This window comes from Trematomus bernacchii, unplaced genomic scaffold (assembly GCF_902827165.1).
Source record: "Trematomus bernacchii unplaced genomic scaffold, fTreBer1.1, whole genome shotgun sequence".
Taxonomy (NCBI): Eukaryota; Metazoa; Chordata; class Actinopteri; order Perciformes; family Nototheniidae; genus Trematomus; species Trematomus bernacchii.
Window position 1 is genome coordinate 16,307,103 of NW_022987714.1, and position 260,267 is coordinate 16,567,369.

At 41.0% G+C, this 260,267-nt stretch overlaps 5 protein-coding genes across 5 annotated transcripts in view; 2 read left to right on the plus strand and 3 right to left on the minus strand.

The window, feature by feature from the left end:
• det1 (DET1 partner of COP1 E3 ubiquitin ligase) overlaps positions 1-12,435 on the plus strand; it is a 14,970-nt gene extending 2,535 nt beyond the window's left edge. The window contains exons 2-9 of the mRNA XM_034141056.1: positions 343-697; positions 1,301-1,567; positions 3,117-3,329; positions 3,428-3,651; positions 6,293-6,422; positions 6,905-7,095; positions 11,244-11,435; positions 11,607-12,435. Coding sequence (XP_033996947.1) covers positions 449-697; positions 1,301-1,567; positions 3,117-3,329; positions 3,428-3,651; positions 6,293-6,422; positions 6,905-7,095; positions 11,244-11,435; positions 11,607-11,796 — 1,656 coding nt within the window. The 5' untranslated portion in view covers positions 343-448 and the 3' untranslated portion in view covers positions 11,797-12,435. The remainder of the gene's footprint in view (positions 1-342; positions 698-1,300; positions 1,568-3,116; positions 3,330-3,427; positions 3,652-6,292; positions 6,423-6,904; positions 7,096-11,243; positions 11,436-11,606) is intronic.
• Positions 12,436-49,346: 36,911 nt separating this feature from the next.
• map1lc3b (microtubule-associated protein 1 light chain 3 beta) lies at positions 49,347-59,070 on the plus strand. Its single transcript, XM_034141373.1, has 4 exons — positions 49,347-49,607; positions 53,220-53,275; positions 56,676-56,782; positions 57,621-59,070. The coding sequence occupies exons 1-4, from the start codon at positions 49,568-49,570 to the stop codon at positions 57,796-57,798; spliced, it is 381 nt and encodes a 126-aa protein (XP_033997264.1). The 5' UTR covers positions 49,347-49,567; the 3' UTR covers positions 57,799-59,070.
• A 15,153-nt stretch (positions 59,071-74,223) lies between these two features.
• zcchc14 (zinc finger, CCHC domain containing 14) lies at positions 74,224-142,920 on the minus strand. The gene is given in 15 exon segments (XM_034141374.1): positions 74,224-76,087; positions 76,860-77,778; positions 77,780-78,057; positions 78,499-78,651; positions 78,920-79,014; positions 96,620-96,729; positions 96,887-97,385; positions 97,463-97,499; positions 99,622-99,800; positions 101,196-101,263; positions 101,543-101,614; positions 101,751-101,821; positions 115,309-115,528; positions 139,291-139,506; positions 141,630-142,920. Coding segments are annotated over 15 exon segments (3,474 nt in total). The 5' UTR covers positions 142,131-142,920; the 3' UTR covers positions 74,224-76,031.
• Positions 142,921-145,907: 2,987 nt separating this feature from the next.
• Positions 145,908-194,255, minus strand: jph3 (junctophilin 3). Its single transcript, XM_034141057.1, is given in 7 exon segments — positions 145,908-147,161; positions 156,520-156,898; positions 156,900-157,515; positions 159,878-160,002; positions 173,570-173,935; positions 177,182-177,668; positions 192,481-194,255. Coding segments are annotated over 7 exon segments (2,436 nt in total). The 5' UTR covers positions 192,863-194,255; the 3' UTR covers positions 145,908-147,080.
• Positions 194,256-202,426: 8,171 nt separating this feature from the next.
• On the minus strand, positions 202,427-214,574 carry klhdc4 (kelch domain containing 4). The gene is made up of 14 exons (XM_034141983.1): positions 214,346-214,574; positions 213,583-213,674; positions 209,273-209,351; positions 208,668-208,766; positions 207,515-207,651; positions 207,099-207,191; positions 206,408-206,570; positions 206,245-206,323; positions 205,889-206,097; positions 204,690-204,933; positions 204,417-204,599; positions 204,069-204,203; positions 202,801-203,005; positions 202,427-202,505 (listed from the first exon to the last, which is right to left on the minus strand). The coding sequence occupies exons 1-13, from the start codon at positions 214,442-214,444 to the stop codon at positions 202,833-202,835; spliced, it is 1,785 nt and encodes a 594-aa protein (XP_033997874.1). The 5' UTR covers positions 214,445-214,574; the 3' UTR covers positions 202,427-202,505; positions 202,801-202,832.
• Between the last annotated feature and the right edge of the window lie 45,693 nt (positions 214,575-260,267).

The following is a 260,267-nucleotide window of genomic DNA, read 5'->3' on the forward strand; positions in this document are numbered from 1 at the left end:
CAAAGGATTTTTTTGGGTCATTTATAAAAATGGGACATTTTCAAACTTGCCTAAATAGCAGATATTTAGTTTTTGGCAGATTCAACGACAAATTAACAGCTTTAGGTTTATGACATTTAATGCAAAATGCAGGGGTAAGTTATCTATGTATATGTAAGAAAAAAAAAAATACAATGACAACTGTAACTTTAATGGTTAATAAGATATGTAGTTATATGTTTTTGTTACGCAAAACAGTATATCTGTTATAAAAACTGTAATGTATTACTGTGTTTTCAGCAAGTAATTTTTTTATTTCTCAACTGATGAAAAAAACAACTAAGTATTTTTTCCTCTCTACAGAAAACACCATAACCGGAGTGCCCTTGTGATGTAGTCGTTTCTACGTACCGGCTTCCTGTCTATCTACCTTCTGAGAAGGATTTTAGATCACCCTCTAATCACAGCGATGGATGAGGACATCCAAACTTTGAAGCCCAGGCGGATCCAGAATCAGAACGTGGTTCATCGTCTCGAGAGGCGGAGGATCTGCTCGGGCCGCCCCGGAGCTCACTGGTACAGAGTCCGCTGCTTCCACCAGAACCTTTTCCCCAACTTTACTGTGGTCAACGTGGAGAAGCCCCCCTGCTTCCTGAGGAAGTTCTCACCAGATGGACGCTGCTTCATCGCCTTCTCCTCAGACCAGACTTCTTTGGAGGTAAAACGCTAACTTCTTTCCATCCATATTTCTCTTCTATACATTGGAGCTGATCAGGACCTTCCCCCAATACTTTGTGTGTCTCCCTCGTCTCCTCACCCATTTTGCACACACCAAACAACCATACACTTATAAATTATCCTTATTTAATTTAGTTGTATTCATAATTGTATTTTTTATTTACCATATTATGTATCTTTTATATTTTGAATCCTTTTGAAAAAATATATTATTATTTATATTCATATTTTTCACACACCAAACAACCATTATCCATATTTAATTTAACTGAATTATTTTTCTTTTTAATTTGTTTTATTTACCAATTTATTTATCTTTTATGATATGATGAATGATTATTATTTATATGAATCGATTTTTCTGAATTTGTTTTCATCCGTCTTACTTTAGGCTATATATGTGACCTTGCACTTGTCTTCACCTATCCTGTGATTATTTATTCGCCCAATCAAAAAATTAAGTTTAATAAGTTTAACTCCCAACCCTCAAAAGCAAACCACCCAGACTGGAACAGACTTCTGACTACCCCATTTACCTTGAGACAAAGAAATAATATGTTCTCTCTGCATGTTCCTCCCATAGATTTATGAATATCAAGGCTGCCAGGCAGCTCAAGACCTGCTGAGGGGCCAGGAGGGAGAGACCCTCCTGACGGCCAATGACCAGCGTTCCCTCAACATCCGGGGCCGTCTGTTCGAGCGCTTCTTCTCCTTGCTCCACGTCACTAATGTGGCCTCCAACGGAGAACACCTGAACCGGGAGTGCAGCCTCTTCACTGACGACTGCCGCTACGTCATCGTCGGGTCGGCCGTGTACGTCCCGGAGGAGCCGCCGCCCTACTTCTTTGAGGTAAAACACCATCACACTAACTATATATGTACTGGGTAACTCAAAAATATCTAGAGAATGCAATTCCTGAAGAAATTGCTAGTGGGAATGCTTTATGCTGAAAAGCTGACGCTGAACTGCTATGCTGAAATGTAATGTGTAAGAAGAAAGTGAAGAATTTAGATTGAAATGATACATGAACACTGGGGGCTTGAATGTGTGATGAGAGAAGAAAGGAAAGTAAATAGGCTTGGAAAAGCAGCAGAATATTTGAACTGCAAACTTTTGAACTAACTTGATGGCGAATGATCTGTTGCCATGGCAACGGTATTTGATGACACCCCATAATAAGCTTAGATGCGTTGATGGCTGCATCGTTACCAAACCTGTGAAGTTTTGGGCTGTTTGGAGCATTTTCACTGAAGTTATGAGAAAACCGTTTTTCATGGCGAGCATTGTGTTGCCATGGCAACGGCATTTGAAGAAATCTCAAAACTATCAGCATTCCCACTAAATAAGAACAAGAAAATAAAAGTCTAATGGCATGAAAAAGCAGCAGAATATTTGAACTGAAAACTTTACAACTAAAAGCATACGTCACCAATAATGTCTAAAATATGTGGAACATGTTGAAGTCAGTTTGAAGTCTCCATCAGACGGAAAAGAATAGGCTGAGACAGTCTGTTAAACTCCGGTGACCACGTCATTAGTCTGCTGCTCTAATTATGTCAATTTTAATCTTTCAAGCTACGAGATGTTTTCCTACGTTTGTCATGAAAAATTATGTCTCAGGAATGTAGGGTTTGGGAATTATGGCAGGTTTAAAAGAAAATATGAAGGCAAAATTAGATCTGTCCTCCACTCTAGCTGTGACATCACGCACTCTAAAATCTGAAGAAGGCCTCTTTACCATGGTCTGAACAATGTTTAATATCTGTAAAAGTAAGAATCAGATTTAAAAGTTGTGTTACACGAATAATGTCAGAAAGATGTGTAACATTTTAAAGTTGGAATGAGGTTTCTGAGTGAAAGTATGAAGGAGCAGTTAGCAGTTGAAGTTGCATGAAGATTGTTGAAGTCTGAAGAGTTCTCCATTGACTTCCATGTTAAAAATGTGATGAATTATGGGATGCATCTCTGAAATTATGAAAGTTATGAATGAGAAAGCCAGTGAAGTGAGCGGAGGAGCGGTGTGGTGTGGGAAAATGTAGGAAGGTTGAAGACCAGACGAGCTGCTGCATTCTGGATGAGCTGCAGAGGTCGGATGGCACATGCAGGTAGACCAGCCAGGAGGGAGTTACAGTAGTCTAGGCGTGAGATGATGAGAGCCTGGACCACATACTTCCTTCTTATGTTTATATACATATTTTTTCTTTTATTACATTTTTTCTAAAATGGAACAGCTGTCACAAAACCCAATTTCCCCCAGGATGAATCAATTATTTCTGATAGTGATTTTGATATTTCCCCTCTTAATAAAATACAAAAAGGAAATAAAATCAAACTTATTAAAATGTCCTTAAATATTTGCTTAGAGTGCCCCTCTCATCTATGTTTCATCTCCCTCCAGGTGTACCGGAACAACGAATCTGTGACTCCCAACCCCCGCTCCCCTCTGGAAGACTACTCCCTCCACATCATTGACCTCCACACTGGCCGGCTGTGTGACACCCGCTCCTTTAAGTGTGATAAGATCATCCTGTCCCACAACCAGGGCCTCTACCTGTACAGGAACATCCTGGCAGTGCTGTCGGTCCAGCAGCAGACCATACACGTGTTCCAGGTGAGTAGATTAACACATTCAAATGTCAATCTGCTCCAAATCAATTTAAAGCGTCATAGGAGGGTTTTCATTATTTCTCTTCCCTCATTTCCTTCCAGGTGACTCCAGAGGGAACATTCCTGGATGTCAGGACTATCGGGCGGTTCTGTTACGAGGACGACCTCCTGACTCTTTCAGCAGTTTACACTGAGGCTCAGGCTGAGAGTCAGCCGGGCTTCCCCCGCCTTTACACCGACAAAACCATCAACTCCCTCAAGCACAGGCTGCTGGTCTACCTGTGGAGGAGGGCGGAGCAGGATGGCAGCGCCACTGCCAAGAGGAGGTAAACTCTCACTTTTCAAAGTCGTTACTTTATTCAATCTATTTTTTGCCGCTTAAACAGGTTAAACCTCACAGCCTTAGCGTAACGTTTTGAGTACTACACATTTTTTTCAGATCAGAATCAGGTTTATTACCAGGTAGGTTGACACGTATGAGGAATTTGACTTGATGTCATGGTGCATACATAAAAGTAAAACAAAAATTAAAAAACACCGATAGAGAACTATTTTAAGAACACTATACTAACATTAAAAAAAAAAATATATATATATATATATATATATATATATATAGTAAAATAAAGCAGTATTTACATTGAAATCGAATAAAATATAAAATATGTGGAGTAAAAAAAACAGATATGTGACCTGCTCTATCGAAATCAGTCGCATTGACCCGAAGACACATTTTGAGTTGTATACACTGTTGGAAAGAGGAGATTCCTAGCTTTCTACTGATATCAAGATTGTTTTTGTACTCCAAATATTAAGCAAAATATGTCACATTATATAATGACTGTCACCGAGTCATCATGTTGAGAAAAAGGCCTTCAAAGTTTCCTCTTCTCTGGAATCCATCGATCTGATTGATTACCAGCGGAGCAAATGATCAAAATAGTCCGGAGGGGAAATATTTCCGTTTGGATTACTGGTCTGGGGGAAGCTCGCGAGTGTGTGTGTGTATGTGTGTGTGTGTGTTTGTGTATTTTTGCGTTTGTGTGTATTGTGTTTGTTTCCCGGGGAAAACACTCACGAGAAACACCGGCTGTTGTTATGCCTGCTGTGACGTTAAGTTACTCCGTTCTCCGCTTGTAAATATGCCGTTACAAGCTTCAAAGTTGTATTTATCATCTAAATTTGCCGAAACAAGTTTAATATTCTGAAAGCCAAGACCTTGTTTAATTGAAATCAGATGAAAACAAACTGTAACGGACCCTGCCGTGTTATCTATGATTACTATACGCCTTACATTCATAATTTCAGCCGGAGGGAGGGGGGGCTGCGCTACGGAAGAGCAGATTGCGAGCGAGAGGTGCCTGTCATCTTCCCTTTACAAGCTTCAAAAATGTATTTATCGTGTGATTTTGGAAATAAAAGTTTCATATTCTGAAAGCCAAGACTTTGTTTATTTAAAATCAAACAAAACACCCGAACCCCGAAAAAATAGTTTTTTACGCAAATCCACGTTTATTTTGAAATGAGCCGTTGCGACATCCGACTGATTTCGATAGAGCGGGTCACATATTGTCAACATTGTGTGCATTAATGTAATGCATAGAGTCTGCGTTGTGGCTGAGGTAAAGTGTCAGTAGGGGTCCCGGGTCTTTTTGATGAGGCCGGTAGCGGAGGGGAAGAAACTGTTCAGGTGGCGAGAGGGTTTGGTCCTGATGGAGCGCAGCCTCCTGCCAGAGGTGCAGTGGAAACAGGTTGGATGATCCCCATTCCGGTACAGTAGAGGCCACGGGTTTATTATTGAGTTCTCATTTGGAAATCCTTCTTTTTTGTTCCTGAGCTGACTCTCTCTGTCAGTGTTTATCTGAGGAGAGCAGAGCTGCAGCACCATTGTAAAGTCACCTTTCACTCCAGCTTGTTCATTGGTTAATTCATCTGACCCAAAAGTTCATGAAACACAAGGTTCCATTTGCACAGTCCTTTATTTCTGTCGGTTCCCAATAACTGGAAAGATTAGTCAATTTAGTACAATCGTTGATACCAAAATGTAAGTGGAAAAAATTAAATGTTCAAACACAAGGAAACAGCAACACAGGGTCATTGGGTTGTTGTTTTTCTTTTCTGTTGCGTTGGTAAATAAATAAATACAAATGACCTTTACTTCCTTTGCTCTCTCATCCCCACTAGTATAGTCCCGAACAGTACGACCTATGATTCATCAATAAATGGTTTTGTCGTGTCATTTAGGGTTGCAACTGAGAAAATGATGGTTACTTGCTTTTCTATAAAGTAAAAAATAAATGTTAGTTAGTCTGACTTAAAATCAAAAGATGTTCAATTTAAGGGCTGTGCAAAATAAATCAAAATTGTATTTATATATCCTGATATCACAAATTACACATTTGGCTTTACAATGTGTGACAACCTCTGTCCTCAGACCCTCACAACATACAAGGAAAAACTCTGAAAGAAACCCCACAATTAACACTGAAAAAAGCCAACTCAGGGAGAACAGCGGAGGAGGGGGCCCTCTCCCGGGACGATAGATGTTGTTTGAGATAATGCAAAATAATACAATTACAACATAGACAATCCAAATGACAAATTATTTAAACGTATATAAAATAAAAGAGGGATCCAGGAGTTAACGTTTTTTTTTTTTTACCTTAACAAGATCCCTTTTCCTTTTCTTATATATATTCTGAAGGGAATAAATTGGGTACCACAGTCGGTCAGTGAGCACACTTACTACATTATACAGGCGCTGTGAAAGATACTACATTCAGTCAGCTTCAGAAAGCTGTGAAAAAGAGGTTTGTGAGGCTGTTGATAAAAAACAGCTACTTCGTCATAACCTGGTAAACATTCCTGGACTTTTACTACCAAACATATTTACACCGTTTGAGTCTATCAAGCACCTCTCCATGACATGCTAATGTGAGATACTCTGTTTCTGTGTTTTTTCTTCAGATTCTTTCAGTTTTTTGATCAGCTGAGGAGGTTGAGGATGTGGAAGATGCAGCTGTTGGATGAGCATCACCTCTTCATTAAATACACCAGCGAAGACGTGGTCACACTCAGAGTCACCGACCCTTCGCAGGTACACACACACACACACACACACACACACACAACACACACACACACACACACACACACACACACACACACACACACACACACACCTGCATACATCTGAATACCTCCCTGTGTTCTCCTCGTTACTCTCCCCTGCTTCTCGTGTCTTCTGTTGTTTGAGCTGCATGACAGGGATTCCTCCTTCAGGTCTCCATGGACACCTTCCTCTTGAGATTCTCTGCACTGCTGTGATATATGCTTGGCAACAAACCACATATAGTAACAGACGGATCTACTGAATATATTCTTTATTTGAAATCTCAGCTCTCGGACTACCTTTTCCGACCAGCCTTTTGTCTTACCAATAAGAATATATACCTGAGCCTGTAATGCCTTGTTACTCTATCATAAATACCAGTCCTGACTATCTTGGCATTTCACTCCATATTTCCTCCAGTCTTCAGCCCCTCTCTTCTCTCCCCTCTCTTCTCTCCCCCCCCACAGCCGTCGTTCTTCGTGGTGTACAATATGGTTTCTACAGAGGTGCTGGCCGTCTTTGAGAACACCTCCGACCAGCTGCTGGAGCTCTTTGAGAATTTCTGCGACCTGTTCCGAAACGCCACGCTGCACAGCCAGGCCGTCCAGTTCCCCTGCTCCGCCTCGTCCAACAACTACGCCCGGCAGGTCCAGAGAAGGTACTGAGGAGAGACATTTCTGTATTAGGATCCGCATTTGCACAAGCATGAGAATTGTCTTTCCTTCCTGGGGTCCACATACTAACAGTCAAAAATGTGATACTAAATCCAAAAAAGGCAACAAACATAAACAACTTATGTACTTAACAATTAACCATGGAAGTAAATGTACAATATCATCCTTTCATTTATCATTGAGTGGTGAAGTGATGACGTATTTTGTACGCCAACCTGGAAGTCTTTTGGGATATCACAGACTATAACTCTGGCAAACACGTTTACGATACTTGCATGTTTTGTCCAGCAGGATAATATCCACATATTAACACCCCTTTATGATTTTAAAAGCATAAATGCTGTCACTAAAAGTAAGTAGCTAACGTAAAAACGACATCACGGTCACATGACTATGTATTACCACCGCTAAGCTAAAGGCTGCTAATGTTCGGCGATGTTTAGTAGTTCTCATTTAGTCACTTTTAGCAACCAATGCATAAAAGACAAATTGAAGCTTCAGACATTTACGAGTGAGGTACAGTGGAGGAAATATGTATTTGATCCCTTGCAGATTTTGTAAGTTTGCCCACTTACAAAGAAATCAACAGTTTATTTTTAAAGGTAGGTTTATTTGAACAGTGAGAGTTTTAGACATTATATAAAAGATGCAAATACGTATTTGATCCCCTTGCAAAACATGTGTTAGTACTTGGTGGAGAAACCCTTGTTGGACAGCACAGAGGTCGGACGCTGAACATTTCAGGAGGGATTGTGGTCCACTCCTCTCTGAAGATCCTCTCCAAATCCTGAACGTTTTGAGGCTGATGCTTGGCGTCTCGAAGCTTGAGCTCCCTCCACAGATTTTCTATGGGATTAAGGTCTGGAGACTGGCTAGGCCCCTCCCTCACCTAAATGTGCTTCTACTTTAGCAGCTCCTGTGTTGCCTTGGCCGTATGTTCAGGTTTATTGTCCTGCTGGAAGACCCATCCATGACCCATGTTCAGTGTCCTGGCTGAGGGAAGGAGGCTGTGGGCCAAGATGTTGGTGCATGGCCCCGTCCATCCTCTCCTCGATGCAGGGAAGTCCTCCTGTCCCCTTAGCAGAGAAACACCCCCAAAGCTTAAAGGTAGGGTAGGTAAGTTTGAGAAACCGGCTCGAGATCGCTAGAATTTGAAAATACACAACCGGAGAAAATCTGCCACTTCCTTACAGAGCCCCTCCTCCAACACACACAAACGCGCACATGACCAATGAGGGCACGAGATAAGTTTGTGCACAGATGGAAGGCTGACAGGCAGGTAGGCCATCCAATCATTTTAGCCGGACCGGCTAAAATGATTGGTCATGCTTTTTACAGTACCACGGCTTCCACAGATGACATTTTTTTATGGATTTTTTGTCAAAGCACTTCAGATATTCATTGCTATCGGGATGTTAAGAGCATTCCATGGAATATAACAAAAAGTGTATCTCGAGCCGGTTTCTCAAACTTACCCACCCTACCTTTAATGTTTCCACCTCCATGCTTGACGGTGGGGATGGTGTTCTGGAGGTTATAGTCAGCATCTCTTTTCCTCCAAACACGGCGTGTCGAGTTGATGCCAAAGATTTATTTGTGTCTCATCTGATCACATCATCTTCTCCCAAGCCTTCTCTGAATCATTCGGATGTTCATTGTCAAACTTCAGACGGGCCTTTCATGTCCTTCTTGAGCAGGGGGCCTTCAGGCGCTGCAGGGTTTGATCCATTATGGTGTAGTGTGTTACCAATAGTTTTCTTGGGTCTGTGGTCCCAGCTGCCTTGAGATCATTAACAAGTTCCTCCCGTGTAGTTCTTGGCTGATCCCTCACCTTTCTCATCATCATCAATACCCCACGGGGCCAGATCTTGTGTGGAGCCCCAGTGCGAGGGCTGTTGATTGTTGATTGATGCCCATTTTCCTTTTCTTCCATTTCCAAATAATGGCACCAACAGTTGTCTCCTTCTCACCAAGCTGCTTTCTGGTGGTCTTGTAGCCAATCCCAGCCTGGTGCAGGTCTACTGTCTTGTCCCTGAGGTCCTCAGACAGCTCTTTAGTCTTGCCCATGGTGGAGAGGTTGGAATCTGATTGATTGATTCTGTGGACAGGTGTCTTTTATACAGGTAACGAGTTGATATAAGGAGTACTTTTTTAAAGGAAAAGGACTTGTGTAACCAGTCTGTGGGAGACAGAATTCTTATTTGTTGCAAGGGGATCAAATACTTATTTCCCACAGTTAAATACAAATACATTTTTATCTTTTATATAATGTCAATTTCTGGATTTCCTTTTTGATATTCTTACTCTCACTGTTCAAATAAACATACCATTTAAATTATAGACATTTCATTGTAAGTGAGTGAACTTACAAAATCGGCAAGGGATCAAATCATTATTTCCTCCACTGTAATTACTTATATATTTGATGTCTTATAACAAAACATGAAAAGACTGTGTTTACCACAGATGTTATTCCAGGCATCTAGACAAAATGTGTACACAATTAAAGCAATGACTCTGAGGCAAGGGAACTGGAAGAGGTACAAAGCTAACTCACCCTAATGTGCATATAGCCAAACTAAATCATGGTCTCATCGCTAAGCTAAAGGCGGCTAATGTTCAGTGTGATAACGCCATTTGTCTCTTGTTAGCAACAGCTGTTTTTAAGACATATCGAATCGCCGGACCATCACATGATGGGAATTTATTTTTAAGCCTACCGAGACCATAACCCTAAAACCTATCCCATAATATCTTTGGTGATTGTCTATCCTAACGCTTGCTATTACACATCTGACCAAATTCAGTAAAATCATAGTTTGACCTCATTTTGTCATGCATGTCTTTTACACTTATGTAAGAGCAATCACTTTATTTTGACCTCCTTGTAATCTTTGAATAATATCGAATTGAAGCACTGGACCAAATTACCAAACAGTAATCAAGCTGTGAGCGAACGTCATATGTACGGATATAAGATGATTGAATTCAAATGCCAAAACTCAACGTATTTCAGTGTGAACGGTGCTGGCCAACGGCAAGGTCTTCTCTGAGTGAAAGAAAAAAACTCTGTACCTGATGGTGTGCAGCCAAATGTCAGAGAGGATTTGAAGAAGGTGGTTAGGGAGGGAAGCGGATCAGCAGCGATCGCCTGGAGGCGGAAGGAGTTTTAAGACTTAATCATGAGATAGAAGAAAGACATTAAGACAGTCAGCATGGCTGGAGGAGCCGTGATTGAATTTGGCAGTTCGACTCGCCATCGTCAGTGACAAAGTCCTCCATGGAAGGTGAAGACGGAGGACCAGGCAGAGGGGACGGTAGAGGAAGGAAGGGAAAATAAAGGATAGTTTAAGCGAGGAAAAGGGCTTAGAATTGGATTTTAGAGTGGTGAAAATTGTTGTCAGGAAGAAGCAGAGGAGAAATTAAAAGCTGGCGCGCACATCTAGTAAACCAGATTTGAACCACTTAGAACTGGCTAGGGTAAACCCAGTTCACAAGGCATTGAACTGCCACAAGAATAGAAAGGAACCGCAGTTCTGCAAGAATGGAGACAGGTGAGAGGAAAGAGTAAAGATATGGACAGAACGGAGTTACTGCTAGTGTCTTGGGAGTACAAATTAGCCAGTAAATGAAGAAAAATGCTTAATATAAACAGTAAACACTGTCGCATTCGCATTCCCACTGCAGCAGCCTTTTAGCTCTTAGCACCAAATAATTGGTTTAACTGCGACAACAATAATATGCTTGACCAAAACCAATATTTGAGAGCAGCATACATTGGAGATTTACGCGAGCAACAGCAGTTCATTTTTTGTTCTTGCAATTCAAACTGGCTCTGTAAGTCTAAGAGCAACATGAACACAGCTATGCCGTCAACATGCTGTTGCTATGAGAGATATTCATGCAGACGTTAACGTTGACGTCATGACGTGGCTGCTCTTGGGCTCTGGTCAGTGGAAAGGCAAAATGGTTCTTAAGTGGTATCCAAGTTGAACTAGCCGCAGAACAGAACTAGAACTCATTTCAGTGGAAAAGGTTAATACAAGCACTTTTGTTGTGAATTTCGGCCACATTGCTGCATATTATCTAAGGAATACTGTGCTGATGTCCCTGTTTTTTTTCTGCCCCTCAGATTCAAGGACACCATCGTGAACGCCAAATACGGCGGGCACACAGAGGCGGTGCGTCGGCTGCTGGGTCAGCTGCCCATCAGCGCCCAGTCGTACAGCAGCAGTCCTTACCTCGACCTCTCCCTCTTCAGCTACGATGACAAGTGGGTGTCAGTGATGGAGAGGCCCAAGACCTGCGGAGATCACCCCATCAGGTATAGACTCCATCAGGGTCATGCATTGTGGGTGTTATTACATTTGCTCCTCACTTCTCTGAAAACGGCAGAAAGCAACACTGATCTCTATCATATTGATGCCTCAGAAACTAAAGGTCTGGAATAAATCAATAATGTCATGTCTATTCTTTGTACCCCCTCACCCAACAGGTTTTATGCACGGGACTCTGGCCTGCTGAAGTTTAAGATCCAGGCGGGCCTTCTGGGACGGCCGGTGAATCACGCTGTGAGACGCCTGGTCGCCTTCACCTTCCACCCCTTCGAACCCTTCGCCATCTCTGTGCAGCGCACCAACGCAGAGTACGTGGTCAACTTCCACATGAGGCATGTCTGCGCATGACCAGCTCCTGCATGGCACTGCAAACAAAGTCACACTCGGAATCAAATTGGAGGACTTCTGTTAGGAGGTGGCAATACAACAAACACAATCAGGAGGCACAAAGCAGTTGGTTCTGTTAGTCCGCCCTCTCATCCTCCAGGGAAATCAGCGGTCCTCTCCCCGCACTCTCCTGATGGAAAACCACTGTTCCTCGCCTCTTTCCCCCTTCCATCACACAGTGGTCACTCCACTTCCGCCTGCTCCTCCCCCTCCGCGAGAAGGCAGCAATTCTGCCTTTTTCCTTTCGTCGGCAACGCTCCCCTTTCTCCGCAGAACAAAGAGGGACCTGTAGGGAGGAGAAGCTGGACTAAGTGTAAATGGAGATGTAGAGAGAGTGATTGATGTGCGACGGAGGTGGTAGCCGTAGGTAGCCGAACCACAGGTGTTTCTCTTTGCCTCACTGTGCTCTGAAAGCTGCACATTCTGCTCATGCAGTTGGTCCATGACCAGCTGTCCAACAAACATTCTTTTTATTTTCCTCACATGGACGGGGAAAATGGTTATTTTATATGATATTGTTTTTACACGTTTTTACATATTGCCGTTTGTATATATTTTATGCCAATAAAATTGTTTAAATGTTGCCATGTTGATTTCTTTATAGCTTGAAAAAAAGCAGAGGGTTGCAGCGGGATGTTATGTTAAGCAATTATATATGAACACTGGACAGGGGAAGGCTCACTGTGGCAGGAAACCTGAAGTGGAATTAGTATTGTCTCTGATATTACCCCACCCCCACTCTGCCAGCAATCACACACTCGTTGTGCACAGTGAAACACACACACACACTGAGACAGCCTTTATTATAAGCCAAGATGACTTGCTCTTAATCACAGTGGGTTTCTTTTGCTTTTTGTGCTCCACAATCAAACTTTCTTTCTCAAATTGGGCCACTATGCTGTTTAGAATGACTAAATAATCTGTGGCCCTTGCACATGTGGGGCCCTTAGGCAAGCCTGTACATTTATCTGTGTGTTTGTGTGTGTATTACTCGGATAAAAAAATCATCTTTTGTCTAACAGCCGATTCAGTACTGTTCCCATCAAACTGCCTGTAACGTAACCTAATAATAGATTTACGTTAACAAACCCCCCCGCAGCATATCTCAATGGATCCTTATAATTATCCTGGAATAATGTTCACGTAAATCTGTAACACATAGCAGACACTGTGTTAGTGTCATCATATTTAATGTGAATACTGATCCCTGCAGTCTGTTCCCCTGCAGTGTATAGATTCATAACATCACCATTTTTATATCAGCACCATCTGTGTCGGAGACTAAAGCGAGGGACATCTGCTTAGCTTAAATGTGCAGATATAAACATATGCAAATGTGCGAACACCCGTCACCCGTGACATACAGTGTCAATGTAACACATAAACAGACACACATGTATAATAAAGAGACGTAAAGCTAAAATAAACACACACCCAAGCAGCTGCAAGAGGTCGTGGAGAGCAGATGCTGAGGGATTAAGTGTTCTCCAAGCCTCTGGTTACACACTATAGTGGACGTGTGTGTGTGTGTGTGTGTGTGTGAGAGAGAGAGAGAGAGAGAGAGAGAGACACACACTGACAGGGGTTTGAAAGAAGGTGTTTACAGGTGGACAGATGATGGAGAGATTAAACAATTACTGAGAGACGGTGAATGAAAAAACAAGATGAAGTGTGGATCGATGCGCTGTGAGTGCATTACGCAGCTGCTTAGTTTGGCTAAGCACAGTAACTACTATCTCCTGGATCAAGGCTTAAGGAGGCCATGTTATGTCATTGTCATTACAGTGTGTTTGTGTAAACTGGTGTGACATCATGCTGTGATAATCAGCTAATTGCAGGAAGAGGTGCACACTGCAAGCACAGACAGGCGTACATATTGAAGGACAATGTGTTTTGTCCTCTGGAATTGTACGGTGGCCGACAGGAAAAAAACGGCCCAAAACATTTCCATTAGGAGAAACCTGCTGCAGTTTCAAAAACAATGCAAATAACAAAAACACAGGCAAATGCACAGCACTTAGAAAACATTTACCAACTTGACGAAACATGTTCACTAAAAGCTCTGCATAAATGAAATGCTTATTTTGCATTTGTTTTGGCATAATTGTGTTTTTATATTTGCATCGATTTTGAAAGTGCAGCGCAATTGTGTTTTGGGCCGTTGTAGCGCGTTGGCACCTGAAGGCCACCGTAGAATGTGTGTGTTGACTCTGGCGAGCATTTGACTAAGCACCTCCGCTCGTATGTTCATGGTCCTGTATTAATTTCAAGCAGTGGTTGAAAGTACCTTGGTACATTTTAGATTATCAATACAAAATATGAATAAACTGATATAATGTACTTTTATAGGTTTAAGTTACCCAGAAGAATATAAAGTAATTTAAATACAACCCACTTTTACCAAGTGCAAAAGTGAAGGGATGAACACATTAACATGCTCAGGGATTAACGCATTACATATAACAGGATTACATAATCAGGTTACAAAAATCGGTAACTACAGGTATATTCCCTTACAGTTAAAAGACGTTATCAGATCACTGTTACATTTATTTTACAAAAATGGGGATTACAAGAAGGATTACAATGTTACTAAAAACTAAAAAGAGCATGTGGTGTTGGTTGTAGAAGAATGTAAATTGTATTTATTCTCTGTAAGAAGTACTGTTCTGTAGGCTAATACTAAGTGTGAATCTATACGTTTACTGCCTGAATCTGCTTTATGGTTTTCACTTTCTACGGTTCAGTTGTTCTTTTTTTTATCCACTGGGTGAACCTATATGTTCATAAAATACTGTGTGTGAGAGCTCAATTGTATGTAATAAATCAGAACAGAGCATATTCTGGCAGCTCAGATTTTATTTCTGCTTTTTTAAATTGCAGTATGTGCTCATGTATTTCATTGTTGTTGTACAAAACACTGCCTGAATATGCTTAATGAAAGCAGGTGTTGCTATAAATTAAATCTCTGAGCAGAGAACACATTTTGGATCATAAATATCTTGCTTTCTTCTTTTCTAAGGCAACATTATTTAAACATAATACACTTAATTAAGAAAAAGTCTTATATAGATATTACTTATCTAAAGTATTTATTTTCATTGCATTTGATATTGATTTAATCCAACAAAAATGGAAAGTAATTACATTACTTTAATATTTTGATCCTTAGATTAGGTCACAAATATGTTGCTTTAATGTGCCATTATGCACTATGAGTACTTTTACTTTTGGTACTTGAATCACCAGCAATATGTTTAAAATCCAACAAGTAAGCTGTGGAGTTACATTTTTTGCTGGAGGCTTCAATGCAAACATATTACTACATGAGCCCGAAGCCTCCTGGTACTTAGTACAATAACAAATGTGTTGTATCAGTCTTATTCTGAAGCATCAGGTAAACCCAGAGCCTTCTCTCTGACCTTGGTTGCTAGGGAAACATAACCACTCTCTGCTTGGTAACCAAGTCTTTTCTAATTGCTGTTGTCTTGGCAACAGCGCAACCAATGTTATCCAGAAAAGGCCACAATCCTAAGTGTTTCCTGTTGCAGTACTCGTCTTCTCAGAGCAGTCTCTGAACTAAACACACAGAGACACATTTAATCATTTAGACAGCAGTTGTCACAAAAAATGTAACAACTGTGTTTCACAACGTGAGCTCTTACCTTTGTAGGTTTGTTTCTGGAGCTGACAGATGGCAGGGTATACACTGTAAACACACACAGGTATATAGTAACAGGACTGAAGGATCTGCAATGCAAAACATCTATTTTAACAATTACGTATTAGCATGTTGTTCAACCTACTGAACATGAAATGATTCAAAGCGTTCTCAAAAGGAGCATTTCAGGTTCTATTCAGGGGTTTTCTTTTGTTAATGGTCAAAGCAACCATCATTCAAGCTTTATCTACTTTCCAAGGTTAAGGGAGCACTTGGAAACACTCACAAAATGGAATACTGAACACACATTACTGAAAATTCTGCCGCGTCATCAAATATCCCAACAATTAGCATTAGTAACAATTAGCTCCAGTTATTTTTTTCACTACAGTAGTTAGCTTAAAGGTCACCTATCATGCTATTTTTAGGCAATAGCATACAGTAGGTCTCAGATTTATAAAAATATATAAAAAACATGTCTATGAAGTGTTTTGCTCAAAATACCAAACAGATCACCCATTCTAGCCATGCCTCATATCCCTCTATTTCAACCCTGTCACTAAAGTGCTGATTCTGGGTATAGAGCTTTAAAAAAATAAGAAGAAATTAAAAAAGAGGGGGCGGAGCTTATGCCTGCTCATGCGGGAGATTCTTCCGGCAGATTGTCAGCTAAACACTGCCGTGATTAAACGCCATATCATGTTCAAAACCACATCAAGGATTATTTCTGAAACAGTATGGAGCTCAAATGCTTTTTCTCTTGCGGATTTACCAGGTGAGTTCCTTTTTTTATTTCCTGCTTTTTTACACAAACTCTCTCCAGTACAGGTTAGCTCTGAGTGTTAGCGATGCTTGCTAATGTAAACAAAGACCATATTACGTCCAAAACACGTTGCGCATTGTTTCTGATACAGCAACGTTTCTCATAGGGCCGTGGGTGTAATGCCAGCCCACATTGCCGATATTACGTCATATCGGCAGCAAATCTGGATCAGCTCCGTTGGTTGTACCCCCGTTTTTAGAGATTTGCGCATGGAGGAAAAGAGAGAGGGTTGTATTTTCTGACACTTTGTGAGTCTCCTTACACACCGGCCGGGGACACATATTTATGTATAAAAGACATAAAAAAGTGCATTTTGCATGATAGGTCCCCTTTAATATAATGAGTGACTAAGTTATAAGTAATATGTAAGAGTTGTTGGATTAAACTATTGGATAACAGTTTCTTCCCCTCCGCTACCGGCCTCTTAAACAAGGCCCGGCCCCCCCACTGACACTTTACCTCAGCCACAACGCAGACTCTATAGAGTGGCGAAGTCACGCCCATCTACTTCCGGTCCATGGGACCTTATTTCGGAAAAATAATGTATTGAAGTCAATGGAGAGAGAAAACGTATCTTTCGATCCCGTTTGAATTGTGCCATGAATTACACATATGATGTTTGTCAATCTTAAAAAATCATTTCCATGTCAAAAAAGTCACAGTTTGTCATAAAACTGTTGAAATATAAGACTATGAAAAATACGCAACTAGAAAGACTACAAATCCCAGAGTCGCGTAAGTGATGTCACAATTGTTTTCCTCCACTAAGAGATAGCTAAAATCAGCGCAATATAGATATAATCTATTTATATGGCGCTGGCTAAGATAAGATAACTTTAACAAGATGCCTGTGTGATTAGTACCAGGTTGTTATCATACCAGCAATGGGTCTTGCTCGTTCTTTCGCTTCCCGTCTGATGAAAGGACCAGGAGTGTCTGGATCAAGCTAGCTAGTAGCTAGCACGTTAGTTAGCATTACAGCCTTGTCATTTTTATTAGCCTTAACATGAAGTAACATTAAGTAACCCAAAATGTTAAACAGTAAGAGTAGTAGTCATATTTCGTGAACCCTTTGAATAGTACTGTCACCGGTGTGATCATTCTATAATACACAATTTAAGCCCGGGGGAGAAATGCTAACGCTAACGCTAGCATCGGCGATCTTCTCTACTTCATGCTATCTGCACAAATGGTTGACATTAAACATTAAAACGACCAGGCAGTTCAGGCAGGCAGCTTTGCACGACATTCTTCAGGACGTGTTTCATTGTGGTGATAGTGAGGGTAGTCAATCGTTTTGTTGACAAGACAGTAGTGACGGCCATCTTGGTGACGTGTGTTGCTCTGTGAGACCAGAGATGTAGTTCATTGAGCGTTTCACGCAAACAAATGTGTTACTTCACAGTTTTACGACACATTTTTTTTTTTTGACTTGCAAAATTATCTTTTAAATTGACAAACATCATATGTGTAATTCGTGGCACAATTCAAACGGGATCGAAAGATAATCTTTCTCTCTCCATTGACTTCAATACATAATTTTTCCGAAATAAGGTCCCATGGAGGTCCACCGGAAGGGGAGGGACTTCGCCACTCTATACGCATTACATTAATGCACACAATGTTCAAATATTGCTTACTGCACATTTCATATTTTATATTCTATAATTCACTGCATTCTATTTCCCTGTAAATTACTGCTTTATTGTATTGCTATCTATCTATATATCTTTTACAGTGTTCTTAATATAGTTCGCTATCTGTGTACTTTTTTAGATTTTTTGTTTTATATTTTATATATGCACCATGACATCAAGTCAAATTCCTCGTACGTGTGAACCTACCTGGCAATAAACCCGTTGCTGATTCTGATTCTGATTAAAACAGTTAGGTATACTGTAAGTAATCGATAACACTTGCTAGCTTAAACTAATGGATGACCGTCAAATAGTAAGCCAAAGCATGGGTTAAATTGGGTTGTCCAGGGCTTAGCACATAGGCCAACATGCTCACGTCATCAAACTTGCACATCTTAAACAATGTTTGTTTCATCAATGCATTTAAAAAGCATTCTACGCTCATAGTATAGTATGCTGAAGGTAAAAAATATCAGTAAAAACAACATAGTATAATACGTGGAAACATTTGTAAAAAGGCATAGTAGCCTATGGTATAGTATGAACAAAAGTTAGAATATCAGAAAAACAACCATAATATAGTAAGATGGAAAAAATACATGTTATAGTATGTTGGAAATATAAAAAAACATAGTATAACATGTCAAAAATACCTGAAAACGCATCATAGTATAGTATGTCTAAATTATGAGAAAAAAGGTCAAAGCATAGTTTGTCAAAATGTGAGAAAAAACGTCATATGTCGAAAGATATCCGAAAAGTTTCATAGTATAGTATGTCGAAAGATATCCGAAAAGTTTCATAGTATAGTATGTCAAAAATATGAGACAAAACATCAAAGTATAGTATGTCGACACATTTCAGATAAAACTTCAGATACGACAAAATAAATTGTATTGTATGTCAAAAAATATCAGATAAAACTACATTGTATAGTATGTCGAAAATATGAAAAGAACGTCAAAGTACCACAAAAAAAGAAACTTTACAATGTCTGAAAATTGAATAGTATCATAATGAAAGACAAAAAGAGTGTGTCGAAAATATTTGGAAAAAAACATCATGGTATAAAGTTATGAAAATATCACCAAAAAACAACATAGTATAGTACATGTATGTAAAAAAAAACGCCAATGTCGAAAACATCCGAAAAAAAGATGTGCAGGATAGTGAGTACCCACAGTAGTTGCTTTTTACTCTTCTGTAGCTGAACTGCAAGGAAATATTGAAAATGGCCTTTTCAAAAATCATGGAGATGTTTGGATATTTGAAAAGGTGTGTGTTTTATATAATTGATTAATAAAACCCCTGGTTAAAACTAACAGGTAACAGTCAAATAGTTAGCTCAAATAATAGCATAACAATTGTAAGTGTAACCTTAATATGTTACTTATGTCACTTAGTTTTTTAATTGTCAGTTATTTTTAGCCATGGTTGTGTACTTATTTGTCTTTATTTTTATTCTATTACTAAGGTGCTTTTCTTCTCCATATTTAAAAAGTGAGCTTACTCTTTATTATTGCTGTAATTACTTTTGCTGTAACATTGTACATTTCCCCCCTGGATTAATAAAGGAATTCTGATTCTGAAGCTAAAAGTAATGGAGGCATAATTATTTAGTGGGAATGCTGACACAGCATTCCAACTATCTGTTATGCTACGCACGAAATTCTTTATTATTCCACCGGGTTATTTTGCGCCACTTCTCCTCCCACATTGAACATCGCAGAAACTCCGTTCAAACATCAAAACGTTCAGCTCTGTCGGGAATCGATGGCTATTACTTTTCTTATTCATAACTTTCATAATTACAGAGATACATCCCATAATTCATCACATTTTTAACATGGAAGTCAATGGAGAAACTCTTCAGACTTCAACAATCTTCATGCAACTTCAACTGCTAACTGTTCATTCATACTTTCACTCCGAAACCTCATTCCAACTTTAAAATGTTACACATCTTTCTGACATTATTCGTATAACACAACTTTTAAATCTGATTCTTACTTTTAGAGATATTAGACCTTGGTAAAGAGGCCTTCTTCAGATTTTAGAGTGCGTGATTACCATGCGTGTCACAGCTAGAGTGGAGGACAGATTTAATTTTGAAAAAAAAAACATGGAAACCTTTGATCTCTGGACACGTTGTTAGCTCAAATATAAACACCTGTGTCATGGAACACGATGATGTCATAACTCCAACTGACATGCTCAGAGCAGCAGACTTCAGATAATGGTTAACGGTCCAGCCCTCAACAGCTCTACGTCAATTATGGGGTGTCATCATATGCCGTTTCCATGGAAACGCATCCCTCGCCATAAAACACGATGTTGCTGTAACTTCAATGGACACGGTCCGATCGTCCCCCAAACTTCGCTTGTATATCACCGGTCCATGCCTCAACAGCTCTACACCAAATCTGAGATCTCACCATAGGCTGTTGCCATGGAAACGCATCCCTCGCCATAAAACACGATGTCGCTGTAGCTCCAACGGACACGGTCCGGTCGTCCCACAATCTTCACCTGTATATCACCTCTCCATGCCTCAACAGCTCTACGTCAAATCTGACATCTCACCATATGCCGTTTCCATAGAAACGCATCCCTCGCCATAAAACACGATGTTGTCGTAACGCCTATGAAAAGGGTCAAAACAGCACCACACTTCAGATAATGGTTAACGGTCCAGCCCTCAACAGCTTTACGTCAATTATGGGGTTTCATCATATGCCGTTTCCATGGAAACGCATCCCTCGCCATAAAAGACGATGTCGCTATAACTCCTATGAAAATGTTCAAAACGTGCTCAAACTTCACGTGTGATAACAGTCCAGCCGTGAAGACATCTACGGGACAGTTTTTAGATTTCTTCAAATGCCGTTGCCAAGGCAACACAATGCTCACCATGAAACACGGTTTTCTCATAACTTCAGTGAAAATACTCCATACGGCCCAAAACTTCACAGGTTTGGTAACGATGCAGCCATCAACGCATCTAAGTGTATTATGGGATGTCATCAAATGCCGTTGGCATGGCGAAAGATCATTCGCCATCAAGTTAGTTCAAAGGTTTGCAGTTCAAATATTCTGCTGCTTTTCCAAGCCTTTTTACTTTCTTTTCTTCTCTCATCACACATTCAAGCCCCCAGTGTTCATGTATCATTTCAATCTAAATTCTTCACTTTCTTCTTACACATTACATTTCAGCATAGCAGTTTAGCGTCAGCTTTTCAGCATAAAGCATTCCCACTAGCAATTTCTTCAGGAATTGCATTCTCTAGTTGTTTTTATAGCTCATATAAAAAATGGGAACACACAACATTTGAGCTTGCAATAAGTGTGTCCATTTTCATTTCTCAAGGTGGCTTTGGTTTTTCTACAAAACGTTTCCACAGAAATGTGGGTGCTCAAATAAACAAGTTGTACTGTTTAATCTGTTATTTTGATTTATTGGGAGAAGTGTGTTGCTTTTTTCCAAATGTCCAAAGAAAACATAAATAATGCTAAGAAGAAGGGGCTTGCCTTTTTTTTGTGAAACGTATGCAAAGCTTCATCCCCGCTCCCCACCCCATTTACTCTCAATCCCAACCAACATACCAACTCCTCTTCCATATACTAATCAGTCCTCCCTTGACGTAAAATAAAAAATATTTCTGAAAGTTTCCTCTCTAACGGCAGTGCTGTTTCAAAATGACTAAATCTCAACTCTGATGGATTTAATAGCCTCATGGAGAGCAGTGAGCAGCATGTGGTTTACTACACTGTAAAAAAAAATATGTAAAAAAACTGACATTTTCTGGCGCCTGTAAAATAAAATACGGAGATAACGTGTAAAAAAAAAGTAACTTACCTCTATTACTGTAATTTTACATGAAATATTTTTCTTTTAACATATATTATTTGTTAGAATAGAGTCATACACCTCTAGAAAACAGAATAATTATCTTTAATGAAGAAAAGCTAAAATACGGAAAATTACTTTTATTATTACAAAAAAGTACCGTATATCTAAGACCATTTACAAGGAAAACACAAAGAAAAGAACGTCATTTTTCTTTGCAAAAGCCTTAGTTTACATTAACTATCACATTTTTTGCCAAAAAAATCTGTAATTTTACAAGAATTCTTTTTACAATTCCATTAAATATTTTTCTTTTAACATATATTAATTGTTAGAATAGAGTCATACACCTCTAAAAAAACAGAATACATTTTTTTTTTAAATGATAAAAAAAGCTTAAAGACAGAAGATTACTGTTGTTATTTTTTTAAATACCGTAGGTTCAAGGATTTATTGTCATTTGTACATTAGCTTCAGTGTAGATATGTCAATGAAAAACTGAAGTCGCAGGCTCCTCCAACAGTGCAACATATATATAGAACATAGAACAAATAAAACAGATAAAATAGTGCAAGTAAATACAAATAAAATAGAATAGAAATAGTGCAAGAAGAGTCTATATGGAAGTAAACGGAATATGATTGCACTGCCGTACCAGGCCGTGATGCAGCCAGTCAGGATACTCTCTATGGTGCACCTGTAGAAGCTGTAGAGTATACTGGAGTCCATGTTGAACTTCCTCAGCCTGCGGAACAATTATCTCATAATGTCCAGGGACTTTTCACACGGAGAGAAAACATACACATGTTGAGAGGAAACTGCATTCTTTTAAAACCACCCCTACGAACAAATTCCAAACTTCATTGCATCACAACAGAAGGTGTTCATCTGTGGAATAACTGTAATGATGAGCTGAAATACTGTGCAACTTTATCTAAACTAAAACTCTTATTTAGAAACCAAATCCTGAATGGTTCTGAGTAGGACCTGTGAAGTGATGCTTGCTATTTCTTGTCGATGTAAAAGTTATTTATTTTTGGTTGTTTTGTACAAAATAATGATTTGTTTAAAAGAATGAATCCAATATCACGGATGCTGATGACGATGACCTAAACTTGTATTTTTATGAACAATGTACGCTAGGGGGGGGTAGGACCAGAAACGTTTTAAGCTTCTTCTTGCCCCTTTTGAACATGATAGAAGAATACATTTTTTTTATACCTTGAACCTTGAATTATTATTATTGTTTGTTTTGTTTCTAACATGTTCAATAAATTGACTAATACAATCGGAAAAAAAGACCCGCTGTCTAGCTGTTTTGGTGATGGTGTTTGTGTGATGAGTCCATGTCAGGTCCTCAGTGATGTGGACACCGAGGAACCTGAAGCTGTTGACTCTCTCCACCATATGTCCCTCTCTCTGTTGCTTCCTGAGGCCTGTACGACGAAGCCAGTTCAACATAACCTGGATATGTTTGAGTTACCCGGTTTACCTAATCCAAAACAAACGCGCTCTCGCTAAGCGGTCCTACGATGCTGGTTATCAACTCGTTAACTCAAGCCAGCTTTGCCCTATCTAGTTAGGTGCACGTTCACATGAAAGGGGTGGTATTTGGAGCATTCGACCAATCACAAACATGGACAAGCGTACTGACAGTGCAGCGCGTCATAGCCTACTTCCTGAATGAAAAGTCAACTATAATATTAGACAAATATGAAGACGTTAAACTTTAAACATCCATGACTTAAACACTATCCAGGATAAAAGCCACATAGTTGCACCTGCAAGGTGAATACAGCTGATAAAAGAAAAAGTGTTTGAATGCGTACATTAACAGGTTTATGATATCACTGCCCCGTCTAAGACACGAGTGGATCTGACTTTAATTACATTTGACTCGAGTGTTTCGTCAACTTAATGTGTTGCTTAAAATAATACTTCTGCATACTGTAGGCTACATATATGTGACACTGTAAGTGTTGCACGGCCAGATACGGCTCAAGAAGCTGACTCAGATAAGGAAATATATGATACATTATGATGTGATATGATGTGATATGAATGATAATGGGACACATCGACGTCTGCACTCACAGTGACGCGGACTGTACGTAATGTTACTTTGATCCGGTTACTTTTGTTGTGGCAGATATTTAAGTAAGCTTTCTTAACGCTAATGTTATGATAGTCAGATTGCTCTGAAGATGGGAGGTGATATTCTATTCATCTTCACGTTCACACAGTCGGTGATTTTTGCCGGCCGTCTTTCCTGCAACGGCAGTTTAAACTGTATTTCCTCTATCCTGTAATATGACTTGATCGCTCTAAACTCCGCACACTGAGCTCTGATTGGTCAGCAGGCGGTGCTTTCACTGAGTTGATCTCTTAGCCTGCAACCTAACCTGCTCCGGACCAGGTTAGCCGCTCAGCATAAGTTACCATGGAGATCTAGCCCGCTAAGAAGTGAACCAGCGTCGTAGGACCGGAAACCCAGAGTTTTCCCTGAAGTTAGCCCGCTAAGCGAAAATCCGGCTTCGTCGTACAGGCCTCTGTAGTCCACAATCAGCTCCTTGGTTTTGCTGACGTTGAGATAGAGGTTGTTATCCTGGCACCAAGATGTCAGGTTTTCGACCTCCTCTCTGTACGCCGTCTCGTCGCCGTCGGTGATCAGGCCGATGGCGGTCATGTCGTCAGCAAACTTCACGAAATCTAAGACCATTTACATGTAAAACACAAAGAAAACATGTCATTTTACTTTGCAAAAGCCCAAGTTTACATTAACTGTCAGATGTTTTGTAGAAAAAAATCACAAATATATATATTTATATATACAATATATTATTGAAAATAATAATATACATCACAAAAATAAAAACAATGAATAAAATATATTTTAAGTAATAATAAAGCAGAATAGACCGGCAATTAAACATTTCAACATTTAACAATAGCCAACATTTTTCCAACCACTTTGTTCAAAAGATAACAATTATAAACACTAAAGAAATCTACCAGTTATGTGTGTGCGTGTGTACATGACTATGTGTGTGTGTTTCTACTCTCTCCATTCAAAGTCAGCGACGTTTGTAATTAATGAATGCACCTTTATCTTTATCGAGTGCTGTTTTTGTTTTTATTCCTTCCTCTCCACTCTAGTCCCATTGTCCGGATTGATCTTGAATAGGCACCTGTTAAGACAGAAGTACACTTACATTTAGTGTTTAATTACAAATTCTGTGGATGATACAGCCATTCATTGTCTTTACAGTTATACAGCTTGAAGTCAAAGGGCAATGCTACTCTTCAATGTACATTACTTTTCATTAACTGTTATGATCATATCTGTACATTTAAAGCATTGGTTTGAATAGAGTTTTGTTATATAAAGTCGTCACTTGGCATCACTATCACACTGGACAGTATCGCAGCAGGTCTGTAAACAGGAGCAAGCGGTCACTTGAAGATCATTTGAATGTGGGTAGCTACGAGTGCCATCTTGAGAGGTTTGTGTGTAACTGGGGCAGATGAGGTGTGTGTCATCAGCAGAGCGAGCGGTGTAAAAGCATCGTAGTTAACCGAAATAAGTTTTAATGTGTTTGTTCACTGCAATAATACCAGGTTCTTCATCCCATTTCTGTGCAAGAAATAGTTGCTGACACTCACGCTAAGCCTTCATTTGGTGGTACAAGATTCTAATTATACTTGTGTGCTTCTCTGTTATAGACCACACACATACTGTACACTAAACCTGCTCCATGGCTGTATTACTGTACTGTTGTGTTGATATTAATAAGTTAAGGAAATCAACCGCTACCAAGAATCTTGTGTGTTCTTACCGACACCCCAAAGTGTAAGTCACTCCGAGTGAAACCTTCCCCTATACAGTCCTACCTGAATCCCTATTCAATAGGACTGAAAACAATTCCTTTTTCCAAATAACTGAATTGGTTTTCTTTTGTTGTCGACAAAAGGCCCTCTTTCCGTCATTTTCATTGAGCTGAAGTAAACATACCACTGATTGGCTAAGAGTGAGTTTGGGCTTTTAGGAAGGAGTCAAAGCACACCACTGCAAAGGAAAGGGGTACGCTGAATTTACAACCCAAGACAAAACGAGAGCATAATGTGAAACAGAATGCAGCACAATAATCTTTTTATCTCGATAATCTTGTATTGTCAGGAGCACTTATCGTGTGTCAGAAATGTGCACAATCCTCTACTCTGTGGTTTAAGATGGAATGACTTAATAATTACAATTCAAGTCTTACCCTCCGCAAGAACTCCAGGGTAGCTCCCAGTTCTGAGCGATAACTGATGTTGAGGCAGTAATATGCTGCAAACATCAGCATCAGGGACAACATTTAGGACACTGCCACTGACGATGGTCTGGTCCTCTGCTATCATGTAGTGTCCAGCTGTCAGGGGAGAACTCCCTTAAGGTACACAACAGGAAAAAGTCACAACAAATTATAAATCCCAAAAATATTTGGTGCAGATTGTTTATATATTTTTTTACTGGTGATCACATGGCCAATTCTATTTTAGGATCCTTATCAGCTCCTGCAGCTTTCTTTTCTTTCTTAAGTGTTTCCTAATGTTAACAGTGTAGAAAATGTCACATCATAAAGGGATAGTTTGGGTGTTTAAAGTGGGGTTGTATAAGGTACTTATCCATAGTCAGTGTATTACCTGGGGTGGTGGGAAGGGAGAACTGGGCCTTGGCATCGGCAGGAGTTGTAGTCGTCTATGAGTATTAGAATTTAGATGAACAAAGGCATAGAAAAGCCCTGAAATAAGTACTGACACAAAGCTACAACCGTCAATTTAGTAGTAGTAGTAAATACATAGGAATATACAATATACAACAATACGCATAGTGCAATTAGCAGTACCAGTAATAAAGTAACTGAATAAATAACTAAGCTGAATAAAGTGACATGTGAAAAGTAAAATTATAGTGAAATGAAATGACAGTGTGTTCCTCACCACTGCTATCCGGTTACTCTGTCCTAGTGTCTTTTGGGTCTGATTCCTCACCACTGCCATCTGTTTCCTCTGTCCTAGTGTCTTTTGGGTCTGATTCCTCACTACTGACGTCTGCCTCTCGGCATGGGCCCTCTCTCCTTATTTCTTCTGCCTCAGTCACCACTGCTATCTGGCTCCTCTGTCCTCTTGACTTGTGGTTCTGCAGGCTTAGGCTGGAGCCACACGAGGACGATAACAATCGTTATCAAAAAAAAGTATTCCGTCCACACGCAACACGCACCAGAAACGTGTCCGTTCACACGAGACCGCTCGAAAGCGCTGGAGACGCTGTAGTACATATGCCAGGCCTGTAAGTGGCACTGTAGTCCTGCCACAAAAGCAGCGAAGAAGACTTCCCGCGCATGGTTGCCATGGTTGCCCTTCTGTTTATTCTCCGCTGTGGACGCTCTGGCTCTTGTTCTCCCTCCCCGAGGTAAGCGTTTGCTCCTGCTGTAAATCTCTCCGGTAGTCCACCAGCAGATGAAAAACACCCACCTCTCCGCCTCTTCCAAGGGACGAGGGGACCGTGCAGCAGAGTTTCAGTTAGATTTTTTTTCGCTGGTCAACATGTCCGTTAAAGTTTAAATCTTCCGGACAAAATTAGAAAAGTGCCGGTCAAAGGTCTTCTTTGTTATTTATTGAGCTTTAAAACAAATGAATAACGACTCAGGGCTCAACGCTAACTTTTAAAAGTGGTTGCCAGGCTGGCAACCAGGCATCAGCTTTTGGTTGCCAAAACTGAAAATACGGTTGCCATTTTTAGACACCTTATATTTTAAATAATTAAGATATTATACAGTTATACATCAACTTAATAATGAAAATGTGACACAAAAGAATGTTCAAATGCTTTACAATAAGTTATTAACACAATTAATTGAAACTTAAGTGGTAGTAAACTTGTCCACCCTCAATTGCTGGTATACAAAATACCAGTAGTGCAGCTGTTGTCCTGTTCTTCACAGATCCCCCAAAAATGAATTGAGCAAGTCACTAGTTTCTTGGTCATCCGTTGTCTCCCTTTCAAATTTGGGTTTTCCTGACCTTTGTGCTGACCCCCACCATAGATCCATTGGCCCTTCAGCATTGAAGTCTTGGATTGGCCAGACTAATACATTTCTAATGTTAAATCAATGAAAACCATTCACAGTTAAGAATTAGATATGAATTATTAATGCTGTAAATTACCTTTTAATATGTCTAACTATATTTAAAATGTGTTACCTTTTTATAGAAGTGATTATAATTTGATGCCAATATTTTCCTATGGTAAAGTTTCGTTTTGCACTTTTATTTTGGTAGTAATAAGATCGGGACTCTTATTTTGAAGGAACTTTTACCGGAAGTGAATGGACAACATTCCTCTTTGCTTTTTGTTCGGGTTTACCTTACGCTTTATCATTTGAATCAATTTGAACATTTGTTTGAGAAGTTGAGGTGTTGGCCGAACTTTTTACCCCACAGTCAAACAACTTAATTTGCACACAACACCGCGCACGCGAGTAAACGTGCATCGCTTTCTGGCTCGGTAATCACACCAATGCACGTGCAACTTAAGTATCAGGTTCCGACTGGTCACAACAATAATTAAATATCACCCTTAATACAACAAATAACTAACATTTATCTATTTTGGGGTGCACATTTTGCTGTTTGCTGTCCTTATTTCTTTATGTTAAAAACTGGTTGCCACTGATGGCAAGAAGTGGTTGAATATTTTTCTGAATGGTTGCCAATGGCAACCTGGCAACCGTTACTGTCGAGCCCTGCGACTCTATATAATAATATAAGAATAAAAAACGGAGCCTCTCTTTTCCTCCCCCTCTTCTGACAGCCCAGCAGCTGATCTCTGAGCAGGAGAGGTGGGGAGAGGCAGGGCTATTGCTTCAACGTTATCAGGAAATTATCGTATAGGCGTAAACACAGAGCCGTTTGCCCCCCCAGAGCGTTTCGTTTGCAGATCTACCCACCTTGGGAACCGTTATCGTTATCGTTATCGTTATCGTTATCGTTATCGTTATCGTTTTCTGCGTTTCCATGTCGGCCTCGTGTGGCCGAACCGTCTATCTGATAGTGAACTGTAGCGGATACGACCGTTATCGTCCTTGTGTGGCCGGGGCTTTAGTTCGACCTAGGAATTTCAACAATGCTCCTGTAAAATATATAATTATAGTATTATGTGTCAACATTAAAATAACATACAGATGAAGCGTCTTATTTTGGACAGTTTAAAATGCGAGGGTCGTGATCGGTTCGTGCACGTTCCGTGATGGCCGGCCGGCCCCCAGTCTGACTTGATACCGCCCCCGTGATAAATACATTTAATTATTGTGAAGCCAGCTGCAATGGATCATTGATCCACCAGGGGGTGCAGTGGGGTTCCACACTGGAGTCATGTGAAATCAACTTCTTTGATGTTAAGATCCATATGTCACGGATAGGATCATAGTCTGTGCTAAATAAGACATGTAATCATTTAAATAATGTTGTTTAGTCGGAAAAAACGAACGAGCCGGCTCTCCCGATTTTTAATCCTAATTTAATCATCATCATTGATGTTTATGTTCGCCGAATTGACATGAAATCACTGACAAATATGAATATTCTGTATTCAACTTCATTGAAACGATCAGGATGGGTGTTATTTTTCCCCACAATGACCAAGTCGCTGCAAATGATCCCATGTATTACATGTACATGGCCACATTCTCAACAAAGTAACGTAACGAAACATTCTGTATTCCTTGCTTACTTTTTATTTAATGCTTTATAACAGCTGGAATAGTTCGTTTAGAACAGGCACCTCACTCGCAATCTGCTCCTCCGCAACGCCTACCACCTACCTCCGGCTGAAATTATGAATGTACAGTAAGGCATAGTAATCATAGATAACACGGCAGGGTCCGTTACAGTTTGTTTTCATCTGATTTCAAATATTTCAAATGTCTGAAGTTAATAAATACATTCTCAGTGTTCAAGTCAATAATAGTCATATAAGAAAAGTACTGATCTAATAACAGAGATTTTATAAGGACTTTTCAATGTTCGACATCGCTCATGTGAAATACAGTAAACTGGATGTTGTGGTGCCGAGAGGCGGGGTATCAAAAGTACAAGCTAAACTTTTATTTAGCATCTGAACACACTTGTAAACAACGTGATGCCCGGGAAGCGAAGACCCGGCGGAAACAGCTGGTCTGGTTCACTAAAATGTCCGTGTACAGTATATCTGGTACTAATGTATAGCGGATCTTTGTTAAGATCCATATGTCACGGATAGGATCATAGTCTGGATCATAGTCTGTGCTAAATAACGGGCCGTCTCCACAGCAGCGTTAAAAAATCTTGAAACGCTTCTGCCCATTCACTTTGAATGGGGTGACGTCACTTTCCCTCACTTTTCGCCGAAATGCATTGTGGGCAGGCGAGCGGAGATTCTCAGGATTTTCAAGACTCAAAGTTGAACAATGTTCAACTTTTGAGGCTGAGGTGGAAGCGTCAGCCAATCAAATCCCGTGTACGCAAATCTGACAGTTCAAGCTCTAGCCAATCAAACGGCGTGTATGCTGGGAGAGAAATACCGCAGGTCATTTCCTCATATTCCAAAAAATGGAGGAGAAATTAGCGGTAGGGAATCACCCGGTGCTTTATGACCAGTCCCTATTTACCTACCGGGATACAAACCGGAGGAGCCAGGCATGGAGGGAGGTGGCAGAGACAGTGGTATGTTTTCGCCTGTTTTGGGGAGTTTATATCCAGTTTACTTCGGGCTTTTTGGCTTCGTATGTCGCGGGCGGGAGATTCATGTGATTGGTTGATCGCAAAAAAATCCCCAAGCCTCAGATACGCCCACCTCCAAGATTTTTTTACCGCTGCTGTGGAGACGGTCCGTAAGACATGTAATCATTTACAAAACATCACCATGTTGTTATGCGCATGTGCGAGATGTTATGCATGTGCGCATGTGCGAGATGGTCCGCCATGTTGCACAACTCAATTAAAAAAAGTGTGTTGGTGTATGATCACATTTGTATATGAAAATGTCAGAAGTTAATAAATACATTCTCAATGTTTAAGTCAATCACTGAAGATGCTTACGATATCATAAAATCTAAGTGTTAATGATTGTCAGTAGAGATGGGATGGCAGAAGGTGCTATATATATATATATAATTCCAAAGCTGGTAAAGACCTTTCAAATTTAGCAATAATAGTCATATAAGAAAAGTACTGATTTGTTCTTGAATCAACTTTTTTATGGAAAATGTTTTATGTAATTTTATTTCATTTTAAATAAAATGAAAGACATTCACAGTTAATGTAATTAGATATACATTATTAATGCCATACATTTTTAAATGTAATTAGATATACATTATTAATGCCATACATTTTTGCATAAATATTTATTCAGTATGATAGCTGTCTAACAGAAGTTAAATCCATTTCTCACTTATTCTGACAATGTACTTAACCCCAAATAAAAGAACCCAATAAAAATAGTTGTTAAATAATAGTGAAGTCACGTTGTAATAACAATAACTCATCTCTCTCGGTTTTTTTTTGTTTTCTTTGTGTGCTTTGCCAAAAGCCACTGTGTCAAGTGTCCTAGTTGGGTTGCCGTAACGAACAGCAGCCGGCTCTCGATTTTTAATCCTAATTTAATCGTTTATGTTCGCCGAATTGACATGAAATCACTGACAAATATGAATATACTGTATTCAACTTCATTAAAATGTTATTAACGTGCCTAAACTCAGTAATTCACTAAAAATTACTGATCCCTCCGCGTCGCGTCGCGGAGGGATCTTGATCCCTGGGTGTTATTTTTCCCCATAATGACCAAGTCGCTGCAAATTATCCCGCTTATTACATGGCCACAAAGTAACGACATGACTCCCAATATTAATTAAAATGCTTTTATGGATTTAGAAAATATTTTTATTGATTTAAAAAATAGTTGTATGTATTGATTTAAATTTACATGCATCCGCTAAGAAAAATAGTCCGTTGTTACCGTTTTTTAAACAGTCAGAATGAAACGGCAGCTCTCAGCTGTGTGTTCACACTCCTAATGGCCCATCACAGCTCTCTCCCCCCCTGATCTTTCTTTTCCAACAGTTAAGTTAACTGTAGGTTACTCTGAGTGACAAGCTTACAGTTAGTGAAGTAACACTTTTTTTTTGTGAGTCACGACCTCGCTGTTTCATTCTAACATAATGCTCCAAATATGACTGTTTCCACTCGGACTTCAATACAGCAACACCATTGTTTGGTTTCCATGGTAGCGTGTCTCTTTAGTAGCGTGCACTCCTTTCCTGTAAATTACAGGTCCAGCCAGGCAAAACAGTAATATGAAATATGAACGTTAGTTTTTAACTGAAATGATCAAATAAAGTCAAAATGTCACAGTGTTTACAAACATTGACCATACCGTTCACCAGCCCCCACCCCACTATGTTGAGTATAGCCTACTCTTTGTTTAAAACGAATTGGCCATCGGAATGTGTGTGTCCCAACCCCCCCCCTGTGATATCTCTTCTCCAGCAGTCTGTAGTTTGTGTTCGCAGATCATCACCCTTAGCTATTTCAATTACCTCTCAAACAACCTAAACTAGTTATAAATGTTTATTTTAAATAAAGTATGTTTCTTCACATGTTAGGTCTATATTGAAGGTTCATTGAAAGTAAAGCTTACTTTGGTTCTTGTGCTCTAGTTCTTCAAGGAATCTTACTGAGAACGTTATGTTTCCTCTGACTGCTTATGCCAAAAGCAACGACAAATTATCTGTTTTAAATACCTTTTTAGACCGTAAACTTTAGAATGAAACGTAATACCGGTTAGTTTTTTGTGTTCATACTGACAGAAGAAGAAATAAATTAAGTATGAATGAGAATAAGACTTATGTAATGTATTGACATTTGATCAGTAGCCTATAAATGTATTACTAACTTTATCCACTGTGGTACCGAAGCTTGGATCACCGCCAAAGACATGGCCGAGGGCAGCTGGCAGCTTTCAATATTTTTCATGTGCGATTCTAACGCTTTCAGAAAGTGAAACATACAGCATCATTTGAGAAAAATAAATCAAAATAAGCGTTATAAATGAACCCTGACTACTTGTGTTTAGGACTCACTGTATTTTGCTACTCTCTAGGTCTGTGGGCCAAATCCAGATATGGGGGGGGGGGGGGGGGGGGGGTTCTGTTAGAAGGTGCGACGGGGGAGGGGGGAGAGAGTTAGACGCTCGTGAATTGTCAACGGGGGGGGCCTCTCTGCACGGAGGAGCCGCGGAGAAGTGAATCACAGTGATCTGCTATTTTAAAGTAAATTCAACACATATCGACCCTAAATATAGCATATATTAAGAACGAGAAAGTGTTAACATCGTTTTTTGTAAACATATGACCAATGTGCGAGGGTGATGACATCAGAGCATCGTCCTATGGGCTTAGCCCCGGACAGGTACAACAGGTATTCACTCAGAGGGGGGTAGTTATCCATTTACATGTCAAAAAGCAACAAACAGTGGGCGGGTGGGGGATGGTGAACGTTTACATTTATCTACAGAATACATTTAATTTAAGGGGAGCAGTTACTGAGAAGTATATAATGAGAACTGCTACCAATGGTGGCCTATTTAGTTTATTAAGAAATACATATTTGTAGCTTTTTTTTTATCTGCAGTAGGAAATGCAGAGAGTAGCGACAGGGCTGGTCCAACCTGATCTGTAAAGTGATCTAACTAAGTGCTATTCATTTTCTTGACGGGGAAGTGCAGTGTAAATGGGGGGCTTATATGCATTTGAAAAGCAATATAAATCACACAGTTCGTATACAATAGGCATTAAAAGCACCATCGATAACCATTGCCCTTCTCCTATTCAAACCAAAAGAGAAAATGCAGATACACTCTGAAAAGAAAGGGTAGACATATCTGTACTCTTAGTGCCAAGTAGCTAAGATATTCATTCGCAGAAATGTAAAGTGATCTATCTAAGTTCTATTCATATTCTTGACGGGAAGAGTTAGTATACAATAGAGTTAGAGTTAGTATACTTTAAAAGCCTTCTCCAAATCAAACCAAGATATCTTGGGTATTCACTCAGAGGGGGGTCGGTGAACCGGGCAGAGTTTTTCGCCGGTCAACGTGTGTGAAAGTTTAAAGTTTAATCTTCCTTATTGAGCTTTATAACAAATTATTTATAACTAGTTTAGGTTGTTTGAGAGGTACAGCTACCATTCTTTAATTAGATGTTTGATAAGTGCATGCAGATCACATAAAACACGTACACAGATACATTATTTTGTATTTTTATTAAATTCGACAATGTCAATTTCACTTTCCACTATGTCCACCGTTGTTTTTCACAACCAATGGCAGAACTTTATTGAGGCCTGTAATTAGTCGTTGCGACTCTGAGCGTTAGGGAAACCCATCATCTTGATAAAACATGAACTTTTCTTGTTATCATTTTTATTGTGTTAACAATTAAGTTAACAGGTATTCACTCAGAGGGGGGTCGGCTTCATAGTTGTATTTATCATCTAAATTTGCCGAAACAAGTTTAATATTCTGAAAGCCAAGACTTTGTTTATTTGAAATCAGATGAAAACAAACTGTAACGAACCCATGTTATTCATATTCTGAGTCATAAAGACTTTATTTAAAATAAACATTTATAACTAGTTTAGGTTGTTTGAGAGGTAATTGAAATAGCTAAGGGTGATGATCTGACTTGAAGTGTGTGTTTTTTGCTCCTCCCCATTCTTTAATTAGATGTTTGATAAGTGCATGCAGATCACATATAGTAAAACACGTACACAGATACATTATTTTGTATTTTTATTAAATTTGACAATCTCAATTTCACTTTCCACTATGTCCACCATTGTTTTTCACAACCAATGGCAGAACTTTATTGAGGCCTGTAATTAGTCAACTACAGGTCTCTTGGGTCAGTCTTTTTCTTCCAAAAAGCTTGTGACAAGATGTTATTGCTCTTGGGGCATTAAAAACAAGATTTTAACTTTAGTTTTTTATATAATATCTGCATTGTCTCTTGTGAAAAACTAAGTCTTAGTTTGGCCATAGTTATTTAATATATAGCGCCATCTCCTGGTTAAACCCTGAAATTGGAGAATAGTGGGAGGGCCTAACATTCCTGAATACTGGTCTTTGGCAGGTCTTTGGCAGGTAACTGGCTGGCAGTAGGCAGGAAGCTGTATGCTGGGGTCCAAAATAAGAGGCTCCATCTGTACATTAGAGAGCAAAATGTTAAATTCCATTGACTGTAGGCTACATATTATACACACAATTGTCAGCAGGACAATAACAACTAAAATGTGAACTAACTTGAATGCATTAGTCCACAACACATTGCCTAACTAATGTTATCCTACATAGTTACTAACATCAGAAGACATAGACTAACTGTGGTTACATTACTTAAAGGGGACCTATCATGCAAAATGCACTTTTGTACGTCTTTTATACATGAATATGTGTCCCCGGTGTTCCAGGGAACTCACCAAGTGTCAGAAAACACAACCCTCTCTATTTTCCTCCATACCCAAATCTTTAAAAAAGGGGCTGCAACGGATCTGATCAAAACTGATCCAGATTTGAACACTGTCCTGACGTCAGGACGGTGGCGCTACGGCTATTGGGCCAACTCCACCAATCAGGAGGAGACAACCACGGCCATTGCCGTTCGAAAGCGCTGGAGACGCTGTAGTACATATGCCAGGCCTCTAGATGGTGCTGTTGCTCACAGAATCAACCCTTGCAAAAACAGAGCTAACATTTTTCAAATTGAGCGAAATGAGGCATGGCTAAAATGCATGATCTGTTTGGTATTTTGAAAAAAAAAAGTATAAATATGCCTTATATAGGTATGGTCCTACACTATATTATTCAAATATAGCATGATAGGTCCACTTTAACTAGCTAGCTACAGCAACAGAAAATATTTTCATTCATCATCTTTACCAGTAAGAAAATGTCCGATAGCCGCGATGCTAATTTCCGCTATGTTAAACTCCATTGACTTATGCTAAAAATGTTAGCGATCTAAAAGTCCGCTATTTTTGGCTGTTTTGGGTCGACTTCAGTTGACTGTAACATCGAAAATCTTACCGAATTGAATGTTCACAAAGCTGAAGGGAACTAACATAGCTAATTTAGCTAACGTTAGCTAATGTAGCTGTTAGCCTGTGGATTAAGCAACTAGACTACTTGTAATGTACATGCAGAATTATTTCAATTTAAAATAGTTTTAAATGCTCACACACATACCTGACTCTCGTGCTGTATTGTCCTCTCGTTTCTTTTTAATGTTCCGTTTCGAAGCACCTGATGAATGCTTTCTCTTTGACGGCGCCATAATCCCATCATCAACAGACAGAGGCAACGCACTTGCATTTGAATCTGCCAATCAGATCAATCTATTGCTGGAGAGGGGGGGCCTCCCCGAAATCTGTGAGATTGATTGGTTTTATGATCACTGGCACGTAATGTGTCCAATGAGAACATTAACACGTTTTTAGAGCGTTAAACATATTTGTTTAGCGAAGACGGAGGTCAGTTTTGGATAGCGGATCCTCAGCCACTGTCAGCCGGAAGTGGCGCATTCGATTACTGCCGTGGATGGGCCGCATTCCACTCCAAATAGCCGGTCGGCCGTAACCAGAATCCAAACGCCAGCTGTTTTATGGATTCTCATTTAATTTCCAAGAATATCTCAGTACTGGGTTATTTCCAATTTCAAAATAAACATATATATTAAACAAATAGAAATAAGAAGTAAGTATATTATAGTATATTCAAGAATAAAAAAATATGTGCATTGCATTGGACACATGTATATGTGTGCATATATGCATATATATATATATATATATATGCATATATGCATATATGTGTGTGTCTGTATATATTTATAAACTGTATATTATTCCTGATTGGTTTATTTTTGAGAAACCTATTCTGCACCTACCTGGGTTTTAAGAGAGTCCAATACCCTATGAGACTGTTCAGTCTCATAAAACATGCTCAATTTACTTTTTGAAAACACAAGCTCACAATAAAGTCAGATGGGAGATCTACAGAAGCAAAGTGTGATAGACAAAGATGCATTCCTATATTAAACAAACAGAAAAGAAAACTTTGTTGTTCCACGAGGCAGTTGTAGCCATAGCAAATGGATTAACAAGTGAATTTAGGTACTTAACCTTCAACTACCTGCTGCCTGAAATCCCTGTGACATCACTGTAGATTGTTGTAACCTACTAGCTGTGTGGGACATTATCACAATACATATTTAAGTTAATTGACTTGGATTTTAAAGGTCTTTCGCTGTAGTTACTAGCTTTGTCAACATGCTTTGGTGAAGGCCTATTCTTTTAATATGATGGATTTGAATAGTTGGATATTATTAGACGTCTAACAGGACAACATACAGTAGGTTGTTTGTTTTACTGTAATTGCAATGCTAATACCAATTTAGCATAGTGGTAGCACTAACTGCTAACAAGGTTTTGATATTCAGAGTCTGACTGTTAGTGCTTGCTAGCATGTTCAATGTTATGGGCTAAATTGTACATGCTAGTGTGATAAGGCCTAGGGGAAGATGCTAATGTTATTTAACTTCTAGATCCTTTCATTTTTCACTTACAGTTAAACTCAATATGTTTTTTGCATACTGTGCGCCAATCACTCTGTGTTTTAAATATTGAGTTAAAGTCACACATTTTAGTCTGTTGATACATTTCTAAAAGCTACTTTCCTAACAAACACGGTGCAGTTGTAGCAATCGCTACTACAGATCACATATCTGAACATCTGTGAAAAGCTAAATGATGTCAGAAATTGACACAGCTTTTTCTTGTGTTGAAAGACATCAGCAGGTCAATGTTACTTGGGTTGTGAACGCACCAAACTCTGTCTGTTAGTGCTTGTATATCCTCCCTGACTGTGTAATGTGTTTAAAGGTCCCATGTAATGGCCATTTCTACTAATCATATTTCCATTGTTGAGGTCTACTAGAATAGATTTAAATTGTGCAATTTTCCAAAATCACATTGGTTTCTCATACAGCATCTCTGTAAGTGTATTCACTCTCTGTCCTAAACGGCTTGTTGGAGCTCCTGCCCGCCCCCCCCCCCCCCCCCCCCCCCCCTCCCTGTGAGCCCAGTGTGCTCTGATTGGTCGGGACGTTGCGAGGCTCGTTGCTGCGAGGAGCGGACAGGTTTCCGGGTCGGCGATACAGCGAGAACAAGCAAAACTCATCCTGAGCACACACAAACACTCACAGCGGAAGTAAAAACAATAAGTGTGGCTTGATATTGAATAAGAAAAAGGTTTATAACGCTGTGAGAATGGGTCTGCGAAGAGCATTTCTCCGCGATCCCAACTCGTCTATTACCAGCGTTCAGGGAGCTCTATGCAAGTCAATGGGGACTCCCAGTTAGTTAGCCAAGGGATCCTGGTGTGTGAGGTGCTCCGCGGATTGGTCCATTTGGGCCAATCCGATCATTTGTTGTTGATTTGGGTATTCACACGTCACAGAACCCAGGAAGCAAACAATGGAAAATGAGAAATCTCCAACGAGGCGTTTTGGGGCAGCATAGACAGGTCTTTTCTGTGTTAGAGTTTTACTCGCTACAGGGTGTACTTTGAGGGTTTTTGACTCTGCAGACCGTTTACATGCATAAAAACCTTCATAACAAACAAGGGGACGGGTAATAACCGGAAAAGCATGACATGGGCCCTTTAAACACAACAGAGTGGGGGAAGACATTCCTCTGAGGAATTAATAAAGTATATCTTCTTCTTCTTCTTCTACTTAGAAATCACAAGTAAATGGTCACGTTAGGTTTGCCTGCAGTGAATGCTGACAGCTATGAGCTAGTTTATAGATTCATGATGGCATAGACAAATGTCTCCTATATAACCCACAGTCTATGGCTGTTACTTGTGGGTTATAGAATAATTGTATATCTGTATTGTGCTCTGGTAGGAATTTGCACCCAAGATGTTAATAACAGTCAACATTTTTATTTATTTTGTATTTAAAGGTGGGGTATGTAATTTTGGAGAAACCAGCTCGAGTGCGCTAGAATTTGAAAGTACAACAACCACAACCGGAAAAAATCTGCCTCTTCCTTCAGACTTCCTTCCAGTGCCCCTCCTCCAACACACACGAACGTGCACATGACCAATGAGGGCACGAGATAAGTTTGTGCACGAGATGGAAGGCTGACAGGCAGGTAGGCCATCCAGTTATTTTAGCCGGGCCGGCTAAAATGATTGGTCGTGCTTTTTACAGAGCTACGGCTTCCACAGATGAAATGTTTTTATGTATTTATTGTCAAAGCATTTAATATATTCATTGCTATCGGGATGTTAAAGGTGGGGTAGGTAATTTTGGAGAAACCAGCTCGAGTACCCTAGAATTTGAAAATACACAGCCGGAAAAAATCTGCCACTTCCTTACAGAGCCCCTCCTCCAACACACACGAACGTGCACATGACCAATGAGGGCACGAGATAAGTTTGTGCACGAGATGGAAGGCTGACAGGCAGGTAGGCCATCCAGTTATTTTAGCCGGGCCGGCTAAAATGATTGGTCGTGCTTTTTACAGAGCTACGGCTTCCACAGATGAAATGTTTTTATGTATTTATTGTCAAAGCATTTAATATATTCATTGCTATCGGGATGTTAAAGGTGGGGTAGGTAATTTTGGAGAAACCAGCTCGAGTACCCTAGAATTTGAAAATACACAGCCGGAAAAAATCTGCCACTTCCTTACAGAGCCCCTCCTCCAACACACACGAACGTGCACATGACCAATGAGGGCACGAGATAAGTTTGTGCACAGATGGAAGGCTGACAGGCAGGTACAGTAGGCCATCCAGTTATTTTAGCCGGGCCGGCTAAAATGATTGGTCGTGCTTTTTACAGTACTACGGCTTCCACAGATTAATTTTTTTTATGGATTTTTTGTCAAAGCACTTAAGATATTCATTGCTATCGGGATGTTAAGAGCATTCCATGGAATATAACAAAAATTCTATCTCGAGCCGGTTTCTCAAACTTACCTACCCCACCTTTAAGAGCATTCCATGGAATATAACAAAAAGTGTTTCTGAAATAAATGACCCCACCTTTAACTCTATGGTTTTACACAGTTTTTATAACCTGAAATTCACATATTTAACAATTCAATCCTCAAAGTAATACAAGTCAAAATGTGTTAAAATGTAGTTTTTTTTACTATAATAGGATAGTCAATACCTATGTTTTTTCAGTTTATCAATGTAAAGTAGTGGTTAAATTAAAGGGGACCTATCATGCAAAATGCACTTTAGTACGTCTTTTACAGTATACATGAATATGTGTCCCCGGTGTTCCAGGGAACTCACCAAGTGTCAGAAAACACAACCCTCTCTATTTTCCTCCATACCCAAATCTCTAAAAAAGGGGCTGCAACGGATCTGATAAAAACTGATCCAGATTTGAACACTGTCCTGACGTCAGGAAAGTGGCGCTACGGCTATTGGGCTAACTCTCCACCTATCAGGGGAATGTGGGGTTGGGCCACGGCCGGCCATTGCCGCTCGAAAGCGCTGGAGACGCTGTAGTACATATGCCAGGCCTGTAAGTGGCGCTGTAGTCTGCCACAAAAGCAGCGAAGAAGACTTGGTTACCATGGTTACCCTTCTGTTTATTCTCCGCTATGGCTTTCTTTCTCCCTCCCCGAGGCAAGCGTTTGCTCCCGCTGCTGTAATTCAATGAAATCCCTCCCCGTCGAGGCAAGCACTGTAATTCTCTCCGGTTAGTCCACCAGCAGATGACAAACACCCACCTCTCCGCCTCTTCCAAGGAACGAGGGGACCGTGCGGCAGAGTTTCAGTTAGGTTTTCTTTCACCGGTCAAGATGTCCGTTAAAGTTTAAATCTTCCGGACAAAATTTGAAAAGTGCCGGTCAAAGGTCTTCTTTGTTATTTATTGAGCTTTAAAATAAATGAATAACGACTATATAGGCCTATAATAATATAATAAAACACGGAGGACGGAGATCTATTTTTCTCCCCCTCTTCTGACTTCATCAGAGCACGGCTCCCCTCTCCTGCAGGGGGGCGTGGTCAGCTGCAGCTCCGTGCAAAAACAGTGCTGGAGAACAGCAAATAGAGCGAAATGAGGCATGGCTAAAATGCATGATCTGTTTGGTATTTTGAAAACAGAAATGTATAAATATACCTTATATAGGTATGGCCCTACAATATATCATTTAAATAAAGCATGATAGGTCCACTTTAAGCAAAATTACAAAATATTTATTTCTTTACTCATATATTTTCTTGCAATTATACATTTTTTAAATGAGTATTAACAGTATTTTGTATGTATTTGACAGTGATATAAAGCCATAACAAAAGTATTTTTTAGTAAAATTACAGAAAATGCAGCTAATTTTGCTAACAGAAAATCATTTATTTTTACGGTTAGTTTTTTCTTAAATTCGCATTTAAAAACTGCTAAAAAAACTGCTAAAAAACAGATAAATAATGTATTCCATTTCTACAGTTTTTTTTTGTTAAAATACATCACACATTTCAATAAACCATTTATTCTTGTAATTTTAATATGATTTCCTGTAATACAATAAAAAACAGTTAATTCTTTGGGGGAAAAACTGTAAAAAATAAATGTTTTTTTACAGTTTTCCCCCCAGTTTTCCCCCCAAACTGCTGAAAAATTAAGGCAAGATGGTGGAGGAAGAACAGATAATCATATGGATACAAGGTAGTGGCTGCAAAAAGGTCAGAAAAGATTTACCAGGGGGGGGATATTCATTATCCCCTGACATATAAAATGCAGCCAGAATGTCCACTGAAAGGCCACCGTTTTATTACTCTAAAGATGGCTGCCATATTCCTTCTCTCTGTGTTTGCTGTCATTGTTTTTCCCTCCATTTTGTTGAAGATGGATAGTAACTCCCATTTTATTCTGACTAGATTCACTAGGTAATTACACATTTAACTAAGTCTTATCACTTAATTTCAAAACAAACAATGTAGAGAAAAGTGTAAGTTAGCCTTCAAGCTAACTGCGATCTTGTATTTAATCACAATTAGAAATGTGTACTTTGTGAAATTTGTTTTACACATATGCAGTAGACTCGAGTCATTAACATAAGAAATATCCTCTACATTAGAACACTTTTTTCCGCAATGAAATCACATAGCCAGAGTAAGCAGATTTTTTTTTGGGCTATTCAAAGCACTGAAACTGTACATTTTACCCCAAAAAAAACAGTTTAGAGCAGTTAATTGGGACTATTTCTTTGATATACATATCGACATCTTTTACAGAAAAATCTGTTGAATAACCAGGGCGTTGTTTATTAAACTGTTGTGCTTTTTTGGGTTTTCCTTTTCCTTTGTGTGTTCTATAGTTTTTTGTGCATGTAAATGGTCTGCAAAGGCTAAAAAGAGGGAATTTCTCTCCCATACACTCCCCCCCTGCCTGAAACACCTCCAGTAGTAGTCCTTTGTTTACTTCTGTAACATATAGTGACATCACTATGTAACACTCGCGCTTCTATTGGCAAGCACTACAACAAATCAACAATCACAACAGAGCCGCCAGCTAACCAATCAGAGCAGACTGGGCTCTGGTTTCAGACAGAGGGTGAAAAGAGGTGCTGCAGCACAGGCAGTATGAGAAAAATAAAGAGCTTTTTGAACATTGAAGCATGGAGACATGTCACAGTAGAGGCAGAAATACAAGTATGAACCTGAAAATGAGTATTATAGGTCCCCTTTAATGTAACTAAGGAAATACAGTTACCATTGTTTGTATCCTGATCACATCATCTCTATAAATGCAATCTGTTTCTTCCCAAGCCTTCATGAAACGTAGTTTGCTTTAATACAGCGTATCAATACGGCTTAGGGGAGTCAGTATGTGTCATAGGTCATTTGTACTCCTCTTATATGCATTGATTTATACAAGTATTGGAAACTACTTTACACAACGGGACTACAAACACGCACAGACGAACAGAGCCTTCACCTTTGCCTTCCTTCATATCCATCACCTGTTATTGTTATCGACCACACCAGTTTGATCACTATAACGCTGTAACAATGTCAACATTTCATTTCACACGGATTAGCACTTCAGCCATCTCCACAGCTGATTGAGACCTGAGTTGTGCACTTGTGGAGCCTCCTGGTGAGACCCATCACCTCACAAAACCTCCACCTAATAAGTGAAGGGAGCAGGTAGGAGCCCATTGAAGAGGGGAGGAGAGGGTCTAAATATTGACAACACATATTTGATTGAAGGGCAGGGGTGTCCCCCGACTCAGAGGTCTGTGTGTTCGGAAGCAGAATACACACACACTGTAACACCAATACACAGTTTCATATGTATACAGCTGTCTATGACGTTGTGAGAGAGGGGTGGATGCTTCTTATGTGCACCTACACACACATTCCCCAGGGTGGCCTTCAGCATCCTGAGACAAAGACCCAGCTTGAAATGTGTGTGTGTGTGTGTGTGTGTGTGTGTGTGTGTGTGTGTATGTGTGTGTGTGTGTATGTGTGTGTGTGTGTGTGTACTTGCTGCAGATTATTTTTAACTGACTTCAAAACTAAGAGTGCATTGACGTAGACACGTTGTTCCTCTTCACCTATACATCTTAGTTCTTACTCTTTTTCCTTACTGATGGCATAATTTGGTTGTGTGTGTAGACGGTGGAAGCAGGGAGAGGCATACACGTGCCTTGATCCCTGCCGAGTCGACGCACAACTGTTGATTGGTGGCAGTGCCAAAAAACCTTTTAGGAGCAATGCGCTCATGGTATAGATGTGGCGCATACATCTGCTGATGTCTTACATTCCTACTCTTTTCCCTCACCCTATCCTAAGGGAGTGCATGTACGTAGACACGTTGTGCCTCTCCACCTCTGTTCCTTACTTCTTACTTGCTATCCCTTTCCCTCAACCTATCCTAAGGGAGTCCATGTACATAGACACGTTAGTTTAGCTGCTATAGGCTTAGACTGTCGGGGGACACCTTGGGACAGTCCTTCTGTCTGTCTGTACCTGTGTACTCTCATGTTCCGAATAACCCAGCTTCCCCCAAATTTCTTTTTGGTGTCTATCTACGCCAGGATCCTGAGCCGTGGCTGATCCTGTTGCTGCGGTCCAGTGTCCTGGATCCTGAAGCATGTGTCCTGGATCCTGCATCCTGAGTCCTGGATCCTGAGTCCTGGATCCTTAGTCCTGAGTCCTGGATCCTGTGTCCTGGATCCTCTATCCTGAGTTCTGGATTTGAGTCCTGGACTTCGAGTCGTGGCTGAACCTATCACTGTGGTCCTGCCTGACTCTCATCATACTACTTCCCTGGTGGCTCCCAAAGGATTGTTGACATCCTAGTGGATTCATCTTCTTATTATAGACACATGCATTTCCAAACATTTGGTCTACCTATGCTGTAAAATGTATTATCTCTTCGATTTACACACGGCATCTATTGCACGTCTGTCCGTCCTGGGAGAGGGATCCCTCCTCTGTTGCTCTCCCTGAGGTTTCTCCCATTTTCCCCTTTAAACTGTGGGGTTTTTCTCTGGAAGTTTTTCCTTTTACGATGTGAGGGTCTAAGGACAAAGGGTGTCGTATTGTCATACTGTCTGTACAAACTGTGAAGTCCACTGAGACAAATGTAACATTTGTGATATTGGGCTATATAAATAAACATTGATTGATTGATTGATTGAAAACTGTCGTGGACAAGCACAGGTGGATCTCAGGAAGTGCACACAAACAAACAATTCAACACACACACACGCACACACGCACACACTCGCTGAGCACCCGTTGGGGGGTTTGAGTTGGAAATCCACAGGGACATTTTCGCAGCATGGCCCACCTAAAAATATCATGCACTGGGAGTACCTTGGTGAATAAACCATCGTAACATCAGCTGCTCCTGCAGAAAATAAAAGGACATTTACACAAGTATTAGTGTATATTAGAAAAACGGGTTGAGGATAATGTGCCTGACGTCCATGTTACTTTTTTTGACACCACCTGGAGGATTGTTGCGTCCACCTGGATCCAACTTGTATATACGTTCACTTTACATTTGTTTTCATTTAGTATTCTTTGTTGTAAATGTATCTTTTAAATCAATACACATGACATCTATTCCACATCTCTTCGTCCTGGCAGAGGGATCCCTCCGCTGTTGCTCTCTACAAGGTTTATACATATATATTTTTTCACGTTAATTTGGGGGTTTCTTTGAGAGTGTTTCCTTGTGTGTAGCGAGGGGTGTCATATGTACCCACTGTCAAACATACTGACACAAATATGTCATTGTGACAGTGGGCTATATAATGAAATATTGACTGATTGATTGATTTAGTGAATACGAGAGGGGTGACCGACCAACACCTCTTACATGTTTGTCCAAGCCTGTGAAGTTATCAATTTGCATTGGGGGAGTGTATTTAGGCATACAGCATGAACGTATAGCAGCAGCAGAAGACTGAGAGGTAATACTGATTTAAAACCAAACATTTCTCCATGGGTATTGAGTGCAGTTCCAACCAGACTGAACCCCAGGCTCTGCGCTGCTCAGGTGATTCAACAATGATCAGAAGTCTCCCCCTGCTGGACAATAAGAAGAACTGAACCTTCATTTTGTCATACTTTTACATTTAAAACAGGCCATATAAAGCACATGAAAAACCTGTCAATATACTGACATTAGAACTGCACAAAAAAAAGAAGAAACATTTAAAAAAGGGAAACGATAACATAGACCAACAGTTATTAAAAGGATTCTTTCAGTAATTTAAAACATCAGGTTTACAGTACATTCAAAACTAAGATATACATATATTTATGTTAAGCGTTTTATATAGTTACACTTTGCCACAGCAAATGTTTTATTTTATTTTGTTTGGTGCTACTTTGTGGTGATTTGTAGAAAGAAAAATGTTCTAAAAAGAAATTGGCTTTGCAATATATATATATATATTGTTGTTTTTGAAACGTAATTCAATCATAATCGAGCTTTGAATACATGGTTTATTGAAATACAAATAATTGTATTTATTGTCTTTTATCCAGAACCCCATACATAATGTTTGAAGACGTATATTAAAAATAAATGTTAAGTGGGCCCTATTTTTGGATGAGGAGGATTGTTTGATGTGAAACACATTACGTTGGTTTTTAGTAACAGTAATCTTGTAGTGTATCTTCAATTGAAAGATTCTTGGTTTACTTCTTTGAACTACAACTACCTTCAACCCCCGAGTGAAATGAATAATGGTGCTGTGGGAAAAGAACATTTTTCCAAGGAAATAAAAATACAAAAAAGTTATAGACATGGAAAAACCTCTTTATCTAATGCTATAAAGTGATAGTTACAGCAAATGTAACACAATGCTACACATTTGAAAGCCCATGAAAACTAAACCAAACTCTGCTCTTTGATACTAACTGACACTAATGAACCCACACTTCCACAGTCTGTCGCACACGCACACGCGCGCACACACACACACACACACACACACACACACACACACACACACACACACACACACACACACACACACACACACACACACACACACACACACACACACACACACACACACACACACACACACACACACACACACACACACACACACACACACACACACACACACACACACACACACACACACACGGTTTAGTTGTTATAGGTTGAACAAATCAATGAACAAAAAACTATAAATAATAATAATAATAATAATACAGCTTTATTTGTAATGTAGAGCACTATCTAGCAGCTCAAAGTGCTTTAACAACACATATTAAAACGGAGAAAAAGGAATTCACTTCAGGTCAACGTTAAGACCCTTTTGCAAACATGCCACATCAAAACCTAATATAACAATTAAAATAACACAAGGACATAAAAAAGTTATGATAATAAAAAAGCACAATTAAATAAATAATGATTCAAAGGTTCAAGACAGAAAACCCTCTCAGTGAAACAAAGGAAGACATAAGACAAAATGAATGAATACAATCATTTATTACAAGATATAAAATAAATAAAACACTACAAAAGTAATAAGAATAAAAAAGACCAATTAAAAGAGAGTCGCTAGAAAAACAAATGTGAAAATATGTCTTCAGCTGTCCTTTTAAAATGTCCACTGAGTTTTTCTCTCTGATATGTTCAACAGTTTTTGAGTGTAGTAAAATAAATAAACTAAAATGCAGACATTTCAATTAGCCTTACATTACAACCCAGATAAAACACATAAAAAAACACAAGAAGTTAAAGTAACAATAGGCAGTAAAAGGATAACGTAAAAATAAATACATTAAAATATGTATAAGAAGTCAAAGTAAAAAGTCAATTTAAAGAAACAAATATGTTAACAGGCAAATATGGCACATTGTATTACAATATTAAACATGTATATTACAATATATATATATATACAGCTGTGAATTGCTTAGATGTGATTCTTTGGTTTGGCAACATGTTTCATCCATACCGTCATGCCAATAAATTCAATTAAATGTAAATTGATCTTACAACACCTCCCCTCTGTGGCAGAGAACTCACTGCCTGATCATTTGTTTGGATTCTCCCTTTTCTATAATCATGAACAATTTGCACATACTGCACATTAAAGGTCTCCTATTATACTATTGTTAGGGATGGGAATTTGAAAGCAAATATATTATCAAATATTCGACCCTCAAAAAAACGGTTAACCGATTAACCGAAATGTACATATCCTATAAAAAAAAAAAGAATGTGGGAAACATTTAAAACAAATAAAATAATAATATAAATAAAATACATGTTCAAATAAGTATAGAAACCAAGTCGAATTTGTCAAATGTATTGAACTGGTGATCACAGTTTGAACAGTTGACAGCTATAGGCCTACAGCTTTCATGCTTAAAACATAACTTGGTTTTTAAATGAAAGAGGGATCATACACGAACAACATAACCGGTTAGGGTAACGTAACCCATATTACAACAGAGATCAACAACCTATAACAGGGCCTATGCACAGAATGCAGCTATTCAATACTCATTCTTGTTTAAGAATATGAGCATGTCTACTCAGGGGAGAGGCGGGTGCGGAGACGATTCACAATCAGGCCAGCTGTAGAGAAGACCCTCTCAGCTGGAATTTGGGCATAAGATGAGGTTTGAGTCTGCGTGATCTGCGTGTAGGGAGGGGCAGCAGCCATATCATTAGCTAGAACCAGCTAGATCTGATGGATTTGGACATAAACGCGAGTGAAGTATAACCGGACGAGAGAGAGAGAGATCAGCACCTGCTGTGAGGGACCGGTGAGCGGAGCGAAACACACATTTAGACCTAACACATTTAACTATGGCACTGTCGTATACATTGAATTATTCCATTTGATAATATGTAATCAACTTAGGCACCCCTCTCAAAAAAAAAAAATTACAATCAAAATATTCATAACTCATATTCTCATATTCGAATACCTGAATATTTTTCGAATATTCGATTAATCGTTCCCATCCCTAATTGTTAGGCATATATTGTAGGTCTCAGATATATAAAAAACATGTCTATGAAGTGTTTTGGTCAAAATACCAAACAGATCACCCATTCTAGCCATGCCTCATACCCCTCTATTTCAGCCCTGTTAGAGAAGTGCTGATTCTGGGTCCGTAGCTTTAAAAAATAAAAATAAAAAAGAGAGGAGAGCTCATGCAGGAGAATTCTACCCAGATTCTCAGCTAAACGCTGCCGTGATTAAACGCCATATTATGTTCCAAACCGCATCAAGGATTATAGGGTCGTGGTGTAAAGCCAGCCATTGACTAATGTCGTCATGAACGCAGCAAATCTGGATCAACTCCGTTGTACCCCCGTTTCTAGAGATGTGGGTAAGGAGGAAAAGAGAGAGGGTCGTATTTTCTGACACTTTGTGAGTCTCCTGACACACCGGGGACACATATTAATGTATAAAAGACATCAAAAAGTGCATTTTGCATAAGAGGTGACCTTTAATATTGAAGCCAGCTACACTACCTCACAGGATATCGATTAACTTGAATGAAAAGCTACTGCACAATTTTAATGTATATAGCAAACTATGCCTATATGTTTCTGTCCCTTTAGTAGATTCATATATAAGAGAGTATTCTAATTTATTTTGTATATTTTATAGTGTGTATTCTTATATACTCTTCTGAATATACGTATTCTTTACAGTTGGTATATATGCATTATTCGCTTTGAATGTTTATATTATTTTAAAGACATTTTGTAATTCATGTACAATGATTACATGATTGTCATAATGTCGAGAGAGAGAGAGAGAGAGAGAGAGAGAGAGAGAGAGAGAGAGAGAGAGAGAGAGAGAGAGAGAGAGAGAGAGAGAGAGAGAGAGAGAGATGACGTCAGAGGTCAGCTGACAGGTTTGTTTTGCTTGCTCGAGCTAGTCCTGGTGATAACAACACAGCGAGAGGAAGGAAGCGAGGACATCAAACCGTCTGTGAACTAGTGTCCTTTACTTTGTATTTTAGCAAGAAGCTACCAGCGCGGTTGACAACTGAGACTTTTATACATCGTTTTTAGCTTTTGAATTGTTGTTACAGCCGCTACCTCCGTTTTTATCTACTGCCAACTGGTTGACTTTGACGCAATATGCCTTCAGAAAAAACCTTCAAACAAAGAAGGACATTCGGTAAGTGTTATTACGGCTTCTTTTAGCATTTTACACACTCTGCTCTCTGTCTTTTGAGTTACAGTATACTGTGTGTTTGAAGCTGTTTATCTAAACTATGCAAGCCTGAACTACATTACGTTTATCTAGACAGGCCAGATAGTTGTTGGTTATTATCCCACTGGCGAGTATTAGCGTTCATTTTGTTTAGCTGGTTCAGTTTACTGTTTAAATATATATTTGACTGAAAGAGGGGATAGCATAATGCACGTATGTCTTCGTACAGCTTATTAGAAAAACATAACAATATGTAGAGGTCGTGTCAACTTACCTAAAATATAGCAGACGTTATAGTTTTAATAAAAATGGTTTCCACTCGTATATAAACAGGGTTAAGTATAGTATCTAGGCTAACAGATGTAATAGTGCCATTTGGTGCAGGCCTGTCTCTCCCTGAGTGTTGGTGTGTTTATTTGCATCCGAGCTGTGGGAGAAAAACAAAGTGGTGTCGAAACGCAGGGCAGAGAAAACAGAGCTGCAGGATTGGGGGATGGGACAGTTTGTGGATAGGAGAAGAGAGGACTTTTAAAAAAGGGCACACAGTCAAAATGTTATCTAAAAGGACGAAGATTACCTTTTGGTGTCTTTGTGTTTGAAGGGTAGGCCACAGCCTCGATGCGGATTCTAGTTTAGTTTAGGCTTCCCCTGTCAAGACGATGCCTGTGGTGCTTTTACAAATACTCGGATTAGTTTATCGTTTTTCCACTTGCCTTTCTCTGACGTCATATACTCTGTGGTGCTTCTCAGTGATTGGAATTTAAATTAAAAACCTGCAAGTACTTTAGTATAATTATATGAATCTTATTTATTATGAAAATGGAAACTGTTGTCATGAGCAGTGGAATAATTCCCAGTATGACTAATAGCAGCCGACTTCCTGTTAACATCTCATTATTGGTCCAAATGTGCACAACCAGAGCACGTGAAGAAGGCCGGACAGCAACGAGAACATCTTCACGTGTGTTGGACTGTATCTGAAAACAAGCTAAAGAATGCTAAGCTAAAGCTTTAAATTACTCTTTATTAGTGTAATACCTTCAGAAACCTAATGAGGTATGACCAATAAATATTACACACAGTGTAAATACATTTAACAAGTAAATAATTTGGAAATATATCATTATATATCACAACATAGCTCAAAGTGGCGTACTAACTTAGCTGTGTACGTCACCGCTAACACAGTTTTCCATTTTAGTGGTTGTTTATCAGAGATGGAACTCTTTAACTTAAGTAAAAGTAGAAACACTATGGTTTTAAAATACTCTATTAAAAAAAACTCCTGAAAGAGCATTACAAACAGTTATCAGCTAAATGTACTCAAAGTATCAAAAGTAAAAGTGTAAAGTAGTATGCAGAACGACTCTTTTCACAGTAGGCCTATATATAAATATATTTTTAAACAAATACATGGAAGAGCATTTTGAAGTTGTAGTTTGTAAATCTGAAACCAAATTACCTATATCTTAAATACTGGGTTGTATATTAGTAGTACTGCACTCCATCTTTCCATAAGCATATTACAGTATGTGTTTTTCTATGTAAAAAAGTAACAAGGATGAGTTTAAAATAAATATAAAGGTGTAAAAAGTACAGTAATTGCCTCTAAAAATGTAGTGGAGTAGATGTAGCATTTCTGAAGCAAAGTACAATAATGTCAATATAGTACTTAAGCAAATGTACTTGAGTAAATGTACTTTGTTCCTTTTTTATATTGTGATAGTCTTTACTAGCTGTCATCATATTTTGGGTATTATCTGGGCACACATTTGGGTAAATTCAGTTTTAAAGCTTCACCCTTTTGCTAATGTTCACTACACACTGCACTGACACGCTGTATCCGGGTGTGAACCAGTTCCGGTTGCATATCTGTATATTAGGTCATGACAATGACTCAGGACATCTTCCAGCTTTGCCAAGTGGTATTGACTATTTCCCATATCATGACACGAAAGACATTATGTGGAATACCCCTTATGCTTTTAGAACAACTGCTTCCCATTTTCAGCGTTTGTTCTCTTTTATGACTGAAAAGTGATGAGTCAAAGGCTGTTTGTCGCTTGCTGGGTGCGGTCAAGAGAGTCAGATGAGACGCACACAGAGCTGCCTGTTCCTGGGCGGTGAACTCATCCTGATTAGCACGCAGCCATGAAACAATGTCCTATTTCCTCAAGTTGGGCATGAAACTTGTGGCTACAGCAAAATAAACATTTGACAGTTGATTTAATTATATTTCTTAACATTTAGCAAACTAATGACCTTTTAAGAATGTAACAAGTCTAAATGCTAGTAACTCAAAGTACTCTGACAGACATCAGGGCTGCCGATTAGAAATGATTAGTACAGTAGTAAAACATGATTCATTACTATGGATAAACATATTGTGGTACTGTATAGTTAAAACTGGTTCCACAATGACCCAATACATCAAATACTACTACTACGCAAAAAAAAATTCAAATAAGAAATAAATTGCCAAATTTGAAGTTGTATTTCTTACAGTATCATTTTAATTTTATCTTTAAAAAAAAAAAAGTAATAATGAGAAAAATTATTTTATAAAATTATTATAAAAATGGAATCCCTAATATCGTAAATCATATTGCAATATCAGTCAAAATAACCCAAACTAGTCATTTTTATCCAAATCCTGCAGCGTTTATTGCCTATGACTTATTGGTTCTCTAAATCAACATTTTTTCTATTTCTACCAAAGGTTAAGTCAACGTTTAAAAACTGATGGGAATGATCACAAGATGTGTTCCTCATGCTCGAGTTCTTTGATTGATCCCTTTTTGACCATGAGACTGTTGTTGTTGATGTGAGTACAAAGTGCAGTAAGCCCAGGGTGTTATCTGTAACCTAAAATGGAGTTAAACCTCAGAAAGGAGGGGCTACCACAGCTCATTAGTGCCTAACAGATCCATCCAATCAGCAGCCGTGTTACTGACCTGATCTTTTGAGTAATCATTGTGGAGGAAAAACTCTTTAGCTGAGATACTTACACTTGAGCATGATTTTAAATTATGTAGCTTAGACTGAGGGCATTTAGTGAATAAAAAGGGTCATTGTTGTATCAGGAGTTTTGAAAAAGAAAACTGAAATTAGCATGCTAACTGACTAGCCACAGAGGCAACAGTGAGTCAGTTCTGTCCAGTGGGGACCCTATTGTGCTTTTGGGGTTTACCCTTTCCTGTAGTGTGTTATATAGGTCTTTGTGCATGTTAATAGTCTGCAAAGGCTCCCACACACATTTTCTGTGTAAAACATTTAATAATTCCCCCAGATGTTTCTAGTATTGAGAATGTAATAGGAATTTTTATGAATTGATTTCAAAGCACTGGGGTCTGTGTTTCTGTACTCTATGCAATGCATACATGGGTGGAGAGAGAATTTCTGGTATAACCTGCCTGTAGGTTTGTTTACACCTGAGTATTTGTGTTCTCTGTTCATGACTTTGCATCTGCTTTGTCTATGATTTCATCTGTCTTCATCAGTGCTAGCCTCTACTGACCTGCTTATCTTTGTTTCTGTTACTTTGCATTAACCTGAGTCTGTTTCTCTCTCCAACAGAACAAAGAGTAGAAGATGTGCGACTGATCCGAGAGCAGCACCCCAACAAGATACCCGTGAGTTCTGATGCACTTGCAATCATTGATTGTACACCAAAGCTTATACAGTGAATACACTAAAGCCACATTTTTCTCAAGCCACTTTGAGAAAACAAACGTGGTGACGTGCAAAACGGCATGCAGGAAACTCGAGTAAGAACAAGAAAATCGTACTGCAACGGAAAGTGTTACCACAAGTTTCCTGGGTGTACTCTGAACTGTCTTTTTAATAGTTTAAATGTCGTTTGTTGTCAGAAGACACATTTCTTAAAAGGCCTTGTGCTTCTGGACTTCTGTTTTTGAGATTTTATTGTTGCATTGAGGGTGGTTATTCTAAGTTTATTTCATATTTTGTCAGTGGTAGAGGAAGTATTTAGACCAAACAATTACATTATTCTGTTACAAAAAAAGTTGAAAATGTTACTTAAATTATGCAGGTATAACTAGAAACATCTACTTAAAGTATAATGTCCCCTGTGAGTGGTATACCTTTATATATTATATCATTAGGTTATTTTGACTTAGTGCATTAATGTAAAGAAATTATTCATTTTTAGGTGGAGCTCATATTTAACTATTTTGTATAAGACTGCAAGGAATGATTATTTTTCATTATGGATTAATATGAGTATTACTTTATACTTTGATGTTTATAAGGTTAAAGGTTTATAAAAAATCAAGAAAATAGTGAGAATTATTGTCACAATTACCAGTAGCCTAAAGTCACACCTTTGATATTATTTGTTTTGTCCTATCAACACCTTAAAATTATAACAAAAATACATTAAAATGGTTCAAATAATTTAAAGAAAATCATAAATCTTGACATTTTGGTAGTGTAAAAATACTAAAACTTGGTTTTTAAAGTTGTTCTTACAGTCGAACTCTACATACCTTAATCTCTAAAATAACTAGTAACTAACGCTATCAGATAATTAAATGTAGTGGAGCTCACTGTTTCCCTCCTAGTAGTTCCTTAAAGTTGTATTTAAGCACAGTACTCTAGTACAGGGGTTCCCAAAGAGGGGGTCGGGGGGTCGCGAGATGATGAATGAAACATTTAAAATATATAAATTATAAATTAAATAACCCTAACCTTATTTTTTTTTTAATTATTATTAATAATAACGTGTGCATAGACATTTTTCAGGGGTGGACTGGCCATCTGTAGAATTTCCCCGCAGCGAGGCTTCCCCCGTGGCACTGTTATTTTGGGGGTCGCGGGCTGAAAGGTTTGGGAACCCATGCTCTAGTACATGTTCATAGTTACTTCTGTAAATAGTTTTTTTGTGAGCAGGCTTTTTTTTTTTTACTGCAGTGACCACGGTAGCTTTCCTCCTGAGAAACGGTTGCAAATGCTTCCCTGTGCAGAATCTCCTAGCAACCACCAATAAACAAAGGCACACCTCGAGTTTCACCTGCTCGATTAATCTGTGTGTGTGTGTGTGTGTGTGTGTGTGTGTGTGTGTGTGTGTGTGTGTGTGTGTGTGTGTGTGTGTTGTGTGTGTGTGTGTGTGTGTGTTGTGTGTGTGTGTGTGTGTGTGTGTGTGTGTGTGTGTGTGTGTGTGGTGTGTGTGTGTGTGTGTGTGTGTGTGTGTGTGTGGTGTGTAGTGTGTGTGTGTGTGTGTGTGTGTGTGTGTGTGTGTGTGTGTGGTGTGTGTGTGTGTGTGTGTGTAGTGTGTGTGTGTGTGTGTGTGTGTGTGTGGTGTGTGTGTGTGTGTGTGTGTGTGTGTGTGTGTGTGTGTGTGTGGTGTGTGTGTGTGTGTGTGTGTGTGTGTGTGTGTGTGTGTGTGTGTGTGTGTGTGTGTGTGTGTGTGTGTGTGTGTGTGTGTGTGTGTGTGTGTGTGTGTGTGTGTGTGTGTGGTCATGGTAAATGTTGACACCAGAGGCAGATGCGCTGTGTAACTGTAATGCAAATCCATCGGCCGGCCACAGTGGAGCCTGAGAGAGAGAGGGGGGGGGGGGGCAGCAGACTGTATGACAGACAGATTATAGCTCTCAGAGCAGGCTCCGCCCCACTGAACAAAACAACCCGGCTTTCAGGCCAAACAGAGGGCAAAGCACTTATAATACTTGCTCAAATGTCTTTTTCATGTAACACAGTGAAATTCATATTAATTATCCTTATTTAATTGAGCAGTTTTTAGCATAAATAAAAACACAAATTCTCAGGGTGAGAATTTGTGTTTTTTTTTACTTATTAAAAGTAAAATATAGATTTAAAAAATAGTAGAGACTATTTATCTTCAGCAGGATAGTCTCCACATAAGTGTCAATGCAAGTGCCAAAAGTAAAAGGCTAATGTTAGGCTTTGAACAAACTACCTCACGATCACATGATTTCATTATCAGAATATCAGTATCAGAATTCCTTTATTCGCCCCGCAGCGGGGAAATGTACGCCATCACAGCAGCAAAGATACACTGCAGATAAAAGGCAAAAGGGATCGGAAAAAAGTAGACTTGTATATTGAATTAAAAAAGCATGTTAATAAATAAAGTAATGAAGGAGTCTATAACGTTAACGGTTTGTAAATAAACTGTAAAAGTAGTAATAATTGCACATGAGCATTTGTATTTATATTGTTTTGTTTTTTGATATTTACAGAAGTGTTCTTGCGCAACATTGGTGTTATTGTCCTTTTTTAGTTTAGTACTTTCATTTAGTCACTTGTTAGCACTGCCATTTTTAAAACACAAGTGCTTCAGATATTCACCAGTAGAGTATTTACTGACATATTTCATGTTGTAGAACAAAATGTAAAATATCTTGTAAGCTTGGGTTAACCATCATTTCCGGAAACTTGCAGAAAACCATTGACTGTGTGACGAGAGAGCCTGGCAGTGTTCAAAATGCTCACTCATTTCAGGGTTGAGGACTCATTCCTGCACCACTGTATTGATGTCCAGCAGTTAGGAACTCCCAGAAGATGTCAGACAGCTCCCTATCACTTACATTGAACAAGGATTATTATAGCTTACACAGGAAGACAGTGGATGGCTCAGATCAGTAACTGAGTGTTTTGAATTGTATACCCTCCGTCTGTGCAGCAGGCCTCAGTGGATTAGTGTTACAGCAGCACTGTGCCCTCGGTCAGTGAGGGAGCGCTCTGTGCTGACAGTGCTGCTTTAAAGGCCTTCTCTCTAACCTGATTACATGTCTTACTCAATGAAAGATTCCATGTTCGTTGCTCAAGCAGAGCCATTCACGAGGACAGGGCAGAGGGCCATGATCAGTGTTTATCACCTGATATGTGTGACTTCATCTATCTCGCACTATTGATCAGGGACTCTGCTCTAAAACAAGCAGAGGAACTACAGATTTCCCTCTGAATAGAAGATGAGATTGATTCATTTATTGTGTGTGTGTGTGTGTGTGTGTGATTCATGTATTGTGTGTGTGTGTGCGTGTTGTGTAGGTGATCATTGAGAGGTACAAAGGAGAGAAGCAGCTCCCCATCCTGGACAAGACCAAGTTCCTGGTGCCAGACCACGTCAACATGAGTGAGCTCATCAAGATCATCAGGTAACAACTTCAGTCCTCTACTCTCTGCTCCTTCTCTTTCTCTATTTATTTCTCCTTTAGTCCCTTTCCTGTCATTTACTTCCTGTTTGTTCTCACCTTTCATTTGTTATCACTTCCTCTGTTCTCTCATTTCCTTCCTTTGACCTTCCTCCCTTTTCTCTTATTTTCATCAAATGTATGGTACTCTCGTTTACTTTACTATTCCCTCCTTTCTTTTCATTTCCTCTCCTTTCTTTTCATTTCCTCTCCTTTCTTTTCATTTCCTTTCATTTCCTTTCCTTTCTTTTCATTTCCTTTCCTTTCTTTTCATTTCCTTTCCTTTCTTTTCATTTCCTCTCCTTTCTTTTCATTTCCTCTCCTTTCTTTTCCTATCCTCTCCTTTCTTTTCCTATCCTCTCCTTTCTTTTCATTTCCTCTCCTTTCTTTTCATTAGGAAATCTATCTATCTATCTATCTAAGATAGCTAGATAGATAGATAGAGAGAGAGATAGATGATAGATAGATAGTTATAGATAGATAGATAGATAGATAGACACTTTTAGCGATCTTTTATACTTCATGCAATCTGCACAAACAAAGCTGTGAGTCCACAGATTCTATTGGTATAAGTTTCATCACTGTGCGATCAGAACTCACTCTTAACCCTGTGTTCTAGTATGATAAATAAAAGAACATTGTACCTTGAAAATCAATGCATTCTAATAGCGGGTACATTTGACCCGTTGGCGGTTTTAGGTATACAGCGACCCCTGGCGGTTCTAGTGTTAACTCTCCTTTCTTTTCCTGTCCCCCTGTATTTCCCCTCCTCACGCTGCCATGTCCTGGTCTCCCCCCCCAGGAGGCGCCTGCAGCTGAACTCTAACCAGGCCTTCTTCCTGCTGGCTAATGGCCACAGCATGGTCTCCGTGTCGGCCGCCATCTCCGAGGTGTACGAGCGTGAGCGTGACCAGGACGGCTTCCTCTACATGGTGTACGCCTCCCAGGAGACCTTCGGCACCGCCCTGACCAATCAGTGAACCACTTCCTGTTTCTTCTTCCACCTGACAGGCCATCGGACAATTGTAGTTCTTAGCCCCCCTCCGTGTTTAAGCCACACACCTTTTAGTCTTGCAAACTAAATCTAAACACAGCGTAAGATAATTCCCAGATTGATTGGTCGGCATATTAAGATGAGGAACCCGTTCTTTATCGCCCTATCTGGTGAATCATGTCTGCTGTCATGGCAACGTACCGCCTGTTATTTTCAGTTTTGTGGTCTCCTCGGCTGTATTTATGTTAATGTATATATACATTTCAGGTAGTGCTAAAGTGGTAACGCTCCACCACTTATATATAAATATATACATTAGCCAATGATCAAAGCCAACCTTAGTTTTAAGGGTTTTTGGGGACAGGCGCTGGAGAAAGTTAAGGGTTTCTAGGGTTGTTTTTATTGCAGTTAAAGGGGAACGTTTTAGATTTTTAGAGTACTATTGCCAGAGTAAAATGCTAAGGAAATAGCAAAGATCTTATTAATCCAAGCAACTCTGCAGCGTGTGTCACATTCCCTCTATTCCTCTGTGTTTTAACGCCTCCCTGCCTTGTATCCTAAAAGCATCTTCACTGTAACAAAAACATGTTTGGGAACTGCTTCTGCTCTTGAAATGGATGATTGTTTGCAACTAAAAATGCCTTGGTGTACAGATCATAGAGCTTAAAGTATAAAAAGGGTTTCCAATGAGAGTGTGGACACACTACAAGGAGCATGGTCCGAGTGCATGTGTGAATGGAGGGTGATAAATGCTGATGAGAGGAGGGGGCTGCCATTTTTTTACTTTTATCTCCTTTATCACAAGTATTTATTAAGGTGATGAAGAAAGGTCAAATCTACAGGGCTGATTTCCCAGAGCTGTTCGGTTTGACTCTGCTGAAACTCAACAAGCACTTTCATTGTGGGGAAAACCTGCACTCTAAAAAAAAAAAAAAAAATCCTGTCTGTCTCTAGATGGTCCTTCTGTCCTCCTCCTCACCATCTTCTTCGATTTAACTGCTTTTATATATCGCAGTATTTTATCATTTTCTTTTATGTGATTTTTATTTTCTTAGTCTGACATGTCTTCGCTGTCTACTGTATGTGAAGTACAAAGCCACTGTGTGTGTGTAACGGGGGGGGGGGGGGCATTCGGCACAGTGGTCTTCTTTCTGCCTGCCCCTCTGTTTCACACACGCATACACACATCAATATCACACAGCCTCTTATGTATTTATGTTGGTATTTTGTAAACAATAAAAGGAGAAAAAAAAGTACATTTTCTTTCTTTTTGTCTTTTTTAAGTCATATTCACTTTATTAGATGTTTATTTCTAAGTACGTGCAAAGCTGGTTCAGATATGAATGTTTCATATTTACAGTAACTGGACATAGTTGTTAAAATAGTCTGCAGCCAGGGAGTTGTGTATCACCTGGAAGAATTATTGAAATAAAAATGTAAAACGCACAATCATAATAGCTTTTATTTACCTCTAAAATATGCGCTAATTGTGTCAGAATTAAATAAAAATGTAATAATGACATTTTCATTTTTACTATGGCTTGCTGACGATATGAAATAAACATGGACAAGCCATTTGTGAAAGGTCAACCCTGCTTTACGGTTGACAATATTCAAATATTAATTTCATTGCAAAATGAAAATGTAATATAAATAATAAAACCTAATTTTTAAGGAATGGAATAATCAACATTTTTTATATAACAATTCTCTGAAAATTCAAAAAACACAAATGCTAAAGCCATTTGGCCATTTACTTTTAAAATATAGTTGACAATATTCAAATATTAATTAAAATGTGAAAATATAAAAGCATTGTGCAAAATGCATCTCACTCTGTTTCTCCGAATAAATATAAAGTGCACTTTCTTTTTTAGGCTCTAACAACCTGTCAGTCATTCTAGTCATCGACAGGAGTTGGTGTTTATCTGCCGCAGGCTAAATGGAAGCTGCTAGACAAGTTCTATAGTGTTGTGTTTTTTAACTAAAGGGAGAGTACACACAAGGTGAAAGGTGAAGACTTTCTGGACATCCTGTTTTGATGAACAGAGACTAGCCTTGCTAGCTTTGGTCTCTGGGGTCAGATTGATGCTAACTTCATGGCTGTAGAATATTCCTTTAGCTAGCAGTTGGAAAGCAATGCTGGAGAACTTTACCTGGGTGTTCAGATGCTGGGAAAGTGCTGGGCAGAGCAGCGTTCCTTAAAAAAAAAAAAAAAAAAAATCCCAGCTCTTCATTAATGTTACGATGAAAACCTTTATTTGACAACATATCATCCACCCTTGCCTTTTATTATTCTTCTAAATCTTTTTTTGACATTGTGTTTGTTACGATGAGTCCCAACTGGAAGATCCCTGCTGTGTCACTTTGTATGAATGACTTTCAGAGCTCAATCTGATCTGCACATGGAGATTCAAGTACAGCATTAACCAGCAGCAACATCCAATGTCTGCCTGGCTTATCTGCTCAAACAAAATGGCATTTCAGTCTTTGTTATGTTTCTGTCTGAAATACATGGCAAAAAACAAGCTTCTCCTCCTATTTCTAGTGACGACACCAATGTTACCACACCTGTCATAAACATCAGTCACACCACTTTTATCCACAGGAACTCATTTTCTGAACAAGCACTACGTTAGGCAAAACTCAAAATTGTATTTCAAAGAATAATCACTTTGTTGCTCCTGTACTGCTTTATTATGTGACAGTGATAAAGGAAGCTCAGACAGAGATGGGACCACCATAACAACGTCAACAGTGTTCTTGACTGGCAGAAAATCAAGGTCTGATTTGGCTATAGCCTGTGTCATCACGCAGGATCAGGTGACCTCTAACCTCCGCTAACCTGGAGTTTATGACATACTGTACACAAAATCAGCCAAGACATTGCACAAAATAAAATGTACACCCTCAGTTTGCAATGTCAGAAACACACCAACAGCTACCACGCCCTTAACCAGGGTACAGTCAAGAATAATCTTTTTCTCAGGAACAGAGTTGTTCAACCCCATCCTCGACTGTGAACACAACATCAGTATCAGTCTTTTACATCACTTTCCACCAGTGACAAAAAAACATCTCAAATGAAAGAAGCATACAATGCCAAATCATCCATTTCACAAGATGTAAGCACCTGAGCCAAACAGCAGTCTCTGACAGGGGCAGCATGTGCAGCAAGCTCTCACTCCCTTGGTTTTGGCCCTTAGCACAGGACACTCTTCCTTCAAAACAGCATCAGAGCCAAATCATTGAGGGCCCAGATCGCTCTCTGAAACTGCTGAACTCATCAGCTGACATGGCAGCATCAGCAGCAGTATTGACTTTCTGTTCTGTTATGTATGTTGCAACACTGGAAGAACACTTTTGAACAGCTACAAAATCCTCAGGTCACACAGATTGTCAAACGAAGTGACGTTAACCTGTTAAGCCTGAGCCTGTTTTTCAGGTATCAGGCTCGAAAATGACATTCCCAGAACAAATGACCATATCTTCCCTTCTAAAACAGTTAAATTAATAATCTTTTTTCTCAAAGTAATGATAAACCTGTGAGTTGGATGTAGAATCAATATAGATGTTTTTTATTTTAAAGAAAATTCACTGTAAATTATAGTGTCCGTCCAAAAATTCTTTTTTACTTACAGTATAGTGAAAACTACCCTTGGATGATGGTAAGGTAGACTAAAAGCTTTAGGAATCCAAAGTACAACATATAATAAGTACCCTGTATCAAGATTGATGCAAAACAAGTGACATTTGACCTTTTTAGAGAGATTTAGCAAAAAAACTCCACCTCTGAGGTGATTTGGGTGGAAATGGGGGTTTTACCGTTTCTCTGGAACCCATTGGTCGATTTTGGTGATTGACATCTCTTTCTGACAGTTAGAGCCAATAGAATCGAAGGGGAATTTCCCCTCTCACACACATGGTACAAAAAAAAGGTGGGGGTTTGCATCAGAGCGAACCTATTTCTTGCTCTGACATCTGGAAACGGAAAAGCAGTTTTATTGCTTATGGATTATCAGAAATCATTTCAAAGGGACACAGACACATTGGATTAACCTATGGATTAACTTCAGCAGCGTTTTTATCGTTTTAATGCCATTGAAGACCACTTTTGACCAGACTACGACACAGGTAAGCCATGTTAGTGTTTTTAGCTACCTAGCGCCACATGTTTTGATGTCTGTTTTTGTTTATAAAGTCGCAAGTTCGTATCATAGAGTGATAATGTATGTACCCATCGATTCTGTATCATCTCACGATCAGATCGATGGGTTGAATGTGCAGAAAGGATAAATAATAAGGTTTTGTGAGTGAGTTTCGGTGCAGTAAATCTGTTAGCATTTTTCGCTCGTTGCTAATTCAGAGGCTCAGCGTTAGCATTGTGGGGGGTTTTTTGAAAAAAAAAAAAAAAATTATCAGTTAGATGAGTTTCTTCCCGTTACATGGATATAAAACATTCATAGTTTATTAAATGAACATGCCCTCAGACACTGTTTCCTGCAAGATGTTGCGGGAGGGCCCCGGTACCGGGGTCTCTCAGGCTTAACAGTAGTTATTAACTCTTCGCGTCGGGATCCCTGAAGAGCCTGTCGGGTGTTCTTTTCCCCATAATGACCGCCTCGCTGCACATTATCCCTTACTTAACCAGTGCCTAAAATTAGTAGACAGATCCCTAGCTATGGTAGGATGGGCCATTATTTTCTCTTGCTGGAACTGAAACGCTGGTTAGAGCCCTCTAGCACAAGTTCTTATAGTTTTAGCACAGCAGATTTTATTTATCAATATGAAGAGCTATTCTAAAGACTCAAAGGGGAAAAAGCTTTCTGTGCCCTTCCATCATCAGGCCAAGCTCTACAGTTCAAACAGCGGGAAAAATGTGCTTTCCTATTTTCTATTCTATGGTCACTAATATTCAATGTGTTTCATGTCCAAATTGCACCACATGGGTCCCCAGAAAAACAGCCAGCAAGTTTGACTGGACAAACTGTTCTATAGAGTATAACATAAATGTTGTCTTTTGCAAATAAACCTTTCTCAAAGCGTTCGCATTTATTACATTTCTGTGATCGCTGTATTTTTTAGAACATTAATCAAATTATAGTTTTAAAAGTGGTGGGGACTAAACTGGCCGTTTCAAAAAGTGGTGCAGACACGCCCCGGACCAAATGACTCCTGGGTATGCACTCAGTGATGGAAGAATGTACTCAGATCCTTTACTTTATTAAAAGTACAAACAATATGGACTTTAAATACTCCACTACAAGTAAAAGTCCTGATTTTCCAATTGTATTTAAGTAAAAGTAAAATATTAGCGTCAAAATGTACTTAAAGCACCAAAAATTACTCATTCTGCACAATGGCCCAGTTCAATATAACATTAAGTACAGAAGAATTGAACACTTAAACGTACTTCAAGTATCAAAAGTAAAAGTATTTGTTATGCAGAATAGATAATGTTTTCCTGTTTTTATACATGTAAGAGCATTTTACTTTTATAGTTTGTAAGTGTGGACCAAATTAAGATACAAAAAATACTGTGTATCATGTGTTTTGATATAGTAACTAACTGTGAGTGTTAAAATAACTGTAGTGGAGTAAAAAAGTAACCGTAAAGGACACAAGGGATGCTGGTATATTAAAGTATTTGTTATAATATAGCAAACTTATTAAGACATATTTACCAGCAAGAGCGTCACCTTGTTTTGAAAGTGGTGGGGACAAATGATTTTTTAAATGGTCTTCAACATATACAGTTTGAGGAATTGTAATGGGGGAATTAGTTTATGGAGTAGATATTTATTATGATCAGGAAAAATGAAGAAACTATGTCAAGAATGTTTTAAGTAACCAATCACCACATGCATGATATTTGGTCAATGTGAAAATAAACCTTTCTTAAAGTTTAATTTGTTAGTCGCAATTGGCACAAGCTGTTTTTCGCACACACACTGAAATTGTGTGTTTACTGTGGATTATTTATATTTGCAGGCTATTAATAAATAAAATGCATTTTATTTTTTATTATAGTGATTGCAATATGCCATTAAGTCATTCAGGGATATGAATGGGGCCATTGGTCCAGTAGGGGCGAAAGTTGTTTTTCGGGGGCCCCTGTGTTCAATTTTGCTCAGGGCCCTCAAATATTCAGAAACAGCCCTTGCTCTCGCTGCAGCTCTTCTCGTTTGCGCTCCCTCATTTTTTGTTTTCGATTTTGACACAAACATTCCAGGTGGGCGGACTTTCAGGGGTGCGTCCCCATTGGCTACTCAGTTTTTGAGTGACAGCCCACTACACTACAGATCATACAGTGCAACTCATGCAGCAAACTCCGGAGTCCACTCGGCCACGTTAGTGTTGGTGTCTCCTGGGGAGTTTTCATGAACATATCGGACTTATCTTATGGATTGCTGTGCATTATACTTGTGTTGTGTAGTTTATACTTTATTCCAACTTTACGTATTTTAATACCTGAATACACCGCTGCTGTTAAATAATTTCCCAGGATTGATAAAGTGTCTGTCTGTCTATTTATTTATTTTATAGATTAAAAAAACACATCTATGTATTTTCAAGTTAAAGGTGATACACAATATGAACTGTATACTATTATTTTTTCAAAGACATGTTACATTTCAAAAGCATATATTGCTATGTTTAGGACAAACAATTAAAGACTGCTTTAATTTAACAAATTCTACAATATAAAAGTGGCAGATTTGCTTTATTAAACAGACCAGACCTAGGTTGCATACCAACACAATTAGGAACATGCTCACATCTTACTATGTTGGTCTGAAGAGCTGAAGCATTCATACACAATGGATAAAAACTGTGTTGTCTCATTCTATATCCTGTGAGAAAATGATATACATTCAGCATTAAAAATTCGACATACTATTCCTAGCCTGAGGAAGATATGAATAATCAACAGATTTGAATGGAATCTCTAACATTTTCATGTAGAATAAAGACAAAAGAGTGATTATACAAATTACATTTATTGAAATTTCAACCAGAAGATGAAGTCTCAAAGAATGTTTTAAATAAAAGGACATAAAACAAAAAGGTGGATAATAATAACATCTATTAACCTCTTAAGCACGGCGGTCCCCTCATTGGACCCCTCCCACCGTTTTGTTTTCGAGATAATGTCTCAGGGCTTCTTAACATTTATGAAACTATTAATGTGTAGCACCAGATTAACGGGAAGAATCTCAGCTAACTGAAGATATGAACCATTTTTACCAAAACAAAACACAAGTCTCATAAGAAGCGTCTAAATGACCCCTGAGCGAAAAAAATCTAACGCACTGCGGCACACAATTCAAGATAAAGATACCCTTATTACTTATCGTAGCTGCACATACAATATAGCTGATTAAAGCTGAGACTTCACTGATTATTTAGGTATAGTATCATCACTGAGCGATCCAAACTTGCGTCAGGGGAAGCAAACACAGACATCACAACACGTATCTTTACGGAGCTTTTACGGCAGATCGTCTCACCGTAGCTGTCAATTAGGTAAAAAGACGTGTTCAATGGCATTAAAACGAAAAAAAAAAATGCTACAACTGTTGATCCATAGGTTGATAATGTACCTGTGCCTTTGAAGAAATTATTTATAATCCATAATTCCATTTTTTATGTAAAAATCGGAGCGGAAAAGTTAGCTGCTAATGGTAGCCACCAGAGTGTATGCAGCTTCCGGTTTTGGTAGCGCGTCACCCTCACTCCTTATAGAGTGGCGAAGTCCCTCCCCTTCCGGTGGAGCCCCATGGGACCTTATTTCGGAAAAGTTATGCATTGAAGTCAATGGAGAGAGAAAGATTATCTTTCGATCCCGTTTGAATTGTGCCACGAATTACACATATGATGTTTGTCAATTTAAAAGATAATTTTGCAAGTCAAAAAAAAAAAAAAGTGTCGTAAAACTGTGAAGTAACACATTTGTTTGTGTGAAACGCTAAATGAACTACATCTCTGGTCAACAACACACGTGACGTCACCAAGATGGCCGTCACTACTGTCTTGTCAACACAACGACCCTCACTATCACCACAATGAAACACGTCCTGAAGAATGTCATGCAAAGCTGCCTGCCTGCCTTCCTTTGATTCTCTCTGAACTGCCTGGTCGTTTTAATGTTTAATGTCAACCATTTGTGCAGATAGCATGAAGTAGAGAAGATCGCCGATGCTAACATTAGCGTTAGCATTTCTCCCCCGGGCTTAAATGGTGTATTATAGAATGATCACACCGGTGACAGTACTATTCAAAGGGTTCACGAAATATGACTACTACTCTTACTGTTTAACATTTTGGGTTACTTAATGTTACTTCATGTTAAGGCTAATAAAAATGACAAGGCTGTAATGCTAACTAACGTGCTAGCTACTAGCTAGGTAGCTAACTTGATCCACACACTCCTCTTTCATCAGACGGGAAGCGAAAGAACGAGCAAGACCCATTGCTGGTATAATAACAACCTGGTACTAAGCACACAGGCATCTTGTTAAAGTTATCTTATCTTAGCCAGCGCCATATAGATAGATTATATCTATATGGCGCTGATCGTATATATACGGTATTATACGTATATCGTAGTGTCTCAATTGTGACATCACTTACGCGACTCTGGGATTTGTAGTCTTTCTAGTTGCGTATTTTTCATAGTCTTATATTTCAACAGTTTTACGACAAACTGTGACTTTTTTGACATGGAAATGATTTTTTAAGATTGACAAACATCATATGTGTAATTCATGGCACAATTCAAACGGGATCGAAAGATAAGTTTTCTCTCCCCATTGACTTCAATGCATAATTTTTCCGAAATAAGGTCCCATACCCCGGAAGTAAGTGGGAGGGACTTCACCACTCTATTTGTTAACGTTTTGGTGTGTATATAACTTTCCCTCGATTCCATTAGCCGCGTTCACACCGGAGTACTTTTCACCGTACTTTTTGCGTTTAGTTCCGTTAGTACCCCTTATGTCGCGTTCACACCAAAAATCGTACTTAATCTCGGGTACTTTTACCCCCATTTTTAGAGTCCGCTGAGAGAGCGTACTTTCCTGTGGGTGAAAAGTGCCCCAGTGCTGATTGGCTGGGCGAATTGCAAACCACGCCCGTACAACTGTGAAAATGTTGTGTGGAGCAGCCATTGTTTTTCCTCGCTACAAACGGAGAGTAGTTTGTTTTTTAACGCAGTTAAATTATGGCAAACATCAGGAAATCATCGAAGCGATGGAGTGATGAGGAGGTATCAGCGCTTCTGGACAGGGAATGCTGCTGAAGCCAGTACCCAACTCGAAGATGTTCGATCGTTGTTCGAAGAAGTTGCTTGAGATGGGAATCTTGCACAGCGCCATGGCATGCCGGCTAAAAATAAAGAAACTCCGGCAGGACTACAAACAAATTAAAGACTGGAATAATAAAAGTGATAACGACCGGAAGACCAGTAAATGGTACGACCGCTTGGATGCTTTGCTAAGCCACAGACCTTCATTCTCCGGTACAGCATCGAGCCTTGAGTCGGGCAGTATGGTATTGGAGGCCGCTCCAACGGCGGATTTAGCGGCGGACCACGACGAAGGTAAAAGCAACTACATGCACTGGGGTTTTAATCTGCACAATAATGGTCTCAGATGTACTTTTATTTGCTCAGTAGATCAAGCTAGCCATGCTAGGCTGAACTAGCTAACACTGGCCCCGAGCTGGCTAATAACATCTAGCTAGCTAGATATTCTCGGCCGCTATGAAAACGTTTTGACTTGTGAATAACTGTGCAGTGTTTCTGTAATTTGCTTCACTAACTCATGGCACTAATCGTGTGTTTCAGGCGAGGAAAATCATCAACTCTCGGGATTGGAAACAAGCGAGCTTTGCCTTGAAGATCAAAGCGCTTGCTCGTCTCCCTTACCAGCAACCAAACGCAAAGGTACACACACTGTAACTTTGTCTTGAAAGAACGTTACGCATCGAACTGATGTTCACAATCATGTTTATTTCCTTCTTGGTACAATTATGAAACAGCGTGAAAACGTATTCGCCTAGACCGGCATTTACACATTTTCGCGCCTTTTTACTCTCTCACAAACATTGTAAACATCCGGGCTAGAGGTCACATGACTTCCGGTAAGAAATCGCTTCCACTTGGAGCATATATCGCCACCTACTGTTGATTTATTAAATGTTTTTATTAAATCCTTGTCCTCAGACCAGTGTTTTTGAAGAATTTGAAGATCAGCTTGTTTGCTTCATTTCTTGATTTACTTTCATATATTGACTTGAAATCCATGTCCTTGATGTTGAGTTGTTCCAGTGCAGTTTTCAGAATGAGTCTTTGTCTGTTATAATCCGGGCAGCTAAAAAATACATGATGTATTGTCTCTGGTTGTTGATCTTGTATCTTGCTTATTTTCCCCTCTTAGGAAAGCGGACACAGGATGCACTTTTTTCCTTGAGACCGTCCAGGCGTTGGAGGACCGGCGTGCCGTGGTGAATGAGTCGCTGCGTGGAGATCAGATGGTGCTGTTCACCAAGGCCCAGGAAACGGAGGATGCTCACCTCGATGCAGCAGATGGAGCGCCAGCAGCACCAGGATGAAGTGTGGGCGCTGCGCCATGAGGAAGCGTCGGCGCAGCGCGAGCAGCGCCAGGAGCGGCAGGATGAGCGACAAACTGCATTTAATAACAGTTTATTTGGTATAGTCTTTGTAAATACTGACACACGACACACAACTTTGCACTAAGGTGTGTATGCTGCTGAGAATATCCCTACACCTGGGACAGTTTATTTTATATTGTTATTACTGTTATGACTTTATTTTATACATAATGTTTACTGACATGTACAACTGACACTTTATTTACATTTAAAATTGTTCTATTTAATGTTATGTCTTGAGAGTGCAATAAAAAAAACCGACATGGCGATTAAGCTTATTTCTCCTGACACTTTATCTTTTGTGACCTGTGTAGCATCCTATACATCACATGTAAGTGATTATTCTGATACCATCATGTTTCATCGGTTATAAACTGGCAAAGCTTTATTTGTCATTTATTTATCATCAATGTTGCAACCTTGTGGGGGAATGGCAGCGGCACATACACAAATATGATAATTTATATAATTTTAAATATTATTTGACCTAAACTTTTAATTCCCCCCCATTTCACACAACACAACATGGAGTCCACTATGGGCCAAAACTAACATGTATGTTTGCATAGTGTTTATGGCAGACGGATGCAGTGGGTCTCACGAAGATATATATATATATATATAAATATCATTAAGGTGGGTTTGCTGCTGAGACTCCCTACACCTGGGACAGTTTATTTTATATTGTTATTACTGTTATTATATAGTACAACTGACACTTTATTTTATATTGACAATGTTTACTGACATGTACAACTGACACTTTAGTTACATTTAAAATATTTCTATTTAATGTTATGTCTTGAGAGTGCAATAAAGAAAACCGACATGGCGATTAAACAGATCCTGTATCAGCCATCCTACGGTGAAACAAGGCAATCATGTGTGCTTTCCGTCGGCCAATCCTTTTCCTAAAGCTTTTGAACTGCCTTTGATGCTGAAGAAACTTTGCGATTATAGCATTCGACGTGTGGCGGCTCCGGATTTTTGTCGGACGCCTAATAGGCTCAGGCTCTGGCCGCATTAACGAAGTTACAAAGCTGTATAACATGAGCACAAACAGCACAACTTCAGTCGACTCCATCTCCATCATGTCTGAGGTCGGAAGGTAAACAACAGACAGTATACGCGGGAAGTTTTTCTTCTTCTTCTTCTCTTGTTTTGTAGCGGATTGCAAACAACTTTAAGGTGCTTACTGCCACCTACTGTACTCGCCGTGAAGTGGTTTGTGGCCTGCCAGTAAAGCCAAAGCAGAAGAAGAAGAAGTGACGTCAGCGGATCATTTGCGTAATCTTCCCTCAGGGAAAAGTACTCCGGTGTGAACGCGATCTGTACTAAGTGCCCTGGGGTTAAAAGCGCCGGGGCTCTTAGTGCCGGAACTAAGTACAGGAAAGTACTTGGTGTGAACGCGGCTATTGGCTCTAGCGGTTATAGAGATTTCATTCATCAAAATCGAGCAAGGGGGGCCAGAGATAGGTCAAATCCACCCAAATGACCCCAGAAGTGGGGGTTTTTGGCTAAATCTCTCTAAAAAGGTCAAATTTCACTTGTTTTGCATCAATCTTGATACAGGGTACTTATTATATGTTGTACTTTGGATTCCTAAAGCTTTTAGTCTACTACATCATCCAAGGGTAGTTTTCACTATAAGTAAAAAAGAATTTTTGGACGGACACTATCATTTACAGTTTTTTACTATGTAAAATCTGAATTTTCTTTAAAATAAAAAACATCTATATTGATTCTGACTTTTCTACATCCAACTCACAGGTTTATCATTACTTTGAGAATAAAGATTATTAATTTAACCCTTTTAGAAGGGAAGATATGGTCATTTGTTCTGGGAATGTCATTTTCGAGCCTGAGACCTGAAAAACAGGCTCAGGGCTTAAGAGGTTAAATGTATATGTAAAGACATTTGGTCAAATGAAATGACACTGAGCCAGTGATAACAGCTACGTCAGCGTGGATGAAGCTGGTGCAGGTCTTTCTTCATGCCCCCCCCTCCGTGCTGTCCCCTCAGAGGAAGTGGGGAAACGGGATAAGACTCTGGACACCACGCTGTCTCAATGATCCACACTGTTAATATGAGAGGAAAATAAATGTTTTAGGAAATGAAAAATATGAAGTTAACAAATAAAACACAGCTCAGGGGCAGTCATGGACGGTAGGTTTTCCTACAAAGTTAAAGGGGACCTATCATGCAAAATGCACTTTTGTACGTCTTTTATACATGAATATGTGTCCCCGGTGTTCCAGGGAACTCACCAAGTGTCAGAAAACACAACCCTCTCTATTTTCCTCCATACCCAAATCTCTAAGAAAGGGTCTGCAACGGATCTGATAAAAACTGATCCAGATTTGAACACTTTACTGACGTCAGTAAAGTGGCGCTACGGCTATTGGGCCAACTCTCCACCTATCAGGGGAATGTGGGGTTGGGCCACGGCCGGCCATTGCCGCTCGAAAGCGCTGGAGACGCTGTAGTACATAGGCCAGGCCTGTAAGTGGCGCTGTAGTCTGCCACAAAAGCAGCGAAGAAGACTTCCCGCCCATAGTTACCATGGTTACCCTTCTGTTTATTCTCCGCTGTGGCTTTTTTTCTCCCTCCCCGAGGCAAGCGTTTGCTCCTGCTGCTGTAATTCAATGCAATCCCTCCCCGTCGAGGCAAGCACTGTAATTCTCTCCGGTTAGTCCACCAGCAGATGACAAACACCCACCTCTCCACCTCTTCCAAGGAACGAGGGGACCGTGCGGCAGAGTTTCAGTTAGGTTTTCTTTCGCCGGTCAAGATATCCGTTAAAGTTTAAATCTTCCGGACAAAATTAGAAAAGTGCCGGTCAAAGGTCTTCTTTGTTATTTATTGAGCTTTAAAACAAATGAATAACGACTCTATATAATAAAACACGGAGGACGGAGATCTCTTTTTCTCTCCCTCTTGACTTGATCAGAGCACGGCTCCCCTCTCCTGCAGGGGGGCGTGGTCAGCTGCAGCTCACAGAATCAGCCCCGTAGACAGCAAACAGCACATATGCCCCTTTCACACCGGCTCGGAGCTGGAGCTGGAAAAGCGCCGGTTTTTCCTGTTCACACCGCAGCGGCGCCGCGTCATAGCTCCGGAATGCGGTTCACTTCCAGCTCCAAAAAATTGTCGGTCTAGAGGCAAGAGCTTCGGAGCTATGACGCGGCGTCACTTACGTCTCTCTTACGTCGAGGCGTGCAGGAAACTAAACCCACATCCCCTGAACATGGGTCGACTGAAGAGTCTCGTCATGCCTGCCTACAAGCAGTAGCGCTGAGCAAAGTGACTAGAAGGCAACCACACACTTATAAAAAAAAAAACACACTTTATAAAGTCAGGCAACACTAACCAGGCTTCGTGTGATTCTGTTTATTTGTACCTTACTTTGACCATCCGTTCGCTGTTATTGATCATTGTGGAGAGCAGGCAGACGTTTTGTTTTTTATTATAGCAGCTATCGGATGGAATCAATACATGGGCTGCACAGGTTGTCATGTCCGACTATCACAAGTAGAATCATAATGAAAAATACGCCGGTAAAATGTGCCTGTAGAAAACGGCTTAGCAAGTAGTCAGTTTAGCTTCGGTTGCTATGCTAACATCACCCATGTTATACCAGAGAAACTTTCATAACAGCGTTGTGATGCCAAACAGCGTCAATTCAGACTGACACACATTCACTTAAGGGGAACTGGGGATATGTATCAGCTGCTTGTGTGACAGTCAGACAGTGAATACTTTAGAGCCGTGTGAGCTAACCCGGAGCTAACGGGAGAATAAACTCCCGTGGAAGAGCAGCCAGCACTGCAGCGGTCGGTAAATGCAGCTGAAACACATTAATAAACAATGAACCACGGCTTCGTATGATTAAAAGCAACACGATCAACGACCTGACGCAGTCCCCCCCCGTTGTTGTTGTTGTGAGCTCCGTTGGGGAGAAAATCAGCGATGTAAACGGTGACGTCATGACGCAGCAGCGGCAGCTGGGCGGTGTGAACAGAGCGGGAGCTGAAAAGGGAAACCGGAGCTGAACCAGAAAAGCTCTAGCTAGGAGCTAGAAAGGGAAAAGCGCTGGTGTGAAAGCCGCAATAGAGCGAAATGAGGCATGGCTAAAATGCATGATCTGTTTGGTATTTTGAAAACAGAAACGTATAAATATACCTTATATAGGTATGGCCCTACAATATATCATTTAAATATAGCATGATAGGTGTCCTTTAACTCAGCCTCCATTGATTTTCATATCAAATTAGCGTGTTAATAAAATAAGCTATCATGGCTTATACTTGCATATCTAAACAGAATCATGAAAGTCTGTTGGTAGAGTCAGGCACACGAGTCCGTTTGAGTGTGTGCGCTGGTGTCTGAACGCTCACTCACTGCTAGCTATGTAGCTAACTGTTAGGTTACTTAGCTTGCATTGTTATGGATCTAAAGGTAGCAAAAGCTAACTTTCATAGCACTTCTCACTTAACACAAAGAAACAGACCGTATAGTACAGCACAAACAACACAAATGATCAATACTTGCATATATTTTCACTTGTAGTATTATAATAATTGAAATGCTGGTTCTTCTGGAGGTGTTCTATCCACGCTCAGCTACTAGTGATGTGTCGGTCGCGAACGAGCTGATTCTTTTGAACGGCTCTTTGGTACGAACGAGGGGAACCGAGTCGTACTTGGTGAGAGCCGTTCTTGTTATCGTTCAATCGTTGGTCCGCACTCACTGCCTGCCAAAATCCACTCGCCTTTTAAAAAGCTTGATTTTGTTCCCCAAACGTATTCTGTGAAGACCCGCCCCTACTCTGATTGGTAGGTTTCAGCACGAGGAGTTAGGTGGGGTGGGTCTTAACGGAATACGCGAGAGAGAGAAGTCATAACAGGTGGTACGGGACAGATAGACGACGTGTTTTTCGGATGGAAAATTAGCCAAACGCGAAAACGCAGCAGCATTTGGATGCACTTCAACCAAAACCCAGGCAGTGATAAAGCGCACCATTTGTAAAGGCAAAATATCCTTTAAAGCAGGGTCAACAAATAATCTCCATCGCCACTTAAAAACACACTACTAATATTAAGAGTTGCGTGAATTTCATTCAAGGCAAGGCAACTTTATTTACTTAACACATACAGAGGGTAAATTCAAAGTACATTCACTGACATGAATGACATGGAGGCGCCACCTTGTGTCATGTTTACAATGCAGATTATTGACATTAGGTCTGGCAATGCAGTCAATCATTATCCTGGTGATTATTTCGCAGATAAACCTAGTAACCCCGCCCCCTTTAAAAAAAAACGGCTCTTTTGAACGGCTCTTTGAAAGGAACGGAGCCATAAGATCCGGCTCCCTTCAAAGAGCCATAATTCCCATCACTATCAGCTACCGCACCGCAGCTGTCTGCACTGTACACAATCGCTGGAGGACTGGGCTGTCACTCAAAAACTGAGTAGCCAATGGAAATGCACCCCTGAAAGTCCCGCCCACCTGGGAGGTTTGTGTCAGAATCTCAAACAAAAAGTGAAGGAGCGCAAATGAGAAAGCTGCGGCGAGAGCAAAAGTCTGATCATTGAGAAAGAAGAAACAAGAACTGCAAACAAAAACCTATGTTAAAACAAAGAAAAAAGACTTATAGTTTACATGATTACACAAATGATTTGTTTGCAACTTATAGCTTTGTTTTTGAAATTTATTTTATTTTACTTGACTCAGTTTTTTTTTTCTTTTAAACTCATAGTTTTGCTTTATTCTGAGAAAGTGTTGCTTTATCTTTATGATACAAAACTAATCCCATAAAGAACAGCAACAAATGGAACTGTGTTACATAAAAACCTGAAAGCACTCTTTGGTATATTCATTTACACTGGACAAAAGTGTACTAGTTGATTCTAAGCCCCCTACTTCTGCGAAAAAGCGACCATAATGTTACATTATAAAAAAATGTTTTTTAAAACAGACAGAAGTTGTTATACATACTGAATGTTCAGTATTTAATATTTTAAATAAACACCCCTGCTCTGCGTCCTCCAGGGACACAGAAGGAGCTTCATCTGAAGGACCAGCCGTCCTCGTGTCTTTAACTCTGGGTCCTGCCCAGATCCTCGTCAGTCAGAGACCTGAACACGCTGTGAAACATCTTCTGACTGACCTGTCCTGGATTGACTTTTGCATAAAAAGAGTCTGCTCCACCTCTCCTGGAGTGAGAACAAGTTTAAGATTTAACATCCGGGACACTCAACATTCATTTTCTTACAACAACATGTCAAATAAAACATCATCAAACTGAAATGAAAACAAATTGTCACCTTCTGAAATGTCCAACAATGAAGTACTCTACTGAAAATACTCAGTGTGCATTGTGATTGTCAAGAGGATGAGTATTTGGCACTGGAGACGAGTTTGCTCTGAGGTGAGCTCAGAGGCAGAGAGCTGCGGATCGCCCCCAGCTGATGGAGTCCGCCCCAGGCCCTGGAGAAAGCTTTTCATAGAAATGGCAGCTGGTACAACCAACCTGTGATCCCTCAGCTGCAGGAGGGCTTCTGTAACCTGTCCTCCATGTCCATATGTTTGACCCAATACGTACTTCTTCCTGCATTGTAAACGTCCATGTTTACCACCAACATGCTCATCAAGACATTACTCCGTAGTGCAACAAGTAGTAAAAAGTGCCTCAGGGTACCTTTAAAGTGACTCTTATTTTTTCTCTTTTTTGGTTCTGTCCAACAAAGATGAGCAAGAAGTTGATACAGCTGAAAGCCTCTTGACAATCATAGTAGTTTGAAATGCTTCCAACAAATATAATGCATTACTCAAAAGGAACAAAAACAACAACAGAAAACAATGTGTTGTGTGTGGCAGTCGAACTTCCCTTTGTTGAATTGAATATGCGGTTGTGTTCTAAAGTCGGACTTTGATTGCCTACGCTTTGCGCACGTATTGCATAAGTGTGTTGATTTCTAGCTGCGAAAACAGTATTAAATAAACACGAGTACATCTGTACACAGCCTCATGCCGTCTACAGGCAACTGGCGCTAAACCCGATCACCAGACATACTATACACAAGAACCATTTTCAAAAGTATCACTGGAGCTGGTATCCAGTCCTTCACAATAAGAGCACGCTTTGAGACAAGGAAAGAGTCACCTGACCCAGAGAGTTCTTTGGATACTGAGTGCTGTGTCTTTGTTGTTTTTCAACCATCTCAAAGACTATAAATGCTAAGTTATTTATCTGGGAAGCAGATTTGGGATGCATACTGTACGTTCCAGCTACATCTCTGATATAAGGCAGGGCAGAGGTTCTAAAAATCTCCGGGCTTTTTGAAAGCTAATAGGACAATTCACATCTATCTTTTCCTCTTCCGTTCTTCTATTTATCTCTTTGTAAGCTGCTGTAAAAGGATTACAAAAGACAGCTGTGTTGCCTCCTTTTCCCCAGAGGCGGGCTGCCATCCGAATGTCTCCGGGCTTCAGCAGGAACATGAGGTACGGTTGTGTCAGGAGAATGATGTTTCTGCTGCTTAGTCCCCCGAGTCCTTACTGTCAGAGTGAGGAGTGTACTTCAGTCGAAATGAGCCTGTGGAGCACAACAGAGAAAAACACTTCCTGTGTTAGAGCTTTGGCAATAAAGGGAAAGAGAAGTGGGCCAAGCAGCCTGTTCTTATGTCTTTTTGGATAGGTTGTACCACATTACCAAGACCAATGAATTCCACGATTCTTGACACAAAATGTAATGTACAACAAGATATACTAAATGAACAATTTAATAAGATTACATTCACATTACATTCCTGCTTTAACGTTTACAGTTAGCTGTTATTTAGCTAGCTGTTTTAGGCTAACTGATATTTTTAGCTACTATTTACTAGATCTTCTGGCCATTTCAACATTTGTTGTTCACAATGTAGCATTATCAGAGTACACACATTTCTTCTTCAATATGGTGCATTTAAAAGAAATGTATTAGGCAATAATGAATCTCTGGTAGAGCTGTACCAAAGATTATAATATGCAAAATGTGGGAAATCAACCACTTACTGACCTTCGATTTGAAGGATTTACATTTTTTTGTAATTACATTAAGAATACCACGTGTTGTTTTGCACCAATAAACTGAAAAACACCAACTAATTAATCCGTCCAATGATTTTTCAGCAATTAAGTAGAAATCAATTGATCCGGAATTCATAAAAAATTGCTTTTAAAGTATGCTTTAGAGGAAAAAAGATCATTCAATTTGCCAAATCGAAATGACAAATGAATAATTATATTTTTGAATTGAAGTTGATCATTTTTTAATTGAACACTACAAAAAGTGAATCTATTTCGATTCATCCCCGGTCACTCACCCTGCAGGGCGGAGTCCATGGCCGGCTGCTTGCACTCCTCCGCTCTGTGTCCGTTGGCGCCGCAGTTATAACACGACATGTTCCCTGCTGCCCGTTTCTGGCCTCCAACAATGACATGGGGCTGGTAGAAGCCATAGCCCTGCTGCTGGTCCTGTGACAGGGGGCTGTGGTGGTAGAGTGGGGGGGGCACCATCATCGGGTAGGAGAATGCTGTACCCCCACTGACGGAGGCGCTGGGCGAGGCTATGAGGGGGCTGAGGTGAAGCAGGGGCCCCAGGGTGAAGAGCGAGGGGCCCGCGGAGAACGGCTGGAGGTACCCGGCCGCTGCGTATCCGGGCAATGCCCCGTAGGCGCCGCAGTTCCCCCGACAACCGCAGGAGCTGCAGACGCACATGGAAGGGGTGTGGCCTGAGTTCTGATCCAATGAAGACGCAGAGGAGGGGGAAGGGGAGGGGCTACAGGTAGACTGGGATGGAAAGTAAGTGTTGCCGGGCACTGCAGCTACTGGCACACTGCTTGCGGTTGCCATGGGAACAATGCCACAGCCGCTACTAGAGATGCCAGACTTTGCAGAGGAACAGGACGAGGAGAAGGAAGTAGGGGGGTAGGAGTAGTATCCAGACGGAGAGGGGGGTGTAGAGGAGGAGAGGTGGAAGTGCAGAGGGGGGTGGGACACGTGGTGGAGGCTGTTGGAGGTGGAGGTCAGAGCCGCGCTGGTTTCCACCATCAGACCCAGGGAATCCCCCCCCAGGCCCTGGCACAGCGAGTTCTGGAGGGTGGAGGAGCCGTCCATGTTCAGCCCAGGGAACAAACTCTCCAGCCTCATTCCCCTCCCCACACTGACCCCCCCACCGAAGCCTGCAGCAGACACAGGCAGGCCCAGAGGTTTAGTCCTTTCATCGGAGCATAGTGGAGGGGGGGCGGGGCTTACGAGGCGAGCTCAGGATGCGAGCCGGGTTTGAGACAGAGGAGAGCAGGGGCGGGGGGAAACTGGCCTGTGGGTGGTAAGGAGACTGCAGGGGGCAGAGGGCGGGGTGGGAGGAGCAGGAGGGTGGGTGTAGATGAGCAGGGTCTGTCTGGACGGGAAGGACCTGGGCTGTGGGGCGACTGGAGCCTGGGGGGCCGCTGGAGTTCAGGATGAAGAGACAGGAGCGCTCCTTCTCTGGACCCCCACCTGCTGCCTCTGGGCCCAACACTCCTGCAATACAGACACACAGGGAGGGGAAAGTTACCTTTAGCAACGAATGGCAGAAAGTCTTGTTTCAGACACAGTGGAGACATACAAATATAACCCTGAAAATGAGCTTTAAGTCAGAATTAATACTTAAAATGAGTTGCCAATAATTTCAAAGACTACAAATCAACCTGTGTTCATTCAGAAAAATGTGTTTCTAAGTAAATATAGATGTACTGCAAATGTTGTGTTTTTTTATTTATTTTGCAATTAGGTATTCAGTTGTTTGTGGGATTAAAAACATCACAGCCTTTCTTAGCTTCCATAATAATCTTATAGAGGAAGTATGGGTCCAAAAAAGGGTACTGCTTTAACTACAATAATATTAGTCAGTTATGTTAGTCCACTAACACAACTTTCAAGCTGCTGCATTCAAGAATTTCACAGTCCTGTGAGAAAACGTACGCCTGTGAATGTCTCTGGTCCTGTCGAAGGAGGAGTCACAGTAGAGTGGTGTTCGGGGGGAGCAGGAAGAGCTAGAGTAGCCTGAGGACGAGCTGCTGTCTGTTGAGACGGGATGATGGTGCGGTACAGCGTCCACCTCCACCCGCAGCTCTCCTGGAACACATTTCAATACACTGCAACTTAGGGTTTTATAATCGATAGGGAACAGAGCATTGTGGACGTTTAACAATCATTACAAAAATGCATACATTCACCCTTGGGCTACTGTCTCAAACTGCTGGACAAAAGAATAGCATATAACCTTTTTAATATAAGATGCAATCAAACAAGGAAACAAATGTTGTTCCCTGGTAAACTGTGCTAAACATTGTAAACTTAAATAAATCCAAGATAAAGCCTGAACAAAAAACAGCTGTGTTACCTGCAGGGGAGATGGGATGAGTCAAGGGTCCCATGTGACTGGAAGGCGTCACTCTGGCGATGCCGCTGCAAGGACGCTTCTCCAGCTTAATTTCCCTGCAGGACACACATAGGATGTTTCACATCTTAAACTGCACTGTAACTTTTAACTTTTATCCATGTATTTTTTCTTTTAATGTTTATTTTATTATCTTTTCTTTTTAATGACTGATTTTAAATGCCATTTTCATAATGTCTTCCATTTTTGTAAAGCACTTTGAATTGCCTTGTGTTGAAAGGTGCTATATAAATAAACTTGCCCTGCCTTGCCTTGCCTTACTCAAACTGTAACAGAACAAAATATCCCATTAACATACATATATATTTGTTTTAAGTTTCCTTAAATATGTTTCCAACTCATGTCGGTAACCTATTTTGCATGACTACAATCAGTTCATATCCAAGAGCTGAATGGCAGTGTGTTTCCACCAGGGGGAACCATTATCCACTCATCCCGCTCCTTAGCATCCCAGCATCTCCTTGAGTCTAGACAAACACATCTGCAAACCCCTCAACCCCACACATGGAAAACCACAGCAGCAACTTTCCATTTCCTGTGTCTTATTTAAGCAGACACACACACACACACACACACACACACACACACACACACACACACACACACACACACACACACACACACACACACACACACACACACACACACACACACACACACACACACACACACACACACACACACGTGTTGCTACATGCCTAATGGACACCTGTTGACACTGTGGATGGAAACACGATCAAGAGATAATAAGAGCAGGTTCACATGAGAACAACCCAGGTGTGTGTGTGTGTGTGTGTGTGTGTGTGTGTGTGTGTGTGTGTGTGTGTGTGTGTGTGTGTGTGTGTGTTTGTGCAGTGGTGGAAGAAGTATTCAGATCCTTAACTTGATAAAAAGTACCAAAACATTATTGCTAATACATTTAAAATCTGTATGAGGAAAAGGTACAAAAGTATTGTGGGCAAAATCTACTTAGAGTATCAAAAGTACTCATTCTGCAGAAAATGGCCTCCATATTGTATATATGGTAACACTTTATATTAAGGTACACAAATTCACCATCAACTAGTTGTTAATTAACATGCATATTAGCAGTATTGGCTCTTTATTAGTCATTATAAAACACTTATTAATGCCTTATTCTACATGACAATATTCTACAAGTAATAGGCCATTAGTTGAGAGTTTTTCCTCAATAACCCTCTAATTACATGAGTTTTGGTATTTATGCTCTGCTCAATATGAGCCCTGGAGGGTTCATAGAGAGAAAAATAAATAAACGAGGCCACGTTTTATTAATTTGTGCGCACGAGATGTAATTCGTGGCCTCAATTTAAATAAAGCGAGGCCACGTTTTATTAATTCGTGCACACGATATACTTTCTCGTTCGCACAAGATACTTTCTTATGGTTAGACACATCGAACTGCCCGATTATTACGCCATATTATTAGTTTTATGAAGAAGATGTCCGGTCGCCAGGGCGTGTGTGTGTGTATGTTTGTGTCTGGCCGTGTCTCAATTCAGGGGCTGCACCCTTCGGAGGCTGCATTTGTAGACCGCATACGTCACTTCCGCCGAAAGAAGGCTGTCCCAATTTAAAAAAAAGACGAGACTCCTCCGAATGCGGCCCACGAATGCGGCCTACTTTTCCCGGATTTGGAGCATACATCTGATGTACACTCCGCGGTCTACCATATCCCAGGGTGCAATGCACGCAGGGAAGAGTGAGTTTTTTTCAAATGAAATGGCTTCCGGTCTCCCCAGCAGAGTGGATTTAAAAGCAGCAGCAAGCGGAGGAATCACTAATGAATGTGAGTATTGGGTTTTAACTTACTTTAAATTAACTAACGTCACACACGTCAAACCCAAGGGGCATTAAGCTGGCTAGCTGGACGTACTGCACTATTGGTTTACACTTATTCTTAATTCAATTCAGAAGTTTACTAAAGTCATACAGAGATCTTGGCTCTGTTATAGATAAGTTATACTTTATATTACATAAATAGACCAAAGTGAAAACATTTAGACCTGTATAGCCTACAGTACGGTGGGATTTATAAAATGCTACCCTGACGCGTAGCTGCTGTTTGCTTTATTTATTTCTCTGACATGTTGCAATGTTTTACTGTTTATTAAACTTGGGGACAACATTACAACCTTTGTATTCAGCTCATGCTGCTTTGAGGTAGGACAAAAAAAAAGCCTATTTTAAATATTTCCACCAGATTTGATCATCTTTTATTTAGGTTAAAGTTTATTTAATTTATCCTAATCCCATAATAATAAGACAATCACAAATAGACAGCAGCCTTTTGCTTGATTTTTGTTTGTGCAGTGCTGTCAAAGGGATGCAAGTGTGACTGTCATTTCATCTCTTTAGTTTAAAAAAAAACAAAACAGTACATCATTTTTAAATGATCCTTTAAGGATTGTTTGTCTGAAATGCTTAGAGTTACATTTTGCAATAATACTTTTGCAACCCTGTGTTTAATACGATTAATTCACTTTTTTCTTGTTTTATTAGTACAGAAAAATTAAGACTTATTTTAAATATGAAATAATATGATTAAATTACATCAGCTATATATCATTTACTTGCTAACTTACTAATGTAACATTACTGGGGGCTAAAGGAACAGCTTAATCTTATTTACCTGGCCATGGTCCTCTTTATTTCATCGACGTCTGTGATCTCCAAAAAATGGTTAAAGTAAAAAAGTAAAAGTAACGTTTCTGGATCCTTTTCAGCTGAGTTAGCTTGTAATCTAATTTGCTAGCAGGCTGCTGGAGCAGCGCAACTGAACAGCGCGTATCACGTGATGTAAATACGAAGCGCTCCGTAGGCTAGACCGTCTCATTTCGTAGGCCGCTCGGCCCAGCCTACCCGGTCTACGTGGGGTGGGTCCTCCATGGACCGCGTAGGCTGCGTACTCCGAAGGGTGCAGCCCATGGATGTATAGTAAGAACTGGATACAGCGTGGGAGGCGGGGCCTCGTTCATTCCTATGAGAGTTGCTCATTGGCGCATGAAGACAAAATGGCCCAACTTTTGAGAGAGCTATCTCGTGCGAACGAGAAAGTATATCGTGCGCACGAATTAATAAAGCGTGGCCTCGTTTTATTTAAATTGAGGCCACGAGAGAGAGAGAGAGGCTGGTGCCCCACGAGGACGAAAACGGGTTGTATCCGCATATTTCTCTTGCGTATAGCCCTTTTTGCCACACGAGGCCGTAACTAAACGATAGAAACGGACCCCGCAAACGATAACGGGTCCAAAGGTGGATAGATCTGGGAACGGAGCGCTCTGGGGGGTCCAACGGCTCCGTGTGATCGCCTCTATACGATCATTTTGTGATAATGATGACGCAATAGTCCTGCCTCCCCCCACCTCTGCTGCTCACCCCCGCAAAAGTAAACTGCACACTGAATTCAGATTATTTATCTTTATCTCGATATGGACATAAACGCGAGTGAAGTCTAATCTGACAGGACGGAGACACGCAGCTCCTCCCGCTGTGATGCAGCTGGAGGAGCAAAACACACACTTCAAGTCAGATCATCACCCTTAGCTATTTTAATTAGCCTACCTCTCAAACTACCTAAACCAGTTATAAATATGTTTATTTGTTACTGTCGGCCGGGTCACTCATTACTGGATCAGCTTAATAAATAAATAACAAAGAAGACCTTTGACCGGCAGTTTTATAATTTTGTCCGGAAGATTTAAACTTTTACACACGTTGACCGGCGAAAAACTCTGCCCGGTTCCCTCGGCCCCGACCACGGTGAATGAACAGAAGGGCAACCATGACGACCATGTTTCTTCGCTGCTTTTGTGGAGGAAGTTACAGCGCCACGTACAGGCTCGGCATATGTACTGCAGCTTTTTCCAGCGGTTGGAGCTAAGAGAGCTAAGAGAGAGAGAGAGAGAGAGAGAGAGAGAGAGAGAGAGAGAGAGAGAGAGAGAGAGAGAGAGAGAGAGGAGAGAGAGAGAGAGAGAGAGAGAGAGAGAGACAGACAGACAGACAGACAGACAGACAGACAGACAGACAGACAGACAGACAGACAGACAGACAGACAGACAGACAGACTGACTGACTGACTGACTGACTGACTGACTGACTGACTGACTGACTGACTGACTGACTGACTGACTGACTGACTGACTGACTGACTGACTGACTGACTGACTGACTGACTGACTGACTGACTGACTGACTTAGCAATAGTTGAAACAAAGCGGTATAAAACATGGTTTTGACAGGCGCGAACGGTCGTGAGTGAAGATCAGTTGAGCGTTTCTTTGCCCCCGCCCAGCAGCTGTTCTTCTGAGAGGAACTGCTCTGACAGCTCTGTCTACTGGGAAACACGCTAAAAGTCTTTCTGGAGGTAAGCAACGCATTTCACCCAGTCTGAGAGTAAAAGCTTTCTCGAAGGTTCGTTTTGCTTTCTTTTTTTTGTTAACTTAACCTTAAAGGTGGGGTAGGTAAGTTTGAGAAACCGGCTCGAGATACACTTTTTGGTTATATTCCATGGAATGCTCTTAACATCCCGATAGCGATGAATATCTTAAAGGGCCCATGTCATGCTTTTCCGGTTATTACCCATCCCCTTGTGTGTTATGAAGGTTTTTATGCATGTAAACGGTGTGCAGAGTCAAAACCCTCAAAGTACACCCTGTAGCGAGTAAAACTCAGAAAATACCTCCCCAAAACGCCTCGTTGGAGATACGTCACTGCCCATTTGAGTCTTCCATTTAGTTCCGGGTACGGCATGATGTCATGCGGTACCCGGAACGAAATGGACCAATCCCGAAGAGCTATGGCCACACCCAGCGGCGCTGGCCGCACCCTCTGCCAGCCTAACATTTACTGTTGGAAGCTCTGGTTCAGTTCACAATCGATCCAGTCATGCCAATGCCAAGGACCTGTTTCCTGAAATGTGAGGAGAAATCTGAGCTGTTTGTCCTACCGACGGAAGAACCACGACGAAGTCAGTGGTTGAAATTTATTTTTAACACTGTTCCTTCAGAGGTTCGAAGAACGTTACTGTGTGCGCGGCATTTCACAGACGAAAGCTTCCAAAACATTGCCCAGTTTGAGGCCGGATATGCACAGCATTTGAAACTGAAGGACGATGCTATTCCTAGTTTGTTTGGACCGTTTGGAGCAGGGGAAGATTCGGGTACACAACCTGTAAGTTTGCATTCTTATTTGTGTATTTATCAAACAAGGTATCTACCACGACTGTTTAAATGTGTAAACATGTTTCGGACTGCTAAGCCAGTGCTAACTGTGCTAACTAAGTTGCTAGCGTTTCCATATCAACTCTAATATCAGCAGATGGCCTTACATACATGTATCTCATAGCAGGAGAATGTCTGCATTCACACACGAAATACTCATACATGTAGACAGTATACTCCAGGTGATTTACCGTACGGTCAGTCGCGAAACGTAATTACATTATAGCTGGCATTCCGAGCATGTATGTTACCGAGCTAAACAACAAGGCTACTAAGAGCTAGACATGAGTTTGCTCGGAAAAACATTGTTTTTATGCCAGCTACAATGAATGTAGCAGACTACCCATATAAGATTGCAATTGTAAACATGTGCTTGATAGCCTAATATGAACCACTATTTGTTGTTCATAGTATAGTATAGCATATTGAACAACTGAACAACTAGCAAACGTAGATTAGCATTGTAATCCAGCTGGCAAGCTGACGAACATCAAACAACTAAGTTTATTTCACACTTCCAGCAGAGACAACGGGGAAATCCCATCTCTTTGCCCGCTCACAGACCCCCAAAGGACGGCCTAGAGACCTCCAAGAGGTGTCCCTGAAATGGGGACTCTGTTTATTTCACACTTCCAGCAGAGACAACGGGGAAATCCCCTCTCTTTGCCCGCTCACAGACCCCCAAAGGACGGTACATTACAGTTGGCTTTCCTCCGACGCTGATAGCATGTATAGCTAACGAGGCTAGCTATACATGCTAGCGGGAAACATTGTATTCATGCCAGTTACAATGAATGACCGAACGTAGCAGACTACCCGTATAAGATTGCAATTATAAACACGTTATTGCTAGCCTAATATGAACCACTAGCTTTTGTTCATAGTAGTTTTATTACACTCCATTATAGTTGCCGTTCCTCCGAGCTAACGTTCATATCGTGTTTGCTATCAAGGTAAACAAGAAAGCTAGGTTAGCATATTAGCTGGCAAGCTTACTGTGTTGATTAGATAGATGGATTAGATAGATCCACACTCCTACCACAACTACTACTAACGAATCTAAAACAACTAAGTTTCTCTAATATTTTGTGATTTGCATTTGATTTCGTCCAGCCAGATCCTGGCGGAAAATACATGACGGGGACGGGACTACCACACTGAGGCCTCGTCCTAAAAAGCCCCGGCTGCGATAGGCAAGATGCCGACAACGGGGAGGAATGGATGATATACCGTGTATATATGTATATTTATGTTCATTTTGTACATTTCTAAAAATAAAGTTTGATGGAAATACTTAGTAGGCCTATCCTTTCTTCCCTGAATTATTTGCTCCTATAACATATCATTCATATATAGCAAACCATGATTTGATTTCTCATCAAACAGTAGTAGTTTATTACAGGTAAAAATAACTTACTCTTCTATAACAACAGTTGTAGGTACAGTTCGGTTAGTTAGCGTATAAAATATACGGCTGTACCGACGCCATTATAAGACTGATGTTCCGAGAGCGAGCCGAAAAAAGCACTGTTAGACATGGGCGGAGCCTCTCTGGTGGTTGATTAATCAGAACAGAGTGGCCGAGCTGACCAATCGGAGCACACTAGGCTCACAGGGAGGGGGGGGCAAGAGCTCCAACGAGTCGTTTAGTGGAGAGAGTGAATACTGCTGAATACACATACTTTACAGAGATGCTGTATGCGAAACCAATGTGAGTTTGGAAAATTGCACAGTATAAATCTATTTCAGTATACCTCAACAATGTAATTATGATCAGTGGAAATGGCCATGACATGGACCCTTTAAGTGCTTTGACAAAAAATCCATTACAAAAATTAATCTGTAGTACTGTAAAAAGCACGACCAATCATTTTAGCCGGCCCGGCTAAAGTAACTGGATAGCCTACCTGCCTGTCAGCCTTCCATCTGTGCACAAACTTATCTCGTGCCCTCATTGGTCATGTGCGCGTTCGTGTGTGTTGGAGGAGGGGCTCTGTAAGGAAGTGGCAGATTTTTTCCGGCTGTGTATTTTCAAATTCTAGCGCATTCGAGCTGGTTTCTCCAAAATTACCTACCCCACCTTTAAGTTTGCTAGGAGGCTATTGTTACTTCCAGTGTTTGAATTACCCATTTGCTTTCGGGGGAGCCCTATTTTTCAAATAGTGCTTCAGGCTCCGCATCGGCAGGCCTCTCCCTCGGTGTGGAGCTGTCAAACTCGACCCTAACGCCCCTGGCTCCCCCCCATTTCGAACACTGGTTACTTCCCTTAACAAGAGCTAGCTGTCTTAGCTAAGAACAGTTAGCAGCTAACGTTTTCTGCAGTTTGTGTTGACACTGAAAAACGTGATCTAGTTATTTAAGGGTAAGTTAACTTAACGTTATCTTACAAGTTGAGAGAGTTAACTTTTGTTTAAAATCGTCAATGTAATGCACATTAGAGGTTTTGTGTTGAACATGACGTTAGCTAACGTTAGCTAACTCTACCAATGTTTTTTGCCATTGTTATTTACCATAAGCAATTGTTGACTGTAACGTCTGTGCCAACAAACTAGTTCTGGCAACCACAGCTGCCCGAATGTTAACGTGTATTTTAATTTTTTTTTACAGTGTACTTACTGTATATCTGTACATTTCTTTTCAGTTTGCTTCAAGAAGTGGCTTCAACAGACAGAAATGCAGGCCAGATTGGGAAAGGCTGGACGCTACACAACGGGAAACATTATGGACATAAACAAGAAAAAAAAAAAAAACGCTTAAGATTTTTTTTTTTTTATTTCTTTGTTGTATTTCTTATCATATATATTGTTACTGTTTTTGTTCCCATTTAAGTATTTAATACTATTTATTTTAAATGAAAAAAAATAGTTTTGACATTCTGGAGTCGATGGGTTAAAAATGTCCCACATGGTCGCAAGCGCCACCTATATGTAAAGCCTTTTTGAGAAATGTACATAGCTGCACTGTAACTCAGATGGACCTGAAGTTTTGCACACTTACCCCTAATTTCCACCGGGTCCATCTGCGTCGCGTTACGGCCGCGTTACGGCTGCGCCGCGGCGTTCGCAGAGATCGCGGCCACTCTAGTCAATGGGTGCTATTCCACCACATGCGGCGCGTTACGGCTCAGAAGCGTCCCAGAAGCGTCCTAGAAGCGCCCCAGAAGCGTCTCGGCGCAGGGCTCCTCTAAATTTAGGATGAATCCTATTTTTGACGCGACGCAGCCGTAAGGTAATGTCGGGCAGGCAGGAAGTGGAACGTTCAGAGCATATATAGCATATGTATATATATATATATATACACACACACAAACTAATTTTGCAGACCCTATCCCTCCGTAGTCTTTCAAGTAGGAGGAGAAATGCCAGCGTTCTCCTCCGGTTTACAGGCACTGTGTAAATTATATATATAGAATAATTATGATGATGAATGCATTTTTTTACCACTAAAATACAGCAACATATCTTTGATTCATGTCGTTTATAACTGGAATATTACAGTTATTATTAACTTTGTCTGTACACAGTAGCCTGTCCAGGAAATATGCCCAAATCAACAAAAACTGCGAGCCTGCATGCACGACGCTCCGCTTCTGAAACGCTTCTGAAACGCTTCTGGAACGCGCCCGGTGGGTTATGACGCTAGAGGAGGTCGGACCAAAACCGCGGCGCAGCCGTAACGCGACGCAGACGGACCCGGTGGAAACTAGGGGTTATCCGGGTGGACCTGCTCTACATAAAGTCCTCTTGAACCCCTAAGCTCCGCCTACTTTTCTTCTTTTAATTAGCATAATGTTAAAAATAGTGCAATATTATCCTAAATTTCTATTGTTTGTTTATCAACACCAATCTAATGGCGCATTTCCACTACACAGCCTCGCTCGGCCTCGCTCGGTATGGCTAGGCCTCGTTATGCCTTGTTAGGACTGGCTCACTTTATGCTGCCATTACAGTTTAGGAACTGGGGTAGTATCTATAGTAACGCAGTGTAGGCGGAGCCGTGACGTCATCTTCAATGAGCACCCCAGAAAAACAACATCAGCCGTTAGCTGTTAGCACTCAAGCTCACAGCTCCTCATATCTGTTCATAAACTAGACAAAAGTTAAACAAGTACAAACCACAGACTGTCTGTGTCATGGCGAGTACAGTCGCTGGTTTATTTATGTCTGTATAGGCCGTTGTTGTGAGTGTGGACGGTCGGAGCATATATTGCGTTAGCTTAGCCGATCTCCATTTAGACAACGCGCATTTTAAAAGGTTTTTCGCCTGCCGTCCGTCTGCAGACTTGTCAAAGCATTAATTCATGGTTTTTACTAACCGGTATCAGTATGTTGTTACTTCGGCATCATTTTGAAACGTGTATTACAATTAAATCACGGTCAAATATGTTCATCTTGTTGTAGTTGTAGCCCCCTTGCCAGCGATTCTCTCTCTAGTTTAGCAAACTCAGCCCGACTCAGCCCTGTTTGTTGGCCCCGATAGAACCACGATTTTGTCGGGCCAGAAAAAAGGTGAAAAGGTAGCCCCGGGCCGGAACTAGGCATAGTGGAAACGCAACCAAAAACGGGCCCGGCACGACACGGCACGCTTAAACCGCGCTCCGCGCCATGGTGGAAATGCGCCATTAGTATACCGCATCGGTGGAGGGTCACACACATTACAGTAGGAAATGAGCATGTTCACTTATATGGCCGGCATTAATCAAAACGTATTAGCAAAAAGGTGTGGCTTAGAAAGAAATGCTCATAACTCATCAACAATGTATCCATTCACCACAGATTTTGGTGGATAGGTTCAGTCTGTGTTGGGGAATAGGCACACCAAAGCATTCTCATTTTGGACTATAGGGGGCCCCAAAAACACCACCAATTTATAACTCAAGAAGGGATGGACGAAATAAAACAATCTTTTTTTAGACATACTCTGGGGGTGGCTATGAACTGAGATGTAAAGTGTCGCAACGAATGACGAAGGTGGGCGTGGCCTATACTTTTTTTATTTATTGCGATAGCGTAAAATGAGCTACGGACGCGAAACTTGGGACACACGTCACAGCCCACGAACTCTTGGCGACAGTACAAAAAAATTGTAAGTTTTGGCAAAAACGGCTCAGTAGCGCCCCCTATTGTGCGGTAGCCACATATAGTTTCTCAGAACTTCACACATTTTGGCACAGACATTCCTCATGGAATGGCGGACATATTTCGATTTTGCTTCCATTAGCCCCGCCCCCGACAAAGTCGGCCATTTGGAAAAATGTGCGTTTTTCATGCATTTTAAGGACATTTTTGCGTACTCCTCCTAGGGGAATGATCGGAAAAATTCCAATCCAGGACAAGTTCATCCCCTATCTTATATGATACAATGCTTTGCGCACGGACCAATTTCCCCAAATTTGAGGCGGAAAATGTAAGGCGGGGCCTCTCATATGACGCACACCTGCACACTTGCTAGCCTGTTCCACTCTTCGTTTTCCGAATGCCAGGAAGGATTCTTGCCTAGCTTCTGAAGGAAGTGACTCGGAAGACATGTGCTACCCATAGACTGTATATATAAATGGACGTAGGGTCCGTGACGTCACCCATAGGATTCTGCAGAGTTGCCGAGAAGCCCTTAGTAGGCGGAGTCGGCCACTAACGGCTCGACAGTGGCGTCAGAGTTCCACTCCCGCCTCCAGCCTGCTCCAAATAAGGACAAAGAGGCGGAGCCGAGGCGGGACCTGCTGCCTCCGAGCTGGAAGTTCCAGAGCTAGCTGAAGCTACCAAGCTAAGCTAACATGCTCACCATCTGCACACTGCCGTCGCATTTTACGTTTCTAAGGTAAGCGGACATGAGACTATTCAGCAAAACTATAAATAATAATCTAAGTTGAGTTTTTAGCATAATACTTCAGAATCTTAAAATCCCTTAACGTTTGTATGCAATGTGCTAAATTAAACACTGGAATCAAGCAAAATATTAATATGTTTGCATGACATTAGTTATTTATATTTTGCCATCACTTAATTATACGTTTAATACATTTAAGTTAAGCTAAGGTACATGTGATGATAGCTAGTTAGTGCTCTTACCTGTGAGGGCTCCTCCAAACAGCATTATAACCAGACTGTATCATTAAAACTATAAGTACCAGTTCTAGATCCTTGACTTTAGACAAACAATTCAAAAGACAAAATGTATTTAAAGACCAATCTTTATTTGAAGGTGCCTCTTAACCTGAGATATTAGTTATACAGTAATAGTATTGACAATCTAAAAAAACTGAGCAACTCAACAGTCAACTTTATATTTCTTATTGTCTAAAGCATTTATTATTTTCATGTTTCCCCTCTCATATTCAGTGTGGATGGATTGAGACAGTGTGGTGTCCAGAGAGCTGCAGAGACTTCAGAAAGAAACCTCCGTGTGATGGACGTCCTGTCTGTTGGTTTGGAGAAGACTGAGGGTCTTTCCTCAGCGAGGAGGACCAGGCCTGATGGAGGAGCCCATGCATAGCTGATACCACCTGATCAGGCCTAGTCTGTCACTTTATTTGACTAAATGTGTTTACTTATACATTTAATAGGTTTACACCTTCTGTCCATATGTGCTTTTTATTTAAAACATGTTTGATTAACTTTTGGTTCACATTTCAATAAATTGAATTTGTATTTGCACTCCTTTTGTCCATTATTCTTACTGAAAATGTTAGATTACACATTCACATCCGACTGAAGATTGGCCCCATTTATTTGCGTTGCAAACTCTGTGGTACAAGGTACATGTTGTGAAGCTCATGAAGTGAGGCAAATAGAAATAATCAGCTGATGGAGTGTAGATGTGGAAATAGGTGCATTCGATCAGCTGACTGTGTTTTCACAATAAAAGTAGTTTCTTAGTGAATGTCCTGTACTGGTCTTAACATCTCATAACATCAGCTTTTAATTTTCCTATTGGATGTTTTTCTTGACCCTCGGAGAAAGAGGAGATGCTGAGTCGTGTCTTTCAGGCATGTCCTTTCCTAACAAAAATTACAGGAAACATAAAGCATATTATTGCAGAACAAGTGTGTTATTTATGAAAGAGGTGTGTTTGTGTTTAGGGGCTGTAGATATAATTATTTTGTAATTGTAATGTTTTTTTTTATTTCAACAGTGAGCTACAAAGACAATCAGATTATGAATGAACAGTATGAAATTCATCAACATTGAAATGTATTTTATTATCAAAATAATATTTAACTGTTATTAAAACAAGCTTGCTCTGTTGTCTCACTGAAAGAATAACTTTTACCACGTTTTTACAGACAATATTGAGAGATAAATAGCAGTTGTCACTATGCGTTAAATATCTTTGCCTTCAATACCTTAAATTAGAAAGCTGACAGTCATATTGCTTGTTAACATCTAAATGTAACCCTTTGCATGGAAAAAACCCTCAACTTCACTGATGTGTAGGTGATCTAGTATTTAGTATTGTTTAATGGAATGTATAGCAGTGTATTAAAGTCAATACTTCATTTATTTAAACCAATATCTTTCTTGATTCTTTGTACAGTATGAAAAAAGAGTATTTGTACCTGTGCTGAAGTTCACTGCTGTGAGGAGTCCAGTTCTGTCTCTCACTCTCTGGTCCAGCCTGTCTGCATCACCTGGACACTTTAAACAAACAGATATATATGTAAAGAACCATGTGTACAAACAATATAACTTATTATCTTCTGTTGAACATGTTGGATTGTGTATTGTCCGAGTCAGGGTCCTTTTTACTTTACTGTAACTTTGGAAGTTGTGTTACCAATGCTTACTGTTTATTTGATACCAATTTGGTAATGCAATTAATAAAAACAACAAGGTTTGGGTTCGTTCTTCAGATGACTGTGATGTTAACGTGTAAGCTCAATAATGAACTCCAGCTCAACCAACCATATTGTAATATCTAAGTAATCATCTTGAAATATGACATTAATAATTGTAATATACACACATCTTATTGTGAGGTTGATTTCACATACACTACTTCGACGTTAGCTTGTCTACATACTTGAGCATAGCCAATTTAAATTAACCTTAGCGATGCATACAGTTCCTACCCACATAATAAAATATCTCTCTAAGTTACAAGGATGACCTTATTTTATCAACCTCAAACAGAAGCCTTTTGTTCTACAGTATTATCCCACTTAACGCTTAACACTTGTCTATTTCGTTTTAACCTTCATATATACAGTCTATGGTTTTAAGTTAACTTGGAGGCTAAGATTAGCATCGTTAGCACCGATGTAGCTACCACTCGCTTACACGCTAACCCAAGCCTTAACATTCATTACGTAGCTGATTGAAATCATAAACACATAAATAAAGTACTCGAATTTCACTTACCGCAAAACGGCATTCATGCACCGTCTGTTTTAACCGCAGAGCGGGTCACAATAGTCCGATATATAAGCATGAAGAACAAACAAACACGGCCGGGGTCAAGTTGTGTTCCCTGGATGAACTGAGCAGGCAGAGTCCCTGTAGCTTCACGGAGACGGAGCAGCTAGCAGAGAGACAAGAAGCTAACAGCAGCAGTCACTTGACAGAGCTGTCACTCAATGTGACCACGCCCTAATTTATGCAAAAACTTTAAGACCTAATATAAATAAAAGGGTCATGTTAGAAAACAATTCACTCACAGATTCATAATCATGAAGGTGGAATCTAACTATATACATAATAATATTTATTGCATCCAGGGCTAGAAACGTTTTTTTTTCTGCTGTGAAATTGGGCATTTTAACATGGGGGTCTATGGAAATTGCTCCTTTCTGCAGTCAACGCCTATCGGCCAATATATGAACTGCAGTTTGTGGCACTTCCGTATTGGCGTCCCGGCTCTTCCCCAGAGTTTGCCGCTTGGTGCTACCAAGCAAGCATCCTCGCGATTGAGAAACGGCCCGGGACCCGAACATTTGAGAAATTGACGCCGGGACGACCGACGACCCTCCCCGACAGGCGCACGGACGCGAAGGCCCGCCCACAACTGCGTGCACGTCTGTGACCGCAGTTTTAATAAATACTATTATTAAACATAAGCTGGTGATAGGTGGATGCTGGTGACCAGCATACCAGCATACAATGCTGGTCACCAGCATAGTATGCTTAATATTTGCAATGTATTAATATTTGCACATTTACATTTTTGTAAAATGTGTACTGAACATGTATTAACACTTTTCAAATGTATGGCATGATTACACACACTGTTAGTCTTGTCAAAAACACAATAACCACCTTTCAGCTATTGTGTAAGTACATACAAGCAGGTCACACAGTATGATCACAAATATATAAACTCTGTTAAAAATCTGTTTTTATTAAAAAGTACAGACTGCATGTCTTCTCAGCCTTGGAGAAACTTGGCATGTTTTGGGATGTGTCTGAACCTCTCTATAGTGGTTCATTAATAAAACAGGTATTTCAACGTGTGCCTACTTTGTTCATGTACTGTTGAGGTTAATTTCAGTAATTGTGTGCTATAATGTATTTAGAAAGTGTGAAGAGGAGGCAACTTCAGAATAGGGAACCTGTTCAGGTCAATTAGAGTCAAACTACTAGTTTATTGGTTATGAACAAGACTTCACTTTAAAATAGGGAACATATTCTTAGATAGAAATACCTAATTTTGAGTTATTTAGACTTAATTAACACTTATAGTTTCATGTCTTGTTACATAAGAAGAGATCATATTTGTTAAGTGTTATTATGGGAGAATTACTATTCTTGTGGTACTACTGCCTTATTAGGCCCATATTGAGCAGAGCATAATAGACCAAAACTCATGTACAACAACTTCCTTACTTGCAATAAATAAGCACTAATTAGAGGGTTATTGAGGAAAAACTCTCAACTAATGGCCTATTACTTGTAGAATATGGTCATGCAGAATAAGGCATTAAGTGTTTTATAATGACTAATAAAGAGCCAATATACTGCTAATATGCATGTTAATTAACAACTAGTTGATGGTTAATTTGTGTACCTTAATAAAGTGTTACCGTATATATATTGCTATATCAGTGTAAAGTACCATGTAACTGTTAATTTATGTACATATACATACATACATACATACTGTACATATGAATGTCTAGGACATTCTTTCCTCTGTTATATTAGTGTGTTATATAGTTTTTTGTGCATGTAAATGGTCTGCAAAGGCTATAATCCCAAAGTTCCAGGAGTTTCTCTCCCATACACTCACCCACCTGAAACACCTCCATTGGACTCCTGTGTTCACTTCGAATACATAATGACATCACTATGTAACACTGTGCTTCTATTGGCTACCACTCCAACACATTGTACGTGATAGGCTAAGTGCGGGACATCACTAAGCGGTTGACTAATCACAACAGATCCGGCCAGCTAACCAATCAGAGCAGACTGGGCTCTGGTTTCAGACAGAGGGTGAAAAGAGGTGCTGCAGCACAGGCAGTATGAGAAAAATAAAGAGCTTTTTGAACATTAAAGCATAGAGACATGTCACAGGAGAGGCACAAAATACTGATATGAACCTGGAACTGAGGTTCATTTCATGTCGTCTGATCTGAAAAGTAACTAAAGCTGCTAGATAAATATTGTTTCCCCTTCTAGTGGAGTAGAAGTATAAAGTAGCATTAAATGGAAACACTCAAGTAAACAACGCAAGTAGTAACTTTCTAGAACTGGTCGTGTGTGTGTGTGTGTGTGTGTGTGTGTGTGTGTGTGTGTGTGTGTGTGTGTGTGTGTGTGTGTGTGTGTCTGTGTCTGTGTCTGTGTGTGTGTGTGTGTGTGTGTGTGTGTGTGTGTGTGTGTGTGTGTGTGTGTGTGTGTGTGTGTGTGTGGATAGATGTTTGTTTAAGCAATGTATTCAGAGCATGTGGACGCACGTGCTTGCGAGTACATGCATTCGTGTTTTCTGATGGGTTTCTAGTGGTTATCTCTTCCTGAGTATATCTAATCGTACAGCTGGTTAACCATTGACGCTGTATGGAGCGTTACTGCTGCTATTTACTGTCCAGATCAGGGGCTGATCGCTCGGTCTGTTAATCATTTAAAGGACAACCATCTGCTTACTTCACCACAGATCTGTGCAGTAAAGGGGCAAGTCTGAGGACAGCAGCAGCATCACTTCCAGTAAATCAGCTTTGCATACACACCGAATGGAGCAACTCCACCTTATGGGAATGTTTTATTAACTGAACTTTAATACAAGTAGACAAACAAATTCAACTGGTAGTTGATATGCTAGGCAAAATAACAATTGTCATATGCTAGACAAAAATTATTTGTGATGTTTTTATGCCCTCAGTTTAAAATCTGCTCTTGAGAGTTTATCCAGATGCTTGGCAGATGATTCAGAGCATGTGAGTGTGACAGGATGCATGCTAAGCAGTGTCTAAGAGAGTGACACTTCACTTCCATGGAGCTTTCATACAAGTCATACAAACTGTCAAAATTCAGTGTGCAAGTTTAAACAGTGAGCAAAGGTAAACTTGTACTATGCTTATGAATCTGTCCTTGCCTCTAAGATATTTACTGATATTTGGTTGCTAGAATTCCATAAAAACAAGGGTCATCAAGAGTCAACAGTGAAACCTGTCTCCTTTATACAGAGGTTTATGTAGCATTCTGTTTCGCTGTTCATTTTAGAGTGATTGTATTTATCCATTATGGGTTGGGAGTACTGTGTTCAGATTGGCTAGAGGCAGTGCCTTATTTTCAAAGCTAAGCATCTCCTGATATAAACCTCAAACAAAGCGCTCATACGTGAGAGTATCATTGTTCTCTACCTCGCAGCAAGAGATGAATTATTTCTCACATTGGCCATGTATGCCTTTAAGTAGGCTATGTTGTTTGTTAGACATTTGCGAAAAATGATTATGTTATTAGCTTCTATTACTTTTTTAAACTACTCATTGTGGATTATTCCTTTTTAAATGCCCCTTTATTAGCAGATCACAACTAACTGATTAGTGATATCTGCAGTTTCTCAATTGACTTTAAGATCTTTAGTTGAGTCTTTTGTAGCTCTGGTTGATCTGTATTTGATGGGTTGCCACTTATTTTTAATTAAATCTTACCATAACCAAATAGAATACTGTATCCTGATCAACTTTCGGCAAAAACGTTATACTTCAGACAAGAGAGTGGTATCAATGTTACCATCTCAACTTTTTTTAAAGCAAGAAAGCAACTATTTACCATAATGTCTACATATTCCTTTAGGTAAGCTATGTTGTTTCTAAGTTTGACATTGGAGTCATGAACCTTTTTTGTTACTATTTTATTAATAGTCGATTATCCCTTATTAAATTACCAAATCATAACTGAAAAGAAGTTGTGATTTGATATACCGATATAATTCGTGATAAGTGATATCTGCAGCTTAATCTACTAACTTTTGTATCTCCAGTTGAGTCTTTTGTAGCTCCAGTTGGGTCTTGAGTTTTTTCTTCGCTCCTTGGGTGAGGTCGTACATGTTCAGGTCGTTCTCCGTCAGCGCTAAAAACTGTAGGAAACACAGGAAAAATATAAGGATTTAGAAACCTCAAACATACTGGCTTATTGAGAATAAAAAGCTCCAGTTTTAAAAACTGACTGTATTGTTTCCAGTAAGATATCTCTTAATAAAATAAATGAAGGAAAAGCATCTAAAGCTAACCCACCTCCTCCATGGTGAGCTGTTTGAACACAGGGTAATATTTATGGAGCCGGAGCCTGCGGAGCCAGTCCAGGATGCCGTTCTGCTCTGCGGTGCTGGGCAGGGACAGGGACAGGGACAGGGGCAGTGGGTGGGACAGGGAGCGAGACAGGGAGTGGGACTGGGGGTACGGGAGGGAATGTGAGTGGGACGCTGGCAGGGAATGGGACGGCTGATGGGACTGAGCGCTGGACTGACTGCTGCTCTGTGGGTGGAGGTGGTGAGGAGAGAACGGGTGTGACAGACTGTGCTGGGGATGTGGGGGTGAGGAGGGATCGCCTCCACCGGTCATGGGGCACTGTGAGGGAAGTGCTGGCACAGGGGGAGCGAGGGAGGACAGCTGAGGGGGTGGAATGGCGGGAGGAAGGGGAGGAGGGAGGGAGGAGAGGTGAGGAGAGGGGCGAGTCAACACGGAGCTGTGGGTGCTGACGACGGGCTGGACGCTGGCCACTCTGTACACCGCCCTGAGAGAGGACATACAGTCAGAGGGGGGGGGCACACATGATGAACTATAGAAAGATAAAGATATAAATAATCTTACCTGTTGGATCCTCTGTACTGAACCATACAGTCGAGATCTGGGAACAGAGTGAAAACCAACATTCCTTTATAATCTTCACTATCATTACAAGTAAAGTGTTTCAGGCTGCCGTCACATGACAAGCTGTAAAACGGCTCTGTCCTGACGTTGCCGTTGTGCTCCTATCCTCGGCCCGTGCACCGCTCGAAATATCGACAAACGCTGCTCTCAAAGTTCAAATTATTTCAACTTTGAAGTTGATTGCCAAAAAACTTGCTGTGTTTAACTCAAGGCTCTGTAAGTAAAGCTGAATTCACCTGATTCTATTGTTATGTCCCCTGCTAGCTTGTCAGCGTTAAACAAGGTAAAAGTTGATATAATTTGAATTTGCAGCGTCCGGCGAAAAAATGTTCAAGTGTGTGCGAGCGACGCTGAAGGCAGCACTTCTGTCTAGTCGGGCAGCACCGATCTCTCTATAGCAACATGACGGCAACACCAGCGCCGAGCTGTTTCAGTGCGTATAACTTGAATGCGACTTAAAGAGCAAAACAAGTTTTGTGAGGTCACTGTAACCCTGTAACACTGAAGTGACGAAAGTGAGTACGAATTATATTATAGCAGCAGCTTGTGAGTAGTGGACTGTGATATTGTGATGGGGGACAGAGCTGCGTGTGTTAGTGGCAGTAAATTACTGCACAGTTAGACATATTTGTATTAGTTTAGCTCTCTGGGGTCTCCTATGACACAGACACACAGACACAGACACAGACACAGACACAGACACACACACACACACACACACACACACACACACACACACACACACACACACACACACACACACACACACACACACACACACACACACACACACACACACACACACACACACACACCACACACATACAGATTGAAATACTCTCCTGGATGAAGTCACACTCATAAAATCAAACACACACACCAACATGAAGTCACCACACTCCAGGCTTTCCAACACAAACATGCCACTCTGAATTCCCACACCAGACTAAAATAGACCCGTCCTCTCCCTCCATCAGCTACAAACACAAAGTGAAAATCCTGCCTGCAGCCTCACCTCCCTCAACTCCTCACTACCACCAGCCAAGACCTTCTGTCCACCCCACAGCCGTGTCTTCAAACACCTCTTTTGTCTGTTCTCTAACACCAAAACCATGACATGACATTCATTATTTTATCCTCCATCTCTTGTCCCTTCCCTCATTAGCATTCTTTGTCTAATGTTTTATATCCCCTCTGCCCACTTTAGATACAAACTGACTTATTAGACTTAATCAATCTCAGCCATTCATGAAATCTGCAGTTTAAACAAGTATGAACTTTTCTGATATATGTATTCTCCACATTGGAAGAAAAAGGGAAAAAAAAGAACAGAAAAGCAATCAAACATACACAAGGGCAGCACGATATGAGGAAAATATGCGTTACTCAATACTTTGTCTAATACTGCAATAAGGATACTACTTGCGATAAATAAACAGATATTAAAGTGTACTTAGTTTGGTCTTTCTGCTGCTTCCAGTAAACTTCTAAAATACAAATGAAGAGTGTTTCAAATATTATTTTATCGAACAAATCAAGAATGAACTCAACATAAAAGGCACAAATAAAAAACTGAATGCAGAAAGTGTAGTTTTGCCCTGACACTCACTATAAGCTAACAAAATACAATGTCACAGTCTGATGCAGTGTGTTAAAGCTACTAGTTGACAATCAGATTAATAATAATAGTAATAATAATGATAATAAATATTAAGATTAGGATCACCTTTATTTATCCCAGAGGGGAAATTCAGTTATTCAATCTTGAGTTATAACATTTGTGTACATACAATACACACACACACATGCACAAACAGGACCTAAAGACATGCACTAACAGAGAGGTGGCAGAGCGAAGGGGCTTCTGCACCGAGGAGCAGTCAGGGGTTCGGAGCCTTGCTCAAAGACACATCGGAGGAGGCAAACTGGCACCTCTCAAGCTACCAGTCTGAACCGGCAACCTTCGTTTTCCCAAGCCAAGTCCCTACAGACTAAGCTACATCGTTATGAAGAAAAACTGTTTTGCACAGCTTTAATCCATCTCCACAAAAAAAAATACATGAGATATGATTGGCAACAAGACAAAAACAAAGACTTACTAGAGCTGGAGGCGAACGGGCAGGTGGGGGCAATAGGAGCCGTAGGAAGGCAGGAAGGTAGAGGAGGGAGGGCATGAGGAAGAGGGGCAGGACCGTTGGGAGAGAGAGGCCGGGTGGAGGTGAAGAACTGCTGGACGCTGTGGTGCTGGAGGACATGGCAGGGCAGCGCTGTGAGACACCTGGGGGCAGGCAGGGAGTCAGAGGGGGAGACAGGGAGGCAGGGAGACAGGGAGTCAGACGGAGAGGCAGACAGACAGGGAGGCAGGGAGTCAGACGGAGAGGCAGAGAGACAGGGAGTCAGATGGAGAGGCAGACAGACAGGGAGGCAGGGAGAGAGTCAGACGGAGAGGCAGGGAGTCAGACGAAGAGGCAGAGAGACAGGGAGTCAGATGGAGAGGCAGAGACAGGGAGTCAGAGGAGCAGACAGGGAGGCAGGAAGTCAGACGGAGAGGCAGAGAGACAGAGAGTCAGACGGAGAGGCAGAGAGACAGGGAGTCAGACGAAGAGGCAGAGAGACAGGGAGTCAGACGGAGAGGCAGAGAGACAGGGAGTCAGACGGAGAGGCAGAGAGACAGGGAGTCAGACGGAGAGGCAGAGAGACAGGGAGTCAGACGGAGAGGCAGAGAGACAGGGAGTCAGACGAAGAGGCAGAGAGACAGGGAGTCAGACGGAGAGGCAGAGAGACAGGGAGTCAGACGGAGAGGCAGAGAGACAGGGAGTCAGACGGAGAGGCAGAGAGACAGGGAGTCAGACGGAGAGGCAGAGAGACAGGGAGTCAGACGGAGAGGCAGAGAGACAGGGAGTCAGACGAAGAGGCAGAGAGACAGGGAGTCAGACGGAGAGGCAGAGAGACAGGGAGTCAGACGGAGAGGCAGAGAGACAGGGAGTCAGACGGAGAGGCAGAGAGACAGGGAGTCAGACGGAGAGGCAGAGAGACAGGGAGTCAGACGGAGAGGCAGAGAGACAGGGAGTCAGACGGAGAGGCAGAGAGACAGGGAGTCAGACGGAGAGGCAGAGAGACAGGGAGTCAGGCGGAGAGGCAGAGAGACAGGGAGTCAGACGGAGAGGCAGAGAGACAGAGAGTCAGACGGAGAGGCAGAGAGACAGGGAGTCAGACGGAGAGGCAGAGAGACAGGGAGTCAGACGGAGAGGCAGAGAGACAGGGAGTCAGACGGAGAGGCAGAGAGACAGGGAGTCAGACGGAGAGGCAGAGAGACAGGGAGTCAGACGGAGAGGCAGAGAGACAGGGAGTCAGACGGAGAGGCAGAGAGACAGGGAGTCAGACGGAGAGGCAGAGAGACAGGGAGTCAGACGGAGAGGCAGAGAGACAGGGAGTCAGACGGAGAGGCAGAGAGACAGGGAGTCAGACGGAGAGGCAGAGAGACAGGGAGTCAGACGGAGAGGCAGAGAGACAGGGAGTCAGACGGAGAGGCAGAGAGACAGGGAGTCAGACGGAGAGGCATTCACATTTACATGTGAATGCTGTTACACTTTCCTTTCCTTCGATGGAACACATCTTTCCATGATGAGACCAAAACGTAACAAAGGCAGACATAAACAGGAAGTGAATTCACCTGGTTTCCAGCTCTTTGGACTTAGGAAGGAAGTTCTCCACTCCGTCATCGGGAAATGCTTTTGAGAGCTAAGAGAAAACAAAAACACATACGTAACTAGGTGCATTGTGCAATTCTGTGCTCATGTATCCAAGCTATTTGTCCTTGAAACCTCTATAAATAGCTTAATGCTTCACATTGGTATACCAAAGACAGGTTTACTATAACAAATCAGAAACAGAGAGGGATTCTTTCATTCAGAAAACTAGAGGCCCTTTTGATAGGGTCAATCTGTAAAATGAATAATATTGTAGCCTCAGATTATTATAAATAAGAACCAGAGAGTGTGTGTCAGTGGTAGTCCAGACCTGGCTCAGCAGCTCTGTCACCTCCTGCTGGGTTCTGATGACGGATGAAACTAAATCGTCCGACCAGCTGGTCTGCAGGAGGAAGAGGAAAGGAGGAAGGATGGTGATGTAGTAGAGAAAGTAGAGAACCAGAAAGGGTAAAAACATGACTATATGAACAGAGAACAATTAGAAAAGTGAGCAATAGTTGTGTTGACACTGTCCCCACCTCATACACGTATTCACTCAGCTCCTCAGATGTGTGTGTCACTGCTCTCAGCACCACCTTCTCTATCACCACTGAAAGAAGCACAGATTGTTTCACACGTCATTTGGTCGGATTATCTTAGTTTTAATGTCCAGGAGGAATTTCAATTTGGCATTCTCCCAAAAGTAATAAATGATGTGAGGAAATATACGAGGTAGTTTAACCATATCAGGTGTAATTACATTGTCTCTGATGTGAACTGGCCAGTGGACTGCACTGTTACGTTTTGGCACATAGTGACTGTAGTGTATAGTGGGTGCATAAAGTTGATGGGATTGGGCCACCTGCAGTAACTCCATGTATATTACCCTTCAAGATGCTGATATATCATTTCTGTAAAATAACTTTTCCCCCACTTCATGCATTGAAATGCTTAGAGATGAATGACAGTGCCATGACTGTTATTGCAGGAGCGTATGTTTTATGTTTGTGGCCTGATTTACATGAAAATCAGTAGAAGGATGTATCAGAGGAAAGACAAGAACCTATGACATTTTGAAGCAGATACAGAAATTATATTTAACATTTTGTTAGCCTTGCGAGATAGGGTATTTTGCCCTTGATGGAGGTCCGCGCTCTTCAAATGTCCTGGTTCTTAATGTTATTAGCTTACTTACTCTCACTGTTGTGGATGTCTATTTTGTCAGTTGTTGCAGACGAGAGCTCACAAGCACGCCAGGAAACTCCAGCATCTGTCAGTGAATTATTTTATTTAAAGAAATCTAAATAACAGCTATTTTCTGTTATTTCGAAAACTAAAAGCCAAATAATCAATAGTTCCGGTTTCTAAATTGAAGAATATGCTGACTTCTATATCGGATGTCAGTGTTAAAGTAATATTGTTGTGTTTTGGTCAGTTTGTTGGAAAAAAAACACTTATTTGAAGATGTCATATTGAACACTGGCAGATAAACATGTGCTTTTTTTTATTATTTACTGGCTATTTTGAGACAAACATTTTAGGTAGACGATATTATTATGTATCTAATCAGAAGATTGTCTACCTTCACAGATGTTGACATACCCGTTATGCTGTGGTATGTATTCTTTAAGTATCTCTGGTTGAAATAAGTCATGAGGGCAATGTTACAAATGAAAAAGCAGGAATGCATTATGGCAATATTGGATTTACATGACCTTCAGCATCACAATAAAATAAAATGTTAATGTCATGATTATCCTGGCTAATGATCACTAGTAATAATTATAACTTTTGAAATGGCACTAAAATATATTGGAATCACTTCATCTTACATTGAGTTAATATTTGGAGACATATTTTTTAAACCAACCGCCATGTTAGTGAAGAAATTGATTTATTATTGTGAACATTTAACCTGTTAAGCCCTGAGCCTGTTTTTCAGGTCTCAGGCTCGAAAATGACATTCCCAGAACAAATGACTATACTTTCACTTCTAAAAGGGTTAAATTAATAATCTTTTTTCTCAAAGTAATGATAAACCTGTGAGTTGGATGTAGAAAAGTCAGAATCAATATAGATGTTTTTTATTTTAAAGAAAATTCAGATTGAACATAGTAAAAAACTGTAAATTATAGTGTCCATCCAAAAATTATTTTTTACTTACGGAGCGTTAAAAAAATCTTGGAGGTGGGCGTATCTGAAGCTTGGGGATTTTTTGCGAGCAACGCGACCAACAACCAATCACATGAATCTCCCGCCCCCGACATACGAAGCAAAAAAGCCTGAAGTAAACTGGATATAAACTCCCCAAACAGGCGAAAACCTACCACTGTCTCTGCCACCTCCCTCCATGCCTGGCTCCTCCGGTTTGTATCCCGGTAGGTAAATAGGGACTGGTCATAAAGCACCGGGTGATTCCCTACCGCTAATTTCTCCTCCATTTTTTGGAATATGAGGAAATGACCTGCGGTATGTCTCTCCCAGCATACATGCGGTTTGATTGGCTAGCGCTTGAACTGTCAGATTTGCATAAACGGGATTTGATTGGCTGACGCTTCCACCTCAGCTTCAAAAGTTGAACATTGCTCAACTTTGAATCCTGAAAATCATGAAAATCTCCGCTCTGCTTCCCACAATGCAGTTCGGCGAAAAGTGAGGCAAAGTGACGTCACCCCATTCAAAGTGAATGGGCAGAAGCGTTCCAAGATCTTTTTAACGCTGCTGTGTGGACGCTCCGTTATAGTGAAAACTACCCTTGGATGATGGGTTAGTAGACTAAAAGTACCCTATAGAGTGGCGAAGTCCCTCCCCTTCCGGTTGAGCCCCATGGGACCTTATTTCGGAAAAGTTATGCATTGAAGTCAATGGAGAGAGAAAGATTATCTTTCGATCCCGTTTGAATTGTGCCACGAATTACACATATGATGTTTGTCAATTTAAAAGATAATTTTGCAAGTCAAAAAAAAAAAAATGTGTCGTAAAACTGTGAAGTAACACATTTGTTTGTGTGAAACGCTAAATGAACTACATCTCTGGTCAACAACACACGTCACCAAGATGGCCGTCACTACTGTCTTGTCAACAAACGATTGACTATCACCACAATGAAACACGTCCTGAAGAATGTCATGCAAAGCTGCCTGCCTGCCTTCCTTTGATTCTCTCTGAACTGCCTGGTCGTTTTAATGTTTAATGTCAACCATTTGTGCAGATAGCATGAAGTAGAAAAGATCGCCGATGCTAACGTTAGCGTTAGCATTTCTCCCCCGGAATTAAATGGTGTATTATAGAATGATCACACCGGTGACAGTACTATTCAAAGGGTTCACGAAATATGACTACTACTCTTACTGTTTAACATTTTGGGTTACTTAATGTTACTTCATGTTAAGGCTAATAAAAATGACAAGGCTGTAATGCTAACTAACGTGCTAGCTACTAGCTAGGTAGCTAACTTGATCAAGCCACTCCTGGTCGTTTCATCAGACGGGAAGCAAAAGAACGAGCAAGACCCATTGCTGGTATGATAACAACCTGGTACTAAGCACACAGGCATCTTGTTAAAGTTATCTTATCTTAGCCAGCGCCATATAGATAGATTATATCTATATTGCGCTGATCTTAGGTATCTGAATGGTGGAGGTAAACAATTGTGACATCACTTACGCGACTCTGGGATTTGTAGTCTTTCTAGTTACGTATTTTTCATAGTCTTATATTTCAACAGTTTTACGACAAACTGTGACTTTTTTGACATGGAAATTATTTTTTAAGATTGACAAACATCATATGTGTAATTCATGGCACAATTCAAACGGGATCGAAAGATAAGTTTTCTCTCCCCATTGACTTCAATGCATAATTTTTCCGAAATAAGGTCCCATACCCCGGAAGTAAGTGGGAGGGACTTCGCCACTCTATATCAAGATTGATGCAAAACAAGTGACATTTGACCTTTTTAGAGAGATTTAGCAAAAAAAAACCACTTCTGGGGTCATTTGGGTGGATTTTCCATATCTCTGGTCCCCCTTGGTCGATTTTGATGGTTGACACCTCTTTCTGACCGTTAGAGCCAATAGAATCGAAGGGGGAATTCCCCACATACACACATGGTAAAAAAAAAAGGTGGGGGCTTTGCGCATGCAGTTTTGCATCAGAGCGAACCTATACTCTAGCTCTGACATCTGGAAACGGAAAAGCAGTTTTATTGCTTATGGATTATCAGAAATCCTTTCAAAGGGACACAGACACATTGGATTAACCTATGGATTAACTTCAGCAGCGTTTTTATCGTTTTAATGCCATTGAAGACCACTTTTGACCAGACACAGGTAAGCCATGTTAGCGTTTTTAGCTACCTAGCGCCACATGTTTTGATGTCTGTTTTTGTTTATAAAGTCGCGAGTTCGTATCATAGAGTGATAATGCATCGATGATTCTGTGTCACCTCACTAGGGCTGTGCGATTATGGCAAAAATCAGAATCACGATTATTTTGGTCAATAATTGATATCACGATTATTAAATACGATTATTCATTGACTTTGAAAACATCCATTTATTGAACTTTAAAACAAATACAAATAATAATTTGAACAGTATCTTATAACTGTTGATTACCCTGAACGTATAATTCAACTGAAAAACTTTAAATAAATAATATCAAAATAATAAATACCAATAAACAAGATCAACAAATATTTTGGAGCGCACTTCCAAAAGCTACTAATCATATATAAATATGATAAATACAAATAAATTAGACCAAAATTAATTAGATCAAATATGTTGCAGTGCACTGTCACAACCTAGCAAAGTAAAATAATTGTTTTATTCGATTATGTTGTTTTCGTAATTGTGGCAGGCCAAAATCGTAATTGCGATTAAAATACGATTAATTGCACAGCCCTACACCTCACGATGTGAATCGATGTGTTGGATGTGCAGAAAAGATAAATAATAAGGTTTTATGAGTGATTTTCGGTGCAGTAATCTGTTAGCATTTTTCGCTCGTTGCTAATTCAGAGGCTCAGCGTTAGCATTGTGGGTTTTATTTTGAAAAAAAAAAAAAAATGATCAGTTTCTTCCCGTTACATGGATATAAAACATTCATAGTTTATTAAATGAACATGCCCTCAGACACTGTTTCCTGCAAGATGTTGCGGGAGAGCCCCGGTACCGGGGTTTCTCGGGCTAAACAGGTTAATAGTTGAATAACTGAACATCTCTCCATCAGATGAGGCTTACTCTTGGCACTAACTGTATGCACTCTAGTTTTCCATCTGGACAGAATCTGTGCTGCCAAAGCCCTTCACACAGCTGCTACTGTACAGCTCATTCAGGACGATGCTCTCACCTGGGATTTAACCTCCCTAAATTCTGCCTAAATCTGTCTGGTCCAACCTGCACTCTGACACTGGCTGCCTGTAGCTATTTGTATCCAATGTACAACACTGTAGCTAGCCAAGACTATAAAGGAAGTTACATCTTGATGCCTCTGAGTAATAATCCAGCCCTCTGGCAGCAAGTCCTTTTTCTGTAGTTTTAAAATGACATTTCCAATTACCTCATCCCCAATCATCCAGTGTAGCTAGGGAACACATTATATTTGTATTAAAGGAAAGAATTATGACTTAATAAAGAGAAATGTGCAGGCCTAATACTGTCAAAAGGCATATTGGATCGTAATTTGTATGTGTAGATAGCACTTATTTACGGTTAACAAATGGATGCTCATCTGTCACAACTGAGTTAAAGGTTGCATTTTTAAAGGGGTAAAGCTGTCATGACATATCTTGGTGTTAACAATAACCTTATTCTCACTTTGTCTTCCTTCCCAAACAAATCAGTGTACCTCATGGTCAAAAACAGAGAAACGCACAATAAGTAAGTTCAAGAGGAATTTAACTAATACGCTTTTTTTCCTTCTTGGAATTTTCTATAAATACAGCGATAATATTGTTATTGTGAATTATTTTTAAGGATTTTACATCTTGGTACCTGAGTATTAATCCGGCCCTCGATGCTGGCACCAAATCCTCTCATTTGTTATTTACTCTAACCTCATCCCCAATCATGCAGTGTAGCTTGGGAACACATATTTGTAAGTTAATATGGCCTCTTCAAGTCAAAATATATATTATCCCTAATTTATTGTGTATATATAGCACTTTTTTAAGGTTGATTTAATGATTATAGATGCAAATCTATCAATCTGTACATTAAAAGTTTGCATTCTCAAAAAACATGTATTAACGAACCTTTGATATCATGTTAATACACATATGATCATTTGGATAAAGCATCTATACAATCAACAATCAACCATTTTGGTCAAATAAAGGGAAAAAAACACAATAGTTTTAAGCATAAATTGAAATAAATAGGCTTATTTTCTTTTGAAATTCTTCCTAATGAACATGCCTATATCAGTATTGTAAATCTTAACTACGCAGTGAAAATCTTGTATTGTGACGGCCCTCATATGTATGAACACATCGTTTTTTATTTGTGCATATTTCTACTTCTACGTCTGGATGCATGCCTCAGTTGCAGAGGCAGGTTCGGGCTGCTCCTGTCATTAAATAGAAGGTGAGAATGAGTTGAAGTGGTGGAAACATTAAATAGATGGGTGTGTGTGCAGGAGAACACCTCCGGGTATAGATTTAGACACATTACACTCCCAAACTGTCTATCTGAAACCACATGAGGCGTGCAGGAACAAGCAGCCGGGGAGGAGAAGACACGAGTTTAGGAGGAGGGAAATAAAGAGGGGGATAAAGAAGGAATGAGAGAGGAGGAGATCTCAGCACACACACAAATATATCCCCCATCACCATTGGGCAGCAGCTGTGGAAGGCTCTAAATGCCGCCTGCCATTCACTCTAATCTAGGCTGCCACACACACACACACACACACACACACACACACACACACACACACACACACACACACACACACACACACACACACACACACACACACACACACACACACACACACACACACACACACACACACACACACACACACACACACACACACACACACACACACACACACACACACACACACACACACACACACACACACACACTTTGTGAAGTCCAGGACGGTGTGTGCAAGACATGATCAAAAGAAGAGTTTAAATGATATCCAAAAAGTTAATAAAGTATATCCCTGATGTTGCCTCTTTGTCTTGATTACTTTACAACTACAGTTGATATGTGTGTGCCAAAAAAAAACACATCGTAAAACCAACACAGGTCTCATTCTGCAGGCCTGAGGTAGCAAAAACTGTAAACACACGCTGAGAAAATGGTAGGGTAACGGCATATAAACTTAATTGTGTGGGCCTGTGAGAGTGTGTGTCTATGCATTTATGCATTTATGCTTCATGCGTTTGTACACGCTCGATACAACTTAGTGTGTGTGTCGGGTGTGAGATTTACGCTGCTGACAGCTATGTGGTGTGACCATGAGGTAGTGGGGTGGTTGTGTATTGTGTTACCGACAGAGGCAGGGGGCCAAGACAATAACAGACTGGCCTGATGAGGCTCGCCCAAACTAAAACCATATACTGTACACCCCGAGGCACCAGCTGCTGGCCCGGTGATTGATCTCACATGAGTGATAATGGAAGATATCCTAGGTGATCAAATGGTATTATGAAAACCAATAATTCACAGCCAGCGTGATTGTGACTCCGAAGGGAGAAGACACTGCTGTCAGCCCAGTCATCATTTATATGTTGTGTTTACATTAGGGTGCCCTTGCAGTGGAGAAAATGTGATGCAATGCCCTCCAGAGAGCCCTTGAAGAGGCCCTATTTTTGGACTTTCCCCTTCCCTGTAGTGTGTGATATAGGTTTTTGGGTACCACTTTACAATAAGACTACCCTTATAAAGGATTCATAAAGAGTTTATAATTAGGTTATTAATTAGGTTGTAAACACTTTATTAATCATTAAGAACCATTTATAAACCAGTTCTAACATAGAACATACATCGACACAGGCTCACTATTTAGCAAGAGGACTAAGCCTTATATTGGCACTAGCTTACTTCGTCTTCTTCATCAGCCAACATCCTTGGTATCTGTTGCTCACTGAGTTAATTTCCCCCCATCCATCTTGATGTTTCTTGGCATCTCGTTATGACCATTTATTTATGAGTTACTAACATTTATAACTGCCAAAAGGGAGCCTTGTAAAGTGTTAAACAAATCACCATTTATTAATGAGTTACTACCATTTATAATTTGTTTAAGTTATATTAAGCCTTAAAGTTATGCATAAATTAGGGCGTGGTCACATTGAGTTACAGGTCTGTCCAGTGACTGCTGCTGTTAGCTTCCTGTCTCTCTGCTAGCAGCTCCGTGATGCTACAGGGACTCTGCCTGCTCAACTCATCCGGGGAACATAACTTGAACTCGGCCGTGTTTGTTGTGCTGGTGCTTTGTGGACTATTCTTCATGCTTATATCGGACTATTGTGACTTGCTTTAGGGTTAAAACAGACGGTGCATGAATGCAGTTTTACGGTAAGTGAAATTCGAGTACTTTATTTATGTGTTGCTTATGTTTTTAGTCAGCTAACGTTAATGAATGTTAAGGCTTGGGTTAGCATGTAAGCAAGTGGTAGCTACATCTGACATCTGTGCTAACGATGCTAATCGTAGCCTCCAAGTTAAAACGTAATAGAGAAGTGTTAAGCATTAAGTGGGATAATACTGTAGAAAAAACGGCTTCTGTTTGAGGTTGGGAAAATAAGGTCATCCTTGTAAGTTAGAGAGATATTTTATTAGGTAGGTAACTTTATGCATTGATAAGGTTAATTTAAATGTGCTATGATCGATTATGTAGACAAGCTAACGTCAAAGTAGTGTTGAAGAGCGGCGTAGTGTAGGCCTATGTGAAATTAACCTCACAATAAGATATGTGTATATTACAAATAATAATGTCATATTTCAAGATGATTACTTAGATATTACAATATGGTTGGTTGAGCTGGAGTTCATTATTGAGCTTACACGTTAACGTCACAGACATATCTGAAGAACGAACCCCAACCTTGTTCTTTTTATTAATGGTATTACCAAATTGGTATCAAATAAATAGTAAGCATTGGTAACCCCAATAAACTATTTTATTTGAGTATTTGTGTCTGGGAGAAGGTAGGCCTACTGTACCCAGTTCCTCTGTTCGGCAGTTATAGACTGGGCTTTCTTGTACAAGAGAATACAACATCTATATGCAGGGGTGCACACAACTTTCTCAGTGAGGTACTCAGATGAGTACCTGGAGTCAGTGTTTGGTACTCCAACTTCTGGCGATTGTCAACGGGGGGGGGGGGGGGTGGTAGTGGAGTACAGCGCTTCGCGATTGTCAACGGGGAGGGGGTGGTAGTGGAGTACAGAGCTTCATGACCGCGGAGCGTGTGAACGTTGTGATCAGCTGTTTTAGCGCAGGGCTGCTGTACAGACCGACGTTAACAGCAGCCCTGTCTGTGCACACGGAGACCGACTCTGTCGTCCGGTGATCTAACCGCCTTCTGGAAAAGCTTCACAAGTATGTCGGTACGCAAATGCGCTTTGTGACACAAGTGACGGTACGCATTTCAGATTGTTGCCGCGCATGCGTACCTGCGTACCAGTTATGTGCACCCCTGTCTATATGCACCATTACTGTATAATTATCCTTAAATTATGTTATACAATGCACCTAATACATAAGTATGGCATTTTGAAACATGATGTGCAACCATTTTACTGTAATTTGTGTGCATTTTGTTGTTAACTAAGATGATGTTATGATTTATTTTTTGTTAGTATGCACGTGGACGCTTTCGACATATCTGGAGAAGGAAGAAATGGGTCTTCGGAATGATGGGAGTTAAAGACAAAAGGCGGAGACTAGTGTTGAAACTAGTGGAGAAACGATCAAGATGCCACCTTGCCCCTCTGATTAGACGGCATGTTAAGTCAGGAAGTAGCATTATTATTGATGAATGGAGGGCATACAGGAGAGTGCTGAGTAATGTGGGGTACAACCACTACACAAAGAATAGATTTCAAAATATTGTTGCTGGTTTATAAAGCTTTGAATGGTTTAGGCCCAAAATACATGTCTGACCTACTGCTAAATTATGAACCATCCAGAACTCTCAGGTCTTCAGGGACTGGTCAGCTTTCTGTCCCCAGAGTCAGAACTAAACATGGTAAAGCAGCATTCAGTTATTATGCTCCAAATATCTGGAACAAACTCCCAGAAACCTGCAGGTCCGCTGCAACTCTTACTACTTTTAAATCCAGGCAGAAGACTTTTCTTTTTGCCGCTGCTTTTAATTGAACTATTCACATCTTAAACTGCACTGTAACTTTTATCCATGTATTTTTTCTTTTAATGTTTATTTTATTATCTTTTCTTTTTAATGACTGATTTTAAATGCCATTTTCATAATGTTTTCCATTTTTGTAAAGCACTTTGAATTGCCTTGTGTTGAAAGGTGCTATATAAATAAACTTGCCTTGCCTTACACCATAAACCACAGCAGGTGGTTTGTGAACCCCCAGACTGGCAGTCATACCCAACATATAGAAAGAGCTTGGTCGACCGTCAAAGGACATGTCCGTAGACTGAGAGGAAACCGTACAGAGAGTTTGTTGGAGGAACACCTCAAGGTTCTTGAATGGTCATCTTGGCTTGGCTCTGCTCATCCTGATGGACTGCTTGGACGCTTGTTCAAGGATATACACAAAAGCCTTTCCAGTCTGAGTAACATTATGTCTTACCAAGTCTTTAATTTTTGTCTGAGAAAAGCTTTTATGTTTAAATATGTGTATCAGTCATAAACAGTCATTACTTTGAGTCCTAATTTTCTTCATGTGTGAAGAAAATGTTTTTCTTGGTTCTTTTGCATCTTACTTTGCATTTCATGTGAAAAATGTGTATTAGGTAAGCGTGAATGTTATAACTCATTCATAAATGGACGTGTGTATTAAACTTAAAAACAACGCACCCTTTCTGTAGTTATACATGTTAGTGACTCATAAATAGATGGTGATGTGTTTCACACTTTACAATAAGGCTCCCTTTTGGCAGTTATAAATGTTAGTAACTCATTCGTAAATGGTCATAAGAGATGCCAAGAAACATCAAGATGGATGGGGGGGAATCAACTCAGTGAGCAACAGATACCAAGGATACTGGCTGATGAAGAAGACGAAGTAAGCTAAGTAGCCAATATAAGGCTTAGCAGTACAGATAAATGTTGGCTCACTATTTGGCAAGCAACTAAGAGGCGGCGCCGCTTACGTCTCTCTTACGTCGAGGCGGGGGCAGGGGCATGGGCGGGATCAACCTCCTGAACAACAACAAAATGTCCGCGTTTTATCCAGTTTGTACACAACGATGGAAAACCTCAAACTTAATAAGCAGCATTGCCATTGTTGTTGTTGTCGATGTGAGGGATTTCCGTGCGGTTTGGCTTTTATGAAGCAGGCACGTAAACGGTTACGCCATGACGCAAACGATGAGGCAATGACGCAGTACCACCCCGGCTCTGTGTGGTGTGAACAAAGCGGGAGCAGAAAAGGGAAACCGGAGCTGAACCAGAAAAGCTCTAGCACGGAAAAAGTGTTGGTGTGAAAGCCGCATATGTAACACTTTTGCTTCTATTGGCTAGCGCTCCAACACATTGTACATGATAGGCTTATGCGAGGAACATCTCTAAGCGGTTGACCAATCACAACAGAGCCGGCCAGCTAACCAATCAGAGCAGACTGGGCTCTGGTTTCAGACAGAGGGTGAAAAGAGGTGCTGCAGCACAGACAGTATGAGAAAAATAAAGAGCTTTTTGAACATTAGAGCATGGAGACATGTCCCAGTAGAGGCAGAAATACAAGTATGAACCTGAAAATGAACATTATATGTCCTCTTTAAAATTGAGAAAACAGTGCCATAAATCCTCCTAAACGGTCTGTGATTTGGATACTTTCCTTAAGTCCACCATGTTTTAATACGACCGGGTAGTGTTGTCTCAAAGCTAGTTTTTAACGTTATTGTTTGCGGTCATGTGTGCAGCATCCAGGTACTCATACTGCATTTTGCCATGCTTCGCATTGGGACACACTTATGCCCTCAAAGAGTATCAAACAACGCAAACTGACAAACAGTATAAGGCTTAGTTCCATCAAATGTCCAAGTAAGCCATTGCAGTGAGATGTTCATGTTATCAATTCTACCTGTGCTTTTTTTGCTATGGCAGAAATGTCTAGAAGAAGGTGAATATTTTTTGTTTCAGGCCCTTAATATGATGCTTTTGCATTGCATTACTGCAGAACAGTAGATAATTAGAACTTAGAGAGAGTGTAATGTGTTTCAATCACAGTTATAAACCCACAGAGAATCATCACCCAAATGTGCCTCTCTTAGTTATTTGTTTTAGTTTGATCGCACAATTGAACCATTACCACCACTTACTTATTCAATATGTATTAAATAGCAACATGAAGCTAATACAAGCTCCAATAAACCACATTTACAGTACAAGAAGGTTTAATTAGCAACTTGCATTTAGCAGCATAAGATATATTTTTTAATAAGAAACTTTTCTAATGAGTCGGAGGAGACCAAAACAGAACAAAAAAGGGAGGGATTATTGGACGTACTCTACAGGTCAAACGTTTAATTCGAGTTTTTTTATTTATTTGAATTGTTTCTACATTGTAGATTTATACTGAAGACATCAAAACTATAAAACAACACATGTGGAATTATCTAGTAAACAAAAAAGTGTTAACAAATCCAGAATATGATTTATATGTTGCTGGCTACTGCAGAATGCTGTGGTAGCCATGCTGGTTATCTGTGCCTTGAATTCTGAATTATTCACCGACAGTGTCACCAGCAAAGACCCCCCCCCCACACCATCACACTTCCTCCTCCATGCTTCATGGTGGGAACCACACATGCAGAAACCATCCGCTCACCTTCTCTGCGTCTCTGAGTGGTTCTTGCCATAATATGGATTACAACCGTAGTCAAATAGGGCTCTCCACTGTGCACTAACCCTACCTCTGCACAACACAACTGATGGTCTCAAACACATTCAGAAGGCAAGTGATTCCACAAATTGACTCTTGACAAGGCACACGTGTTAATTGAAAACCATTCCAGGTGATGACCTCATGAAGCTGACTGAAAGAAGCCAAGAGTGTGCAAAGCTGTTATCAAGGCAAAAGGGGGCTACTTTGAAGAATCTAAAATAAAAATTATATTCAGGATTTTTTAACACTTTTTTGTTAACTAGATAATTCCATATGTGTTCTTTCATAGTTTTGATGTCTTCAGTATTAATCTACAAAGTAGAACAAAATTAAAATAAACAAAAACCATTGAATGAGAAGGTGTGTCCAAACTTTTGACTGGTACTGTACAGTATATGTGTATCACTGGTTGAAACACGACCCCAAGTGAATGCGTAAGTTGATGCATTTCTGCTTGCTAACATGTCAGTTTTTAGAACTTAAAATGTCCCTGATCAAAAAACATTAAAAATAATGAAATATGAAATATGGAAAAATGTGTGTTTTTTATTTTTATTTTATATGGGGGTGTTCTAATACTAAATACTCAGACAGTTCCTTACCTTTTCACACACACACACACACACACACACACACACACACACACACACACACACACACACACACACACACACACACACACACACACACACACACACACACACACACACACACACACACACACACACACACACACACACACACACACACCTTAGGGCAGCATTCTTTGCGCTTAGCTGTGTTCAGATGTACCAGCATGTCACATCTTGTTCCAGTAGACTGAACTTGTTGCATACGATGACACACACACTTGGGAGCAGAGGACGATATTATGGTAAAAGTTCCTATGATGCTAATGTCTATAATGAATTATAAACATACTATAATGGGGATTTCTTCTGTTATTAGCAGGGGACCAAGTGTACTGTAAATAGTTAAGGATCGTTAGAAACACCACATCAGAGAATTAGTAGGTATATAAAAACTTCTGTAATGACTGCATTAGGCTCACCTTTTCGTTCTTGTCCCCGGTGGTTATTGGTTGGAGCTGTTGCATCCTTGCCCTGTCCAGCAGGTAGAGGAGGCAGATGGGGAGGAAGTGGTGGTGGTGGGGGAGGAGGAGGAGGAGGGGGAGGGAGGTCTGGGCGAGGAGGGTTGAGCTCCTGGCTGACAGGTTGGTCTCGTTGTCCCGTGGTGACCCCTGAGACTGTGCCGGCTTCTCTGGTCCGGCTCTGATACACAGGGGTGAAAGGTCATTCAGAAAGAGAGAGGGTAAAACCACAGAGCAGAGGTCAGGGATAAATAGACAGGGCTGTAATAACTCCTTAGCCGCAGTAAAGCTAGTTAGCACACTGGAGCATGTGCCATTAATATGAATGCAACACTGAAGCTGGGCTGTCATTGCTTGAACAAATTCAAACACTGAGCAACACATGCATAGTGCTAAGGCAGAGCGAGGAGAAATATCTGGCATTGAAAGCAAACCAATATTTAAGAAGGCTCGTACAAAAGGGAGCCCCTATTTATTTATAGCACACTCTGGAGGAGCGGAGTGTTTCTCATAGCGGAAAGAAACCAAGCACAAACCGTAGGCTGCTTTGACCAACTGCTGATCCGATTAAAATCAAGATTCACGTGTGTTCCAACACCTCGAAACTGATCCCAGATCTAAAGATACTCCTGTTATAGCAACTTTCTGTGAAGCATTATTTAATTTCATTGTCGGATGTACTTTTCTTTAACTTTTCTTTCCACTATTAGTTCCCGAAGGGTGCTTTTAACTGCAATTTAGACCAGGGCAGGCGAAAAAATATAAATGGTTGGTTTTAGTTCTCGGATTTTTGTTTTCACTGGTTTTCCAGAAACAAACCAAGAACAGTGAGCATGAAGTAAAAAAGGGTTTTATGAATAATAAAAAGCAGGTAGCTGCAGATCAAAAAGAGACTACTTGTACAGTATGGCAATATTCCAAGGTTCCACTTAGTAGTAGCGTTGAAATGGTCAGTCAAAGTACATGGAGTCGGATACAATCACAACATAACTGTTACGGTTTTGTATTTATGTTTTCATTTTCCACCTTTGTTTTGAAATGTTTTCCTCCTTGTGTCTTCTCTGTTCCTTCTTCCTGTGTTTGCCTTCCTGTCGTTAGTTTCCCTGGTGTGTCTGATTGTCTGATTGTGTTCACCTGTTGCCCTTGTGTTTCTGCCTCCCTTACCCCAGCTGTGTCTTGTCTTGTGATTACCCCTCTCTGTATTTAGTCTTTTCTTCCCCTGTGTGCCTTGTCGGTTCATTGTTGGTTTTTCCTGTCTCCCTCCATGTCAGTCACGGTCAGTTTTTGTGCTACCTATGTGTTTCATGCCATGTTTTTGTTCAGCTTTTAAAATAAAGCTCGCTTTTTGTTTATAGACCTTTTTCCTTTTTGAAGTCTGCATTTGGGTCCTACCTTTGCCCAACCCTAACAGAATGAACCGACCAGCTTTGGACTCAGCAGATTCAGAGTTTTTGATGCTACAGGTGGAACGTCTTGGGTACTCTCTTGAGTACCTTTTTTATACCTGGTATGACGCCACATCTATACGGGGTAGAGTGGCTGCTTTGAAGGAGGCACGCCAGGAGGTTGCTCGCAAGCCCTGGCTCAGGGGTTTGTTGCCTGAGTGGCTACAACATTTTACATGTGTTCCTGGAAGCTTTTCTCAAGCCTCTAACCCTTTCCTGGGATCCGACTACTGTCCTGTTGGAGGTCCACGGCGTCTCCAAAAGGCCTCTAAGAGACGCAGGGCCAGGATTCCAGCCCGTGCCCCAGCAGCCATGGTTCCAGCCCCAGTTCTGGTCCCAGCAGCCATGGTTCCAGCCCCAGTTCTGGCCCCAGCAGCCATGGTTTCAGCCCCAGTTCTGGCCCCAGCAGCCATGGTTCCGGCCCCAGCAGTTTCGGCTCCAGTACTGGCTCCTCGGCCGACGCCAGCCCCCCGTGTTTTGTCAGTGGTTCGGCCCACTCCAGCCCCTCGTGTCCTGTCGGTGGTCCGGCCGACTCCAGCACCTCGTCTCCTGTCGGCTCTCCGGCCGACGCCAGCCCCCCGTGTCCTGTTGGCTCTACGGCCGACGCCTACCCCATGTCCTGTACCGTTGGAGGTCCCGCCGACTACTCTTGTGCCGGGGGTCCTGCCAACCCTATGTCCTGTGCCGTTGGAGGTCCCGCCGACTACTCTTCTGCCGGGGGTCTTGCCAACTCCATGTCCTGTCCCATTGGGGGTCCCGCCGACTACTCTTCTGCCGGGGGTCCTGCCAACCCTATGTCCTGTGCCGTTGGAGGTCCCGCCGACTACTCTCCTGCCGGGGGTCTCGCCAACTCCATGTCCTGTCCCATTGGGGGTCCCGCCGACTACTCTTCTGCCGGGGGTCTTGCCAATCCTATGTCCTGTCCCGTTGGGGGTCCCGCCGACTACTCTTCTGCCGGGGGTCCTGCCAACCCTGTGTACTGTGCTGTTGGAGGTCCCGCCGACTACTCTCCTGCCGGGGGTCTTGCCAACTCCGTGTCCTGTCCCATTGGGGGTCCCGCCGACTACTCTTCTGCCGGGGGTCTTGCCAACCCCATGTCCTGTCCCGTTGGGGGTCCCGCCGACTACTGCTCCGCCGGGTTTCCTGCCAACACCAGATCCTGTCCTGTTGGGGGTCCCGCCGACACCTGCTCCGCCAGATTTCCTGCCTACACCATTTCCTTTCCTGTTGGGGGTCCCGCCGACACCTGTCACGCCGGGGGTCCTGCCAGCTCCATGTTCTGTTCTGTTGGGGGTCCCGCCGACACCTGTCCTGCCGGGGGTCCTGCCAACTCTGTGTCCTGTTGGAGGTCCCGCCGACACCTGTTCCACCGGGGGTCCTGCCAACTCTGTGTCCTGTTCCGTTGGGGGTCCAGTCAACACCAGCCCTTGCTCCATCCGGGGTCCCGTTGGCACCGGCCCATGTCATGTTCGGGGTCCCGTCTGCGCCTGTCCCGTCGGCTCCGGTTCCTGTCCGGCCGATGCTGGGTCCTGCCCGTCCTCCGGAGTTGTCCCGTCGGCGCCTTCCTGCCCGGCCTCCGGAGCTGTCCCGTCGGCGCCTTCCTGCCCGTCCTCCGGAGCTGTCCCGTCGCCGCCTTCTTGTTCGCCCTCAAGCCCGGCCTCCTGAGTTCCCCAGCCGCGGTCTTCGCCCTCGAGCCCGGCCCCCTGACTCTTCCAGCCGCTGCCTTCGCCCTCGAGCCCGGTCCCTTGAGTTCCCCAGCCGTGGTCTTCGCCCTCGAGCCCGGCCTTCTGACTCTTCCAGCCGCTGCCTTCGCTCTCATGCCCGGGCCCCTGAGTTCGCCCGCTGTGGCCTTCGCCCCTTTTTGGACTCTGCCTTGCCCCCGGGCCGTCCGCCCGGGACCCCTTCCGGGCCCGTCCTCCGGACCCCCTCCACCCACCCTTTTGGTCCTGGTTGTGCGTCCCTCCTCCGGGCCCCCTCCGCCCACCCTTCTAGAGGTTTTGGACTTTTTGGGGTTTTCTTGGGACGTCTGGAATCCGTCCCTTGAGGGGGGGGTTCTGTTACGGTTTTGTATTTATGTTTTCATTTTCCACCTTTGTTTTGAAATGTTTTCCTCCTTGTGTCTTCTCTGTTCCTTCTTCCTGTGTTTGCCTTCCTGTCGTTAGTTTCCCTGGTGTGTCTGATTGTCTGATTGTGTTCACCTGTTGCCCTTGTGTTTCTGCCTCCCTTACCCCAGCTGTGTCTTGTCTTGTGATTACCCCTCTCTGTATTTAGTCTTTTCTTCCCCTGTGTGCCTTGTCGGTTCATTGTTGGTTTTTCCTGTCTCCCTCCATGTCAGTCACGGTCAGTTTTTGTGCTACCTATGTGTTTCATGCCATGTTTTTGTTCAGCTTTTAAAATAAAGCTCGCTTTTTGTTTATAGACCTTTTTCCTTTTTGAAGTCTGCATTTGGGTCCTACCTTTGCCCAACCCTAACAATAACATAAGGTGCGTTCACACCGGAGTACTTTGGTGTACTTTTCCCGCAATAGTTCATCAGAACTACGATATATTTGCGTTCACACCAAAAAGCCCCAGGAACTAAAGTAGCTCAAATTAGTTCGTCAGACCCGCTTTTCAGTCCCTGCTAGAGAGCAGGGACTGTTGTGGGAGAAAGTAGTTCGTACGTCTGATTGGCTGTGCGGAATGCAAACCACGCCCCGTACAACTCCCGAAAAGTTTTAAAAAGCAGCCATTTTACTTGCACGCATTAAAATCTCAGCGTAGCAACGAAGAGATTACTTTTTTGCAAAACCAGCAGGACTACAAAAAAATAAAAGACCACAACAACAAGAGTGGTAACGGTCGGAAGACCAGCAAGTGGTACGATCGTTTGGATGCTTTGCTTGGCCACAGACCCACATTCTCCGGCACCGCAAAGACCATCGCTTCTAGCACGATGGGGTGGGAGGATGCAATGGCGGTGAAATTGTCCAAGGACGACGAATTAGGTAAAATATACTACATGCACTGCACTGTTTTAATCTGCACAATAATGGTCACATATGTACTTTTATGGCTCGGTAGATCGAGCTAGCCATGCTAGGCTGAATTGGCTAACAGCTAGCTAGCTATTCTCGGCCGCTATGTCATTTGCTTCACTAACTCATGGCACTGGTTGTGCACTGGGAGTGCTAAGCGAGCTGGTTAAATCCAACAGGCCTCCAATTAAAAAGAAAAGAAACTTGTCGTCGTTAGTCAACTATACAATGACTTGTTGGGAGGCGTGTGGCGCAGTGGCTGAGTGCGTTGGTGTTCGGATCAGGGGAGCACAGGTTCAAACCCCACTGCAGTCAGCATGTCGTTGTGTCCCTGGGCAAGACACTTCACCCCATATTGCCTACATCTGGGACAGTACATTTTGTATTATAATATATATATATATAAAAGTTAGGTGTCAGTATTGATAACAGTATGTATATATATATATATATATATATATATACTGTTATCAATACTGACACCTAACTTTGCACTAAGGTGTGTCTGCTGCTGAGCCTATTGTTATTTTTTATATATATATATATATGTTATTTTTTATATATATATATATATATTGCCACTGTTATTATATTGTTTTGATACTACTGACACTTATTGATCTGCTGCTGATAAATAAAAGAGAACCTACATGGCGATTAAACAGAAAATGTATCTTGCTTATTTCTCCTGACACTTTATCTTTATGGTGACCTGTGTAGCATCCTATACATCACATGTAAGTGATTATTCTGATACCATCATGACACCATGAAACTGGCGAAGCTTTATTTATTGTGTCCCACCCCATATATGTGGCTTTGAAAAAGATCATTCAATTGTATTTCAAAATGGCGTCCATCAACACAAACACTATTTATAGAAAGATAAATGGTTAAGTTTGTAATTAACAGTGTTGTGAGTTCAATATTTTAATTAATTATAGTAAGGGAACATAGGAGTTAGTGAACTGAGTTCCTCTCAGGAGGATATATAATAAAGGTGTTAACTGCTGAGCCTATTTACTGTGCAATACTACAGACATGTTAGTGGTATTATTTCTTATCTAACTCTTTCCTATGGTCAGACAAATCAGAAGAAGTCATTTAAACTTAATTTGAGATTTTGTTCTTTTTTTGTTTCTCAATTGATTTTCCAGAATATGCACCACCTAGGCATAGACTTTATATCATAAATGAATGACATGTAATTGATTATATTGATATTGCCTACTCGGATATAAATGTGTATAAAATGAAATCAATTCAAAGTTTCTTGCTGCTTTTAATGCAATTCATGGCTGCAGGGCAAACGTCCAAAATCCTTATTCTACAATCATTTAATCAAGACACTTGTGTATATTTTACTTTAATTTGTAATAAACAAAATATGAATGGTTGTCATCATTGCTCATTATTACTTAGCTATTTTAAAGTACTTAAAAACTATTATAAATATTGAAAAGTCATGACTGATGAAGTGCATTGTTCTGCTGACAGTATTTCTACTCTATTTCACCTGTATGGTGCGGTTCTGGGCGACAACACACAGTGAAGATGATCTGCTGCACGTACGTAGTTCTTCAGGTGTGTATGCTTAACATGTATGTATTTATCACAGTAAAGATGGTATACAAAAGCTTTTTTAAGAGCCTTCAACCTCATCCCATTGTCTTTAACACACATTCAACATGATATACTCATTAATATACAGTATGAGTACTGTTTTGATACTGACATTTTATCTTTGCACTAAGGTGTGTATGCACTATTGTAATTTTGTCTGACTGTGGTAAATAAAAGAGAACCAAAGCACTGTACAAAAGATCAGCTTTATTGTCAATTTACATGCTGTTCAGATGCGTCATAAGGGCTGTGCGCGTGTCTTGCCCCCCAGCCTCAACAATGTCTGGCGCTGGCCCATCAAGCTGGGTCGCCGGTAAGGCAGTCCATTCCTCCCTGTACTCATCACCACGACGCTCACACAGGTTATGCAATACGCAACATGCTGCCACCTGGATTTTGATATTGTCCATGTTGCAGTCGTTTCGCTTCATCAAGCACCGCATATCTGGAACACATACAAAGACACAAATTAGCCCTACATAACTCCATAAATCCTACATTAGATAGTATTAATGTGATTTACTGAACGTACCATTGCTGTTCTTTGGGCGTGATAACGGTCATCATCCTCAGCTGTCCTACGACGAAACATGTCCATAGCGTGTGCTTGTCGCCGTCCAGTCCTTTTGTTAAGGCTTCTTAACCGCCTTCGCCTCCGAATCAGCATTGCTATTGCATTTGAATGGTCGATCTGTATTTGTGGCTGAGTTATTGGCTTAAATAACTCAGTTACGAAGCTGTGTAACACGAGCACCAAAACCACAACTTCAGTCAACTCCATAGCGTGTCTGACTGAGGTCGGAAGGTAAACAGAAGCATACAGCGGAAGCGGAAGTTTTTTTTCTTCTTCTCTCGGTTTTTTGGCGGATTGCAACTTTAAGGTGCATACCGCCACCTACTGTACTCGCCGTGAAGTTGTTTGCGGCCTGCCAGTAAAACCAAAGCAGAAGAAGTGACGTCAGCGGCTCATTTGCCTAATCCACCCCCAGGAACTCATTTTGGTGTGAACGCGATCTGCTTTAGTTCATCAGAACTAAAAGAACTCTCATGAACTACTGTGGGAAAAGTACTTGGTGTGAACGCGCCTATATAGTTTGAACTGTTTTTGACCCTCTGATTGATGAGGGGAAAATCCCCACAGTTAAAGACACAGTGTGTAGTATTTGGCAGCATCTAGCATTGAGGCTGTGGATTGCAACCAACTGAATACCCCTCGACTCACCCTTCTATTTACAAGATTGCAGTTGTTGTTTTTTTCCAATGGTGTTGGAGAATTACGGTGGCCTTCAGATAACATCAAAACAAAAATCCTTCTCTAAAGGCCAATGTTTTTTTTTTGCACAACAACCATTCACTGTATCTTGCAATGTAGGATAGTAGGCTCTGTGATGTATGGAACATGGACCCAATGGTTCAGTATTTAAGTTACTAGCCGAAATACATTGCTATGTTTACAACCAGTTTGTAGATTAAATATTTTTATTTTTATTTTTCAATATCTACTCTTTGTATAAATTAAGGTTACTTCTTATCATAAGGTTAAACAGGAATACAACTCAAAATACTGACTCGTAAAACTAGAAATTATAAGTGTGTTTGCTCTCTTACTATTTCAAAGAAACACCAACATGTGTTAGTGCCTGCATTGCAATCATACACACACACGCACAGCATGGACCGGTAGATCTGAAAACAATTAAGTGCGCTGCTGCCACATCCGCATGTTACTGCCCTCCGTGCCAACTCTCTGTCTGCAGACTGTATGTGAGGGGAAGGAGAGTCTGACTGTCACACTGTAGGTACACCAAGTAAAAAGAGTAGCACAAGTCAGCAGGAGGGGGGATAAGAAATAAATAGTAAGATAAGGAGTGTGGGAGTTAAACTAAGAAGCGGATATTTAGAAAGCATGTGCAATTCCCCAACACACCTAGTAGCAGTCATAGTATAAAAACAACCTGAAACCTATAAAACCCAGCATGTGTGCTCACAGCAACTCCTCCTCCCCTCTCTTACAAAAGTCATTAACTCTGCGGCTAATTCTGACACTGGTACTGTTTTTATAGATATATAAAGCACTCATATAATGGGGTGATTATGCAGTTTTGCACATGTGTACTGTATGTGCTGTTTGTAACGCTGCACTGTTGCAGCATCCTGCTGAAGAAAATCGTATTCAACTATTTTTTCTCTAGTGTGAATCAGCATCCATCTGTTTCACGTTAAATTAAACTCATGCAAGTTTAAAACCTTGAAGAACAACAGATGGTATTGGTCGTATGGAGTTTTATCATATCTTATGTTAGCTTTTGGATTGTAGCCTTTGCAGACCATTTACATGCACAACAACCTATATAACACGCTACAGGAAATGGAAAACCCCCAAAAGCAGAATAGAGCCACCAAATAGTAAAGTTGTGGGACATTAAACCATAACAATACGCTAAAAGATGCGAGTCACATTTAAATCTGTCTACATCTGGCCAAAAGCTGCTTTACTGTAGGTCATGTACGTGACTCTGGTCTACAAAGAAACCCTGTCATAGGCTTCAGAGCACTGAGGGAAGGAAAGGGAGCCACAGAGAGAGAGAGTGAGAGCATTTATAACTTCCTGGGGATTCACTGGAGACACACATGCACACACTCGCAGACACACACACCACAGAGGGTTGATTTCAGCACAGAGAAATGTGCTGACCTGCACTAAGCAGGAGCCAAGGGCAACAAAACACTAAATACAAACGCTCCTCTCTGAGCCGGGTACTTTCCCTTCACTGCTCGTACATGTTTAAACAGTCTGCCTGTTCCTGTGTGTACATCTACAGAGGGACTGAAAACACAGCGTAACATTTCTTTGACTTTATTTTCACTTCTCTCTCAACTGCATTGATAGAGACCTCCAAGTCCTGATTCATGTCTCGATAATCCCTCATTAGCTCTCTGCAATATGATCCCACACTTTACTGTAAGGGAGGGTTACTCTTTGGGAAACCCCCACCTCTCACTCCACCTTTAATTACAACACATCCATGCAGAGGGACCACATTTGTGTAAACAACTCTTTCCTGTCCTCTTTTATCATCAATATTTAGGCATGTAGTGTTTTACTACTGATCCTGTTGCTTGAGAATTGTATTTGTTTTACACAAAGAGTTAGATTTCTTCACATTTCAAAACATTTATCTTTACCAGAAAGAAGACTGATGGTTCAAACTCCATGTCCAGCTCTACCAGTTTGAGATTAGTCACTACACTGGTGGTAAAAGGTGAAAAGTCAAGGTTAAGTCCAAATAGGGAGATTATGAACTTCTAAAGTATGGAATCTGACCAAACATGTCACTGTTTTATTTGTATTTCCTACAGGATCTTTAGCAGCTGTCATAACAATGTTTGCATCTGCACACACACACACAGCTCACAACTTTTGAGGGTTAATGCAAACAGTTTGTTTTATGTATGACATAGCAAACCGAAGCAACCATGTCTCACATTTAGCAAAGAAGAAGTTAGTGTCAGAAGTAAATACTTATTATACTTGAATAAAGTAATAACATGTTTGTTTATGTAATTGATATGATGCAACACATCTGTTTAATATGAAGCTGTTAAAAAAAACATTTTTAACTCAAAACAGCTGGTGTTAGAAAACTCGGGCAAACACGTGACTCTTTTGTAATAAAAAATAATAACTTAGTCGTTGATCGGAAGAGGCTTTTTAAATATTTACCTAATTTGCCAGCCATGTATGATAACCTGCAACTCTAACTCAACTAATCCTTCAATAGAAAAATAATAGTCAACAATTAAGAAAATCAATGACTGATTAATGTCACTTTTACAAAAAAGTGCAGAAAATGCTGTTTTCAGTCTCTAAAATATGGAGATGTTCCTGCTTTCTCTTTTTCATAACATATTATACAACATGTTTTAGGGTTTTCGACTGAAGCAACCTTCAAAGACATATAGACACTACCTTGGACGACAATCAATTGATGTAGAAAATTATAAGCAAAATAATGGATGATAAAAATAATCGTTAGTGGTAGCCCTGATGATAACCTGTTAGCTTAACTAATCACATGTATTTGGAGTGAAAGCTAGCATTAGCATCGTTTTGTTTTCCTGGCCTGAATAGCTGATGTATGTGCAGCAGGACAACGTGCAGAAGGACTTGCTGAAGACAAAAATAAATTGGAGTTTGAGGTGATCATTTCAATAAATACAGAGCTGAGCTGTCAGCTTTTATCCAAAGCGATTAACAATAAGTGCAATCAACTATTTAGAAATAACAGTGAGACAAGTGCAAATGCGCTACAGCAACCAAAAACATTTCCATTAGGAGAACCGCGCTGCAGCTTCAGAAGTGATGCATACGTAAAAAAATCAAACGTATCAAAAAACAGGCAAATGAAGGAAGAGCCTCATCAACTTGACAACACATGTGCAGCGTTTAGAAACGTTACCCAACTCGACAACTCCTGGAAATATTTATTTGATGACACGTGCACAGATTTTACAAAAAGTACTGATTAGGAAAACAAGAAGCTCATAACACAATGGAAACTGTTTCTGGGGGACACTAAAAGTGACACACATGGCTAGGACCACAAGCTATTTTGACATTTGTGGTTCGTTATGAAGTTATGAAAGTCAGAAATCTGTCATTGTTGATGGCAAGTTATATAACATTTACATTTTTTTTCTTATATTATCATTGTGATAGCCTGATGTTCTGGATATAAGAAAGACCAACATCACATCCAAGCGGCAAACTCTGGGGCAGAGCCGGGAAGCCTATAAGGAAGTGCCTCAAACTGCAGTTCATCTAGTGGCCAGTAGGAGCAGTCTGCAGAAGGGAGCAATTTTTATAGACCCCCATGTTAAAATGCCCAACTTTACAGCAGAAATATACATGTTTATATCGTGGTTTGAAAAACCCAACCCGGTATCACGGCAAGACGTGAACATGTGACGATTTACCATGCTGGCAGACGTGAAGATGTCACGATTTCGTCCCTTCAAACGTGACAGTTACACGGTATTGTTAACATGGCCCAACCAGTGGAGATATACCCGGAAATGCCAAGCAAATGCTACCCCGACGGTCGGTTGTTATTGTCAATATTAATATAATAATGATTTATTTTTTAATAGTCACACTCGATTTCGCCGATTTTCTTGTTGCCCCAGCTGGTCGACACCTCTTTTAGCAGAAACAAAGGCTACATTAATGTATTAAAGGTCCCATGTCATGCTTTTCCGGTTATTACCCGTCCCCTTGTGTGTTATGAAGGTTTTTATGCATGTAAACGGTGTGCAGAGTCAAAACCCTCAAAGTACACCCTGTAGCGAGTAAAACTCTAACACAGAAAATACCTCCCCAAAACGCCTCGTTGGAGATACGTCATTGCCCATTTGATTCTCCCGGGACGGGGTGACGTAACCCCGTACCCGGAACGAAATGGACCAATCCGTGGAGCCATTATGTTACGTCCGCGGAGCCGTTACGTTAAGCCCCCGCTGATTGGTCCAAATTGACCAATCCACGGACTTCCTCACACACAGGCAGCTCTGCTGATTTCTCCTCCCTGGCTGCAGGCTGATAACAGACAGTTGGGAAATTCTCTCTGCAGACCCATTCTCACAGCGTTTATCAACCTTTTTCTTACTCAATATCAAGCCACACTTATTGTTTTTACTTCGGCTGTGAGTTTGTGTGTGCTCAGGATGAGATTGGCTGTGTTTCGCTGTGTATGCTAAACAAGGAAACAACACCTCCACGGAGCTCAGCGCGATTCACAACGTCCCGACCAATCAGAGCACACTGTGCCCACAGGGAGGGTGGGGGCTGGAGCTATTGGAGCTACAACGAGCCGTTAAAGGCAGAGAGTGAAATTCAGTGAATACACGTAGTTTACAGAGATGCTGTATGAGAAACCAATGTGAGTTTGGAAAATTGCACAATATAAATCTATTTTAGTATACCTCAACAATGGAATTATGATCAGTAGAAATGGCCATGACATGGGACCTTTAAATCGATGTTAATCCATGTGTGTGGATGTGGAATTAACGGACGTGACGTTGTGTGATTGCGTTGCCAGGCAACAGCTTCGGTTCATGTTAATTTACAAACTCTTCAACTAGAACCGTAGTTATATTTAAAAACATTTTAGAAGGCCTCACGAAATACTTTAATGTAAATTTAAATTTAAATGTGTGTATAACAAAATACATCCGTCATTAACAATACCGGAAACAGACGTAGGCAAGGTCCTCAGCTCGGTGATTCGATGGTTTAGCCGCAATGCACGTTGGGAAATGGTGTTTATGCGATGTGAAATCCGAACACATTTTTTTTAAATAAAATAATACTTTATTCCGAGTGTGCTTGCTTTTCTCTTTGAAAGTCATCACATAACGGCACTGTAATACACGGTTCGGCTGCATTAAATATTACATATCTGCCGTAGTTCTCTATTTATAGAGCCCTGATGAGAAGACTTCTGGACAAACAGGAAGAACTGCCGCCAAAACTGAAAACGTGACGTGGATCATAAATATATCAGCAATTAAACAACATCTTAGATTTGTTTTCACACAATACGAAGCCTTGCAGTATCAATACTAATTCGGCTGACTTTTATATTTGATCCAATTGGTAGATAGGTTATATTTACACCATAACGGTGTAAATACAGCCTATCTACCTATGTATTATTTTTCACAAAAATGAAACCATCAATAGCAAAAACAGAATTAACTGTCATTAGTAAACCACTCAAATAAAAAGATCATAAGTGGTTTTGTTTTATATATATTTTAAGGATAATAATAGCAATGTAACACTGTCTATGACACTTACTGTATAACACTGATTTGAAAAACATACAGAACAAATTAATTCACTGCCCTTAATAAAGTATTTAAATATACATTTCAGGTGTGCTGTTTTGTTTAGATAATTAACATCTGGAGCTCTTTTAATGTCCTTTTTGATTATTGTTACACCAGGTCTTGTCAAAACCTTTATTCCATATTCAATATCCATTGCTAAACAAAACAGCAATTCTACTCCACTACAATTCAGAGGTTAACCTGGTATTTTTACTCCAATACATTTATTTTAGTTACTTTGCAGATTCTGATTAATGATGTGAAATATAAACAACCCTTAAATCAGGCTTTAGTTACACCTGAGTAAAATTCAGGGAAGGTGATTGTCAAATGCCAACAATCAGGAGAGATATTTGATAGTTGGTGCTTGAGAAGACTAAACGTTTATCTGCAGATCTCTATGAAGTATATTCATTACTCGTTATTCTCTACTAATAGTTAATTAAAGACTGTATATAATGGCTATTTTGCACATCCCTTTCAAGATTTCAAGATTTTCTAAGGTTTATTGACATATCATATACACAACTAATTCAATAACGTGCTTTAACCACTAGGCGGTGCACACAAGGTACACACAGCCATAATAACTTTGTATTATTAGTGTAAGACACTTGTGTATGTATAACATCTGAAGATGTGTAGTTTTATTCATGTTTTCACATAATTGTACAGGATATTGCTATATTATTTCACATGTTTTACTTCTAATATCTGATTTGTAAAACATCACAGACAGAAAGGTATATCCGTCATTTAATGGTAAGCTATTGAAATTCTGAATCCATAGATCCACTGACTATTCTCTCAACTCAGTATTTACATTCTTATATTCAAAGAAAATCAGTAATATCTTTAAAAACTACAAATCAGCTGTGCACCGTTATGGTGTAAATATAACCTATCTACCAATTGGATCAAATATGAAAGTCAGCCAAATTAGTATTGATACTGCAAGGAGACGTATTGTGTGAAGAGAAATTGAAGATGTTGTTTAATTGCTGATATATTTATGATCCACGTCACGTTTTCAGTTTTGGCGGCAGTTCTTCCTGTTTGTCTAGAATCTCATCAGGGCTCTTATAAATAGAGAACTAGGGCAGATATGTAATATTTAATGCAGCCGAACCGTGTATTACAATGCCGTTATGTGATGACTTTCAAAGAGAAAAGCAAGCACACTCGGAATAAAGTATTATTTTATTTTTAAAAATGTTTTCGGATTTCACATCGCATAAACACTATATCCCAACGTGCATTGCGGCTAAACCATCGAATCACCGAGCTGAGGACCTTGCCTACGTCTGTTTCCGGTATTTTTTTATGACGGATGTATTTTGTTATATACACATTCCTTCACATTTACATTTTAATTTACATTAAAGTATTTCGTGAGGCCTTCTAAAATGTTTTTAAATATAACTACGGTTCTAGTTGAAGAGTTTGTAAATTAACATGAACCGAAGCTGTTGCCTGGCAACGCAATCGCACAACGTCAAGTCCGTTAATTCCACATCCACACACATGGATTAACATCGATTTAATACATTAATGTAGCCTTTGTTTCTGCTAAAAGAGGTGTCGACCAGCTGGGGCAACAAGAACATCGGCGAAATCGAGTGTGACTATTACAAAATAAATCATTATTATATTAATATTGACAATAACAACCGACCGTCGGGGTAGCATTTGCTTGGCATTTCCGGGTATATCTCCACTGGTTGGGCCATGTTAACAATACCGTGTAACTGTCACGTTTGAAGGGACGAAATCGTGACATCTTCACGTCTCCCAGCATGGTAAATCATCACATGTTCACGTCTTGCCGTGATACCGGGTTGGAAAAACCATATTCTCTGTATAGTTAGATTCCCCCTTCATGACAACTGTGGGGGGGGGTGAATTTTTTTCTCAACTCATCTGTTTAATTAATATTAAGCCTTAAAGTTATGCATAAATTAGGGCGTGGTCACATTGAGTGACAGCTCTGTCCAGTGACTGCTGATGTAAGCTTCTTGTCTCTCTGCTAGCAGCTCCGTGATGCTACAGGGACTCTGCTCATCCGGGGAACATAACTTGAACTCGGCCGTGTTTGTTTGTTCTTCATGCTTATATATCGGACTATTGTGACTCGCTCTGCGGTTAAAACAGACGGTGCATGAATGCGGTTTTGCGGTAAGTGAAATTCGAGTACTTTATTTATGTGTTTGATTTTAATCAGCTAACGTAATGAATGTTAAAGGTCCCATGACATGGCCATTTCTACTGATCATAATTCCATTGTTGAGGTCTACTAGAATAGATTTACATTGTTCAATGTTCCAAAATCACATTGGTTTCTCATACAGCATCTCTGTATAGTATGTGTATTCACTCTCTGTCCTAAAAGGCTTGTTGGAGCTCCTGCCCCCCCCTCCCTATGAGCCCACTGTGCTCTGATTGGTCAGCTCGCCCACTCTGTTCTGATGAGTCCACCACCGTTACAGCTGAACATCAGTGATTATGTGTTACAATGGCGTTTGTTAGCAACCAGAAAATGACACCAGTAATGACAAACAGATGAGAATGCTGCGTGGGGTCTGGGTGCCGTGTTGGCGGGACGTTGCGGGGCTCGCTGCTCTGCCCTTTGAGGCTCGAGGAGCGGACAGTGTGAGCTGGATTACTGGTGTCGTTTCCTGGTTGCTGCGTGGGGTCTGCGAGACAGCGAGACACCGCGGAACTCAGCCTGAGCACACACACACATCATCATCAGCTTTATTTAAAGAGACTCTTGGTCCATTTTTTTAAAAGACATACAACACTCAAATATAAATTTTAAAAAGGCAGTTATACCAATGTTTCCACAGAGGTGACTGGTATCGTACAGCACTGAGACACGGATTTGAAAGCAGCATAATGACAGAGTTATGAGAAACATTCAATCGACAGATGAATTTGTACATCAGATTTCTCAAGAGAGCATGGAACGTGTTGACTCGTGCATTACAAAACATTTCACTTGCACTGCACCACCTTGGTTTTCTTAGCAGTATACGCAAACAATCATTATAAGCAACCTGGAGCTTCTGGAGGCTCGCCTTCTTAAACTTGACCCACAAAGGGGCAGTATAAAGAGGAGTAAAATAAGCTCTAAACAGGTTCACCTTAACCTTATCTGAACAACACGAGAATTTTCTAGCCAACATGTTAGCTTGTGTATATAAGACACGCCGCTGTCTATACATGTCATCATCATCAGCCATTTCATCTGTAATGATGTGTCCCAGATACTTAGTGTTACAGCAAACAGACAGCACCTGTCCTGACAGATAGAATGTTGGAAAACCAAGGTTCTTATCCCCTTTTGCTCTGCAGATCATTACAGCGCTCTTCTTAGCATTGTATTTAACATCCAATTTGACACCATAATCAGAACATATATTTAGCAACTGTTGAAATCCAGCACTGCTAGGAGAAACAATAGCCAAATCATCGGCATACATAAGATGGTTTACAATCACATCACCAATCACACATCCTGTTTTACAGCCACTTAAATCATCTGATAGATCATTCATATAGATATTAAAAAGGCATGGTGAGAGGAGCCCCCCCTGGCGAACTCCATTACTAACACCAAATGGCGCCGAGACTGCATTCCCCCATTGTATCCTCATGCTCTGGTTGGCATACCAATAAGCCAGGATCCTAATTATACTGTTGGGCACACCCCTTTGTTTCAATTTTAAAAACAGTTTATGATGGTTAACTCGGTCAAAAGCCTTAGAGGCATCAATAAAACCAATCAGAACAGTGGAATTCTGTCTTCTATATGTTTCTACCATTTCCTTCAAAGCATAGATGCATAGCTCAGTACCATGCTTAGCCTTGAAGCCAAACTGGTTATCTGAGGTACATAAATAAGAACATAATCTATCCAACAAAATTATTTCCAGGACTTTGGATAACACACTGGCTAGAGCAATTGGTCTATAATTATCCAAGCCCCCTACCTTGCCCGCTTTGTCCTTAATGACAGGCACCAAGGTAACAGTCAACATGGAGTCCGGCAACACACCATGAGTCATGAGGCCGGTAAAACACATCGAAAGAAAAACTGCAACCTTTGGGCTTGCCAGTTTAAGGTGCTCTGCAGTGATTCGGTCAGAGCCGCTTGCTTTGTTATCAGCTAGCTGTGCAATTGCTCGATAAACCTCTTTAGCTGTGATTCCCACTGTGTCACTTTTCACAACATTACCAACCTTGTAGGGGTCACTTTTAACACAATTAAGTATAGTAGAGTAAAGTTGCCTCCACAACTCAGCTATGTTATAGGCTCCAGATACTCCCTCTATGGTACATGGTAACGACGTACTGGCCCTGTTCAGAGCTCTCACCTCCTTCCAGAAGCCAGTAACATCATTATGAAGGAGCTTTTCAGCCATAGAATCCGCTCTCAATGTTTGTGTATGTTTGTTGACATAACGAACTGCATATTTATATCTAGCATTTGTAAGCTTTTTGAGATCCAGGACAGGCCCCTCTCTGGGCCTTCCTGCCCGGACCCAGGCCCTAAAAGCATTCTTAGCTTCAGCATGTTGATCAGCCACATGTTTATTCCACCCTGGCTTGACGTTGTGTCTCTTCCCAGAGTAGGTATAGCACGGTCTACTGGCCTCACATACAGCTCCCACAATACAATCATACATGTTACAGAGGTCTTCACGGTGAGAGCTTTCATTACAACCCACATCAACACACAAAGTTGCTACTTTGGGTAGATATACATCACTCAATAGGACATCAGTTCTCCCATAGTACAATAGCCTATCATCATTTGTGAGCTTGGACCAATCCACTCTAGTGTTACAGGCATTTTTAACCTCCTGAGACATCTCAGGGAGACTATCACAATCTAGTGACATTACAAAAGGAATGAGACATGGATGCCTCATACACAATCTCAATTGATCTTAAAATGTCATGGGCATTAGCAGTGCTTATGCAATGGTCAAGCCATGAAGTTGTGTGCCAGGCCTTGCTTATATATGAATAGCTATCTGTAGGCAAAAGTATTTGGCTTTATAAAATAAGATTGTTATCATCACAGAACTGTAGCATATGCTTAGAAAACAAGGAACTTTTGTCTGATATGTCAGCATTCATATCACCCACTACATAAACACTGGTGGAATGATTATCAGAAATAAAAGAATGTATAAAAGCAAGTCTGTTCAGGTATTCATCTTCATTATCTTGTGACTCATACGGTGTATATACATTGAGAATGCTAAACTCCTTGTTATTCATTTTGATCTGCACAGCAATACACCAGTCAACTTCAAGCCTGATGACATTAATGACAGCGTCCAGCTTTTTGTGCCACAGGCCCCTGCTCTCCTTCCTCTCACTATTCCCAGAGATAGGTCCGTAGTAGACTCACCAACCACGTGAAAATTGCCATTAAAGGTAGGGTAGGTAAGTTTGAGAAACCGGCTCGAGATACACTTTTTGTTATATTCCATGGAATGCTCTTAACATCCCGATAGCAATGAATATCTTAAGTGCTTTGACAAAAAATCCATAAAAAAAATTCATCTGTGGAAGCCGTAATACTGTAAAAGGTACGACCAATCATTTTAAAATAACTGGATGGCCTACCTGCCTGTCAGCCTTCCATCTGTGCACAAACTTATCTAGTGCCCTCATTGGTCATGTGAGCGTTCGTGTGTGTTGGAGGAGGGGCTCTATAAGGAAGTGGCAGATTTTCTCCGGTTGTGTATTTTCAAATTCTAGCGATCTCGAGCCGGTTTCTCAAACTTACCTACCCTACCTTTAAGAGAGTTCGACTTTCCCAAATCCTGCTTTGGTAAAAAAGTTTCTTGCAAGCATAGAATGTCACATTTTTGTAGCAAGTTGTCCACCACTACACGTCGGATCCTATCAGCAGCGCTGTTGCCCAGGCGCAGCCCGCGACAGTTAAATGATCCAACCCGCATAAAGTTTAGCTAAGCAGTACAGCCGTAGCTCCATTCAGTACCCTTGCACCAGTAAAAGTACTAGCTCTGCTAGCCATTATCACCTCCGCTTTACGTGGTTCATAATATCGCCTCACAACTGAGCCTTCAGGCCAGAGTTCTGGGTTAAACATCTCCGCAACTTCAATGCACTCAGCACACACTTTAAACAAGCTATATCTGTTGCTCGCAGTGTCAATACGCTGACAGTTAACGTCACGGCCGAGTTTTTCAGTTAGATATTCGGACACAGCCAGGCTGTGAGTGCGTGTGTACGGAGATCCGCGGAGCCGCGGCTGAGAAAAGATAAGGCTGAGTGAGTGTGTGTGTGTGTGTGAGGAGCTCCGCGGATTGGTCCATTTGGACCTGGGTATCGTTACGTCACTATACTCAGGAAGAAAAAATTGGAAAAAGAAAAATCTCCAACGAGGCGTTCTGGGGCAGCATAGACAGGTATTTTCTGTGTTAGAGTTTTACTCGCTACAGGGTGTACTTTGAGGGTTTGTGACTTTGCAGACCGTTTACATCACGGGTGTCAAACTCAAATACACAGTGGGCCAAAATAAAAAAATGGGTACTAGTCGAGGGCCGGACTGGTTCAATGTTTATTGCAGAACTTATTGAAATGAACTTATTGCACATATTAAACCTGGAACTAACACAGCTTAAATTATTGCCTATAAAAACAACATTAAACATTAAATAATCAGTTGCATTCATTTCTTATGGCTCTATCTGCAGAGTCATTTCTTATGGCTCTATCTGCAGCTTTTCCGGAGTCATTTCTTATGATTACATTTTTCCACAGGCCAACAACAGCTTCAAAAAAACTATTTCCCTCAAAGAAAAAAACAAACATGCCCTGTTGTCGTGAGAGAAAAAGTGCAAGAGGAAACATCCATTTAACTCAGTGTGCTGCTCTGTGATGCTAGTTCAAGCCAGATACTTGGCATCTCATCTTGGGTGCAAGTTCATCAATGTTTGGGCTCAGGCTCTGAGCTGAGGAAGGTGTGCGTGCAATATACCGGCGGGCCAGATCTAATAGTAATTAGAAATTATCCTGCGGGCCGAAATTAAATCCACCACGGGCCTGATTTGGCCCCCGGGCCTTGGGTTTGACATATGTGGTTTACATGCATAAAAAGCTACATAACACACAAGGGGACGGGTAATAACCAGAAAAGCATGTCATGGGACCTTTAAGGCTTGGGTTAGCATGTAAGCGAGTGGTAGCTACATCTGTGCTAACAATGCTAATCGTAGCCTCCAAATTAAAACGTAATAGAGAAGTGTTAAGCGTTATGTGGGATAATACTGTAAAACAAACGGCTTCTGTTTGAGGTTGGTAAAATAAGATCATCTTTGTAACTTAGAGAGATATTTTATTAGGTAGGTAACTGTATGCATCGCTAAGGTTAATTTAAATTCGCTATGCTCGATTATGTAGACAAGCTAACGTCAAAGTAGTGTTGAAGAGCAGCGTAGTGTATGTGAAATCAACCTCACAATAAGATGTGTGTATATTACAATTATTAATGTCATATTTCAAGATGATTACTTAGATATTACAATATGGTTGGTTGAGCTGGAGTTCATTATTGAGCTTACACGTTAACGTCACAGTCATATCTGAAGAACGAACACAAACCTTGTTGTTTTTATTAATTGTATTACCAAATTGGTATCAAATAAATAGTAAGCATTGGTAATACCAATGCTTACTATTCATTTGATTTTCATTACACTTGTGAAACCGACTAATTGTGGCTGTAGAACGTGAACATGTAACTTAATGCCTGCATTTAAGGACGATGAATAGCCTAGTAGTCAATGCTTTAGGGATGATTTGTTAAAAATATTAGATCAGACGTTTAGTGTGCTTCAGTTAAAATTAAGCTTATTCATTGCATTTAATTTGTTCTTCCAAAGTTACAGTAAAATAAAAAGGACCCTGACTCGGACAATACACAATCCAAGATGTTCAACAGAAGAGAATAAGTTATATTGTTTGTACACATGGTACTTTACATATATATCTGTTTGTTTAAAGTGTCCAGGTGATGCAGACAGGCTGGACCAGAGAGTGAGAGACAGCACTGGACTCAGCAGTGAACTTCAGCACAGGTACAAAGACTCTTTTCATACTGTACAAAGAACCAAGAAAGATATTGGTTTAAATAAATGAAGTATTGACTTTAATACACTGATATACATTCCATTAAACAATACTAAATACTAGATCACCTACACATCAGTTAAGTTGAGGGTTTCTTCCATGCAAAATGTTACATTTAGATGTTAACAAGCAATATGACTTTGTCAGCGTTCTAATTTAATGTATTGAAGGCAAAGATATTTAACACATAGTGACAACTGCTACTATTTATCTCTCAATATTGTCTGTAAAAAACGTGGTAAAAGTTATTCTTTCAGTGAGACAACCGAACAGAGCAAGCTTCTACAGTTGCACTAAGTTTTGATAACAGTTAAATATTATTTTGATAATAAAATATATTTCAATGTTGATGAATTTCATACTGTTCATTCATAATCCGATTGTCTTTGTAGCTCACTGTTGAAATAAAATAAAACATTACAATTACAAAATAATTATATCTACAGCCCCTAAACACAAACACACCTCTTTCATAAATAACACACTTGTTCTGCAATAATATGTTTTATGTTTCCTGTAATTTTTGTTAGGAAAGGACATGCCTGAAAGACACGATTCAACATGTTCTCCTTCTCTGAGGGCCAAGAAGAACATCCAAGAGGAAAATTAAAAGCTGATGTTATGAGATTTTAAGACCAGTACAGGACATTCACTAATAAACTACACTTTTATTGTGAAAACAAAGATCTGCACACCGAATATTTTTGTACTCTATCAGGACCATCATTTGTTTGTGACGCTGCACCTCAGAGAAGGTGTGGTTATAGGCTTATAAAGTGTGGCAAAAACACAGTCAGCTGATCGAATGCACCTACAGTATTTCCACATCTACACTTCATCAGCTGATTATTTCTATGTGCCTCACTTTATGAGCTTCACAACACTTGTACCGCAGAGTTTGCAACGTCACAAATAAATGGTGCCAATCTTCAGTCAGATGTGAATGTGTAATCTAACATTTTCAGTAAGAATAATGGACAAAAGGAGTGCAAATACAAATACAATTTATTGAAATGTGAACCAAAAGTTCATCAAAAATGTTTTAAATAAAAAGCACATATGGAAGAAGCTATAAACCTATTAAATGTACAAGTAAACACATTTAGTCAAATAAAGTGACAGACTAGGCCTGATCAGGTGGTATCAGCTATGCATGGGCTCCTCCATCAGGCCTTGTCCTCCTCACAGAGGAAAGACCCTCAGTCCTCTCCAAACCAACAGACAGGACGTCCATCACACAGAGGTTTCTCCCTGAAGTCTCTGCAGCTCTCTGGACACCACGCTGTCTCAATCCGTCCACACTGAATATGAGAGGGGAAAAATGAAAATAATAAATGCTTTAGACAATAAGAAATATAAAGTTAACTGTTGAGTTGCTCAGTTTTTTTAGATTGTCAATACTATTACTGTATAACCAATATTTCAGGTTAAGAGGCACCTTCAAATAAAGATTGGTCTTTAAATACATTTAGTTGATTTTGTCTTTTTAATTGCTTGTCTAAAGTCAAGGATCTAGAACTGGTACTTCTAGTTTTAATGATACAGTCTGGTTATTATGCTGTTTGGAGGAGGCCTCACAGGTAAGAGCACTAATTAGCAACCATCACATGTACCTTAGCTTGACTTAAATTTATTAAACGTATAATTAAGTGATAGCAAAATATAAATAACTAATGTCATGCAAACATATTAATATTTGCTTGATTCCAGTGTTGAATTTAGCACAATTATAAACAAACGTTAAGGGATTTTACGATGCTGAAGTATTATGCTAAAAACTCAACTTAGATTATTATTTATAGTTTTGCTGAATAGTTTCATGTCCGCTTACCTTAGAAACGTAAAATGTGACGGCAGTGTGCAGACGGGGAGCATGTAAGCTTAGCTTGTTAGCCTCAGCTAGCTCTGGAGCTTCCAGCTCGGTGGCAGCAGGTCCCGCCTCCGCCTCTTTGCCCTTATTTAGATCAGGCTGGAGCAGGCGGGAGTTAGACTCTGACGTCACTGTCGAGACGGCAGTGGCCGACTCCGCCTACTAAGGGCTTCTCAGCAACTCTGCAGAATCCTATGGGTGACGTCACGGACACTACGTCCATTTATATATACAGTCTATGATCACATCACAGGACTTATCTCTCTAAAGCAGCTGAGCCAATCACAGAGAAGCATTAGAACAGTGAATCTGTTGTTGAAAAGAAGCTTCTCCAGGAAATCATATTGTTTTGTGAATGGAGCAGGCCAGAGACAGATGTTGTTGGTAATTATTAAATCTGGCAATGATGACAATTCAATTATAAAAGATACTGATGAAGCCATTTATATGACAGCTTCAAAAATGCTATTTCAGTCATAATTATACAATTTCTCATAAATGATTATATATATTCAATATAACAAGGCTTTGTTTAATACTTGATTCTGATTGGTCAATTTGGACATTAAGTGGTCTGCTCTTTTAAGATAGCAGACTGCTGCTAAGGACACAGAAAAAAGTCTGGTCATTTTAAAATCAGCTGTGGCGTTGGGGTTCCTTTCACTGTAATGACTGGCTCGCTGCATTTTATCCCTTACCTAATGACAATAACATAAAATGTGACACAACCACGTTTGCACCGTTGTCCATTTCAAGAACAACACACATGCAACCAATTATGAATACCAAAAGATCTAACCAGAACCACCTATGACCTACAGTATCAAGGAAATCCTTTTTTTGTTACTATTTTTTGGAATCATTAAACTTGCTTTATTGATAAATATGAACAAAGCCCACTAAACCCTGTGTTCCCTCCTACCTTGTGCCAGCAGCTGCAGTGTGTGTGGCAGGGGGGGCAGGCCGACAGAGGCAGGGAGGCAGCGCTGGCATCGGGCAGGGGGGAGGCAGCGGGGGGCAGGGGGGCCGGGGGCAGGGGGGCCGTCAGATGGAGGAGGGGGTGATGAGGCTGAGGGTGACAAGCGGCAGCTCGATCCCCAGCAGCTTCCTGAGCCTCTCCTCCTCCTCCACTGCTCACCTGCAACAACACATGTAATCAGTAAGAGACCAAATCTGACCAACAGCTAGAGTAAAATGTTATTGTTTTTCTGCATAACTCTATCACAAGAGACAAAAAGGCCTTTTCTGTCTTGTGACACAACTTGGTGTAGTGACAGGTAAGAGCAGAGCAGCATGGAATTTTAAAGATTTTTAAGAATTTGAAGGGACAGTTCAGCACAACATTAATATTACGCGTTTTGCTGTGAGTTGCAGAGTGTTGGAGTTATCATCCTTCTTTTTAATAGAATGGAACTAGTCAGCACTGGGATTGTCAAAAGATCAAATGTAGTTGTTGGTGCTTTAAGCAACACAGGCCAGCTACCACCAGAGTGCCATCTAGTTATATTTGAGACACCAAAGCAGTGTACATAAATAGCAAAAAAGTAGTTGAGCTGTTAAAGAGGACCCAGGGACCGCAACTTTAACAAATATAACCAGGTTATTTTGGTTATTTCTGAGCCTATATCTTCTTAAGATAAACCCAACAAAGTTTGATATCATTGCAGCTCTAAAAGCCTTGAAATTAAACTTAGTGAAAGATGCATGTAAACAATGCAGGTTTTTCATTTATCTTTGAAGCATTTATTTTTTAAATCGGACCTCAGCTGTGTCGACATCATAAACTCCTGCTGTCAGCTTTCACCTACAAGCATGTCATTTCCTGTGTGAACCTCTGACTCACACATGACTGAGGTGTGTCTACAGTATGTGCAGGCAGTCTGTCATTGACTGAGTCTGACCTGTAATTTAAGTCTATAGGTCCTATGTCAGTAATCATCTGTCACATATTGGCTCTTCCAGGTCTCAGAAAAGCCTGAAATTAGGTAAAATTACTTTTCCTTTTTCTTTGACAGGGTGAACACATAGGTTGTGGTCAGGGGCCTGATGGATGGGCGGACATGGTGATAATACTGGTGAACGTCGTCCGGTGCTCTGAATTTATAGGAGACATATATCCTGAAGCATGCACCTTGTCAGATAGCTGAGGATTTATAGCAGAGTAACACCCTCCAGCAGGCTCACCACATTGGCATCTGCCCTGCTTTATGAGCTCTTACATGTCACATTTTGATCAGACACTGGGTAACCACATGGTCTGCGTGCCACTCAGGTGAAATATCATTAGTTGTTGCTTTTTCTTTATGCCATTCACAACCACAGGACTATACATAAACATGTTTGTAGCTGCTACACTGCTTTTCACTTGAATTCCTATCACTCTCCATGTTAGACTTTCATCACCTGCTATGCACCTATAGTATGTGCCCATGTACTTATATCCATCATTAAACCGATTTTCTTTTTAGGCATCTGATTAGGAGAAATTCTGCATGTGGGATTATCTAAATGTTGAAAGTGGCATTTCTCACTAGAACAAACTACAAAGGTACAGTATGTACTGTATGTATTAAATCATGTTTCTTGTCCTTTCAATCTAAATATTATGTAGAAAGTAATTCAATTTTAGCATTTGTGGTGTGTTTTGTAGCATGAAATAATAAATATGTTTTACTTTACTACTACTAGTTTAAATCTGATTATTCCTTTAAATGAAATGTTAAATGAATGATCAGTGGTGGAAGAAGAACTCAAATATTTTACTTCAGTAAAGGTAGTAAAACCTCTGGTAAAAAAAATATATAAACAAATGTACTTGACCTATTAAAATGAATTACTGTAGGTACTCATCATTTGATTGGCTCATTTCTTATTGTTTTATTACTTTGTTATAGAAGCATTAATGTGTGTGCGAGCCCTGTTGTAGTTTGTTGAGGTGATTTCAAATATGTAATCAATAAATAAATTGTCCAACAACCAATCTAATGTAGAGTCTTTTGAGAGTTCCTAAAAACATATTTTGCAGAGAATACTTGACTTAAAAGTACTCAAGTAAAGTATACGTTTCCTAAATGTGTAGGCCTACTTAAGTATAGTACGTGTGTTTAAATTAAGTAATATTATTTAAAACACAAATCCACTTATTTTTCTTGAAAATGACTGAATAGGGTTAAATTATTTTTCAAAAAGATCTTAAGCAGTCTGGGCTGGTCTCCTGGTGATGAGGTAAACCAGTGACCCCCCTTTAAGCCTCCCTCTCACCTGCAGGATGTCCTGGATGTGGCCGAGCTGCTGCCTCAGCACCTGCTTCTGGTGGAAGCTGAAGGCAGGGTGGTGAGAGGCCATGGTGAACAGTAACAGAAACTGCTCCTCAGTCCTCCCGTCGTTCAGGGCCAACCCGTAGTTATTGATCACCGAGTCTATGTGAGTCAGGGTCCGGTACAGGACCCCCGCAGCCTCCCTGTTGTCAGAGCCGAGCAGGGCGAGGGACACCAGCAGCTTGCTCCGCACCACCTCGTCCGTGATGTTGGTAAGGCCCGAGAGGTCGGTGGGGTTGTTGGCTTTGATCTCTGCATCCCGGAGGGAGTGATAGTCCTTGCGGGCCAAGTCCTCCAGACAGGAGCCGAGGAAGCGGAGCTCGATGGGGACGCAGAGGTCCAGGAGGCCGCACAGGAACTCGGCTCTCTCGGCTGATGTGAGGGAGCTAAACCAGCGGTACACCCCCTCCCTCTGGACACAACTCCGACTCTCCACCATACTCATACATCCACTCAAACAGACAATAACTGGAATTAAAAAGTCAAACTTTCAACGGAGAGAAAACTTCACAACAAAGAGGGCGCGTGCGTGTGAACAGTGTGCGTTTGAAGTTGCGCTGGCGCGCGTGGGCAGCACTACTCTGTGGCCATACAGTCAGAGCTAATAAGTCAAACTTCAAGTTATTGACTCCGTCGCTCACTGTTCACTGTATGTTTGTTTCCAATCACTGCAACCACAGCAATGACATGCACGTTATTCCCTTTGTTTGCGGCGAGCGAGCAGCAGGCCTTTCCAAACCATAATCTCTGTAAATCCCCTCTTATCAAGACAAAGTAGTCTGGTTTGTGTTCAGTTTTCAGCACGGCAGCCGGGAGCAGTCGCTCCGCCGTGTCCCTCCCCGCCGGTCGGACCGCTGCCCCCCTTGACAGCGGACTACAGAGACACTTCAAAACACACCGCCCCATTGAAGGAGACGCATGAGCCGCCCCGCTCTCCCTCCATGTAAAGTTGCTCCTCCGTCCTCATGGTTTTTCCACAATTTGTGCGAGGAGCAGTCGGCTGACAATCCGCTAGCAAGACTATGCTAGGTTAAAGTTTAAAAACAAAACTAGCGTGGCTTGAAGCTAATGCTGCCACTGGAATTAACATTATAGCCTACCGATACATTACCTCATGAAACGCCGCTGCAGAGAAAACACAAAACTCACAAATTAAACTTTAAGTCCATGAATGAGTTTAGTGCAACAAGTTGTTCTACGCTCCCTGCATTCTGCCATGAGTCTTGAAATCTAGGAAAAACAGCTGTGTATAACATTAACCCAACTCTGGCAGCAAGACCCTCCTATCATACAGAAATGTTTGCTCTGATTGGCTGCGAGTACTGTCTGCATGCGAGGTCTCTCTTGTGATTGGCTTAGAGGGATATCCGCTGCCCTGCTATTTCACATCTTTTTCTCATGCGCTCATACATATCTCAGCTTTATTACTTTGGCTTTAAATTGCCAGATACATTACATGTTAAACTGACTGATTCCATATAATATGGTATATTATTCTCACCAATATCATCTATTACTTTTAACTTTTTAACTTTTAGAGGGAATTTAGCCAAGTCAGATAAGACAGAGGAGCTCACCTTATATTATTATTTATTTTAGAAAACACCCACTGATGGACGAAGCAGTCTTAACTTTGACTTAAGTAAATGAATAATACCACAGGGTAGAAATACTTTTCGAGTAAAGGTTCAGCATTTAAAAATGAGTTAAAGTTAAAAATTATTAAAATGACCTTACAGTAAAATAAAAAAACATACACTAAAATCCCCAGGCAGAATAATTTATATACAGGCAATAATTATCTGTATATTTAGAGTTGAATACCATATTCGAAGTTCATCCTTTGTGTCAAGCCTGACCCTCTGTTGCTCTTATTATGTAGTTCATCTAGGACCAGAAGATGGCGGCAGATGTCCATGTTGAAACCTGATGCTGCGATAGAGTTTCTTATGGATGTTGTGTTGCATCCATCATGACACCTGGCCATACCTCCTCACAAATGATGAGCACAGAAAATATTTAAAATGTGAATTAAACACAAATGTACTTGACATAGGCCTACTTGTGTTACCTGTTGTTTTCCCCCAGCCACCCCTCTCAGTAGTTATTTTCTTGGTTCTTCCTCCTTCCATCCTCTCATTGAGAACATTGGTCTCTAGAGGTAAGCCCCGCCCCCGCACACAGGCCCCGCCCCTCCGCTGACGGAGGAAAATTCAGTTAAGGTTGCTATAGTAACCATATCCCTCTCTCTTAACCAGTCCTGTACCACTCCCTCTCTGCATCAAGGATGCTTCCCAACACACAAAAACTACAACACAGCAACACAAAGACTGAGATAGACTAAAAACACGAGAGCCAAGAGACTTTTTCTTTCAAACACTTTCATTATTTTCTCCACATAACTCAAAAACAAAACAGAGTAATTCTCAGGAACAGAAAGAAAGAAAGAAAGAAAGAAAGAAAGAAAGAAAGAAAGAAAGAAAGAAAGAAAGAAAGAAAGAAAGAAGAGTCAAACTATAGAGAGCTTGGCATGCTGTAGCATGCTGCGGACTAACAGGGTGACGCAGGGCATTGTCACCTGGCTGATGGCATACAGCAGAGCTTCTTGAACCTGTTTCAGTCTGGACCCAAAATGAAATGAAAATACATTGTTCTGCTTCCCGGGGTGCAGGCACATTAGACTGTACTCTTGTAATAATGTGGGGGAAAACCAGAAATTAGCCTTAAGCTGAGTTTGAGTTCCAGTTTAAGAAATGCTGTCCAACAGAAAAACAACTGCGAACCTCCCTGCTCCCTGGAAGTTGTTACCGATGGCAACGGGTTCAGCCATCCCATCACGTGTAAAGAAGAGGATGATCACACATGTTCACACAGTTCGATGAGCATTCATCTGCACACATGCAAACAAACAGGCTGGTAAGGTCTGCTAGATGGGTTTAAGACACACACATTCACACACATACACAGAAAAACCTTTACTGGCCTATAAAAAGACACAAATAGAGTGGTGAAAAAATCGTTCCGAAAAGCTGGAAATGAGTTAGCATTTTACCACTTCAGCTTCCCTCGTCTCATAGTCAACGTTTTTTTGAACATATTAGATGCCTGAAATAAGGTCTGTGGTTAAAACAAGCTTAAGAGAAATTCACCTTTTGTCCTACGACATAAAATACGTCAGTAAATACCCCACTGGTGAATGTCCCAAACTTCTGTCTCATAAATAGTGGTTGCTAACAAGGGGTTTAATAAGACTATTACACTTCATTACTCCAAACATTAGCCGCCTTTAGCTTAGTGCTTGTGATGCATGATGTAGCTAGTTCATTTATATCCTAATGTTAGCTTTTTACTTCTGTCGATTGCATTTACGTTTCAAAAATAAAATTGGTGTTAATATGTGTAGGTTCTCTTGCCATGTGTTTGACACTGAGCTTATTTTTTCAGATATTTTTAAATCCAATGGAAAGATCCCATTGCTTTCTGCGGAGGGAGCAGTTGCGATGCTAACTTCCAGGTCGTCATACAAGAATACTTCAAAACTGCACCACTCTATTGTGACTGATGTTTATGCTTGTCTATTAAGTCTTGGATCTTTGGAAGAAAGGCTGAGTAAAAGTGGCGATAAATCTCGATTTTTGATCCTGGCCACTATTTGATTCTACAAAATACCTGCTAGTTCCCTTAGGGAGCTGGCAGCATCACTTATCCCCACATATAGGTCTAATTTAACCCAGTCCATAAAGTAATTGACTGTACTTTTTAATCCTAGCTTCTTTCCAGACACTGCTCCTATCAAAACCTAACATGTTGCATGTGCTTCTGAAGCTTGTGTTGCTTTCAAATCCAACGCATTACTAGGATATTACAGTACATATGCATGCATTGTCTTACTTTAATCAAATTGCGCTACAAAAGCAAGGCAGGTGGCGACTGTTTTTTTTCAGACATCTTGCAAGTATAGTATAAAGGTGTTTTATTCAGGTTATGCTTTGAAAGAAGCAGTGGGAGACAGATATTTTCTGTCTTTGAAACTATTTTCTGGTATTACATACCAGTATTGTATTTTCTCTAAATACCCCTGCTAGCTGTGCAGGAGGTGCAGGGCTTTGCCAAGGACGCTCTGTCTTGAACTCACACCAACTCAGAGGAAGCTCCATCCTCTGACTGGTGTGTGGAGGTGGGAGAGTGTGGGAGGGAGAGACGGGGGGGGGGGGGGCACAGCTGTCAGCTGATGCTAGTAGGCTAGATGTGGACGAGCTGCTGCCGTGTCTTCATGAGATGCTCTTGTAAAGTTCATGAACAGCGTGAAAGGCCACTGAGCTACTTGGAGACCACAAACACACGACACACACATGTACATCCACACACATTGTTGGAAAAGGACATGCCTGCTTGATAGAGTTGCAAAAACACTCACTTTCACACAAAATGTGACCAAATTGAGTATAACAACAACAAACCCTAGAAAAATGCTCTTGAAAAAAGAAATAGTTGTTTAGAAAAAATATCCTGCAAAAACGTTTTTATCCTATTGTTTATCAGAACAAACCATTAAGATGACTTCCTAAAGGGATCCGCAGAATTTCATTTGTTATCATTTGCCCCTCTGGGCTTCCGTACTGTAAAAAAGGACAGAAGACGGACATTAGAACTGTTGAATAACAGGGCAACTGTAGAAGCAATGGATGTGTGTGTATGGAAATGGAAGGTCATTGACCATGTATCCAGGCAGCAAACACTCAAGAGTCTTACATACACCCACACACACCTGGATTGAACCGTCTGTAACAACTCCCAGGCAGGCAGAGGAACCAAAAGGCAGGAGTTATATAAAGAGGGGGTGGAGGGTTACAAAATAAAGAATATATCCATCAACATATTGTACATGAGAGAAACTGTTAATAAATAAAGTTACAAATCTGTTGAAAACTATGATTTGAAGATGAAAACGTCTGTCTGGTCAGTCCTGTCTGCAGATAGTGGAAGCAGACATCTCGCTGTAATGCCAGCTGCAGCTCTCATGGCCTCGGATCGGAACTCTTCAGCCCGTTTGAGTCTGAATATGAGCCATTGAAGCCCACTTAAGTCCACTTTCTGGACTACTTTTATCTCCCTGTAGTCCCGTTACCTGGCCTGGTTTACCCCTCGTTCCTTCGCTTCTTTGGGCTTTGCACTTGAGCATCTTTTTAAGACGATTGGACCAAATTAGCCAAGGTTAGCCCCTTGTTAACTAACTTAGTCCAAATATCGTTGGAGCCTTCCTCGGCCCTTGTCTTCCCTCGGCTTGCAGTCCTCTCACTGGAAACACCAAGGGGCAGCAGATTGGTCGTAATACTCATCGGAACTTATAGTTGTTCGTAGCATAGATAGGCTGACTCCGAAAGCAGTGCTGTCTTTAAATAAAAAAGTGGATAAACAAAATAGCCACTCCAATGTTGAGTAGAATCACCATGACAACCAGGATGGAGCTGTAAGCCTGCGTGGGAGGGAGAGAGAGAGAGAGAGAGAGAGAGGAGAGTGTCAATAATCAGGACACACTCAACGCTCACACAAGAGGCTGCTTTTGGGGAGTTCTTTTCTGTCCGTTGCAAGGGTCTACGAATAGGGTCTATACTAGGGAGTGTCGTATGATGTACAGTGTGTGAAGAACCCTGAGATACATTTGTCATTTCTGATATTGGGCTATATTAATCAAATTTGACTGATTTGATCGATAAATATAGTATATTTAACTTTCTTATACATACACATCTACACAGTCGTGTATTCATTTTTATCCAAGACATTTCTTACTACCACAGATGGTCCTTTACATGTCAATTGAAATGCTATACAGTAGAGCTGCAGCAGTTTTTTAAACAGAAAAATAATAATAAAATAAATAATAAACACATATTTGTTTTCAAGTAAGGGCCTTGTACTGGGGCTTGGTCTCCGTGCAGAGGACCGGGTTAGAATCTGGCCTGGGACCATTGGCCGTGAGACATCCCCTCTGTCTCCCCCTTCGAACCCAAAATATATATTTTAAAATAAATATATAATTTATTACAATCAATTAAAGGTGGGGTAGGTAAGTTTGAGAAACCAGCTCGAGATCGCTAGAATTTGAAAATACACAACCGGAGAAAATCTGCCACTTCCTTATAGAGCCCCTCCTCCAACACACACGAACGCGCACATGACCAATGAGGGCACGAGATAAGTTTGTGCACAGATGGAAGGCTGACAGGCAGGTAGGCCATCCAGTTATTTTAGCCGGGCCTAAATTGGTTGTACTTTTTACAGTACTACGGCTTCCACAGATGACATTTTTTTATGGATTTTTTGTCAAAGCACTTAAGATATTTATTGCTATCGGGATGTTAAGAGCATTCCATGGAATATAACAAAAAGTGTATCTCGAGCCGGTTTCTCAAACTTACCTACCCCACCTTTAAATGTTGACATTATTTATCATGCAGTAATGTAAAACAATGTTGATGTAAGCCTCTCAAATATAAATATTCCACTGTTCATTATTCCTGTTATTTTTATAGAACATTAAAATGAATACCTCTGGTTATTTGACTAACAGAAAACAAGTCAAACGTAACATCACCTTGGACAAAGGAAACCAGAATGGACATTTCTATGACATTTTATAGACCAAAAGATTTTAAAAAACTTTTCATTCTGCGATTAAATCGATAATGGAAATAATTGTTTATTGCAAACTAATATGCAGCTTAAAGAGATTTGTTAAAAATAAACTAAAGGGAAATACAAACTGACAAAAGTATGGACAGTAAGGTGCCTTGCGTTATAGATTTTAAAAAGGACCAAACCACAGTGTTTAGCCTAAAGGAAGAGGATTCTCCTCGGTTTTATCAATATTTGGGGATTTAATTTTCTCTTTGCTGTGTTTAAATAATGTCACACTTTTAACATCACTTTTATTGGATTTTGCACAACTGCATGCACATCATTCATCCCATGGCTGTCAGGTGAATTCTAGTTACTGTCTCTTTGTTGAAGGAGAATCTTTTACTGGTTCAGAAAATCCTACAGCCCTGGGGTTTATAGAACACAACAAAATATCCAGATGAACAAAAACACAAGGGTGGTAAATTAAATGCAATGCTCTCACATTTTGAAGATGCAAGGTTTTCACCTGACAGCAGAAATATGTTCCAGTACTGTCAAACATGTTGATACTGGCTTTAATGCTGCTGTATGCTAATCTTATAAAGTTGTACTGTTCTTGAGTTTTGAGTTTGAGAATTTGAGCTAATGTCAGCGTGTCTAATGTTCTTTTCAGATATGTGGAGGAAAGACCGAAATGTCCAGCATGTAGTTTTTGTCCACGAACAAAATATTTACATTACATGTTACTTGTTAGTCGCTTTTATCCAAAGCGACTTACATGCTCAATACTGTGGACAATCACCACAGGAGCAATTTGGGGTGACGTGTCTTGCCCAGGGACACAACGACATGCTGACTGCAGTGGGGTTTGAACCTGTGACCCCCTGACCCGAACACCAACACTCTATCCACTGCGCCACATGCCTCCAAATAATCATGGGATCATTGCGAATATACTATGAATAAACTATGTTTATTGAAATATACATGCTTTATTGTAGTACAGTGTGCACATTTCTACATCTTATGTCTTGTAAATATTTTTTATTTTATTTTATTGCATTTTTTATTGGACATTTAACTTTGACTTCTTATGTTTATATATCTATTTTAATCATATTTATTTGTAAAAAAAAAAAAATATATCCCAAACCCAAATTTCCCCCAAGATAAATAAGAATTCTGCTTCTTTCCAAATGGCGCTCACCAACATAACGTTAAGTGTCTTAGTAAGTTAAGTTATACGTTTTTTTCAAGGTTCTCTCCTCCAACTTGATTGGATGCTGCCGGACAGTTTAAAATAAAGTTGATCTGGGTAATTAAGTGTCGACTTGCTAGGAATTAATACTGTTAATGGTAGTTGATTCAAGTAGTGTGGCACTTTTTTCAAATGTATGCATTATATTCTTAGGTCTAGGAAAAGGTTTCAAGTGAAGTCACAAGTCAATCATGGTGTTCAAGTCCAGTTCAGTTCTTACTGCAACACTCTTTCTTGTGTTTGGTTTGCATTGTTTTAGTGGTTTCCGGCAACGTGACGTGATAAAAGAACAAATTGTCTGCAGTTTCTTTGCAGTGCATGTAAATAATACCAATGAAGAAGCTAGGTTCAATGTACGCAGTGCAATAATGAAGGAGCAATTTGCACTTTAAGATTAATAATACAACAACCCATGTTGATCCCACAGGGAGGCCCACCTCCTCTGACAGGGGGGTCAGAGGGTGAAGTCGGCTGCAGAACAGCGGCCAGGCGGGGAGTCCATGTCTTGCTCAATGACACTTAAGCAGATGCTGGCTGACAACCTGGGTCATGTGGGTGAAGGCCAGCCTTTCTGAACACCTGTCTACTCTTAGTAAATATGAAATTAAATCTGGTACATTCAATGACATAATCATGGAGGAGTTCTCTTTTACCCCATGCAGAACCACTCACTGAAAATATAAAAATATAAAAGTATTAACATAGAGTTTATTTTGGACTTATCCAAGGATTAACCAAAAGAAGAGGTACATAAATATGGATTTAATTTGGTCAAATAATTGTTTCAATAATTGCAGTGTGAGAGGGGAAATGGGACTGCGCACAGATATTAAAGGACACATGTCATGCTTTTCCGGTTATTACCCGTCCCCTTGTGTGTTATGAAGGTTTTTATGCATGTAAACGGTCTGCAGAGTCAAAACCCTCAAAGTACACCCTGTAGCGAGTAAAACTCTAACACAGAAAATACCTCCCCAAAACGCCTCGTTGGAGATACGTCATTGTCCATTTGATTCTTCTGGGTACGGGGTGACGTAACCCCGTACCCGGAACGAAATGGACCAATCCGTGGAGCCGTTACGTTACGTCCGCGGAGCCGTTACGTTAAGCCCCCGCTGATTGGTCCAAATTGACCAATCCACGGACTTCCTCACACACACATCTGTGTGCAGTTAGCAGGCAGCTCTGCTGATTTCTCCTCCCTGGCTGCAGGCTGATAACAGACAGTTGGGATCGCAGCGAAATTCTCTCTGCAGACCCATTCTCACAGCGTTTATCAACCTTTTTCTTACTCAATATCAAGCCACACTTATTGTTTTAACTTCGGCTGTGAGTTTGTGTGTGCTCAGGATGAGTTTGGCTGTGTTTGGCTGTGTATCCTAAACAAGGAAACAACACCTCCACGGAGCTCAGCGCGATTCACAACGTCCCGACCAATCAGAGCACACTGTGCTCACAGGGAGGGTGGGGGCTGGAGCTATTGGAGCTACAACGAGCCGTTAAAGGCAGAGAGTGAAATTCAGTGAATACACGTAGTTTACAGAGATGCTGTATGAGAAACCAATGTGAGTTTGGAAAATTGCACAATATAAATCTATTTTAGTATACCTCAACAATGGAATTATGATCAGTGGAAATGGCCATGACACCTCTCCTTTAAGCAGCATTAGTGTAACATTGTTGTAAATTAATTTATCCAGAGTGGCTAACAAGGTTTCTGTTGATCAATCCGGTGATAAGCTTATCACAGATCTGTGTCCTAGATGACTACCCGACCAGGTGAATAAATCTTCTGATCATTGGCCTTTTATACTTCTATTTACAGTAGTAAGAACATTTGTGATTTTTATGTTTCCATGCCTTCAGTACAATTCCTCACTTCCAGAGACACATGTTAGTTTCCAGTATATAAAAAAGGGGTTAGTTCAATACAAAATAATTTGATTATTTGTCAGTCTCATTATTTCATTTGAGCTGAAAGAGCATAATCAATCACAATTAGTATTTTAAATGAGTAAATCATGTTGAAACTCTCCCATCTTAGCAACAAGACCTGCCTCTCAAACTAAATATAGATTGACATGTTTTTTTTCTTGCTGAGAGTTAAAAGATTTATGCAAATGTAATATCTGTACACTAAATATAAATCCACAGAATGTCTAGATGCAACATGTGGGTGTGGTTTAATATTTGATGAAATGGGACATAACTATAATTTATTTTTTGCTAGTTCAAATCAGAGGCAAAATTATTATTTATTTTGTTACAAAAGTCTAGTTTGGTAACACAAATAAAACTGGACAAACAAATGGTCCAGAATGTACTGGAAGAAGTTTTCCTTGTTGATAAGATATGTAGCATTGGAACATATGCTTTGGTTTGCTTCCTGCGATTGGGTGGGATAATATTCTAACAAAAAATAAACCGCACCAGGGTTCAGGACCACCTCTTGCAACTGGCCTCGTACCTGCGTTAGATGGGGAAATCGCCCTAGGAGGCCTGATCTTCTTCTTTAAATAACCTCTTTTGTTGCTCTATGTCTGTTTAGTATGTGAACAGGCATCACTTTGCTAACATATAGAATTATACATTTGTTAATTTGCCACCAAGTGATCAAAGACAATTCTGTCCTGGCTTTTCGACCAGAAGAAAGACAGAAAAATATGCTTAAATGCTTTCATAAAACTGCAGAAATGTGTGAGGCTCAAATGCAATGTTGCAAAAGAATAGGACCCGTAATGGAATGGAGCCATCATTATTATGATTGCTTTCCATTCTTTGACGAGTTCAAATGTGTGCTGTGTAAACGGCCGTTTGACTAAAGTAACGTCTGTCTGGCTGAAACTTTCTAAGTGTCCAGTCTTTTAGAAATATTGACTTCTAGGATACTGGAATGCACCAGGGCTCCATTCTGGGACCACTGTTGTTCAGACATCTATTCTTATACAGACCATAAACAGATATTTAAATTCTGCAAGCCTGTTTTAGGCAGGAGAAACAGACCCACATTTCCTGTATACAATATAAAATAACACAAAACAACACTTCACCACACTCTTTTGGGTTGTAAGCTTTCCTAAAACTGATCAAATCGAGACATTTTATTACACGCTCACATACAATATAACAGAAGCACTGCCTTTTATCCTCTTAGGAAATACTGAAAAGGTAGAGCCACATGTCTCCCATGCAGATACAACAGACTTATGAATGCCTTTTTTTTGCAGACGTGATTATAAATCTCCCCCTTGTGACCCACCTAAGAAAGCTTTACAAAAAATGCAGACCAGCCCCAAGGAAGCAGCGTGTGTGCCAGAGTCAGCAGGAGAGGACATAGAATGAATAGATCCACCTCTCATTGGAGTAGAGATGGTTTACATGTCGAACATGCTTTTAAGACGTTTTCCTGCTAAATCTTCTTTTTCATCTGACAATGGCCTTTTAGTTGTTTTGTGATCTCAAGGATTCAAATGCTTCATTGTCAAATGCACAATAGTTATAGGGCCCTATTGGGCTTTTGGGGGTTTTCCTTTCCTGTAGTGTGTTCTATAGGTGTTTGTGCATGTAAATGATCTGCAAGGGCTCAAATCCCAAAATGCATGCCAGAGGGAGTTTCTCTCCCACACACTCTTTGTATGCTTCTGGAACATGCGGACAACAGTATGTAACACTTGCGTATCTATTGGCTAGCGCTCTAAAACATTGTACGTGTATACATTGTATAGGCTAAAGAGCGGGACTTATCTAAGCGGTTGACCAATCAATCAACCAATCAGAGCCCGCCAGCTAACCAATCAGAGCAGACTGGGGTCTGGTTTCAGACAGAGGGTGAAAAGAGGTGCTGCAGCACAGGCAGTATGAGAAAAATAAAGAGCTTTTTGAACATTGAAGCATGGAGACATGTCACAGTAGAGACACTAAATACAAATATGAGCCTCACAATGACTTTAATATGTCCCCTTTAAACTATTTGTTTTATTTTGAAATGAGCATAATAGGGCCCCTTTAAGTCCCAGACTCCTCCAACAAAGCAACATAAACATACCTTGGATATAAAACAATATAAATGGTGCAAAAAAATAAAAATAAAATAGTGCGAGAGATCTACCATAGAGAAGTGTGTTTCTAGTGTATCTGGAGCTGATGGCATCCAAATCAATATCATTTTCAAGCAAAATCTTGAGACATTATTTAAGCCCGTAGGTAGGCTGTATAAACTAACCCTTTTTGCGGGATCTCTTTGTCATCTTTTTAGTTTATGTTATTGAGGGCTATCAAATGCTTCATCATCAAGGGACAGTTGCTCACTGAGGTGTTGTTCCTATGAATATGAGCCTTCGGGATGCACAGAGTGGACTGGTTGATGTCTATGAGTTTGAGTGACCTATTTTGGTACATAGGTTTCACACTGGGTACAGTAAAAGACTAAATGTTTTTCCTTCACTTTTGTACTGGAATCTTGCACGAAAAGCCCCACGTCAATAAAGTTTGATTAATCGATTGGTTGTTAAAAAAAGAGCTTGCCACATGTGTGTGTCAGAGTAGCCGCAGTGTTCCCATGGTGTTTGCAGCGCACCCTGTGTTCGTTTATCAGAGTGTGATAGTATCAGTGTATGCTGTGAACCTGTCTTACAAAAATCTCACTTGCTTCTCTGCGGCTGCAAACAGACACACACAAACCACCTACACCCACCCTGTCACTGACACACACCCACCCGATTGGCCGCCGTTGAAGCAAGGCATAAGCTGTTCCCTAGCAACAGAGAGCTGGTTAACCAATAGGGGGCCTTCTGTGAGGAAGGGGCTAGCTTGCCAGTGTGCTGTTACTAAGGTGCAGAGAGGACCGCTGGGGTTCTCTCTCCGCATGTATATCTGTGTGTGTGTGTGTTTGTATGTGTGTGTTTTGTCTTCATGTCTTCATGTAGCAGGTAGCAGAAGCAGCAACTACGTACTGCTAAATAACGGGCTTTTTGCTAGAGTTCTTGCACTGATGCATGCACATTTTGATTAAAGTTAGTGAGTAACAGTATTTAACATTTTACACACAATAAGTGTGTGTGTGTGTGTGTGTGTGTGTGTGTGTGTGTGTGTGTGTGTGTGTGTGTGTGTGTGTGTGTGTGTGTGTGTGTGTGTGTGTGTGTGTGTGTGTGTGTGTGTGAGGGATGGAGAGAGAGCGAGCTCGTATGTATAATGTGCTCTGTATATCTCTGAAGCCTACGATGTGTGTTTTTCACTTGCTGCTGATTCTCCTTTTGGTTTCATTAGCTAATGCTGCGACTATATTATCATCCGGGATTAGCGTGCTTGGGTCCCTCCAACAGCCTGAGTCAAGACGTAGCCAAAAAATTATATTAAAATGGCGTAATCCCCCTGCTTGGTCATAGTACAGAAACAAATCTTTCTTTATTTCACAAGGTTAAACCTTGTGCCTCTCCCCCTGGATTATCTTAATATGTGGGATAACATTGTGTTATGTCACAGGGGATGAAGGTATCCTCCTGACAGTGGGCAACAAATCCTTTTAGTCAAATCAATGTGCGGCAGTGAAATGACAGATATGACCAATGCACTATAGAGCTGTTTGTCCAGGGTGATATTAAAGCCAAACGCAAAAGTTAAAATTACTGAAATGTAAAGCTTCTATAATTAATATTTTTAATAATAACAATGGATAGAATGACTACATGTACTGTAAAGTGAAATGAGTGCACATAGTAATAAACATACAGAGGGTTATCAACTGACTCTACTAGAGCTGTACTAACTCATTTTTACAGCCATGTATGGATTACTGAAAAAAACCACAAAGGGGTACAAAACAACAACTAAGAGACACAAAACAACTACAAAGAGACACAATGACAACTACAAAGAGACACAAAGCAACTACAAAGAGACACAAAACAACACCAAGACACAAAACAACTACAAAGAAATACAAATCGACAACAAAGAGACACAATGACAACAAAGACAACAAATAACTTCACATGACAACAAAGAGGCATGAAGCAACTACAAAGAGACACAAAACAACCATAAAGGTACACAAAACAACAGAGACACATAATGAAAACAAAGAGGCAAAAAACCAACAAAGTGTCACAAACCAACTACAGAAAACACAAAGCAATTACAAAGAGAAAGAACGCAACTAAAAAGAGGCACAAAACAAGGACAAACAGAGAACTATAAAGTATATGACTTGTAAGAGGTGGCAGGGTCTTCTGCATGTCTGTGTCCAGTGCCTAGTCTTTATGAATTATTATTATAATTTACCTTTAAGCTACATTTGTGGAGACAGGACAATGTGGAAACATTACACCTGTAATCACCAGAGATAATGTGTTTGTTCTTGGTGTCACAATAAGACCTCGCTGATAGGAAGGTTAACAATTAGATACAACAGAACTAGAGAGTAACGTGACATTTATCTGTGGTCTCTTTACTTTCTCAGACATCATACAACTGGTCATGCTATCCGATGTAAGGCATTACAACTGTTAAAATCAAACTACTACATTGACTTACTCTACACTCATAAATCTCATAGTGCCCACCAAAACAATTCACTAGGAATAAGTTTCTAATTGTTCCAGTCTAATTTCTGAAACCAGTAAATGTTCACAGGGTTGAGATTTGTGAGGTCTAGTTTTCTTTGTTAGACATAACCAAGCGGCAAAAGGCAAATCTAAACTAAAGGCATTTTAGGAAACCAAATGTAATGGATGGTTGATTAAGTTATATTTTGAAAAGAGTGCCAGTAATGGTATTTTTCTCCTAAATTTCAACTTAAACTGCCGTAAACGAGAAGGGTTTTTAAAAAGAACGATGTTTAGGACATCCTCAGTTTGGCTAAACAAAGATCTTGCAGCTGTAATCTTATCTGAGTACACTAAGTGTTGTATTTGCGTGTACCGGAGTTGTGTTAGCGTGCTCGTAAAAGTCTTACCGAGTTGCCTTTGCTCTGCATGAGGCTGAGGTCCTGCTGCTCTCGTGTGATGGGTGAGGACTTCAGAGGGGGGGAGAGGGTGAGGTCCCGACGTAGAGGCCGTGAATCCATCTTTTCCCCTGGTCTGTCCAGCTTGTGCTGTGAGTCTTTGCCCCCTTCCTTGCCCTCTTTTCCTTCCCTCCCCTCCCTCCCTTCACGGTTCTTATGCCTCTGTCTCTGCAAAGTGTGGGAGCGCCCCTCTCCGTGAGCATGCCCCTGCCTCTCCTCCCCGTGCCCATGGGGCTTGTGGGTAGTGGAGTCTCTGGGCTGTAAAGGCTTCATCTCCATCTCATAATTGCTAATTTTCTCCTCATCCTGCTCCAGCAGCCGCCCCCCCCCTACCGCGCACGCCCCTGTGCCCCGACGTCCAAGAGGCAGAGGAGGACGACTCCGTCCACTTGTCCCCCTTGGCCTGTCTGTGATTGGATGATCCATGCTCCCGGGACTTGTGATTGGAGGAGCTGTGTTTGTGTCCGTTGGTCCGGCTCGCTCCTCGCCCACTGACCCCTCCTCCTCCTTTGGACAAAATCCCTCTCCTCTTGTCCTCACCCCAGCTGTTGGCCCTTAGGTACTCCCCCTTCCCTCCCCCTCCTCCGTCTTCACCTCCCCCACTTCCACCCTCCATCAACACCTGAATCTCCGTCTGCTCTCCTCCTCCTCCACCCTTCTCAGCCCTTTCTCCTCCATCCTTCGCCTTGTCCCCATCATCCACGGCGCTCTGCCGGTGGAAACGGGCACTTTTGCTCCGATGGGATGGCCTGGCAGGGGGAGGCGGGGTGTGTGGTGGCGAAGAAGAAGGGGGGCTGAGGTCAGGGGTAGCGGCATCGTTAGAGGGGTCGTCGGAAGCTGCGCTCTTTACGTAGAGATCGGGGCTGTCGGCGGTGCCGGCGCTACTCGACAACCCCTCGCCCTCCACCTCGCTGGACACCTGACGTTTGGGACGCTGCACCTCCATGCCTGCAAAAGACAGATGACATCATGAAAATGTACATTTTGTGTGCGGATGAATCATAGATATAATGTATAAATATAACTGGCTACAGCAGGGCCGGTTCTGACCAATTTGCTGCCCTAGGCGAGATTTTAGCTGGCAGTTACAGCACCAGTTACAACTTGTAGCCTCAATGATTTAAATACGGCTTATTCAAGTGTCACACTGATTTACAGATGTCTCTTTCCCAATGTCAATTGGAAAAAGTATTTTTTTTGCGCAATTACGTGGTTAACGCTGAAGTTGTAATACCACCGTGTCGCCACTACGAAAATGTGTTTTATCGGCTCACTTCCTGGGAGATCGCTCTAAAAGGAAGCAACATTAACAAAGCAGTCCATTAGATGCATTCAAACGCGTAGTATATATATTTAATTATAAAACGGACAAGTAAAATCAAGCAATCTGATTGGTTCTTAGCCGTGGTATACTGAGCGTATACCACGGGTAGAATTGTAAGTTACTTTTCACAACAACTCAGTATCCCTCCGCGTCTGAGATAAACAGTATACAGTTGGGCTGAAAAGCAAACTGCCTGCAGTTTGCTTTTCAAACTGGAACAAGAAAGCAGCGGAGAAGTAACGGGGCAGAAACCCTCCTTTTTACGCAACGGTTCAGACATAGACATCAAACGGCAAAAACATATTCAGTGTGCAGTTCCTTTGGCATTAGGGCAGGGATATTTAGATACTTTCCAAGGTTTGACATAATGAATTGTGCTACTTTTAAAGCGAGCAACGATGTTTTCAAATCTGTAATCAAAAAGGTCCGCAAAAACATTTAAGATTAACTTCGACCTCCGGGGGGGGGGGGGGGTTTACTATGGAGGAGTGGATTGAGGAGTGCCTATCTCCAGAACAAAAGCACCTAAACGACGACATGTAGAGCTACGTGAAGGGCAGGTCGACCAACTGGAAAAGTATCACCATTCAAAAGCTTTCTGATGCGGGTGTTGAAACAAAGCAGAGAAATTATGACCGTTAGTGGCCACAGGTGCGAAAGCTCTCTCCAGAGCTACTGGAAGCCGAATCTCGGGGACCGGAGAAAGTGGAGCAATATTCTCGCCACGCCAAGCAACAGCCTAGAACAACCTCAACCTATACAAGTAACCACGTAAGCCATGCTACTGATGCTGGACAGTTTTTCAGTGGGTGCACAATAAACGGCAACATACACATTAATGTAAATAAATAGCCAAATAATGGATCAACGCTCTCTGTCTAATATGTTCGCTAGCTGTTGTTAGTGTTGTTGCATAGCAACCACCTCGCACTATGTTTTGTGCAGAAGGCAACGGACGGACTATTTTATTTTGAACATCATTATTTAATAATAACAACTATTTAAATTAGAGTGTGTATTTTTCATTCATATTGCCACACTTGGTAACCGTTTTATAAAAGCAATAGCTCACTTCAGGCCGTGATATATGCTCATTATATCACAGCTAAGGGGGTTGTCGACCCTCCGCTTCGCGTCGGGCCGAACCACGCCCCTTAGCTGTGATATAATGAGCATATACCACGGCCTGTCGTGAGCTATTGCTTAAGTATATCTCCGGCTTTATGGACTGTACCAAAATTATGAAGTTTCAGAGCGGGTCAAATCTTTTTTTTCCAAATCATGACACATGCCTGATGGCCAGGCCTGTTGGAGACGTTTACTCCAGAAAGGCAGTTGCAAAGAGTACAGCTTAAACCTTTGAAAAGCAATCGTTGTGATTTAATCTTTTAAAACATGTTTTCCAACAAATCTCCCAATGGAAGAGAGAATCTGGGATGAAAAAACCTTATATATTTTCTGCCACCCGATTCCCATTTATGTATAGTTGCCAATTTAATACCAACAAAACAGTCTGGTACGCGATGATATCAGGGTTATATGTCTCAACAGAAAGATGTTGCAAATGTCAGCACCAATATTTGTCGTCATAGATGTCCTCACAATAGAAACTGACAGCCGCTGAGAGCAGAGTAGATGGCAAAAGAACAATCACTGTCATCTCAGGTATCGGTGTGTGGGAGTGTACAGTACGTGTCATAAAGTCAGTGTGTATGTGTGTGTTATTGCGCTGTCTAGTGAATGTTCTCGTGGGTTGGCTACCTGCAGTGCTGTACAGGTGTGAGTGACAGAGGCAGAAACACCAAGCTGGAGGGTGGTTTACACTGACCTTTATCACCATCCCACACACGCATTTATGAGGTTTTGTTTGTTCATGCATGTGTGGGTAGGGGACACGTGTTGCATATGTCCGCTTGACTGGGTTTGTGAATTATGGACATGTGTGGTATATGAGTAAATATGTTTGTTGTGATTTTGTGTGCCCACCGTTTCCTGGGTGCTGGAAGGAAGGGGAGAACTGCTTGGCGGTGACCCTAGCCATGCGACTCTCCTCCTGGGCTTTCTGGGATGCTCCGACCGCTGCATCTGCTTTACCCTGCGCATGAGCCGTCCTGAGACATAGAAGACAGGAAACAGAATGTGAAGAGGACAATAAATAAAATCTAACTTAAAATAATTCCTTTGAGAGAACAAACGGGCCTTTTGTAAGGAGATAAGAACTTGAAATTCAAAAGAACATTAACGAAAATGCTCTACTAGGTACAAATCAAGCTGCAGTAACTGACCTTTGGAAGAACAAAAGTGCCAACGGTGCACCCCATTTACAGTTTTCACTGAGATAAAGTTGGGCTATTTGTGTTTAGCCCTGGGTTATTCAATACACACAAGACTCAGTTCACCTCTATAAACTTAATGTTGGATTCTGCTGTTGTTTGAGGTAAATTGGTGTTGGGATACCTTTCGATGTGGACAAAATCCTTTGATAGTTGGAAGAATATTAACAAATGTAAATGAAAGAATTGGTTTGTTCTCATATTAGTTCAAGAAGGGATCTTTATGACTTTGTTCCGACCAACAAAAAAGTTGCAATTGTTTTTTGTCCAACCCAAAAGCAACTAGTCTGACAAGGTGCAAATGATTTAGAGAACACAATGTACATTTTACCCTTTTTCAACAGTGCATTTTGAAATTACTACCACTTTGTTCTTATAGTTGTCTGACAAAACATAAGAACAGCTATTGTAAATAATGTGTTAGGCTGCATTAAAGCATAGTGTGGTTGAGCTGGAGGGGACATAACAGAGCTTTAGCTAGCTGAGAATCAGCAGAGTATCCAGAATTTGTGTACGACTCATCAACAGACGTGAGCTATGATTCAGAGTGTTGTTGTTTGCCAACTTAAACAATTATGATGAAGAAAAAAGAATGAAGCCTTTTTAATGACGTGTGCAGTTTCAGTGTGGTTGAAAAAAAAAATGGAAAACGTCCTGAAACACTTTGCGATGACACGCATCAATTTCTCATGCTAACTGAGTTTTCTAATTAGCTGGCTTGGTGTGGATGTCCATCATTTCTTATATGAAGATGAAGTAAATTATTTAGTTTTGCCCAAACAAATAATGTAGTTGTCGCCCGATATAATTTTTTGTTGACAGACGCTTCAGTAGTGGTTGCTAGCCAGCATAAATGTTTTCGCGCAGATAAGATATCTTTGCTAGCTAGGAACATGACGTGGCTAAAATCTGATTCAGTATATATCTAATATATATAATATATAATATAATATATAATATATCTAGTATATATCTAATCTAATATATATTAGATTAGTCATATGTAGCTTTGATGTGCATTTGTTAAATTAGGCTTTGTATGAATCATTTTGTAGTTTTTAATACATATGACATTCTCCTATGATTATGGAAAGCAGCAATAAAGACGTTGTGCACAATATAATGGCTCTAGATCAGGGCCGCCCCTGGCCAACTTGTGGCCCCACGCAAAGTTATATGATGAGGCCCTCTGTCTGTGTCGCGAGCGTCGACACGGGGGGGGGGGGCGGTGCTAGTGGAGCCTCGCAGCGGCGAAACTGTGGCGCGCTTACACTGTAGGTGCGCCGCATCTGCGCTTCAGCTGAGGCTCCCTCCGCAAAATGAAGCACCCTCTGCAGTCTGCGTGATCGGCCTGTAGGGAGGGGCGGCCCTGCTCTAGATTAACAAACCCGAGGAAAAAGACGTCTCAAAGAAAGTTTGTTAACCACTGCACAACCGAAACTGAAAGAGGTTAGCTCGTTTTGTCCAAAATCACAAAAAAATAATAATGTAATTTCATTGCAGTCTGGGAACTGCTGACAATAGAACAACCAAAGTGAGTGTGTTGTTAGTTGCTAGGCTCTTAAGGAAACAAAAAGCAGCCAATACTTATAAAATGCCAAGGCGGTAAAAGTTGTTGTTTTCCATTTTAAATAATACATCTACCTACAATCAAATGTTGTTCATTCTGAGGTATCCTTATGAAAAGAACATGCGGCATACACCCCTACATTAATATCTGAGGTATCTGTTCTATTGTGTGATGTTGTGACTGACAAATCTCATTATAAAAGACACCTGAGCCAGAGGGTGAGAAACACACACACACACACACACACACACACACACACACACACACACACACACACACACACACACACACACACACACACACACACACACACACACACACACCATATCACATGATACCTCACACAGTAGCAATGGGAGGACAATTATGACAGAGCGACAGTACAATGAGGTGCTATGTATTCATCTGGCTCTGTAATCATGTGCTTGAAGATGTGTTTACTATCACAAAATAATTTATCTCACTGCACCGCTTCTGCCTGTCGGGCTTTTCACATCTCCGTCATCTCTCTAACTGCTCCTTTACACCCTCCTTTTCAATATCTCCCTTTTTCTTCCCATGTTCCTTTCTGCCTCTTCCTAATTGCTCCTTCTTTCTTCATCAGAATCCCCTTTTCATCTGCCTCTTGTACCATCCCCTCTCTTTCTCTGCTTTTATCAAATGGATCTCTTTCTCTCAATTACAGCCCTATTCTCACCTTTGTCTCTTTCTTTCCATTTGCCTATCTTTCTATGCCGAGAGGCTCTCGACTTGTGTAAAATAACCTCTCCATCCCTCCCTCCCTCTGGTCTCTATGGGCAGTAACAGTCTTGATGCAGTGTTGCATGTCGATGGCTATTGATTTTTTTCCTCTCTGCTTCTCTGTTTCTCTTTGCCCCTCTCTGCACTCTGCCAGGCCCACAGTGAACCCAACACCATGAGTGTGAGCGCATGCCTGTTGGTTGTGAGAGAGAAGGGGAGTACATTTAATAATATATAACATTACCATTACCAAGTACCTCTAAAAACAATGTAAGCCATAACCTCATCTAAGTATTAGACTATAAAAGTAATTTACCTGAGCCTAACCCCAACCCTAATTTCTGTAACTTTTGGATTACCTCAATATCAAATGCATTGCAAATAAATACAAGAAAAGGGAAATATCAAGACGATTGCTTTTACTTAATTGTATTATATAAGACAACAGAACAATACAACTTTAGAAAAAAAGAAAGCAAGATATTTTGTTAAAAATATGTCTGAACCACTCAGTATTTTTTTAAGAGAGAAAATGTATTTAATTTAGCATATTAAAACAGTAGTCTATGGAAAATGAAACACATGACCATATAGTCCATTTCAAAAAAGCAAAAGTAAAATCTGAGCATACAGAAAATGTATATGTAAAATGTTTAAAGAGGACATATTTGAATCATTTTGAGGTTCATATCTGTATCTTTTGCCTCTACTGTGACATGTTTCCATGCTTTAATGTTCAAAAAGCTCTCATACTGCCTGTGCTGCAGCACCTCTTTTCACCCTCTGTCTGAAACCAGAGCCCAGTCTGCTCTGATTGGTTAGCTGGCCGGTTCTGCTGTGATTAGTCAACCGCTTAGAGATGTCCCGCCCCTTAGCAAATCACGTGAAATGTGTTGGAGCGCTACCCAATAGAAACGTGAGTGCTACATACTGATGTATTTATGTTACGGAAGTTAACAATGGAGTCGTTTCAGGCAGGGGGGGGCGGGGGGGTGTGGGAGAGAAACTCCCTCTGAAGGGAACACAGGGATTTTAGCCTATGCAGACCATTTACATGCACAAAAACCTATATAACTACAGGAAAGGGAAAACCCCAGCAGCAGTACAGGGCCCCTTTAATACATACAGTAGATGGCAAAATGTCCACCCAGTAAAAAGCATTCTCTGAACTAGAGGCCACGATGATGTACTGAAGATAACCTATGGTTTTAATCGAGACTGGTGATCTAAAAATGTATCGCTACATTGTAATCCTACTATTAATCCAAATGTGTCAAAAATGCACCAGTAATCCCATCACATCATTTTTGTGTTTTTTCTTCTCCTTTTAATCCTAGTTATGTAATCCCTATACATGTATTCCTTTACTATCCAAGCCTGGGTGTACGAAGAGAGAATAAGACTGTCTTACTGTCTCACATGACATAACCACAGTTACAAAGTCTTGTGTTCACAAGGTTTAAATGTCACAGATAAACTGCTTCCCACTTCTTGGCACAACCTGCTCTCACCTTGGAAATCACACCACAACAGTTCTTTCTCTGTCTCTCCCTGTCTCTCATCCCTTCCTCCACAGTTTCCTCTCCCACTCCCATATTCACCGGGAACAACCTGTTTTAGGATGAATCGACTGCCTGGAGAGAAAAGGGATGCCTGGGGCTTGATGATACAACACAACATCCTTTCCAAGAGAAAAAAAGAGTTGCTGATGGAAGGCAAGAAGATCGAGAGGAAAGGGAGATGAAGTGAGGTGATGAGGAGGCATGAGTGTGTGTGACAAAGGAAAAAGTAAGAAGGTTCATTGTAAAACGATGTAATTACAGCAGTGGCCAAAAGATTGACAACCTCTATATTAAAGTAGAAGGAGGGGGGGCAATGGGTTTTATGAGCTACGCTATCTTTATCACTTGGCTGTTAATGCTGTAAAATACAGTTCAAGACAACATCTCCCCTCTGAACTCTGATGTCATAGCATCTTGGCGTTCATACAATGGATTTCTCCAGAATAAGACTTTTGTAAAGGCTCCTGTAGCCCCACAAAATAATGTACAGTTAGCTAATGATAAGACCCATGACTTTTGGGGAGTTGGAAGTAACGCTAGGTTTGTACTGTAGACAACCGTCTATTAAACACAAAGAGACACAACCGTGCAAAAACAATACACCAGGATCACTGTGCCTTAGTGAGCATGTTACTGTGTCACAGCACATTTTCCTTTTTATTTCACCTCTCATGTTACCAGGTTAGAGCAGCAGCACAGTTTATAAGCATGAGCAGCGTGGCTGAACAGTGTGTCAGTTGTGTTTCTTTAAGAGATTCCAGGTCTTCCCTTTCATTTGTTAACATAAGACTTTTATTTTGGAAATATTTGCAGGATAGTGTTGACAAAGTGCAGTGACTTGTACGGCTCCATAAACTTAAAGTGAGAGAAATGGCTAAAAGTATAGAAGAGCTGGAGTAGTGCAGACTGTGTGGCCCGGGCACTATACTTAGTACCACTCTTATTACACCTTTAATGCAAACAGCTTCAATGTGGAAAATACAGCGCTTGACAGGCCTGCAGCGCAATTACTAAGCTAATCAAAACTTTCTTATACCTAAATGACAGAATAGATCCTTTGTCATTGACTCCCAAAACAACATATATGACCACTGTATGTAATGGTGTGAACAATTCACACAACACAACGACAACAATGTTAAGCATGTAAATGTTCAATATAAGGTTGGGAAATGAACCGATATTCAAACATGGTGTCAAACCGAACTATTGAGTTATGTTCAGGCAACAAAATTACTTGGTTAGGTTTAGGATAAATAAGTATGTTTATTAGGTACTTTTGTATGCGACGTAATACATGACATAGTTATGTATTATTGTAGAACCGGGGTTACATCCATAACCTAAAATAACTCAACGTGTTGAGGTGCAAACTGGATAAAAGTTCGCTTTTTCTTGGGTAAATGTCTTGGATTGATTTATCCCACTTGAGTATAGTACACCTGATTTTCTGATTTGCTTCCGTCCCAATTGCTATGGCTACTAGAGGCTAACAACAAATGTCATTATAGGGCGTAATACGCTGACTGCATAGATGACCGGATCAACAACTTGACTTGACAATCGCTGTTCACTGAAAGAGTTCAGCAAACGGTCAACTTTACTGAAGTATTGCCAAAAACTAATTAAAGGTATACCGATGTTTGAAATGCTACATGTAGTGCCTTTAAGTGGATAAAGGGATACCAAGGCCAAAAGGGCGAGGACGATAAAGGAGGGAAGCAGAGGAGAACCAAAGCAAAGAGGAAGACAGACACAAGCATACTGAGGTGAGGTGAGGTGAGGTAGGGTGAGGAGAGAGACACGGAGAGAAAGTCTAATCCAGGACTCTGCTAAGCTCCTCCATCATCTCTGTCATTACACTGAACCAGCTGATGAGGGTGATTCATACCTGAACATCTGACAGAGCTTTCCGGTTTGCAGCCCCGCTAATAGTGTGTGTGTGTGTGTGTGTGTGTGTGTGTGTGTGTGTGTGTGTGTGTGTGTGTGTGTGTGTGTGTGTGTGTGTGTGTGTGTGTGTGTGTGTGTGTGTGTGTGTGTGTGTGTGTGTGTGTGTATGCGAGTGACAGTGTGTGTATGCGAGTGACAGTGTGTGTTGGGCTTCAGGCTTTCTGATGAAAACAAGGTCACAGGATTGCTGTGAATGGCTCCATCCACAAGCACAGTGAGTCACTGGTGTGTTTGTCTTGTACCGACTAATCACAGGTAGCCACATCAGTTGCATCAGCACAGCATGTGACAGCAGTGCATATCAGCCTAGTATCCTAAGTATTCCTTCCGCTATTTAGTGGAAGGAATCAAGGCTAAGTTAGACAAAGGAGGGATAGTTGGAGCAGTGTTCCTTGACCTGCGAAAAGCATTTGACACAGTAAACCATACCAAACTTTTATCAAAACTCAACAATTTCAACCTGTCAGTTAGCACAATACAATGGGTCAGGTCTTATTTAGCTGGTTGTTCTCAATGTGTCCGTATAAATGATAAACTGTCAGAAACTAAGCCATGCTCAATGCCACAAGGCTCAATTCTTGGACCGCTGTTGTTCAGCATATATATTAATGATCTCCCATCTGTTTGTGAGGATGTGGACGTCCAGATGTATGCTGACGACACGGTGGTTTACACTCATGGGAAAGATGCTGAACAGGTTGCCTCTAAGCTCTCGTCGACGCTGCACAAAGTTGCTCAATGGTTAAATGACTCGTGTCTTACTCTAAACACTAACAAAACAGTGACAATGTATTTCACGAATAAGAAAAAAACCATCACGCATCCACAGCTTCGTGTGAATGGTAAAATAATTGAAAACGTCAATGAGATCAAATACTTGGGAGTGATCTTGGATGCCAATTTGACTTTTGAAAGCCATATTAGAAGCATGACTAGAAAGCTGAAATATAACATTTTCAAATGTAAACATATTAGGAACTCATTAACCATAGAAGCATCGAAAACCTTTTTGCATGCCATGATACTATCACATTTTCACTACTGTATAACCTGCTGGTCCCAAGCAACTAAGACTGCTATGAGACCACTTGAGGTTCTTTATAAACAAGCCTTAAAAGTCATGGATAGAAAGTCATTAAAACACCATCATTGCAATATACTGTCCAAATACAAACTTTTCAGTTTTGATAGTCTTGTTCTACTTTCCCGAGTTCGATTGGTATTCAGAATCATTCACAATTCTACAACACCACCGTTGAGGAGCTTTTTTCAGTTTCGCCGTGAGCAGAGTTGCAGAAACTCCAGATCTGCATTAAATGCAGATCTAACCATCCCTCTGAGGCGCACTGCCTTTGGATGATCAGCATTTTCGTTTACGGCTATCAAGCACTGGAATACTCTTCCAGTTGAACTTAAAACCTGTACTGATTTTAACTCGTTTTCTTATGGTGCAAAAAAAATGATATTAAGCAACCAGTCATGCCAACATTAATTACACTGTAATCTGAGTTTTTTTTTAATTTGAACTGTATTGTCATACTATATCTTAGATATTTTATTTAAGTGTATTTGAAGTGTACTAAGTATTATGTTCGTAACCTGTATTTGAATCAGGCTTTATAATTATTTGAGTGACCAAGATCATGTAAATGTATTTCAAGTGTACTATGTATTAATTTATTGAGCTGTACTTAAATCAGGTTTTAAAATTGTTTGACTGTTTATTGATTGTTATGAACCTGCCTGAGGACCACAGATGGAAATTAGCTATTAGCTATAATCTGGCATATTGCATCTCTTCTCTTTGCTGAGATGAATGTTTTTGTATGCATGGTCCTTCTATAAATAAATACAAATACAAAAACACACAAACACACACACACACACACACACACACACAAATCCAGGATTTATTGTTATATCAACCACTTGGACAGCAGATTCAGCACTTCTGTTCTACAGCAAACCTCACCTTTGACCTCTCTTCTTCCCGATCGGATCAATATTAAGAAATGTGTTAAATGTTCATAAACAGACGATGAGCCTATTTAGAAACAGACTCCAGGAAAGTGTGACAAAGAGCTGCATAATTCTTGAGGAAGATATCTATCATATAGCTCTGGGACTATCTGCAGCAAATACCCTGTGACTGTGTTTCACCTTTCAGGGCTTCTCCTGGTGTTCCACAAGGAAATACCCTGCTGTTCTGTTCTGGGACAGAGATAGAGAGAGGGAGGGAGAAGGAGAGGATGTCCTGTCCTGCTGCTGTCTGAATCTGGGTTAGATATTTCTGTGTGGGTGAATGTGCGTACCGCAAAGACAGAGCTGGTTTTGAGACCTGTGCTGTAGCCTACTTCATTTACATTTTGGGTTATAACAAATATTAGAGAGTAACCAAGGAAACCATCATTGTATACTTCATACAAGGACATCCTGCACTAAACTTGGCAAATGTTCTGAAGAGCAAAACTTTCTGCTGCTGCTGCTGCTGACAAGATTCAGCTGTAGCCTAAGCACTTTTTTCTGCATCAATTAATATATCTATTTAATCTCTGTCCCAACACACAACATTTTGTGGTTTTAAAATCTAGTTTAAATTGAGAATTATATTTCTGAATGTTTATTGTACCACTGCCTTCATAAAGTAAAGTCGTATAATTTATATATAACACATTGAATCAAATTGTATGTTACAAACGTAATCAAAAGACAGGACTAACTTCCACACTTCTGTAACGCCACTTCTGTAACGCCACTTTCCGTAACGCCACTCGTAACGCTCTTCCATTACGCCAATTCCGAAACGCCACTTTCCGTAACGCCACTTTCCGAAACGCCACTTTCCGTAACGCCATTTTCCGTAACGCCACTTTTCGTAACGCCACTTTTCGTAACGCCACTTTTCGTAACGCCACTTTTCGTAACGCCATTACGGAAAGTGCCATAACACATTGAATCAAATTGTATGTTACAAACGTAATCAAAAGACAGGACTAACTTCCACACTTCTGTAACGCCACTTTCCGTAACGCCACTTTCCGTAACGGCACTCGTAACACTCTTCCATTACGCCAATTCCGTAACGCCACTTTCCGTAACGCCACTTTCCGTAACGCCACTTTCCGTAACGCCACTCGTAACGCCACTCGTAACGCCACTCGTAACGCCACTCGTAACGCTCTTCCATTACGCCAATTCCGTAACATCAATTCCTAACCAAGAACTGTTGTTGCCTAAAGCTGACCAAGTATTCTAAAGGTACTTTTCTAAAACTCAAACACACATTTCTCCTTCAACTTTACCAAGTAGTTTTGATGATTTCACAGAGTTTGACTGTAGGGGCTGTGGCTGTCGCACTGATTGCAAAAGAAGAAAAAAAAAAGATATTAAAGGGAGTTTAGTCTTTTCCCGAAGGTCATTATTCTTGTGAAAAAACACCTGCAAAAGACATGAGCATGTGTATGTGTATACATAAAGGCCATCGGAACAATGGCATGTCACCATCAAGATGTGTCAGCATTTAGCTTAAAGCACCTCAGCTGTGCTTCGCCTCACAGCTGCTTGCATGGTTAAATACCCTTATGCAATGCACTCATGAAATAAGTTCATTCAAGAACTTTTTGTATTGAGATCAGGGTTTATTGCTTTAGGCATCTAAAAAGCGCACCCTACTTTAGACAAGGGCACTCTGTCCCTCCCCAAAAATAAATTAAGCTTTAACCCCTAGTGCACAAGCCTTCCAAGTATCCAAGGACAACTCTTTTTAACATACATTAGCTGAAGTTTACATCACCTGATTGTGTAGGTTTACACATTACTTTCTTAAACCCGCCAGATTCAGGTACGAATTGTGACTATGATTATGATCATTCAAACATAGTTCAAACCCACATATATTTGAAATGGTTTTCATGATTTCCTTTTTTAAATGAGAGACAGCCACTGGATTATAGCCTGACAACAAGACAGAGGCAGACAGACAGATGTAAACCAACAGATTGACAAAGAAGCAAACAGTTTGACGGACAAATACAACATGCTGGGTTACGACAGCCAGGTTTGCATTGTCAATAACGTTTTGAGGAAGAGATCATTTGTGAATATCCATGTAGGGTTTGGGTGGATAAAGGATTCAAACAAATATCTAACTTTCACCCAGGAGTAAAATTGTCATTGTACGCAACTTCAATGACATACAAACTTATTTTCAAGCCAAACCATGATATATTTTCTTAACCAAGTAGTTTCGTTGCCTAAACATAAAAAACATACTTCCCCTCGCAAACTAATTTAGTTGGTAGCTCTATATTTAAATCTAGAGTCCGCTTTTCGCATTCATACCGCTTGTATTAGCAAGGTTTTGTTCGATATATCCTTAATGTACTGTAAGACAGACCAGTGACTGATGTGTCCACTGAATAAGGTGAGCAGCTGTAGGATGTTTTGGTCAATACAGTTGAAGACTGTCATAAGGACTAATAGGATTGGATCTTTTATAGAGTGTGTGTGTGTGTGTGTGTGTGTGTGTGTGTGTGTGTGTGTGTGTGTGTGTGTGTGTGTGTGTGTGTGTGTGTGTGTGTGTGTGTGTGTGTGTGTGTGTGTGTGTGTGTGTGTGTGTGTGTGTGTGTGTGTGTGTGTGTGTGTGTGTTGGGACCATAGTTCAGTATCTTTGCCCTCTCTCAGGCTGCCTGCCAACATTGTTTGCATAATGCGGAAATCCATCTCACTCGCATTTACTTTTCCTGTTTCACTTTTGGATTGTTTTATCTCTAACTCCTACTTTTACACTATTTTCATCTCACTCATTTTCTTTGTAATACTTGTGTGTTCACATTATTTCCTTATCTAGCTTGTCCATCTTAGTCTTTACACATGTATGAATGAGGCAATGTTCTCTTCAACAAATGCAAACACAATGACATTGACACGTACTGTGTACGTACTGTACATGTAAGTAGGGATGGGCAATATGGAGAAATCAAATATCATACATTTTTCAGGAAATACCTCAATATATTGCTCCAATATTGTAAAGTAAACTAATGGTGAAGTTTTTACATATATTTCATTGGTTATGTGGGTATAATGGCTACAGTAAGTGGGTAAACAGCTACAACAGTCTGGTAAATTCAGCAAAATAAATCCCATTACTGTGTACTGCATTTAAAACCACGAAAAGACACTTTTCGACTTAAAAATCCAACACGATATTTAGTCTCATATCACAATATCCATATAGTATTGATATATTACCCAGACCTACATGTAAGTTACAGCTATTGACATGCTGTTAGCGTGTTCTATTATTGATCTGTTTCAAGGTCATCTTCTAATCAGATAGTAAACCTAACCCCCTTATGGACCACAGGTTCATTCACAAACCCAGTGACACTGAATTGTGAATGAACCTGCAAACATTTATCCCAATTGTTGCTCATATATTTCCTTTGCAGGACAGGACACCTGTTGTACAACTCAACCCAACAGATGGGTGCTGGTATTTTAAGGCTAGTTTTCTTCTTTGAAAATGTTTAATATCCAAATAACAATTTATGTTTGCTCGGTAAGTGCACTTTCACCAAATAAATAAACTCACGAAAAAAAACAATTGAGACAAAGAAAATCCTATCTAATTTCAAAGCCAACAGTGAACATATTACAATACAATCAAATGCTTTTTGCCATTATGTAATGATCAAACCTTTAGTTTTAAAAATGCAAGTCAGAGGAAATTCCAAGTAATTTTCCAAGCGCTGATTCAATCCAGCCAATCATCCACTTTTTCCATTCAGATTCATCTTAAAAAACTGCTTAAATACCAATACAGCCATTGGGAAACTAAGATGGATGTTGTACTTTTAACTTTCTATATTACTTTTCAGAACTGGCTCACGTAAACTATCTTCTGGTGGATATAAATGTATCTGCAGAATGGAAATCTTGTGAAGCTAGCAGCCAAATTGCTTGCTCATATTTTCTCCCTGGCTTGAACTCATTATCCAAATGTTCACCTCGACACTTTTTCAATTTTCTTATCAAATCCTTACCTAACAACCCCAATCTACTAATGAGGTTTTAAAAAGAAGTTTTGACAGAAAGTAGTGCCACAGAACTACTGTATACATGGCCTATAACCTGGTTCCTTGAAACAACAAGGTCTGGTAGCAAAATAGGTCATAGGCCTACTTGTGATGGCTCTCCACATGACACAGTGTCGATGTGTATCCATGACTACTGGTCCCAGGGCAGCTAATTAATTCCTAGATGGTTCTCGGCTGAAAAACAAAGATTACTGCTTTTTTTTCCTGTCCAAAAGTTTTCTATCTGTAAAGAAGGTCAGGGCAGGGCCATTAGCATCAAAACCCAGACAGTGCCCATTGTTTTAGTTCAATGAGCAGTTATAATGAGAGCAAGATCTCATTTCCATTCAGCAGAACATCTTCATCATCACCTTACCACTGACCGTCTCGCTTTACGTGCCGCTTCACTTACATAACCTCCTTAACCCTCATTTTACCGTAACCCTAATCCTGTTCTTTATCTGCCATTGATCTCAATGCGTATTCAGGCCTTCTACAAGTGTTATCACTCCCTCAAGGAGTCAGACACATGGAGCCCTTAGTATTTGGTTGACTCTGGAACAATACAAAGACATGAAGATAAGATAGAAAAATAAAGTGCTGAAGTTGAGGAATCAATCATTTCGTCACTGACTATAGAGTTCATTCACCTTTTTTCTCTGGCCTAGGCGATCACATCGCCGTTGAAGTTCCCTTTATTATTTTATAAGTGAATGCCTATCCATTCACACCAATTCAACATTTAGTGCTGATTCAGTTCAGTTCTAGATTTAGATTTAGATTTAGGATGATCCTAGTTTAGATACTTTACTTTTAGTTTGGTATTAAAAACAGATTCATACGAATAGAGTTCAAAATGTTCATGGCTCAAAAGACAGTCTTTGGCAAGAGAGTTATTTGGTCATGATTTTGTTGTCTTTCGCTGTCTCTTTAATGAGGAAGTACCGTAACAGTGTTCTCAGTCTCCTTTGCTAAGAGCCACTGATTTGGTCAGTGACACTGATGGTTCATTCTATTCTGTTCAGTTTGAAGATGAAATGTTTAAGATTAGTTCGAACATGAAGACAGCTAGTGGAAATGTTAAGAAAGTGATTATACCATATGACCAGGCTCTGTAAAACCTTGTAGAGATATTAGTACTTTTCCCATGTCACTTCAAACCAGTAAAAGGAAACAAACAGACAGAACACAAACCAAGAAAACTCTCATGTGAAAAGAAAAGAAATCGCTTTGGAAGTAATGTTTGTGCTCATTCAGGACCCCATCTCTAACAGTAAAAAGTTGATCTTCAAGGCCTCTATTACATCACATTAGCCATAGCCTAGCTAGCAAACACACAACCACTTCTAGACTTGGTGGCCTTTTACTTGCACCAAAGGAATGGTGGAGAATGACAAACCCAACAAGTCAGACTCATCCACAAACCAGCGTAAAGCCCCTACCTGGACATGGCGATCTCAGCCTTCTGCCGGGCGATGTCGGTGGCTTTCTGTGCTCCCTCCACGGCTCGGTCCACCTTCTCTCTGATCTTACTGGCCCGGAGCGGGATCAGGTTCTTCCTTTTGCCGCTCACCAGAATGTTCTGTTTGTACTTCCCTTCCTCTTTCGTGCCATCAGGAAACGTGGTGCAGCCGTAGCCATGGCGCTTGTTGCTAAGCCACTCCCCCTCGTACTGCAGCCCGTCGGACCGCCGGCTAATGCCGAATCCTGTTCGCTTGTCGTTCTTCCACTCCCCGCAGTAGGTCTCTGTTGCCGTGGCGTCCACATCGTCGTCTGCGACGGCCAATTCTGCATCTGCATCTCCGAGACTGAAAGATAAAATGTGGCATCGGTTTTGCTGGTACGCTAATGGCAATGATTTCCATCTCCTGTGTTTATAAAGTATTAAGATGTGGTCAGGAAGTGGTTAGCTTAACCTAGCATAAAAACTGCAAGCATGGAAAGAACAGATAGCCTGACCAAATGATAAGCCTATCACTTCCTACAAAGTTCAACAATGTACAGTATGAAGTCTATTTAAATTGCACACAAAGAGAAATAGAAAGAGAAAAATACATTTCATAGAAAAATGTAAATGTGAGATTTTATGGGAAGTTTCATGGCTTATTTTCCTTCTGTTTAAAGTCTAGTGCTAAGCTAGGCTAAAAATGTCCTCAGTCAAGTCTAAACTCTTATCATAAAGACTTAAGATTGATATCATTTGTCACCTGGAAACAAAGAAAATATAGGACCTTTCCATAATGTTCAACTATTTCTAATACGTTTTAGAGCAAAACATTTGGAAACAACCTTTTAATTCAAAAGATCACAACTGGAAATGTATATTTTTTTCTGGATGTGCTATGTAGGATAAACATCTGAAGAACTTGACAATAGATAATACAGTAAAAAGGCTTCACTGATATTTCCCCCCATTCACTTGTCCCTGTCTATTCATATAAAGCAAACCTCTGTATGGAGCTCCCCATGGTCTGCTACTGTTCAGTCCTTTAGGAGTTGCTAGGGAATCTTCACATTGGCTTGTTTTAATCTTGCCTCCTCTGGCCTAGATTTTTTACTTCCCTTTAGTATGTTTTTTATTGGCCAAGCATAAGATGTGTGTTTATATTGGGTTGCCAAGATGATAATATCTTACACTTCAGTAAATATTGTATAAAAAGGACGTATTTAATCTTGCATTCATATACGAGCCCTGAGAGGCAATGTTGTATACATGTTTACAGCAGTAGAGTGGACAAACCTAGAAGTTGTTCTCCTTATCAGCTTTGCCAATAATTAATCAGACCTGATAAGCTGCTGTCAGCCACTTCGCCAACCAGCAGGGTAAGAGCTGATGACTCTTGTCATCGAGTAATTGGTACCTTTAGAAATAGGCCAACTCAATCCAGCGTACTTGGAATTTTACATTAAGCCTTTCTATTGGTACACGATTGATTAATTCCATTCGGAGTCAAAATGCTACTTTTTACACAATGAATATAACACGCCATTGGTACCTATTAGATTGTCCACTCTTTGAATGACTATTGGCTGGTGCCTCTAATACGATTGATCAGAAAAGAGAAACAGTGGAGTAGAGAGGTGTAAATAACAGGCTTAACACTGGATAAGACAATGTAAACCTTTTATCAGGCCAGCTGACAAGTAACCTGATCTTTTGACCTAGAGGCCGATTTGGACCGGGTTCCAATCCATTTTTAAGACGCTTAAATAGGACAGGTGCGTGTTCTTACCTTGAATCCTCCCATTGAAGGACGGTTTGCTTTCAGCGGGCCTACGTCATTACTTCCTGTCTAATCACTCTATCTTTCTCCCTGCTTTTATTAATGTAATTACTCAATGACAATTGGTTTGACTCACTTCTTTCTGATTTCTCCAATTATTTAACTGTTTCCAGGACCTTTTATTTGAAGAGTTCTTTAAGTGCAGAGTCAGCTGAGTATGACGTTATTTATGTTATGTTGAAAGGACATTGAAACAGCGTTGAAATGTTTCTATGTGAAACAGGATATTTGGGGACTTGAGGAAGGTTTTAGATTAATTCAGTTAAAGGTGAACAGTATAGCTTTTTGACCTTACAGGAAAAGGCGTGATTTTTACATAATAATGTGTAAAAAAGTCAATGTAAAAAATGTTGTGTATGACAATCAGAACTTTAATATCAGACTAGGGCTTTCATATTGGACGACTCTGCAAAAACCTGGATCAGGTTGAATCCCAACTTGTTTTTTTATTCTTGCTTACTACATTAACACTAGAAACTCTTTTTCAATAAAATATTCAAGTCTCCCAGTCCGTGACTTTCCCTGAAAGTGTGTTATGTAGCACCCTCTGTTGTTAAAAATGGTCAATATGAAGTCAGATTGAAAAAATCGCCAAAACAATTGCCATTTATACCTATGTCCGCCAGCGGGTAATATTTACCTCATAGAAAATGCAGCGTAAACATGACGTGTTGCTATAGCAACGCCGTTTGTCTACTGCGGTTCCTTGTAGATAGAGAGATAGATTGAGAGAGAGAGATAGATAGATAGATAGATTGATAGAGAGAGAGAGAGAGAGAGAGAGAGAGAGAGAGATAGATAGAGAGAGAGATAGAGAGATAGTTATATTGATAGATAGATAGAGAGATAGACAGATAGATAGTTATAGATAGTGTAACATCTTGGAGAATACAAGATCTTGGATGACTGAGCTCACGTTGAGGACGTAATGCATGTGTGCAGGTTACGTGCCAGTTGAATAAAGATGGACACTCGGAATGAGAGAAGTAGTCTGCGTCGTCTGTTTATGTAGACAATTATATGTCCATAGAACAGAACATTACAGATAGATCGATAGATAGTTACAGATAGATCGATAGATAGTTATAGATAGAGAGAGAGAGAGAGAGAGATAGAGAGATAGATAGTTATAGATAGATAGAGAGAGAGATAGAGAGATTTGTACCTAAACAAAACACAAGTCTAACACCAAGCGTTTAAATCAGCACTGGTAGCGATATTTTATACTTCATGCTATCTGCACAAACTATATCATATGAAAAGCTGAGAGTCCACAGATTCTATTGGTATAAGTTTCATCGTTCAAAACTCACTGTTCTGTATGATAAATAAAAGAACATTGTACCTTGAAAATCAATAGCGGGTACATTTTACCCGTTGGCGGTTGTAGGTATACAGCGACCTCTGGCAGTTCTAGTGTTAAGGTGCTTATTGAAATTAGGTTGAGAAAGATCTTAGTGAAAAGGAAACAGTTAGTAAAAAACTAAGACATTAATCCAGTCTAACTCCAGTCTCTTGCATCAAAGTCTGAACCGAAATGCTTCAGAAAATTGGCACTGAAGGTTGTCATTGGACATCAATTGTAAGGTGCGAAATATACCAGAGTAACTCCTAGGGTACTGGTTTACAATATAAAACGAAGCCTTTCATTGTGTCCATTGATTTTTGGTACTAAACCTTCTACCTCACTAACTAGTAGGCCGTAACCCTCCCTGACCTGCAGTAGGGCTTTCCCACCACACCCCCTCCATTGTCTACTCCTGTTATTACCTGATAGTAGAGTTAATATCAGATGCAGCTGAGGACACGGTACTCATCCCAGCCTCGCTCCTGAACGAGCTCTGTTTAGACCTCTGGGAGGCCAAAGAACTTCTGGACTCGGACTTCCTCAGCTTGAGCCCGGAGAGGATGGACCTCCGGAACAGTCCGCTTTTTCTCTTTCCCTTAAGCAGCTCTGCCTCGCTGTGCGCCGTCAGCACAAAACCCCCCCGAGACACAGCGGGGCTGCTGCCGCTGCTGCCTGTGCTGCACATGGAGACGCTGGTGGTCAGAGTGCCAGGACCAGGATGAGTACCAGGAACCACTGCGCCGGTCCGGTCCAGCAGAGCTGTGCCATTGCTGTGCTCCGAACCGGAGCGCAGAGAGTTTATGGAGGTACGGAGCGGGGAGCGGATGACTGCCGCCATGCCGTATGGGACACTCTGCCGGACTCCGTAGCCATGCCGCATCCCGCCGACCCACTGGCCTTGAAATGTTCCTGAAAAAGAAAAATACCACTTAAATACCAATTCCCATAAATATTCTCTGTAGTCACATACTGTATGTCTAATTATTTAACAAGATGTGAAAGTTGGTGCTGCATACACAGGATGATAGGCTACTAGAAAAACATATATCTTAAATCATAAGAACCCTTTTAAAAAATAATAATATTTTTTCAAGGGGAAGCATGCGCAACCAGACAAATCGCTCACAAAAGTATTGGCTTAAATGCTAAACAGTCGCTAAAAGTCGATAAAGTGATACAAGGACTTCAAAAGTTGGGTCTTGTGATTGGCTCGCATTAGATCGCCTTCAATTTACAACGCAGTAGTAGAATCCTCTTCCTAAAATGTAACTATGTAATGTAAATGTCCTAAAGTAGGATATTGACGTACTAACTTTCCTGAATGCCAATCCCTGCTTCCATTCACACATAACCAATGTAAGGGTTGGACTGCATTTGTTAAAAGGGACCTCAACGTTAGTAAGCACACAGTACAGTATGTACTGTAGAATGCTTCCTTCAAGCAGACTCCTGAGAGAATCAATCAACAAAACCACTATGGGTCCACTGATGTATGTATGTATGTATGTGTTCGCTTCAGAGTACAACCCATGCTTTATGCTATATGGGGAATGTTTCCAAAAAGGTTTTCAAGACAAAAGAACTCAAGGAGGAAGAATGGTTGGTTTGGCAAATGTTTGTCTGGTTTACCGACCCACGTGCCTGAGCTTTTGTCGGATGGAAACTCACAAAGCCTTGATATTTATACTTATATTGCTAAATTTCAGTGTGTCTTTTGTCGATATGGGGGTCAATAAAGGGTTCTACAGCATTATTTGACTCTTCTGGTCCTGGCTGGATGGGAGGTACAGTATAACGTGATTGGTGTCCTTTCCTTTTGTTCTGCATGGTGATTCATATTGACAAAGGTGTTTTAACCTGAATTGACTTTGAGTAACATCCCGAAACTGCAATAACTGAACAGCAGTAAAAGATTACAAAACTTCTGCTCTGTGATATATTTTTCTGATGAAATAAGTAGACAGAGTAATAGTTTGAGGAGTAGTTCTGTACATGGGAGTCACTTCCTCTTTGTTGTCCATCTACTCCCATTCATTCACACAGTGTTGATGCACTACCCACTATCACTGCTGCATAACAGTCCTTACATCCCCATGTTGCGGAAAAGTAGGCCATCATATGTGTTTGTGTCATTCCTCTCTCTCTCGCACACACTCACACAAATACACACACACTCAAATGGAAGTGTGTGTACCAATAGGAGTGCAAGTGATCCATCCCGCCTGCCCGTACCGCTGATGTAACAGCACTCTGATTCATTCCGTAGCGAACGCACTGGCTCCAACCAAACTACATGGCCATATATGGGCTGCAACCACATTCTTCTTCTGTATCGCAAACACACACAAACATTTCCCTTGTGGGCTTAAGTCAGTGAAGTGGGAAGTGCTGAATGAAGCCAATTTTATAAGCCAATCGTATTCTTGCTTACGTTCCAAGACAATCGCACAGGAACAACAAGCACACACACAACACGATCCACAGTTCTTTTGAATAACTTGAGTTAAAAGTGGTGTTGTTTCTGAATCTGCCCTTGTCATTAAGACAATGTGCTGCCTCATCCCTCATATGAACACAGTGTTTCCCATTCCCTTGAGGCACTTAGCCCTCAGTTACTCCAGGGAGAATGTCCCTGTAATTGGTCATTGTAAGTCGCTTTGGAATAAGGTGTTTTTGGGAGAATAAACCCCACAGATCCTCAACTGTCTCACTCATTAACAACGCAACACAGAGCAACAAGAACGTTGTCTACAGTAGCCATGAACTCGCATGTATTTTCTTATTTGAGGGGGGGGGGGGGGTGGATGCGTGGGCCACCCGAATAGGTTAAGGGGCCTTTGGCTTTTCTTGCCAAATAGAATCACATTCTGTGGGAAACACAGAAACACATAACAAAACACATGCTGTGTCATAGACAGCTGGTCAGCACATCTGGCCAGGCCTTTGTAATCATGTCAGTACACAGCTGTACGACCATATGACAGACAGATCAAAGCACACACACACACACACACACACACACACACACACACACACACACACACACACACACACACACACACACACACCACACACACACACACACACACACACACACACACACACACACACACACACACACACACACACACACACACACACACACACACACACACACACACACACACACACACACACACACACACACACCACACACACACACACACACACACGTATCAGGAGACAGAACGTCACTCACCTGTGTTCCTGTGTCTTTCTGCTTACAGTGCATAAACAGGTGGAATCGATAGAAAATAATTACGTCAGCTTCAGGTTACTTTTTGAAAAAAAAAATGAAATAATAGCAGAACAATTCATTACGTTTTAGAGTTGCTGACAAGTGGATTATGTTAGCTAGCTGTTTCCCTTGTTTCCAGTCTTACTGATACGCTAAACTAACCAGCTGTTTAGCTTTATATTCCCCATTCTTTTATTTGTATTGTATCAACCACTCTTGTACTTTTTATACACTAGGGTCCAGTTTGGGGTCCCCAGAGTTGCTTCTCTGTTCCGTGCAGATGTGCTTCTGATGGGTTCATCAGTATGCGCTGGAGCATGAAGAGATTGGGATGAGTGTCAGCACCTCAAGGTCTGAGGCTATGATAATTTTCCAGAAAAACAACAAATTCCCAGCGGGTGGGGGCCCATTTGCTGCACTTTCCGAAACGATGCAAATAAAAAAACTAAAATGTGCCAAAACACATGCATGTGAAGAAACATCTTCAGCAACGTGAACACATGCCCAGCATTTAGAAAACATTCAACCAAAATGAGGGAACATGTGCAGTAAAAAACGTTCAAAACAAACTTAAAGGTCCACTATTATACTATTTTTCAACAATATATTATAGGTATCAGATATATACAAACATGTCTCTGAAGTGTTTGGCTGAAATACCAAACAGATCATTGCAGCATCCCATAATCCCCTCTGTTTCAGCCCTGTTTCAAAAGTGCTGATTCTGTGACTGTAGCTTTAGATGCAAATGAGCTGCTGCTGGCCACGCCCCTCTGTAAGATGTTTGGTTTGAAAAAAACAATGGTGCTCTTGGAGGAGATTCAGGTGATAAGGTGGGGGGGGGGTTACCTTGGTTGGTTATTGGCTAACGGTTACACAAGCCAAAAAATTGTTATGACATCATAAAGTGGACAAAATCTGATCAGCTCATTTTCAGACAGGTTTTTATATAGATGGATCAGGACAAAAAGAGAGAGAATCTTTTTTCCTGAAACTTTCCAAATCTCGTAACGCAGAGGGGACACGTGTTGATGTAGAAGAGACATGAAAAAGTGGATTTTGTATAATAGTTGACCTTTAAGACTACTAATTAAAGTAAATAAATAAACCTGGCGATCGTCAGACAGGATTCCAAACTACAGCCTCCATGGTCCAATGTCTATAAAATTGAAATAATACAATAAAAAGTTTCCGGAAAAAAACGAACTATGCCAACACGACAGCAGGATTTACAGCGTCAGACTGCATTGGTTGGAGCTAGGTGTTCCTACAAAACTGTCAACTTAGCGTGTGAGGGAATAGATATCTGTTTAGCAGTGAGGGGGTTTTTACGTTTTTTTCATGATTCCTTGGAAGCATACACCCCCATCAATCAGTAATGCCTGAGTAAATCAAATATTCAGTGGGGCACCAGTCTGCTTTTCCAACGGTGCCCTGTCGCTCTCCATGGTGCTGAAATATACAGTGTGAGAAGGCAGGCTGCTGATATTCCTTTTAAATCAAACACATTTACAGTTTCTACGTGAAATCAGTGGCTTAACACTAGAAAAACATGAGCATCTGCCAGACTGAGGTACACACTTTCAACAGTCAGAAAACAAAACTCTGCATTTTTGGACTTTCGAACATAAACGCTTTGCCCGCTTTGTGACAGGAGACATGTCACAGCTGTTTAAAATAAAATGGACTTCTGTGTACGTAAAGGCCTCAACCTCTGGGCCAACAGTTGTGAGGAGAGTCTGCTTCACAACTCGCATGCCAAAACGATTTCACTGATTCTGCCTGGAGGCCAAACAGGAAGCACTACCCATCATATGGGGCTATGAGCGAGGCCGAGGCGAGCGCGGGCACGATGCAGCCGCACGGAAAGAGTTAACACGGAGAGATCAAAGCTGTGGAAACATCACAGAGGCACAGCGATTTGATCACGCGCCAACCCCTGGGCCGAATAATTGTCTATTTAACAAATGCGCGCGTCTGTTCTCTATTTCTAGGTTAAAGACCATCTGTCTCGTAGGGTCTGTATTTCATTCTTAGGAGTAGAATACACTTGTCAAAATCTGTAATATCTACCTGTTAGGTTAAACCGAACTATCATTTGTTTTTATCTTTTCACTATCCAGAGGATTCAAAGTAGCTGATTTATATTATTGCCTGTGATACCACTTTACATCTAAATATGTTGATTTGTGAAGCGCAGCAGTAGGAAGTGTAATCATGGAGCAAAGCAGACTGTGAAGGAGTTGAAATTGGTTATTTTATGAATTATTAATGTGTTGTTTCTACATGTAAGCACTTGTATTCAAAGATTGTCTGTGTCTTTATATGCGAGAGAAAAACAGAGGGAGAAACAATACTACACATGATCAATTTTCTCACACGGTGTAAAATTATCTGTCATATTGTTTTTACCAGGAGGGGTTTCAGTGAAAGTGATTTCAATGTTTCAGTACTTATCAAATGCTCTAGACCACAGCTCATATGTATTCCTGTGGTGGAATAAGTACTCAGATCCTGTACTCAAGGACAAAGTAGAAATACTATGGTCCTAAGAAATAGGGTGCGGGAGAGAAACCTCTGGACTTGAGCCTTTGCAGACCATTTACATCACATGTGTCAAACTCAAGGCCCGGGGCCAAATCAGGCCCTTGGTGGATTTCATTTCGGCCCGCAGGATAATTTCTAATTACTATTAGATCTGGCCCACCGGTATATTGCACGCACACCTTCACTCAATCCTGAGGGTTTCCTCCGCTCAGAGCCTGACCCCAAACATTGATGAACTTGCACCCAAGATGCCAAGTATCTGGCTTGAACTAGCATCACAGAGCAGCAGACTGAGTTTACATGGATGTTTCCTTCTAGACTTTCTTTCTTGAGACAACAGGGCATGTTTGTTTTTTTCTTTGAGGGACATTTTTTTGAAGCTGTTGTTGGCCTGTGGAAAAATGTAATCATAAGAAATGACTCCGGAAAAGCTGCAGATAGAGCCATAAGAAATGACTCTGCAGATAGAGCCATAAGAAATGACTCTGCAGATAGAGCCATAAGAAATGACTCTGCAGATAGAGCCATAAGAAATGACTCTGCAGATAGAGCCATAAGAAACGAATGCAACTGATTATTTAATGTTTCATGTTGTTTTTATAGGCAATCATTTAAGCTGTGTTAGTTCCAGGTTTAATATGTGCAACAAGTTCATTTCAATAAGTTTTGCAATAAACATTGAACCAGTCCGGCCCTCGACTAGTACCCATTTTTTTATTTTGGCCCACTGTGTATTTGAGTTTGACACCCCTGATCTACATGCACAAAAACCTATATAACACAGTAGGCAAGGGAAAAATGGAAGGTAAGGAAAAACCCCAAAAAGTACAGAAGGGCCTCTTTAATTAAAAGTTCAGTACTGCATCATATCATTTTGTATTATTTTATCATTAAGCTGCAAGGGGAATGTGAAATAACACATATATTACTACGGTGGGGAAAATGAAAAGACTCTCCCCTGCTCTTCAGAACAAAGTGACACGAGACCGTCCTCCTCTCTATTAATGTTCATACATTCTCTGTTTTTAGAGAAGTTGCCTTCACATCAAACTCATTAGTATGTCCAGTCAGTATTGCATCAGCAGTGTTGCAGGGCAGACTTCCAAGATAGATATTTAGAGTTTTTATGTTTCAGACATCACTGCTAATCCTCACTACAAACATCAAACCACTCTCATTACATAAGCTAAAGCCTGCAGAGGGCTTGTTGTGGTCGTAGAGAAGGTACGTATTAGTAGGGATGGGTACCGAGCCTTAACGATACCCATCCCTACGTAGCATCTGCTCTGAAAAAAAAAGAATACTTTTCTCTACTCGACAACTGGAGAATATCTGTGGGAATTCAAAAAAGCAATGTACAAATGCTGAACTAAACTAAAGGAGAAATGTGGCACGTGTTGGTGTGTGTCCTTGACAGTGAATGCCAGTTGTTTTGTGTCACTTTTATGAAGTGATACAAACTGTAGCGTAAGAAATAACAAAGAAGGAAAAGGAGAAAGCAATATAACATCAAGTAACGCAACATATCAGCTGGAGAAAACGTTTGCTCAGCTAAAAAGAGACAGATGGTTACTAAAGACAGGTAGAAAATACAACTGGCAAGAAACAAGCTTTTTAAAAGACAAGACAGAGACGCAATGCAGACGGACGGACAAGCTAAACTATGGTCAAATCACTGAAAGCAAGGGAAGTCAGTAAAAAGCTAAACAGGCAGGGGCCTGTGTAAATCGCTGTGTGGGACCATTATCCGTTTAAGAGATTTTGCTTAGGCCCCTTTTCGGTCTGAGTCTTTCAGATTCCCATTTGAGGATTATTTATCTGCAAAAAAAATGTCATGAAAAAGACAGTCATAACATGGCAGTTTGAACATTTGAAAACGTCCACAGTGACCTCATTGTATATTATAGTCCAGTATAATCTGTGTATACAAATGGGTGGTCTTTACTTGTACTAACCTTTGGACTATCCAAATCAATCATACGAATAAATGATGGGAAACAACATCAGGCATCAAATGGATGGCATGAACACCAACAGTCTCTTTAGAAAATAATGGCAAATAGAGTGGTGCAGGCACCGGGGAATGAGTTAGCTTTTACAACTCCAGGTTCCCTAATCTGGAAGTTTCTTGAATGTGTTTTTGGTTAGACTTCTAAAATAAGGTCTGTGGTTAGCACAAGCTGAAGAGATGTTCATGTTGTGTTCTACGGCATAAAATACGTGGCTCAGTGAGACTACAAAACGTCATCACAGCAAACATTAGCCGCCTTTAGCTAAGCAGTGGTGATACCAATGGTAGCCGTTTACCTCGGGTGATTGCATCGATGCTTCAAAAATCTGAAAATATTTGAAGATTATCCTGCTGAAAAAAAGTGTTAAGTATCATAAACGTGTGTTTGCCTCAAAGTTTATTTTCTGCAATATACAAAAAGCCAATGGAATAATCCCATTGGCTTTTTGTATGGGGAACCCTTGCGATGCTAACCTCCAGGTCGGCCTACACAAATATGTCATCACTGCACCACTCTATAAGTCTCGACAACAATACATCTTTAAGATGTGGCCAGAGAGACAGTCCTGTACTATATCTCAAATGAACAGGTTTCCTGCTCAACCCACTCAACATCAACATCTAAACAATCTGACAAACCATCCGTGACAAACCCACAATTGAAGAAAGGACATGCTGAATCTTCTTAGGATTGAAAGACACCTCGTGGAAATCTGGAAAGGCATCAGGACCTGCCAACATCCCTACTTTAACAGCATGATGGAGATGCTCCACCCTCTCTTCATCTGCCATACACGGCAGCTGTAGCGAGTGTGCAAACTACGGAGGGATCACAGTCCTATCCTTCCCAGGCAAAGTGCTTAACAGGATCATCTTGAACAGAATAAAGGTATTAGTCAGCATTCAGCTGCATACAGCAACAGGAGAAGCACGGTGGATTTCACCGGGACAGTACTGACCAAATTACAACTGTGTATGCAGACTGAGCAATGGTATTCCGCACCATATCTATGTTATTAAAGTGATGTCTTCAAATAAGGGAACTCAATGTTGATCGGTCTTATGGCCCAACTATCAAAGTCCATGCATTTGCAGTATTCTTAACTGGGTGTGTTAGGCGACAAAACTGGGAAAAATACCTTTATTGTATCACTTATTGCTCATTGCTCTTTGAAAAAAAAATCTCAATAGTGTCGTTGATTTGGTTTCACGAAAAGGATATAATAACATGATAAAATATCCGTTTCAAAAGAGCTATTGTAAGGTTGTGCTTACCGCCTTTCAATAAACACATTTTTTTGGGCACTTCTACATAAACATCACTGCTCAGACCTACAAGTCGACGCCTGTCAAACACTCATAAGGCACTGACCTCGTATTGAACTCTAACAAATTCACAGCAGTCACAATATTCTTATCAATTGAGGGTTTTTACCACAGCCTCTTGCTCGTCTACAATCAGTTCTGCTCCCACAAAAACAACAAACAAGCTAACAGTCTGCAAGGGAGACGTAGAGATGCATGCCCGAAAGTAAATCCACTATTACTGGTATAAGAAGAAACTAATTTACACCAAATCATTATGAAACACTTCGTTATCAACAGGTTTGGCTCAAATATTGCAGCACCAAACTGTTAAAGAAGGTGGTTAGAGGAATGGAAGAGGCAGTCTGTTTTCGCACGATCCAACAAGTCCGCCACCGGTGGAATCTTTTTTAATGTGAATGCACAGCTGCATGTAAATGTTAATATTAGTGGAACATTTATTTTCATACAGTAAGCCCCAGTTCAGGAGGAATGTTGTCTTTTTTGGAATAAGGGCAAAAATCGTAGTTGATAAAGTCATTGATACGGTAGGTAAGCCGCAAATATAGAAAAACATATAAAACTACCCTTGAAAAGGCACTAAGGATAGGCACTTAACACCAAAAACAAGTAAGTCATAGGCTACTTCATGGAGAGATAGATGTTCACCATGACAGCCAAGAGCATGCTGAAGGATACATAGAATACAAAAAGGATCAAACAGGGATAACTTGGTCAAAAATAGCACCCAAGGTAAGAATGGCAAACTTATAAAATTGGTTCTCAATGGTAATCACAACTGATCTGATTGGTCCATAGAAACACGCTTAGTTACAGTATAATAGAGAACAGGGGGGTACTGTTACCTAAGGAGCCTCCTCCCACACGCCTGAATATATTCATTCAAATACAGCATTTTACATGCACCTGTTATCGAGCTACAAAATGCTGCGTCTAACCATGAAATGACCCAAAGGAAGCGTTTATTGTTAATCTCATTTGGCCCACCTATAATATCTCAGACTAGAAACTAATGTATGTAGTTGCTGGGTGTACTTAAACATGGGGAGAGAGTGTATTATGTCAGCTTACATAACGTGGTCAGAGCTGGAATAATTACCGCACAGTTAGCGGCTTTTAGCACGCTAGCAAGATTTGTTCATGTAGGACAATTACAATGTTGTAGTAGCGTATTTGCAAACCGCTGGGGGACGGGGTTCAGGATGCTGCCGAGTTACATTTAATGAGGAATCTGTAATTTAGATGTACTCCGAGATAAATAATGTTGCACTTCTTCTTTTATATTCTGTTTCTGTAAAGTGTTCATGGAACAAGGGATGTCGAAGTGAGCTTCTGTTTGACACTGTGTGTGGTGTTTTTGATGTTGGATACAACAGCCACTACTGCTGTAATCTGGAGCTGTTAGCACCATTGTACACAGTGACAGCGTTCTGCCTCTTCCTTTGTGACTCACTCCATTTCTCACTAACATGATACCGAATCTGTCTTTTCATTATTATACTCTCATTGTGTGTGTGTGTGTGTGTGTGTGTGTGTGTGTCTGTGTGTGTGTGTGTGTGTGTGCGTGTGCGTGTGCGTGTGCGTGTGCGTGTGCGTGTGCGTGTGCGTGTGTGTGTGTGTGTGTGTGTGGTCGGTAATCAGTCAGCTTAGCTCTTCATCTCAGTAAACACCATTAGCCCGGAAGGCCGAGCCAGCCAATCAGAGCCTGGTAGAGCCGGCTGGGCGGCCAATAGCGGCGACGAACACTCAGTCCCTCGTGACACGCTGACCTGCTGCATGTCGGTGAGCGTTGCTATGGAAACCCTACTGTACCGATCGGCTCCGTGGAAATGCAGTGGAGCGAGGGAGGATAGAGAGAGGTGGGAGGAGAGGAGATAAAGGAATGTTGGCAAACAGCAGAGTTAAGCTAGAGGAGTGATTCCTGGAGATGTGGCATCAGGTGTAGTTGGAGGACAGAGTGGGACTGGCAGTGAGTTAGACCTGACTGTGGGAAACATAGCTGGCTCTGAAGTGCACAGCGTGTTCCAAAAGTATGTAGGCAGCGGAGCATCTTGGCTCCTCACTCTTATTGCTTCGGACATGACGGAGCCTCAGGGTTTTCAGCTTCAATCTCAGAGCGACCTGCGTTTGGCCAAATCAGAAGACAACGTAAAGACATACGACCTATGGTCACTTTATTTTGCGATGCCAAAGGAACTTGTACATGTTCAAATCACTTGTTAAAGGGGCCCTATTATGCTTTTTGGAGTTTTCCCTTTTCTGTAGTGTGTTATATAGGTTTGTGTGCATGTAAATGGTCTGCAAAGGCTTAAATCCCAAATTCCCTCCAGAGGGAGTTTCTCTCCCAAGCAGTTTGATTGGTTGAGATGTTGACCAACCAGGCAGTATGAGAAAAAAAGCACTTTGTGAATGTTAAAGTATGTAAACATGTCACAGGTGAAGAAACTAAATACAAATATGAAACCTAAAAATTAGCATAATAGGGCCCCTTTAAAGGGTTAGGGTTTTGATTTTACAATTAAAAAGTCTTGAGGATTATCCTCTGTCATTTATGCATAATTGAGGTCCAGTACACTGTAATAAATCACAAAGGCTGACATGTGTGCTGTAAGATGATAATTAAAAAATACATGTAACATTTATAATAACGGTCGAAATACTCTTTCGTTTAATAAAGTGGCCATAGAAGTAGAATTGTTTACCTTAAAGGTCCCATGACATGCTTTTCCGGTTATTACCCGTCCCCTTGTGTGCTATGAAGGTTTTTCTGCATGTAAACGGTCTGCAGAGTCACAAACCCTCAAAGTACACCCTGTAGAGAGTAAAACTCTAACACAGAGAAGACCTGTCTATGCTGCCCCAGAACACTCAGGCTGAGTACAATTATAGTTTTGTCAAAGAAATATGGGAGCTTTGAACAGAGCACAGATGGATATAATGACTTATCTTCCCCCATAGGAAATCTGGCGCCCCGTGCACGACACAACATTGTTTTTCAAATCTGTGATGCTATTCCTGCCTGTTTCTCCAAACTCAAGGCTTGCCGGACGCTGCCAATGTAAGTAATACACCAGCTTTGGATAAGTTCCTCATAAAACCCCACTTTGAACAATCCAAACTTTCCTTCTAGATGCACAAATGGCTCTTTCCAACAAGATCACACCAAGGTACAACAAGTCCAATCTGTTGAATCTAAAACTACTCTTCCTAATTAATGTAATTTAAAAGTTATTTTTCTCTAAAATTCTCTCTTAAATTACTGCTATGTAAAAACATACATACATTGTCTTTTATTGTGATTGTAGAAATGTGTTTTTATGTGATTGTAGTTATTACATGTACAGCACTTTGGCCCGACCAAAATTCGCTTTTAAATGTGCTTTATAAATAAACTTCGATTTGATTTGATTTGATTTGATATATAAGTCAGTTCTAGATGCACTAAAAGTTCATAATTTTCCAAATCTGCTCCTACCCAGGTGTGCTGAATAGAATACTGTTTTTACTTTAGCATTTATCTGCACTTTACCTTTGCTGTAAGTTTCCCCACTATGAAAAGAATAAAGGATTTCTTATTTCCGATTTCCGACCTTAGTAAGTTTGCCCTTGAGCAATCGTACATTGTTAGACTAATACAAATAAGAATTTGTACGTTTATCGATCTTGCATAAGGACCAATGTCTCTCTTCAATGTTATTAAAGTTTCTGTAGCACTAGCCCATTCAAAAGATATAATCGTTGTCTTTACCTGTGTGAACGCCTGAGACAACTCTTGTATCTTTGTCTCGCCTAATGTGCAGACACAGTATCAAGCTGAGCGACACAATGTGAAGATGACTCAGTAAGGCCATGTGAAAATCATGTTAGTTGAGTAGGTCAACCATATAGCAATGTTTCTTATTATCTCTCGGTTGAATTTCGTTGTGTTATGATCAACCTCGATCATCAATCCTTTCTATAAAAACATGTTATTCTACCTCCTAGATTAAATCAAGGACAAATACATGCTGTTATAATAAGAACACTGTGTACTGTTGGAGCTAGATAAACACTCAGAACTAGGCCAATCTCTGCTGCATTTACAGTATGTGGGTTCAAATACTTCACTGAGCTCTCTCCAACACGTTCCTCTTTGGGCGGTTTTCCTATCCTATCCTTTATTACTGTAATGATCTCATTCTCCCCTTCATTATAGTATCTCTCCTAGTAATCATGATAGTCTTCCGTCATTCCAAGCAGCCATCTTTCCATTATCAGTTCATCAATTAACTGATACATCAATCTGTACATCTGTCGGTCCATCTATTCCTCCAGCCCTCCAGCCCTCCTTCCGTCCAACCCTCCCATCTGTCTGGTTATCTGACAGGCCGCCTCCTTCTCCTTTGTCCTGATTCAACTCCTTCAAATCAGTCTGGTCTGCAGATTTGATCAGTGTGCGACTTGGTGTGTGTGTGTGTGTGTGTGTGTGTGTGTGTGTGTGTGTGTGTGTGTGTGTGTGTGTGTGTGTGTGTGTGTGTGTGTGTGTGTGTGTGTGTGTGTGTGTGTGTGTGTGTGTGTGTGTGTGTGTGTTCCAGGCCTCCTTGTTGTAGAGTTATGCAACAAAGCTTTAACATGCATGGATGCTACACTCTCAGCTCTGTTGCTCAACACCAGATTTTTTGTGTGTGTGCATCTTTGCACGCACAATGGCCATGCAGGGTCCTGTGTGTGTGTATGTGTGTGTATATCTATTTTTAAACAGGAATCCATATGGTGTGGGGTGTCTCATTAACAGTGACTGACCCGAGCCTCGGTCTAAGAGACTCAAAGTGCATTGATTTCAATTTCAGGGCAAATCTGATGATTCAATTGATATTCTACAAACGAAAGGTATTTTTGAAATATGTGTATATATATTGTAAATAATTAAGGAAGAGGTTTGTACATTTTTTCTCATAATTATTATTTTTCATATCATATAAAAGAAAAATGTATAGTTTCAAATATACAGTATTACATGCATTAAAGTGGCTAACACTTAATTAAGATTAACTTTTGCTTAAAAGATAGATATATATATAGCCAGTGTAAAAATGCAGTATTGAAATTAAAAAATGTCGCCATGTCGTCCAAAATATACTGTTTTTGGCTTAATTGGCATAGCTTCAGGGTTGACCATGCCAGTTGGTTGATATAATGGTAAATGTTAAATAGGCTGTATTTATATATAACGCTTTGTCCAGTCTTTAAGAACCCTTCAAATCACTTTACATTCAGCCTTTCACTAAAATAAAAAATGATGGAGAAAGCAGTACCAGTGGATCACGGAGCAGAACGAACCACTGATTCTGTTGTCGATACTGGCAGTAATCGTGCTTTGGGTGTTTCTACCCAACACGTTTCAGAGTGTTCATAACCAACGCCTCTGATTAGGCCAAAATATCCATTAAGTGTATCGAAGTTAGGCCTGATGCGAACACACAACAATGATTGATTCACTTTCTCCCAAAAAGTCAACATGTTCTTCTCGTTCAATTTGAAACGTACCAGGGTGGTCCACTTGGAAACATTCCAAAACCCCTCTCGCAAGTGTACTTTGACAAGTTGTTATAGACCGCACGAGGGTACGATTGCTGCATTCGTTTTTTGCCCAAACAAACCGCACCAGACTCCGATTACAACCAACTAAATCTTGGCTTGTTGAAATGCCTTAGTATTTTTTGGTCTGGTCAATAAGTACAACTTCATTCGTTTGGAGGTCCCTCCTACAATGCTAGTGAAGTGTCTATCTTTCTAATGTGGTATATTTAACAAGATATTTTAGAGCATAGCCTGCAGGGGTTATTAAGCTGGAATGGTACGTTAAAGTGGGGAAATCAAGTTTGAGACATGGATTTTAACGTCTATGCACTTTAAGATGATACAACATTGTAATCTCTTTTTCCAAAAACACTTGTTTTCTTGGGACTTGTTACTTTGGAGCTGCTGTCCTCCTCTGTCCTTCCAACCTTTTATACATCCCTCAAGACTGCCTGGCCTGGATTGAAGGCCTCCAAAAAACGCAGTGTGTCCTCATGCAGCCACAATTAGGGGTAAGGGTTGAGAGGAAAGAAAATGAGAGCGGAAAAGATGAAGAGTTAATGAGAGAAAATTAGAGGAGATAGAAAATCATTATGATTGCCTGTCCTGATGCAACCCCCTGCCTGTGTGTGTGTGTGTGTGTGTGTGTGTGTGTGTGTGTGTGTGTGTGTGTGTGTGTGTGTGTGTGTGTGTGTGTGTGTGTGTGTGTGTGTGTGTGTGTGTGTGTGTGTGTGTGTGTGTGTGTGTGTGTGTGTGTGTGTGTGTGTGTGTGTGCAGACTAAAGGATGACCCGAGGAGACCTCCAGACAAATTCCTGTCACCTCTGTAACTCTTCATCGACACGTCAATCATTCACCAGTGACAAGTCATTTTCACAGACGACAGCTGTCAATCAATCTCAAAGATTGCTTCTTGACAAGAACTGTTTGGTTCACACATCCTTTCATACACCCTCAAAACACCCACAATGCATCTGCCCGTGTCTCAACTCCCAATCTTACCTCCATCTGAGTACGTCTCTGTTCCGTATCCGTCTTGCAGCCCGTTGTTCCAGGTCCCCTCGTACTTCCCACTCGTCCCTGTGCTCTCCCGCAGGCCGTAGCGTCCCTTAAAGCCATGCGTCCACTCGCCCTTGTACACCCAGCGGCCTTTATTCTCAATGCCAACGCCGTGTCTCTTGCCCTGAGCCCAGGTGCCCTGGTAGGTGTTCCCGCTGGGCCAGGTGTAGACGCCCAGCAGTTCGAAGCCATGGGCCCAGGAACCGCAGTACTCGCCCTGGCCCTTGGGTCCAGTGCAGATCCCGTGGCCGTGCGCCTTGCCCTCCTCCCACCCTCCGCAGTATGAACCCCCATCGTCAAAGTTGAACCTGCCGCCAGTGGACATGCATGAAACAGGTCTTGGCAATTCCCCTGAAGCCTCGACAAAAAGAAAAAGAAAAAAAAAAGAAAACGTAGGGAGAAAGAAGACGGACAGGTTGGTGCTAAAAGCAATCCATGGAGCTAAATATGGAGGTGGGTGAGGTTAGGGGTGTGGAGTAGGAGGAGAGAGTGGGAGGGAGGGGGAGACAACTCCCACAGAAATCAAGCAATGCCACCCCTTGTTTTCAGCTGGTTTGAAGAAGAGCAGGGAGAAAAGAGGTGAGCAACACAACGTGGCCCCTCACTGGGGTGTCAGGGGTCTCCCGGCTTGGTGGGAAAGGGTGACGCTGTTCACACCATCCTTTTGCTGAGCTGTTGTAGCATGGGCTAGCACTTCTCAGCTTGTCTGTGGCAGATGCAGGTGAGAGAGGAGGGGAGTGGGCCCAGAGCTGCCATTATCCTCTCTCAGCAGGAGTTAAAACCATCTCCGGCCCCCCGGCTGGCCCCTTGGCCTGCCTACACAGTCAACGACACACACGCACAACTCTTCCTCCTACTCCTCTCTGGCTTTGTGCTCAGACCTCCGCGTTCTGCTGCCTCCTACCTGATGATGCCCCCACCTCTCTTGGGTGTAGAGTCGAGAAGACTCCCCGGTGGCAGCCCTTCAATCCTCCTATTCTCCGGCAAAGAAGCAAACCATCTGATCAACACCAGTGCCCAAACTTGAGCTGTGTGTTGAGGGATGAAGAAAAAGACAGTTCTTTCTTTGAGTCCGGTCCTGATGATCAGACAAAAAAGAAGACCATTCAAAGTCAGGCTTAGAATCTGTAGATCACTTCAAGCTTCACCATCCTCTCCTTATTCTCAGCCTTCACACACACACCCTGTGCCTGGTTGTGCATGGAAGGAACACACACACGTATAGAGAGAGAGGAAGAGACAGAAATCACATAAGGTAATCTGCTTGGCTGCCTTCTTTTTGTTGTCTGTCCTGTTTGTGCCGGGGAGTAGCAATGCAGTCTCCAGCACACACACAATCTTTCTGGCAGCAAGTGCGCACACACAGACAATGAAAATAAACAACTGAATTGATTAATTTATCCTCCTCTATTCCCCCTCTCCCTCTCTCTCTCTCTCTCTCAGTCTGTCTCTATTTCTTTAATCCACTGCGTCCATAAGTGGTTTATCCTCTGCGTGGGTTGCCTTCAGGTTGCCCGCCTGATGAAATAACATCCATCTATATGATCCTGTTATGGTGTTTTCTGTCCTCTTCAGCATCTCCTGCTTGTGTCCATGTTTCCCTATGGGGTGCCGGCTGACGCACAGCCTGCCTTCCTGCCTCCTGTCTTGGTCTCACAATCTCTTCTCCTCCTATGGCTGGATCTCTGTATTACTCTCTCTCTCTCCTGATCCGTGTGTGTGTGTGTGTGTTTCTCTCTCAGCAAATCTGTTCGTTAAAGAGGACTGTTCCAATGCAGCCAACCAACCCCCCTCCCTCCTGCTCAATAGCACGCTCCAGCTCTTAAAGAGACACACGCTCAGCACAGAGAGGAGCTTCTAGTGTTTTCATTCACCTGTGGCTTCTTCATCATTACTCACCCTTTTCTTTCTTGCTGTGTCTTGTCTCAGTTGGTTCTCAGATGTCTGGCTGGATCTGAAACTAGTCAGAAATTCTATAAGCAAAAGCACAACATTTTGTGAAATGCACCTAATCCATGTTTTTTAAAGAGAAATAAGAAGATTGTCTCATGCCTTTATGGTAAATATAAAGATATTGCGACGGCGGGTTAGCTTAGCCAGAGGTGGGAAGTAACTAAGTACATTTACTGCAGTACTATACTTACTGTAAGTACAATTTTGAGATACTTGTAGTTAACTTGAGTATTTACATTTGATGGGACTTTGTACTTTTACTCACTACATTTATTTACAATATCTTCAGTTAAAGTGGACCTATCATGCTATATTGGAAAAATATATTGTAGGGCCATACCTATACAAAACATGTCTGTGAAGTCTTTTGCTTAAAATACCAAACAGATCACCCATTGTAGCCATGCCTCATACTGCTCATATCCCTCTTTTGCAGCCCTGTTAGAGAAACGCGGATTTTGGGTCCTTAGCTTAAAAAAATAAAAAAAGAGGAGGCGGAGCTAATGCCTGATCAGAATTCTACCGGAGATAAAGTTAAATTCTGCTGTGATAAAACGCCATCCTGTTCTAAACCACATCAAGGATTATTTCCTGCTTTTTAAACACATGTGCTCTACAGTACAGGTTAGCTCTGAGTGTTAGCGAGGCTTGCTAATGTAAACAAAGACGAGATTACATCCAAAACACGTCATGCCAATGCCAAAACAGGCATTGTTTCTGATAACAACTTTCTGTGGGTCCGCCGCCGATTTGACGTCATATCGGCAGCAAATCTGTGTCCGCTCGTTGTACCCCCGTTTTTAAAAGATTTTGGTACGGAGGAAAAGAGAAAGGGTTTTATTTTCTGACGCTGCGTGAGTTCCTCGACACACCGGGGACACATATTTATGTATAAAAGACATAGACAAGTGCATTTGGCATGATAGGTCCCCTTTAAGCTAAAGTTAGGCTACTGTATAACTGAACTACATCACCGTAGCATAGCTGCACGTCAAAACATTCAAGCTAAAGGCAGATCAAGTTTGGTGGATGACGTCTAGTAGTCTCTTGTAAACAACGCCATTTTAAGACATGTAAAAGCTTTAGAGGTTCACCAGTACCACATATTTGATGTCATAGAACAAAGCGTGAAAATCTCATTCGCTTGTTTTCACCATATACCTTGTGGACTTTGAGACAAGGGAGCCCAGAAGGGCTAAAATGCTGGCTCGTTTCTGGGTGTAGGACTCATTTGGGCACCACTCTATTACTGACTATTGATAAATACATAATGAAAACTACATTTTAAAACAGGATAAAGGACGCTACAGATAGAAGCCACTGAGGCCGCCAGGACAGAATGTTTTGATTAAAACCAAAAAACATTTGTTCTGTTAGACAGATTAACAAATAATGCAGCTACAATGCAGTTCGGCAAAGCCTGACGTCACCCCATTCAAAGTGAATTGGCAGAAGCGTTGAAGCTTCAACGCACGCCGCCGTGTGGACGGGCCGTAAGGGCCAGGCAACAGTTGACACTGACTTGAGGTTTGCTTTGTGTTTTATCTGCAAATGTCGCAACAGAGGCAATCCATTCAATAATTAAAGGAATACTTCACCCTCCAAATGTACATGTGTACATGACTTATTCACCCAGTGTGTCTTTGAAGCCTCCAGAGTGAGTGTAGGATTTAAAAAATAAATTGTGGCTGAATTTAACAACAGCAGCTATATCAAATCTCTTTTACCTACTGTCAGTGACGTGTTAATGCGGAAGTGTATTCAATAATAAAGTTACAGCAAGCATGCATGTGTTTGGGACGTATTGAGCATACAATACGACCAGTACGACTGGATAAATCAATCTTGGATTAAACCGCAAGATTCATGTTAGAATTCGTAAATGTATGTTTTGATAGAGTTCTGCTGTATTTACTACAATTCATCAAGAAGGTTCTCAGTTTCTTGGTTATTGGTTCACCAGGGAGGCATCAAGTAAACCAACCTTTTCTTCAAGAATTCAAGGGAATATTGGGTAAAAACAAAGGTATTCCCTTAGTTCCATGTACGTTTGCTTGGTGTATACTGTTAATGTTTTTCCCTCAGGCTTTCATGTTTACAGCGTACACATTTGAGTCCTTCCTATTGGACTAAGTGGCACAACAATTATTTACTGTGCAATCCTTACTGATGTTTCTATTTTATTCACAGCCCAAAACACTTCCATTAGAATTCACATATTATTGCAGATCTGCAGTGAGATAGCTAGCCAACGTATCTAGCCTAGTCAGTTCCAATAAACTAACAAAACACTTACAATACCGAAACACACCAACTCTGTGACAGTTGGCAAACTTTATAATACCCGAACGTCAACACTCCGGTTCCAGCTGTGTGCATCACTTTTTAGTGTCCCTGTTCTGTTGTGGTTTGAGCTCCTAGCAGCATTTTGTATTTGAAGCGTTTGTTTATGCATTGCTTTAAAGGTGGGGTAGGTAAATTTGAGAAACCGGCTCGAGATACACTTTTTGTTATATTCCATGGAATGCTCTTAACATCCCGATAGCAATGAATATCTTAAGTGCTTTGACAATAAATACAGCCGTAATACTGTAAAAAGTACGACCAATCATTTTAGCCGGCCCGGCTAAAATAACTGGATGGCCTACCTGCCTGTCAGCCTTCCATCTGTGCACAGACTTATCTCGTGCCCTCATTGGTCATGTGCGCGTTCGTGTGTGTTGGAGGAGGGGCTCTGTAAGGAAGTGGCAGATTTGTTTCCGGCTGTGTATTTTCAAATTCTAGCGCACACGAGCTGGTTTCTCCAAAATGACCTACCCCACCTTTAAGTAAACCCTGAGCATAATTTGTCAAGCTGGTAAATGTTTTCTAAAAGCTGCTCATGTTGTCAACTTTGTGAAGATGTTTCTGCATTTGCATGTGTTTTGACACATTTGTGTTTGTATATTTCCATTGTATTTGAAAGTGCAGCGCGTTTCTCCTAATGGATGTGTTTTGGGTTGTAAGGCGTTTGCACCGGTTGGCCACCGTAGTAAACACCAGATGATACTAAATGTATTTAAGATAAACTCCCTAAAGTCTATTCTTTGTATCTATCCCCTCCTACCTCTGTCCTCTCATCCTTCCTCCTCGGACCATAAACTCTCTTCCTCTGTACCACTTCCTCCCACGCCTTCCTGTTCCTGTTCAGCTCCTCCCTGCAGCTGTCTTGTTGCCGTTGTTGTCCTTGACCTTCTGTCTGCCACTGTCTGAGAGAAGTTAAGCCAATTCCAGCCCAGATTAGAGTAATAAAATCACTGAGGCTACGGATTAAGGTTTAGGCCTCTAAACACACTGGTAGTAGGGAGAGAGAAAGCGGGGAAGAAGGGAAGAGGAAGTGCGGGGGGGAGGGAAAAGGTGAGCAGGTGATTGAGAGGGCGGTTAGAGAGATTTCATGACCACAACACAGGGATTAGGATTTAGAGAAGTTAGTAACACAAGTGTCTGAGCACAAAAACCCATGACGTCATCCACAAGAAACAGAAGTGAGGGAATAAGAAAACACTGACAAACGCATGGATAAAGGTCACTGGGTCAAATAAATAAAATATGTGAAAATTGTGCATGAAGGGATATATAGGTCCCAATTCAACATTTAACTCTCACACAAGTTAGGTGTGTCATATATATTGTATGTAGTGAAGTATATCAGATTAGACTGTCTGCTGTTTCAGTGTGGTTATGTATTATTATCTCTAAAATGATTACGTTTTGGTTCACTTTGTCTGTCTTTGAATGAAGCAGAATGTAAGATATGCTTTCCAGCCGACCGCTTCAACTCATTTTTGTTTTCTGGTACCTTGTTTGCATTATTATTTAATGAAGTTAGAAGAATAACTCAAATAAAAACCTTGTTGAAAGAGGGAAGCATTGTTTGGAATCAGAATCATCAGAATATCTAGCAGGATTATATATATTAAAATAAAGATTGATATATTATCGGTAGACCTCCTTCCTGATTCTTTATTTTTGGTTTTCATTTAGGCTACTGTCATTCTTTATTTTGTATTCATTTTTAATTTAATTAAATGCTCTGATTGGTTAGCTGGCAGGCTCTGTTGTGATTGGTCAACCGCTTAGAGATGTCCCGCCCCTTAGCCTCACGTACAATGTGTTGGAGCGCTAGCCAATAGAAGCGGAGTGCTACGAAGTGATGTCACTATTTCGCAAAAGTAAACAAAGGAGTCCAATGAAGGCGTTTCAGGCAGTTCGGGGGGAGTGTGTGGGAGAGAAACTCCGTCTGGAGGGAACTCTGGGTTTTTAGCTTTTGCAGAACACTTACATGTAACCTATATAACACAAAAAGGAAAGGGAAAACCCCCCAAAGCATAAAAGGACCCTTTAATATGGAGGTTATCCAAAAGTGACACCAAGTAATAAGGTGACGTCACGTTTATATTGTGATACACAGATTAGGTTACTGATTAAATGTTATTCGTGTAACTAATACTTAAGGAAATTAGGGGTTGTAGTTGTGGGCACCTTTACACCTTCTTATATACTTTAATATGACTTAGTGTGATCATTTATTTTTGCAAAAGAAGGAACACTAAGTTCAGAAAAAGCTAGAAACACCCCTGTTCCTATATATGAAACATACCTGTTTCTCTCTCGCACACACGACTGACGTGTCTCTGACGATTACACGCTACGTACCCCCACGCAGTGCACCCAAAACAATCTCCACTCTTTAGTTATTTATAAAATCTTTTTTTGTCCCAGAGTTAAAATAAAAAAAGGGGGTTGCAGGAAAAAAACGGAAGAAGGGAGGGGGAGGGGCTGTGAAGAGGGGAAAGCAGCCTCATTCTCATCCATCTCTCCCTCTCCTCTATTATTCATCAGCCTCTTCTCATCCCTCGTTCAACATGCTGATGGAGGATAAAATAGGTCAGAGGGAAAGGCTGGTGCTCGCACGGTGACTGATGTCTTCCCAGTCATGTCGTGCACTCGTCTCCTCCTTCCCTAACCCCTCGCTCCTCCTCTCCCTTTTCTTCCCTTCCACCATTGTCTTAGCATCCCATCTTTCTCATCCACTCTCTCTACCTCTTCTTCCTCCCACCTCTCACATCCTATGATGATTCCTGAATACTGGCCTCTGTTCAGCTCACCTTCCTCTCTTCCTATTCTCTCCGCTGCCTGTTGTCGAGGAGTTCAACTCAAACAAAGGAGCTGTGTTGCTGCCAGCAATCTGCAGGGGGCACACAAACCATCACATCTGTGAATCAGTTACCTAGGAAGAAAATAAGGGCCTACAAGATAAACTTAGCTGGAATGGTGAAAAGGATGACCAGTAGCCACGTGGGAAAGTTAAACAAGAGCAAACTAAATAAATACCAGACCATGTACTTTTCCCTACTTTATGCACCAAGGAAACGGTTTAGTCTCAGGTGGAGCTAATTCACGAGACTTAAAGTAGAAAACAAAAATAACCCCACGTATGTTCATTTGTTCAGTAAACATACGTAAGGCACGATGCTTTTGCTTGCATATCCCCAGCATATTTGGAAGTTTGTAAAGCAATTTAAACTGATACTATTTATTTCCACCTGTGACTGACTGCAGTGTCAAACATGTCCACAAGATGGGGGTAAAGCCTACGGAGAAATAAACATGTATCTTTGGGATTTTTGTTGTTGAAAAGCCAGATCTTAAAAATAACATTTGCAGAGAAAGAGTGGTTGTATCATAAATGTATTTATTTTTTCTTGACAGTATTAAATAAAGGCCCAGCGGTGATTCAACACTTTATTTTAGATCATAATCTCAGCAAATCCGACGACTTCTCAGTTGCAGTGGGTGACATTATAGTCACTAGTAAGAAGGAAATTAAATACCTAGGATCTATTCTTGAGGCAAACCTCTCCTGTGACAAGATGGCATCCAATGTAATAAAAAAAGTCAATCAAAGAACTAGATTCCTATACCGGATCTCCTCTCTGGTAAACAAAAACACCCTGAAAACTCTGGCAGGAGCACTCATTCAAGGGTACTATGACTATGCTTGCACGTCATGGTACCATAGCACCTCCAAGGCGCTAAAAATAAAACTTCAAACATCGCAAAATAAACTGGTCAGACTACTGCTTGACCTTCCATCTAGAACCCACCTCACCTCTGCCCACTTTGACAACCTAGGATGGCTTAGAGTAGACGACAGAGTACAGCTACTTGCAATGGGCCTGGTCTACAAGATCCACTACACCTCTATGGTACCCATGTACATGTCAAAATTCTTCCCAAAGGTCAAGGAATACCATGATCATAACACCAGAGGGAGCTCCACAAATCATGTAAAACCCAGATTTGGCACAAAAAAGGGGGAATACACGTTTCACAATTATGCCACATCAAGGTGGAACGCTCTTCCTACTTACCTTCAAAACCTCTCTTAAAGAGCACCTTCGGGGGAGAGCATTGCAAAACTGGCCCCGGTAATGGTACAAATCTCAACCTGTCGTACAATGGACAGCTTCCCCCCCCCATCTATGTATATACTCGCATTTTAGACTCTGTTACTAACTGTATATCTGTAGACTTGGTATGTCTTAAATGTCCGGTTAGGATGTATTAGAACGAAATCTAAAATGAAAATTGTAAATAAGCCATCTGTATGTAAAAAACCACCTGTATGTAAATTGTAAATAAGCCATCTGTATGTCAAATATGTCTTATATGTCTTACTGTAAATGATATGATGAATTGGAAATGGGGGACCCTGATGTAAACAAGACAAAAGTCTTTCTCTGGTCTGCATCCCCTTAACAATTGTATGTTTTGAGCTGTACTGTACTGTACCCAATATACAAGCTGTTAATAAACTTTTCAATCAATTGTAAATGTTGTGAATGATGTTCTCAGAGTATCCTGCATAATCATCAAAATGTGTTGAGCGAGAACACTGCTTTACATCCAATACACGCTTACACTGCTGCTGACAGCTTAGAATGACGGTAATAAGAACTGCACGTCTGATTAAGCATCAGAACAAATATATTTAGGCTGCATTAATCAATATTATCATACTAACAATGATCAAATTACTATGTGAAAAGGAAGAGAATTGTTTTTCAGAGTTTCACTCAGCTCTACGGAACATTCAGTGTGCGTCTTTCAGCACATGGCTTAATGACCCGCAACTTTAATGTTTTGGTTTATTCTCATCGATCTTGTCATCCTTGTTTCCAACGACAGTAAATAGCCTTTTTATTAAGGTAAACATCTCTGATCAACCCACTGTACAAGAGATGTCCCCCACCAAAGAGCAGCCACAGTTAGCAAGTAGCTTGTAAACAAGCACAGCTAAAAGGAGAGTAAATATTGTTTGGCAAGGGCCCAGAAACAGGTGTGTGAATAGGAAGCCGTTTGCCAGCTCATTCACAATATAACTTAACATAATGATAATATGTTAAAGGTGAATTTACACTGTGGTCTGTGTGTTAAGCCAGTTTAAGTTCAGACAAGTTGAAATTGTGTGACTGCTCTGTGACATCACTAACTGGAATTGTAAACAGTAAAACAGAGAAAAGCTACAGAAATGGACAGATTTTAGAATATGTGTTAACAAAGAACCATGTCAAAGAGATTTATAACTTCTACAACTTGTCAGTTCTCACAAAACCCACACCACTGTGATTGAATGTAATGCTCGCCTGCACTAAGATGTCTTCTTCCCTTTGCTTCACTACAGCATTATGGATAAACAATGTTATCGTTGAGGTTACTTATTGAAAATGAATGAAAACTGTTGTGCTCAACAATCCATTATCTACCAGCTAAAGGTATTGTTATATTCACAAATGGAATATAGTGATAGTAGTAGATCAGTGGGAGAAAACAAGTTTGTGTTTTCAAATGAAATATAATTCAATCTGCATTACAGTACAGTTTTTAAATGAGATGTTTTATAAAATGTTTATTACATACGACCACACACACGGCCCTTGGAACATACCGAGGACACATGTGCATATGCCAACAAACACAATCTGGGATTAATCAGTCCCTGTTTATTTGTGCTGGTCTTTCTTCACACACACACACACACACACACACACACACACACACACACACACACACACACACACACACACACACACACACACACACACACACACACACACACACACACACACACACACACACACACACACACACACACACACACACACACACACACACACACACACACACACACACACACACACACACACACACACACACACACACACACACACACACACACACACACACACACACACACACACACACACAACACACACACACACACACACAACACACACACACTATTGGTCCTCAAAGAAGACTTTAGCCATGGCGAGGGCGATCTTGGCCACCTTTTTGTCCTTGGCGTCGGGGCCCAGGTTGGCACGGGACAGTCCTGTCCAGTACTGCTCTGTGCGACTCTGGTAATCCGCCAGAGTCTCTGCCTCCTGCACTGCGGGGTGCTCCTCTTCATCTGGAAAGTTACACACAGAGGGAGAGAGGTTTAAACTGTTGCTAAAAATCACCTCCTAAAAAGGAGCCCAGTTGCTCAAAATGTCAAAACGAGCATATTTGATATATTCAAGCGACCAGTAGTGGCTAGGGTTAGCATTGGGGAATTCTGGATAGACAAAAATATATTTTTTCTCAACATATAATTTAAACAGACCTGTCTTTTCTTTGGCAGGGGAGAAGCTTAGTCAATTCTGAGAAAGATAAACTATTAAGGTTTTTACACATTTTTCACCAAATATTGGATAGAGATGCAGAAAGATGTGGAATTCAAGCAATAAAACTGATGGTTATTTATCAGCAATATCTTTTGAATGTGAAAGAGGACATATTCTGCTCATTTCAGGTTAATATTTGTAGTTTGAGCCTCGACTGTCTCCATGCTTTAATGTTCAAAAAGATATTTTCTCATACTGCCTGTGCTGCAGCACCTCTTTTCACCCTCTGTCTGAAACCAGAGACCAGTCTGCTCTGTTGGGATATGTCAACCAATTAGAGATGTCCCGCCCCTTAGCCTATCACGTACAATGTGTTGGTGCACTAGCCTATAGAAGCACAAGTTTGACATAGTTAACTATTATGGAAGTAAACAAAGGAGTCCAATGAAGGTGTCTTAGGCAGGGGGGGGGGGGGGGGGGGGGGGTGTGGGGGAGAAACTCCCTCTGGAGGAAATGTAGGGATTTCAGCCTTTGTGCAGACTATGTACATGCACACAAACCAATAGAACACACTACAGGAAAGGGAAAACCCCAACAAATCTTAATAGAGCACAAAGCATCCACAATCAGTTTAGCCATGCCACCAGCTGCTAAGCTAGGTGGCTAATAACCTGTAAACCCCAAATCAGATTTCTAATTTGAGATGTTTTAACATGTGTTTGGAATGTTGGTATATCATAATCTGTTTAATGCCAAGCCTTTCCTGAAATACACACTGTATTTGTTGCTTAATATAAACTGCTTTTGAAGGTAAATTGTAAAAGAAAGATAAGCAATAGACAGTGAAGCGGCAGAATAATCACTTGCCTTCCTCATCCTCGCTTTCCTCTTCAGACTCCTCCTCCCCTTCTGCTCCTTTCGCCGCCGCCGCCACCCCCTCCTCCTCCTCCTCCTCCTCTTCATCTTCCTCTGACTCAGACTCATCCAGCCACTCCTGTGTCTCTGTGGAGAAAACAAAATCATAAATCCAAATGAAATCTCACATACTTCCCTGCTGCGTCACACAGCAATGAAACAAGACACATCTGCTCCTTTGCAGCTATCTGTTGAGCTGGCACTGAATACATTTCATACAAATGTTTGTCTTTCTTTGTTAACCATTCTGGAGATATTGTTACTTTGCTTCAGCATCCTTGAGAAGGCTTTCTCACTCACTTGGGTCCATCTCCACCAGAACCTCCCACTGGTCCATCTTGTTGAGGTCCAGAGAGTAGAAGTCGTTCAGGGTGAACTGGCGGTCACCGACCTCAAACATCCCTCCAAACAGGAACATCTTGCCCTGGCGCACCGTTGCCATGGAGCTGGACCGTGCGCAGGGCTCCACCAGGGGGGCCCAGGCTGAACAGGAAGAAATGAATACATGATTTTACAAAATACCTTTATTTTTGCTATTTCTTTCATAACTTAAATACGTGTATGTAATCTTACCATCTTCGTCGTCCTCTTCTCCTTCCTCCTCTTCCTCCTCCTCCTCCTGCTGAGCTCCGGGGATCAATTCCTTGATGGTCATCACTGTACCGTCCTCCGCGATAATCTCCTTGATGACCTCAGTAGGTCCTTGAGATGCCCCCTCTTCCTCCTCCTCCCCCTCCTCTCCCTTCTTCTCTGCTCCTTCCCCCTCAGCTCCACCCTTCTTCCCCCTTCTTCGTTTCTTTTTCTCTGACTTGTTTCCCTGGACAGAGAAAACCGAAACAATTAATAATCACAAATATCGAAACATCCATACCCTGTAGTCTTCCGGCAGCTTCCAGCTAAAAAACGTTTTAGCCAGCGTCTACTCGTGCTGCAAAGTAACAGCATTCAGGAAGTCAATGTGTTGGCCAGCCAATTGTATGTTCACTTTGTAACATGGGACATTTTATCCTACGGTAGATCAAATTGTAAAAGATGTCCCTCCCCTTAGCCTATCGTGTACAATTTGTTGGAGTGCAAGTGTGCGTGTTACATTATGCCACTATGTAAGTAAACAAAGGAGTCCAATGATGTCGTTTCGGGCAGCGGTAGTATAGAACACACTACATGAAAAGGGAAACCCCAAAGCAAGCCTAATAGGGCTCCTTTAGCCAAGCCCAGCAGTGACGTTGTAGAGTACTGAAATACCTTTAATTTCATTACATCCAACAAAAATAAGATTTTTAAGAAGTTTTGACAGCACAGCATACCAAATAGCATTTGTTTTAAAATAACAAACTTCATTTCTAATCAGTGTGAAGATAAAATTCTTAAAAGTAATCTGAAAATGCTCTTAAAAAACAAGATTATGAGAAAACAACATGACTAAGTGAAGTAAATCTCAGTTTGATATTTATACTCAAACGTATACAAAATGTTATTAGGGTCTAGATAAAAGCCTGAATAGTTAGAAGTGTCTCCTGCTGCCTCCACTACCACAAATACATTTCAATATGGGCTCATTTCAAATTCTGTAAATGACTCAGAATCTGAAGCAAAAACTCATTCTCTCATCGAAACAAACTCGACCAAAAAAGGCAACAGACGCATGAATGGGTTCTAGCAATCCGAGGTTCAGTGGTACAATCTCCAGCTAAGTCACATGTAATATTAATAATAATAATAATGAACAGAAAGTCTCTTTGTCTCAGAAGCTTCACGGCCCTGCAGCTCACCCGCAGCACGCCGGGGAACCAGCGGTTCTTCACTGTGTCGTACAGGTACAGGTCGTTGTAGAAGTCGCCCTCTAGTGTCTCCTCCTCTTCCTCGTCACACACACCACCAAACAGCAGCGCCCGCCCTGCAGGGCCCATCGCCGAAGAGAAACCAGAGCGAGGAGGGGGCTTGCTCCCGGAAGGGCTCAGCCTGGACCACAACCACTTCTCTGGAAGATAGAGAAACAGAAGAAGAAAGAAAGAAGAAGAAGCAGAAGAAGACATTTTTGACTTTGTTGGTACACTTTTGTGAAAGGGAAACAAATACATATTTTCCTGAAAAAGGGCTAACAGTTAATAATTCAAATGTTTTGTACCTTGGCCGTCTTTCCCCTCTCTCTTGAGAAGGAACATGTCAGAGTGGATGGTCCCCTTCTCTACGTCCTTCTTCACTCTCTAGATGAAACAAACACATGCATTAGGTCGAAAACATCACAAAATATGACGTGTTATGAATATGTGGGGAGCAAACACACTCACCACTTTAGAATATCCCCCGTAGACGATGACGCCCATGCCATCGGGCGTGGAGGTCATGAGACAGGCGGAGCGAGGTAAGGGGGCGGTGCCTGATGGAGAGAGGCGGGACCAGGAGAAGGTGTCCAGGGAGAAGGAGTAGACGTCGTTGTAGTAGATGAAATCCCTGCAGGTGGGGAGAGGAGAGGGCTGAAACTGAATGACATTTTTGAACTAAAAACAAGACCTTTAAGTAAGAATGGTTCATAGACACTTTTTATATATCTAATTATATTTTATCTGTTTTATTTAATTTTTTCTAAATAAAATCAGGTTTATTTAATTTTTAAATAAAATGTTTTCTTGAGTTTTTCTTATAATGTATATTAATTTTTGTATGCATTACTTTGGAATTGCTAAAATGTTGAATGTTAGCAGCTGTATTTAGGTGCTGTATAAATAAAGTTTGATTGACTATGATCAAACACACACATGCAGTTGTCCAATAAGCTAACCCAATGATTAGGTATCCAACTGTATTAGCTCTGCAGCTTCAAAATGCTCCAATAAAACATTGAAATGAACCGTATTTGGAACAGTCTCCCAAGAATCATTACAGACGTGGAAGTAATGATCTAAACAACAGTGTTACCCGTGTACCATCCCCTCCATTACAGCATGTATCCTTGTTTATCATTCAGTAACTGCTGCCTACCTGTTGCTCTCATGGAAACCTCCGAACACCAGCAGCTGCTTCTTGCTGAGCACCATCCTGTGGCCGCTGCGCCCTGATGGACCCCCGGGCGCCCTGGAGAGACACAAAATCATTTCTGGTCACTCGTGTCTGTAAAAAGGATCATTATATATTCAAAGTAAATATCAACGACACCGTGCACCTCTGGAACTCGTTTTATGGAGCTGTCATTTTGTATTACCTAGGCAATCAACTTATCCACTGATTGGACATTACAGGATATAATGAACTAATGAAGGTGTCCTCATAACTTCATTGGATATAAAATAGTATTTATAGCTACCATCAGATCTCTGTGTTCAAACATCATTACTGCCATTTATGATGCCCTTCATTTATAATCACATTTGTTTTTATGAGCCTCCATCCACACATACTTGATGTTCTCCCAAGTGTGTGTAGCCAGGTGCAGCACCCAGAGGTCCTTGTAGTGGTAGAACTGTTCCCCGTTGGGAGAGGCAAACTCTCCCCCGAACACCCAGAGCTGTCCCCCGCCCTGGGGAACGACCACCGCCTGAGGGGGGGAGACAGAGGGGAGAAGAAAAGGAGGCGAGAGAGAAGGGGATGAAGGAGGTTTAGTGTCCTTAGATTTGATTGGTTTTCTAGCAGCCATGATGATATGCTTATAAAGTTTCTGCTCCTCAGTGCTGCAGCAGTGTGCCCCCTTGTGTTTAGATGAAGGATCACAGTTGACCAGGGACCTACAAGCAACATGAGGTTCTTGTAGAGCAGGGGTGTCCAAACTATGGCCGGGGGGCTGCAGCACAGGCAGTATGAAGCTTCCCCATTGTGAATCGGCCCTCAGCAAATTAAAAAAGTATAATGGAGTATGGCCCAAAAATGAAACTTGTGCTTGTCTTGTCTTGTATTGTATTGTATTGTATTGTATTGTATTGTACTTCTTAAATATACATGTTCAAATATATTGCACAGTATTCATGTGTTAAGAAGCCCACTCTTCAAACAAATTCAGTCAATTCAAGTTGAAAACGTTTTCTATCAAATCTAAGTTGATAAGAAAAAGCCCAATAACTTATTTTCATAACACGCTTGAAATAAACCCTTCCTATTTGCCCTTATGATAAGCAATCTGAGGCTCCCGTTTTAAAGAATGAGTTGCTAACAAAATGATTGAAACCCCTTTTGAGAGCTGTGATGTTTTTCTTAAAGCATATTCAAGTATCAACCATAATTGACCTACATTTGATTGATTTTGCTAACTTATAACTGAACTTATGAGGCGATATACCTCTAGTGAGCGGCCCAGCCCTTCGTATGCTTTTCTGTATGTGGCCCTCGGTGAAAAAAGGACACCCCTGCTGTAGAGCAAATGTTGCACCACCCAGGTCTATTCAATATGGCTAAACTTATTATGAAACGTGTTGTTTGGATTTAAGTCCCATGGTTTTGTTTATTTGGAAAAGGAACTTGGTTCTGAGAATCACCTAAAATACCATTCATCTGAGGATATACCTTTATATATACAGTCTATGGGATACACACAGTTAGAGGGACAGAGTGTAGGATTACCTGGTGAGCGCAGCGCGGAGGAGGGGGGTTGGGGATCTCTGATTTAACCCAGTTGTTCTTCTTGATGTTGTAGAAAAACAAATCATTGTACAGGTACGTCTGCAGAAAAAGGCAACAAAAGGTTTTAAAATGAGGAATTTATTCAACAAAGTTTCAGTTGTAAAATATCGACAAAAAGGGAAAATAAAAGAACAGATGCATCAAAGAGTGTGAGCTTCATAAACAGTTTGTACAATGTTGATGATTGGGAAATTATGACAGCTTATTATGACCATTGTAGGTTTAAAAATAAAATGACGGTCCTGGGGAGGTGAGTAATTTCAGGAAGAAACCCAGATTTCATTCATAAAAAATTGACATTTTCTGATTTATACGCATTTAAAATGACATATTTACATGAATAAAATCTTCTTTTCTTTTGACTAAGACACCAATTGCTTCAACTTGCAAGATCCATCCTTGTTTTTCCTACAATAGCCCCTGTACACCACTGTATGAAAATGTATTGAAAAATCTATAAGAAAGGCCATGCTTTAAATACGTTTTCCAAGTCATCCCAAAATCAGACCGTGTGAGCCGGGTGGACATCAAGTCTTTTCTCCTACCTTCCTTCCATTGAAGAATTCTCCTCCAAACAGGATGAGTTCATCCTTCTCAGGATGGGCGGAGATGGACGCGCTCAGCCTTAAAAAAAATCATAAGACATCAGAAATTAAGATTATGCATGATGTCACGATCTCCCCTTTGAAATGGTTCCCAGAGCATCAGCACTTATCCTGACTATCACTTAGTCCGTCAAATCTCTCAACATCTATTGTAGGGAATGGGAAACAATGTGGAACATGTCCCTTTATCAGAGGATCAACCCTACTGATGATCTATGCATGTGACCATGATGTTGTCATTTTCAACAACTACTTGACTGTCTTGATATTTGGTGCACAACTTGTGTCTCTTTGAGGGTGATTTGTAATATCGTTTTTAACCTTCAACTTTACTCAAAAAAAAGCTGCAAGTCAATCAGAGTGCTCCAATCCATTTTTGTTTGTTTGGTTAACATTATACCTTTGAAACATTAGCGCTTTAGCATAGGAACTACCCTTTAAGCTTAACTAAACTGGTCTGTCTGTAAAACTCAATATACACTTTTATGTTTATATTTGTTGCGGTTGGTAGTAGTTTGTTTTATTATAGACCAGGTGTCTCCAACCTTTTTTAGGATGAGAGCTACTTTAAAAAAATAAAACAAGTCGTGAGCTACTTTTACTTGTTTTTTGCAGTGTATATATTTAGCACATTTTAACATTATGATATGCTGACCTTTAACCTTTGTGTGCTGTTTGGGTCTGTGGGACCCATTTGCAGTGTTTACTAAAATAAATTGTATTAAATTTAATTATTTTAACTGCTTTATTTTGGGGTGGACCTCACCTCCTCACCTCCTCTAGGGGGGTCCTCACCTCCTCTAGGGGGGTCCGGGAAGATGTTTTTTTAAATGTTGAAGTGAAATGCATCAATCTGGAGCACTTTGAGCACAACATGAATTGATGGATACAGCTCTCAACACTCAGATGAAAGGGAGCTGTATACTTTTCAATAATCCAAACATCTTTAGAATATGATCACCAATAACAAATCATTTAAATTTGTTTATTCTTATCTTATGTTACCTAGTTAGCATTCTTTCTTTCTATTTATGCATATTTTACTAATCACTCCCCTTTTAAATACAATATAGTACACATTGGAATGATTTCAAGGTTCAAGGTTCAAGGTTCTTTATTGTCAAACTGACATAGCTACAGAGTAATTATGTCGTTGAAAATCTTATGTCACAGGCTTCTCCAACAATGCAACATAATAATAATACAGATAGTAAAAGTAATACAAAAAGAAAAATAGTTCTAAAATAAAGTGAGTATGTGGAATAGTGCAGTACGAGTCTATATACAAGTTATTGGAATTATATATATTAGATAGTAGATATATATTACTAAGTAGCAGATGAATGTTTTGAAATTGTTTCAGCAGTTCATTTGTTTAACAGTCTCACTGCCCGCGGGAAGAAACTGTCTCCGAATCTTTTTGTTTTTGCCAGGATGCTGCGGTAACGTCTGCCAGACGGCAACAGAAAAAACAGTTTGTGGCTGGGGTGATGGGGGTCTTTGATAATCCGTAGTGATTTCTTCCTGAGCCGCTGGGAGTAAAGGTCCTCCATGGATGGCAGCTCCGTCCTGGTGATGTGCTGTGCAGTTTTCACCACCCTCTGTAAAGCCTTACGATTGAGGTCGGTGCAGCTGCCGTACCAGGCCGTCATGCTGCCAGTGAGGATGCTCTCTATGGTGCACCTGTAGAAGGTCAGGATGCTCTCTATGGTGCACCTGTAGAAGGTCAGGATGCTCTCTATGGTGCACCTGTAGAAGGTCAGGATGCTCTCTATGCTGCACCTGTAGAAGGTCAGGATGCTCTCTATGGTGCACCTGTAGAAGGTCAGGATCCTCTCTATGGTGCACCTGTAGAAGGTCAGGATGCTCTCTATGGTGCACCTGTAGAAGGTCAGGATCCTCTCTATGGTGCACCTGTAGAAGGTCAGGATACTCTCTATGGTGCACCTGTAGAAGTTGCAGAGTATCCTGGAATCCAGTTTGAACCTCCTCAGCCTGCGGAGGAAGAAGAGCCGCTGTCGAGCTTTCTTGGTGATGGTGGTGGTGTGAAGAGTCCATGTCAGGTCCTCAGTGATGTGGACCCCAAGGAACCTGAAGCTGCTGACTCTCTCCACCGTAGTCCCATTGATGGCGATGGGGGCGTGTCCCTCTCTCTGCTGCTTCCTGTAATCCACAATCAGCTCCTTTGTTTTGCTGACGTTGAGATGGAGGTTGTTATCCTGGCACCAAGATGTCAGGTTTTCGACCTCCTCTCTGTACGCCGTCTCGTCATCGTCGGTGATCTGGCCGATGACGGTCGTGTCATCAGCAAACTTCACGATGGTGTTGGAGCTGTGTGTGGCCACGCAGTCGTGAGTGAACAGGGAGTTCACTTTACTTTAGGGAGTTACTTTATTTGTTACAACTAGGCTATATTAAATAGATAAAGGTGTGTGCTCTCTCTCTCTGTCTCTCTCTCTCTCTCTCCCCCGGCTGCGATCGGCTATTCTCGTCTACTTTCGAGGCGAGCCGCAGCTCGTCTCAAACAAGCCTACTGTGTGCTCCTCCGTGGCGATGATGGCTTGCGTTAAAAAAATAAAATAAACATATTTGTAAAGTGGGGGGACACAAACGGGATTTCGAAAAGTGGGGGGACTGTCCCCAGTGGAAATTACGCCATGCGTGTGTGTGCATCAAGTGCAATAAATATGCAAGTTGCAACACACACACAGTAAAACCCTCATGTGCTGTATAGGCTGGCACGACTAGGCTGTTCAATGGGGCTGATGTGTTGTGTAGATTCTGCCAGAAGGAAAGGTTCAACTCCTTATGAAGCGGTGAGCTGCCACTCCACATTGCTTTTCTTCCCGACTGCAACGCTGGTCCCGCAAATCAAGCAAGAACGTGATTGGTCGATATTCATTGTGGGGGGTGGGGGGTGAGGGGAGGAGGGGTGTTAGATAGATATAGAGCTGTAGTAAGTAGATGGAGTTCGCTATGATTGAGGTTTCGTTTATGCATAGGGTAGATTCTTTACATTACATTTCCTTTATTTTTGGTGTATTTTTTACATTTTGGATTTGCTTGGCGAGCTACTTATTGAGGGCTTGCGAGCTACCGGTAGCTCGCGATCGACGTGTTGGAGACCCCTGTTATAGAGTATAAAAACTAATACTGTACATTTATATTGTAGGGCTGCTCGATTATGGCAAAAATCATAATCACGATTATTTTGGTCAATAATTGATATCACGATTATTAAAAACGATTGTCCATTTATTGAAAAAAATGGAACAGTATGTTTTTAACAGTTGATTACCCTGAACTTTAAGTATAATTCAACTGAAAAACCAATAAAAAAAAATGATTAAAAAAAATGATATTAAAGGTGGGGTAGGTAAGTTTGAGAAACCGGCTCGAGATACACTTTTTGTTATATTCCATGGAATGCTCTTAACATCCCGATAGCAATGAATATCTTAAGTGCTTTGACAAAAAATCCATAAAAAAAATGTCATCTGTGGAAGCCGTGGTACTGTAAAAAGTACGACCAATCATTTTAGCCGGCCCGGCTAAAATAACTGGATGGCCTACCTGCCTGTCAGCCTTCCATCTGTGCACAAACGTATCTCGTGCCCTCATTGGTCATGTGCGCGTTCGTGTGTGTTGGAGGAGGGGCTCTGTAAGGAAGTGGCAGATTTTTTCCGGTTGTGTATTTTCAAATTCTAGCGCACTGGAGCTGGTTTCTCCAAAATGACCTACCCCACCTTTAACATTTATTTATTTTTTAAATAAAAATGATAATCGGTTTATTTCAATTACGTTGTTTTCGTAATCGTTTCAAGCCAAAATCGTAATCGAGATTAAAATACGATTAATTGCACAGCCCTATTCTATTGTTCATTCATATAATCTATAACTACTTGGTTTAGTGATCTCTCAACAGGCTTTGCGGCAATGGTTACAAATGGAGGCTTTATCTCTGATGAAGAGTCAGAGGAAATCATTGTATCTCTTGTGTCTTTAAACAGTTAAATGCCCCTGCTTTAATCGCTGATGATTAGGGTGTTAGCTATCTGAATTTCCCCACAGGGATTAATAAAGGTCCATCTTATTATCTTTTACTTACTGATGCTCGTTGTTTTATGTGCGCTGCTGACACACGTGTGTTTCATGAATGTGATCATCTTCTGTGCTGTCTGGATATGCAAGACGACTTTCCCAACAGGGACAATACATTCACACTTATAGAAAGGGATAAAGTCTATCACCTTGCTGATGGAGGAGGACAGGTTGTCTCTACAACTGTTGTCTTCTTTGCATCCAGATTCTGAAACTCAGCGATCATCGCCTCCAAGTCCTCCTGCAGACAGAGAGGAGGGAAGGTAAGAACAACAAACCAGAAGGATGTAAATGGCTTGCACAAATATGCCATAGTTGTGGGTACTAACAATATTGCTATATTTCACATTAGCATTATTGCTATTCATTATAAAAGACAGTTATGTTACTGGTACTAATTTATCGGAAGCTGAATCAAAATAATGTATTTCTTCCAGGGGGAAACTGGGTTTTCGGGTGACAGTTCCTGTATATTAATATAAACAAGTTCAAGTAAAACTATGCTATAAAACGACACAATACAATTATTATATTTATACAATCGTAAGAGGTCAAAGCAAAGGACGTTATTTCAAAAATGTGCAATAAAAAATATAATATAACACAAATATTGAAATAAGCACAAGCAGTTTGTTTAAAAATGTGCAATAAAAGGGGACAAAAGTGCATTTTTTATTATATGCAGTGTATTAGTGTTAATAAAGATATTAATGCTGAATTGCACACTTAAGAGGGTTTTGCGTCTGAATGCGAAATAAGTCCAGTTTCTGTGTGAGTTGAATTTCTATTAGCACTGGTAGTTAACGATGTACATTTTTTTTAAAACGTATTACCAAACATGTGTGCGAAGCTACTTTTTATGATGTGAAATGAACAGAATTGAACACAAGGCTAACAGTTCAGTGGTGTTACCTCCTCTCGTTTGGACCTCTTTGAAACCTTTTTCTCCATTTTGGCGGCCGTCTTCTCCGCTCCCTTCACCTTCTTCTCTTTCTTGCCTTTTTTGCCCATGCCTGCTGTGAAAAACTGCCGGGAAAGCGTTCAATTTAGCGGGTTTTCTGTTATTTTAAATGAAGTCGCTGTCACATGGAGTTCCAAACAAACTCGCATGCTGAATGATTTCCTTTCCCCCGAAGTGGGGTTGACTTCCTGCAACAAACGTAACGTAAGCAACAGCGCCTTCTGGCGGGAAGGAGGACACATAGACCACCATTGAAATCTCTAATGTGCTGGCTATTACAAAGGGAACAGCCTTTAGTGTCAGGAATACAAATATATTCTTTAACAATAAGCTATTTTCACAGAACTTTAATAAAGAATAACCCAGCTGCAAGGTTTTATTTTCTTGAGATCTACGAAATACAACATTTTAAATGTAATTTACCCTGCTAATTGTTTTATCGCTACATTTACAGACATTGACATTTCTTGTTTCTTTGTCGACACAAGATGTATAAACTATTTATTACCTTTTTTGTTTGTCAAATTATGGATGGACTATTTTGAAGCTTCTAATTCTTTCTCCTCTTTTAACCCTAAATATTGTATTTCTTACTGTGATAATCAGTGGCGTTTTTATATGTACAAAAGTGGTGGGGCACAAAAAACTTAGATGTCTATATATAAGCTTCTGCAGTGACGTGCAGTGAGGTTCATGGCTGGTGAGGCACTGGCACTGACTCTTCAGGTTTACAAATATTATATTTTGACCTAAACCAAAATATAATATTATTTTCAAAAGCTTTTTTTGTCTGATGCTTCGATTAATTTTAAACAGACAGTTCAACAAAAGGATACCCAAAAAATGTCATTTTATCATTTAAATATTGAATTGTTCTCTCTTAGTAAGATCCCATTGTCAATAAAATGGCGGTCTTACCTTGACTTGAAGATGAAGTCCATTTGCCTATCCTTCTGGACAAACATTTCTATTACTTTTTTGTAAAAGTCCTCCTTATGTTCTTGTAGTTTCAAAAGTCTATCATAAATCTAATCCATAGATTTATGATAAAAAAATTATAAAAGTAGGGTAGACATGTGGATGTTATCCGGCTAATCAAAACGTGCATTTATCTAACAGGTACGTTTCCCACAGATCTTATTTCGAGCTATTTTCTAAAATCCTCTGGAGAAATCTCATTGCTTTTTTGTGCTTACTTCCTGGTTTTAGGACGCGCCACTGCAGCTCTCTCGTCTCCTCTTCACACAGCACACTTTTCGCGGCACACGTACTTACAGCCAATCAGCTCTGAATGATTTGAGATGACGTATGGTGGGGATGGTAACTCCGTGCCCCTCTGGTCATTATTTTTTTGCCACACACATTACATTACAAAATACTCTGAGCATGCGCAGTGAAGTTTTTACAGTCACCGTTCACTTCACAGCGAGAGGAAGGGGCATAATCAGGTTTTGTCCCACATGGCTCTAAACAGCTCAATAGGCACACACTGTGACTGTAGACACACTAATTAGAAGAACACAGACTAAAACAGCAATGTACAGACGAATCAGATGATTAAACATGATCTTAAAATATATTTTATATATTTTTTTTTTTTTTTTTTGCATTTTTGTAATCATTATTTGTAATACTTTCTGCTGACACTAGGTGGGGCTGTGCCCCACCTGCCCCTAATGACCAGTCGCCACTGGTGATAATGCAAATGATAGATCTTTTAATATTTGCATTTTATGCTCTTCATACGTTTCATATTGCTAATTTATGTTAGTATGTGCTGCTACAGTATCATGATTTTTTTGTAAATGATCCTTTTATCATATTGATCAATATGATATCTAAACTTTGACTGTGTGCTTGCTTGCCAGTGTTTAACTTTATGGTGGAATATTAGGCTATTTATTAACGCAGAGTGCACAAACAAAGGCACACATTTCACTAGAGACGGTACTTGTCGATGCATGCATGGTGTCCCTATTAGTTAGTAAGCACCTAAAAATGAGTTACATAGCCTTTTTATAAAGTACTGCAGACAAAGCCATAAAACACATGCCTGCACCAGGTGCTCCTCATACAAGCATGTGCCGATTCCCTTAATTGATATGAAATAACAATAAGGTGACCTCATGATCCAGGGTCTTATGAGTCACTAAACAAAGCCCCACATCCAGCCTGGAAGCATTGTCCGCCTCCCAACCACCGCTATGATTCATTTTGGATATCATCAAAACAAATTCTGCAGTGTTTACGGATGTAATATTGACAAGCACTTGAGTCTGCTTGAGTCAGGGCAGCTCCACTTGCTTTGCTCTGAACTGGGGTCAGGTCGTGGATGTATTAAAGGGGTCCTGTTCTGCTCATTTTCATGTTCAAAATTGTATTTTCTGCCTCTACTGTAACATGTTGCCATGCCTTAATTTTAATTTTTATTATACTGCCTGTGCTGCAGCAGCACCTCTTTTCACCCTCTGTCTGAAACCAGAGCCCAGTCTGCTCTGATTGGTTAGCTGACTGGCTCTGTTGTGAATTGTCAGTTGCTCAGATGTCCCGTCCTTTCAGTCTACACGTGCAATGTGTTGGATGACTAGAAAGTGTGTTAGCCGTAGTGATGTCACTATGTCGCGGAAGTTAACCAAGGACCACAATCGGTGGGCGTTTCAGGCAGGGGGGGGAGTGTGTGGGAGAGAAACTCCCTCTGGAGGGAGCTTTGGGATTTTAGCTTTTACAGACCATTTACAGGCACAAAAACCTATTTAACACACTACGAAAGGGAAAACCACCAAAAGCCTAGGGCCCTTTTAACATATATTAATAATAATAATAATAATAATAATAATAATAATAATAATAATAATAATAATAATAATAATAATAATAATAATAATAATAGGGGTCTTTGGAGATTGCTGCATTTTAGATCTGGACTCAAATGGCCAACTGGAGGTTTTGCACTTCCATATAGACTTTACTGCTCACAGAGCAGAGGTATAGTACACGCTCTAAACATGAACTGTTTGCGTGAATGAATACACGTGTCCATTTATCATCAGCGTGTGTGGAATGTCACAGAGAGAAAGGACAGGTGCTAATAAGCAGGAGAGTGACACCTTAATATGACATTGGTTTGTCACTTTAAAGCCTCTGCATGACCACAGCTGCAGGGATAACTCCTGTTATGTTGCAACAGATAATATTCAGCTAAAATATGATGCTTTGATATGAAAGTCAATTAACGTATTTTTCTCAATAATGAAGTGAACACCATGGGTAAGCAGAAAGTTAAAGGAGAGGTGTCATGGCCATTTCCACTGATCATAATTCCATTGTTGATTGTATACTAAAATAGATTTATACTGTGCATTTTTCCAAACTCACATTGGTTTCTCATACAGCATCTCTGTAAACTACTTGTATTAACTGAATTTCACTATTTGCCTTTAACGGCTCGTTGTAGCTCCAAAAGCTCCAGCCCCCACCTCCAGTGTGAGGAAGTCCGTGGATCGGTCAATTTGGACCAATCAGCGGGGGCTTAACGTAACGGCTCCGCGGACGTAACGTAACGGCTCTTCGGGATTGGTCCATTTCGTTCCGGGTACCGCTTGACATCATGCCGTACCCGGAACGAAATGGAAGACTCAAATGGCCAGTGACGTATCTCCAACGAGGCGTTTTGGGGAGGTATTTTCTGTGTTAGAGTTTTACTCGCTACAGGGTGTACTTTGAGGGTTTTGACTCTGCACACCGTTTACATGCATAAAAACCTTCATAACACACAAGGGGACGGGTAATAACCGGAAAAGCATGACATGGGAGCAGTGACACTTTAAAAAAGGAGGGCAGTTCTGTTTATATCCAGAGGAGGGCAGTTGTGTGTTGTTTTTCGAGCCAGTCATTAAAAACGTGAATGACTTGCAAGGCACCTGCAGGGTCATGTGTGTGGATCTGCTTTGATAATAAGAGGCTGAGAAATGTTTTAGTGCCGGACACTCATAGAAATAAAACGTCCAACTAAAACGACACCTAGATATTGTTTAATGATATATACATTTCTTACAATTGTTGATACTATGACACCACTGATATATTGTAATATATGTTATGCATTTACACAAGTCATACAATTTGCACATTTTTAGGTTATTTAGATTTTGTTTTTATCCTTTATTGCACATTTGAATTTAACTTTTAAATGTTCGTTTCACATGTTTTTCACATTTGATTTAACTAAAGATACTTATTTAAATATTTTTAATTTATTCTTTTTTATTTAATCTTTTATTTTACATTCTGAATTGTGTACTTATGATTATATCAATATTTCTCTTCCTTTATTTTATTTTTTTTCTTTCATTCTAAAATAGAGCATCTGTCACTAAACCCAATTCTCCCTGGGATAAATAAAGTATTCTGATTCTAATTATGATTCCTTTATATTGCTTTCACACTATCAGTGTCTTTTTGTATGCCTTCCGCTCTTATGAATGGGCTGGCCCTCTGGTTAAATAAAAAATCTTATCCTTCATCTCAATGACTTCTAATTATTTCCTAGCTGAGACACTGTTTCCAATTGACATGTGGATCCATCAAGGCCGGTTTCTGCTGTGGGTGTCAGCTTTTTCCGAGCATCTGTCAGCATATTGTGATATTCATTTCCCTTCCCAGCATCTACAGACACACATGTACACACATGTCAGCTGACTGCTGTCGTTGTCCAAAGAACCTTTAGCTAGCCAGTAGTCTTCAGCTTCTCCAGAGCTTTATAAGAGTTATCAGTTAGATAGAAAAATGTACCGATCATCGCCTTATGTACAACAACAGAACAATGTGACCTTAGTAAAGAAGAAACCAAGATATTCGTATTAAAGAAGTGTACTCTGCTCAGGGATTTAATTTATAGAATAAACCCTGCCAAACCCAATAACGATACCCTTATAGATGTCATTCTAACAAATGCAGCTCATAAGTATGTGTCTGTTGGTGTTTTTCCTAATGATATCAGTGACCATTGCACTATCGCTTGCGTTAGGAGCACTAAGTTGCCCAAAGCCAAGGGCCTTATTGTGCTCAGGCGCTGCTTCAAACACTTCTCTGAGCAGGCTTTCCTACACGATCTGGCGGAGGTTAAATGGCACTTCACAGCGTTAATTCCATCTGTTGATGTTGCCGTCCAATTTTTTATTGATCACTTTTTATCGATTATTAATAGACATGCCCCCCTTAGAAAATTCAGAGTTAAGAATAGGAACACTCCATGGTTTACTAGAGAACTATCTGATCTCATTCATGATCGAAATAAGCAATGATCCTTAGCTAGAAAGTCTAACACTAGTGATGACTGGCTTCTTTTTCGTGTCCTCAGAAATAAATGTTCTGCCCTTATTAAAAAAGCTAAAGCTGATTACTATCTGAGCTTAACCACTGATTGTTTTAATGACCATTCCAAATTCTGGAAAACAATTAAATCACTTCAGAACAAGAAGGTTTCTAGTTTCCCACAAAAACTGAAGGTCAATGATTCTTTTATTTCAGATTCAGATGGTATGTCTAATGCCTTTAATGCTCACTTCAAAAAGGCTGGTCACATTTTTGATGAGCAAAGTCATGACTCTCTAAATGGTCGTACTCACAGCCATAGTCAAGAGTTGAACTCCCCTGTTTTTGATTTAGCTTATTTCTCGGTCTCTGAAGTCTTACAGGGTTTGCACTCGATTGATGCTAAAAAGTCTGCCGGGCCTGACGGCCTTGACCCATTCTTTTTAAAAATTGCAGCTCAGATGATAGCACAACCAGTAACTGATATTTTTAATCTCTCCCTGTCCACTCACACACTGCCAGCTGTGTGGAAGCAAGCTCTGGTATCGCCCCTCTTGAAAGCTGGTGATCCCACGGAGTTGAATAACTATCGTCCTATCTCAAATCTTTCTGTGTTATCAAAGATTCTTGAGTCCCTTGTTTCTACTCAGCTAAAACTTTTTTTAAATTCACACAACATCCTTAACCCTATGCAATCTGGATTCAGATCAAAGCACAGTACTGTGACTGCCAGTCTGAAAGTCTTAGACGATATTAAGGCTGCTTTGGATAAGAAATCAGTTTGTGTTGCATTGTTTATTGACCTAGCCAAAGCATTTGACACTGTAGATCACCACATTATGTCTAATGTTATGTTGGTGTCTCGTTTCGGTCACAATGCCATTTGCTGGTTTCAGAGTTATCTAACCGACCGCACTCAATGCGTCAGGTTGGGTAGTACTGTCTCTGACCCTGTCACCTTGGAGAAGGGAGTTCCACAGGGCTCTATCTTGGGGCCCTTGCTCTTTTCATTATATGTAAACACTATTTGTAATCAGATGCAATTTTCTACCTATCATATGTATGCTGATGACACTATTGTATACTCGTGTGCTCCTTCTCTGGATATGGCCGTTTCCAATTTAAAATCAGATTTTATCACGCTGCAGCATGCGCTTCTTGATTCTAAACTGCTATTGAACAGTAAGAAAACCAAAGCAATGCTTTTTGCTCCCAAGTCAGCGTCCTCCTCTTGCCTCTCCATTGACACCCTTGATGGCGTTTCTGTTGAATTTGTTGATACCTACAAATATCTGGGCTTTTGGTTGGACAGTAATCTGAACTTTAAACACCATATTGAAGTTTTAACAAAGAAATTGAAATTCACTCTTGGCTTCCTTTTCAGATTTAAATGTTATTTTTTCAATTTCATCCCGTAAAAGGTTGGTCTCTGGCTTATTCCTGTCCCAGCTGGACTACGGTGATACCATTTATAGATTTGCCTGTCCCACTGTTTTGGCCAAACTTGACCCACTTTACCATGCTGCACTGCGTTATATATCAAATGCACCCTATAGGACTCATCATTGCACATTGTATAGCCTAACTGGATGGTCCTCACTTACTATGCGTAGGATGCAGCACTGGTTTTTATTAATGTATAAAGCCATTTTAGGTAAGCTTCCACTCTACATATGTGTCAGATTTGCTCCAGTTTGTGACTCTTACAAACTCAGATCCAGTGCCTGGATACGGTTCCAGGTTCCTACTGTACGGACTGAGGCTGGAAAAAGGAGTCTTTCTTATTATGGTCCTTGGTCTTGGAATGACCTTCAATCACGCCTTAAACTGAGGGCACTTGTCTCTATTTCATGTTTTAAATTGAAGTTGTCTGAAGTCCTCACCACCAGCTGCTCTTGCAGTAACAAGTAGTGTACTTTTTTTATTGTCCTAATGTGCACAATGTAGTGACTGCTTTTTCGTCTTTTGTTTTCTTTATGTTCTCTGTATTTTATATGTTTGTGTTATGTGTTATGTGTAACGTTGCTGCCTTCTTGGCCAGGTCAGCATTGAAAATGAGATTTTATCTCAATGTTTTTTATCTGGTTAAATAAAGGTTAAATAAAAATAAAAATAGGAAAACCTATTTTTTATTTAGCATATTCAGGCAGTGGTTTATACACCAACAATGAAACACATGAGCACATTCTAAAAAAGCAGAAATAAAATCTGAGCTGACAGAAAATGCTCTGTTTTAGTTTAATACACACAGTTAATTAAAAACAGAACAAATGAACCAAAGAAAGTGAAAACCATAAAGCAGATGCAGGCAGTAAGCGTATAGATTCACACTTAAAGTATTAGCCTACAGAACAGTACAGCTTTCAGAGAAGACATAGCATCTGATCCTTTAAATCAAACTCTATAGCCTATGTTCTTTTTTTTGTAAAATTGTAATCCTGCCTCATCCGCAATTTTTGGAAATGTAACAGTAATCTGATTACTGTTTTTTTAACTGTAAGGTAATACAGTTACTGTTTTTGGTATCCTGTTTACGTAACCCTGTTACATGTAGCCTAATCCTTGACCTTTACTCCCCAAGCATGCTCAAAAGTGCTTGCTCATATAGACCCAATTCAACTCATCCTGTTTTTCTTCCCCAAATGTTTCTAGGAATTGATCAGTAATTGATCAGTAATGACTTTTCTAAATAAACACCACTGCAACTGTTACACATGCTGCTGTAACGAAAACATGTCCAACTTGGGATCAATAAAGTATATCTTATCTTAAGATGATCGATGGCTACTGCCATATTTGCAAAATTTGCCTCTGAACCTTGACAAGTGCATGTTTCAGGCTTATCAATCAACAACAGGAGGGGTCACAGACATAAGACCAGCTGTTAAATAAAGCTCTTCTGACCTTAGCTGTCATGTGGGTATATATTAATGCAGCCCATTATGGGCACAAGCAATTTTCACCCATTTATTAATTACATGTTTTACATTTGAGTGTTTCCTATCCCCTAAACCTAAACCTAAAGGGGGGGTGGACCCATTCAAATCCAGTTTTGGATAGTCTGCCGTGGTTTCATCCCATTTCGATGTGCTGTTTGACGCTCGGCGTAACCCTCGGCGCACTGCCACTCAAACATCCAATCACAGAGCTTGAGGACTAATCACAGGGTTTGTCGAGCAAAGTGGAGAGAATACTTACTTCCGCGTGTAAAATTCTCTAATTCTCTATGAGCTGCTCCGACCCTCGGTCCTGACGGACTCCAAAAGTCCGACATTATACAATCAAACAAATAAATAAACACAAGGATAATTGTGTCTTATTGTTGAGTAAATAACAGTGTGTGGTTTAGAAAAGAATACAAAATTAGAAGGAAAAAACGATGAAACAATACAGATTTCAGTTTCCTGAGCCCCTACTCTCCCCCTAACTGACGGCAACAAAAGTCCGACATTATTCAATTAAAATAAAGAAGTAAACACAATAAGTGTGGCTTGATATTGAGTTAGAAAAAGGTTGATAAACGCTGTGAGAATGGATCTGCGGAGAGCATTTCGCCGCGATCCCAACTCGTCTATTACCAACGTTCAGGGAGCTCTATGCAAGTCAATGGGACTCCCTGATAGTTTAAACTTGACGCTAAAGGGCCCCCCCTTGCGTTGGAAAGTGACGACAGGGACCCTGACATAACATCAACATAGGCCGAGTTGGGAGTGAGAATGTGTTGCATAAACACCATATCCCAACGTGCATTGCGGCTAAAACATCCAATCACCGAGCTGAGGATCTTGCCTACGTCTGTTTCCAGTATTGTTTATGACGGATGTATTTTGTTATACACACATTCCTTCACATTTTAATTTTGATTTACATTAAAGTATTTTGTGAGGCCTTCTAAAATGTTTTTAAATATAACTAGGGTTGTAGTTGAAGAGTTTGTAAATTAACATGAACCCAAGCTGTTGCCTGGCAACGCAATCGCACAACGTCACGTCCGTTAATTCCACAACCACATACATGGATTAACATCGATTTAATACATTAATGTAGCCTTTGTTTCTGCTAAAAGAGGTGTCGACCAGCTGGGGCAACAAGAAAATTGGCGAAATCGAGTGTGATTATTAAAAAATAAATAATTATTATATTAATATTGACAATAACAACCGACCGTCGGGGTAGAGCATTTGCTTGGCATTTCCGGGTATTTCTCCGCTGGTTGGGCCATGTTAACAATACCGTGTAACTGTCACGTTTGAAGGGACGAAATCGTGAAATGTTCACGTCTCCCAGCATGGTAAATCGTCAAATGTTCACGTCTCCCAGCATGGTAAATCGTCACATGTTCACGTCTCCCAGCATGGTAAATCGTCACATCTTCACGTCTCCCAGCATGGTAAATCGTCACATCTTCACGTCTCCCAGCATGGTAAATCGTCACATCTTCACGTCTCCCAGCATGGTAAATCGTCACATGTTCACGTCTTGCCGTGATACCGGGTTGCAAATGGCGCTCTGTTCTCTAATGTTTCATTATTTGTGCTTCTGAAGATTGTCACTTACACAAGTAAACTTACCATTGACACAAGAAGATTACACACACACACACACACACACACACACACACACACACACACACACACACACACACACACACACACACACACACACACACACACACACACACACACACACACACACACACACACACACACACACACACACACACACACACACACACACACACACACACACACTGAGCACATGACTGCCATGCCCACCACTCTCATTCCTGACTGCTAACCTTTGGTGCTTTTCCTGAGGCCCCCAGGGCATGTGCTACTGGGTGTGTGTGTGTATGATAGCATGCGACTTGGGGACAGAATGGAAGTACATGTTAAGCCATTTACATCCTTATTATGCTGTGTGTATCATGTATTTATGATGATGACCCTAAAAGGAGCAGTTTGTTCTTATGGAAAGATCAGCGGAAGGCCTTAGGAACCACATCTTCAGAATCTTTACCTTAGGCAGTCACACTTTTATCATTGGCTCTGCATTTGCGCTAGTCCAGATCATATCAAGCTTTTTTTCATGGTGAACTACAAATTCTTATTGTATATTTATGTTCTAAATAAGAAACATCCTACTTCCTTCGAGCAAGGCCCACTGTAATATTTCTTTGGAGTCATGTGTGGATCCATGAGACAGGGGCCCTTGAGCAATACTGGTTCCCAGATGAGAGACCACACAGGGACTTACTGATGTAGCAGTATGCACTTCCATGCCCTCTAGGTCAAAACGTGGCACACAAGCACTTGAGATATACTGCACTGGTGTAATCAGGCAGATCAGCAGACATGGTGACTACATCAATACACCAAGCTTTTGATAAATGAAAATGCATTGTTGTGTTTTTTTGTATGAATTACTCTCTTGTATATGCTTGTGAATGTTTGCAGCAGATACAGCTTTTACTATAGGATGCATGTTATAATTAAAATGTATGCGAAACAAACTCTCGGGCAGATCCAATTGACGTCCATTTCCTGTTGTCAGTATACATCTACACTAAACTGCAAAACATTTTAGATTTTGGTTAGCTGCACTGGCCTTAACCACTAGTGTCAATAGTGTCAAAATGAGTTGCTTTTGTAGCTCTTGCCCTCTCAAAAATGTAATTGTAAACTGAATGTATTTATATGGTGCTTTATCCAGTCTTTCGGACCTCTCAAAGGGCATTCACATTTACAAGTCATCATCATTCACCCATTCAAACCCCATTCATACATAGCAAGGTGCCAATTGCTCAAGGAAGCAAACATTCACACAAATGAAATTGTGTGTGTCATTATGACAAAATGTGAGGTTTACTAGTAGAGTCAAACTCGAACCCAAAAGCACAACACAGATATACGCAAAATGTTCTGGATAGGCCGTTTAAGTGCTTTGCTAGGTGTTTATGTTTCTACCTCTGCCTGATGAAGTCACAAAACTTCATGGATATGTAGATGAGGTCAAAATCGAGGTCAAGTTTAAAGACGAGCATATTCCTACCAAGGGGGCAGGCCCTGGCCCCAACAGGTTACACACTTGACTTAACCCAGTGGTTCTCAAACTTTTTCTGTCATCCCCACTTTGAACAGGTGGGCCTTTTCAAGCCCCACCTGTTCCTCATCGCTCCAATAAAGTGGTAGGCCAAGCTTAAAATTGTCAAATGTATCGTTCTATAACAGGGGTCTCCAACCTTTTTAGGATGAGAGCTACTTTCAAAAAATAAAACAAGTCGTGAGCTACTTTTACTCCTCTTTTTTTTTTTTTTTTGCAGTGTATATATTTAGTACATTTTAACATTATGATATGCTGACCTTTAACTTTTGTGTGCTGTTTGGGTCTGTGGGACCGTTTGCAGTGTTTACTAAAAGAAAATGTATTCAATTTAATTATTTTAACCTGCTTTATTTGGGGGTGGACCTCACCTCCTCTAGGGGGGTCCGGGGGCATGCACCCCCGGGAAGATTTTTTTTAAATGTTGAAGTTAAATGCATCAATCTGGAGCACTTTGAGCACAACATGAATTGATGGATACAGCTCTCAACACTCAGATGAAAGGGAGCTGTATACTTTTCAATAATCCAAACATCTTTAGAATATGATCACAACCAATAACAAATCATTTCAACTTGTTTATTCTTATCTTATGTTACCTAGTTAGCATTTTTTCTTTCTATTTATGCATATTTTACTAATCACTCCCCTTTTAAACTGTTTTTTTTTTTTTTTTTACTGTCCTATAGTACACATTGGAATGATTTCTTACTTTATTTTTTACAACTAGGCTATATTAAATAGACTCCCTAAACGTCCAGGAGTGACGCTTGGTCAGGGTCCCGTGGCGTGCAGTTGAGACGCGCCGAGTCTCCTTCAGCTTCATAAACGGACGCAAAGAGCTTTCAACTGATTGCAATGTATTCCCATCGGCGGCGGTATTTGACGCTCATGGAAGCACCGCATCGGTCCATGTCGGCGGCTGTTTAAAGGCAATGTGAGCGTCCATTCCCATTGGATAACGGAGAATTGTACACCCGGAAGTAACTATTCTCCTTACTGTCGATTGATTTTACAGTGATATCTGCACTACTCATCAACTCAAAAACACCAGATTATCCTTGTTAATTACACAACATTGATTAGTTTAAATTGTGTACAATGCTTTTGTATTTTTCCCCTTCGATTCGGAGAAACAAATATTTTTTCGGAGTTTAGGATGGCAGAAGACACTACACTACCCAGAATCCTCAGCTATCATTTAGGACTACACCGGGGTTGCGTTCGAATACTCCAAAAAAACAGCTCCTAAGTTCTAACCCTATCGTCTATTCCTTGACCTTGGAGTGAAACGTCATGGGGTTAAGGGATAGTGGATAGGAGAATTCAAAAGGATTTAGGAGAAGAGACTGCGGCACTTTAGAGAATCCGACTGCACTTTCACTATCCGACGTGTTTATGATGCGCCAGCAGAGGTCATAAATGTGCGCCTGCTGCTGTGGGGAAACTATGGAAACTACAGTTTTCTATACAGCGGACTACAACATGGATGTTTAATAAGAACGAGGGACTACTGTAAACTCATCTAGAGACTCTGCACCGTGCTCTGATGCTGTTGTTTTATGCTTTATGAACGGGGACAACAGAGAAACATATTCTTCGTGACCAAAGTTGAAATTGAAATAAAAAAGGAAAGTGAAACTTATGCTCGTCACCCTCTCCCTCCGGTCCACATTAATACAAATGATCCCAATACATATGATTGTATGAAAAGATCTTAAAATCAATACAAATGTATTTATTATAAACGTTAGTCCTTAACATCTATCACTGTGTATATCACCATTCAAACATCTTTTAAAAGTTGAACAAACCCCACACAGCTCAGTAAAGACTGTGAAATGTTGACTTTATTTGATCATTTCAGTAAAAACTAACGTTCATATTTCTCTTTTTGATTATAATACTGATGAACGTTCAAAACAAAGCACTTTGGCAACTTACCACATACGTTTTAAAATGCTTAATAAGCACCGTAACTTTCATGATATCATTTCTCGTTCATAATCGGTTGTTTCCGTGAACGGCCGACTGTTGTGTGACGGCAAATGCTGCGGCCGCAAGGCATTGTGGGGCAGCATTTTCTCCTCTCCTTTCGGTTAGGGAGGTCCAGTGGTTCCTAGGCTAAAGGAGGTTATAAAGGAAGTTTGAAACCTCCTTTCCTTTTAATTTAGAGAATTCGAACGGCACTTATCATGGCTGCCACTGAGGGACTTCCGGGTCATTTCACTCCGTTAGGAAGGTTCCTAAGCTAAATGGACTATTCGAATGCAACCCATGTGCTTTGTTTGACAAACCCCATGATTAGTTCTCAAGCTCTGTGATTGGTTGACCTCCAACTGCATTCCATATGAAAAAAAACGTTTCGTAAAAGATCAAATCATACTTTATTCAGCAGTGCTTGCTTTACTCTTTGAAAGTCATCACATGAATGCATTGTAATGAATGGTTTGGCTGCATTAAACATTACACATCTGTCGTAGTTCTTTATTTATCTACAGAGATCGGGCCTCAGAATAGACCGGAAACTATTATTTTACCGTTCTGTTTTAATTTCACAATAAAGTTAGTAGTAATATTTTGTTTTGAAATTATTGTTTTTTATTAACTACTAGACCGCTGGGTCATGTTAAGACCATCTTTTCTGTGTTGCTGTGGGTTTTTTACATCGCTTTTGTGTTACAAATATCAAAACAATAACTAAATATATCCGTCGTAAACTAAACCAGAAACAGCAGTATATTTTATTTTGTTAACACTGTAAACTTGACAGCTTTTTAACCCAAACCACCTACTGGTTAAAGCACGTTATTACACATTTAGAGTAATTGCAATGCAGGTAGATTGTGTTGCTTTTTAATGACTGTTTAAAATGCCTTTTTCTTAATGTCTTTCATTTTTGTAAAGCAAACATTTAAATATTAAGAGTATATACAAAATAGGAAGAAAGTAGAAGGTCAATAATAGAAATATAGAATATAAAATATCAAGAAGATACTGTAAATGGTATCTAGAATAAAACAGTTTAGTGCCGGATGTACAAAGATATTAATAGGAGGATGTGCAAAACAGACAAACTAATTAGGCTTTATTTAAACATTAAATAATACTTTAGGTTAAGGTCTTCTATTAAATACATGTAAGCAAAAAGCTTATTATACTCTTATAAGATGTATGTAGATAGAATAAGAAATGTGCAGAATATGACAGTTTAATGGTGGAGGTACACACATATTGATAGATCTCTTGTTGAGGAACCTATGACCCAAGTTTGTCATCATTGCATAACTACACCGTAGTTGTGTATATGATATGTCAATAAACCTTTGAAAATCTTGAAATCTTGAAAGGGATGTGCAAAATAGCCATTATATACAGTTTTTGATGAACAATTAGAGAATAACGAGTAATGAATATGCTTTATAGGGATCTGCAGATACATTTGTAGTCTTCTCAAGCACCCACTACCAAATATCTCGCCTGATTGTTGGCACTTGACAATCACCTTCACTGAATTTTACTCAGGTGTAACTAAAGTCTGATTTAAGGGTTGTTTATATTTCACATCATTAATCCAAATCTGTAAAGTAACTAAAATAAATGTAGTAAAAATACCAGGTTAACCTTAAAGAAAGCCCTCAGGATTATAAAAGACCCCCATCACCCCAGCCACAAACTGTTCTGTCTGCTGCCGTCTGGCAGGCGGTACTGCAGCATCCGGACTAAAACCACCAGACTCAGGGACAGCTTCATCCCACAGGCCAGAAGACTATTAAACACCTGAACTTTGAAACAACATCCATAACATTCATCTGGCTGCTACTTAGAAATGATTTGTCTAATATATCATATTCCAATCACTTGTATATAGACTCTTATTGCACTATTTAACTTTTTACTATTTTACTATTTTTCTTTTTGTATTTACTTGCACTATTTTTTCTGTGTATCTGTTTTATTGTGTTGCACTGTTGGAGGAGCCTGTGACCTAAGGGGGGGGGGGGGGGGGGGGGGGGGGTAGGACACCTTTGAGTCTTGATTTGGATAGTGTGCGGTCGATGGGTTTCATTCCATTTCAAAGTGCTGTTTGACGGTGTAAACTTCGCACTGCCACTCCAACATCCAATCACAGAGCTTGAGAACTAATCACGGGGTTTGTCAAACAAAGCACATGGTGTAGTGTAGTACATGGTGACTACACTGTAGTCCTAAATGATAGCTGAGGATTCTGGGTAGTGTAGTGTCTTCTGCCATCCTAAACTCCGAAAAAATATTTGTTTCTCCGAATCGAAGGGGAAAAATACAAAAGCATTGCACACAATTTAAACCAATCAATGTTGTGTAATTAACAAGGATAATCTGGTGTTTTTGAGTTGATGAGTAGTGCAGATATCACTGTAAAATCAATCGACAGTAAGGAGAATAGTTACTTCCGGGTGTACAATTCTCCGTTATCCAATGGGAATGGACGCTCACATTGCCTTTAAGGGCCGCCGACATGTACCGATGCGGTGCTTCCATGACAGTGTAAGCTGGGTTACTGCTGGTGTCATTTCCTGGTTGCTGCGTGCGTGTGACAGCGAGACATCGCGAATGGACGCGGGAAGGGGGGGGTGCTGAGGGGGCTGCAGCACCCCCATCTGCGAGGCTCCACTAGCCCCCCCCCCCTGACTACCTGACTGACTTGATTGACTTGACTAGACTCGACTTGACTCGATATGACCTTGACTCAACATGACCTTGACTCGACTTGACTCGACTGGACTCGACTGACCAACAGACATTTTGTCATGACATTGAATGACTGGCTTTGAATACACAATCTAGTTTGATTCAGCTTGATCGGCAGTGGCTCAGTCAGTAGGGGCTTGGACTATGAGCCGTAGGGTCGCCGGTTCAAGTCCCCGACCAGACCTAAATATGGAGTGTGGACTGCTACTTGGAGAGGTCCCAGTTCACCTCCTGGGCCCTGCCGTGGTGCCCTTGAGCAAGGCACCGGACATCCCCCTTCCCCCCTCACTCCCATTGCTCCCCGGGCGCTGTCCAATAGCTGCCCACTGCACCTAGGATGGGTTAAATGCAGAGAACAAATTTCACTGTGTGTGACCATTAAAGAGGGTTTCATCCCTCCGATTCTATCTTCTTCTATCAAGTTAGTTCAGGACAATTTAACTGGTAACACAGGTACTCTGTGAGCCAAAAAGGAACATGGACAAATCTTCTCTAAAACTAATGGTGTTAACTCTGATAAAAACTGAAACACAGATGTCTGACCTGCACCTGTGCCCCTCAGCATGGACACACAAACACACATAAACTAATTGATTTGTGACTCAGCCTCCTTGCGTCAATCCTCGGCCTCATGCTGTCTGCCTCTCAGCCTGAACGTCTGGTCGTGACTGAAGCTGTGGGGTGACAATAAATGAGGTGATAAGATGGGCAGGGATATTGGCAATTACCCAGGCTGTGATTATTAAGGTTTTAAATCAATGTTATCGCTACAGTACACATAAGCAAAGATAAACACACAGATGTGGACCATGAGATTATCATACCGTGTTATTGCTATAGCAACAGACATTTAGTGTTTTTACAATTCTTAAACCTTCTCTTTTTCATCATACTCTACTAATCCAACTTCTTTGTCCTTCAATATTTCCAATGAATGCAAGTATTCAAATCATATTTCTGTGGAATATGCACTTATATTGAAACTGAATCTTTCTAGTAATTTCCCAAGACATACAGAATTCCAAGGTGCAGTGTGTGTGTGTGTGTGTGTGTGTGTGTGTGTGTGTGTGTGTGTGTGTGTGTGTGTGTGTGTGTGTGTGTGTGTGTGTGTGTGTGTGTGTGTGTGTGGGTGCGTGCGTGCGTGCGTGCGTACGTGTGTGTGTGTGACTAAAGAAACCCACTCTCAACCCGTCTGATGTTATAAACTACAGGCCTGTCTCTCTCCTCCCGTTCCTGTCTAAAACACTTGAACACGCTGTCTTTAAACAACTCTCCTGTTATCTCCATCAGAACAACCTTCTTGATCCGCACCAGTCTGGTTTCAAGGCAGGTCACTCCACAGAAACTGCCCTCCTTGCTGTCTCTGAGGAACTGCACACGGCTAAAGCAGCCTCCCTCTCCTCTGTCATCATCCTGTTGGACCTGTCTGCTGCATTCGACACGGTGGATCATCAGATCCTCCTTCGCACTCTCCAAGACCTTGGAGTTTCAGGCTCTGCACTTTCCCTCCTCACCTCATACCTCAAAGACCGCACCTACAGGGTAACTTGGAGAGGGTCCGAGTCCGACCCTTGTCAATTAACTACAGGGGTCCCTCAGGGCTCTGTACTTGGTCCCCTCCTCTTCTCTGTGGAGGAAACTTCTGTGTAGTAATGCATGGAGTCACTGACTCAGGAAGGAGACACGGTGAGAGTTGGAGCTTTGATGTCAAACACTGATGGGTTTATTCAGAGTATTCGGCCGGAGGATTCACATCACAAATCAAAGAGTCAGAGGTTCTGACCACACGGTAGAGTTGCCACGTCAATTCTGAAGAACCTCTCTCTATGCTAGACCTTTTAACAGGTTCACAGAGAGAAATCAACATCTCTGAAGGAGTAGACTAAACACTGAATCATCTGCGTCCGACGCTCATGGCCTCAAGGATTTCACATCCTAGAGCCCACAAACACCGATAAAGAAGTGCCTCAGTGTTCTCACAACAATTACCCTTCGTGCCAGACAAGTTGACCGGTCTCACACTGGTGACAACAACACATATGGCACCAAGGCCTTTCCTTAAAGGAAATAACACATGTCAGAGTAAAAGGTTAGATATCTAGAAGAATTATTCCTTAACAGTTCCTCTCTTTTTATCATTTTTGATAACCTTAAAACATTAGTCTAATAATTCTGGTCAGTAACTTTAATTCATACATTTGTAAATGCTACAACTGATCTGTACCAAATTAAGTCTATCACTTATTCTTATTAGCCATACTTACCTGATCATCTACTTATGGTACTTGGAAAGGATTCTTCTGTGTTTATCTAATGTTGAAATATAGAATATCAATTTCTTTAAATTATACTTCTCTAATTTGAGGATCAAATATGCTGCATAATTGTTATATTAATTATTATAAATATTTGTTTTGGGCCAAAACTGAAATGAATCCAGTACTTGAAACATCATTTTAGGTCTGTCTGTGCATGGGTAATACATTACAGAGTAGTGTTGTTAAGCCTGATTGCTGGATGATTAAGGATATTAACATTATCTGTTATAATATTAGAAATACCTTATTATTCAATACCTTATAATCTGAGAATATTTATTTATTAATTTTGTTTAGTGTGAAAATGTAATCTGATCTGACTAAATATATTTATCACCACTATTTAACACATGTCTGGTCATTGGAAATATAAAAAACAATCATTAATTGTACATCTTTAAACATCTGGACATTCAATTCAAAGTTCATCTTTGTACAAGAGCTGGAAGAACATGTCCGTCAGGCTTCCTGACTCGTTCTCCTCCTCCCTTTATGACACCGAGTGTCTGGTGTGTAAAGGCATCCTGATACTGTAGATTAGCACTGAGGTGCTGATTGGCTCAAACTCTTCTTCATCAGACCGCCATATTTCAACACCCCCCCCAATTGCTCTGCTTTTGTGTGGCTCATTCAGTGAGCACTGTAGTTAATCCCCCAGTGAGACGGAGGCTCACCTGCCGGTATTCCTTCTGCTATCTGCTTGAGTACAACTGCGTATTCCTGATGCATCCAGGTGTCCCCCCCGTGATGGGAGAGGTTAGGAAGACATCAAACTCCTCCAAGAAACATGGAACATTGTATTATAGAAACCTCTGAAGCCCTCGCTCGTCCTGCAGGGTTGTCTGCTGGAGCCCACCGAGCAGAAAGATGAAGAGAAGAACCCCCTCTTATCAGAAAGGTGAAGAGAAGCATCCCATCTCGAACGACCTCGTGCTTCCTTGCACGTGGCTGGGGGTGCTCTCTGCACCCGGAGAGTGTGACCCTCTCTCTCTGACCCTTGGCCTTGAGAGCTGTCCTAGTTATTGGGTTAACACCTGATAGGGATGTTTTTCTGAGTGAAGACAACTCAAAGTAATGGATTAGCACATTATCATTTAATTACAAAAACAGGATAGGCCCCTCAGAATGATTTGGGAGCCTTCCTGACACATGCACATTATCATTTTGAAGGTTTGTGTTAGTCATTGAACATGCAAGAATCATATACTCATCAGTCCATAGCAGAGACATGTTATTGTAAGTTAAAGGTGAGCTAGTCCCTGTGGATATAACCCCTTCTCAATGATTCTAAATGTATATTAATTCACCATTTACCTTTTGATAAAATATTAGTTTATCAGAAATATTTAGTCTCTTCCATAAAACATAGGTTTGAGAAATAAATTACCCAATATAAAATCAATTACTCAATATAATTGACTCTTCCCTCCCTTTTCTTACATATGGTACATATGAAATAATAACTTAGGAGTCTATTTAAACATGGTATAGTTTATAATCTATTAATCGAGAAGACTCAGTATCACCTGTGTGCAGCTTACAAAAAACCATTGTGAGAAACATATATTATGCAGGAAATGTATACATTTGTTGAAAAACAAAGCATATCTGATTTGGGAGGAAAAGTTTCATCCCTTTAACATCTGTGTTATTACTGATGGCATAGCATGAATGATATTGGGTGTCTGAGGGTGTCATTACTGAGAAATGTCAAACAAAATCAAAACCTTACATTTGAAAACAGGTTTGCATTCCTCCACTGAAGGTGACGTTATCATTGGAAACAATAAAAGCTAATTGTTTTGATGTAGAATCTATATATTGAATCGTTAGAGCAGAACAGAATGGTTGTATTGTAGCCTGAGTTTTGTGCAGCCTTTAGTTTTACCAGGTGGAAACATTGTCTATATAATGTGAATACATGTAGAACTAGACATTAAGAGGCCCCTGACATTAGGCCTATTTGAAACAATAGTAGGGGCTTTTACCAGCTCGCCAACTTACAGGCATCCTCTGCATAGCAGTATGAATAGCCTTAAAAACAACCCACTCTGCGGTAACGAGAGTCATGTATCTGAACCAAATGCCCTAAGTGAAGCCGTTAGTCTCATCTGACTGACCCAAGGGTTGGTGCTGGTGTGACAGGGAGGCTTCCAAGTGTTCATAGCAGATGTCATGCTTTCAGTTCATGGCTCAGTGGGGGGGAGCAGACCCATGTGAGACAGTATCAACGGCTGTAATGTTCAGTTTGAGGAGTGTCATTCTCTCTGGGAGCAGGAAATGGTGTCCATTCAGACCAGACCATTAATATCATGTAGAGCAGCCATAGCATCTCTGTGACTGCACTCAGCCGGACTGCAGCAGGGCAGAACTGGGTGACTTTTAGTGAAGCCGTCCAAGGCCATAGACAAAATGGAACCACGTACTAACAAAAGGGACACAAGGTCATCAATGTCTCTCTTTACCTTTGGCCTAATTGTAAAACAAATTAGTGGAATAAATGTGGAACACTAATCCATCATCATGTGACATTTAGAGTTAATTTAAATAATTACTTATGGGTTGAAGTCAAATTAACATTAGAACTAAAGTCAGTCAAAATTGGACTTGCACGGATCAGAATCTAATCAATACACCATTTTCCCAGCTCTGTAATGAAAAGGATATCAAGATTAGGTACATTACAGGAGTGTTAAAACATCCAAACATGCACACTTATCTTATTCTAGTAGAGATTAGAGGACAGGTCTAATGTTGTGAACAAAATGATCAAGTCAAAGTTATTTTATTTATTTTATCTTATGTACCCCATTTAATTCAATAATTAATCTTAAATTACTAATAACTTTAAAGTAGGCAACAATTTACAATGTGGATAAGGTGAATACTTATCCAAAGTGTGTGGGTGTGTGTGGGTGTGTGAACAGCTTGTCTGCCCAAGGTTACAACATTTGGGACAGCAGTGAGAATGTTATGAGAAACAATTTGTTGCTTAGACTGAACTCGAAAGAAGCTGAGATTAGAACATTTGAAATAAATCGAAACACTTGTACATTAATTAAATACATTTGACATTTAGCTTGAGCTGGGTTCAATACTTTCTTTATGGTATTTAAATTGGGCTCAAGTAGAACCTTTACATGGATTTGGCTTGCAACACAAAGTGATACCGATCTCTGTCTGTTATGATTTGAAAGTCTCATGATTTAAAGTGTAGGGCTGTGAAGGAGAGGCCCTTGGAAAACAACATCTACTTCTTTGTTAACTGTAATTACTTATTGTAAAGAGATTGCAACATTATACTTTTTAAAGAATTGCTCAATTCATTTAACACATTTATTATGCACACTGTAATGAAAACGTCAACAAATATATTAATCCTGGCTTAACCAGCGACCTTTACTCTTTTGTTCATAAACTCGGTTTCAGAAAACTTGTCAGTAGTTTAACAACTATTAGAATTGTAGTAATGTCTATGGAGACCAATTGGTTGATACGAGAAATCATTTGAAGCAGTTTAATAAAGAATGTTAAACTATATTTAAAACTGTAATTAAACTTCAACTTATATTAATTATCTGAATCCAGTGGCCAGTTGGAACAGATAATCAACAAAGTTTCCATTTTGCAGCAACAGCGCAAAATGTTTCAACAATAATTTGTATTATGTCTGAGTCAAGTTCTGTCTTATCAGCTTTGTTTCGGAATGTGTTCAATACATTACGTTTTTTCATTATTACCATACAATACATAGATTTGAGAATAAATGAAACAAATAATACAATATTGACCTAAAACAGCAGACAGATTTTGCAACCCTGACCTCCTCAGGCAGGGTTTTTTACGACCAGCAGTGATGCCTCTGAGGGTCTCAGGGTGCAGGACGGGGCATAGGGTTTATAAAAGGTCACAAACATATCTTAACATAACAGCAATACAATTTAAAATGTATTCTTAAAATAATATAATCTTATTTTCTTCTTACACCTACAGCGCACACCCTGAACAGTGTGCTTCTTGTTTACATTTCCTCTGCACACTCAGATGCAGCGCACACCCTGAACAGTGTGCTTCTTGTTTACGTTTCCTCTGCACACTCAGATGCAGCGCACACCCTGAACAGTGTGCTTCTTGTTTACATTTCCTCTGCACACTCAGATGCAGGACATAAAAACACTCTTTTGCTATTTATTTTCATTTTGCAGCACATCTATACTACCAGAATTTTGCAAAACACTATATATTATTTATTTTTCTCAAGTCATTTACTTTTGGTGAGTTAACTAAAGCTTAGTTTATTTTACCCTGGCTATGGACTGATTCATTATTAGTTGTTACAAAACATGCACAAGACGGCGGTTAGACAAACCAATATAGACCCCTGATACAAACAATCAGACAAACAAACATGATGAACTCGTAATAAACAACAATGCGACAGCAAAGTTCATCCAGCTCAATTTAGTCCGGATTAAAGAGGTTTCAGAGGGGGTAGGGACTATTATGATCTCTCCCAATGGGAACCCAGTGGGGTACCTTGACTCGTACCTCCACCCTTGTATACAAGTCCTTAGATCGGTGCCTGAAGACCGTCCAAGAGCAATAACTAGCTTATCCTCTTGCGACTCCACTATCCCTGCTCTAGTGGTGCTATGCCCCCCCGATCTGGAGCACATAGACTTTTTTTCCTCTACCCTTTCTATCCGAAACCACACAGTTAACTGTAGTCCTACTCGACCAGCCTACACACCTCCCATCATGCTCATCCCAACGATGAAACACAGTTTTGCTCTACACTTGCATACCACTGCCCACCCATGATCAATTAGCCTATAATTTTATGTATGCACCCCGGACCGACACCAGCTCCTCCAGCAATGTAGGGAGCCTGTCGCATCAGGTAATGCACGCACCTCGCACCTGCCAGCACATCGTAAACGGCCACAAGCCACGAGAGTGCTTTTAAACCGTCTCGTTTTTAATAGAGACGGCGGTGGTGTGAGTTAAAGCTATAGACAAAAGCTGTGATTTTCTCCCTCTGAGTTCACTTCACCAGCTCATGCAGATACGGGGAGGCATTTGACACACATTCCCCGGAGCCGCAGCAGCTGGAGCCGTGTTTTTTTTAGAGGCGCTGGGGGTAATATCTCTGGCTGCTTTAGTTAACTGCTAGTGTTGGCCGCTGAAACCCCCGGAATCTCGGCGATTTGTTCATTACAAATCTCTATTTTGATTTCACACAGAAGTTCCACTTTACTGCTGCCCTCATTAAGGTTTTTTTTTAAACATCTCCGTGTATGCCTGCACGGCACATACGTCCCGAGCAGCACACACAGAGGGAACCAGCCAAGACAGAGTCCCTGGATGATCCCCTGGGGTTACTAGCCCCAAATGTTCATTAACCAAAACGAAACGCAGCCGCTTAGCTTCACAGGTAATTTTAGGATACCGTCAATCACAGATTCTGGTAAGGCAATGTCCAAATGTAGATTTGAAATCACACTTACCAGTCTCTGAAGATATGTTGGTATCCTGCCGACAACGCCAATTTGTGGAGGAAACTTCTGTGTAGTAATGCATGGAGTCACCGACTCAGGAAGGAGACACGGTGAGAGTTGGAGCTTTGATGTCAAACACTGATGGGTTTATTCAGAGTATTCGGCCGGAGGATTCACATCACAAATCAAAGAGTCAGAGGTTCTGACCACACGGTAGAGTTGCCACGTCAATTCTGAAGAACCTCTCTCTATGCTAGACCTTTTAACAGGTTCACAGAGAGAAATCAACATCTCTGAAGGAGTAGACTAAACACTGAATCATCTGCGTCCGACGCTCATGGCCTCAAGGATTTCACATCCTAGAGCCCACAAACACCGATAAAGAAGTGCCTCAGTGTTCTCACAACAATTACCCTTCGTGCCAGACAAGTTGACCGGTCTCACACTGGTGACAACAACACATATGGCACCAAGGCCTTTCCTTAAAGGAAATAACACATGTCAGAGTAAAAGGTTAGATATCTAGAAGAATTATTCCTTAACATTCTCCTTGTACACAAACTCGCTCGGATCTGTCATTAGCCCGCATGGTTTTACATACCACTGCTACGCTCGACGACACCCAATTAATTCTGTCCTTTCCCCGCTCAGAGACCCAGGTCGTCGCACGCATCTCTGCTTGTCTAGCGGACATCTCTCAGTGGATGTCTGCTCACCACCTCAAGCTCAACTTTGACAAGACTGAACTGCTTTTCCTTCCGGGAAAAGATTGTCCCACTCTTGACCTAACAATCAACATCGGCACCTCTATTGTTTCCCCGACTCAGACTGCAAGGAATCTGGGTGTGACCCTAGATAACAAACTGTCCTTCACTGCAAACATCGCTGCTACAACCCGCTGCTGCAGATACACGCTTTATAACATCAGGAGGATACGTCCCCACCTGACCCAGAAAGCGACGCAGGTTCTGGCCCAGGCTCTCGTCATCTCTCGCCTAGACTACTGCAACTCCCTCCTGGCTGGTCTACCTGCATGTGCCATCCGACCTCTGCAGCTCATCCAGAATGCAGCGGCTCGTCTGGTCTTCAACCTTCCAAAATGTTCCCACACCACGGAATGGATCTGGCCCTTCCTACATCCAGGACATGGTTAAACCATACACCCCAGCATGTGCACTCCGCTCTGCATCAGCCAAACGGCTCGCTGCACCAGCACTGCGAGGGGGACCCAAGTTCCCATCAGCAAAAACACGTCGGTTTGCTATCCTGGCTCTAAAATGGTGGAATGAGCTCCCCATTGACATCAGGACAGCAGATAGCTTGCACATCTTCCGGCGCAGACTGAAAACTCATCTCTTTCGACTCCACTTCAAGCGATATAATTACTAACAAAGAATTGCTAACAAAGCACTTATAGACTAATAAAAGGACTGGCTTATCTAAAGCCAGTTGAGTAGCACTTGAAATGTTTTAGCTCTATGAAACCTGATGTACTTACAGTATATGATTCTGTTTTCTTGAAGTTTGTATCTTGTTGGTCGAATGCACTTATTGTAAGTCGCTTTGGATAAAAGCGTCAGCTAAATGCAATGTTGTGTGTGTGTGTGTGTGTGTGTGTGTGTGTGTGTGTGTGTGTGTGTTTCACATCTTCCTTTGTGCTTCTTCAAACCTCACAAATAATATAGAAAGACCAGCACAAATAAACAGGGACTGATTTATCCCAGATTGTGTTTGTTGGCATATGCACATGTGTCCTCTGTATGTTCCAAGGACCGTGTAAATAACTCATATGTGGGGATGTTTCAGCGTGTGTGTGTGTGTGTGTGTGTGTGTGTGTGTGTGTGTGTGTGTGTGTGTGTGTGTGTTTATAAGTGAAAATCAGAGGTCACACCTGTCTGTGTTCCCTGTATTGTGGATACAGACTGTTTGTTGTGCTGCGGTCAGGATTCCTCTCACACAGCCTTTATCTGTCGTGTGGGAAAAATAGGGGATAGTTACTGGGAAATGGGATGACTCCAAGTCATCCCAGCACTTGTATAACTCTTAGAAAAGTGTGTTGCAGAAAACATTGTTGTAATCTGACACATTATCAATTGAACAGGACAAAAGCAACACACTCCTATTAATATAGGCGTTGTGGGTTAAACTTGTTAGCAAAATGCTAATGAGACACAATGGAAGCATGATCAGCATTATCCTCCTTTAAGTTAACTGACTTTGATTTACTGTTAAATGAGCCTGTTGGCAATATTGTAAGTACAGTATGGTAATATGGGAAGAAAGTGCTTGCAGCTTCAAAACTTAAATAATGTATTGCGTGTAAAGTACTGGCAAAGATCAATAGTTACAACAGACCCTCACGGATATAGGATATTCTAATGCATACTTTATTGTGAGTACAGTTTTCAGTATGGTGCAGTGTTCATTATAACACTTGTTTTAATCTTTAGAAACAGTTAAAAGACAGAACATGTACTGTGACATGGCAGTACATTACCTGCACTGCAGAAGGGGTGAACACATATCACGATTTGAGTGTACTCTCACTAGCAAGGACTATGGTTGGTTAAAGATTTAGTTACAGGAGGTATTGGATGTTAAGCACTGATGAATGTAAGGGAAAGGGGTAAAGAAAGTGTTTCTGCTTAATCTGAATACAAACCCCTAGACGCGACCTACAATGAGACAAACAGTATGAACCAGATTAAGTAGAAAGAGTGGGAGGAAGACAGAGGGGATGAAGGGGTGTAAGAAAGAGGGATGAATGGATGAAGCAAAGTAGGGAGGGAGTGATGGAGGTATGGAGGGATGCCTGAAGGCTCGTTCATAAAGTACTTAACCGAAATACATAGTAGCCAGTGGCGGCCGGTCCATAGGGGCGCTAGGGGCGCCGCCCCACCTCTTCCCATATTGAAAAAATAAATAAATAATAATAATTAAAATTAAAATTAAAAAAAATATATATGTTTAAAAAAATATATATGTTTTTATTTTTATTTTTAATGAACAAGGTAAATATTATATAATTGGTATCAGTAAAATGTATAATCTACAATAAAATCTCGTTTAAAATTGTGTTACGATGTCTAAAGTTACTGATAAGTCACATGTTTCCTGCCTGGCCTTGCCCATGCACCTTCTCTCGTCTGGGCGCTAAGAGAGGAGCCTTCAACCAGTGCAGCAGCAGCCACCAGCAGCTGACTGTTGCTATCTGTAACGTGTAAACTATGCCGCGAAAATATAATTTCAGCCAATCAGCGTCGTCAAAGATGACGGTCACCGGGCGCCAATGTCAGCGCCCAGTGCAGTCTGTGAGTAGTTTGGACAGTGACTCGTATCCGGTTGACGCAGTAGTTGATGAGGATGGCTTCGTGTGCAGGTGGAGTCTCCGGACCTCGGTCCCCGCCTAATTCTGTTCAAGAGCTAATCTCCAATCCTTTCGAAAGGAGAAGTTTGGCAGATAAATTGTTGCTTAAAGACCTTGCACCGGACCAACCCGATTTGAATATATCGCAGCAATCTCGTGAAAAAGACAAAATTTATACACGAGGCTTCACAAGTAGCTGGTACACAAGAAAGGCTTGGCTAGCTGGATGCAAACAGGTAAATGCTGTCTTTTGTTTCCCATGCTTGGATATCACTTTATATGTAGAGAGGAGGTTTCCCATGGTTGTTAGAAGTTTATTAATAAGTGGGCATTTATCACAGAAGTGATTGTTCTGTCTCCACGTTTGTTGCATTGTCTGGATGTATTTTCCAACGGTTATAGCTCCTGTTCTGTCCCAGCAACACTACACGGTTTGCAGCTCCACCACATTTTTGGTTTATCTTCGGTGTCGCTTAAAATCTGCTTCCCATCGGACTAAAACCTCCACGTAATCTGAAGACAGATACTTGAAGTTATTTAAACCTTTTGCAAACTTTATGTTCTTTCTTGCTCTAGCCTTGCCAGTTACATTGTACATAACACATATATTATCATTATGCTAACTGGTTGTTCGTGTTAGACGATGTAGCTTTTTCATTTCTGAGTTATTGCTATATGTAAATAAGCCTGTTTGTAAATAATCCTCAGAGAAACAAAGAAAAAACACAATTTATGACATTTTGTGCTGTGGTTATTTTTTTTAAATTGCATTTATTCACAGTTCAGTTTGAAATGCTGTAGTGACTTGTATTGAACCACTTAAATATTTATAATTAATGCTACTGAAAAGATGCTATTAATTTTATATCTCACATGCAGTTCACTGTAAAGCTACATGGTGAAGGTGTTGGTTCATAAAACATGAACAGTTTTAAGAAAGAAAAAAACAGACCAGTTCTGAGAACACAAATTCCTGGTAAAGTAGTAGATGTTCAGGTTGATAAATAATATTTTCCACACTGAAGATTATGGAGGTATTGATCAGTCTTCTCATATTTTTAAGCCTCGATTTCTCCTTCCCCCCCCCCCCCTCTAACATCACCAGAAGTCATCATTTAAGGGGTCATTTATCCAAAAAAAATTACGGGGGGGAAACCCCCCGGACCCCCCGGGTAGGTCACTTACGGTACGTCAAGAGCCCCACCAAAAAAAAAGACCACCGGCCGCCACTGATAGTAGCATACATATTTATTTTGATCCACAGCCTAATCTTTTACCTAACCAACCAAGAACAGTGTTTCAATTCACAACGTTAACAACGGTTGGTTTAATCTCATAGAACTGATGTTTCCCTCTGAAGGTCATGAATGGGAATTTCCCTTTTAGGAGAGTGTTTTGCTGTTTTGTGATTACGGCTAGATTTCAGTTTATTTGCAGAACCACATTGTGACTTATCACAGTACATTTCTTTCTGCACTGTAAAACATGGCTGTGAAATCCACAGTTATTTACAGTGTTTGTGCACAGTAAATGACTGTATACCATTTTAGAGTATAATATCGTGTTTCCAACCAAAAATTACAGCAACTCTGGAGTTATTGTAGAAATAGCAGTAGTAACGTCCCAACTGTATAAAATCACAGTAACCAACAATGTACTGTATAACATCACAGTAACCAACAATGTACTGTAGAAGATCACAGTAACCAACAATGTACTGTATAACATCACAGTAACCAACAATGTACTGTAGATAATCACAGTAACCAACAAATGTACTGTAGATATTCACAGTAACCAACAATGTACTGTAGAAGATCACAGTAACCAACAATGTACTGTATAACATCACAGTAACCAACAATGTACTGTAGATATTCACAGTAACCAACAATGTACTGTTGATAATCACAGTTAACCAAAAAAGAAAGAACCAACCGAAAAACCCCATTTCTAGAATAGCTAAAATATCTAAAATATCTTAAATAAACCAACATATTTTTCTTAATATACATAATCTTGATGCAGTGTAATGACTAGTTTGGCTATACTAGATATTGTATATACTTAGTAGATATATATTTTTAAGACTGTATGTCTTTGCAAACCGGAAGAACTACAAATGTGGTGCTGATTCATACAAAGAATGTGTCTTGGCATTGCACCTTAAAAACGCAACACAGAGGAATAAAAATAGACATAAGTAAGGTAATAATCATCATTTTTATTATTATTGTGGCGGCTCAATTCCCAGTCCAGTTTGAGTCGCCGAGAGGCTAAGTTTGGCTATAGGCTGTGACGCGTTTTCAAAGAGAAAGTCCACACCGAAGTAATATAGTCTGACAATATTTAATAAACAAAAACGAATGACAAACTATAGGGACAAAAACGGTCAACAGAAAAAATAGGCTTGTTTGAGATGATAAGAGCCATCAAGCTGAGCACGAAACGATGAGCATGAATCAAACCTCCTCTTTTCCAGCGTACGATGAAATATTGTATGAATCTGTTCACCACATGGTCGATACATTCTGTACCTGGATGAAAAGGCTTGGCCGTATTGTTAATGCAATCTTGTTTTATTCCAAATGGTGAGGGGTCAGCATGAAGAAGATGCAGAATAGGATTAAAAACGCCGGTGCTCCTTGGGCGCTGTGCAGTAGCTGCCCACTTCGAATACTAAAATGAGTTAAATGTTGGTGTGTGTGCGATGTTGTGTAAGATTGTGCCAATTAAAATAGGATATTATTAAAATCATCCCATTCCATTCTTCTTATGTATTGCAGAATACAACTAAGTGTTTAGATATTTGTTCTAGCCTTACTGTTGCTTCATAGGCCTTCAGATGTCCTCTTGATATCTGCATATTCGGGACATGGGAACTAATTATTCCCCTGAGGATGTTGCATTGTAAGGAAAGCCAGTACTCAATTTGCATAAAGAAATACTGAAGCAATGCCAGATTGAAAAAGAATAACAGATATCATGGTAGGGGGAACATTATGTTCAGTATTTGCCAAAAATAACTGACACAAAACCATTTTTGTTTGCTTTGTCACAGTTTTGTGACAGTATTTAACTGGCAACAATTGACCAGTTACTTACTGTAATTCAAATGACAAATAACAATATAAAGTTAAACCTCATTTATGCCCAGATCAGCACAAATCCTTAATCTAATAAGGACAACACTGTACACAAGACCCCTGTTACTGCTCTTTGTTTGAACATCATGTTTTCTTTAGCTCAGTTACCATCCCAGCATAACACTGGTCCAGACATCCATGAAGTCTTGAGTGTAGCGCAAGCTCCCGTTATGCAGATATTGGACCTTAAATTAACGAGATCATTTCATGCTCAGTAACTGTAATGTGATTCCTGCTGAACCAAGTGACGCGTTACACTACTGCGTTACGGACAAATGTATTCTGATTACTGTAACGTGTTATTTTGTAGCGCGTTACCCCAAAACTGTGTATCACAGATATTATGTTCTACTTTGCATGTGAGAAATGTTTGTGGACCTTAAAGTCCCCTATGTGCACAGTCAGATAACATGTGTTTTCTCTGCTGGGCTCTGAAGAATGATTCAATGTTTACTTATTCACACAGAGGCGCTGACATTTACAGAGCCTGCTTTATCTCATCGCAGCTTGTTTAACGGCGAGCTTGTAAATAATTTTGTTTTATTGGTGGCTGTATTCTGATAATAGACCAGGCTTGAGGGTGAGAGAAAGTGCATTTCTTATTGTGTTGGCAATGTGTCAGTCATTATTATTATATTAATTGTGTGTGTGTGTGTGTGTGTGTGTGTGTGTGTGTGTGTGTGTGTGTGTGTGTGTGTGTGTGTGTGTGTGTGTGTGTGTGTGTGTGTGTGTGAGTGGTGTGTGTCTGTGTGTGGTGTGTGTCTGTGTGCGTGTGTGTGTGTTATGGAGCTAATTTCCAGCCAAAGCGTGCCTTATGATTCACTAACAAACAGTGTGGTTTTGCAGGAAATTAGCTCCATAGTGTGTCTCGTCTGCAATCAAGGAGATTTGTACACCCACGTGCGTTTACCTGCCAATAACACACCTTGAAGTTAATTATACAAAAATATGAGAGCAAGACAAAAAGATAAATTGGGGTGGTGATCATGAGTTGAACTACTTGGCTCAGATTCCCAATAGAAAACTAAATGCTCTAATAGTTTCAAACTGAAAAACCAGTCACACATGTTTTGTATTATCCTTGAACATGTTTAATCAGTGTTAAAGCAAAATGGGCAGAACACTATTTAATGATATATCTTGTCAAATGTAACTACTGGTCAAAGATGATCCTTTCTAATAGCTTAGTATGTCTTGGAATTGTCTGTGATACAAGTTCATTTAAGTTCCTCAGCTTGTTTTCTGTGATTTAGTCTTCCTAATAAAAGCGGAGGCCTTCCTCTTTCATCGCAGGCAGATTTACACGCCTCGTCTCACTGACCAAAGAAGCAATCAAACAAAAGGCCCATGTCTAAAGGTTCAACTGAGTTCAAAATTCAATAAGAAAAGTTCAACCGAAGATGGATTTCACTGAGGTCCAACATTCTCTCATAATTGTGTTAAAACTGTGGAATCCAGGTTAAATTCCATGCTTTATTTACCTTTAACAAAACAAAGAAGATCCAATAATGACTCCAGCTGGATCCAATAAATTCAATGTGTTGGATTGAAGCCAATTGGAGTTGCACCTCCACACCTCCACATACAAACACATACACACAATGGTATTTCTCCAACAGCAGTCTCATGATCAACTTTAACACAGACTTACTCATTACTGTAACGAGTCTGAAGCCTCTCTGTGAAATGTTTCAACAACATGCAACAACCTCCATGAAATGGAGATCCAAGAAAAGCAATTTCTCAAATACTTTGTTTTTGTTTTGTAGTTTCAATTTTTTTCTTTGGGCTCTTCTTAATGTGAGAGATTTAATGGTTTATTGTGACATCACTTGTAGGTTTTTTAACTTTTATGAATGGTAAACAGTTTTTTAAAGGGTCATTTATGCCGTTCGTGGCTGGAGCCATTAAATATTTTTGATTTTCTGTTTGTTACATTATTACATTACATTGCATTTAGCTGACGCTTTTATCCAAAGCGACTTACAATAAAGTGCATTCGACCAGGAAGATACAAACTTAAAGAAAACAGAATCATATAGTGGGGCATTTCCACCATGGCGCGGAGCGCCGTTTAAGCGTGCCGTGTCGTGCCGGGCCCGTTTTTGGTTGCGCTTCCACTATGCCTAGTTCCGGCCCGGGGGTACTTTTTCACCTCTTTTCTGGCCCGACAAAATCGTGGTTCTATCGTGGCCAACAAACAGGGCTGAGTCGGGCTGAGTTTGCTAAACTAGAGAGAGAATCGCTGGCAAGGGGGCTACAACTACAACAAGATGAACATATTTGACCGTGATTTAATTGTAATACACGTTTCAAAATGATGCAGAAGTAACAACATACTGATACCGGTTAGTAAAAACCATGAGTTAATGCTTTGACAAGTCTGCAGACAGACGGCAGGCGAAAAACCTTTTAAAATGCGTGTTTTCTAAATGGAGATTGGCTAAGCTAACGCAATTTATGCTCCGACCGTCCACACTCACAACAACGGCCTATACAGACATAAATAAACCGGCGACTGTATTCACCATGACACAGGCAGTCTGTGGTTTGTACTTGTTTAACTTTTGTCTAGTTTCTGAACAGATATGAGGAGCTGTGAGCTTGAGTGCTAACAGCTAACGGCTGTGTTGTTTTTCTGGGGTTCTCATTGAAGATGACGTCACGGCTCCGCCTACACTGCGTTACTATAGTAACTACCCCAGTTCCTAAACTGTAATGGAAGCGCAGCATGAAGTGAGCCGGCCCTAACAAGGCCCAACGCGGCCTAGCAGTACCGAGCGAGGCCGAGGCCGACCGTGTGGTGGAAATGCGCCATAAGTACATCAGGTTTCATAGAGCCAAAACATTTCAAGTGCTACTCAACTGGCTTTAGATAAGCCAGTCCTTTATTAGTATATAAGTGCTTTGTTAGAAATTCTTTGTTAGTAATTCTATCGCTCGAAGTGGAGTCGAAAGAGATGAGTTTTCAGTCTGCGCCGGAAGATGTGCAAGCTATCTACTGTCCTGATTTCAATGGGGAGCTCATTCCACCATTTTGGAGCCAGGATAGCAAACCGACGTGTTTTTGCTGATGGGAACTTGGGTCCCCCTCGCAGTGCTGGTGCAGCGAGCCGTTTGGCCGATGCAGAGCGGAGTGCACGTGCTGGGGTGTACAGTTTAACCATGTCCTGGATGTAGGAAGGGCCAGATCCATTCGCAGCATGGTACGCAAGTACCATTGTCTTGAAGTGGATTCTAGCAGTTACCGGAAGCCAGTGAAGTGAGCGGAGGAGCGGCGTGGTGTGGGAACATGTTGGAAGGTTGAAGACCAGACGAGCCGCTGCATTCTGGATGAGCTGCAATGGTCGGATGGCACATGCAGGTAGACCAGCCAGGAGGGAGTTGCAGTAGTCTAGGCGTGAGATGACGAGAGCCTGGGCCAGAACCTGCGTCATTTTCTGGGTCAGGTGGGGACGTATCCTCCTGATGTTGTAAAGAGTGTATCTGCAGCAGCGGGTTGTAGCAGCGATGTTTGCAGTGAAGGACAGTTTGTCATCTAGGGTCACACCCAGATTCCTTGCAGTCTGAGTCGGGAAAACAGTAGAGGTGCCGATGTTGATTGTTAGGTCAAGAGTGGGACAATCTTTTCCCGGAAGGAAAAGCAGTTCAGTCTTGTCAAGGTTGAGCTTGAGGTGGTGAGCAGACATCCACTGAGAGGTGTCAGCTAGACAAGCAGAGATGCGTGCGACGATCTGGGTCTCTGAGCGGGGAAAGGACAGAATTAATTGGGTGTCGTCAGCGTAGCAGTGGTATGAAAAACCACGCGGGCTAATGACAGATCTGAGCGAGTTTGTGTACAAGGAGAAGAGGAGGGGACCAAGAACAGAGCCCCGAGGGACCCCTGTAGTTAATTGACAAGGGTCGGACTCTGACCCTCTCCAAGTTACCCTGTAGGTGCGGTCTTTGAGGTATGAGGTGAGGAGGGAAAGTGCAGAGCATGAAACACCAAATTCTTGGAGAGTGCGAAGGAGGATCTGATGATTCACCGTGTTGAATGCAGACAGGTCCAAAAGGATGATGATATTTTAGCATTATATTTCAAATGTTAGGGTTAGGGTTATCAGAAATGCTTTTGTTAATTTCTTTAAATTTGGCATTAACCTTCACTTTGACTCAAAAGTTCAAAGGTCACTGTAACCGTAATTCTTCTGAACGCAACATCTAGGTCATGTCAAAGGTTAAGTTCACTGTTTTCGCACTAAACAGTTTCTTTGGACACATTACAAACTCCTATGCTAATTACGACAATTTCCCACAAATGTGCTGGCGGCATGAAAGTTAGTAAGACCCAACGCAGAACAAAATGTAGTTATGTATAAGCAAGCTTTAGGTAAAGAAAAAGATGAGGAGGGACAGTGGAAGCAAATCCAAAAAGGAACACATAGGTTAAAGTCTGTCTTTTCCTAATCTCTTTTCCATAACCGCAGTGAAAAAACGTAATGGAGTTAAGGAAAGATATGGAGGATCATTTATCAGGACTTCGGAAAAGACAACTGTGGTGCTAAGAGAATCTGACTGCACTTACATTGGGCGACGCAATTAAGACAGGGGGTGCTCTTGATGCCGCAGGGAAATGCTATTTTCCGTCAGCCATCACGTTAAATGTTGCAGTCCTAAGGTATATTGGGACATCATTTTTTACTTTCCCTTCATAACGGTTGGTCCAGTGTATCCTAAGATAAAGGAGAGGATAAGGGAAATGCGTATCAGTTAATATACGGTGCTTATTAAGCATTTTACAACTTGTGTTATAATTTGCCAAAGTGCTTTGCTTTGAACTTTCAACACTAAAATTATCAAAAGGAGAAATAGAACGTTACTTTTTCACTGTAGAATGATCAAATAAAGTCAATATTTCATAGTGTATACTACATTTTTTATTTCAGTTCCAACCTAATGAAGAATATATTTGTCACTATTGTCCACGTTCATAATGCTGCATAAAACAACATAATAGCGCACGGTGCAAAGTATCTAGGTGCGCTTACAGTAGTCGGAGTTGGATTGTCTTGAAGCCTGATCGTCTTTTCAAAGTCCTTTTGAATTCTCCTAACCACTATTCCTCAATACATAGTGGTTAGGGAAAGACGATAGGAGCGGATTTTTGGACAATTCGACCGCAACCCAAGATTATGATGAAAAAGACCACAACATTCTAGAGAGTTTAGGAGAACAACAGTTTGATTATAATTCTCTGTGTTTTTGTCACATCAGGCAACACCTTTCATAATAAATGTGTAAATATAAAAGTTTGATTATAGCACTTTGTGTCCAAGGTTTTTGGCTCAAATCTGGCCAACTCCACCTCATGACGTAGATCAAAAGGTATTGAAAGCTCCAGACAAAACACAATAATAAGTACAAATGGAGACTCCTTTGTTGAAGATGTTGACCCAAGTCCAGAGTCCAAGAACCTGCATCAGGCCAAGTTGAAGATTGCTTCTCTGGGTTGTTCAGGGTTCAACATCCCGGTCCTCATAGTTTAACTTTACCATGTGGCTGTAAGGCTGACCTGGGTTCAGTCAGCCGATGCTGCACTAGATGCTCTGAATACTTGAGAGGATTAGTTTGTTTGGTTCTTTGAACATTCATCAGCTGTGTCCCATGTTTACCTCAGCAACCGCCCTCACAGGGTCTGCTCTTTATCCTGCTCGGTTCACGGCCAAGACATGATCACATGATTGTTCACACTTAACAGCAATACTAAAACTCAATGAATGAAACACTGCTTGATTTTTGTGGGTGGGTATTTATGGATGTATTAACTTAAATTGATCATATGAGGGGAAAAAGTGTTTATTTTGGTCTGTCTTGATTTCTTCTTTCCAGAATGAAAACTAAAAAGACATACAATGATCAGGAGGAAATAAAACATTTAAAGCAGCAATGTGATTTTTTCGGCCTTCTGAATCTCTCATCTAAAACTAAATTAACAGCCACTGCACAAGTCAGAGGCTAATTTCACATCACTGGAAGAAAACAAGCAGTGTTTGCTATTATCTGTACTAACTATTGTGCCATTAAGTTATTGGAAAATATATTTTGTTACAATGGCAACATCTGCTCAGTACAAGACTGAGGAGAAGGCAATTCAAAGACTTTGGCATTCGACATCCATTTAGTTACAAGCTACAAGTGGGAACAAAAGTGGGATTCAGGAATTTCCCACTGCCTGCAAGTCTTTGTTGGATACTGAAGTACTCTCCTATTTGGAGCACTGAGGAAGAGGAGGAGGAGTGTGAGAGGAGCTTGTGAAGGCAGAGTAATGGCGCTTTTCCACTGCAGGGCCTCGCTCGGCTTAGTACGGTATGGCTAGGCCTTGTTAGGCCTTGTTAGGCCAGGCTCACTTTATGCTGCGTTTCCATTACAGTTTAGGAACTGGGGTAGTATCTATAGTAACGCAGTGTAGGCGGAGCCGTGACGTCATCTTCAATGAGAACCACAAAAACAACATCAGCCGTTAGCTGTGAGCCCTCCGAGCTCACAGCTCCTCATATCTGTTCAGAAACTAGACACAAGTTAAACAAGTACAAACCACAGACTGTCTGTGTCATGGTGAATACAGTCGCTGGTTTATTTATGTCTGTATAGGTCGTTGTTGTGAGTGTGGACGGAGCATATACTGCGTTAGCTTAGCCGATCTCCATTCAGAAAACAAGCATTTTAAAAGGTTTTTCGCCTGCCGTCTGTCTGCAGACTTGTCAAAGCATTAATTTATGGTTTTTACTAACCGGTATCAGTATGTTGTTACTTCGGCATCATTTTGAAACGTGTATTTGTTAGGATTATGTTTTAAACAGGACCCAGGCGCAGGCAATGACTGGAGATGTTTAAAAGGTTTATTGTTCTGAGACTCAGGCGGGTTTGGAGACTATGGAGGTCCGGAGTGGAGGTAGGCAGTTCAGGCTGGACTGAGAACAGGGCAGGCAGGTATGGTGAAGGAAGAAGCAGGCAGGTTGGCTGGAAGCTCTGGTGGCCGATGGCTGAGGGATCGTACTGGAAGTACAAGGAGAAACTAATTACAAAAAGTACAGAATAACACGCAGACAGGATAACTGAAATGAGCAGCCAGGAGGATGCAATACCACTGGTGTAGAAAACAATCTGGCGGTGAGTTGCTGGGAGACTGGAGTAGATATGCTGTGTCTTGATTGGATTGATGAGGGACAGCTGAGCCGGTCGGCCAGGTGAGTGCAATCAGGCTGCTGCCTGCAAGGGAAACCACACCCCCTCCACACACACACAGGGGAACAAACAGGGACACACAGGGACACAGTTTGGGCCGTGACAGTACCCCCCCCTCAACGGGAGCCTCCAGGCGAACCACCAGGCTTGTCTGGGTGGTCTCTGTGAAAGTCCCGAATGAGAGAGGGACCTAGAATGAGCTTGCGGGACACCCAGCTCCTCTCCTCAGGACCATAACCCTCCCAATCGACCAGATACTGGTACCCACGGCCCCGGCGGCGAATGTCCAACAGCCGCCGGACCGTGTAGGCCGGGTGGTCATCAATAACAAGGGTGGGTGGAGGGGAGATGGCTGGAGGGCACAAAGGGCTGGAAAACACTGGTTTCAACTGGGACACATGAAAGGTAGGGTGAATTCTCATGGAGGGAGGCAGCTTGAGTCTAACAGCAGATGGATTGATTATGCGCTCGATCACATAGGGACCAATGAAGCGTGGTTTCAACTTCTTAGACTCGGCTTGTAAAGAAATATTTTTAGATGAAAGCCAAACTTTCTGACCTGGTTGGAACTGGGGAGCTGCGGTCCGGTAGCGGTTTGCAATATGCCGATTGCGTTCAGCGGAGCGGAGAAGGGCAGAGCGGGCATCCTTCCAGATCCTCCGACAACGACGGAGATGGGCTTGGACAGAGGGAACTGCGATCTCGTCCTCTTGGGCTGGGAACAAAGGGGGTTGATATCCAAGAGAACATTCAAATGGGGACATACCGGTGGCAGCACTAGACAGTGAGTTATGAGCGTATTCAATCCAGGGCAGATGTAAACTCCAGGAGGTGGGATTCCGGGAGGTGACACAGCGAAGTGCAGCTCCAAGGTCCTGATTGGCTCTTTCGGCCTGCCCGTTAGTCTGCGGATGATAGCCTGAGGAGAGACTGACAGATGCTCCAAGTGCTCGACAGAATGCTTTCCATACCTGAGATATGAACTGTGGCCCTCGGTCGGAAACAATGTCTGTTGGAATGCCATGAAGCCGGACCACATGATTGACTAGGAGCTCAGCAGTTCCAGAGGCTGTGGGGAGTTTAGGAAGAGGCACAAAATGAACCGCTTTGGAAAAGCGATCGACAATAGTGAGAATGGTTGAGTTACCCTGTGAAACCGGGAGGCCGGTAACAAAGTCTAGGCCGATGTGACTCCAGGGACGACTAGGGACTGGGAGAGGCTGGAGTAGACCGATAGGAGCCTGGTGTGAAGACTTGCTACGGGCGCAGACAGTGCAGGCCAGCACAAAGGCTCGAGAGTCCGCTTCCATGGAAGGCCACCAGAAGTGTCGTCTCAGGAGGGACAGGGTCCGATTCACACCCGGGTGGCAGGCAAAGCGGGAAGCATGGGTCCATAGGAGAACCTGTGAGCAGACAGAGTCAGGTACAAACAAACGGTTATCTGGACCATTTCCTGGATCTGGCTGGTCTCTCTGTGCATTCCTCACTGAGTTCTCAATCTCCCATGTCACAGCGCCCACCACTCTGGTAGCAGGGATTATGGTGTCAGGAACTATGGGGTCCTGATCCACTGCAAACTGCCGGGACAATGCGTCAGGTTTAAGGTTTTTAGAACCAGGTCGGTAGGTAAGGGTGAAGTTGAACCTGCCAAAAAACAATGCCCAGCGTGCCTGACGGGAGTTTAGTCGTTTGGCAGTTTGTATGTAGACCAGGTTCCTGTGGTCTGTCCACACAATGAATGGATGTTCACAGCCTTCCAGCCAGTGCCTCCATTCTTCCAGCGCAAGCTTTACAGCAAGCAGCTCCCTGTTGCCAACATCATAGTTGCGCTCAGAGGTTGTCAGTCGTCGGGAAAAAAAAGCACAAGGGTGAAGCTTTTGATCGGAGACTGAGCGTTGTGATAGAACAGCCCCCACACCGGTGTTGGATGCATCAACCTCAACAATAAACTGAAGAGATGGGTCAGGATTCATAAGAATAGGAGCCGAGGTGAAACGTCTCTTCAGCTCAGAGAAGGCAGCCTCAGCCTGAGTAGTCCATGAGAAGGGGATTGCTGGGGAGGTGAGTTGGTTGAGAGGACCGGCAACACGACTGTAGTCTCTGATGAACCGGCGATAGAAATTTGCAAAGCCCAAAAAACGTTGGAGCTGCTTCCTGGTGGAAGGTTTGGGCCATTGTGCCACTGCTTGTACCTTCTCTGGGTCTGTTCTCACCTGACCTTGCTCAATGATGTAGCCCAGGAAGTCCACTGAATCCACGTGAAATTTGCATTTCTCTACTTTGACAAACAGCTTGTTCTCGAGGAGCCTTTGTAGAACCTGCTGCACATGTTGGGTGTGTTCCTCCATGGTCTGTGAGAATATCAGAATATCATCCAGATACACAAATACTGAACGGTTCAGGAAGTCACGGAGGACATCGTTCACAAGAGCCTGGAAGACAGCTGGGGCATTAGTGAGTCCAAAGGGCATCACTAGATACTCGAAATGGCCTAGTGGGGTGTTGAATGCGGTCTTCCACTCGTCTCCTTGACGTATGCGGACCAGGTGGTAAGCATTCCTGAGGTCGAGTTTCGAGAAAATGGTGGCCTTCTGTAGGGGTTCGAAGGCTGAATTGATGAGGGGCAGTGGATACTTGTTCTTGATGGTGATGTTGTTAAGGCCCCGGTAGTCAATGCAGGGGCGCAGGGAGCGGTCTTTCTTGGATACAAAGAAGAAGCCTGCTCCGACGGGGGAAGAAGAGGGTCTTATGATGCCAGCAGCGAGTGAGTCTTTGATGTATGTCTCCATGGCCTCACGCTCAGTTCGGGACAAGTTAAACAGGCGACTGGATGGGAGAGATGCCCCAGGAAGAAGATCTATTGTGCAGTCGTAAGGGCGATGAGGGGGCAGAAAAAGGGCTCGCTGCTTGCTGAAAACCTCTCCCAGGCTATGATAAACCGGAGGGACAGCGGACAAGTTGAGTGGCTCCTGCTGAACTGGGGGAATACCGACCTCTGCTGGGGGAATTGCAGACCGCAGACATGAAGAGTGACAAAAGGTACTCCAACTCCTTACTTGATTCTCCGACCAGTCTATGTGGGGGTTATGCAGTCTTAACCATGGCTGGCCCAGAACTAGGGGTGTGTGAGGGGAGGACATGACGTGGAACTGAATCATTTCATGGTGATTACCGGACAGGACGAGATGTAGGGGTTCGGTGACATGGGTAACGTGTGCCAGGAGCTTCCCATTCAGACCTCGAGCATTGAGAGGAGCTGTCAGAGGTTGAGTTGAGATGCCGGCTGAGGCAACCAGTTGGGCATCCAAAAAGCTCTCATCAGCCCCAGAGTCCAGTAGGACAGGCAGAGAGAGAGACTGTTGGTTTAACAACAGTGTGGCTTCAAGTGGCTTGCGGGTCTGGGGGGTTGAGGAAGAAACAGCCTTGCTCACCAGTATCCCCACCTTTACTGGCGAGCACCCTCTTTTGGGCGCTGGGGGCATGTGTCCACGAAATGACCGGAGTGAGCACAGTAGACACAAAGTCCTTCTCTTATTCTCCGGAGACGTTCTTGGGGAGTGAGTCGGGCTCTGCCTAGCTGCATCGGTTCCTCTGAAGACAGGAGAGGAGAAAAGACTTCAGATGGGGCACTGGGACTTGGGAAAGTTTCCGACCCGAATCTTGCGAGAGGAGACGAGACAGGGCGAGAGTGGAGTGACCCAGGAGATCGGCTGGCTCTTTCCCTACGGCGCTCCCTAAGGCGATTATCCAGTCTTATGGCTAGAGAGACCAACTCATCCAAGTTAGCTGATTCGTCCCTCACTGCTAACTCATCCTTAACCGAATCAGTTAGCCCTGTTTGAAAAACCCCTTGAAGCGCTGTGTCATTCCAACCCGCCTCTGCAGCTAAGGTCCTAAATTCCACTGAGTATTCGGCTACACTACGGGAGCCCTGTCGCAGTGAGAGGAGGCGTTTAGTAGCGTCCCTACCGCTGACGGGGTGGTGGAATACTTTCTTCATTTCCTCTACAAACTCTGGATAAGAATTACAAAGGTTGGACTGACTCTCCCATACAGCTGATGCCCAGGCTAGGGCGCTACCTGTAAGTAAACCTATCATATAACAAATCTTAGCTCTGTCGTTAGCATAAGTAGACGGCTGCTGCTCAAACACAAGAGAACACTGCATTATGAAAGACTTACATGTCCCTAAGGCACCTGCGTACCGCTCTGGAGTGGGAATATTAGGCTCACGTGAAGGGAGAGCGGGCTGGGCTGGAACCGGTGCTAACTCTTGTGGGGGAGCTGGATCTTCAGGAGCAGGCGGAGCAAGATGAGTTGAAACCAGGTTGAGGTGATGTCCCATCTGTGCTACGTTGGCAGCTAGTGATGCAAGGTTATCCATAACCTCTCTGAGCATCTGGTCATGCCGGCCCACGAGGACGCCTTGGTTGGAGAGAGCCTCACGAATTGGGTCCGAGCCTGCTGGGTCCATGGTGGCCAGATTGTTCTGTTAGGATTATGTTTTAAACAGGACCCAGGCGCAGGCAATGACTGGAGATGTTTAAAAGGTTTATTGTTCTGAGACTCAGGCGGGTTTGGAGACTATGGAGGTCCGGAGTGGAGGTAGGCAGTTCAGGCTGGACTGAGAACAGGGCAGGCAGGTATGGTGAAGGAAGAAGCAGGCAGGTTGGCTGGAAGCTCTGGTGGCCGATGGCTGAGGGATCGTACTGGAAGTACAAGGAGAAACTAATTACAAAAAGTACAGAATAACACGCAGACAGGATAACTGAAATGAGCAGCCAGGAGGATGCAATACCACTGGTGTAGAAAACAATCTGGCGGTGAGTTGCTGGGAGACTGGAGTAGATATGCTGTGTCTTGATTGGATTGATGAGGGACAGCTGAGCCGGTCGGCCAGGTGAGTGCAATCAGGCTGCTGCCTGCAAGGGAAACCACACCCCCTCCACACACACACAGGGGAACAAACAGGGACACACAGGGACACAGTTTGGGCCGTGACAGTATTACAATTAAATCACGGTAAAATATGTTCATTTTGTTGTAGTTGCCAGCGATTCTCTCACTAGTTTAGCATACTCAGCCCGGTTGTTGGCCCGGAAAGAACCTCGATTTTGGAGAGCCAGAAAACTGTGAAAAAGTACCCGCTAGCCGGAACTACGCCTAGTGGAAACGCAACCAAAAACGGGCCGGGCACGGCACGGCACGGCACGGCATGCTTAAACCGCGCTCGGCGCTGTAGTGGAAATGCGCCATAAGACTTGAAAAGAAAAGCACTTACAGCAAAGTGAGGAGGGGAATCTTACAATTTCAACTTTATTTATTCATTAATATATGGCGCCCTTTGTTTATGTTTATTTAGGATCCCCATTAGCTTTTGCTCTTGACAAAAGCTACTCTTCCTGGGGTCCGACACTTAAAACAATACAACAATACTCAACACAACAACATTCATGACATAAGTCCTGACATCATTAACAACATCACCAACATCATCAACAATCTCCAACATCATCAACAATCTCATCCACTTTCAACATCAAACTCAGCCAAGGATGAGTGCACCCACCAGTACAAAGCATGACATTAATTAGGGTTCACAATTCACAAGGGGTACATGCTCATTAGTAGATGGCCCTTAAATCTCTTCTTGAAAGAGGCTCTGGACTCTATTTCAGCAAGGTAGTTAGGCAATGAGTTCCATTCCTTTATAGCTCTATAAGTCACAGACGATTTCAGAAGATTGGTCCTGGGTTTAGGTGCCAGTAGATGGCCTGATGTACTGTAGCTTGTCTAGCCCTATGGTCATGCTTGTCTCTTGTGTAAACTATTTGATCATACAAATACAGTGGTTTTTTGCCAAATTGGACATTTCTGAGAAAAAGTGATAACACGAGATTGCAGACGTTTCTCAACCGGAAGCCATGATAGGTTTCTATGCATAACTCCAATATGAGTGCACTTCGAACAGTGGAGAGCTAGTCTGGCAGCCTTGTTTTGAGCCATTTGTAATTTCTGTATATGTGTTTGTGCGTACGTAAGGAAGGTCATTTGTGAATATAGAATATAACAAAGGCCCAAGCGAACTCCCCTGTGGGACCCCACACTGCAACACATTACTTTCAGAAAAGCTCCCATTGAAAAAGACTCACTGCCTTCTCCTAGCCAGGTAGCTCTCCATCCAACACATCAGAACCAAAGCCATAGCATTTGAGTTTGTTCAGCAGCAGACTGTGATCGATTACATCGAAAGCTGCGCTAAAGTCTAACATCACAGCTCCTACAAGCCTCCTATCATCCATGCTCTTTAACCAGTCGTCGGTCATTTGTGCAAGTGCTGTACTTGTAGAGTGACCATCTCTATATGCATGTTGGTAGTTCGTTGTCAGACTGTTACTGGAAAAGTAGTATTGAATTTGGGTGTATACTATTTTTTCTATTAATTTACTTAACACTGGGAGGAGACTTATAGGTCGACTATTGGAACCAGCATTGGTTTTTCTTTTATCCTTGGGTAATGGGATAACCTTGGCTTCCTTCCAGATCTCATTTTGCAAATGAGTTGATATGGGTAAGGCAGTAAAGACAGAAGGAACGGACATAATTTAAGGTCTGTTGGTGAAGCTAATATTACACCTGCCAATGTCTAATATACATAGAGTGATATATGAAGGACAACAAGAAACAGATTCTCCAGAATCCAGGCTGGGTTAATGGCTAACGGCTGTTTGGCACGAGTCCAGGGTTGAAGGAATCAGGATGTGGCAAGGTGACTAAAAATGACACAGTTGTTTTAGTTAATGTTTAATGCGTGTAATCTTTAGCACAGCGCCTTGGGAAACTAGTCAAACTTTAGTTTGAAGTGCCAAGTCCTGGGGTGCAGCTTTTGACATCAATGACATTTTTAATAATTCAATAATAATTTAAAAGAGTAACAAGGTTAAAATAACTCGATTTAACTTAATTGCACACGTTTTGCGCAAATACATAGAATGTACAAGTTGGCACATTTTATAGTGAGAGTACCGGTGCTGAATGGCGCACACTGTTGCAGGGGCTTCTCCGGAACCAACAACTTCATTTCCATGTATACCGAGTGTGTATTATATTAGTGACAATAACAAATCATGAATCCGGAAATGGATCCAGACAAACATGGATTTTGTTGTGTAATTTCTATCATTCAAAAATGGAGGTAGAGACTTGAAAATTGGACAACATAACGTTTTTTTGTATTATTTTAAGCAACACATTAAGTTGACGAAACACTCGAGTCTAATGTAATTAAAGTCAGATCCACTCGTGTCTTAGATGGGGTGCCAGTGATATCATAAAACTTAATGTACGAATTCAAACACTTTTTACCAGCTGTTCTGTATTCACCTTGCAGGTACAACTATGTGGCTCGTATCCTGGATAAAGTGTTTAAGTCATGGATGTTTAAAGTTTAACTTCTTCATATTTGTCTAACATGATAGTTTACTTTTCATTCAGGAAGTATGACGCTGCGCTGTCAGTAGTACGCTTGTCCATGTTTGTGATTGGTCAAATGTTGCTAACCACGCCCCTTTCACGTGAACGCACTCTCAGCCGGACAGAGAAACCCTGGGTTGATTTACCGAGTTGATAACCAGCGTCGTAGGACCGCTTAGCGAGATCTCGTTTGTTAGAAGCCAGATAACTCAAGAGATATCCAGGGTCTGTTGAACTGGATTCGTAGTACAGGCCACTGGTCAGGTAGTATTCAGCATGTTTATCTCATCTTCTGTACCAAAATGAACAAATATACTGTATGAGCCACGGGCCTGAACTGAAACAGATAATAATGTGGGCCATGAAACCAAAACAAAGAGCTAAAAGAAGCTAAAACACTTAAGGGAACTATAGAGTTTGCTAATGCTTGTTTTTTTGCTGGTTTGACACGAAGTGATTTCCATCCATTGTTCAAATTGAAAATAAATTATTTAAACAGCTTGAACTATTATTCATAACGATCACTACTTTCTGTATTTTTTGCTTTTTGATTCTTATGCTGATTTTTTACTTGGTATAAAGCCACATTTTAATTTGAAATAAAGGCGAACAAGTTAGACAAAACATATCCACCAAAACCAAAAACAACAGAACACAAGAGTTGGAAAAAAACCTAAAGATTTATTTGTAAAGCACTT

Excerpts from the sequence above, each read along its gene's own strand:
- map1lc3b (XM_034141373.1), top strand. The coding sequence starts at position 49,568 with ATGCCTTCAGAAAAAACCTTCAAACAAAGAAGGACATTCG. Across the intron at positions 53,276-56,675 it reads AGCACCCCAACAAGATACCC|GTGATCATTGAGAGGTACAA; the intron begins GTGAGTTCTGAT and ends CGTGTTGTGTAG. Across the intron at positions 56,783-57,620 it reads GAGCTCATCAAGATCATCAG|GAGGCGCCTGCAGCTGAACT; the intron begins GTAACAACTTCA and ends CTCCCCCCCCAG.
- klhdc4 (XM_034141983.1), bottom strand. The coding sequence starts at position 214,444 with ATGGGCAAAAAAGGCAAGAAAGAGAAGAAGGTGAAGGGAGCGGAGAAG. Across the intron at positions 213,675-214,345 it reads AGAGGTCCAAACGAGAGGAG|GAGGACTTGGAGGCGATGAT; the intron begins GTAACACCACTG and ends CTCTGTCTGCAG. Across the intron at positions 208,767-209,272 it reads AATTCTTCAATGGAAGGAAG|ACGTACCTGTACAATGATTT; the intron begins GTAGGAGAAAAG and ends CTTTTTCTGCAG.